Raw genomic sequence first — 288,358 nt, 5'->3', positions numbered from 1 at the left:
ATTATTTCTACTCTGGAGGCCTTTTAGAGAACCGGGATTTAAAAATGAACGTCTAGAAAATTTTACTCTTTAATAATGAAACTAAATTATTAGATTTTTTTTTTTAAGAGCTTAAAATATTTTCAATTTGCTCACCTGTTTCCTTAAATGTAAATGCACTAGTTGCATAATCCCGAACACCTTGCAGATGTACTCATAGCCTTGTATATTTTCACTTCTTCTTCCACATTGCTGATGTTGCTGCACCTGAGTTTCACTATACGGTGAGACAATAAAGGCTATTTCCATTCTATTTTTATTCTATTTATCATGCTGCAACCACAAATGTCAATATTGTGACATGGAAGGAAATTAAGACAGTTCAGTCCTTGAAAGGTACTTTTTCTTCAACTTTCAGTTGTGTCGCTTCTCTTACACACCTGAATCACACGGCTGAATTTCCCAATCAGCAGTCATTCAACTCTGCAGAGGCCTTGTAACGAGCCCTTTGTTTGGTTCAGGTGTGCTGAATAAGGAATGCAATTTAAAGTTGCTGGAAAGTAAGTCTTAAGGACTGCAGAGCACGCTTGGTCTAGAGGTGTGTCACTATCTGCTTTGGAAATATAGAGAGACACTTCTCCCCCCCCATTCTTTCTCAGAGAACAGAACAAGGTTTGTCCAATTAGATAATGAGTGTCTGTAAACATACGTCGGCTGTGGCTCTTCTTCTTTTTTTTTTTTTTTTTGCTTATGGTGTTTCTTGTTTTTCTTGCTCTCAAACAGCGCACAAACGTTGGGAGTAGGAGGAGAGGTGAACAGGACAGGTGGGAGATGTACGAGCGTTATCCTATTGTCTTCTTTTCCACTCACTCTTTGTGCCTTTTTGAGGCCATGTCCCATGCCAAACCTGAAACTGAGGGATTGTCAAGCAGACCACTGGGAAGCATCAAAATGAAGATTTATCTTTTTCTTAAGCAAAATATTGTGTCCAGAATTTTCTTGGACACAATATTTTGCTTAAGAATATTTTGAAATTTCTCCCCCCATTCTCTTCCTGACCCTCGTCAACATTGATGCCGTGCTTCAGTGTACGCTTCTTTCTTTCTTTCGGCTGCTGATACAAAGTGAAAATATTTAAGCACTCATCAAAGCTGCTTCATAATCATCCTTAATGTTAGGTGTAATGAAACGTTTTAGCCGTAGCCTGTACGTAGGGGCTTGGAGACCGGATTGACGATCGTCTGTCTCATCTGGGCCTCCCACAAGCACTGCCACGGAGTAAGGCTGTAATTAAAAGTAAAATGCTATTTTTTTTTTTCTTTTTTCAAAATGAGTTTCTTTTGACGCACGGAAAGGTACAGTAGAAAGGAGCCCACACACACAGAGAGACCCGCACACTGGAAAATGATTACAAGTAAAGCTCAATGAGAACACAGTCTCCCCGTAGGTCTACAACGACAAGACGAGAACATCAAATTCCTCAACCATCCGAGTGAAGATCTGAAGACTGCGCCCACAGCGGACGCTGCTAGTCATTGTTCAACTGGAGCACGTTCACATAGCTTCTCATTCCGTGCGCCTTTTCTATATGCAAATCAAATCCCCCAGAAATAGAAGTTCATAAACTGGCAAAATCCTGTCTTCACAGCTTCTCCACGCTCTGAAACTTTAATTTCTAGCTCACGTAAAGCTCCGAATCTGCAACGACACTCTCCGGCTTTGATCCTTGGCGTCCTCCACAATCCTGCTGAGCCTGCGTGTTCTCGGCCTTCTGACATTAGTAACACTTCTCCAAAGGGGAATTTTAATGCCAGCGAACGCTGAAACGTTTGAGACTTGATGAGGTCACTGGGTCAATGTCAATATTACTCATGTGTAAAAGATGTTTTGATGTCCACAAATTTGTAAAATTCCTCCATGTAAAATATTTTCAAGGATGAAATTTATTGCAAGCATAAGCAGTCATTCACTCACACATTCATGAGCAAACATATTCTAAGCATACCTTTAAGTCATCACATTGTGTATTTTCACTAGCAAACTTCTTGAAATCCTTTCTTTAAGTGATACAAATCCTTTACCACTACTATCCTTTCTCCCTTAATGTGTTTCTCACAAGAGCTGGATGCCTGAAATCGCTTAGAGTGGCTTAATGGGGTGATTAGGTGTACCTTGCTTTATTTTCAAACTGTACATCCATCTTCATCAAAGCGTTGACACTGCAGGAAACCTTTTAGAAGGTTCCTCACAAAGTCTGACTGCAAATCGTTGGAGCTCTCCAGAGGTAAACGGCTCAATATTCTCCAATGCCTTCATTCTGAGGGGCTTACCTGGTGTCCATCAGAGTAAAGCTCAATGTGACATTGTTTGATCTGCTGGTCAAACCATTTACAGACACACTGTGTTCCAGTTTTGGAAGGAGTTATGAGACCTAATGTGGTAAGACGAGAGCAGATCCTTGAAGTTTTTGACATCTTTGTGCTGTTAGAGCTACAGCCTTTTTTTTCTTAATCCTCAAGTTAAAATTGTATCCATTCTTCTTTTGCAAAATTGCTCAAGCTCAACCAGATTGTATGGAGACAGTCTGTGAACATTAGCTTTCATCTCTTGCTACAGATTCTCACTTGGTCCAGGTAAGTTTGTACATTGACTGGACCCAATTGAAGACTTACTTCTGCTTTGATGTAAACCAATCTATTGCAGCAATAACTATGTTTAGGGACATTCGAGTCTTTTGCAGCCCTAACAGGTTTTCTTCCAGTGATGCTCTGTATTCATCTCCACCCATCTTCCACAATGATCCCCCCCATGATTCTGCAAACAGACGCCTCCTTAAAGCCAGATTTGTACAGTGTGTAATTAATCGCTTTCCTGTCAGATTCTCCTGTGTGGGCTGTGGACCTCTGTAGCTCCTTCAGAGTTGCAAAAGATCTCTTGGCTTTACTAATTAAGGAACTTCATCCTCAATTCTGTACAAAACATTGAAGTATAAGGATATGCATATTTAGGAAAAAGCTGTTAAGCAAATCTTTTATTTTGCTTTAGAAATATTTTGAATGAGCCTAACCAGTTCATATACTAGTCATTTATCAATTCTTAAATGATATGATAAATTTGTCATTTCTCTTTAAAGAAAGGTGACAAGAAAAATATGGAAAGTATATTTATAAAAAATAAACCTCCTTTATAAACTGACTAAATAACCAATAGTAAAAACATTTGGTGTGAGTCAAATTCAGAAATTAACCAGAAACTGCAAGGAAGTGCAATCAGAGAAGGAAATTGTCCATGTCAAACTTGATTTGGTTTTCTTTTCTAACTGACCGTTTTGACTGTTATCTGTCTGTTATCTATTTATTGGGGGATTTTGCACTGCGGTGATATAAGCAATTATCTATCAGGCTTTTCCTGAATAGGTTTTGTTTTGCTTATTTGCAAATAGAAGGAACAAAGTCACACATGTTAGCCCAAAAAATCAGAAACTCAACTACATTTTTTTTATTATCATAGTTTTATATTTTTTAATCATACCGTTTTGCATCTGTATACTACATATATGGAGCTTTAAAATTAGAGAAGTATGGAAACTTATGTAAGCCTATGAGCCGACACAATTCACTTTTATTACAGATTTTTAAGTCGTGCAGTACTTTTTCTTTTCTATTTTTGAGCTTTAAAAAGTTGAAACTAGAAGAAAGTCATTGTGACAGGTGTAACGTTTATTTTACCCTCTAAGATCCTTACTCGGTGCAGTGCATCCCACACTTTATCCCCATTAACATGAAGATTATGAAATATGAGACATTCAGAGTGTATAAGATGGCAAAATTTACCGTGTGAGGCATCTGTCCAATTAGTCAGAACAAATAAATGTTGCTTGGTTGTATCTGTTCATTGAAAATAAATTCAAGTAGTCAGCTTCCAATGACGGGCTCTATAAAAATAATTAATAGTTAGTTTTTATATCAGACGGAGCCATCACAAACAATGACGAACCAATACAGGTAGTAGAAACAATAAATTATTGCCTCTAAATAAAATCTAAATTGCCCCCAGTGAAAGATAATCCGACATATAAATTCCTCCAATCAAACGACACACAATTTCCCTTTAAAAGCGCCTCAGGTGCTGTCAAACATCGGTAGAATAATAAGCGTTCAAAAACAATGAAAAAGCTATACTGTTTCAAACTGGCCAGTCGCTTCCCTGGATTGTGACCCATCACTTTTGTGACACAGAGTTCAATGGTTTGTCTGCAGCAATGACGGCTTTTTAATGCTTCTGATTGAAGCAATCCCATCCAACCGTGCAGAGATGCTGGACTAAACTGAGATTAGTATGCCCCCGGTGTGGCTTGGTGACAGAAGTTGGAGCTCAGTCTTCCTCCCTCTCTCTGTCAGTACACCTCGGTGTCAGATGGAGAATTTTATGTGCCAGAGGGTGAAATGAAATATGCTGGCTAACATGCACCGGCTCTTCAGCTTCCACTCTTAGGAGATGAGAGATGGACAAAGCCTAAAGATGCCTGAAGATGCCATTTTAATTTTAGCGATAATTGGACCTCATCCTGTGTGAATATTAAATAAGTTGTATGTTACATATTTTAATTCCCCGAAAGGGATTTTTTTTAAATGGAGGACTAACACAGTGGATTTTGAAAATCTAAAAAAAAAGCTGTATAAAATTCAATTTGTAAAGATATTCACAATATTCCCAAATGTTTTCTTGTCATATGAACTTTATTGACATCCTGATCCTTAGGGTTTAATGATGTGTTACCCCACCGTTTGCAGCTATAAGAAGTTTAATTATTTTGGGAAGGCTTTGTAAAATGTATTAGTGTGCTTATACGAATGTGTGACCATTCTTCCAGAAGCACATTTGTGAGGTCAGACACTAATGCTGGACAACAGGGCCTGGCTTGCCGTCTCCACTTTATTTCAGATTGTTGGGTTTATTTCAAGATTCTGTGCCAGCTAGTCAAGGTCCTTCTCAACAAAATGACACATCTGTGCATTATTTGGAAATCATTTTGAAACAGGAAGGATTTTCTTTAGACAGAAAATTTTAGACATTTAAACTACTTTGGATTTTGACTATAGCAAGGTCAACATTGCAGAAAGTTTTAGCAGGACCTAGAAAATGAGCCTTTTTTTTCTTTCATGAACATTTTAACAATATTTTCAAGGACTTGGGTCAAGTGTAAAAAAAAATTGTTTTACAATAGCTCACTTTTCATTGACATCCCCGCTCCCCCCCCCCAATCTGCTAACAATTCAGTCGGAAAACATAATAGTTAATAGATTTAGGAACAGGCTTACTATTGTGCCTCCAGAGCTGCTCACTTTCATGTTACGCTGAATCAGAACACATTCCAAGAGCGCTGGGGATAACACCAAAGCTCCAAAGTGGTTCTGCACTGGGAAGCCTCCCCCCACCCCCAATCTGACTGTTCTTGTTCAACCACTAAAAGTGAATTCACGGGTTGCCAGGTTTGGTACTGAACCTGTGATAGATAGCAGGTAATATTATCCACCTTGACATTCTCCCAGCATAAGCTAATCATTGTTTTTCTTTTTTCTTTTTTTTTCTTTTTCACCGAATCTAGAAAGGAGCTGTAAATGCCAGGACTGGAAACCGTTTCCTTTTACCTTAAGAAAAGCAACAATTTTAAAACAGTATACAGATGTATGTTTATTGAGTGTTGTCACCTCTCTGCTACACTTTATTGGTGCATTGTTGTTGTTTTGTTGGGTGCATGGGTATCATTTATATTTATCCATTGTAGCAGTCAGATTTTCATGTTTTTTGTGAAAACTATCATTTAGTATTGATACATCACTCTTCTTTTTTCCCCCTTTTTTTTTCTTTAAAATGGCATCAAGAATAAAAGAAATAGCAGCACAAAGACATTCTCAATGTCCTTGGAGGGGAGACAGAAAATTTCCCACTTTGTGCGGGCAGCATTAGTCCAACATCCCCTCCCCGGTGGACAGACAGAGTAGAGGGGGTTTGCAATAAAAGACCCCAGCTTTTTTGTTAGAACGTGAAAGATGGACAATGCTGCTACTGTGCTGACAGCAGGAGCCGTAAGAGTGCCAGATCTTGTCACAATTACGCCATTCTTTTGTTGGGTTTCTTTTTCTGTAAACATGACCTACCTCCTGTTTTTTTCCTCTTTGAACTCTTTGGATTTTCTTCAAGGGATTCCTTTTGACAAAGGTGTTTTCACTCTACTCTTCTATATTGCTGATTTATTCACCTTTAAATCCTAACATAGTGCACACAGAAAGCATTCAAGGTGCTTCATTTTTTCCCCCACTTTCTGTTATGTTACAGCTTCATTCCACATTGCATAAAATTATTCTCTTTCCCTATAATTCTGCACACAAATACCTCATTTTGACAATGTGGAGAACAATAAGTTTTTCAGATATTTGTAAATTTATTAAAATTAGAAAGAAAAAAAAACACATTTACCTAAGTATTCACAGTCTTTGCCATGAAGAGGGACAGATGAATCAAACTCTAACCCTCTCCAGACCACTCTTGATCTCAGACTGGGGTGAAAGTTAATTTTCCTTCAAGACGGTGACCTAAAGAACATGGGCAAGATCTCAAAGGAATGGCTTCAGAAACACTCAGCAAATGTCCTGGAGTGGTCAAGCCAGAGTCCATACTTGAATCCAATTGAACATCTGTGAAAAGATCTAAAACTGTCTATGCGTCTCAGCTTATCATCAAATTCTCAGAGTCCTGACAATGTGTTTGCTATTTATTCCAGGTTTAAGTTGTGACACATCCGTCTGCAGGACCCTTTCGCTCAAGGACTGGGGTTTGGCACGTTTGAATCATATCAAAGCATATTCATATGTATAAATTTGAAGCCCACTTTAATGCATTGACATTTATAATTGTAAAGGGACAATATATATATATATATAAAAACTTCAACAGATCTGCCTGCTTTTTGCAAGGCCATCAATTCATAATTATAGTGATTTGTTCAAGCGGGAGGTCTTTTTCATGAGGTGTCCTTGTGCAAATCAGAATAAAGCGAGTAGTCAGCACAGGGAACCTTGGCTGCTTTTATTATCACAATCCTCAGTGGATAACATGCCTTCTGTGACTAAATACCTTGCATAGAAAACTCCAATTCAAAAGAAACAAGATTCCGTCTTTAGAACACCTCTGGGCCGCAGTGAATTCCAGTTGGATCACAACATCCTATGTGGATGTATTTGCTTCGTATAAAGAGAGGGTTCTCCAAGGAGACCTCAGTCAGTGAAGGACTGAAATAGCTTCTGCATCATACAGATTAGGGCAGTGTTGATTGTGCTGTCAGATGCATTTGAAGTGCTAATGAAAAAGAAAGTATGCATAAAATGCTGCGCATAATTGTAGAAGCAGTCAGCTGTGGAATATGGCAGCCTCTAAAGTGGAGAGGCGATTTTTTATTGAACAAAGTCAGGAGAACAGCAGAGGAGACTGAGGGACGGCCAGGCCTGTTTTACTTGGGGAAGCCTCAGGGAGCAGTCCTTCAGTCTTATGTTCGGCGCTAAAATGTGAGCACCTCCAACTAAAAGAAGGAATGTGGATTTAAGGGAGGTTTATGCATGCATAGTCTGACCCACGCTGAACAATTTAATGTAAATATGAGCACAAGAGTAATTAAGGCACTGAAAGCAGTTACTCACTGTGCCTTGGAAAAATATTCATACCCCTTGAAATTGTACAAGTTTTTGCACAGACACAAACTTAATCTATGATATTAAAATGTTGCGTAATGCGCCAAAGTACTGCTTAAATGTGGAATTAAAGAAAATTAAGTATAGGGGTTTTTTTTCAACTAAGTATAAAAAGTGTAGAGTGCATTTGAGCTGCAGGATATTTTGCAAATATATAGTTATTGTAATATCTTTCTGGGCAATAAAAATATGACAAAGGGTTGCTTGGACTACAATAATAGTTAGCTGTTTAAACCCACACCAGAATCAAGTGATGGTACTCAAGATGCAAAATACTGGAGGGAATTATTTTCAGGGTACTGCACAGCTCTTTGCATGCAGACCAAAGACTTCAACTTTTTGGTCGACGTGGTGCTTACATGGTGCTTTGGGCGGATGTTGAAGCTCAGGGTAATGTTTTGTAGCTAAACCCGGGTTTGAAATATTCAACATCATCCCTGATCCTTCTTCTCTGCTCCCTGGTTTTCATGATGCTGTTTATTTCTTATGTTCTCTACAAAACATCGAAGGCTTTTGTGAAACTGTTGCATTTAAAATGAGAATACATTTCACCCAGACTGACTATTTACAAACTAAGTGGTTGCTAAAGCTAGCTTTAAAACCATGCCATTGTCTTTCTTCCAGTTTGGAGTCTTGCACTAAATTTCATTAGAGCATCACACAGAATCTCGATAGTGAGGCTTGCAATCGCAAAGTGAGAAATGTGGGAAAATTTGACAGGGATTGATTCCTTACAAAAGCTAAGTGGCGTATTTTGCCTTCGCAACTTTATAAAAGTCACTTTTAATTAAGTTAGTTTTAAAAAAAACCCCATTGGTGAATAATTTCATTCTGCTGTGTATACATGTATATACGTATAATAGGCTGTCGTTTAAATTGGAGTAAACAGACAAACCTGCCCTCACAGAAAAAGAAACCTGATCTAAATAAGAAGTGAAGCAGCTGCCTTTGAACATTTACTTCATTGTTACTGAACAAAGCATTAAACGAGCTCAAGGGATGTGAACTGTTTTCATGACAGGATTTGAAAAAAATAAAAAATAAAAAAAATAAAAAGGTTCTGGAGAAATAGAGAATTTTGAGTGAACTATACCGCTAACGTCTTATTTGATTAAAACTTTAAGAGCATCACTGCTTACCTTTGTCATTGGCTGAGGAATTTGTTCAGCTTTGTGTGATAAATACAGAATTCCACTTGACCCCAAACACATTATTTATAAAGACAGTCATCATCATAAATGAAGTGAGCTCTTCCTGTGCTGAGCAACTGGTCTATCATCAAAAATAAATGCCCTTTATGAATAACATCATTTGACCACAAATGAGCATTTTCACTTCGTTTATGTTGCAGATGCAACTCTGACAGACAGACTTTGGGCAAAGAAGACATGCAACCCCCACCTAGAGTCATTGCTTTGGAAACTGTAAACTCTTATTTACCCCGGATGTTCTCCTTGTTTGCTTTGGCTGCTGTTCACGTCCCACCACAAACCTGCGCATCAGAAGCTGATAAACAGCTCGCTGAGCTGACAAGAGACGTGGAGAAGGAGCAGCCACACTCTCTCATTATTTTTCTTGAGAATTTTAACAGCGCAAACCCCCTCAAATGAGCTTCTCTCCATACTGCACCCTTGTTAGACTTAAAAGAAGCGTACCACGTAGTTCCCCTTTCAGCTTTAGGACTCCCTGACCACTCTCTCTATCCAGCTTGCAGACAATAACTGAAAACCTTTAAGCCTATGCTTCGTACTGCTAGGAAGTAAACTAATAAGTCAAGGCAGAAATTACAGCGCAGCTTCGACTGCGCAGATTGGAGTGTTTTTTGGAAACTTCAGCCACTGACCTAAATGAGCTTGTTCAGACTGCGGTACCACACATCAGCTTTTGTGAGGACATCCGTACGTAGGCGAAGACCAAATTTGAATCGTATGAACAATATGAATCCGCTCAAGACTGTTGATGACAGTGGATTTGCAGTAAACGCCCCTCACACTCCTCCTCCTCACCATCCTTAGCAACACTGTGTCTACTGTGGATCACATCTGGTTCCTGGGAGTCTCCCTTTCTCTGGACCTGAGCTGGTCCTCACACGCGGCTACTTTCCGGAAAAAAAAACAAAAAAAAACAGACCCACAAGAGACAGTGCTTCCTATGGCAACTCAAAAAGTAAAATCTTCCACAGAAGCTCCTAGTCATCTTCTTTATGATCATGATTCAGTCTGTCCAGTGAACATCCATCACTGTGAAGTTTGTCTCATGCAAAAACACAGGACAAGACCAAATTGTAATGAAAAATTTGGTCTGCAGAGTGAATTATCATGGCTGACCTTCCCTCCATCCAGGTCTTGTACAGGAAAAGGGCAGCAATCTTTTCTGCAGACCACACACATTCTGGACACAATCTGCTAGGACTTACTTACGGGTTGGTGCTACAGAGCATCATTTTCAAAAACAAGTCGTCACAGCAACAGTCTCTTCCACCTGTACACCACTCTAATGAACACAATAAACACCTTACAGAAGTCAGCTACTCTGCTGTGAAAGAAAATGAGCATATTTGCACGATCACATCCTGCCTATTTTTTTCCCCATTTACTTTCAAATACAGTTGGGTGCAAATGCTGTTCCTTTCATTCCTTTTTTCATTTCCTCTAAAGTTTTATATGTATATTTTGAGGTTGTGTGCATAAAGCAGAGCGCGCTTGGCCAATAAAGCTAATTCTGAAATGATTACCATGTCATATTTTGCTATTACTTCCGTCCTCAGGAGGGTGATATGGATCTAACTTCTTCTTGCGATTCCACAACATGTTTCTGTCTTTATTGTGTGGCGGTCAAAGAGTCAGGCAAGAGATACAAAAAAAAAACCTCTAACCTGGCTGGAGCTGATGGTAAAGTATGTGTGTGTGTGTGTGTGTGTGTGTGTGTGTGTGTGTGTGGGTGTGTGTGTGTGTGTGTGTGGGTGGGTGGGTGTGTGTATGTAATTTCTGAGCATTTCTGTTTTAAAACATCATCAGAGTTCTGAGGAAAACTCCAAAGAACATTTGGCGGGCATCATTCACAGCTAAAATATTTACACTCTCCTTAATTTCCATTTAGTACGAGCTCATGTGTTCACACTTTGATTTTGACATACTAACCAATGAATGTCCTTCAATACTTTGCCACCCTAGATTTTATTTTGTGGGTGTCAGAGCAAAACGGACAAATTACATTTTGAAAAACATGCATGTTTTTCTCTTCCAATTCCCATTGACAAAATGTGAAAAGTTAAAGTATTCTTAGTGGCACTATTATTTTCATAGTGGCTTCATAATAAGGAAACAAATATTAGCTTTAGAGCGAACAGCTCATTAGAGTGGGTCACAAGACGAAGGAAATTTGCCATCATCTTAAAATAACTCCAATCCTTGTTTCATTTGATTAAGATGGTTAATTACATTAACAACTGTGGTTGTCCATAATTTCCAACACTGACTTTTCCCTCTTTATAGGGCATGCTACAAAAACAGGATGTGTTCGGTGGAAAGAGCTTAAGGAACCTCTGCGAATTTACAAACAAACCTGTAGAACCTTTTTAAGCAGAGCCTGACAAATCAGTCAGTGCAGACATGAACAAAATGGCTGCTCTTTCTCCAAGATAGTGAATGTGGAACACAGGACAGGCATTTTTTCTTTCAAACTGAGACTAGAAGAATGAAGAAGGCAAGAAAAACAAAACAAAAGAATTCAGACATACAAACGTCTGCTTTCTTTTTCCAACACACGGCGAAACCTCACTGTCAGAGCCAGGGAAAATCTTCACCAAGTCTTGAGGTTTTTTGTTTTTCACTCACTTTCAGGGACTCTAAATGGCGTTTTGTTGATGATAGGTTTAAACAGAAGGAAAACAATCCGAGGCATCAAAACAATCTTTGACTGCACAAAATACGGAAGCAGACCAAGTCCTAACGAGGTCACACAACCAAAACAGACGTTTAGCTTTTTGCTGAAAAATGCTCCCTTAAAAGAAGATGTGAAAAAGGCTTGATTGCGTATCATGCATTCATAATTTTTTTTCCTATCCGAGATCAAATCACAATGATAAAAGTTTCAGGATGGAAAGTCAAATTTCGATCTTCCCAGCTAATTTTTCGTCTTGTTCTGTGGAATCCCAAGACTTTCTAGGGCTAAAAGGAATGCTAGGTATGTATATATATATATATATATATATATATATATATATATATATATATATATATATATATATATATATATATATGAAATCATTACTGTAGCTTAGGGTTGGACTGGAGAATTACTGGCTTATAAAGAACTTCATTTTTCAGTTCAGAACTTTCTTTGAGGCTGCGCCCGCAAAACATTTGAACTGAGATAGAGACTGACCCCATTATCGAAAGATATTTAAACATTCAAAACCCTCATTTCAGAAATTCAATTTGAACAGTTTTATTGTCAGAAAACAAGGCAAATAAGTTGATTTTCAAACAACTTATTGGTAAGATCACTTTTTTAACGTTCCAGATCAAAGATTATAATTATGTCGCGGTTCCAAAATCTCACAGAGAACCTGGTATGAGTAAAGCAGGTCAGGAGAAATGAAAAGTGGACCCGGCGAGGACGGCTGTGGTGGTGCGAAGTGATGGATAGAGGAGAGCTCAGCTCAGAGTGTCTCGTCATGGGCTGGTGAGCTGCAGGGCAAACAAAACCTCATGTGTCAGTAATGAAGGAAAGACACTTAACCCGACCCAGCAGTTCACTAATCAAGAATAGGAAATGCGTACAGTCTACTCTTTTGAAGGGTCAGAGTTGAAAAGAACAGAATTCAAGAGGAAGCGGTAAACGGGAAAGGCCGATTCTTCACCATTTCCAACCTTAAAACCAACAAGTATTCTTCAAAGAAAAACAGAATCTGGCCTCATCAACAGCTTTACTAACACCGATATCTGGTGAGTTTAAAACAGCTCATTATGGGTTATCTTTTAACTCTCAGGTCAAATAAGGGCAGATTCTGGCCTTAGTCGACCTAGCAGGGTTGGGTTATGAGTTTGACTCATCACATACGTCTAGCTTTATAAACAGAAAAAGTGGCTTAAAGTTGTTTACGTCGAACATTATGACTGGCATTTAGTAGGTTTAAAACAAAATACATGACCAGGATTACTTAACAAGAAACATCTGGATTAGAATTAACTGTGTTTTAAGTTTAATTCTGCATTAAAATGATGATATAAAAAAATAAAGACAAGAAAGTGGTGCAGGGGTAAAACACAGTACCATATACGGAGGCCTTAGTCTTCAATGTGGCCTTCACAGGAGGTTTTGTTTGATTTGAGTCCTCTCCCACTGAGCCTTGTCGCATGTCTTCCCCCTCTCTCACAACCCGCTGTCAAACAAACAGCACTTGAGATGACAGAACAGAAGATAAACTCATAAAGTCCATTTAGCTATTTGTGTTAACCACTTAAACCAGTGTCGCTAATTGGTTGGTGAGTGTATTAGGCATAGGCGACTGTGTCAGAGCATTCACCTTGCAACTTGCAGGACTTAAAGAATTTGCTGCCGTCTTGGAGCCAAAGACCAGAGCGCACCTTCAGATGTACACTTGAATCCACGGTTTGGTGAATCAGTGATGTTTTTGCAACAAAAGAGCCCAAGCACACCGGTTTGCGAGGTGGTCATAATCCTAATGTGTAAATTGGTGAAAACCCAGCATTTGGGTTAGAGAACTGACCTATTGTATGTGGTTTCATTATTTTGCCAGGCTTCCCGTTCGCTGTAAACAGCCCGGCCGGGTTATTTCCTAATGAGCACCTCCACCACTGCTAGAACGGCCGTCCATGTTTGATGGCAAACTCTGTGGGGCATTTTTCTATTGAACTGAGAAACAAACAATTTGCAAAGGGAGGGGGGAAAAAAAAAAAAGACGGAACACAATCAGGCTCGGCTAATACGGAGCATGAATAAAACATCAGCTGAAGGTTTCTCACTGTGCTTCCCCCTGGACTTCGGAAAGGCCGTTTCAGGGAGTATGCAATAATGCAGTGGGAGACTATATGAACAGCTCATTTTGCACTGCTGCATGCCGTCTCTCACAGCTGCTGTTAGGCAGGAGCTCGGAGGCCTGATTCAGGCTACGTAATAATTCAGGATAATTCGCCTGTGCTTTGTGTTATTACATCAGCTTCCATAACAAATGATCATTGCATGAATGACTGACATATTTATGAAAAATATGGATATGATTGTATGAAACAACAAGAAGTGATTTCCATGTTTTTTGTCTTATAATATGTGCTATATTTGTTTTACCTGTCACCTCAAAACCCCCCAGAAAAACTAGTTGTTTTTTTTTTCTAGTTTTCTCTGCTAACAGTGAGGCCAACTGTAGTGGTGTGACTGTAAACATAATGAGCTGGAAGTATAATTACACACCTAAATAGCCTAAGTGCAGTCAGTGATAACCTCACTCTTTTCCTTGATAATGGTGCTATGGTCCAACCCTTCCAGTGACTCGCTCTGGTAAATCTCTGAGAGGTTTGCTGTTCCACTCAGCTCACCCTCACCTTGGTGACAGGCCAAACCAGAGTTTACATCCATGAGAGGCCCCCAGGTTTTCATATGACAGCATCAGACATTCCTGAGGTTTGTTGCACAGTGCTTTGACTGTTCAGAGCTCCTGCCAAGTCCATAGTAACAGACAAGCCTATATTTAGTTGCATTTAGAGACTGTTGGAAAGCGCTTAAAATAGTCTTGGGAGGGGGTGGGGGGGACACTCCTCCTTAGGGGCCATCAGAGTCTTCAATATCAAAACCACACAAGCGCAACCAGTGAAAATATTGACTCTTGATTATTAATGGGACCGTTTCTCCAAGACAACTGGGAGAATATCCAAAAGCTAAACTTAATCCTTATAATCATTACATTTCTAAAATAGTCAAATCCAATCTTCTCCCACTCTTTGGGAGGTTTCTGAAGCTCTTTTAGCCTTTGGCTGTTGGCACAACTCTAGCCAAAAATGCGCAGCTTTTGCCCCCCGCACCTCCCAATCCTCTTATCTAACAAGTTCAGCACTCTAATCTTGTCTAAAGGGAAGCCTGCATCTTTCAAGAAAATCTTTGATAGAGAGGCTACAGAAAACAATGACTGACGGTTTCCTCCCCCATCAAAGGTTAAAGCGCTTGTTGGTCTGATGACAGAGTTTCAGAGGTACGAGGTAAATCTCCAGAGTCTCCGACCTGAACAGCACGCCGAACAGAGACTACTGTGACTGACAGCTTCAATGGATGTCAACCATCTCTGAATCCTCTCATCAAAGGCTCAAAGGGAATTATATTAACATGAAAGAGATGTGGGAACAACCTTTGACTAAGCAAATCAGATCCATTTTACCTCCAAGTCACAGTAAACTTGACAAGTTGTCCTATAGAGCTTCTTTTAAACTCTGACAGAATGAAACACCTTTTACTGAGGCTTAAATCGCCGTCTGTGTTTTCCAGCTGGTGCCACCAAGGATCTGGCAAGACGGGGCATCTTCATTAATTTGCAAGGCAAAAAAAAAAAAAAAAATAATAATAATAATTTTGCTATCTTCTTTACAAAATAGCTCAAGCACAGTCGAACAAAAAGGGTATTAAAACTCTTGGCTTTTTGTTATCTCTCCACCCATCTGAAAACATTCGGGGGGTGACCCTGTGGTGATCACTAAGCTTGGGCATCATGATGCCGCTATCTTTTTAATACAGGAGAACACACACTGTTGTGCAAACAAACCCCCCAGCCCCCATAAGGAGTTGGAACTTACAAGCGTGTGAATGTTAAAACCCAGGATCAGCCTGGAATTGCTGTTTAAACACAGAGGGAAAGAGAGGATTTCTGAAAGCAGGCATAATTATGTGGCATCAGCAGATAAACTACCACTATGAGCCAGTAACCATTCTGGCCCCCACTGTAAACACAAAAGCGTATCAACACTTTGCTAAGGCTGACCTATAAAGGGGCCCTGTTTGGATTATGCAGTTTCTTTTCATGCTTGGCGTATGCTGTATTTCACAACTGGATTTTGTCCACTGATGAAAAACGTAATCAGTCATTCATGTTTGAGCAATCCTTATTAACAAGCCACTAAGGTCCATCAATATGGGCCTAAACAGAGAGAGTTTCAGAGTCTAAACATTGCATTCAGGACATCAGAGGCAAGTGTTTTAAACACTCAATACCCCCCCCACTCGGTGAAGTTCCAAGTAAACATGAAAATTCAGTTGGAATTTGAGTTTCTGCACTAAAGAGGTGGAGATTCATGTATCCAAATGTACCGAGAGCAATAAGCTTTGGGTTTTTAATTGAGAATTACTATAGGCTTAGCGTGACACAGTGGTCCAGACCCATGACCCCTCTGTGTAATGGTGTTAAGAGATGTCTCAAACAGAAACCTAAGATTCAGTGAACTGGAACAAGTTTCCAGAGAGTCCTGAGCTTGTTCAATCTGCTGTTGACAGCAAAGCCATTGCCCTGATTGCCCTCTTTCTCCCTCCTGCTGAATGGCTCCGTCAGTTAGAAAAACCTCAGACAGTTTAAACAAAGTGTTGTGTGTGTGCCCCTCGCGTGCCTTTTTACGTTTGCACTTTGTTCACCGCATTTTTTTTTTTTTTGCATCTCAACAGCTTGTCTACAGAACCTATGCCAGACAGCAGATATGAAGCGGAAAATATCCCAAAAAGATGGAGAGTACATTTGTGACATTAATTTTTTTAAATTTTATTTTAAGGTACCACCTTATTGGGATTTTTAACAGAAGTTGGTAGAGGACTACCTCAAAGACTTACAATTGTAATCACTCTGTCATGATGTGTGGTGGTGGTGAGGTAGATGCGTTTGACCCAGGTTTGAAGAGTAAATGATGATTTTAATGGAGAAATACACTCAATAATCCAGGCAGCACAGGTGAGCAACAGCAAAGAGTCTCCCACTGGTAGCAACTGAACAGGATAACACAACTAACGACAGACCAGACGAGGACCCGACAAGGAACAAGAGAGACAATCGGGGGAAAACAAGGGACAGCTGGAGACAATTTAGGGGTAGAGAGACAACAAGGAGACTGAACTGAACACAAAAACCTAAATTAATACGCAGGAAAAACCAAATCCTCACGCACTCTGAATAAGGATTCTACAAAGTCTTAAGTCACTTCCCAACTAGTTTGAACTACCCTAATACTTAAAGTCCCAATGAAAGGAGTTGAATTTTGAAACTGTAAAAGTAGAAAATGCATACTGTATGAATACTTTGCCATGAATATGAATATGAGTATGAATACTTTGGCAATGTTGTTGCTTTGAAAATAGATTATATTAAGTGTTATAGTTCCTAAGTTGTTTTGGAGAAAAAAAAAACCTGTTACCACTCTCTTTAACTAATGTTTGCTCTGGTAGGAAAGGGATTCTCTAATATTTAAATAAATAAAGTATTACCTACAATTTCAACGTGTAGCTTTGATGTTTGTCATTTATTCTGGTTTAAAATAGGTTACCGTCTGAAAGGCATAGAAAATATTTTTGTTAAGGAACAAAGCAGCTTCGCATTTTAGTCAATTGTTTTGTCTGGACACAGGCAGCCCTACAGTGACTTAACCAGATGTGTTTCCTCAGCTCTGAATAAAGCGGAAAACATTATAGCGCATGTTAATTTGCTTTGATGTCTCTAGGATGTATGGCTGAGCAATCTCACACAGACACAGGTACCTGCAGTTATCAGCGCTACCTCAGCACTTCAGCAGACTTTCCATCGATCCCGCCACACTTCATTGTTTTTCCCATATCTCTCTGTGTCTCGGAAGCAGGTCCTCTTAGTGTCAATATCAAAAGTAAAAACTGAATATTTCTCTTACAAGGCTGGAAAAAAAAAATCAATACACCACATCTATGTTGATTTAGCGAATCTAAAGGGGTCGCTGGAGGGGAAACGGAAGGGTTTTCTCTTTGAAATACACAATTGATTTATAATTGCCTGTTTATTTTCTTTGAACATTTGTTTTTCTTGGGAGAGAGCCAACACAACCATAAGCAGGAACGCCATAAATCATTTTTTTCCCCCTAGGAGGGGTCAACAACAGTTTTCTTTCACAAACATTTTTAGAGCCTATAAAGGCAGAGAAATAAGTTACCGCTTCTGGAAATATTAATATAATCCATGTGTTATGTAGAACTAGTAAGTTAAAGGCACCAAATAATTCCAGAATGATCTCACAAAACTGTAATTGCAGTTGCAGTCAGAAAGTACCATGGAAATTTTCCATGGCAATTTTGGTAATGAATGGGAAGCTTATCTTGAAACCGAGAGGAACTCAAACAACAAACTGTCTCACATCCAAACGTAAATATTTAGTTTTGTCATACGCAGATATCCATGTGATATATGCATCAAAACTCATGTTGCTTTACAGGCTCAAATAAGTCACTCCAGTAGTCCAGGGCTCCAGAAGTCATCTGTGCATTTGATGGAGAAATGCCCAGTTCATCTAGTGCCACATGTGAGTCATTAACAAATTACACCTAACCATAAGAAATAGGTTGTTTTTACACTCTTTTGGTTCTGCTTAAGAAGCTGCGTCAGTTTAAAAGGGCCCTCAAGATTCTGCAGCACCAGTAAAAGGTTTAATGATCTGATGAGTCCAGATTGAAACTCTGAAAGGCACAATCAGGGCAAGACTGGCAGTTTTTGATCTATTCATAATTTCTGGTATCACCTAACATGAGGTGCAGTGTTATGACCTGAGCTGAACTTATTTGGACAGGCTCCCCAAATTTAATTGCCCAAAGAATCTGCTCACCTGACAACCTAGATATGCTGAACAACCAGATTTTATTTCCCTCGAAGGCATGGAAACACTCCAACATAACAATATCAGGGGGATTCGGTGGACTCACATTGTGAAATATCAGCTCAGAGAGACTCGGGTATTATTTTAGCTCTCATGGACTGACCACTACAGAATCCAAATCCTAACCGCATTGAGCATCTTTGGGATGTGCAGAGGAAGATTTCCTGATTTTCTTTCCATCTTAGTGAGCGACATTTGTAACGTCGGATCTAAGTAAATGCAGCGGCATTTCACGAGCCTATTAAAAACAACGAAGACGCCTTTATTACACTAAAACCACATTTGCTTTTAACTGAAATTATGAATTGAGTAATTTGTTTATGAAGACAGATTTCTTTGACCGGCTTTAAGATATTTAGGTAATAGAAGCGAGCCATCTCAGGGTCAATTTTTCTTTCAAGGCTTGAATTATGTGTTTTCTGAAAACATGGAGTGAAAATTATACATCTGAGTTTCACAGGAAGAGACGCTGTAGTTAGTAATCAGTGTGAAAGCCAGAAAAATACAGCAGGCTGGCCAAATGTCACATACTTTAGCTATAATGTTGACGTCTCATTTTCATGAGGTTGTGTGAAAGCTTTTGCACATTTGCAATGCAATTTGTGCATGTATATATATATATATATATATATATATATATATATATATATATATATATATATATATATATATATATATATATATATATATATTAATCACGACTTTACATAAGTGTGTCTTTACCTCCGCGGCAGAGGCTCTGCCGAACCCTGGGGTTCGATTGAACCCAGGTTAAGAACCACTGCTCTAGACCAAGAGTTGGAGCTTCATTTGGCCATTTGAAAGGTTCTGTACCTGTATCTGTTTCCTGTGATGCTTCTGCACAGTTCCTGTAACCTGTTGAGACTGCCGTCACCTTATTAACCCAGGAGGGTGTTGGAAAGCAAGGGGGGAGCATTATTTACCAGATGCGGCATTATTTCACAGATGTAGCATATTTTTTTGCAAGGCAATTACACAAGTTTGGGGGGAAAAAATCTGAGAGGGCATATAAATGTACACAGCAATAGGGACAAAAAACATTTACTAAAAGATATCAATACAAATTCAAACATGTTTTAATAGGATTTTTTGATGCCCTATACTGTATATTTTTAATAAACTCCAGGCTACAAAAGAAGTAATTAGCTCAAAGTAATGAAAACACATCAATCAGGGCCGGTTTATTTTCAGACGTTGGCTTGACAGGTTTCCTTACATATTTGATGGGAAACACATGGCGGTGGTTTACGTTTGTAGCACACATGGAGCGACAGAGCCGCTCAGTATTTCAGGTGAACCACATGGGGGATCGCATTCCCTCTGCTTCCTGCGAAACACATTGATAACATATCCAGCTTTGATGTTCTCTCCCCAGCATGCCGTTTTTTTTTTCTTTTTTTTTCCTCCTACTGGAACCAATACAGATAACTTGGAGCCACAAAGCTTGTTTTTTCGTCTCGTCTATAGTATATCGCATGAGAATCCGGAATTGGGAAGGAAGGAGAAATGTTTTTTTCCTCACGGCTCAGTGCACAGCTGTGTGGCTGATTCTGCCAATCAATATCTATTTCTATGCAAATTAATGTGATTAAAGCTGTTTAGATAGACACCGGGCCTGGTTGATGTTCTGGTCACAGATAAAACAGAAGTAAATGGTTTAATTGAAATGATTCTTGCAGTGCATACACAGCATCAACTGTCTGATAATGTCCTTAACCTCCAGATTTGACTATGAAATCACAAATATGTTTCTCATCAGACAAAAACTCTAATGGATACCTGACTGAATCAAACATAAACTGGATTTTCAAAGAGCTCTAGGTCAAAAAGACATTGGAATAGTGGCCAGAACAATTCTGAATTTATTGGGCTTGAATAAGCTCAGACCTCGACTCTGGCTGAAACTTTGCTTTATGTCACCAGACCCCAATGTTCCCTGATGAGCCCAAAGCTGGTGCCAGCCTTGGCCCTGTAGAACTTTGCCCTAGGCTTCCTATTTTGGGTAAAGTTTGCCTAGACTTGTGGTCTGCTATTTATTAAGATTGTTGAACTGCTTTTTGAGACCGATTTTCCATGGCTGGAGCAAAAGCCCTAGTTAATGTAACACCCATTATTGTGAATCCTCCACCAAGTTAAAAAAATTGGAAAAAGGTGGATCACTCTTCCTGCATTAGCGGATTGTCTAAGTCTCTTGGATGAGGATAGCTGGTGTCTTATTTTGGAATGATGATTGGGTGGAGAGGAAACGGATGAAATGACTGGATCTTGTTGGCATCAAAGTGTGCACTGCTGCGGTCTGTCAGGGTAAAGAAAGAGCTGAGTCAAAAATTAGTAATTTTGCTGTTGGATATCAGCACCAGCAGATTACGACAGCATAGAAAGGAGAGATGGGTGAGCGATTTTGCATGCATGAAAATTTCATTAAAAAAGAAAGTGTGTACTTTCAGGAGGCTGGGCTGCACAATTTTTCATTGACAAGAAAGGTTAGTGCCGGTGCTCAACATTCTGAGCATTAGGTCATTCGTGAAGGGATGCAGGTGTTAATTGCAGAGTTGAAGCAATGTTTTGCTAAATCAGTGCCAATTACTGCTGTAGTTGTTGCAGGTGTGGCTTCAAAGGGCCAGTCTTTTAAAATTTGTTGCAATATCCTTTTTTTATAGGAAACCTTTTTTTTTCTTTTTTTTTTAAGTGTAACAAATCTTTTATAATAAATGTTTTGTCCCCACTTTGACTTAGTAACTTTCAGCGTTTTCTGATGGTCTACGTTAAGGAAAGAAAAGTTACGTGGAACTAATCAATATTGTCCACCATCGTGCAGAAGAACGTTGGTCACATCGGACAAGACACTGACTTCAGATCACTGTTTTACAGAAGCTTACTTAAACAAATCCGCAATGACCCTTTAAGGCTTTTAAAGTATGTATGTGTGTTTAACACATACGGGTTGAAAACAGAGAAATCCTTGATGTTGAAAATAAGTTTTTTTTTTTTTTTCCCCCCCTATGTGCAAGAAATCTTAATTCATTCAAAAGGCTGATGTTACTTCACATCTATTATCCAACCATATGTTTTTTCAAAGTTTGGCTTGTATCCAAGTTTAATTCAACATTAAGTATGGAGTATTTAACTTAAGCCTGTCAAAATAAATGAAATATGGCTTTGTCCATGGATTGACAGGCTATGGAATATCTTTAACATACTTTTAGAGTTATGAGCAGAATGCATTTTTTTTTTAAATACAGCCAAAATCAACTTCTGTGCAAGAGATTATTTGATCACGTTACAGTAGAAAAATACATTGCATTAGATTTACGTTGTGAGATCTGTCAAAAGTTAGAATATTTGAATGTGTGTCTGTGTTTATTTAAAACTTTTTTTTTTCTTTTTTTTTTTCTGTAACAGGGCCTGGAGTGGAAACGCAGGTGGGGAAATCTGCACCACGGAGGTTGAGTCAGAATGGCTGTAAGGCTGATGGTGCTTGAGATTAATTTAATGGCTGGTATCCAGGCCGGTGCTGTCTGCCTGGCAATGCTTCCTACCCGTCCAGGTTCCCAAAGTGCCGTCTGCCAGTCACAGACAGTGAGACAGCTGTCTCGTCCAGGTGCCAACCCGTGTTCCTCTGCCAGCATGGGTGACTTCACATCCTCTATAACCACTGACTTATTTTTACTAGCTGGAGAAACGTTAGAGGTGAGGGGGACAAGCATAGAGCTCAGCATTATTTTTAACTTCAGAAATTAGTTCTTTTAGTTTGCAGTAATAAATCGCAGCACAAACACGGAGACAATAAATTGAAAAGTAAGTACTATAATACACTTTCTACAGGTGAGTCTTTGCCTGTTATATAGTCATTTTATCCATTGAGCACCTGCAGTCTGTCACTCATTGATGGAGAATAAAGTCAACCTGGGCTTCCTGAAAGCCTCAGCAGACCTAAAGGATGGAGGCATCCACGCCATGCTGCATTGATGCAGTACTTCATGCAAAAACAGCCCCAGCCAAGAACTCATCACATATTGCGTGCAGCACAAAGACATATTTTTCAACAAGCTTACATTTCTGCTTTAGACATAATTTTTTTTGTAGGTCTTAGGTAAAACTGAACTTTTCAGGAAAACAGAATTTCTGAAACATTCTTGGCTACCAACCAATTATTAACGCTTGACAAGTCTACATTCACGTAATTAAAGAAATTAAATGACAAAAAAAAAAGAAAGAAAGGGAAATGTTTTTCTCTTTTTCATCCTGCCACAGCTTGAATCCCAGACAATGACCCTTCAGACAGATGTGACTCAGAAGAGGAAGTTAATTAAACCTGTTCCAAATGAAGCGCGGGCAGGGGGGATTCTCATCACCACAAATGGCTTGTCTTGTTTCATTATGTGTTGGCTGACTTCAAGTCAGTGAGTAACGGAGAGCTAGGATGTATGCGTTGTGTGCGCTCGTGAACTTTCAGTGTTTCAACGAGCCACACACACACACGCACGCACGCACACACGCAAGCAGGCATTCAATCACACCTGCTGTCTCCTGAGCATTATCATGATGGCTTGCTGTTTCACATTCACTCAGGTGTTGTAGCAGCAGACCCCACAGCAGCAGCAGCAGCAGCAGAACACGCTTTGCTACTGAAAGAGAAAGGAGCTCATGTCCAAGGTCATCACTCGCCTCCTGTTTCCAAAGCAAAGGTTCCAGAACTCTTCTCAGGTTGCTTTCAACTTATTTACACAGCACTACTGATTAACACTGTAAAAAATATCTAACAGCTTTGGACCATCATATGTTTTTTTTTTTTTTTTTAACAAAGCTGTAATTAGAATGTACAATTTCCAACTATTTTAATGTTGGAAGTCAAACAGCTGTATTTATCGACACCCATGATATGATGCCATTTGATTATTTTTGATAAAATAATCAAAAATCAACCTAACAGGGAGAAATAAAAATCTCTTTCTCTTTCAACATCACATATTTGACAATTACTGGAGCTCTTCATATTATTACCTTTTAAAACCCCCTTTTGCCAGACAGAATTTAAGCTACCACTATTGACACTGCATAATTTTTACACCATGCCAGGGCCCCTCTTTTGCTCTCTTCTTTCCAGGTCACTCACTAAAATTGCTTTAAATGATAAGCTTCTAATAGCATCCAATGAGCCTCTTGCCTAATTCTGGCAGGATATTTGATCGTTTTTTGTGAAAGAATTGGTAGAGTTCATTTAAACCGGTTGGCTTTATGGCACAGATTCCAATTTTAATCACAGTGCACAAATTCTTCACAGGTTAAAGATGGAACTAATCCAGAGGTTAAATATTAAACAATTTCATTCATTCATAGACCGTACTTTGACATCTTGTGGTGTGCTTTGACTCATCCATGCATCTTGTGGCAACCATTCGGGGGTGTTTAAACTCTTACTCGTACAATTCGCTGCCTATTTAACCGAAGCTCCTCCTTGGGTCTTCAGTCCCCAGGCTATCAATCCCCCAGCCAGAGAATGCCCCTCTCTCACACTTTCCCCCTCAAAGCTCCGCAAGACTAGCAGCAGCAGGAATTTAGCATCTGCTGAGTTCATAATATTAAAGGAAGTGAAAATCTACTGATTTTACAGGTTCGGATAAAAGAAAATAAAGAGAAAATTTTCTCTAATGTGTAAGCTCATCTTTGTTCTGCTTGATGTATATTATTACATATACTCTAATTGAAGCAAATCCTAAAATATCACTTTTCTCTCTCAATTTTTTCACTCCTCTGGATTTTCCGTACCACTGTAAAAAAACAAAAACAACAACAAAAAAAAAAAAACACAGCCAGTTGGTTTCTGCCACTCCTTTTCTTCTCATAGCCTCAGGCGGGCAAAGTCCTTACAGCCAATTAGCTCAGACAGCAACAGCCTCCAACACGAGCTGCGAGGAGGGCATGTAAAAAGATTTACAGCTTTAAGAGCCAAATCCACCCTCATGTCTTATCTCTTCCCCCCCAGGGGTTCGGCCACCGTACAGAGGAGGAGAAAAGCTTTGTTGCTGAATAATGGTGGGTCTGGAGGCTCTCACTGGGGGGAAATAGTGGAAAGATGCCTCTGTGTCCAACAGTGGGAAACTGGGCCATGGAGTTAAAAGTGGGTGCTCCTCCTTGTCACTCAACGCAGACTGAATGGACTCAGGCAGCCCACAGTAACCTCACATTTTCCATGCAACTCCCTGTTTACATAGAAATGCATATTAAAGCTTCTTGTCAGCACTTTGGTTCTCCTTCCTACTAACTCCTCTGCAATTCTGTCTGATGAGCTGAGCTCTAAACTGACATCTGGAACTTGTCCCACCTCTGTTCTTTCCCCTTTGTTTTCAGGTACATACTGCCAAGTGTTTGTTTAGATTTCATTTCCGCTCCTTTGCAGCTCGTCTCTCTGAGGCTCTTGTTCTGGCACACGTAATGGCTGGTGGGCAATAATTCATTTTTTGTTTACAAGCAGACTAGAGACACTGCAAATTAACCTTCAGCCACAACTAGAGTCTGAAAAGACAAGCGGAGAGAGTGCTATGTGTTTTTTTTTTTTTTTTTTTAGAAAAAAATTAGCTGAAAAAAAGGGAGCAATTTGCAGGAATTTTAATTATACATATTTCGTTAAACCAACAAGAGGACATTTGATCCCCTTCTTTTCTTCTACTTATCCAAGTAGAAGTTTTAAAAACTTTCATACAAGCTCCAGGAGGAGCAAATTAATTATTATGCAATTCTGCTAGATTCTCAGCTCCCTTCAGTGCTCCAGTCATCCGTTTCCCCCATTGAGATGCACTTCATGCAGGCCAAATTGTTGGTTTTTGAACTGTCATATTTTGCATGGAATCACAGCTTCAAAATATCCATCTCCAGTCACTGAACAGATTGTTCTAAGACAAAAGTTCTTTTGTCCCTCCTCACAACTCCCAGACCTCCGCCGTCGTAAAGGACACGTCTATTGTCAAGAGCAGGGGTAAGTATTGAAACCGCCATTGAAAGCTATGCGTGGCCTCTTCATTTTCCGACAGTTGTTTGGAGAAATAAAGCAAACAATGTATGAACAATCTCAAGCTAAAATGCTTACTTTTGAAGCGCTGAGCTCTTAAACGTAACTTATCCGCGAATTAGCACTGTGAAAGTGGCTATACCTTCCACCAGCAGCTAGCTGTGTTGTAGCGCTCACAACAGCTTAATGTAAACATAAACAGTAACGGTAGATATGGTTTTACCTGTGTTAGTTTTTTTGTTCTTTTTATCTCCATTCTTCCCAGGAACACCACAACAGTTTTTTGCCAAGGTAGCCCGTCATCCTGCGTTCATGGGTTTTGCCGTTCCTTTTCAGCTTCTTATGTATTTTTTTGCAGAAATTCATCAATCTTAGAAAACCCTTGTTTTGGCTTGTGGGTTTTCAATCTACAAATAAAGTAGTAAAAATGTTACAAAACTTGTTGAAGTGCAGATATCATTAAATGCATGTGATATTAACAACCCAAAGCAATAAAAACCATATAAACGAAGGAAATAGTTGAGATGATTTCCGAAAGTTTGATTAAGCTACATTTGGAGGATTTATATATATATTAAAAAAGTAAAAGTCAGGAAATAAATTGACAATTGTAGTTTTAAGCAATATTGAAGGAAGAAACCCCTCTTTAACTTTTATAATTCTGTTTTTTTTGTTGTTGTTTTTTTCAGAAATACTGCAGCATACACTGTTATGATAGTCACATAGCCCTCCTTTTAATACAGGACATCATAGTGTGGGATGACAGAGTTTATTGCTTTGCTGGAGTGGCCAGTCGCGGTGTGTCAGTGGAAATTTGCTTTGACCGCATCGGCCCACATGCAGCCCTGTGAGGGTCTCTTTTTTGCCTGTCATTGCAGTTATAAGGTTAGAGAAAACGTGGTCCCTGCATATTCTCTATGATCATGTTTCTTTAAAGTGGAAAGTATGAATAGCACTGGAAACTGCTTTCTGGTCAGTGCGGATCAAGTGCTGCAGTCGGTACAAAGTGTCTCATAACATCCAGGCAGAGTTTCCTTCTTGTTTATGTGAGAAAAAAGGTCAGTAACTGGCTTGAGCAGCTGGGATGGCAGCTGCACCCTCAGCCACACAGAGAAACAGAAAAGCTCCAGGTTTTCACAAACTGATGTGAGGAGGAAACCAGCAGCAGAATCAATTAACTCCTTTATGAAAAGAGGTCGGTAGTAAGTAGTTACATTTACTTGAGTAACTTTTTTTGGGGGAAAAAAAGGAATAGTACTTTAACTTTATTATTATCCTGAAGTATGACTCCTCTTACTTGAGTAAGACCCATTTACTTACCAGGTATTTGCATACTCCACCCACTGTGAGCAATTTCAGTGAATGAAAAGCAAGTCTATTTTTACCAAAACTGAGCGATATGGGAGAGGCAGCATCGTGCTGCTCTATTCATATGAGGGCAAAGAGAAACTGGTCAGAGGTGACGAGAGGACGGGTGGAGCCGTACGCAGAGCAATCCTGGATGAAAAGCCATTAGAGGCTGCAAGACCTGTAACTGGGGTGGAGGTTCACCTTCCAGCAGAAAAACAGTAACCCTAAATGTACCTAAAGGCAGAATATCAGTGGGATGTTGTGATGAAAACATATTCATCCATTAGAATGTCCAGACCTAAATCCAATTAAGAATGAATTAGGAATCCAATCTGCTTATAAGCTTAAGTGAAAGAACTCAAATACATACCCTTTTCCTTCCACTTTGAAATTCTGCACTCTTTTGTGTTGGTTTACGACATAAAATCCATATAAAATTCATGACTTTGTAGTTGTATCATGGCACTATGTGAAAACGTTCAGGGCGCAAGAACACTTTCGCAAGGCCCTGTAGATTCGCATGGCAGTCTCTGTCTGCTAGGTCTGAGTCATGTCAATGCACATTAATTTTGATTCTGATCTTAAACTTCGAAAAGCGTGACGAAGCTTGTGCGGACGCACGCAGGATGTGGGAGCGAGATTAGGTGGATGCGAGTATTGATCTCTCCGTTTGACGGTACGTGTCGTTTCTCATATGTACAGGCATGAAGAAGAGTCAAGGACAGTTCAAACGATCCCCTAGTTTAGATTTGTCTTCACAGACAGCCTCGTCTTTGATAGAAAAGAATCGGCTCAAATTCAAAAAGAAAACTATAATTAAAAGAAACATATAGTACTGCACTGCAGTGATAAAGTAATACAAAAAAAATGCTCCTAATTCTATTATTAGAACTGGATAAGGGCCAGATACTGTAACACAAACTTCTGCTCATGCATATTCATGATTTACAGTGAATCTCTAATTGTGGATAATTTATGACTAAGTTTCACACATGGGACTGCAGATCTCTGGCCTCTTTAGATATATCATTTATCAGCCACACACTACTGACGACAGTGTTTAATCATACTAACTTCTCTGATTAATTATGCAGTCCAAATTAACTTGTGGGTTTTCATACACCTCTAATTAAAATGTATCGAACCCTTTAAATGAAGCTCTCTAAAAGATTGTGTTGCGTCTGTCTTTGTAATTCATCGTTTCTTATTTGTTGCATCAACTTCATGTCCAAAGCAAAAAAAGAAAAAAAAAGTTTAAAGAAAAACACATATTTATACGTAATTCAAAACCAAACACTTTCTTAATTGTGCCAAATTAGTTGAGAGGAGTGACACGTCTCAACCACGCTCCTGATCATTTGGCGAGCCTTCTCGCTATTTTCAACCACTCTTACCCGCATTTCAGTTTACAACCCCTTCTCATCCCAACCTTCATCCTCATCCAGTTCATGTCTGTCCCACTCTTTTCAATCCTCTCCTCCTCTCAATCCCTCTCTCTGAACACTTTTCAACTTGATTTCCATCCTCATCTCTCTTAATCCATTTTCATCCCACTCATTCTCCCCACTGCTTCTGAGACTCAATTGTTCACTTCTCTTGCCTCATTTATTTATTCAGCTTCACCTTTTCATCCTACTCATCCCTTCCAAAGAGTTTTTTTTTGTCCCACTTATGTCTCTGTCACCCATTTTCCCATGTATTCTTCCTGTCTATTCTTTATTACACTTCTTTTTCCGTCCAGTCATTCTCATCCTTTTCTCCAACTCATTTAATTCACAGTATCCTATTCTTTCCCAAGATACCGTTTTCGTCCCGCTTCATAATTCTCCTCTTTCTACCAATTTTTCATGGTAATTTATATTTAAAAACACTTTAGGAATTTTTTTTTAAACTATAAAACAGGTATTCTAACGAACCACAAAAAATAAAAACAAAAAGTTGTCTGAAGCTGATCTATACGGTCAAACTCTCTTACAATCAAATTTGCTTTAACACTAACAATGCAAATCCGTTTACCTAGGATTTCGATTTTTTTTTTTTTACTGGCCCTAATCCTTTTCTATACTGCTTCAGTAGCATTTTAGTAAAAAAAACAAAACAAAACAAAGAACACACTTTATATCTTATCATGGTTGAGAATCACGAGACTCTCCAGATGAAGCTTAGCCATCATTTTCTTTCCTCTTTGATTATCCTTGTGAATTCCATTTCTATGTAGGGGTCTTTATAATAAAGTTCTTTAATAATAATGCAACAATTTTATGAATCAAAGGATTTTAAAACTTTGAACCAAGCTGCTTTATATCAACCGCTTCCTGGTAGAAAAACTTAAAGACTGATGCTTTAAAAGAAGTTGTAAACATCCACAGCCTGTTGTTTTGTGTTTGGACCTTTTTATTTGTTTTTGCTTTTTCAGGCGTTTGGCGATATGAGACTGTTTTTCATCCTCAGATTTGAGCCTATCAGACTCACTGGGCTGTTTGAGACAAAACAATCTGCTGTAAAGCCTCCCACCCCCCTCCAATATGGCTGCACCTCACACATTTCTGCAGGGCACAGAAACAGGTAGCTATTACAGCTGGAGGCAGATGCTCAGGGGGGCACCGCCAGCACACACATTCTATTTTATTTTATTTTTTTATATATTTTTTTGCAAGCGAGGTCAGACAGAGGCATGAAGGACTGCAATGCTTTACAAAGCACCACAAAGCTTTACAGCGGCTGCCTTCACCATCAACCTTGAAAATAAATTGATATTTTTCAAGCAGCCCCAGAGGCAATCAGTGGCTTTTTAAACTCAAACTTCACCCGGCACAGCTTCATCCAATAAGACCCTTAACTGTTTGACTAAAATTGTGACCAAAGTAGACAACAACCAGTCCCTTTTTTGACATGCTTCACAAACAGCTTGATTGTGAGTGTACTGCTCTGTGGATGTTAAAAAAATAGTGCTAAATTTGTATTCATCCTCGAGTCTCGCTTAGCACAAGCATGGCGTTCATTCACTATAAAACACAGATGCGCTTCAATAATTTAGAATGTCTTCAAAAAGTAATTTTATTTCCATGATTTAGTTCAAAAACTTTTAACTTTGTGTATCAAAATGCATTTAAAGCACAGATAAAATCTGTATTTCTTTCAATTGTGATATCTGTGAGAGGTGGGCGCAATTATGTATCACCGTGCGTTGATCTTTCACAATAACGTCCTAACATCGCCATAATCTCATTTACTGCAGTCCAAGAATTTGAAGTCTTTAAATCGGAACTTTGACAAAACACAAAATATTAATAACAAGTCTGTAAGAAGTGCTCAGACATGCTCATCACAAAACTAAGAAGATGAGTAATATACAAGCTGGAAAGTACCAGATAGTAGCAGCTGCCAGGGTTCCGAGAAGTTAAACCGTGCTTAGCAACAAACACATCAGCTCAAAGTTCAGAAATCCAAACATTTTCACCAAAGGTTCAAGACCAACATACAGGAAAAAGTCTGTATTCAATGGAATGTATGATTCATTCAAGCATGAGGTCAGTACCCACTCTTTCTTAGCAAAACATCTCCATGAGTCTATCAGACATTTTCCCCAACCTTGTTCACCAACACCCACATGCTAAATGTATTTCTTATCTCAGTTGACCATCCTGCTGGATTCTTTGGAACGTTTTAATCTGGCTATTAGGCTAAATAAAATAATAATAATAATAATAATAATAATAATAATAATAATAATAATAATAAAAAGAGAAAGAAAACCAAGAAAATGTATTTCACTCAAGAAAAGAGAAGCGGACATATGAGGGAGGACGACCTGCTGCTTTCTTGTTTTTATTTTTTGTTGTGCAAATGGATAGGGCAGTAAATTTAAATAGAAATCTTTTCGTTTTTGATACTCTTTAATAAACCTTACTGACGTTTAAAATTTTTGTAAGCAAGTGTGGAGGGTTAAAATGTACAGTAGAGTCAAAGAAAAATGGTCTAATAATAAGGACTTTCCCTCTAAATGTACTGTTTCCTTTTAAAGTTATTTGTTTCCAAAAATTAAGCACAATCGCTAATATCATGAAAATGGTTGACTGCTAGAACACAAAGTCTTAGGAGTTGAAACTCATGAAAAGCATGTTAGAAATTTCTACATTAATTTAGCTTTTAGTCCATACTATTTAAAACAACACAAGCACTGTCCTGTATGTTAATGGCTCCGAATAATACAGGAATTACTAGTCATTTATTGTTAATATCAATATTTGGTCAATGCAAGAGGCATTCAGGATCATTAAAATTTACTGAACTAAAGAAACACACAGGAAGATTGCTGGCTGGTTAAATGGACAAAATGATGGATTTGGCAAGGGGCTGTCAAAACTGAAGAGCATTTAAGCTGCGATAGTGATCACTGATTCACACACACATACACACACACACACACACACACACACGCACACACACACACACAAAAAAAAAACAACAAAAAAAAACAATAGTTGCAAAAACAAAAGCAAACATCACTGTTGCTATTGTTTGGAAGACAATTTTAAGAATGAAAAAGCTCGATGGGGGGAAAAAAAAGAAGAAGAAAGCCAGAGACTCATGTGAGCTTCTGGACAAAGATTTTCTAAATTCTTTTCATATCATCTTACTTTTCAAAAACGAGGCTGAGGATGGCTGCGGCTTTGGAGCGTAATTGTCTGCAGATGTGGCAACAAAGTGCAGACAGAGTGATTCAAATATACGCCCTGGATGAGTTGATTAAAGAGATGACCTACAATTACACACTCCCCTCCTGATGAAGCCGTTCTCTTTCGATCTGATTAATTTCACTCCTTTTAGTGCGATCCAGCACACTAAACTTCATATTGCGAGGAGACTAAATTCCTTAAAAATCCATAAAACCGCTTCAGTTTGTTGTTTATTTCAGTAAACATAGGGCTATTGGGCATACTTGAAATGATTGGTTTTGTAGACGTATGAGCTGCCGTGACCACATCAATATCGCGCCGATAAACTTGGTGAGTGCAGACTCGGCAGAAAAAGCTGAGAAGCATATCTGAAACCCGTTGTGAGACCACGTATTTCCTAACCAAAGAGGTCTTTTATTTTTGTGACTCACCTTGATGCTGACCACATGCTGCACAGTCACTGTAGTTAAGCAAATGTTTGTGTACTTCTGATTCGTCCAAGCGCCTCAAAATGAATCACTTCCCTTCCATCTGCTGGACCGAGTTCATGCGCTTGGATCATTTTTTGGCATTTTGTCATGCCTCCTATTTCGTTGAGATTTTCATCAAGTTATCTGCTTTACACAAGTAAGCAGGTGACTGTGCAAGATGACACACATAAACATCATCATCCTCGCCGTGAAACATGCTGGGGTCAGCATCATGCTGTGTGGATGCTTTTCTACAGGAGGCACAGGGAAGCTTGGGAGGGTATGGAAGGATTAATGGAATTTAATAAATAGTAATCCTAGAGGAAACCCAGTTGCAAAGCTTTGAGACTGGGGTGGAGGTTCATTTTCCGTCTGGACAACAACCTTTTAAATATAGCAAGGGGCTTCAACAGAAGGGTACGGATCCAAAGCATGTTGCATTAGAACGGTTCAGTCAGAGTTCGGGTCCAAATTTATCTTTGAATCTGAGGCAAGGCTTGATGACTGGTGCTCTCAGGTGGTATTCAGTCAACCTGACAAACCTTGAGCTGATTTCCAAGGACGAACTGTCATCTGTAGATGTGCAAAACTATTAAAGACATACCGCCAAAAAGACCTGTAGCTGTAATCCCTGCAAAATGTGCTTGAAAATCATTTTTCTTTTTTTATGGACTGTTACATAAAATCGTGTGGGTCATCCACAAACCGAGACAATAACATTTTTTTTCATACTTCATGTGCCATCAAGTTTTTTTTTTGTGTGTGTGTGTGTGCTTAGAGAATGCTTAACAAAGCCAGACTGCTAAAGTAAAACCACTGACAGTAAAAACCATGTATAAAATAACAAAACATGTTAAAACATGTTTTAAAAATTATATATATATATATATATATATACATATATATATATATATATATATATATTTTTTTTTTTTTTTTTTTTTTTTTTTTTTTACCCTAACTTGCTGACAAAACATAATCGGTCGTGGGGAATGTCCTCTCCTGTCTCACCCCTCACCCTCAGCACCAGCAAACAGAAACAGAAAGAGAGAGAAAGGGAGAGAGAGAGAGAGAGAGCTCCTTCCTCCGCTCATACCGAGCGCTCCGGAGACAGAGACAGTCACATATAAGAGTCCACAACTTGTTCTTCTGTGGCAACCATCAGAAGGGAAGGGACATAATAATGAAACGGATTTATAAATGTTATTAAATGCGCGGGCAGCGATCGGCATGGGAATACACGATCAGGCGATGAGAAGTTGTTTCATCCGGCTGATCGTGTGAGCGCTGCTGCCGGCTTCCAGCAAGAAAACTCATGGTAGGCTTAATTCCTCGTATTGTTAATATTGTATCACCGCTGCTTGCCTTTAATTTTCCAAAAGCCAAATCTTTACATTTTGCTCCTCGCCGGATTGCATGCGTCTGTGAAGGGAGCTGGTGCAGAGATGGAAAAGTTTTTTGGGGGAACTGATTTGACTCTCAGTATGTGTCTCTGTTTGTTCCTACAAGCGGAGACATCACCTAATATAACGGAGTCCTTTCAGCGATCAGGCGCCCGCTGCCTGCGCACAGAATGAATGGCTCACTATGTATTCTAATCAAACCTGTCTCGTTTTGCTGCGATTTAAAGTGGAATACTGTTATTGTGTGTTAAAAAGAAAAAAAAAAGGAAAAAAAAGACAATTTAAATCTGATCAATCAGATTTGCTGGAACTGTCCAGAATAAATGATTCAAAGGCGATTTATAACATGAGAGAAACAAAAGGGTTTTCTGTTGACCAATGAGAGCATTGAAAACCTGAAGAAGCACGAAGTGGTCCTCTGTTGGCTTTGTCCGAGCAAAGACTCCCACCAGACCACATACTGTTAGAAACACATGTGAGGATGTCTGGCAGCATTTCCATCAGATTTTAAAGCTACCAACCAGACATCCCTATCAAATAAATCAAACGCACCCTACAGTTTGTCACCTGTAGAACCTCCCATGATCAGTTTTATTTTTATTTATTTTTTGTTACTTCTGCTATTTGTTGTACATTTCATCAAAAATAAAAATCCCCTCTGAAGAAAATAAGCCTTCACAAACAAATGACATAAGGCGAAACTGGATTTACTGGCTAAATTTGTGCTAAAAAAAAAAAAAGGAACTTGACTTTGTTTCCCTCTTTGCTTCCTGTATAAAGACGTTTTAAATAAATTTAGATGGGAAGTAAAATTGATTGTCTTTCAAAGAAATCTGTATATGTCAAAGAACGGACAAGAGAGTTGTGTGGACTTTAGGAAATCCACCACGGAAAAGCTGCTTGTGAGAAGGATCGGAGCAGACTTGAATGAGGACATCTTATCATCAAAGATCTTCAGCAATCATTTTATTTTCAGTTGACTGTCTAAATATTTTGTATGTCCGTCTATCCATTATCCATCACTTAATCCAGAATTGGTTTGTGGGTGGGGGGCAGCCTGAGCACAGAGGTCCATACTTCCATCTCCTCAGTGACTTGGGCCAGCTCCTCAGGGGGAATCCCAAAGAGAAACTCCACAGCCTGTCCACAGTGTCTTTGGTCTCACTTTGGGTCTCGTTCTAGTGGGACACACCCAGCGCACCTCACCTGGAATGTGTCCAGGAAGCATCCGAACCGCATGCCTGACCCAACTTGAGCGGCATTTTTGGAAATATTTCATATATTTCATTCTATCTGTATGAAAACATTAAATTATGGTGAAATACAGTACAAACCACTGTTAAACTTTTTTTCTATGTTTACTGTGACATATTCATGCAATTAAATGAAAACCAAACCTGGCTGGATAAGTGGTACACCTTTAAACTGACACTTTGATTCAGTTTCACCATTCAGTTTTTTTTTGAGTTCACAACTAAAATCAATTAAGGTGAATCTGATTAACCTAAAGGGAAATTCAGCATGATTTTCCTGACATTTTCTCTGCGTCTTATAGCGAAAAGCATAGTTTGCATAGATACTTCAAATGAACAAAAGGATTTCATAACATCATGTTTACACTCCAGACTAACAGGAAATGAAATATAATGAAGTATATATACAAGCAAATTTTTTTTAGCAACTTTGGTTAATAGAGATGAAAAAAATAATCTAAACTGAAATCATTCAAATACATTTATTTTTTCTGGATTTTTTTTTTTTTAGCTATGCCAGTGGTTGCATCATTTTCAAGCTAACATATCTGGCTCCAATCTCAGTGCCTAAAAGATTTTTAATTTGCTGCACTTGAGCTTTCAATTAATCACCCGTCGTGTGTCACCTTTTTTTTTTTTTTGCCGAGTGTGGTTTCAAACATAAAGGTAAACGTGAAACGAGCACAGCAGACTTGGGTGGGAATAACTGGAATGCTGAAGCACATTGTAACTTCTGTGTAAATGTACTGACAGCAGCTTAAACAGCAAGATATTTTTTCATTTTTAGCTTATACTACAGTTGTCACTAATTTGAATACCATACATTACAACATACCAATAGTGACAGTTTGCCTGTGGTCGTTTCAACCTAAGCGCATCCTGTTTTTTTTTTTAATGAGTTCTCAAGAATTTTTAACAGTGACCGGCAATATTAATCATTGTACCCCAGTTTTGTGCGTCTGACAGGAAGTGAAAGACAGGCGCCTATAGGCAATTAAAAAACATGAAGCCCCCATGCAGACAGTAATGTACCTGTGCACCTTACTCAGCATACAGCCAACTCGCCAATAGAAGTTTTATGAAAAATAAAATGCAATGTCACTCCTACAAAGCTTAATATATCTTATTGTGATTTTATTTGATAAAACCAACACACATTAGCACAAAAATATGAAGTGAAAGTAAAATAATTCAGGGGTTTTCATAATTTTTTTAAACAAATAAAATTTAAAAGGGATAAAATTGTGCTTAGCATCCATGAAACAATACCTGGGGGAACAACCATTCACTGCAAGTTACACCTTCCTCCATAAGTTTGCTGCGGCTACAGCTACATGGTTTGTGGCGAATGTCTACACATTTTCACAAAGACCAGATTTGTGGAGTAAGTGACGAGCAGTTGTGTCAACAGATTCTTCCACCTGAGCTACAGCTCTCTGCTTGCTCCCTCAGAGCTTCCGAGAACCTCTTGCATGCTTTTTCTGATTAAATCCTGTACGTACGGGCGGATGGGCATTTCTTGTTAGGTTTCGCAGTTGCGCTTCGTTGTTTTCATTTTCATAAGGTGGACTGAACTGGTCAAACTGTGCAATATCCCTCTGATGAAAATTTGATCCAAATCGAGTCAAGTCAGGCCAGCATTTATAGGCCACATCGGCTGTTGCATAACAACGCTCTTTTACATGATGCAACAAGAGATTTGCCTGCGTGCACGACGTCGTCGGCGCGTGCAACTAACTGCAAGTTGATAAAGACCGTGTGGGGAAGCTGAGACACACAGTTGGCATTCTGAATGTGAAGGGGATTTTCTTCCTCGTTGAAATGTATTATTATACAAAGAGTGGGATGGGTGATTAGGATGATTTAGACTGGGTGTAGAGTGCGTGGTCTCCAGCTGGCACAGCTCGGGTTCTGCTTCCTTTCGTTTCATCTCTCCCACGAGCTGATTTCTGCGGAGCACACGAGTATGTTTGATGAATTTTTCTGCCAATACAAAAGCAGAGCTGCAGAACCCTTTGCCCAGCGTTGATTTAGATGTAGCGTTCTTCATAAGCGGTTGATGAAGCATTCAGTCACAGCAAACATACACATAGCATCAGTTTTGAGTTTTCAGTCACATATAAATCTGATGTTTTTCTTTTTTGTTTTCCCAGACTCGTGAGTTTAGGGGTAAACCTGCTGTATGGGAGGAATTACTGAAACACAGACACAATGAATGTCTTCGTTATTAAAATATTCACAAGAGGAGGTAAAAGCTGTGGGGCCATACAGAGTTCCTGTGGAGTCAGAAAAAATATGGAATTTGATTTACATAACTTCCAGACGTGGGGTGACTGTGGCGACAGTGGTAGCAGATCATCCTGCAACCAGTGGGTTTCCGATTTGTGGCACCAGTGCATTGCAGCTCCCGTCAGACAGCGTAGTAGCTTTCCACCATCAGAGTGTGGGAATGGGTGAATGACTGAATGTAGTGTGAAGCATTTTGGAGTCCTCTGGACTGGATGAGTGCTATAAAAATACAGGCCATTTACCATGTATAGAACCAGGATGTAAAATATGGATGGCAAAGCTTTATTTCTAGTCCCCCCATAAACTATTATGAAAAGTAAGCAATTCATCCATCGTCCATCATGAACTTGTGTAGTTTTACTCTAAAAACTGGTTATAAATAATGGAAACATTCAGGAAAATATGAAAACTGTGTTGCACCTCACAATTTAGGAGAACTTAGTCATATTTTTAAAAAAAAACTTTCTTTGATATTGTTTTATGAAAGCTTAAAATAATATGGTATTAAGCATGTTAAAAGAGCAATACCCTTATCAGGTTGGACCACAGCAGGGATTACATGTTTCTGTGACTTTGAACTAACGTAGAGCTGCAGACTCGATTTGTACAAGTTTAGAGGGAGGACTAAATAGTTTTCTTAGCAAAACATGCTAATTGAACTATAAGCAGCTGCTACGATAATAGACAACTTGCACTTGAATTACAGTGCCATCCTGCATTTAATGTCACATAGATTTAACACACTGCTGTTCTTGTTTACGCCTATGCTTTAATGTGCTTTAATTTTCCTCCAGGAGCACGCCATAAATCTTGAAATAGAAGCCCCGTTGGTGCGCTGATTTATCAAAATCAGCTACAGATTAGAAGCTGTAATAAACACCGCGCTGTGTGACCTCACTGCTGCTGCCAGGCTCCGTTTACCCCACAGTTCTTCGTCTTTTGTGAGATAACAGGCCTGTCTGGGAAAATTTAACATCATTCCAGGCAACCAAGATTCTGCAAGAGACTTCCAGGTTCTAGCCCTGGTTTGATAACTCTGGCACCTCTTTTATTTATTTTCCTTCACCTTATCTTTTTTTCCATCCTGAGACCTTGAAGCGGCACGCTGTGTTTCTTAAATGGAGCATCTGACCTCACCAGCAGGAGTCATTTTATTTCTGTCTCTGCGCCACCATGCCTAGAGTCTGCGGTGCATGTGGGGGTGCTCAACAGGTCGTGCATGACTGCCCTCTCATCTTCAAACCACATGGAGACATTTCCTTAGATTTCTAACATGCTCTGCCTGGTCAAACTGCAGTGATGTGTTTCTGCAATGTTGAGCTGCTCCACTCTGACCAAGTCACAGGTAGAGATTGGAGAAGGATTAGAGGAGTACTGTAGTTTCATATTGTTGTTTTCTTCATACTATCAACAATTGTATATATGGACTAGGCTAGGTAACTGCAGTAGGACTAGTTGTAGCACTCGTCAAAGTTACGCTGGACTGTTAACTTCTCAAGGGAGTTGATTGAGCTGGTTTTAACATCCAATAATTTTCAGTCAGCAACTGCATCAACTGACAGTAATTCTTGAGTTTTTGAGTTTCAATGCAAAAATTGGGATACTCTTGCAAATAAAACCAAAACTTGAAATAGCTCACAGTCGTATGCATTCTTTGTTCAGACGGTCTGTTTGACACATTGCAGGGTGGATGACTGCAAGCACAAGCAGCCACTGAGCGCTGCTAAAAATGCCAGGATGTTACACGGTTTTACTGTGGTTTGCACAGCAAGCTTCTAACTTTAGCTTGCTCTCAGTTACAGTGAAAAAAAAACAACAACTTTTTTTGCTGAACCAGTAGTGCCTTGCTAAGTTTGCCACAACCACAAAGCACAGGAAAACAACAAATTACAAAAAAATCTCTTCCTGCAGTCCAGCATTTACAGTGAGTAAATTCAAGAGAAAGCCACAGAGCAAAAGGTTGCGGTCTGTATTTAGGAAGGCTTTGAAAATCAATGCTGCTATGTCAAACAGCCACTGCTTTATTTGATTGTAAGTGGTTAAAGCTGAGACAGAGGCCATCATTTGTAAATGTCAACCATCTTTATTGCACCTTGCAAAAGTTTTCGTACCAGCTGAACTTACCACATTTTCGTAACGACTGTTATCGTGGCAGACAAACAGAAAGTAGCAGCGCATAATTATGAAGCGGAATAAAATTGTGCAAGGCTGTCAAAGCCTTTGTGAATAAAAATATGCAAAGTACAGCGCGGATTCATATTCCGCAACCTTAAATCGAAAACATTTTTACGCTGCAATTAGAGCTGTAGGTTTTGGGGATTTGTCTTGAAAACATTTGCTCATCCACAGACTGAAAAATTGCGAAAGAGTCAAAGGGGATGAATCCTTTCGTGAGGCATTGTTGGATTTTTTTCATTGACCTGTTTTGCAGTCCAAAATGATGCATGTCAGTGTAATTGGTGATGCTAAATTGACTGCTTGTTTGTCTTGCATGTCCTTGTGATGGATTGGCCATCTGCCCAGGCTCTATCATGCCTTTTGTCCTTTGGCAGCTAGCAGAGGCTCCTGTCCCCTCGCAACCTTGAGGAGGACAAAGTGGGTTTAAATGGATGAATGACAGCCACACTATCAAACAGGAACGTGGGCTTTTTCATTTGTAAAAAGGCATTATTGGATGTTTTGGAAGCATTCTTTATGAAAAGAAGCAGTTTGGAGACATGGCATTAGGCTTCCAAACGTCAGGAAGAAAAGAATTGTAATTATTTTCCAAAACCTTTACAGACTTGATAGTTCAATAAGAGTAAAATCTGGATAAAACAATTAAGAATTTTTTATTTGCGCACGATTCATTGATTTCAATTTAAGTCAGGAGTTTGTGTTCTTAATGCACAACAACAGATTGCATTCCAGCTCTTGGCCATGCTTGCTTCTGTGTCTGTAAGCTCTTAAAGATCTCTTAAAGATGCCATCTACACCTTCACACCTGTCATCAGTCGTCGTTTTACTGCATACATTTTCACTCTTTTTTTTTTTCCGTTTAGCTAAGTGACAGCAGGTTCTGGTTTTAGACTGAATGAAAGCTGGAGACAATATCTGACTGCTCTCGGTTTTCCGGATGACGAGTAGGAGTTGGACTTTGAAGGAAGTGGTGCGTGCCGAGCATCCGGTGATGGATGGATCCTCCAGTGAAGTTAACATTATTTATGTCTGGTGAGAGCGCTGGATCACTGCTCGGGATTTATGTTGCTGTGGATGAGCGACCACTCTAGAACGTGTTGTCTGTACAAAGTAACAGATCGGGCTGTTTGTCACTGAGACTGATGAGCTTCCAGTGATTAAGCTACCGCACTGACAAACATTCGTCAGCTTTATCGGGTGAGTGACTTTCTACCAGTTTTTTTTTATTTAGGTGGCAACTTACATATTTATCTTTTTTTTCCTGTAAAAGCAGTTGAACTGAATTTTCCAACCCAGATTTCTACTGAAGCCTTGGTTTCATGTATTGAAAATGCAAAGCATCCATTATCTATAACCACAGATTGATTCCAGCATGGAGAATAAATTGTGGTGAAAATGAGAGGCGTTTTAAAGCCAAATAAGCACGAATTATATCTTACAACGTAACAACACAACCTGGAACATTTTAGAGGAAACTAGAAAAATCAGTAAAACAATAGTATGGAATTTGCATGCACTGCTCGGCCTTTGAGTTGCTGAGTAAGAGGGGTAAATCTCACACACCGCAGTGCCAAGGTTTGGGGTCATTGCTTATGCTAATGATGCATGCAAAACCAAACTGTTTTTTCTTCCCTTACCATCTGTGCCCAGTTGTGTCTCATGTATGCAACTTGGCATCTTAGCACAGGCCCCGTCTGTTTGTAGTTTGATTTATAGCACTGAACATTTGGATTGGCTGAGATTTTCACAGTAAGGATGTAGCGATATAAAAATCCCGTTTCATGCTAACTGTGTGAAAATTCATCCCAACTATCAAAACTGACACGGTGTTGATAACCCATATGTGTGCGAGGACTTTGGCAAATGATGCACGTTTTACGTGTGTGTGGTCGGTTGGACCCCATTTCTACATACAAGGGTTAAGAAAATAAAAAAAGAAGCCTATTATAAGCTGAAGGTAATTCATTGAGATTTGAGCAAGTTGGAAAAAGTGGATTTACAGTTTTTTGAAGGGAGCTGGTTTTTGGAGAGGTGTTCAAAAGACTGGCTCGTTCTTACATCGCTTTTAAGAAGCCAGTCTGGACTAACTAAGAGAAATTATAGCGCAAGATATTTTCAATTTGAATCATTCAAACGTCATCATTTCACCATTTTCATCTTTTAGTAAGATGTCTTGGTTTGTTCGATCTAAAATATTGATAAGAATTTCATTTTACACATGTGGACTATTTTTCTGGCTAAACATTTACAATTGTGTCTCGATTCTGCCGTGAATTAGGTTTTTTGGTAACCATTAACACGTTACATCACAATGTAGATGATGCTGGGGTTGTCCCTTCAGGCAAAGGACAAATCGAGATATACCCCAATACGGCTGCTCACTAGCCACTCATGTAAAGCTAACATGAACATCTCAGATGCCAGTGGTATTTATGTATCAAATAAATACAACTCAGATGATGGCAATGATATTTACATATCAAATAAGTACTGTGTAGACTGCTGTGCTCCTCCTCTTGTGTTTCAGTCAAATCTGGCCACAGTGTCTCAGCCATATTTAAGTGTAAACATTGACTAGGCCACTTCAAAACCTTCATAAAAGATGTTTGGACTCTGTGTGAATCATTGTGTCCTTGTTTACATTTACCTTTTTTCTTACAATGAGGTCACTTATATATGACTTTTAAATTATTTTTGTCTCAGCGATAAACCAGAACTGACCAATGATTTGAAAAAAGAAAAAAAACAACAACTGTAATGTAAATCAGCACTAAAACTAAATGACAGTTCATGTGTCTGCGTTTAGAAGAATTCAAAAGACGAGAGGTAGCTCACCCACAAATGGCCATGTTTATGTGTGGCTTTTCCTGCATCTCCTTTCCACATGTCACGCTAATGGGCCATAGCACCAATCTGCGGGAGCCAAAACAATCCACAACTCCGCAGAGATTTGTGTTCATATTCCAATTACCTCTAGCTTCTCTTTTTAAATAAGCAATCATTCACTAGCACATTTGTTTATCGCAGCTATATGTGCTTTGTTGCATAACCCACAAACCTCACAGCATGACAGCTAGTTATTCTCCCACCTGACCGGGTCAGCCGTTTTTTTTTTTGTTTTTTTTTATCACCGTACAAGTCGTGCAGCTTAACATGTTTTTGGGAGTATAAGCAGCAGCCAGCCTGAGGCAGCTGTTTACTTGGCTGCAGGAGCGACTAATATCAGAGGTCAGCATTTCCTTCTGTTTCAAGCAAATGTCCAGCTCAGGTGTCACATGCATACTGGAAAGCTGTTTACATTTTTTTTTTACCGGCAGCAAGAAGACCCACTAAAAGGCCTGGCTGGGGTCACGACGAGTTTGTAGGAATGTTATTTCCAATCCCGGGTCTATCATTTTGTGGGATTATCCCTGCCTGGTTAATTTGAAGCCGGAGTTTCATATCTGTTCAGGCAGCTGCTACCAATATGAGCCACTGGCCTAGCAGAGAAATGGTTATGCTTTGTGAGATGGATGTGTTATTGTGGAAAATCTCTCAACCTTCCTCCATTTATCAGGATTTGGCCAAGCAGGTAGTTTTTATGTCCTGTAATCCACTTCCTAGAGGGAACAGAAGAGGACACATTTATTATTTTGATTTACCTGCAACTTAAATTAGAATGTAAGTAATCCACCTGCTAGAGGTGGAACATATTGGCAACCTTGGAAATTAGAAATGTGAGCAAAAAAACAAAAAAAACAACCCAAACATTTTTTGCTCACCTTTAATTTTCAGAATTAACCGATCTGCCTGTCTGTTCAGCCTGGGGAATTTGTCTAAAGCTTCATTATAAGGAAGACTTGTATAATGCACCAGAAGGAAGATAAAGCTCAAAATCCTATGAACTGCGAATCCGAAGGCCAAGTTAATATTATGGATCCGCTGGGAGGCTCTCTGTGTAGCCTTCCCAAAACTGTATTCATCAGACCTGCTCCCGGGTGGAGAAATAGGAAGACAGCTGACACGGTTATGGCCTGCGTTTATCTAATTCACACATTTTCTTGGCAGTCCGGAGCTAATGCTTGGTCTATGCACATTTTCCTATCTGGCAGGAGGCTCAGCCCGGTTGGACAAGAGTGTTGACAAGGTGTGAAAGTCTACTGCATAGGATTTAGACACAGGAGGATTTAGAGATGAAGCAAGAAACAGGTCTGCACATACCACCATCTTCTTTTCATAACCATAAAAAAGGAGAAGTGTAGTTTTAAAAAGCTGGGGGGGTGGGGGGGGTAGACGCTGCATATATTGTTGTGAAAACCTTAATTTGATTAAGAAAAACATTGTTTTCGTGTAATACATCAATTTTCTGTAGAGATGTGGAATCTCCTAAATCGAAAGACGCTACCTCTATCTTCAAACCTGATCTTAATATTTTGGTTTTGTATTGAACTAAACTACAGTACTTCAATACCTGATTCATCCATTATGAAATTAAATATTGTTGTGACTCAGCATCCAAGTATCTTCTAAGAGTTGTTGTATATGGTGATGCCGTCGGCAATAAATATGTCCAGTAGCGGTCAGTATTGCAACAAGTTTGAAAAGGCCTCTACGACTGTCTCATGACTCTCACAACACACTAACACCCCATCTAGAGCAGTCACTGGCCAAAAGTGGGGATGAACCGTGGACAGGCCATCAGTCAATCACAGGACAAAACAGAAACACATAAAACAAACAGTCATGCACGCACACACTCTTAACCTAAGAGCGATTTAGAGAAATCAGTTGACCTAACAGTAATCTTTTCGGACTAGGTGAGAAAGCCAGAGTACCCAGCCAAAACCCAATGGAGGCACAATTAGAACATGCAAAGTCCAAGAAGTAAGACCCGAGTCTGAAATTAAAATCCATGCTCTTCTTGTTGCAGGCGAATAGTGAGCTTCGAGTGAGCTTATTTCACAGCTCCAACAAAAAGTAGTTCTTTGTGCATTCATCATGCTGCTTAAAATACGGTTGAAACAATTGTGTGTAGGCTATGGCCTCAGTCATCATTTAGGCTACGTTTATAACTGTGGCCACCATCAAAGCAGCACAAAAACGCTACAGAACTCTCCTTCTGTTTAAACATGTCCTCTGACAAAATTTTTGACATTCATAAATCAAGGTTAACATCTGTGCTGTTGTTTCAGTTACTGCCTGTATGATGGCGATAAAACTTATATGTGTGACAGACTACATTATGCGACAGCTTCATTCCCCTGACCATCAGTGCTGGAGCTGCAAATTTGCCTGAACATTCCCACTCAGTAATAGTAGCACTGGAGTGGGAAAAAAAAAAAAACATCTTATATTATACATATGTTAGTTTTGAAGGTTCGGCTATGAACCTTTATGATTTAAAACAAGGAGAGAAATATATAGCATACCTACAGAGACTGCCTTCTCCTGTGCCTTCATACACACAGCATTTGTTGAGCTCTCACCTTGAAGTAAACATGTTGTGGCACTTTTCTGGATACAATATAAAAGTTTTGCGACCTGAAAAACCCAGAGTACATCTTTTGGGTGGCGCAATAGTCCTGCCAAAGAAGAATGACAAAACAAGTAAAAGTAAAGTTTGTTGATTTTTGTTTTTCTTCCTCCTCTGCCTCCTCGTCCTGTGCTTTTATTAGGCCAAGTGTGTGCTGGCTGATTTGAGCTGGAAATGGCAATCGCCAGGAAAAAGCAACGCTAGAGAGTTTTAAAATGGCCGATCTGGAATCACTTCTGTTTGCTTTAGGAAATCATTACAACCCCGATTTACAGTGAGGCTTCTATCATGCAACGCAGTATTGTCAACTTTGCTAGTATTATAATTAATGACTGCTCACAGGAACAATGCTGAGGAAAAAAAAAAAGTTTAACAGTTTTAATGTTTTTGTATATTTCGGTTTTTGAAAGCAAATCGGAATTGGTCAACAACAGTTTGGGTCGCTAAAAAATTTGAAACTGGTTATAAAACTCTGATCAGTGCATTTTTATTTTTTTCTGCTTTCCCTATCATTCAGTTTATGCTTATAGAACGCAAACGTCTTCTGTGCTAGGCCTTTCACGCTGTAGCCCATTACCTAAATCAATAATTTAAATGGTGGCCATTGTTTTTCCGCACTTTTTAACGACAGCGTCATAAGCACTTATTGACCTCAGGGGGAGACCGCTGGTGAAATTAAGACGATGAATAAAATATAAGAAGGAGAAAAGTGCTGAACTGGGACGCTGCCTGCGATCTCGGCTAAGCAGCAGTAATGAATTGAGGAGCATACGCCACCTTACCCATCAGCCCTCTGTGTTACAATTTGACCCCTTCTGGTTTTGGTTAAGCCAACGGCAGATCTTCTGGTCTCCACATATATGGGTTTTGCTGGTGTCCTCCTTTGCTTTTTAGGGGTGATAGTCTAATATCGTTTAGCCAATTGCACATGCTATCTGGATAAGAGAGACGGATGACTTTCGCTACGGTAATTTCTAACTCACAATGAAATTTTATCCCCTCCTTTTTTTCCTGTGATTGTGATTTACATGATTGAATTAATGCTGGAGAGCCTGAGGGTCTGCAGAGGGTCTAAGTAGTCCATTTGACAGGTCAGAGCATCTTCTCGCTATAAAACACTGGTTTCTTTGTGGTGTATTGTACATATATAGCCCAGTGCAGCCTCCTTTCCAGATGCTCTCTTTTCTAGTCGAGTTATGCAGGCAATTAATTTCCTCTTTCACTGCCCTATTTCTTCTCGCTTCATTTACGTGCTGCAATGTTGCCTTTTCCAATTGATTTCCCTAATTTAATGAATGCTACTTGGTTAATGGTCATAACCACAGATGCACCAATCAGAGTGTTCCTGATATTTTTGAGGTCTGAACAAATGATATCAATTTTAATTAGTTTTGATTTTGATTCTTTTTCCTTTTTTTTACTTCCATGACCTCTAAATAATAAAGGTGGTAGTTTTGAGTGCAACAGAAACTGAAGAGCATATGTTCGCACGGAACTGTAAAAACTGATCAAGGCTGATCTGATGTTCTGTGCATTCACTTGTGCATCTCCAGTTACAACTCATTGAATTAGTTAAGTCATTGAATTAGTTTCCCTTAAACGAGAAACTGCCGGAAACCTGACACTCTTCATCACCCTGAACATGACATTTCCACAGTGAAGCAGCCGAGGCGGCCTCATGCGGTGGGGAACGTTTTTTTTTTTTTTTTTTTTTCAGCAGAAAATGGGAAGCTGGCCAGACTTGGAAAATACCTGAATAAGACAACAACCCCAAACGTCAAACCATGGTTATTATGAAATGATTTAGATTGTTACTTATTGAATACATGGCAGGTGAAACTCCAGACCTTAATCTTACTCAGCCTTTGTTGCAACACTTAATATTACTTTTTATGGGATGCTCTACTTTTAGTCTGACTGAGCTTCAGGTATTTTACAAAAGTGGATGGAGACAAAATTTTAGTCAGTATATGTGCCTGGGATTGATATACGCCAAAGAACTGCAGCTGAAATTCCAGTAAATGGTGGTTCCACAAAGAATTTATTTAAATAAGCCTAAGCTGAATATTTTTATTTGAATAACTGTTTGAAAGATTGTGTATCCTTTTTCGTCTGCTTCATAATTATGAACTATTATTGTGTCGAGCCATCAAATCGAATCCCAGCAAAAATACTGAAAACAATCTGGTTGTAGTGTGTTTGGAAACGTTTGCAACCCCCTGTATAAAATTTCATGGGAACGTGTGTGAAGTTGCCACTATCTCTTTGTTGGCATTTCTATGTTGGTAATGCTTTTTGTTTTTAGCTGTTTAACTAATCTTATTATGAAGGTAACCAGAAATCCCTTTTGACCTGGTTACAGCTGATCTAATTTATCAAATATAATAAGCCGGAAAAATCCAAACAAATAATTAGACCAACGGGACACATCCATAAGGAGCTGCTCAAGATTTAAACATACAAGTTCTGCTTTGTTTTTGGACACACCTCGCAAAACAAAATTGCCTGCTGTGAAGTGAATGTGGTGTTATTTCTCTTTGCACATGTTTATCTCCAGCTCTGTTTAACCAGTCATGAATATAAACTGTTTCACGGCTGTGCCTTTCTTTGCGCTGGCCTCGTGCTGAACTTTAATTACTGAAAGCAGCCTGGTGGAAAAGCATTTCTTTTCCTGCGGACACACAGTAGCGCCCTCCCTCTTCCCTTCCCCTCCTGCCTTTTTGTTCCTCTTTCTGACCGCTCTCCACCGCATTCTTGCCCTGACAGTATTTTCTGTGTCTTTGGTGGTGGCTGAGAACCAGCACCATGCTTCCCTCGTTGTGAAAATGTTAAAGAGGTCATGGCAGTCCAAAGCGGATGAGCAAAGAGGGAGCTGACACTAAAAGCGCACACTCAATTCACTTGGAAGTTTTTAGTCAGCTATTTTGTTGGAAAAGAAGCCATAACGGGAGCCGAGTACAAATATTCAGCTCCCGAGTCATTCGCTGAAGCTTCTACCCTTCAGGTTTTGCTTGTTTTCTTTGGAGCACCTGTAATTGGTCCCCAGTGGCTTGTTTGGTAGACGAGATAATCCCCTGAATATCAACAGATAGATGAAACGTCTTGGAGAAGTGTTTGACAGTTTTTGCAAGACAGCTATCCCGGGGGACTCCATTGATTGTATGTTTTTCATAAAATCTAAAGTTTTTCCTTCCCCATCCTCCCTCTCAGGCTTTTCTGCCACTTTCGTGTCCATGTAACCTTGGACCTGTTTGTTTTTCTGCTGCCGTCATAGCTCTATCTTCCTTCTTAAGCTTTCACTCGTGTGATATAGCAAAAGACAAGACTAAATTGTCCCGTGATGTTTTAAAGCAGCAACTTTGACTTTCTGTGAAAACAAAGATCAGATTCGCTTTGGCTCTAGTGAATACTCACTCTGTCAGAAAAAAAAAAAAAAAAAAAAAACTCAGCCTCCCAGTACATGACGCAGTTTGTACATCTAAGTGTGGTTTCGATTGCTGCGCAATGTAAACAGCACCGAATTATAAAAGACGGACTGACATTTAAGAAAATCTCCTGCCTTAGGTCCTCATGAGGAAACCCACAAGTACTACCGCAGACTGCAGTAACTTGCAAAAATGCATCAACTTCCAATTTCCTCTGAAAATGGAACAACCACAAAGGGATTTTCCAGTAAAAAAAAAATCATTTTATGTCATATTGCAGTAACCTTGTGTACTCATTGTGTTGTGCTGGTTCAGTGCTTCTGTGATGAATTGTTTCCTCCCTTATCTTTTGCAGATGGTTCGCATTCTTGCTTTTTTTTTTTTTTTTTTGAAAACTTAAAGCTGTGCAGGGTGCCACCGACTTCACTTGTGATTTGTGGACTCACTCAAAGACGAGTGGTTTATGACAAAAAAAATGTTTTTGTCAAAGAGAGATTTCCTCATAAAGCCTGCAAACCTGGTGACGGGACTAACTATGTGCGCTCGCTTTGTTTTCGTTTTCCATGAATTAACTTTGTGAAGTAGAGTTGTGTGTCTTTGTGCTCCTGTCTCGATGCAATTAAGTTGCAAAGCTAATCCAGGACCAGTGCCTTTGTGGTGGGTTTTTTTTCGGTCACTCTCAATCCCCAGTTAGTCAAAGCAGGCGGCTTCTCCTGCTGAACCAGGTAAACGTTTAAAAGGATTAAAAAGGGAGTTTCTGTCCACTATCACCACGTGCTTGATCAGATTGCTGTGGATTGCTGCGAAATCAACGGTTTGATGTAATCTGCTGGGCTTCATTAAGAGCTTTGTTCCAATTAAACTGATTTAATTTGATTCTGACTACATGATCACGGTACGTTGGAATGGATAGTATATATAGCATTGATTTTGGAGCCAGCCGGATCCTGTACACTTGATTTTTAAACTTGACAAATGTCTCTTGTGCCCCACAGACTTTTCAGCAGGTGAAATTATTTCCCTGCTGTGCTTTGAGAAATTAAAGGCTTGCAGAGTACTGCTGTCACTGTCTGGGAACGTTTATGATAGACAGCTCTTGGCAATACCGAGAACTACAGACAAGTATGAATGTATTTCAGTATAAATCTATTTTTATTCCTGTTTCTGTCCACACAATCAACAACATGCCACATTTCATTTTTACGGCTCGACAAAAGCTGTAATAAAGTTGGTCTGAAATTTCATTTGCTTCAGCGGGTGATTTAATGGTTGATAACAATTGACTGGGATTCGTCAGAAGATACATAAAAGATATTTTGTTTGGTCGGCACTGCAGCTCTTCACACAAGCATCGTAAATGGACAACGACACACAAAGAAAATAATTATTGAGCAAAAAAAAAAAAAAAAGAATGGTGCAAAAACAAAGCAATTTGCAGAAATTATGGGTTGAGAAAGTGTTTTTTTTTTTTTTTTCCTTAAATGGGGTTGGGGGTGTTGGAGGAGAGTAGATGACAGATCTAAACAAATATGCCTGGTTGTGTGTTTGATTGTTCTTTTGCTGAATGGCAGGACAGAGACGTCTGTCTCTGATTATTTGTTTAGGCCGGGGCCAGTTCCATTTTCGTACGGAGGAAGCCATCAGCACAGGACACGTCCCATTACCACTGTGTGACGTCTGCGTATTTGAAGTTAATCACACTTATTATCAGTTCAGACTAATTCTTTTCATCTTTCAAGTCAAATTATTCTGGTCTTGACTTACAAACCTCATAAATAGGATTTTTTTTGTCTTCTTAATGATCTCCTTACAAATAAAAAATATATATTCTTGACCATTTATGTCAGTGTCTATTATTACTTGCTATTAAACCCTTTAGTATTTATCTGCAGTCAGTCATTTGAGCTGCAATGTTACCTCATCGTTTTCAAAATGTTATGTTCAATGTTACCTTCAAATCATGACAACTTTTCCTAATTCCAATTTGCATAATGTTAATGACACAGTGGGGCTCATCAAAACATATTTATATATAACTCAATGCACAGCAAGATTTTTTTTGTTTTGTTTTTGGGTGAAAGCACATTGCAATCAACATAATAATTTCATATAACAGTCAACAAACTATATTACAGAAATCCAAATCTGCACTTTTTTTCTGTCCTTTTCGTACATTAAGGACCCGTAAAGAAAATAAAATGATCGACTGATAAGTTTCAGTAACTCACAAATACAGAGATTGTTTAGCAACCATGTTGGCAGTTCTCTGACCAAAAATAAATTAGCTTTCTGCTTATGAAATGCATAATAACTCTACACTAACATTGTTATAGGTCAGAAGATTTGTCAGCTGAAAAGGGCACATATCCAACCTTTTCTTCTCTTTTGTGTTCGCAGGCCCCGGGGCATGTTTATGATTGAGTTAAACCATTTTATCAGGTTTGATAGACAGTTGCGACATATTTGCTGTATGAATATGGCAGATCTGTCAGCCTTCCAGTGGCCTGCTGTTAGAGTTAGCAGACTGATGGATTTAGATGCGTCTTCCCTTGAGAATGACATTCTCTCATCAATGACACGGCTCACCCCTCTTTTTCTCTTCCTGTCTTCCCTCCATCTTTCTGGTATTTTTGACTTTCCATGCTCTCTATCTGCATTTTACCTTCACTTGGCCCTATTACTTCCCTCTTAGAAATTGAAGAGGAAAGGAATCCCACTCACTCCAGCATTTTTAAGTACTAAGAGCTGAAACAATAGCGGCTGTAGGATTCCTAATTTTGGAAAGTTTTGTCATTTCTGAGTAGCTTCTACTCCCCAGTTTTACAGGCTAATAAACCAAGAAGACACAATAAATGCACTGCACTGGTAGACATTACATAATTTATAAAATCATAAAGTCACGACTATTTGAAAACTAGAAATTCAGTCCTTCATTTCCTGCTCATTACATTTTAATGCATGGTCAAGCTTTCAGTGTAATTTACAATCCCTTTTGATGGGAAATGAAATATTTCTACTTATTGAAATTGACAAGTATTCAACGGCGGAGTAAAAGACTTGATGAGAATTTTGTTCTAGAGGAGCTTTTTAAACGTATCTTTAACATCTTTCTTCAGCCAGCAGATTTTAACCACTTCAGACCCTGTGTTGGACATTGCTTTGATGTATAACCTGCATACCCTGGAATGTGATTGGTATGCATGTTTAAACCAGTAGAGATCTTCTTTTCCTGAATTTGCCTATGCCTTATCTGAATTTGCCAATAAAAATATTTGCTCATCTTAAAATTTTTTAGTGTTGCCACTTCAGTAGCTGATATCTCAAATCTGCGGCCGCAGATACGAGATATATATTTGGCAGCAGATATCTGCTGAAGACATCTCTAGAAACGGTTGCTGGTTTCTCGAGAACTCATCTCTATAAACCAGCGACCGTTAGAGCCCCACCACATAAAAACAGGTTTCCTGTAGAAAAGCAAGGAAACAAATTCAATTCAAATGAGCAAACGCACAGAACACCAATACTTGGAACGTACACTACACCCTACGATCATGATGTTTCTGCTGTAGTAGGTGGCTTGCTTGCCCTTATTTTTCTTTTTTATAATCAAATATCATTGCTTCACCCATTTCTACGGTCAGGGCTTGAAATGTACACAAACAGATGTAAAGATTTAAAGTTTTCTAAAAAGTCTCCATATTGTCTGAGTTTAGAAGGTCTTGCAGATCCATAAATCATGATTTGGGAGTCAGTATGCGATGACCCAGGCGTTATGAAACGACAGTGACAGGGGTTCATCCTGTAACCGGTGGGTTGTCGGTTCAAGTCCATGTTTTGTCCTCGTGTCTATAAAGTATCTTACTGTCATCAGCGTGTGAATGACTGAAAGTAGCGTGGAGCGCGTCTGTGTCCTCTAGGTTTGATAAAGCACCATGCAAGTGATACCGTTTGAGCGTGTTGTGGTACCAAAGCATTGCTATTTTTTTTACAGGGCCAAACTCGTGCGTCTACACCTCTCTCCCAGAGGGACTTGTTCTGCAGGGTGGAGCCGATGGCTCGGCTGGGGGTAAATGACACTGCTTGAAGAAAGAGGCTGAAATCTCCAGTTCTGTTCCGTTATCAGCTGTGCCACAAGCGCTACAGATTTGTGCTGAAGGTGTGAGCGCTGGGTGGGTGGTGGGGGATGGGGAGTGCAGCAGACAATATCAGCAGCTGTGAGAAGGATTGATGACTCACTTCCACTCTGCTTGTGTCTGATGATATAAGCGTGCCGGAGTTGGCTGCAGGTGTGTCGTACATCAGCAACATGGAGATACACATGAAGCTGCGAGTGTGAACGCATGAAACATCGCCAGAGGGAAGCAGGGCTGTTCTATCTTTTGAAACATGTGCTAGGCTTTACCTCTGTGGGCTTTTTGTCATCATGCTACATTCTATTTACGCCAAGTCATGTGAACTCAGCTTCAGACACAAATCAAAGGCTCAAGGATAAATGGTGATGTGGTACCGCAAGAACATTATTATCAAAATTCTCAATACTTTTATCCTCTCAACTCTCGCCCTCCTTTTTTTATCAGTGTGTGACTTGTTCTTCTGTGTGAGTTCATAGAGAAGAAACTATTTTCTGATAATATAAATCCCCTCTGCAGGTCAGGCTGCGTATCTGTGATATTTTTGTCCCTCGCTGTGAGAGTCCAACATGCGGCCTTGTAGTTCACAGTCTGAATTTATTCCTAAGAAGTTTGTCCTTATCACTGCCTCCATATTGTGACTTTGATGCACAGAGAGGACGGGTGGGTAGAGCCATGAGGCTGTGCTGTGCAGCACCAAGAGGAAGCTTAAGAGGAAGTCAATTGTTTTCGTTTCAAACTCGCATCTCATGGTTTTTGTACCAAACACTGAGCCTGACACTCAACCATTAGAGTAACTCAATTTCCTTTTTTAAATGGTAATCTTGTAATTCTATTTCTGCACTTAGTGTAATAATTGTTGCTATGGCATTTGGTTTTGTCTCTCAGTTGAACTTCTGCTATTTTTATTTGGCAGGTGTCCGTAGAGGAGGTGGGCGGATCTCCACCAACCATCATGGATATCAGTTTATGGACATTTTCCCATTCCAAACTGTGGCATATGAATGGCTGCTGCTTATGTCGTTGAGCTCTAACACTGGGCATAGTTGCTCTGGACACCATGACACAGATGGACTACAAGTACAGCCTGCTTGGCTCCACTGTGGATGATTACCACAAGAGGCCGCTGCTCCTGCAGGTGGACAACACACCCATGAACTTGTTTGCGGTTCTGGAAGTGAAACGCGACCTAACGAGACGCTCAAGCACTGTCGGATGCAAGATCCGCCTGTACGGCTTCCTGTTCGTCCTAGCCATCATGTTCCTCATAATGGCATCGTACGTTTTGACAGGGGACAAGAAGGGCCTTCTCCTTACGCCGTCCCCTTACCACCTCAACGGCTTGGTCAGTCCCGGACCCTTTGCCTTTAACCTCACGTCAGTGGGGGACTATGCACATATAAAACTGGTGGTGAAATCCATCAAATCCAAGGTGGAGTTTCGGACCCAACGACATTGCCCTGACCGCAAAGCACTGATGAGGAGCGATCCACATGTGAGTAAAGATAAACCATTTGTTGGATACTGTATTTCTGTTCCAAGTATATGTCTCCTTTGATTTCATTGCTTTAATTTGACCAAAAACTCTCCACTGACAGGCATGCTGAAAGGATTATTCCAAAACTTAAATAGTCAGTTATATGAAATTAAGTTTATGTATATTGGATGCCAATAGGTGGAATTTACAATGTGCTGTTGTGTCAAGACTTGGTAGATTGGTTTATTTTGTTTCATACTAAGGATTAACTGATGATTTAGGAATAAAATTTCATTGGTCTATGAATGCCTCCACGTGGAAATATTAACCTTAATTAATCAGACAGCAAGTGAGTTGCTTAGCTTTCGTTTTCAGCTTTAACCAACTCATGGCGAGTGAAAGGGTCTGCAAAGCACAGTGTGAGATTAAGCGATGTAGTTTGCAGTAGTCAAACAGTGAAAAGTGAAAGTTAATGAGTACAAGAAGGTGTCTCTTGACATCTAATCGAGGTTGAAACGTTGTTAATGTTTTTGGTGTAACTTGATCTACATCAAGCCTGAATTTAGGATAAACTTGTAGAAAACGTATGAGCAAAACAAGTTCAACTTTCATGTACGGGAACAGACGGAGGCAGTGACTGATTTATCCTAAACGATCAAAAGTAAGTTATAAAAACATCTGGAGAACAGCTGCACTTCCACAGTATCTACTTCAGTTTATATAAAAGATAAACTTGTTCTGAAAACCCTGATTAACACTTAATGTCTCGCAGGTCTCTAATGATTCTGTTATTCTCTCACATGGGGGATGCAGAAGGTCCCACAGTATTTTAGCATCCTGAATATTCTCATTGTTGTGCGATTCACATCACACCCCGATTCAAGTAATTGTTAGTTTTAATTGTATTGGACTGTGCGGAGACTTTTGTGATGAAGCACTTTTTTTTTAAATTGGAAAGTCTAATGAATAAGAGAGTGTGGTCATCGGATGATCAATAAGCCCATCAGTGGATGGTTTCTGCATTAATTGTCCTGAATGTAGCTGTGTCCCTCAAGCTGCTGAGTAAGTCCTAATAGCATGGTTCATTGATATTTTTTGAGCAACAACAAAAAAGTTGTAGAAATCCCAGTGAAAGGGGTTGTTTCAAATGTGCTGCCTCTCTTTTACTCTCAGTGATGTTTAGCTTTACTCCAAAGTGAAGTGTAGTAGGATAGTAGGATAGTAAAAAAACGAAGATATGTATTTTGGAAAACAACCTATTGCTGCCGTTTTTGCACTTTTAAATAGAAAACATGCTCAAGCTTCCTGTTGTAGCAACCTGAATGAGCAGCTGAACAGACTCAGTAAAAAAATATAGGTTTCTTTATAGGATCGTTTACTTGTTACGTGCTTTCTAATTTGTTCTTAAAACAGCAAACTTTCTGCTGCACTCAGTATCTGCTGCACTTTGTTTGGTTCATGGTTGGTGTAGCCGATTTAATTTGAAATTGATTATGACTTGTTTTGGTTTCAGGTAGCTTTTTACATACAAGTGAATAGAAAAGTTTGAGCACCAAGCATAATCGCCGTAATCCTTAATGCTCTGAGTTAAATAATTTGATAATTATAAAAGTCTTACTCAATAGGTAAGTTCTTCTGACTAAATGTTGCATTTTGCAGGATGATGGAGTTTCAGTGTGGGGGCGAAAAGCATCGAGGAATAGTTAGACAAATAAATCACTCTTAGCCCTGACCAGAAATAACTGTTTCTTTTGAGATTTGTTTTAGTGTACCTTCATTTGCATTAACAGGGCCTCTTCATAAACTCAACTAATGAGTTATATAATTGCCAGCTCTTTGTCTGCTTCTTCACTTTGCCATCAGATAAAACCCATTTTCATCCATGTTTGAATTCAGAGACTGTACGGTGGATGATCGTTTAGCACTAATTTTGCAGAATTGCTTTAAGCAAGAATTTCCTGGATTTGAATCAAAGCCATCGGCCTTCATGTGTTACGTTGTCGAAATGCATGTGCAGATTCTTCCCTGCGTTCTCTAGTTTCCTCCAACTGTTCAAAAACATGCATTCATGGTAATTGGCCACTTTAAAATGACATGGTGGTCCAGGTTGTACCTTGCTTCTCTTTTCTGACTGCCACAGATAGGCACCAGCTGGTTGGGTCCCTGCAAGCATTAGGCGGATATAGAAAAGGGATGGATATGCATCTGAGATTGTGAATACATCTTAAAAGCTGTGCCTCTCTAGTAGCTACAGTATTGGTATTGTGAACTAACTTGTTACGATCGTTCCTTTCTCCAGACGGCATCCAGCATACTAAAAATGTTCAAGAAACCTTTTCCTTCAGAGAGTTAGAATGTGTTGGTCCTCCTCTGTGCAGTGTAACAGAAATCTTGTTTGAGATTGTTTTTTTTAAAAGTAGGATGACTTGACACATATTTTTTTTCCTTTTGCCTTTTCAGATGTTTTCTGTCATCCCACCCAACTTCCTGCCTGGTATCAAGAACCCCTGCTGGTATGAGGAATTCACTGGGAATATTACCACAGATCCGTATAAGACAAATTTGTACGGACGCTATTCCAGGCGCTTCCGGACAGTTTTCCAGCACCTGAGGAGCACTTTCCATCACCATCTGTTGCATCGTAACAGGACACTCTACCGCATGCGGTGCCTCCCCTATTTTTACATTATTGGTCAACCAAAGTGTGGCACAACAGACCTGTACGACAGACTGCGGTTACACCCGGATGTAAAGTTCGCCACTTTCAAAGAGCCACACTGGTGGACCCGGAAGAGGTTTGGTGAGTAAAGCTTCCTGTGCCAACCACCAGAAGCAGTTCTACAGCTGTGATCTGATAAGATCTTTGGAGGTGTGATGTACATATCTATATAGGAAGAGAGATCTCAACACATATATATATATATATATATATATATTTTTTTTTTTTTTTTACATCCAAAAGTTGCATAAAGTAGTACATAGTTGGATAGTTGAAGATGATCATTTGTGAGCTTATACTTTATAGCGTGGCCTTTCACATCTGGATAATTTTTCTCCTTCTTGTTTACATAATAGCTCAAGATCAGTCAGACTGAATGGAGAGGCCCTGTTAATGCAAATTTATTGTCACTTAATCAGAGCACCTTCTGCAACATGCATCCTGTCAGTGTCCTCTAAATGGCTTGTGGCAATCTGCAGCTGGGAATTTTGGCTTTCTTTCAACAGTTCAAAATTCTTGCCTCTCTTTCACAATGGACACATTTGTGTGCCGCACAAGTTATAGTTACTTTTTCCAGTTACCTTTAAAAAGTAACTTGATTTGTGATTACTGATTACTCCTTGAAAACCTAACTGAGTTGCTTTTCCGATTTACTTGATTTAAAGTAACTAAGTTATGTTGCAAGTTTATTAATTGTTTTCAGAAGCTGCCAACAACAGTCGTTGCTGCCTCAAAATAAAAATGACAACCAGGGAGAGTTAACCGTGTTTGTGGGCAGTATTTCTTCCTCTACGTCCGACCAGCTTCTTCAACAATCCCCCGCTTACTGGTTTTGCACAGAAGTCCAGCTTTTGTAGTTTGGGTGGTGGAGCACCTCTGGCATTTTATTTGCAGCTTTCTACTTTTGCAACACCTGGTGGAACTTGCTCTGTCAGTTTTGTACCAGTGCAGTAAAAAAAAAAAAATCTTTCTAAATTGTTTTCATACTAAAAGAATTGACAGTAAAAACAAAAGATTTAAAATTGACAGTAACAATTTTAAATCTTATATCAATATTCATTGACCCTATACATCAATGAATATTGATATTAGTTGAGAAAAGCCTAAAATTAATAGAAATACAGGAAACCAATTGTTGAAAAGTTATTTTTCACGTTGTATTTATGTCTGTGTCAATTTCATTCAAGGAAATTGTGACCTCTACATATGCACTCAGCTAAGTGAGCCTGTTCTGGGATTGACCGGTAGTGGCTTTATCCTCCACCGTGGGACTTTCATGCTCTCTCCTCGTGAGCAAAGGACAGAAAATCACACTGGTTTTTCTGTCTCCCCTATTTTCAAGGGTGTCACAATAGCAGTAATTCACCAGCACGCAGGATACAGCGAACCGAGACATTTTCATCTTTAGCTGACACAAAGTCGTGTGTTTCCAGCTAGAAAACACGCATCTCTCTCCTCCCTACATTATTTACGCCTGCATCACTTTGTGGTATCGCTCACCCTCCATGATGCAACATGATATATATACATATATACTTTAACTTCAGAGTGAAGTTACAGCTTCACCCTGAAGAATTTAGACAAATTCAGATGAATCTAGACTTATGCTGCGTTTCCCTTGAACATCGATGAGTGACTGTCGTTGAAACCGTGACATCTGAATATGTCAGAAACATATTCAGTGTGAAGCCTTGGCAACCAACTGACCCTGCACTTGCACTACTTCAGCGCTCACTGTTGCACTCGTTTCTCACATCCTGCCTCTTCAACACATTTCTTATCTCAGCATTTAGTGGTTGCTTATTTTGCGTCTTTAGTTCATTCTAATTTCCGTCCCCGTGTGTATTTCTCTCTTATTCAAACGGCTAATTGCGCAATGCCGCGTTTTCCAATTAGACAGCGAATTATTTCATAATACCACTGCTGCATAAATATATCTTATGTGCAGCACGTCAGAGTGAGACGTCGTGGAAATATTTGCTCATTTAACTTGTTGAAAGTTAAACATTATGAGTCAATAATTGGTTTGTTTTCGTCAGAATTGTGAAGCATGAGCAACCTGCTGATGCCACCGCTCTGACTTGGCATTCAGCTGAGTTTGAACAGGTGGCAAACAAAGTCATTCACTCTAACAAAGAGACAAACAGAGTGCCGAGGAGTAGGACCTGCCTCACAGCAGACATCTGGTCGCATGTGTCGGTTCTGTTGTCGGAAAGCGTGGCGCCGTCGTGTTCTTTTTTTATTTTGCTGCAAAGGCATCTGCGATGTTAAAAGCAATACTGCGCCATCATAGAAGAGATTTAAAGCAACAGTCGGTAAACTTTATAAAAATATATTTTTTACACATATGCTAAAATTGTCACTATGTCCTGACCATATAAAAGGAGGTAGATAATTTGTGAAAAATTTGGAGAAATACACATAAATCCATCCCGTACCCGCACTAACCTGGCAGCCACAAACGTCAGTGTATGTCATTGAGATTTTTTTTGGGACATGCCTTCAAAAAAGAAGTAGAAGAAAATTCTTAGAGTTTCTCAGGTTCCGTTTTTGTGTTTTTATCTCAGCACAAACTGAACATTGAGGAACTTAGACAAATAATCTACTCCTCACTTTCACTATAACAGCATGTGAATGCATTCTTACATAAGTTCAGTCCTCCATGTATCCATACCAACATGTAGCAGCTTTAAAGAAAAATTATTCATTCACACCGTGGTTGAACCATTACACAGAAAATAGGAAAAAAAAGCATGGAACTACATCTGGGTCTGCAAATCATAGCACAGAGACAATGAAGAAATGCTTGAGAGACAGTCACGTTAAAATTCTGACTCAAATGTGAGGTTTGGATAAAGTGATAAAGCCAAGAGGCCCATGATGGCTCTGAGGGGGACAATCATAGCACAGGTTGAGGAAAATGCTGACCAGACAACTGTCAGGCCTGTGAAGAAGTGAGAGTCTAACTTAGCTCCAGCTAAAGTTTAGTCTTTTGATGTGCAAAGCTGAACTACACACAGGACAAAAGACTTACAGTTTTAGTATCAGCACATAATGGTTCTACACCCTCGCAATCGGACTAATTTGGAGCTGCAAAATGAAGGGTGAGCTAATATTTAAAAAATGTTTCAGCTTTACATCATCTCATAAAGTTGTTGTCTCATCAAAAAACATACCAGGAGTGTCGCTTTGTTTCTTCTTTCGTGCGTGTTTGAGGAATCCTTTAATCTCCCATAGCAGTCATTCAGCTGTGCAAAACTCTTGGACAGCCTGCCTTCAAGGACGCTATGTGACTGGAAAACACACAATGCTGCCCCTTTAAAGTTAAGATGCAGCAAAGTGTTTTTTTTTATTTTTTGCACTTTTTTGCAAAAAAAAGTGCAAAAAACTATTAACTATTAATATTAAAACTATTAAATAGTTTTAATATAGCTCTTTAAACTTATATCCATTTGTTTTACTAAAACAAGTGGTACAATTAAGCAATAATGTTGTAGCAGATTTTAAAATCATGATCTTTTTTTTTAAACCTATGTAGAAATTGAAATCAACAATGGGACACTGCTTAGCAGTGAGACCACGTATTCGTTAGGAGGACATTTTGGGTTATTTTTGAGTTTTGATTGTTTTTAAATTGAGTTCCTTTTCCACACTCATCTAAACATTTTTTTTAGATGTGATTTATGATAAGACCTTGACCTGATTATGTCTAAGGTGGCAAATATTTTTTTCTGTAATAAAAGAGGCAAGACATCATACTACACTTAATGCATGTATTTTTTTTTCATTCCATTCCAACTGAAACACTCAGAGCTTATGAATAATGGAAAGCTTCACGAGCTCCAGAGACAGACTTTAGTGCAGTGAGTCAGTGTGTGTGGGCTAATAATGTTTGCATTTTTAAAGAATGTTTCTTATAGGGAAATGAAAAGAGGGCAGCGAAGCTGAAGGGCACTGATCTCCCTCTCGGTTAAGTGCTCTTTTATAGTCACCCCTGATTGCAAAATCAAACAAAGATTAGATAATGGCTTAAGATTAAGTTGGTTATACAAAAACATGCAGTCAATTTTCACTGATGATCAGCAGCTATTCTTTCACAGTGTGATTGTGAGTACTACGCTGCCAAGATCGCTCCTTACACTGAACCTGGGTCATTTTTTTTTCTTCTTCCAGCCATAACTAACACGCACCATTTCTTTTCTCTGCATACGAATCGTCGCTCTGTTATTCTTATTAGCATATTACCAGCAGTGCTGGTTGTTTCTTTAAAGAACATTCCCCCAAATTGTAATCACAAATATCAAAAGATGGCTGCCTGTTACAGCCAAAGCAGTTCCTTTGAAGTCGATCCAGATTCTGAGCTTAATCCCTCTGACATTCCAAGAACCTAATTGCCAGATTGTTTATTCTGCAAGCAGTGCTTACTTTAATATGATGTGTTTAGTTTGGAGTTGATGATTATCTCCAGATTAGTTATTTGCCTCATGGTTGTTTTTCTGGAGCTCGCAGTGGTGCGGCTGCATTTCTGCGATAGGTTAATGTCCCACTTCGTTCCCTTTTGGCGTTCATGCTTTCTGTCACCCACTCTTTATCCCTTCCAGACATGTACTCCAGGGCAGGTGGTGGTAATCAGCACTTTTCTCCTTAGGCACCCTCTGAGGACACTCTGAATTCAAATAGCCTTGTTTTGTATTTATTTATTTCGTTCCCCTTTGGGGCGCTACGAGCCTGATACATAGAAATGGTGAACTGATGTGATATGTGCCACATAGCTTTCTTGGACGAGAAGCCTGAATCTTAAGGAAATGTGTCTGCCTTATGCGGCAGAAGTCATGAAATACAACGCAAGTGCTTGACATTTAATTTAAATTCTAAAAAAAAAACGGATGGCAGATCCATACCAGAGCTGTTGCACCTGATTTAAATGCGAATTTTCTAAATGAATATTGATACTGACTTGCTGTTGGAGCCTTTTGCACTAAAGCGTCATTAAAAGAAACATCTGTTTGACTTACCTCATTTTTCTAATCCTGCATACATGCTGCAAAGACATTTACCAAGCAACTACAATAGCATAGTGAATTTTAATCACTGTAATTATTCCGTGCCCAGCCACAACTCAGATGGAAAACACATTTTGCTTTAAAAGCATTAATTGGACACTGGGCTTTAACTGGAAACATTAACCAATGGAGAAGAAAAAAATCTCCCACTTCTAAACTGAGGTCAGATTTGAGAATGCTCAGAGTTGATTGCGAATATGAGATAAGAATAAATTTCACATTTTGTGTTGCAAACAAGCACTGGTCCTCACAGCAGGAATTAATACCAACTAGAATGGCAAGAACTAATAAAAGGGGTTCAGCACCTTCTTGGCGAGTCCAGAGCTGTCGAGGCCCCTGCTGATGTAGTTCACTTCCCATTACCAGCAATGAGCAAACACGCCTTAATATAACAATGCACCTCCTATTTACCCAAAGCTCCGCCTTGGCGCTTCAGCACTGGTACCAGGTAGTCTTGGATGTTTGTCTTACTAGGTCCACTGTCTGATATATGACCATCCTGCTAGGTACTATATTACGGTAACCTATTTTTGATGAGTAGTAATGAATTTTTGTGAAAGGGTAGTAGTGGCACACTACTTTGGGAAACATAGCAAAAACATAGCAAGTAAAGCTAAATACTCAGCTTTTTGTCTGCGTTCCTGTGACTCCGCAAGTTTGAACCCTGAATAAAATGGTAAACAAACTTGCATCTGCTAAGAAAAACTGTGAGATGAATCCTTCTTGATATTTTTTTTTCAGGTATCATTCGTCTCAGTGAGGGTTTGCATGATCGGTACCCGGTGGAGGACTATCTTGACCTGTTTGATCAGGCTGCTTACCAAATCCAGGGCGAGCTAAATGCAAACACCAGCGGATCACCCAGCCACCCGAACGTCATCATAGGTAAGTCACATCATCTGTTCACTTTAGAAGCCAATACCTACATCATAATTTAGAAGCCAACACCAACCCTAATCAGAACTGTGACTATAATAATAATAACAATAATAATAATGGAGGAAGTTGGGTTGTGGTCTGAGAGAGGAATTCAAATTATTTTTGTCATTTGAATTCAACTGTGTTTATTTAACTGTGTTTTAAGGACACAGTTCAATAAATAAATTTAACTATGTCCTTAAATTTCACAGTTTAAGTAGAAATCCTTAAACTGTGAAATTTATTGAAAATAGTTTGTCAGTGTTGTTGCTTGCAAAACTTGAAAATAATGGAACAGAACAAGGGACAGAAAAAAAACTGGTGCTTTTAGAGTTATTTCACCATAAAGTAAGGTTGAGTAGAAAAACATAAACTGGTCATTGACATAAAAGTAATAGTGAGGGTACATTGAAAAAAGAAGGTCATGTTGTCACTGCATTCAGGGCAAAAACAAACATGAAATGGATGAATGGACATTCAACAATGTGAAGCACAATTCTCATCAGGATAGACAAAAGATTTGAATGTAAAGTCTTCAATCCTGTGAAAACAAATCCACTGGGTTGCTAAAAAGTATTTTTTTTGTTCTGATCACTAATAATATGTTTGATAAGGTTTAATTCAAACAAGTTTTTTTTTTTTAATCTATTTATTTGTCAGGTTGACTAACACTAGAAATGTCAGATGCTACTGCAATAAAAAGGGGTTTTTCCACATCTTCTTACCAAGGTTGATGCTGCATGTGACAACTTAACTCCAAAATGTTGCTTTTATCTAGGTTTACTCCAATCAAATTCCACGTTCCATTGTCTGTAAAGCTATGAGCTGTTTCTGATTTCTCTTTCAGAACTGTGGTACAGAAATGATGAAGGAACTCAAAAGAGGGGTTTTACTATTTTCAAAACAAAAATCACTTGATAACATTTTAAACTGTCTATTTATCATCATATACATTTAAAACTGCAGATCCTTACTTTGACTGAGCTTCCTAAACAGCTGCCAACATTTCTAAATCAAGTCTTTTCTATGACAGATAGAAGTCAAAAGGATGAAAAGGAACAAGTTTGCTGTACTGCATGTAACCTTCCTGTTATCTTCAGAAAAAGTCTTGCTCTTTCACTCTCTTGTAGCACAAGAATCAGCTCTCTTTTAAATAACTTATTTTCTGTGCTTCTTCTGATTGAGTTGTAAACACCTCACTGAATTTATAACAGACAACTTTGATTCATCTACCCTCAGAACCGTGGTTGCTATACGGGAACATTTTTTGATGTTCAACGCGCCGGTTCGCGGCAGATCGAGCTGAAAGCCCAGTGATTCCAGTCATCAGTTAGTTTCTAGCTGCATCTTTACAGTTTCGGATCTTGCAACGTATGAAAGCTTGTCAAAACCTGCCGACTTGCTTTTGTTTCCACTCTCGACCTCGACACAAAGAGATTTTCATACAAAAGGACAATGAGAAAAGAAAGACACGTCTTAAATAACAAAATGTTTTGTTATTTTATTAATTTGCATACACAAATGCAATCAAGAGTCAGTGTGCAGGGAGTATAATTAAAGAATGTTGGATGCTGAGCATCAAAACACATTTATTCAGGTTTTGAAGAGGTTCGTTAATAGTTGACCTTTATAAGCCCTTTGTTGTCTACAGCAAGCAGATTGCTGTGTGCTCTTTGTGTGACACAAAAAGCCAACAGTTTGCATAAACTTCATATCTTGATCTCTGATGAAGCGTACACCAGATACAAACATCCTGCTTCTCACTTTGTTTAGGCAAACCAAACATGCGCTTTAAACTCCGCGAATCCAGTGCCAGGAAGCTGCTTATCACTTTCGGTCTACTCATCGGTCTGTTGTGCAACGAGCATCTTAAGAATGATTCGCCAGCAGAGATCTGAGAGCACAAGATACAAATGATAGCGCGCCACACGACGCCTGAGACACCGCTAATCAGATCTGAAGGAAGTTTTAGTACCACAAACATTTCCTGCTAAGCTTAATCTTCTGCCTTCCTGTTTTTTTTTTTTCCTTGTCAGAACATCGCTCTGTGTCGCCGCCAGCTCCCCTCCCTGGCTTACTTCATATTGGTTACCCAGGTCATGTAGCAGCGCTCTGATATGTGTGTGAAAGTGCCCCAGCAGTATCCTCCACCGCCAGTCAAGCTGCACCCAGGAGCGTTTTTGGCATTTGTCAGCGTCCTGCAACTTCACTTGTAATCTTATATTTCAGAGGCTGCAGGTAGTGAGGCTGCTCTGCGGGAGCCACTTCAGCAAAGGAGTGTAATTTTTTTTTTTTCTTGTTAAAAGAGAGCCGGTGACTCAGCTCTAAAGAGACCCTCTAACATCTTTCTAATGCTAGATGTCCTTCTGCCTCAGTTAGCCTCTTCACTGGAGTGCTTTATAAAGAAATCATTGTTTTTTTTGTGTGTGTTAATACCCACAGCAGGGTGGAGAAGCCTACAAACCTCCTTCCTCTATCAACATATCCTGTTTCCAGCTTCACTGCTCCTATCTGTTCCTGCCTTTTCCCATCGTCCAAACACTGTGTCAAAGAAACGACTCAGCTGGGAAGGAAAACTGATTTAACGTTTCGACAATAGCCTTTTCACACTGCACTGAGTTGAGCTCAGCGTGGCGTGCTGCTTTGTTTCCCTCTTTAAATAAGTAATCCTTGTAACGTGGTGGGGGAGCGTGCCAAAAGCCCACTCGGTATTCACTCAGTGCTCCGGGAGAGCCCAGCAAGGTGCAGGCCTGCGGCCAGGATCTTTGCTCTTCGATTCTCCTCCGCCGACAGTCAGGCTGAGGAACCACAGGAACGACGGTCTGGGTCCTTCACTTGTTTACCCGGAGCAAAATAAACCCTCTTTAGCTGACACGGGGTCCTTAAAATAGACAAGATCACAGTCTGTATCATTTCAGACATAACGGCATTAAGTACCGATCCAGTTTCACATTCACCGTTGTCAGCACAGAAAATAAGTCTCTTTCTCTGAGGGAGAAAGAGAGAGAGAGAGAGAGAGATAAGGCTTCACTTAGCAGATAACAGCAGAATGAAGGCACAGACAGCCTAATGAATCCTGAATATGTTTCTCAGTGCAGCCTAATAAAAGTTGCTAGGCTCAAATTGTTTGAGAGAGGACGTCGTTTGACTTGATATGAGTACCACGAGTGTCATTGTGTTGACAGCAGTCACGCTGCAGTTTCTCTTTACCACCAAAGATGCAATTATGACGCCTACAATTATGATGCCTACTTGTTTGCTTGTGTGCCTTTACAAACATGATACTAGAGCAAAGAGAATTTTTAGTGCTTGCTATTTGCAGGTTTAGTTTAAAGGACTACAGTGAGGAAAAACAAGTATTGGAACACCCTGCGACTTTGCAAGTTAGAAGTCTTGGAGGGGTCTGAAATTTCCGTCTTAGGTCCATGTCCACTGTGAGAGACATATTCTTAAAAAAAAAAAAGAGAGAAAATTTTGGAAATCACAATGTATGATTTTTTTAAAATAGCTTATTTGTGTGTTACTGCTGAAAATACGTATTTGAATACTTGTGAAAATAAATGTCAATATTTGGTACAGTAGCCTTTGTTTGCAATTACACATACTTATTTTCCTCACTGTATATGGAACTTGATCAAACTTTGTGTTTTATATACGGTCTTTGATTTGTGAGGGGACATGCCTTGAACTATGTTTTGTCACATGACCACAAAGTTCAATGTATTTAATTTGGATTTTTTGTTGCAAAGTAGTGTGAACTGTAAGGGCAAGAATTCATTGTTTTGACTTTTTTTTTTTTTTTTTTTTTTTTACAGTAAAAATCTGAAAAGTACACACTCACACACACCCACATTCACAACAGATACATACTGCTTGCTATGGTCCTTTCACTGATTGGAAACGTTTGATTTTCTTAGTTTCTGATCACCAAACAGGTCTGATTATGTTGAAAACGGTCCAGTTTCTGCTCCCAATTCAAATTCTCAGCACATCTCTGGTTGTAAATTAGAGTACCTGTCACACTGCCTTCAGTTGGCTTTGAAATGCAAGGCTTGTTCTGAATGTCTCTTAATTTACATGAATTATAACTCCTCAACCATCAAAACAATAAAGAAAAGAAAACTCCCATCAGTCATTAGCATAGTCATCTGAAAGCATCCATGCACAAGACTCTGAAAATATGGACACGTAGTACGTAACAGTTGCATATTTTCTGCTGAGGCTGAGCTCTGACCTAAACAGATATGTTCAAAATATTTTTCTCCTCTTCCAATTTAAAATTGTGAAGTAGAGAGACATAATTAGTGACATTTACGTTTCACGTACCCTCAGCTTTACGTCCAAATAACCTTTGAAGCAGAAATGAAGGCACATGAAGGCTATATCCACCGTAACCTAACTGACATCTGCATTTAATACGGTCTGCTCGAAACCCTTTAAAACACGCGGTTGGTTTAATTTCACGACAAGAACAACCATATGGAGCGCAGAGACCTAAAGGGTGGAGCAAGCCACAGCAAGTTTGGAATGATTTCTTAAAAGAAAATCCCCAAAAACGTAAACATGAGCTGTGAGTCTCTGAAACTATAATAAAAGCAGCAGCAACGTGTTTCCGTATGTGTTTTGCTTTAAGACTCTGATTGCGCTCGTCCTTCATTTCGACCACTTTTGGTGTTTTCTCGCAGGAGAAGCGAGCGCCTCCACCATGTGGGATAACAACGCCTGGGTGTATTTCTATGACAACACCACAGAGGGAGAGCCGCCGTTTCTCATCCAGGACTTCATCCATGCCCTACAGCCGGAGGCCCGCTTCATCGTTATGCTCAGGGATCCAGTGGAAAGGTTGGGAGAATTTCTATCACGCTGCCCTCGATTGGCTCGGAGATGCCTGTAATGATGCAGCTCTAAAACATGTCCCTATCACAGCTGTTTGTCCTGCTGACACAGAGACGCTTCGCCACTTTATGGGAAACAAGAGCTCTGGCTGTTAAGAAGGATGTGTTGGGCTTTTACTGGGGCTGCCTGTCATATAAGTTGCTTTGCTTATTAAAACCTGTGCAGAGCTTCCTCCTGAGTGCCTGACACTCATTTTAAACTTGATTTTTTTCACTTATTTGCTTATTTCTTCACACTACAGAACAACACACTTGTTGTCTACACTTGTGTTAAAGAATTGCATATAGTTCATACTGTTTGTGTTTATTATGAAGTAAAGAAGACAAACAAGATTACTATTACTACTAAAAACAATATGACCTGTCCTGGATGTGCCTCGCCTCTCGCCTAATGGCCGCTCCATATAGGCACTATTCCCTGTGACCCCGCAAAAAAAAGAAAAAAAAAAAAAAAGGATTCACTATGGATGTATTTCTGACTTTTTAACATTTTTGTAGTAGCGTTACAATATGTAGATAATAAAATAAAAGAAAAAGTAAATCAATGAACAAGTGACATTAAATTAGGATTTCTGTTGCTACATAAAATGATCCGTTTCAAGCAGGGGGTCTTATCGAGGTCATGAATGTCCTCAAAGGGCCAGTTGTGTCAGAATATACTGATAAAACCTGTTAAGTTTTTTTATTTTTTTATTTTATTTAAACATCCATCAACAACAGGTTGTTGACCACAGGGACAAAGCAAACATGGCATGTTTTTTTTTTTTCTTGTTCCCCCTACTCCTCTCCATCTATCCCCATCCTGCTGCTGCAAACAATAATAATAATAATAATAATAAAAAAAAAAAAAAAAATAATAATAATAATAATAATAATAAAATAAGAAAAATACAACCTGTTAAGTTTTAATGAGTGAATGATTTTTGAATTTTTGAAAAAAAATGTTGATTCTGGTCACCAGTTCAGTTTTTAACAAAGTAGCTTTTTTTTTTATTACGGAAAAATACTCTGGAGGCATTTCTTGCTAGGATTCTCACACTCTTGCATTGCTTGCAGCCTTCTAAGAATGTGGAGCAAAAAGAAAGATTACTCCTTAATGCCTATAAATAAAATACATTCAATCGAAATCCATTTGCCTTTAGCTGGGAATTTCACAAACCTGAAAAGGAAATGTTAACAGTGCCTCTCTGTTTTCTTCTAGGCTTTACTCTGACTACCTTTACTTTGGGATTGCCAATAAGTCTGCGGAGGATTTCCATGAGAAGGTGTCAGAGTCCCTGCAGCTATTCGAGGGGTGCCTTATGGAATACACAATGCGCTCCTGTGTGTACAACACCACTGTCAACAACGCAATGCCAGTGAGTGGACCCTCCTTCCTCCTTTTGTCTGGCAGGCCTCCTTTAAAGTGAAATTTAGCCACCAGTTTATAAGATGGTGGGAAAAGACAAGTAGCAAAGGCTCGAAGAAGGAAAGAAGGAGGGCAATTCGCACTTCATTAGCACATGTTAAAGGACCTTCATAAAAGAAAGTGTAGCCTCTCTAGCTGTAACAAAACTTAGTTCGGCAAAGCTATGAACTTCCTTGAGACCATCAGACTAAATCTTTAGAGTCAGCCAGTTCGGAGCCCTCGTATTAGGATCCTGGCCAGCTTTTCCCACAGTACTCTCTGGAGCTGACTGGGTTGGAGGAGGAGGAGGAGGAGGAGGAGGAGGAGGAGGAGAAGGAGTCTCGTCTGTCCTTTTTTGGCTCCACGCAGAAACTGTCTGGTATTTAGAGGTCCTGCTCTCCAGCTGCCTCCAACAAGCTTGGTGACCCCGTGAGGGCAGTGGCTGCTCTCTGCAGCTGTTCTCAAAGTCTGTCCATTGATATCAGAGTTATTAATGCATGTTGAAAAGAACTCCCAGCTGTTTGCGCCGTAGTGTCAGATTAATAAAAAAGACAAATGTCAGCAAGAGACCTAAAGTAGCCTAAAACTAAAGTGAGAAGGACGTTTTGGGAAGTCACATTACTGGTTTCAGATGTAATCAGTGACCTGGTCGTGCTAATCTAAAACGGGGTTCATACATCAAACATTCTCGCAGACTATAAGAAAAAGTAAGTTGGTCTTCTCAAAATCAATCTGAAGGAAAAACTCTTTTGCACAAAACATTACTCTTTTGTGCAAAAGAGTAATGTTATTGAATTGTTGACATGTTTCAGTAAGGAATAGGCTTGAATCAATGGTAAAAAGTATTCAACACTTTACCCAAAAGCTGTGAATAAAATTATTAGGAGTTGTAGATATGTTCCATAAGAAATTAGGCTATTTATGGAATCACTAGGATCTACTTTAAATTGCTTAGTAAGTTAAAGAAACACACAGACAAAAATACCCTAAAATAATTTTTAAAGGTCTATTTCATTATGTGAGAGCAAACATTCAAAAATATCATTATTTCTTAAAATATTCTAACATTTATTAGTTACTACTAATCACACAATAATAATAACAGGCAACCTGCGGGAGTGGATTTTTGAGTGTCTTGCCAATGTTTTGTTTGTGTTTGTAAAATTACAACCCATCCACAACATTATCTCTCACATCTCCCCAAAATAAACATGTGCACTTACTCCCATGACCATACACTGGATTCACATGGAGGAGCGAAGAAAGCTTCAAAAAATATTTTCCTTCTTCTCTTAAAGAAGAGGTTACATGCACCACCATGATCCCCTACAGAGAAAGCAATATCCCAAACAGAACCGGATGATCTAAGGTTGCTTCTCCTGTTTTGTTCCCAACAGGTGAGACTGCAAGTTGGCCTTTACGTTGTGTACCTAATTGACTGGCTGGCTGTCTTCAGCAGAGAACAGATTCTGGTCCTGAGACTGGAAGACCATGCCTTCGACATGAAAGACACATTGCATAAAGTCTTTGATTTTCTTAATCTTGGTAAGTAGGGCTTAAGGATTTTGGACAGTGCTCTTAAAATTCACGTTCACAGGCACTCTCTGTCTGAGCTTTAGCATTTGCAAAAAAAAAAAAAAAAAAAAAAGAAAAAAGAAGGGGGTAAAACTATCATAGGAGAGACATACCCTCAAAAACTTGTAGTTGTGGGGAAAGATGGTATTGACTTATTTGGTTAATTTAAAACAATGTTTCCTTTTCCGCCTTAAATGATTTTTTTATGAGTTATTCTGTGTTTGTCTATTATATTAAATCCAAATGAAACCTTACAAAATGGGAACAACCTTAAATGGTATTAATACTTTTGCAAGGAGCTTTGCGTGTTCAATACGTTTTTTTTTTCTCTCTGAGTGGTCATTTCTTACTGTCAAGTGGCAGTCCTTTATTACTGCTTGCAGGAAGAAGTGAAGTGACAGAGTTATTTGTGTGTTTTACAGGGCCATTGTCAAAAGAAATAGAGTCACAAATCACAAGAAGCCCAGCATCAAACACCAGGAGACCAGCTGACAAGAACCTGGGACCCATGCTGCCTATAACTAAGGAAATCCTGCAGGACTTCTACAAACCATTTAATGAGAAACTGGCAAAAGTGCTGCAAAAAGAGTCCTTCCGTTGGGAAAGCAATTCCGAACTCTGAACGAACTTCTTTCAACAAGAAGAAGGAAGAATGCAGAGCCCCATTTCTGGGTTTATCTCTTTTAAGTGCCCATGAAAAGAACATCAAAGTATTTTAATGTAAATTATTTTAAGTTATAAGAGCAGAGATGAATCAAAGATAGAAAATAACAGCACAAGCAAGTGTGGCATTTTTGTGTGATTGCGTGCGAGAGAGGAAGAATGATAGACTGTAAGTGATGCTGGGAGATCTTCACTTCTCCGTTTTGTGTCCAGACATATAAAATTAAATTGTGAATTTCAAATACGGAACATAAGGTCTCATCTCTTCTGTCTTTATTGGTTTGATCAATACAAACAACATTAAGAAAGAAGTAAAAATCTATGTAAGTCTCAGTTTGGTATTCCAGTCAGAAATTTGTGTGAACGCTGATGAAAGCAGCCAAACACAGCCGATTACTAAGACAACAGCGCCCTCTTCTGTAACCTACATGCCACTACAATAGAAGAACATCTGAGAGTGTGAGACGTCTAATAAATACTTATATTCACTGTCTATTTTGAGTCATCTAAGCCAGAGTGCATCCTGGAGAGGTTGCTAGCCCTTGACATACCTACGGGCAATTTAAACAAAATAAAACATATATTCAGCATTTTTCAGTTTAAGTTCACTAGCTACCACAGCAAACCTGTTGAATCAGGTTTGCTTCTTTTCTCAAACAGAAGCTGAAAATTAAGAAAGTGCAACATCCTGCTGTGCTTTGGCTATATACGCTATAAACTTGGCCAGTTGATGGTTTAAGTTATTTCAGAAAACTGGTTGACCATTGGTTGATTTAATGCTTCAGACATCTACCTACGTTGGATTCACCTGGGAGCGATGAACCAAATCAGGACAGATTTAGAAAAAAAGTCCAATGGAAATGTTTAGAAACACATTTTGACAACTTGTTCAACCATTTTTTACATAAAGACTTATGAGGCAAACTTGTGCTTAAATGTTGTGGAGGTTCAGACTATTCAAGAGACCCATGTAATACATTTTGATCAACATGAAAAAAGCAAATGAAAATGTAGAAAACAGCGCTTTAATGCACATAAGCATCTGGAACTTGTTTTGTCAGGTCAGCTGTCCGCCATAAAAACTGTAATTGGTGCAGGCCTAGATTCAAATTTTGAATTAAATTCCAGTTTTTAAAACTCAAAGTTGTTGTTAGTTCAAATAATCATAAAAGAACAAAAAAAACAAATTACATAAAACTCCTCTATATCATCTTTATCATTTGTGTCCTGCTGGTGGTGGTCAGAATCTCAATTTGATATAAAAGGCCATTATAAATAAAATTTATTATTATTGTGATTACATATAAATATTTAGCATGACTTTAACTTGAATATGGTATCATACTCCAAATTCAAAAAACATTAAACAGTACTGGAAGTATGACTATATCCACCAGAGGGCAGACCATTCCTTTCAGAAACTAAAAAAGAATATCCTGTTTCATTTTCAATCCTTTGAAAGAAAGTCAGATGTCAGTAAGCTGCTCTGTTCGTTTGGCACTTTTCAGATTCTCCCAGGTTCAACTGGGAAAAGTTAACTTGAAGCTTTTGAACTTCACAAGATCAGTTTAATGTCCATGCTGCAATAAAACAGGAAATGCAGTTCTCCTGTCTAATAGTTACACATCCTCAGGGCGATATTCTCTCTCACTTAAATCAATGCCATCTGAAGAGAAACGAACTGACTGAATGACATTTGAATACTTTACTTTTCGAAGGTCTGGTTTATAGGTTCAGTGCCAATGAACGCCTCCGACCAACTTTAATTTCCTTGGAATTTACCATCATTAGTCAAACTTTCTGCAGCTTGGTCTGTGCTGTATCAGTCTAAAGTGACTGACGGGGACCTGGAAGATTACGGCCCAAAGAAAACGTTGTGGAGAGCTTCTTTCAAATGCACATTTAGTTTTACATCTGGCTTTTCCAATGCTTTTTATTGCTTCTGTGCTGAATTTTGGACACAGTACAATAAAAATATAACATGTCGCCATGGAAAATTATTGTCTTTTCAGATGCTGAACGCTCTCTCAATCAACCGTCTCATGTGGAATTAATTTATTATGGTAACAAAGTCTTACTATTTGGCCTCACCTCCACAAAAGGATAAACTAAAATTCAGTCCAACACAGGCCAAAGGGAGTATGAAAAATAAACCTCAGCTGATAGCTATTAGCACAACTAGCTAAGGCAAACACTGGGAATCATTTAAATGGAGCAGCAATAGTGTTTTATAGCTAAGAAAAGCTCAGCAAAAAATATACAATGAATATCATCTTAAGCTAATCCTTTCTGGGGGCAAGTTTAATTTTATCTCTGCCCCACTGCACAAGCAATAGGGCATCTGATAACGTATGAATACCAAAAGACAATTATATATTATGGGTTCAATGCATTTTTAAATTCTTTCAAAAGTTGCCCTATTTGTACCACTCGTCCACAAAATCCAGATTTGTGAGTGCATGACTGCGTGGTGTTAAAAAGACATAAAGACTTTTAGCTAAAAATATAACATTGCTTATAGTGCACCAAAGCACCTTCTGCCATGTGTTCTCAGGGTTCACTACACAGCTTATGGAAAGATTATGGCAAACATATTCCCACTCCACAAAGACCAGATTTCTTCAGAATGTGGCTAATAGTTGTCTGTAACTCATGGGCCTCTTGACTGCTTGATCAATTAGGCCATATTACATATGTTATTTGTTCATTTGTAAGGCACAGTTACAACACGAGTTAAAAGTTAAAATATTATCAGAATAAATTTGTGCAACAATGAAATCATAATATTACAAGAACAGTCACAGTATTATGAGAATAAAAATACTTTATTCTCATAATTTCATTTTTTATTTTTCTTAGCAGGGCTCTAATACCCTGCCGTACATAGTAAATACTGTTCATTCAGTTAATCCACACACAAAGTCAAAACTTCCAGGTGGAGAGTCTTGGTGCTACTGGCAGCATGGAATGGGATTTAGGCTTCGCCTTTAAACTGGATTTACTGACAAAATGGAAAAAGAAGCCTTTACTGTACGCTTCCAGTTCCATTATCCTTCAGGTTCTACTGACTTGAAAACGAAGTAATCTCGATGCCAAAGGCATGGCGATGGATCCCCTGACCCTGCGACACGGAGGCAGGCCATTTCAGGTCATATTTGTGGGATTTACAACAGGATGTTGGATATTACTGGAGGAAAAAAAAAATGTTTCAAGGACCATTTCATATCAGCTTGGATAAACTTCCAAACAAGACTTTAATTTAAGCTGAGGTGGCTCCATAATCCTCCCCCCACCCCTCCTGTACTAACAGTTTTTTTAGTACTTAAAAAAAAAAAAAACTGTTACGATCACATTAAAGTGAAAAAGGAAAAACAAAAAACAAAAACACTTTTACCAACATATCGTTAAACAAGCAAAAAGGAGAACGTCCTGATTTGACTCCTATCTTTACCCAGTTACGTTTATGGAGTTTATGGAGAGTGTCTTGCAGTAAAAAGAAACGTTCTGAGCAAACAAGGTCATGCATCCATCATGCCCATTGCATGCTCTGATGGTCTGCCAGCCGTATTTAAAAAGGCTCAGTGACGCCCAGTAATGATGGAGACGACGAGGAATCCAAGAACGAAAAAGACAATAAAAAAATAAATAAATCTGTCTCTGCTTGCATGACTTTGCAGTAATAATAATAATAATAATAATAGTAATAAAAACATCATGTACGTAATTGCATTATATTATTTTCTTGAATGGCAGAATAAGCTGCAGAAGTAAAGCAGAAGAGCCAGGCATGTCCTTTTCTGTTCTTTCCCCAAATATTTGTAGGAGAGGCTGGGCCCTAAACATCTGTTTGTGATATACAGTGTTATGCTGTTTTTATCTGTTTTGGACACGTGCAGCAGGAGCAGAAATGGTCTCTGGCAGAGGATAAGCCTTCTTGTGTGTTTCTCTAAATGGCTTACAAAAAGCTTTAGTTTACAAAGTTTTATCCTCGTTCAGATGTTTGTTTACTTGTCCTTTTGGGTAATTTAGCCATGTTTTAGGTGTCTGGAGGTTTCTGAAAATGATTAGTGATTAAACCAGATGTCGTCTTTTTTTTTTTCTTCCTTTATTTTCTTCTCAATAGTCTCTTTTGAGTGCTGCTGTGTCTCTGTCTGAGCTGAGTTGAATGCACCCAGGGTCATTGCTCCCCCATCAGAGTTGGACCAAGAGTTCCAGAACAAGAACAGAATTCTAATGTGGTTACAACTGCGTCTAGGCGGAGCTTCTCCTCGAAGCACTTAAATTGACAGATGTCCTTTCAGGAACAAAAAGTATGTTGTTTTCCTTTCTAATTTAATAAGGTCCTACATCTACAACGGCATTCCTTGAGACAAGAGAAAGGTTTGATTTTTTTTTTTCTTACTTTGCCTAACGTTTTGACACTGTGTTCACTGTCGTCTTCGATCAGAATCATGCTCTCTTTCACTTTTGAATATTGCTCTGCTTTGGTGCTTGCAGCTGGAGCTCCCTCCCACCATAATGGTTTCACAATTTCTACAATTTGTGTTCAGTCCAAGACCTCGTGAGTGATCTTGAAGGACATGTTCGGCAGCACTCACTGGCCACTTTGTTGGGTACACCTTGCCAGCGAATCCCCTTTTGTTTGATTCCTTGTTGTTTAGATTTATCAAGGTGTCTCAGACATTTTTCAGAGATATTGGTCATTATTCATAGCATCCCATAGATTCGTCAGCTCCAAATCCATGATGCGTACCCTACATCCATGATTGTACAACTATTACAACTGGTTGCACTTTAGCTGCTGTTACTGAGAAATAACCCCATATTTTTTAATTCATATGAAAAATGAATTAAGTAGCACTAATAAGCACAAACAAATGAGCTGTTCCATCAGTTTTTACTTTTGATTCAAACAGAAACTACTCAAAAGAGAACAGTGGGGAAAAAAAAAATTAGAGCTCCCACTACCAGTAAAATTATTTTGAAGTTAGGAATAACAAATGTTTTAATAGTTTTCCAAATCATACTTTGAAATGAGTCCAAATAAATAAAATACATTTCTTTTGAAATGTTATTTGCTATTTTTGATTCAAAATGCAAAATAAAGAGTGCATTTTGTTAAACAGATTTTTTTTTGTTCTTATATCTTATTGTAGATTTCAAAAATACCATGCATTCACAGAAAATCAACTGAGCTTTTTCAAATCAAGAAAAAAAAACAATCATGAAAATTACCTGTCTTCTAATGCCTTAGACAAATGTCCGATCTAGCTCTTCTATTATAAAAACATAAAGTGAATATTGATTCATATCTCAAAGCTTTCCGTGTGTCATGTGTGGTGGTGTTTTAAATTGACCACTATCATCTTTCACACAGTTTCCATGGACACGAGAAGTCCACCGCTAGTTATAATCTTCTGTGATCATACAGCAGTCAAACATGCTCACAGCTCAATTCAGTCAATTTTTCAAAGTCCAAACAGCTGTTTGTTTGCTTTTTTTTGTTTGTTTGTTTTAAGAAAATATCCCTGCCCGCAAATTAGATTCAAGAGATTAAACCTGCAAATACAGATTGTTATATTCTTCCTGGTGTCAGTAGCATGAGAAACAGATATTTTTAAAGAGACAGACTTCAGAGTCCTACTATCATTATGGTGTGCTTAGTTTTGGATCACAGAGAAGTGAAGTATGCAATTTGCCTGATTAAGAGGACACAGCATGAAGTTTTAGTTATATACTTAATATTTCTATATGACGTGAAATATTGCCTTGCAAAACGTTATGCATCTGGCTGTAATACGAGAATATCCAAAGTTTGCTGCAAGAAAACCTTTGCAAAGCACAGTCACTTACTTTTGCTTACTTTCCGAGGGGATAAGTAATACAGTGTTGTTAAAAAAAAACAAACCTGTCTTTTTAAAGTATCCAGTATGATCCTTACCAGCAACGTATTACTGTACATTAATCTTTTCCCTTCTCAGATTCTTTTAGTCACCCTTGCCTTTTCATCAATTACAAGGTGACAAAGTAGCAGCAGGGAGGTATTTGCAGCTTGCCACAACACTGTCATTGTAAGCACCGGCACCCAATTAATGGGAATACAGCCAGGGATTTCTTCCTAGGAGAGATTATGCGTGGAGGCAGGAGCCGTCACTCTCCTACCTTCGGCGTTCTCTGCTTAGAGAGACGGGTATTGTCAAAACAGCCATGCCTTGAGCTGCTCTGCTTCGCAGCCTGATAAGGAGCTGGTTGGTCTGACTCTCTGAGACTAGACAAGGTATTTTAATGCTGACATTCTGCCTGGTTCAAAGAATATGTTTGTGAAATCCTGCAATGCTTTTAAAGATGTTGGTCATGTCTTGGGTTCCTTTAATACATTCTGTGAAAGCCATATTTCCAGTAATACTGACGCGAAAGAAAAGCAATGTTAATGGAAGCATCCACAATTTAAAAAAATATATTTTGTTAGCAGTTTTTCCACCTGAGTTGATGTATTGCATCTACGTCAAAAACTTTAACTCTCTAGGTCAGGGGTGTCAAACTCAATTTCACCGAGGGCCACTTCAGCATATTGGCCACCCTCAATGGGGCATGTTGATGGTACAAATCAGGAGAGCATCCCTGCTAAAACACACCCCAGACAAAAGGTTGACTTCCCTCATTCAGTTCTGTAGAAGCTCATAATGACTCAATGGTCCAGGTGTGTTAGAGAAGGAATGCATCTAAAGTTGCAGATGGTAGCTCTGGAAAACTAGACTTGGGCACCTCTAGCATAAATGTATGAAAATACAATGTTAAAATAAATTAAACAACACCTCATATTGTTAAATAACTGATTTTTTATATTGAAGTTTTAAATAGTACATTTGAGTTTGCATGGATATAAAATTACTGCTCAGTTTAAAAATTACAATATTTAAATTAAAGGTAAGCAAACAAATAATAAAAACAAGTTTGCTCAACTTCATTCACAAAACTTTTTTTTGTTATTACACAACCAACATGTAGGCTATTTTACATAACAATAAAACAATTAGGTGATGTTTGCCTGTCTTTGAACGCAAAGCTGATCCCTCTTCACCCTGACACAGAGGTCGTGTTAACCGAATATTTTCCGTATTTGACCGGTTATTTTTTTAAACATGCGCAGAGAATTAAAAACCGCTGGGAGTAACTCATCCAGCGGTTTTAACAAATGGAGCCTTCTGGGTTCACGTTACCCAGGAGAGCGGCGGTCTGGAGGAGCTGCAGACGTAACATCTGTCCGTTTCGGAGAAGCGAAACCACGCAAAACAAAATAAATAAATAAAAAACAAAATCCTGGTAAAAGCGCACACCGGACCGCGCAGGCTAAAACACTCAGAGTTTAGTTGATCTGTTTGGATCAGACAGATCCAACTGACTGATGAATTAGAGCAGATTTTTCTGCAGATGGGGACCAGGAGGAATTTGTGAAGCATAAAATGGGGCTAAATAGCCGATGTTAATATGATTGTAATTTCACGGACATGACCGATTTTTTTTTTTTTTATGTTGTCGGTCAAGATAACGGATAACTAAAAAAGTCTAGCACGACCTGCCGCCCTGACACCAACTCACACACATCTTCATTCACAGTCTTACTTGTAAATCGATTTTTCTTTTCTTGGACGTTTTGATGTTAGCTTGTCGATGTCTCAGTTTTATTCGCTGGGAAAATCAATAAGCAGCTTGAGGTGACTCTGCTGCTCTCTAGTGGCGAGAAGCCGCAATGTTGGCTGGTAACAATCGGAATGCATTATGGGAGATGTAGTTTGTAGTCAATTCGTGCTCAAAAACAATTTTAAGTCAATCATGGGGCCATAAAATGCTGGGGGGGGGGCACATAAAATGACATGGCGGGCCACATGTGGCCCGTGGGCCTTGAGTTTGACACATGTGCTCTAGGATCTCTCATGGCTGCTTCTCTGAGTAAAACTGTCTCTGGCCAGCCTCTCAGTTTAAGTTGACTACAATGTTTTGATAGTTTTGTAGTTGTTACGTTATTTTAATAATTGAATGATGAACTGAACAGTGCCTGGAGTAGTATTTTATAACCTAACAAACCACACGGGATCGTTAGAGAACAGTGAGGGAATTTATGGATATAATTTAGGAGCTAATGATTTCCTGTTAATGTGCAGCACGAATTCTAGCTTACAACAAGTAAAGCTGAACCATGACATAATCCATATCACTTGGTTGAATGTCTGGGAACATTCTGTCCTCTAACCTTTGCAGAAAAACCTGCTTTTGAAGCTTGGAAAAATGTAAACTCGTCCAAAACTGAGCTACTCTAATTTCAAGAATGATACATAACTCAATCTTATTTTATAGTCCCAAAAGAACATTGTTTCCGAGTTAACTTGTGGTTCCTTAGGATTCCAAGAGGGGGCATAGTATGTAGTTGTCAGGCTTACCAGCATATCTATGGTACCAGTTCCGAGTTTGGCTTAAAAAGCAGCACCCTCTCAAGTTTTGGATGCAGTTTAAAATTATTGTTGGCTTGGGGGACTGTGACCTGTTGCGTTAGTTATGCTCCATTGGTCCTACACTGAAATATTATGTCCTATGATGGACTTCCAAGTAGAAATAAAAATAAGTGAAAAGGCATGCAAAGTCCACATAAAAATAAAACTTTACTACTCCGTCAGAAACCTTTGAGAAATATTCGTCAAGTTCACTTTACAAACCTGAAAGAAAGCCTGGATCCTTGCAAAAGTTGTGGGTTAATATTTGTAGGTTCCTTCTGCCACATGTGCCTTTGGGGAAGGACCCAAGTTTCCTATTGATCAGTGTCATTAAAGTGTAAAGAGCTATTAGTTTGTCTACAAAAGTGCTGCAAAATGTCATCTATTTTACCAACAACCCTCTGTTACATGAGAACACCTTAAACTAATGACTAATTAATTTGATGGCATATTATTATTTATGCACATGCAAAAAAAAATAAAATAAAAATAAAAAACATTTTTGCATGCGTCACCTGATTCAGATGTTGCAGTAAATGCCATCCCAGCAGAGAATGGTATAAAATTGCTATGCTATGGCATGAGTAAAATTATTCACAGTGTTAGAGCGATAACATATTTTAAGCCAAAATGACATAATCAAATTACTTTGATTTAAAAAAGCAACATGGGTCACATTATGTATAGCTCAAAATTAACTTGCAGGGAGCAAAGCAGTATGAACACAGCAGAGAACAGGAAGTAGAAAGAAAAGAGAGGAATATAGATTACATAGGGATGGTGTTCACTGAATAGGTAAGGTTGATTACCTGAACAGCTGTGGAAGAGCACGGACTGCGCTGGGAAATGACAGAACACCTGTGAACAAAAGAAGAAGGTAAAAAACATGTAAACCAAACATGACTAAACTGATGAGACATATAAAAACAGAAAAAAGTGTTACAGGTAAAACAGCAAGTAAGTAGAGAATAGTAAACAAAATAAAACAGATGACCAAATTAAAATAGGAACAGGATGAGTTACAAAATTAACAGAAATATCTGCTAAACTTAACAGTAGTTTTTGAGCGCTCAATGAACAGAATATTTAGCGTTTTTGAAGTTCATGCTTTTTATCAAGTGACCCAAATTTAACAAATTATTGTTAGCTCTGTTAGTAGTGAGGCTATCTGGTTTGCTAGCCTGCACCTAGCTAAAATTGCATGCCACGTGTAGCTTGCTAACTGACGTTTTAAAGCAATGTCACCTAAATACACTGCTCAAAAAAATAAAGGGAACACTCAAATAACACATCCTAGATCTGACTGAATGAAATATTCTCATTGAATACTTTGTTCTGTACAAAGTTGAATGTGCTGACAACAAAATCACACAAAAATCATCAATGGAAATCAAATTTACTAACCAATGGAGGCCTGGATTTGGAGCCACACACAAAATTAAAGTGAAATGTTCCCTTTATTTTTTTTTAGCAGTATAGAAGTGATGAGTGGTGCTCTGTCAGTTGTCACATCATATCTTTTTGGTTACTTGAAAAGCACAGACATTTATAAACAGCGAAATTTGCCCCTGTAAGCAAAGTTTAGCCTTCTGTTAGTTAGCATACAGGCTAACAGAAGCCACAGCATTAAAAACAATGCTGTGTTTGACACAGAATTGAAAGGGAGCAATGCAGTGTTAAACTGAGCTCCAGAGAAAACTTTGGTAACTGACATTTTCTGTGGCATCTTAAAAATGATTTTAATCTGTGTATAATCAATCTGATGAACAATTTCTAAATCCAGATCTTTTCGAAATCTTTTTTGTGTCTTGATACCAAATAGTTGATGCATAATGAGAACAGCAAGAAAATACTTTCAAGATGTGTTGCTTAATTAAATGTATCACACACAAATTCAAAGTTTAAATACTTTTAAGAAGTAAAAGAGATAAAAAAAATAATAATCAGCAGACTTCATGGAGAAGACAGACTCAAGATAATAGCTGCCAGGAAAACATGGACAGAAAATGGAAATCCAAGAGGCTTTGCAAAAGAAAAAACAAAAAACAACTGAGGAGGCTTTTATTCACTGAGGCTCAGAGACAAAACATAAATCAAGATTGATGGTAACTTTCAGACCAGAACGTACTAAGCAGACAGCTTTCAACTTCTCTAATAACTTTCAGTGGCTCTGTTTGTAAAAGTTGTTGACTTGGTTCATAATCATGGAAAGGTGGTTTACTTAACTTTAATAAAACCACAGAGACAAAGTCAAACAATCATGCACATCTTCTGCCCTACATTTCCACAGCTATCCATCAATGTCTTGTGGATTTCTCTGCAAACCTGTCTTTGCTGCCATGTGCCACAACATTTAGCATGTCAAATGGCTGAGTTGAAGCTGTTTTGAAGCTGTGCAGAGAAGAAGGATTTTGTATGTCTCCCAGGCCTCTTCATGCTGTAAAGTCTTATAGTCCTCCTGGCAGCCTTTTTCCTCATCCCTCCTTCCGTTCCCTCCCCACGTCAGACAGCTGAGGATGGGTGTAGCCTCAATGTGAAGTGGGCGAATGCTGAGCGCCTGCGTGGCTGGCAAAGCATTGTGCCAGCAGTACACAGAGGCTGGCAGCCTTGAGCTGTCCACCCACTCCTGATCCTGTTCTTCTGTGACTCGACTGCCGACTAAGCTCCCCTTTTTGCTTCTGTTCAGACGCTCTCTCAGTTTCAGGTATAAGTTGGGTTTCCATGCATCTTTCCAGGCCTTTCTGAGCATCTTTTTTTTTTTTTTTTTCAGTTATCATCTAAACTGGTACTCATGCAACCAGGCTGGTTAAGGGATTTTCATCTTTGCCTGGCAATATTTCAAAAGCTTTAAATTAAGATCCAATATGCTTTTGCACAGTATTGTCAAGAAGCACACTAAAATAAGATGCATAGAAAACATTGAGTTTAGCTTTAACTTTATAATGTTACTAAATAAATAAAAGTCAAAGAAATCTTGCTTTGGTCATGCGACAGCTTAAGGTTTGCTTTACGTGTTTTATTCCAATGAAAGCAAAACTCCACCACCAGCTGCTCTATTTGAGTCAGACTGAGGAAGGGAATAATTAATTAGGAGGTAAAAGCTTCCTGAGCAGTACACGATGCTGATGTAATGATCAGTGACACACGAGGCAGCGCGCCATCCCTGTGTAGAAACATGTCTGGCTCCGCAGGCAGTTTGTTTGGGAAAATTTCAAGTGCTTGTTAATGTGCAAAGTGTTGCTCAGCCCTCAGATGTGTTGACTGAAACAGGCAAAGCACTGCAAAAAGCAGAGCGGCGTGCTCGAAAGCAACAAGTTCTTCATTAGTGTTTCTCAGAAGCTTAGTTCATGTAAGGCAACGGATACCAATCCTGCTTTCTTTTTTTTTAATTTTTATTATTTTATTTTTTTACCATGGCAGATACTCGTAGCTCAGTGATTTTTGTGTCCAGCTGTGTCTCTTTCCTGGACAGTCATTGATGTAGCTCTTGTTGCCATTAACTTTCTGTAATTCCTGATCTTCTTTCCTATAAAATGTGCTGAGTGTTCATTGCTTCTATAATAGTGTTTTTATATGGTGTGTGTGCATGTGTGTGTTTGCGGGGGGAAGGGCTGAGAGGGAGGGCTGTGTGATGAACTACTATTGTCAACAACTGTGTGTACTCTATATTTATTCTTCTGCAAAGTATCCTTGGCTTAGTGCTTCTTAGTTTAACTGTGTCTCTTTCACCGACAGTCATTCATAAACGTATTGCTGGCTTTACTTTGTTTTTCTTCAGAGGGCAAAGCTGTCTCAGTGCTTAAGTTGTTTTTCTCCTCACTGGAGTCCTTGATAGCAATATTTCTGTTGTTTTTTTGTTTTTGTTTTTTTTCCATTGTCATGACTCTTTCAAATATAGTAACTTAATTTGCAAAAATAATAAAACTTCAGACTTAACTTAGATTTGTCCTCCAAACAGTTGAGACTTTACTTGAACTCTTTGTGTTTCCATGTTAATTTCATTAACGAGTGAAGATTAAAAGGAAGCCATGTGAATGTGTTTGATTATTTGCCAACAGAATTGGTGGATTGTACCAACGATTCACAATGAATCTACAGCTTTGTGATAATGACCAAATGAATCTTTTTTCCAAAGAAATGCTGTATTAAATCACATATATAATTTCAGGTCAAAATAAATGTAACTTATTTATGACCTCTTCTGAAAATTAAACTAACTGTAACTTCACAGCAACACTTCTGACTGCAAAATAAAAGCTGTGGTTGTGTTTTTCTCCTGGATGGAGCCGATGCTGCCAGTAAGATTCTATATTCTCCTCGAGTTTCTTTCTCACAGAAAGTCACCCTGCCTCAGTGTTTGGATGTTTAGCTGTGTCTCTTTTGTTGACTGTGCTTTTTGGTCTCATTCACATTGTGAGCTCTCCGTTTTTCATTTCTATATAAATCACTCCTGGCTTAGTGGTTCTGTGAGGACCTGTCTCCTTCCTGTTCTCTCCTCTCCAGCGGGTCATGGCAGGTTGCCACTAATATTGAATATGGTTCAGTCATAAGGTTCATCCGATGAAAAGGGAGCGGTTCCTTTCTGTAGTTGCTACTTGCTTGATCATGCTCAGGGATTCTTGCAAAGTGATGAAGCCGGATGGGCTTCTGTAAATAAATACACTTTTACATTGTGGCGTTAAAATATCCACTGAGACTGCATCTTAATTTGGAGTGAATTGGATCTGAATAGAACCGTATGTGTGGAATATATCGGACTGAATGGAATTCAGTATATTTTGATATCAATTTGATCTGTTTGTCTTATAAAATGCTTTGTGGTGAATAGAAGCTTTTGAATTGACACTTAACTTAAGGCATGACTTTTGACCGCTACTGTTTGTTAGAATAAAAACAAAGTGATGTATTCAAAAGACTGAATTATTTCTCTTGTTGTAAAAAATAAACTTTTCTTTGGGTTAAAGCAGCTCATGTGCAAAACAAACTGGGAGGAGAAGAAAATAGTGTCATGTTTCTGTCCCCATTTCACCTTTACCCAGACTAATAAAATCGCATTACTAATGTAATGTGTCTGCAAGCTGGGTGGGTTTGAAATGGAGGGGAAAAAAAGTTTCTGTGTGAATCACCTGTCTCACTGCCTCCTTCCTGCCTGCTCCCTCATCAGCTGCTGTCTTTGTCTCTCCCTCCCTCACTGTATTTTTCCCAGACTGAGGCGTCCATGGACCCTCTGGCTCCGCTGCCTTCATTACAGACTTGGAGCGCTCTGACAACTTTCTGAACTCTTTGCTTTGGAGGGGAGGGGAAGCGAAAGACGAGCACTTGATGGGACGCAGCACCGGCAGCACCAGGAGGCTCATCTGGAGACTAGATCTTGACTTTCAAACGGAGATAATCCCCCTCCTCGGGCCATGACAGGGCAACTCCTCAGCCTTCTGACCCCTCTGGCTCTGCTGCTCTTCGTAGGGTTTGCAGACCTCAGCCTTGCCTCTGTTGAAGAGGATGAGGATAACTACATGCAGGAGATGCTCACAAGGGAACGGTACAATCAGGTTAGAATGCCGGAGAAGTCCATTTCCTCGACAGCCAACGCACAAGGAGAGGCGAAACAGAAGCCAGCACGGAAAATGCCTAAGGGAGAGATGGGAAATGTCAAGAAGACAGATAAAATCACTGATCCCACAAAACCAGGTAAAAACAGACAGCTTCAAATAGTGCTGCATGGAAAACTTAGGTTCTGGTAAAACTTTCTCAGCAAACTTCTATGAGACAGTGTTGCCACTAGATGACAGTGGATTACCATTTCATATTGTCAATGGCCAGTGTTAAAGGCACTAGGCATACTAGTGTAACTATGTTGCATAAGTTACTTATGCTTCCAACCAAACTTTGGTAAGAAAATATTAATGCAATGTTTTCTATTGGTAGTTTAAAAGCAAAAATAACAAAATAAACAAATGAGTACTTCGATATATTTATGTGAAATTAACTACAGGTGATAAAGTCAGAGTGACATGTGAATTTACATTATCTTAAGAAATCAATAACCTCCTTTATAATCCCCTCAATGTGTTAGGAGGATGTGTTATAATGCTGCTCAGATGTGTGTAGGTTAGAGTAACGTTTCTGTTTCCAGCAGGGTCATAAATCCTATGCTAGACAGAAGGTGCTGAAGCAGAAGTAATATTCAGTAGAAATGTGCACCACAAATGTTAGCATATGAAAAAAACAAAACAAAAAAAACTGCAAGGTGATTGGAGGACAGTGAGGGGTGTGATGGTATCTGGTGTTTGCGAGCATATAGTGCTTGAATGAAGTCATGCTGACCTCATGTAGCAGGCATGTGACTTTACATGTTTCAGCAGGGAAACTGTCTGCAGGTGGGACTGTGGGTGGAGGATGAAAGCAAAACTTGCTGCTCCCCTCCTTTTTGATAAAAACAATATTTCCTTTGGTGTTATTACAACAAATAACTATAGTGTTGATAGGCTCCCATAATAACTGTCAGCAACATAAAATAACTTCTATACGTGTAACCCAGAGCTTGTCAATAGTCCACGTGTTGGATTTCTTAGTGACTCGTCACTTTAGATTCATAACCAAGTTGGACAGGGAAAAAAAAAATCTTAAAAAAGCCTGAGAACATATGGTGCTTGAAAGAAGTTGAAGGACATGTGACGACACTGTGCACATGCCAGAAGTGAAAAAAGTAGGTGCATATAATAAAAACAAAAACAACAATCTAAAGGCACTCTGTAGGAAAAAAATAGTACAACTTCATGTAGGTACAATAAATTATAAAATTGTAGTTAAACATAATTTTAGCTTCTAATGTCTAGCTAAAGCTAAAAAACATCTAAATGGCAGGAAATAACCAATATTGTATGTCAAATGTAATAAAGCTATCACTTTTCTATAATGTGAAGGTAATTGTATCTGCAGTCTTTTAATGAAGCTTTGCTTTAGGGTGTTTAAAAACCACAAGCATAGGTTATCAAGTTCAGTTTTGTTACTTGAGCACAGACAGCATTCTTTTCAAAATTCTTTTTTGACCCAAAATGGCATCGATCCATATCGCTCTACTCAAATGTAAGATAAACTGCCTGATGTACCTTTCATCAATTAAAGATGAAGTGTTTTCATTACCTCTAAATTAAAAACTCGGGATCAGATTAGATTAATATATTTTTAATGTTCAAACTGTTTTGTAAATATATTTTCTCACATGCTGTTTTTATTTTAATTATGTAAAGCACTTTGAAATGCCTTGCTGCTGAAATGTGCTATACAAATAAAATTTGATTTGATTTGATAATTCTGGTCTTAACTACTAGATCCACTTGAACAATGCAATGTCTACTATCTCAAACTGGTGAATGTTTATTTAATCAGAAAATGAGCTCGTAAATTGACTGTAATCTAGGACTCAATTTACTACTCCTGTGTCATTGCTAGGAACTGAAGTGCTTAAAGTAATGGCAGAACTTAGAAAGTAACTTTGTAAATTATGTCATTAGTTTCTGACGATTTTGGTTCAACTAGAACATTTTCTGAGTTTAAAAATGTGAGTATATAAGCTACAGTCACTCAGTCCTGCAGTGCTGTGTCATTGTTTTTGTTTATGGTTCCAACTGAGGAACACAATACAAAGGCTTTCCATATCCAGATTTTTATGGGTACAACATTTTAAAAAATCATGCATAGTTGTATTTTTACACTAAAGTTATGCTTAATTTTATTTTTGGACCATCACACAAAATTTTGATCAAGTGGAATGCAGTTAGTGGTTTTAATGTGGCAAAATCTATAAAAAGTGCAACCATGTTGGCATACGTTATGGATATTTCTGTGGACAAACGTAAATTTTCTGTTAATCTAAATGCATAAGGTTTATATTGATGTACCCATGACATTTTGCATTCTTTTATCACAAAGGGCTCTGGCGGCGCTGACGTCACATCCACAAGAAAAGACAAAGTCATATTTCAGACGCAAAATAAAGCAATACTATGAACACTGTTATCTTCCAAATATAATGGGCTTTTGAGTTTTCATGGATTTTCAAGCGATCCTGAATTAAGAAGACGGTGGCTTGTAAATATTTGTCACTACCAGTACCAGTTATACACCGCACAGCAAAGTTTGCAGCCTTCACTTGACTCCGGATCAGCTTCTTCAGCCTAAAACTACCGGGGGGAGACAGATGGTCAATAAAGGAGTCGTCCCTGTGTTATTTCCATGGAATCACTTCTGTATTCAGCCTGAAAGAGCCAGTGTATGGGAACGAGTGAGCAGACCAGAGCCAGACAGCCGAGCAACTGATCCCCATGTACACACTACTACTGTAAACACCATCCAATTTGAGTTCTTAACAAGAAGGATGCAAAAGTAATAAAACGAAATAACAGACCTTAAGAAACACGGCCACATTTTTCTAAAAGCAACAACTTTGAAGCTGAACAGTCAGCTGAACTAGAACTCTGACACCAGTGCTGCCCTACTTTTGAGCTATGGGGCTTGTTGTGCTTCCTCATGCTTCGGAAGCAAAAAGCCCGAACCATAATCTCCCCCGTTACTTGGTCTCTGTTTGGCATTAACGACAATAAACACACAGAATATACTTGAAAATAAATTGGAAATAAGGTAAAGACATTGTCCATCGGAATTAATTAAAATGTTTAGATACTTAAGTGGCACATTTTTAAAAGAAAAATGTCCGAGAATATTGGCTACTAGCATAAGCTAAAGTTAATGTTAGCCACAAAGTTAAAAGAAAGTAAAACTCACCTTCGTATCTGTGAATGTATAATGAGGCGTACATCTTAAAACCTTTCTCCAGCTTTCTTGTTGGGGCTTCGGATCGATCATTAATTGTTACCTTGGGCAAGCCCTGCAAGCACCTAGTGTAAAATGCCATTTTCAATAGACCGGAAGCGACCGAGCCGCTTATCCCCGAACACGGAAGCTGACATGTAAAGAGCCCATATGCTTCCATGACTTGTTCATCACATGTCACATGCAACCACTTTTTAAATGCTACAGTACATTTAAAGGTAGAAATGGTTACTTGTTCATTTCTGCAAAATAGTTGAAGTTCAGTCATATTGGATGGAGAATGTCTTTGACCATGACACATGCATATACTTTGATTTGAACTATTGCGATGTAGCTCTTGTTGCAGGTTTAGGATAATTGTCCTGCTTAAAAACACATTTTCCTACAGGATTTCCGTGTTATTTGACTTGTGAAGGTTGTTGGTTTTAGATTTTAATAGAAGATTCATACAAGTTTCGATATATAATAAAAGATGGAAAGAGTTAGTAAGTTGACTATTTTCCATTTTTTTGTCATTTTCTCAGTGAAAACGCCCAACAGAAAGACAGTGAAGAACAAGAAGAGCACCCTGAAAGAATCAAACATCATCTCAGAAGGAGACGCAGAGTTCAACTCGATGACAGAGGGTGAGTGAAAAACCAGAGCTACTTGCTTGTTGAGGGAATTTATTGAGCTCATAAAATCTATCTTTCCCCCAAAGAGTCAGAGACCTATTTCCATCTCCACAGGATCTGTTAGGATGGGATAGCAGGACTTCTCTCAGAGATTACAAATATTTTGGAAAGGTGTAATGTTCTGGGAATAACTATTTTTACTTTGAGGAAGGGTCTGGTTATATAAATGATGCTCTACAGCATGGATTTCAACCACAGAGGCACTAATGTCCTCTTTGGCTGGAAGGTGTTGTGTTTGGTTGCAATAAATTTACAATAAATGGGTTGCAATAAATTTGCTATACTGAGACCAGATATCTCAGTAGCTTTTCTTGAATGCTAATTGAACTCTCTTTACTAAAAGTGCAAAGGTGCTCTGAAAAATACTTATAGCTTCCCTAGTGTGAGGATTAATAGGATTAAGGACTATGTAATGGGATTAATTCGTATCCTTTTATGAGGTTAATCTTAAGTTATAAATGCACCTTCCACTTTGTAACTACATTGAATATAGTTATAAAGTGACTATATTAAATATCATTTTGCAAGTTAGATCTAATTACATTTAACTAGTTATAGTTGAATGTAATATGCAACTACATTTAATAGTTAATTAACTATTAACAATTTATACTTAATTGTAACTATTAAAAGTTAATTGTAACATTTAATAGTTACAAATTGTAGTTAATATGTAGTAAATATGAGGCAATTCTTTAAAATAATGTTCACAGATAATATTCTTATAGTCTGAATTAGATCTGTGTTGCAAAGAATTATCAGAAATGACACACCGCACTTTTCAGATTTTTATTTGTATAACATTTCAAAACTGTGGATATGTTTTCCTCCATTTGAGTTGTGGCAGAATAAAATGTGAAAACGTTTAAGGGGTGTGAATAGTCTTGCTTTCAGGAGAGGAACATTGGTTCTATGACTAGCTTTCCAATTAGTTTCATAAAATACATTTTGTGTATATGAAACTATATGAAAATATAGCACATTTTGTATGTAAGGCTTTTTTGTTCGTGTCTTCTACTGTTCTCAGAAATCCACAACATTCAAATCTGTCAAGAACTCTGTTTAGAAGTAGCTTAAAGCTTCCACTTGATAAACAACATACAATACATAATCAATACATGCAAAGCATAAAAAAGCCTCCAAATGTTAAGAAAATGACTAGATGTCAATGCCCTGCATAACCTCTGAGTGGACTGACATCCCAAGAGCGTCATAGGAAGAAATAAATGTCAGTTTTTCTAAAATATGATTCATATTACACGTTATTGTTGAAGCCAGATGCTTTATTCCTGTGTGGGTCTCCGTGAATTGTGCACAGATGTTGATAATGATTTGCGGCTTTGCAGCATGGCAGAAACACATCTGCTTTGTGTGAGTGTGTCTGTGGAGCTAGCCTTGTTGCTTTGGCCTTCTTTCAGGGACGAGGGTTTGTCAAACACGTTGATTGATTGGTAACTCTAGTGTTCGGCCAAACATTCAAAAATTAAGTTGTATGAGCTTCCCTGCTTATTCTTTTGGTTTATTAGTTACACTTTAAACTCCAGTTTTAAATGAGGAACTAACCTTTCCCTAAATAATTGTTTGTTTGTTTTTACATTACATGCTGTCTCTTGCCCATACAAATTTCCATTGCTTGTCCTTGCACAGCTGTTTCCTTTTTATAATCTACATCATTCCAGTAGTTTATTCCAAACTTCCATGAATAAAATCTGTAAAAAAGCAAGTCCAAATCCTCCTCATGTTTTACCACAGGGAGTTCATTTGTGAAGGGAGTCCTGGCCGTGTGACAGCGACATGTGCGGCATGTGCTGCATGTACAAACAGACCAGCGTTGAATCGGAAATTCTTCCTCTGATGTTCCATTTCTGTGCTCTGGCTTGATCCAACCCAAAAGAGCTGCCGACCCGCAGAGATTTCACACGTCAGCTTTGATTTGCCCATTTGGCCCTATTGGTTAACATCCACTGTAGTGTAAAAAGATGAGAGATTCCTACACAAAGAGCTGAATTTAGTCAGCACCATCTCAGTTTCTGCAGTCACTTAAATGCTGGAGTTTGCTCAAACAAACTGCAACTCCCTCCGGCATGAAAGGAAAACCTTCTCAGGCATGTGCAATTTTAATTTCTTCAGAAGAGATGTTTTGCAGAAGTTTTTCCATAATAAAGACTTGCCAGACAAATTTTTGGAAACAAACTATATCGGTGTCTGCTACTCATTCATGTTGAGCTTAGCTGGGATATCTTTAAAGATGACTGCATGACGAAGTGTGATTGCATAGAGTTTTATTGCATTGTTGTAATGCAGCAGAGTTACATTACAACAATGCCCATCCTCTGATGATATCTGGGCATGGCTTGTCTACTTCTTTTCTGAGGTCCAGATATCTCTCTCCTTGGCGGCACTATGCAATTTTGGTGGAGGTTACCCCATGGCTGAGGGAAGTTATAGAGCCTTGCAAAAGTATTCATACTCCATGGATTTATTTTAAGCATTGTTTAAGTGACAGACATAAAGGATTTTTGGTAGATATGTGATAAACCAACACAAAGTAAAGCAAAATTGTGAAGTGTGAGGATAATGATGCACAATTTCCAAACTTTTTAGAAATAAAAATCTGAGAAGTGTGGCTTGAATTTGTATTCAGCCCACCTTTAATTGCAGAAGTAATTGCAGTTTTTGGGAGCACGTCTCTACCAGTTTCGCACATCTGCACACCAAATGTTTTGCTCTTGCTTTCATGCATGGTAGATAAAACACAGACTAGATAAAGAGCAATTGTAAACAGCAGTTTTTCCCAGTGTTTGAAAGTCTTGGACCTTTACTGAGCTATTTTAACAAGAATATATTTTGATCTAAACCACTGTTTCTCAGTTTGAGTCCCCAGATACCACTTCCCTGCATGTTTTAGACATTTCCCTCCTGCCACACGCCTGACTTGAATAAGTGTTCTGCAGTTTTTGATAGCATGCGACCATTTGAATCTGGTGTTCTGGAATAGAGACACATGTACAATATACAGTGGTCTCTGAGGACTCTGATTACCAATTAGCTTCATTGTCAATTGATTACACTGCACTTTATGGTTCACAGAGTCACGGGGACTAATCATGTGCTTGACACACTTTTCATATTTTCTTTTGGAGAAACATTTGTCATTGTGTATCATGTTTCTTTCACTTTGTAATTACGCACAACTTTGTGTTGGTCTGTCTCAAAATAGTTTTAAAATGTATCAAAGTTTTTTGCTTTGCATGTTTTGACTCAACTCTGTTTTTCTTCTATGAGTGTTGCCTACATTATTGATTCTGTTTCAGCACAAAGGAAAGCTTCAAAAGTAAGTTACACTAACTTGCTTTTGGCATAAAATGCTCATTTAGTCAGCTCAATAATTTAATTCAGGTTGTGGCTTGATGAACTTTAATAAATGTGCATTCCAAAATTATTAGGTTCCCAAATATTCATAGTGTAAAATTGATAATCATCATGAATAGTTGATATGTTTTGGAGTATGCAAGAGTTTAATCATCAAATTACCACCACAAGCTTCACTTTTCTTTCTGCAGACCCCCTTTTGTTGTGGTATAAGGTTGGATATTTTTGGCATCCAAAAAAGCGCTGCAATGAGTGAATAATACTCTTCTATTGGCCTGAAACCTTCACTAAATTAGCATTAGAGGGAAGCTGCCTGATGACAGAGTGCTGAGTGCAGCTGCTTGCTGCTCCCCCCCCCCCTCATCTCCAGCTCACAGTGCAAAAGTGTAAAATAGTCATTACTGCTGAAATAAGCTTTCATGGTTCCTGGTGACAGGGGCTGTCATACACTCTATATGCAGATATGAAGTGTATAGAGTAATACATATTATTACACGTAGCATTAACATCACAGGCCAATTTGTCTTTTCTCTTTGCCTAGAATGCCCTCCCATGGGACTGGAGACTCTAAAGATTGATGACTTCCAGCTTCACGCTTCGTCCACGAAACGCTACGGTCTTGGTGCACACAGAGGTCGTCTTAACATTCAGGTAAAATGGGAATGTAAAGTGCTGCTATGTCTTGGCCAAGCTTAATGGATATGTTGGGGCTTGCATGACAACCTAGGATGTCTCGCGTTTCCTTGATGTTTTTAACTTTCAGTGAACATGGCTGAGGAAAGGCAACGTCATGTTTAATCATCCCGGAAAGACATATCTCATAAATGCCATCTCATTTCAGTTAAAAAAAAAAAAAAAAAACTCTTAAAGGGGATAAATCATCACATTGCAACTGTTGAACTGTGTGAAGGCTTGTAGCTCACATTTGGTTTAGTAAGTTACCTGCCCAAAATTGAGAAACAACTTGCAGGAACAACTTGTGAACACAAGGCATTGGAGAAGGCAGTCAAATGTTGCTTGAGTTACGACCCTCAAATCTGAGACGTCAAAATCAGACTTCAGTAAATGAAGTCTTTCGTTATTGGTCATATTCCAGCTCTGAACAGTAAAGTTCACAAAGACTCATCAGGGGTTTATCCAATCAGTAACGTGTAGTCAGGAGAACTGTTGTCCGTGCAGAAATACTGTCAAACTGGGACGTGGCAGAGAGATTTTAAAGGATTCTGTGATGATTCTAGTCTGTATGTAGATTTGCTTGATGAAGGTGCATGTGTGGCCTATTTTGTGGTCTGAATGGAAAGTACGACTTGGGGGCGGGGGGAAGGAATCTATTGAAATAAAAAAAATCTTGTTTTTTTATGGGAGCGAATCTTTGAGCATGAAGTTTATAAAGCCCTGCGATAAAAGCTAACAATAAATTATACTATTGCCCTTAAAATCATTTCCCAAGACCTACCAAGGAGATGCTCTTTAAATGGAGTCTTCTTGGTTCCCAAGTTGAACTGCTCCAAATCCAGCTCCACAAGTGATGAAATGCACAAACACATGGTCTTAATTCAGAAAAACAATGGGCTTGTTGTCTGTTGGATGTGAACACTTGTGTGCTAAAGTGAACAGTTCAAAGGAGGACAGAGATTGTGCCAGAAGAAACACATATTGAGCAGATGCTGAAAGGATTAGTTTGGGTTTGGCGAGTTTCCAGTCTGTTTGGTTTATTTTCACTTATGTAGCTACAACAGTTTGTTTGGATTCCAGACACCAACAGGGCGGTAGTAAATATTTTCATATCAAGATATGACTAAGAAACACAAAGTCTGGAAACTGTTAAAAGGCCTCAACAGAATGGATGTATCCATCTTGATGTTGTGGTAATCCCAGCATTCAGACTCTACGGCCAGAATATAAGAATGAAAACAAAACCAGAAAAACCCCAGGCTTTCATCCACCGTGCCAAGTGCTGCGTCCAAGTTTAATCTGTGCTTTGTATTTCTTTATCGTCGCATCTAAAGATGGATCTTTATGTGTTACATAATAGCACATAGTGTAATATTTCTGGTAATTGTAATGACGAAAAATTGAGTTTCTCAGAAAAATTATTACATGATACCACAAAAGAAAAAGAGTCCCTCAGTTACTTCCATCAATTTGGGCATTAATAGTGGTGATAGAGTCAAAAGTAACAGGAATTTACAATGAATGACACAGAAATGGCTTTAGAAAGTAAAAAGGAGCACCTGGTAGTTTCTAAACATGAACCCAGATAGTCTCTGTTGTGTCCTGAAGACGGTTGTCTACTGACTAGAGTTGAAGAGTTTTCATCCAGAAAAATGGGAAAAACTTCCAAAGTATAGAGTTTCATGTCACTTGGAACTATGACCCACTGTTTTGAAGGCTGCTATCATTGCCAAATGAGCATTAGTCCTAAATGAAAGCGTTGACTGTCGTGAAATAAGAGATTTGATTTTACATTCAGAAAGCCTGGTTTTGCTTTGCAAGTATTTGGAATTGATTTCAGATACGTGAGGAAAAAGTTGAATCCACTTAGAAATAAGTAGGAACCAGAGACGTTGCAGACATTCTGTTCTGCCTCTGAACACTGAGTTCCTTTATATCAATACTAAAAACCAACATATTTGCTTTTGAGCCATAATAAATGGAACCCTGACCAACATATTTGATGTGTATTGAGGATTTTGACGATGGCTCTTGACAACATGTAATGTGGAAAACTGGATAAGACTGAATATTTTTTATGCGCCACTCAATTTTTTTCATTATTATTCATAATCAAAATTTGTGCTCCTGTGAAGGAAGAGAATGTACATAAAATTAAACAATCATGGGCTGGAGAGGCTTGGAGTTTTGTACATATCGTAACTTCAGGTTGCACCACAGCTAAATGGTATATTTGATTTAACAGTGACGTGTTGGTTGTTTATGGCTTTTGTATGAACTGTATGATCTGCAGGCTGGCCTTTATGAAGATGACCTGTATGATGGGGCCTGGTGTGCAGGGAGAGACGACCCACTTCAGTGGTTGGAAGTGGATGCAAGGAGACTGACAAAGTTCACGGGGGTTGTCACCCAGGGCAGGAGCTCCCTCTGGTCGTGAGTAGGGATGCAAAACGATTAGCAAATTGTTGCACAGTCAGAATATGAACTTTGTTGTCACTGTTAGTGGTTAGCTCATGATAGAAGCTTATTAATTATGAGCAATGTTAGGTTTATTTTAATAATCAGCCTATGTAATGCAATGGATTTTAATACGACTGTTTTTTTTATACACAACGAAAAACAGTAAGACGCAAACAGGCTAGAAAAATGCAATATAAATAGGATTCATGCTTATTGTCACAAAATTAGAGACAGTGCCTTTCAAAAGTGTTCAAACCCCTTTAACATTTTCACATTTCGTCGTACAATCTTAAATTCAACGATTGTATGATTCTGATTGTGTCTGATAGGCCACCACAGCGTGATACATATTTGTTAAGCAGACGTAAACTAATACGTGGTTTCCAACATTATTACAGATCAAGTGATTACTCACTTGTTTATTCACCCCTCTAAGGCAAATCAAGCAACTGTCATCGCAATTACTGCTTGCCAATAACAAGTCTAACACAAACCCAAACACAGTAAGCTGCCAAATATCTAATTGCATAGCATAATTTCCCAGTGACTGAGGCATGAACACCAGTGGTGGAGACAATTGGCAATTATTGCTGCAGAACTCTACATGACTGCGATTCCTTTTGAACCTAGTGGAAAAATTGACAGCGCAAATAAATAAGGCAAAGGGTTTCCATCCTGCCCACATGGGGCGGAACCTTCGCTTTGTGTGTCTGCCCTTTTCACAAGCCACTTCAGATCTTCCCTAAGCAGGATTAAGGAGTTACGGATTTGATTGATTTGGCTGCAGACTCGCTCTTTCATAAATCTCAAAAGGTCATTACATTATTAAAATAGTGCTGGAAGAAAGCGGTTCTGAAGCATTCGGAGTTTCATGAGGGCATAGAGGGACAATAGAAGTTTTTTTGTTCTGTAAATATTTTAAAAATGTTTTGGCTATATTTACAAGTTGTGGATATGTTGCTAACTATTTCTGTATTGCTTTGTACCGTGCCTGTAAGTATTCCCATTTGGATGTCATATCCTTTTTTATTGCTTTTGCAAAACTTTCTTGCCAAAAGAAAAACAGATTTCCACCAATAATAATTAAATTAAAATATCTAACATACAATGGGTGATTGAATAAATATTTAACCCATTCAAATCAATATTTAGTAGATGCACCTTTGACAGCAATCATAACACAGAGTCTGTGTGGACAGGCCTCAATCATACTTACACATCTGGACACTGCAGTTTTACTCCATTCCTCCTCGCAAAACTGTTTTCATTTCTGTCAGATTGCATGGGGATTGGCTGTGAAAGTCTCTCTTCACTCCAAAACATCCACCTTGTTGCCTTCACACTATTTCTGAGTAGTTTTAACTGGATGCTTTGTGTTTTTTGTTTTTTTTTGTCTTGCTGGAAATGAAGCTGTAATTCTCTTGCAGATGCAAATTGCTCTCCAGGATTTCCTTACTTTTGTTGCATTCATTTGGTGGACAGGTCGCTAGGATGCACTCATTTTATGTTTAATGTTTTATTCAATTGTCATTATTTTTGTGGGAGTCAGTTTGCACCTTGACAGTAACATTTTTTGCGGTAATTTTTTGTTTGAAAAGCCAAATTTTGTTGACCGTGACTTGCAAAGGCAGTAAAAAGGCTAAAGAAATCCAAGAGGATGAATTATTTTTATAGGCACTGTGAAGGTTTATAGATCATAAACCTATTGATTTATAAAAACCCAAATACGGGCAGTTTTCCCTTCCTCTTCTTACAATAATACATCCGTATAAAAAATCTTTTACTAATAAAAATGCCTGTGTTAAATGCTGTCTAATACTGCAGGAAATTCATTAAAGTCACTGAGGCTGCAGTCCAAGACTTCCTTCTGGTGCCAGAGACGGCACCTGGTGCACATCACACACACTGTGAAGGGCTCTCTTCTAGAGTGACACCTGCTGGTTTTTTAAAGTTTCACACAGCAACTTTAATATTAAAAAAATACTTAATAATAACTTTTAATTTGCTTTAAAAGTCAGATATTCTTGTAAACTTCTAAAGTAGTCCAGATGAGGTTTTTTTTTTCTTTCAGATTTTATGATGTTTTTTTTTTCTTTTTTCTTCTTTGAACTTAAGCTGTTTTTCTCTCAGCATGTTGTGCATTACACGCTTTTACAGATAGCAGGGCTCCTTTTCCGTCTGGAAAAGTGTGGAATTTCAATAACTCTCAATCCATACACATACAGATGTCCTCAATGAAAAAGAATAGTTAATCATATGTAAATATTGATTTCACTCAATCTACGTAAAAGTTATAAATTATCAATAACAGGCAGCGGGACATATTTTAAGATTTTATATATGACTTAGTAAACCAGTTTTTTTTCAGACATGAAATCTCACAGACCAGTTTACTGGCCAATCAAGCTCCGTAAAACCACTGTGGTTAAAGCAGGCAGTGGTGAAGGCAGTGGCAGCCTTCACCAAGTTCTGCAGTAAAATCAACATTTTCAGAAAAGCTATAAACAGAGGGTCACATTAAGATCTCGAGAATTCCTTGTTAAATGACTTTATTGTGACTGTGGACTTCAGAAAACACAGTGGACCAACACCAGCAGACGGCATGGCACCCCAAATCAACACTGACTTTGGAAACTTCACACTGGACCTTATGCAGTGTGTCTTCTGTGTCTCTTCCCTTCCCCTCCAGACTATTACTCCTTGCTTTCCTAATGAAAAGGATAATTTACATTTATCTGAAAACATGTATTAGAGCTAAAGAAAATTACTTACAATTTTATCCTTAGCTCTGGTAAGATATCTCTATAGGGTCAAATTTACCCCACCATACTTTTATTCTCTTCCACTCAAGTTTCAGTTATTATGGTTTACCATGGGAACAGCAAGCACTGACCTTTTGTGGCATACACTCCTTCTGGAAGATGTCAGTCACCGTCTACTGGACATCATGATTGTGTCGGACACCATATAACATTTCTGTATTTTTTTTTTTGTTTTGTTTTGTTTTATTAGTTTTGTGTAAAATCCTAATTTGAGTCATAATCCTCAATGAGCACAAATAAATATTTGAGGTACATCACTTTGTGTAATGAATTTATATAAGTCTCAGCTTCATGAAATAAAAATAAAATTGTGAATATAGTGATTTACTGAGGTGCTCCTGTACATGACCTTTAAAGCTCTCCAAACCAGAAAAGTAATATACTGTAATTTGTTCACTTCAGTAATAAACAACATGGACTGTTCTTGGATCAGACTGAAAGACTTTCTTGTTAAAAGAAACAGGGTTGGGAAAACTCCTGGTTGCCTTAGCAGTGTCTCTCACAAAAAGTAATGGTTTTGGGATATAATTTTAAAGTAGGATTACTTACTAAATGATTCATGAGTTTCAAGATTTGATTAATCTATCCTTTCTATGTTTGTAACACTATTAGGTTTTGCTTCACAAATCACTGATTATCTAGGCCTGTCACGATAACAAATTTTGCTGCGCGATTTATTGTCTCAAAATTGATTGCGATAAACGATAATATTGTTTAAAATGTCGCTCTGTCAGGGCGACCAGATCCAGTTTACTGATGCCAATGCTGTCTCTTTCCTCCCTGTCTCTTTGACCAAATGTTTTAATTTTCCAGTTGTGACAGATGTCCTGATTATTGTTTTTGCTTTTGGTTTTAGCAACAAATCAGAGTCCTCTGATTTGTTGAAATCAATACGATGCTTTTTCATTCAATTCAACATTTAATTAAACGTTTAATAGATTTTTAACTCATTTGTAGAATTAGAGATTTTTTTACTTGTATCATCGGAAGTATCACTTTTTAGACACTTTTTCCACGCGAGCCATCATTTGATCTGGACGTGGTGACACAAGGAGAGAACTAAAAAATGCAGGATACCGCATTTTGAGGACTGACTGTGGACACCCCTGATTTCAAGCTCGGTAATTGCGAGGGAGCCTGAAACTCTGGCGAAGTTTGAGACGAAAGGAGTATTGTTTAATAAGCTATATTTGGGATTTCCCTTGAAGGGGAAGAGTTTTCTTAAGGTGCACAAAACAGCAAAGCCTTGGACTGAATTTTTCTGCAATTAGCTCTGTAGGGCATGTAGCTGTCTGTGGTGACAGCTAAGGGGCTTTCTGTCTGTGCAAACGCTTTAATTAACAGAAAAGGGAATTCCTACTGGACGAGCTCGGTGAGGATGTGCTCACCCAGAAGCATGGGAATAGCTGTCAACCTACATAATGTACACTCTGGAAAGAGCACTGTCTTGCATGAGATGATTCATATGGGCGTACTTATGGTGTTTGTCTGATTTATGCTTTCGTTTATTTTCCTTAACAGTAGTTATCTATTTTCTCCTCTGTCATTTATTAAGTAAAAAATCTCAGCACAGACCAGAATAATTACAATACCATGGTCTATTTTTACTAATAAGAGATTTGTAGTGAATTGAAGTCACTGAGTAAAGAGAATCCACCTGATTGTAGTCTAACCACTGCATAAACACGACTGTCCTGTAAAGGCCTCAGAGGCTTATCGTATAACATTAGGAGCAAATGGCATCATTAAGACCAAGAAACTCAGCAGACAGAACAGGGATAACTATGTGGACAGGTAATAAAGCTTTGTATTTTGAGATAATCCAACAGGGAAATCTTTACGTCAAACTAATCAATTCAAAATTAAAAACAGCAGGTGGGATTGTCTTCATAATAAATCAGACTGCAGAATTAAACATCTGCACAACTGAAGAGCAGGACTTTGCTCTGAGTATTATATTTTAGTCGTTTTCAATCCATCCATATCCAAACCATGTGCTTAGAATCAGAAGGAAAATGATCAATTCTTTATTTTCTGTTGAATTCAAAACTATAGACTTGATAAGAGAGTTCAGCTTATATTTTTTTTCTTTAAGATCTCAAAAGAAAACTGATTTTCACTGCATAATTCATACGCATGATTGTGAGCTTTCATTGTGAGTGACATCTTTCCAGTTATCTCCACTTTCTGAATGCATTAAATTCAACCTGGAAACATTTTTTTTTAATCTAATCCTCTCATTTTCCTACAATATTAACAGAAGCGATTGGGTGACTTCCTACAAGGTCATGGTTAGCAATGACAGTCACACCTGGACAACCCTTAAGAACGACTCAGCAGACTTGGTGAGTAATAATAAAAGCATAAAAGATTGATTCCTCTGCATGTCCACAAACTGAAGGACACTGCAAACCTTTGCATTAATGCTGTTGTTTTCACCTGTTAACCAGCTAAATATTGAGTCTTGCCTTGTATGTCTCTGGGTGATTGGACCCAAATAGAAAAATGAATTCTTGCTGGGAAGTAATTACAGGGGAAGATGTAAGTGCCTGCTTATTTCCAAGCTTAATGAGCTGCGAGGTGATAGTAAATAGTAATGTTTCTCCAGCAGATGGGAACTCATCCTTCTTTATTTTCACTCTGTAATGAGAGACTTGATATAATTGAATGAACTGTAATGTCACCTTGCCTGTAGAGATTCACTTAGACCTTTTCTTTCAGTTCTGTTGCTGATTAACCAAATCAGGCCTTTTTGAATATAATCAGAGATCTTAGTCGCTAGATTCTTTTTGTGCACTCCTGTGGTGTGTGATTTAATCAGTGTTAGTGATTTCTTCTCTGCTACAAGCATTGCCCATCCACATTTCCTTTATGCCAAATGCCAGTCTGCTATATTGGCCTTTCAAAATAGGTACCAAGAAAAGCTCCATCTGTAGGTGTTCTCAATAATTTTGTGCTCAAGAATTCAACCCAAAACTTGGGAGGGAATCTTTTGTAAGTTTCATTCTTTATCCAAAACTGTTGTAATTGGTTAACAAGATTCTGAGGAAAACAAATAGCCCTGACCCATGTTGAGCTAAGTTTGCTCATTTAAAGTTGTTGAACGAAGAGCATTATCCCGTGTCCTTCACGGCTTGACTGTTTATTCACCCTGTGTTTGCCTTAGTAGATATTCAGCGCCAACAGAGAAAAAGAAATCCCCGTCCGGAACATCTTTCCATTACCTGTGGTCGCCCGGTACATTCGAGTCAACCCCCGCTCGTGGTTTTACGGTGGCAGCGTCTGTATGAGAGCGGAGATCCTTGGCTGTCCTTTGCCAGGTGACGGGTTTGTATGAAGGAGACGCACAAATCAAACAGTCGGCCTCCATCAATGAATGATTAAGTGTTGTTATTCAGGGTTTGGCCCGGATGAAGGTTCAGTGCTGTCTATAAGCTGAAGTAATTAATTATTCATATATAACTCTTGAACGACGGGAGAGAATTTTACTGGTTAATTTTGGCCTTTCAGAGTCAGGACTGTTGTGGAAATGTAGAATTATTTAATTTGTTGGTCGTTCAGTTTGAAAAATCAAAATGGACTGTATCTGTCTTTTTACTGGCACCAGTAATAACACAGAGGTGACACGTTGTCTTTTATAAAGGTTAATTCTGCTGAGTATATGACTAGATGCTGGGTGGAGATTTATCTTGAATCCTAACATTATTGAGGGAGTGGCGTGAGTTAAACTGATATTAACAGCTGCTCAAATGATCCATCCATAGAAAAATATAGTTCCTCCATGATTCTCTGGGGCTACAGTGGGTTCTCCTCCCAGTGGCCAGGAAATCTACAAAGAAAGAGATCCAAGAGGTATCCTGATCAAATGCTAGCTGACGTCTTTCATTGCAGAGGAAGAAGCTGCTTCAAGCTGGCCCCAGATGATGAAATTCCTCAACTTATTTCCAAGTCTGAGTCCAGTCTTCCTAAGGAAGAACTTATTATTATTTGTTTATAGGATCTTGTACTTATTGTGGTCTCATACTGGAGGGGCAAAATAAATTGTGTTTTGGCTTTTTACGCCGACTAGGGCAAAGCCACCATGAGAGATCAGACCTCAGTTCATCTAATCCATACCCGCCTCCGTCATACCAACAGTCAGAAAAAAAACGGCAACGACGCACAAATCTTTTACTGCAGCCTAACATTTCTCCACCTCCTGTGCTGATGTAGCTTCCCTAATAAGAAGAATGAGTCTACTTCTTTCTCTGAATGCCTTTAACTTTTTTCTTTTTTAATCTTGTTCCAGATCCTAACAATTACTATCATAGACGCAACGAAGTCATAACGACTGACGATTTGGACTTCAGGCACCACAGCTACAAAGAGATGAGGCAGGTAAGCCATGTAAACAGACATTACCTTGTTAAAAGAACCAAGACCTTATTTCAAATTCAGAACAGAGATCAAGAGCACGGAGCAATAAAACACCGCATGGAAACTGTGAGTCGCAGCGAGCCCAAGCTGTGTCCTTCACAAGAGCAAAGAATGCAGCAGAACAAATGAACTAAGCGCTTGGAGCTGCATAAAAATGCATAAAGCATCTTCAGGGTTGTATCATTACTTATTCATATAGTTGTCACAAGCAGACGCCTGTTTGTACCAAGAAGGAGGACAGCTGTATTTGTCAGTGTGCACGGTGCGCCTGAGTGGCTGTGATGGTACAAACACTGTGAATGATAATCTCCTGTAATGCAGTTGAGAGAAGAAACATCCTGGGCTGCTGTTTTTCTTTCTAATAGGAAATATTTGTTAGATATTAGGTGTCCTTCTATGCTTTGTTGGTTTTTATCCTTTACGGCTAATGTGTTCCACTCTGTGTCCAGGCTAAGCTGGGCTTTAAAAAGAAAAGAAAGGACTATTTTTGAAAGTCCTTTTCATAAGCATTTTTACCCTTGACATTTTCTTTCTTTGCCCAGGAGCCAGGTAGCATGACTCTCCCCACTATAGTACACAGCAGTCTTAATAGTTTTGTAACAGAAATGTAGAAGTCTCACGTAATGTACAAACCCCATGAGAGTAGCAGAGTCTAAAATCTATTTCTTATACTGCTTAATGGTTGTCCTTTTTCTTAAACCACAACCACAGTAACAGTGGGATGAAAAATAAATTCCTTAATATTCTTCAAAGTGGAAGATATTGTATCAATTCATATTATCCACACAGTGCAAAAAAGAAGCTTGGTTTTCTATTGGGATCCGTGGCATCTACAAGCAGAGTTAAAAAAAATAAAAAATTAAAAAATTCTTACGCTCAGTTTTTATACGTCTGTATGAGGTGGGGGGGGGGAGGAAACACAAACATTCCTGTTTAATAAAGCAAGAATCCTTTGTATTGATTCTGGTAAATAATACTGTCCAGTTTTATTTATCCAGGGAATTCTCTGCTTTATTAGAATGAGGGCAGGACTTTCACCCTCGTCTTGTAATCGTTCATCCCACTGAAAAACCTGACATTTGTTTAGCGATTTACTTGCTCGGTGAAGTCGAGATTTAACCTGCACTTAATTAAAACCCAGTCACACCTGACTGGCTAACCACTTCAGCAGCAGCTGAGCCCACGGATGCAGCAGCTCCATCTAACAACTGGTTGGTCTTTTTTACTGCAGCGGTACTTTGTGACCACTGACATCCATGTGGGTAAATGATAATTGTTGCTATTTTAATCTGTTCCTGTATGAGCCTGTCTTTATAATTGCTTTGGCTGCCTCTTCAGAGCTGGCTGCAAGGAAACCAAATAAGCTCTGTGACACAGCTTTGGCAATATTGTCTTTGAAGATTTCAATAATGGGGTGCTTGTCTTGCTTAAGTACAACTATTTAAGCCAGTAGTAAAAAAAAAAATAAAAATGGAAAGACCAAAACGCATAAGCATTTTTAAAGCATTAGATAAGATTTAACAGTGTTTTTTTCTATAATTTTACCATCCACAGCACAGTGAACATTGTATTTGTTATGATGGAATTTCCTTACAGACTCAAAAATTATAGGTTTAGAGGAACTACTTTTCTGAAAACTAAAGGCAGTCTCTGTATAAATGATATGCCTTCAAACATCACAATAGGTTTTTTGGATAATAGTAGTTATAAACTGATACTTTTCCAACTTCCTGCAGCAGGTGGCTGAGCTGCACTGCTAACTCTAGCTTGTATTTAAACAAAAATAGGTGTATGTCTGATTCCTGCCAGGTTGTTACTGTTGCACCCTATTTCTACACTATTCCCATGCAAAATCTTAGAGTTGGAAAAAGTCTTTTTGATGGAGGTGGTGGTCTCCGATGTGTGTCAGAGTCTACCTTTGTCAGTTCGAGTTGCTCAGGATCGATTTATTTTCAAATTCATTTCAAAAATACTTTATCCCAAGGTGAAATGAAATGTTTTTCATACAAGTATTTTTTATAAAGTTCTTGTGAATGCTGATGCTGTGGGCAGTAGCAGTCAGTGTTGCAACAAATCAGAAGAGGCCTCAGACTGTAGGACAGTCTTGTGACTGTCATAAAACGACAACTGCTCAATATCCAGACCACAGTAATGATATTCCACAGCAAAATATCTTGGATGATCCCATCAGTTGCTGGCAAGCGATGCTAACCCAACACATCTGCTTTTTTTCTTATACTTTTTTTTAAAATTTCTGCAGGACATTGGGACTTTTATTCAATTTATTTAGTCATTTCTGTAATAACGTATTGTATTTTTATTACCTTGACATTAATGTTCTATTTTTAGTCTTTGTAAAGCACTGTTATTACGTTATGTTTTTTTTGTAATTTCCAATAAAAATAAATAAATAACTTGGATTTATTAACTGTTATTTGCCAGTGCACTGTCTAAGTTCAAGCAGGATGGTTTTTCTCATTAGTGTCAGTTACTTGGATAGATTTATTTAATATTTTGTCAGGGTCTAATGCTTTATGATTTACCCTCCACAGCTAATGAAGGTGGTTAATGAAATGTGCCCCAACATCACACGGATCTATAACATAGGAAAGTCTCAAAACGGCCTCAAACTGTATGCCATAGAGATCTCCGACAACCCTGGTGAACATGAAGTTGGTGAGTGCTTTTAATGCTAAAACATGATTGAACTGAATAATGTGTTTGTTAGAGAAAACTAGAAAAAGATGATAGCCATCACAAATCATTTTGCGTATGCTTGTTATGCGTCGTGGGCAACGTCCAACTACTTTTTTCTCTCTCTTTTTCTTTTTTTTTCTCTCCTTTCCACCTGATGAACAGGTGAACCGGAGTTTCGCTACACAGCAGGTGCACACGGAAATGAGGTGCTTGGACGAGAGCTCCTCCTCCTGCTCATGCAGTTCATGTGTCTGGAGTATCTATCAGGCAACCAGCGGATACGTCACCTGGTGGAGGAGACCAGAATCCACCTACTGCCATCCGTCAACCCTGATGGGTACGAGAAAGCCTTTGAAGCGGTACGTCTGCAAAACACAAATTAGTGACCTCATTTCGTTAAATGGTCTGTAGTGAGAACATGTTTGGTACATGAGAACAAGTTTAAATGATGCAATGGAATATGTGAAGTGAACCAGAACTACATCAGGCCCTGTGTTTTGTTTTTTTTTTTGCTTTAATTTAAAACTGAAACATGTTTTAGTAATATTAGTGAAAGGGCAAGGTTAAAGACCATAACAACAAATTAGGACAAGTCAAAGCTGCAGAGAGATTGTTTTTTGTTGATTTGGTCATGTGGATTTCATTCAGTGAAGTATGAGAGGAAACAGATGCATCTTAAAAACGAGTACGCTAGCAGCATGTACTAAACCAATTTGAACTCAAGTTTATTTTGTGTCTTTGGTGCTTTCTCTTGTGTATGTCAGTTTCATCCGGAGCAGTTTCTATATAGCACATAATAGTATATTTGGAAATCACATAGTACAATTTTCTGGTCAGATTGTAATGTATTTATTTAAAGCATAAAACAGTACCTTGCAAAGAACGAAGCATATTATTTTAGATGCTTGTCACTTCTTAGCGTTTCTCGTCAAAGGAATTTAATGCTGTTTTAAATTAGGAAGTGTGACTTTTTTTTTAAAAATGTTTTCCAGTTCAATGCACTTTAAAAAAAATTGTTAAAGATGCTGTTCTGTTGCTCTATGTGGGGAAAAAAGCTGTGAAACTGGTTGTGACTTTTCATTGTTTCATTGCCAAAACAGGGGATGTGGCCCTGACAACACCTTTTTATGTAAAAACCTATTGAGATAATCACAGCACCCCCTGCAGAGCTAAAATGTACCCTTCCCCACTGTGATCTGTACAGTTCTTGTATTTTTCGCTAATACTCCTGCTTCACCTGTTTTGCATGACCCTTATGCCGCACATTTCAGTCACCATCTTCTTCATGTTTACTCTTTGACTCAGGGTTCAGAGCTCAGTGGCTGGTCTCTTGGTCGATGGACCAATGATGGCATAGATATCCACCACAATTTTCCTGATCTCAACTCAATTCTCTGGGAGGCTGAGGCAAAGAAGTGGATTCCTCGCAAAATGTTCAACCACCACATCCCCACACCAGAGTGGTACTTGTCTAACAATGCCTCGGTAAGTCGTACTGATCATCCGTTGTGCTGCATTGTATATTCAGTTAAAAATTTAAGCAAACCTAATGATCCAATTGCTTTCATCTAAACGTACTTGGCATACAACTTGTAGCTTATCAACGGCTTGTTTAAAATTACCTTAATAAGAGTAACAAGTGATGTTTCTTTGGTTTCCACGTGATTTTTGAAACAAGACATATTTCCAAACAGTCAAATTCGTCTTTCAGTACAAGAGGAGAAGGGGTAAGAGTTTTATTTAATAATTTGGTGTTCAGGAGATGTACGGTGGTGAAGTTAGTTGCCATACAGCAAGAATGTCCCGAGTTTGAATCCTTGCATGGTCTCTGGAGTTTGCATCTCCTCCCTGGGCATGCGTGGGTTCTCTCCGGTTACTTCAGCTTCCTCCAACTGTCCAGAGAGGCTAACTGGTCCCTCTGAACTGCTCCCAGGCATAAGTGTGAGTGTGTGCACGGTCATCAGGTGTATCTCTGTGTTGCACTGATGACCTCTCTGTATCTACCCTGCTTCTCGGCCAGTGACCCCTGGAGCTAGGCAACACAATGCCCCCCTGCATAGACAAGTATGCAAGGACAAAGAATGAATGAATGTTTGGTGTTGAGTGGCACAGCAACAGGTGGGGGATGAGCAATTCACTCTGGTACTTCCTCTGCCATTCTTACGACTAGCAATTTAGCCATAGGAACCTGCTCTCCAACCCACATAATCTCAAACTATACATGTATGTAACACACATACGTATATATATGGGTGGCAAAAGGGTGGGCTCACCCTAGGGTGCTGTCGTGTTCTTTTCCTGCTTCTTTTTTTTCCTCCAGAAAAACAAACACATCTCACAGTGGAGATCATCAGCCGTTTGAAAAGGGTAAAGCAGTCACGAGGGCCCATCAGCACTTGTCTATTTCGGGAGAAGCGGATGATGAGTTTGCTCCGTATGACGAAGAGGCCGTGAGCTGAAATACACCGAGCGGGCTATTAAAAGCTCAGCCTCACGAGTGTTTTGACGTTAGCGGGAGCCATGGATGAGTCACACTGAGCCTCCAGAATAGCTGCTGCAGCTGCAGAGCTGGGATTCCCATCTGTGCACACAGAGCTGTGAATCCTATCCTTGTTTGCCCCGCTGACTGGCAGCACTCGCAGATAGGAATGCCGGTTTCATTACTTGAGCCCCAACAACATGGGGAAATTCCTCCCAGTTGAATGCAAACGCTTGTTCGGTGTAAACATTTACCTATTAGAATGATTACTCTTGACATGCTTATGCAGCGCGAATTGTGTAAACAGCCTTTCTGATGGCTTTATCACTCCCCATTGAGAGCACAGATTATTTTAGCATGAGGGAGTTAAATTAGCACTCACACTGCTTCGATGATTGTGCTAATTACGTTATCCATGCCTCTTGTGTGCCCCCGTTGTAGGTTGCCTTGGAGACACGAGCGCTGATAGCGTGGATGGAGAAAATGCCCTTTGTGCTGGGTGGGAATCTCCAGGGAGGCGAGCTGGTGGTGACCTTCCCATATGACAGAACTCGCTCCCAGGGGGTGACGAGGGAGCAGACCCCCACCCCCGATGACCACGTTTTCCGCTGGTTGGCCTTCTCTTACGCCTCCACCCACCGCCTTATGACTGATGCCAGCCGACGGGTCTGTCACACAGAAGACTTCGCCAAGGAGGATGGAACCATCAACGGGGCATCCTGGCACACTGCGGCCGGCAGTTAGTGTCCATATCCGGCGGCGGGTTTTGTCACTAATCCTAACAGTGCTGTGAAGGGTTTTTTTTTTTTTTTTTTTTTTTTTTTTTGCTCCAGCTCCACGTGCAGCCTCTGAGCCGTTTCTTGTGGAGCACACATGAGAGCATCTGCAGTACTGTAACCCTATTTTTAGATTTTAGCCTCAAGTGTCATCGAGCAGCTCAGAAAAGCATCTCAAATTATTTTTTTCTTGCTTAATTATCCTCACAGTTTCGCCCTGTATGTGAGCATTCGGATATGTGTTTGTCTTTGCTGGCAGGTATGGATGATTTCAGCTACCTGCACACCAACTGCTTTGAGCTGTCGATGTATGTGGGTTGTGACAAATTCCCCCATGAAAGCGAGCTGCCTGAAGAGTGGGAGAACAATCGGGAATCTCTTCTTGTGTTCATGGAGCAGGTACAGAGTCAGTTCAGACTCTCTGACGTTCAGTTTACTCCTCCCATTCCTCTTATTGAACCACTTAATTACAGTGCCTTGCTAATGTGTTCATGCAATTTGAAAAAAGATTTTATTCTTTTATTCAGCCTTCCGTGGCAATACTTTGTCATTTGTGTTCACTGCACCTCCTTTCTTCACTGCACAAAACTGAAAAGCTTGCTTCTTCCTCTTTGTAAAATATCTCAGGCTCAGACAAATTGGTTGGAGAGCATCTGTCAACAGCTTTGTTAAGTCTTGCCACGTTTCTCAATTAGATTTAGGTTTGGACTTTGACTGGGCCATTCAAAAGCATGACTTGCTGTGATGGTAAACCATTCCATTCAGTGGTTTAGGATAATTTTCCAGCTGGAAGTTGAATAACTGCCCCAGTCTTTGCAGCCTATAACAGCCTATACTCTTCCAGTATTGTCCTACATAAAGATGTATTCATTCTCCTATCAGCTCTGCTAAAGAAAAGCATCCCTACAGCATGATGCTGCCACCACCATCCTCACAACTAATGCTCGTCTTGTTGACAGATTGCAGCACTTCCAGAGATACCATGGGACTTTTGGCTACTTCTCAATGAAGGGCTCATTGGCCATACTGTCAGTTAATGTGGACAGCCACATTCACTTCTCCTCACAGTGACGCCACACTCTTCTTACTCTTTTCAGATGATGAACTGAACAGTGCTTTGTTGGATTTTAAAAGCTTGAGATTTCCTTTTAACGACAACAAGAAAAATGCACAAAATCAAATAAAGGTTTAAGTGGAAAAGTACTTTTGTAAAGGAGCTCTAAAAGTTCTTGTTGTCAAACACTTGAATCCTTAACCTATTGCCTTCTGAAATTTTTACTAAACTTACTTACTGTGCCTTGAAAGTTCCTTACTCTCCAAAAAGCATAGACGCATGAGGTTGTTTCTCTTTCAAGGATTTCTATATATCAAATAGAAGTTTTAAAGATGTGAGTTAGGCATAAAGGGATTGCATTTCCATTAGAAGCCAAAGAAACCCCCAAAGGAACTTTGCAAAGAAACTTACTCATTATGTCTTATTCTCTCTGGAAACACAATCTTCAGAGGATCTGCAATCCTGCCATGACACAGTTTGTATTTAAATATTGATGCTGCGAGCAGAGGAAGTGCATTTTGAGCCCTGCACAGGGCTGTGTTCTTCCTTTGCTAAAGATCACAGAATCATAAAATATAAAGAATATAATAAGGATGCCTTCCATACACAGGTGCATCGTGGGATCAAAGGTGTAGTCAGGGACCTACAAGGACGAGGAATAGCCAATGCCACCATCTCTGTAGAAGGCATTGGTCACGATGTTCGCACAGGTTTGTTCTTTTGGGATGTTTTTGAAAAAACAAAAAAGAAAACTATGTTCTCTGTTGCTTGACATCAACATAAGAAAAAATCCTCAGAAAGGGGTTACTCCTGCTTGATGATATTTTATTGTGCAGAGGAATAAAATACCATAAATGAAAGAAGATGATGTTCTTAATCAAAACTGTGGGTTGGAGTCTGACTCAACTTCTGGTCTTAGCCAAGGCTGTGAAGGCCTCCAACTCTCAGTTTAACTATTGATTAGGCGTCCTCATAGTGATTTCTTCTGATGCCTGGAAAAATTCCCCCCTTTAAAGCTAAAGTGGTTTCGTACTTCGAGCGTGAAATCAAATTTTCAAAAGGACATTAAGCATCATTATTCCAGCAAATCAGAGCAGGTCACAGCTTCCTGTAGGAAAACTTTACTGTCCTCTAACAAAATGCACAAGGATTTTAAGAGTTTATATTGTGAAGCCTCTGCTTTTTTCATCTGCATTGTTTTTTTTTGTTTTTTTTTAACAATCAGATTAAAATCCATTTTTGTAACGGGGGGAATCTTTCCTGTCGACTTTTTTTCTTCATTAAATCATAATCAATCATTTTTACAAATTCCACATTTAATTTATGAAACTGTTTAGTGCCTGTATATTCAATGTTGAATGTTTATTCAAGTGTAACACCAGCTGTTTACAGTAGTATGTAAGGACGGGTAGCATCATATTATTCTATGGTCATATATAGCCTTCTCTCTCTGAGAAGGCTTTAAACTCAAGAAGGATGTAAATTTAAATCTGCAAACCGACTTCTTAAACCTAAAATGCAAAAGTACAAAAGTTGAATCTACTTTTTTGTTTGGGTTTCTTCACAGCTGCTGATGGTGATTACTGGCGCCTATTGAACCCTGGAGAGTACAGAGTAACAGCCAGAGCTGAGGGCTACAGCCTCACCACTAAAAAGTGTGAGGTTGGCTACGCGATAGGGGCCACCAGGTGCGACTTCACCATTGGCCGGAGTAACTTGTTCCGAATCAGAGAAATAATGGAAAAATACAACAAGCAGCCAATCAAGTTGCCCGCCAGGCAGCTTCAGGCCCAAAGACCCAGAGAGAGACGCGTGGGAACATAATGACAACATGAGGAAGCCTGGGGGGGATTTAAAGAAAACATCTGCTCCAATGAGATCGGATTGGAGTCCAGGCCCCAATTTTGGACATTTGATAGGTTCCTTCAGAGTGTTGTCAGAATAATTTGTATTTGGTCGCTCAGATTATGAATGAATCTAATTGTGTGCAGAATTTGATCCGTGTGTTCTTAATAGACAAATCATTTTTAATAGTTAAGGTTAACATCCACACTGTACTGTCATGTTTTTTTGTGTTTCGAAGCAGTATAAAAAATGTTATTCTCTTTATTACGACAAGCACTAAAAAGTTAAGCTAAAGTCGCGTCAGATCTTATTTTTTTAAGCGAAAGTGAAATATGAATGATCAATGCAAAGCCTGTTTGAAATTGCCATTGTGTACATGCAGGTGCTGTGTAATAAATTAGAATATCATCAGAAAGTTTGTTCTAGTAATTCAGTTTCAAATTGAAACCTGGATTGTATAGATCCAATACACGCAGCTATATTTCCAGCTTTTGATAATGATTTTGATAATTATTGCCTGCCGCTAACTACAAAAACAGTTATGCCAGCTGCTTGTGCATGTCTTCTTTACCACATCTTTTCCTTCTATAATACAAAAAATTATATTTTTGTGTAATGTGAAAGTATTGTTGGCTGTACGCCACAACAGTCAACAATAACAAAAATAAACATTTAGAATATACCGATTTGTGTGAGTTTAATATGAGCGAAATATTTTTAATTAAATTACTTAAACTTTTTGTTCATATCGGTAAAATTCTAATTTATTGTGATGCACTACTACTTATGTGACACCGTAGTAAGTCATCATAAAAGCTTTATCAACTGCACTTTGGTATTTTTCTAAAATACTTTTTGCTTTTTAGTTGTTTTTTTTGTTTGTTTTTTAATAAACCTTTGCTCAACTGAAAATAGCTGGTCTTTTGTGTGGATTTTAGTAGTAAAAATTACTCTAGAAACCATTTATTTTATGCATAATTGTATCACATTTTATTTTTAGGTCCATGTTTTTTGGTAGACTTGCAATTTATTAAATGAAATGGAAATAAAAATAAATAAAGAAAATATTTTGATCCCTAATATAGCTTGCCAAGTGACAATGTTAAGATATTCAATGCATACATATTCCAAAGCCTTGGATCCTTTAATACGTGACTAATTTTCAGTTTTTTTTAATTGCGTTAAAATCACACAAAAAGAGTGATAATACAAGAAGCTCTAGTTAATGACTCATCGTTCTTTATGCCTTGTACATTTCTTCATTTGTACGTAAAGAGGTGTTGGTATTCTCATTACAGCTTTTTTTATTTTTTTTTTTCCAAAATGCATTTCTTAAAAATGTATCTAATAGTTGTACTGAAGAAGAATTGGGACAATGAATTTTCTGCATTTTCTGTTAAAATATCCAGCTCAAGGGAGCTTTAATTAAAAAAATAGAACATATTTGCAAATAATCATTGTGGCAGACATCTTCATCCATGTTGACAACCCCCAAGAAAGAGGAGAAAAAGAACTATGTGATACACTTAAAATGTTGTTCTGACTCAACATGTTGTTAAATGGTGAAACACTCTGGACTTATCAGTAAGTTGCTTTCTAAATGTATTTTAGTTTGACTACTGAGCCTCGTCAAAACACAAAGTCTAACTTATTGAATATGTCAATATTCTATTGTTTGTTTCAAAATACCTAAAGTTTTTGTCCACTTAAGTGTAAGATATAAAAATGTAATTTTTAGAATAATTTTTTTTTTTAGACACCTATTGAATGAGAAAGAAACTAAGATTGGTAGATTATGTATGAAAACATTAAGTTCCTTGGTGTCAACACTGTAAGTTGAATTGAGAATTGAAAAAGGTTGGTGAATTAAACTAACAACCAATTGCTTAAAGGAGACATTCATGAACTAAAATGCTCAAATCATTGGGTACGATTTGAGCAGCCCTCATTACAAAGAAGGTCCACCAACTGAATTAAGGTAAATACATTTGCCCTAAAAGATATTATCACACCTCTGATGTGAAAGGATCTCAGCTACATGTCCATAGCTTGGCTATAATGACTGTGGGTCATTTTAAAGATCATTTATGATTTCTGCAGAAGTGAGATTGCATCTTGGGAGTGTCAGGATGGAAGGACTCTAATTATCAGAGCTCTGCCGGGGCTTTTACGGATCACTGGCTTATTCTGACAACTCTGGCTTCCTTCTCTTTGGCCACCATGTAATTAGACGAAGACTCCAGCCTCCCTTATCTCCTCCAAAGTTATTGAACGAAGTCTCACACACCTGTCATCATCTCAAAGCACTGGACTGTGCGAGACTTGTCAGAAAGTGTTAATATTACAATGCTCTCTGCAGCTCAACATCAAAGACTGGGTGTGAAACAGGAGAAATACATTTGTAAGTCAGCGAGACAGAGCAGCCCTTGCTACTTTAAGCCATTAAACATTCATTTGGTAGTGGAACATCCTTAGAACATCCAAGGTTTTGTTGTTATTCATTAAAAACAAAACAAAAAAAATTAATCTTAGGTTTAACTAACATCTATCTCAATGAAGCAGCTATAATATGTGTTCTAAATGGGCAAAGCAGATGTGTTTAATATGTATATTTTTTGACCTGGAGCGTTTTACTGCGTTTGTTGATTTTCAGTGACGGAAAGAAACAGTTGCCCAACTTTAGGCTGTTTTCAGAAAATCCTTTCTTCATAAATATTACATTAGTACAGTAGAATTTAAACATTGTTCTTTTTAGTTCTTGCTTCTGGTTGTAAAATCTAGTGGTTCTACATCCACAACTAATAGAACTGAACACAATTGTTGATGGAAAATAGCCACATAATCTGTGACAGGTCCCATCCCAACTTTACACAATATCGTGACGCTGGAGCCGTTATGCTTTTCATTGTTGACCAGAATGAAATTCATGTTTGAATGTTGTCTAACAAACTATGTTGCACCATTTGCCTACAAGCTGGTTAATGTGTTCGTAACTTCTTCAGGACATTGTTTTATATAACAGTGGGACTTGGTGGGGGTCTCAGGTCTATATGTTATATTGCTCAAAAGTAACTGAGCTTCTCTGATCACTCGTGACCTTAAGATTACCTGTGTATTTGCCTTTTTATTTTCATTTCAGCTGAACCAACTACTATTTTTCCACTTCTTTATTTTTCTTGTAAATTTTTAATCCAGGTATCCTGTTCTTCTGAAGGAAGCCTAGATTAACAACCTTATTCAGAAAGGAATGCTCAGTTTTCCAGTATGCACAACATCTGCTAACTTCATCCTTGAACAAGCACCACTTGTCTGACAGAATGACTGGTGGAACTATTCACTGGTGTTATTGTGAACTTCCTCCTTTCAATAATGATTCAGTTACACAACATCAGCAGTATGCATACGGTTGCATATTAGTTTTCTAATACTCTCCTAAACCTGCAACTTAATTATTTGCCTTGTAAATATGTGATTCCTCTCAAAAACACTGAATGTTCTGTATAGTCAAATTTGGACTGCTTTTATTTTGGAAAACTCGAACACCTTAGATTTCACAGCAACCTGCTGTGATAAGAGATACACCAAAAAAGCAAGCTGCAGTGCTGAATGTGTGTAAAACAAGACATATGCTGAAACAGTAGCTATTCTCATCTGTAATAAGAGCTTGTTGGACAAATTGCTGTCCAGACTTTTTCCATATGGGCTGCAGACACAATTGCTGCAAGTAAAGGGACGGGGGAGTTGTAGAGTTTGCACAATGTGCGGTGTAGCTAAAGTGGTCTGCAGCTCTGATATTAGGCAGATGTGCAGAGAGATAAGGGCTTTGTTAGATGTTGGTCAAGTCTTTGATATTTTCCAGCTCTGACCTGGATGTCAGGAAGGTGGGTCGCCATGGAGAGCTGCTGAGAAACATCTCGACCTTCCTCTTTTTAAACGTCAGGGTCAGAGTGGACAGCCGCTGTAGCAAAGATTGAGATAATTTGTTTTGTTTTGTTTTTGTTTTTTTTCTTTAAAAAAAATGATCAGATCAGGTTTCAGATTTTCTAAAGTCCAGCACTTGTTATATGGTTTGGAATGGTAACATTTTCAGACATAATTTTGCACAATGATTAATTAATACCTAAGAAGAAATATTCATTTCTAAAAGTGACACATCAATGAAATCCCATCCACGTTCACGTTAAATATAAAATGGTAGAAAGGACGTTTGACATTCTAATATATTTTTATTGGTTCAGTTAATTAGCATTCAATAAATACCTCATGACACAACAATAAAGGAAAAAAAAAGACTACAAAAAATAGTGCCTGGATCATAGCGGTAAATTATTTTAGACTGTTGATGGAGCTCGTGGGGACTGTTTCAATGCATTAAGTGCTTCTGTGAATCTGTTGCTTTCTTTTACAGTAAGAGGTGTCCACTTTTCAATTCGCATTGTAGTTTATTTGACTCCCAGGGGGGTCAGTCGTCCAAGGGTGTTGAAGCCAACCATGATTAAGCCGTATGTCAGGGTCAGCGCCATCCATCTGAGGATAATCATTGATACCTGGGGAGGTAATCAGTGTACAGAACCTCAGCCATTTCAAGCCGGGGCTTTCTCAGCGAGCTGCTGATGTTGTTTCATTACTACCTAGGCTGCGGTGTGAAGAGAAAAGTGGCCTCCCTGCGACTGGGACTGATTGCAGCTGGAATCTCTGCAGGTGTATAAAAGTTACATAAGTCTTATCGAATCTTTCAATTTGTGCTCTTCTGACCTGACTCTGGTGTATTTCGAAAGACATCAGAATCAGAGAGATTTTATTTCTTATGTTTCTGTGTTATAACCTCAATTTTAAGATTAAGACAAACCAATTCTACATACACAAACACTTTGCTAAAAGCTGCTTTTACGAAACAACACAATGTATTAGGCGTGTCCCTTCAACTGATCTGACTAAAAGCACCAAACTATCTCCTGATTACTAATTGATTTATAAGGATGTTTGGAAGGTGTTGCGAGTCAGTAATCATGTAAAGAGAAAGCATCAATTTTTCAAAAGTTTTGGCGTAGTCAGAGAAAGCCCGATCTCCTCTGTTTCACGAAAAGCATCTGCTCACCCGACCTCAGTGACCCTTCCAGAAGTGCATAAAGTGAAAAGGTCAGAAAAAGAAAGACGCCAAGCCTGATTTACAACGGTTGCAGATATATTTGGAAGTGCTGATTCTAACGCTTTCCAGAAAGTTAGATAGACAGAGAAATGTATGCCACATGTGCTAAAGAGTCCTTCACTGTTGCCCTTTGTGAAAGAGTCTGAAATGCGTCTTCCTGCAGCAGAACAAAGTTACATGTATGATCTAAGTTCAGCCTTTACAAGGGAGAACAGCAACTACATCAAACTTTATTTTATTTTGATAAAAACACTTCTGTCTGTTAGTCGTCTCAACAGCTCCCTTTTGCCAACATGACAGCGCTTAGCATTCTGGTACAACTTTTCACAAACTTGAAGCTTTGCTTGCTCAAACTCTGGGGATTCTTTATGCTCTCCCCATCTTCATACGCTGCCCTTCCACGTGATTTGGACGGAAGGTTGATTTTGTGTCTGGTGAATTAGTTCTGTTTTGATTTTGCCATATGGGAATAAGGAATCTTTGCTCTTTTGATGCTTTAGGCAGCTTCTCCTGGTCATGCATGAGTCTTTCTGGTTTCACTAAAAAAAAAAAGGTCATAAAAATGATCAAAGACAGCCTACAGAGAAGGTGAAAGGATTCAAAATGCCTTTACTTCAAATGGCAAATTGAGTGAAACAGTAAGGCATGCTCTTAGCAAGATGTTTAAACAAACCACACTCTCATCGACAAACGCAGAAGCCATAAATGAAAGTAATAATAATAAAAAGATAAAACCATGGCTCACCAACCAGGATAGAACTTTTTTCACTTTTTCGGACATACAGTAGTGTATTTTCAGAGTCAACAAGTGGGTCAGCAAAGCTTTTCTGATCTCACACATTATTTTCTGGTCATGTAGCACTTTAGAAATGCTGTAAGGCAATTATAGGGGTTGAGTTACTTCTCTGAATGACTGTTTTACCTTCACATCCTCCATATTGAGTTTTAATCCAGACTTTGTAAAAAATAAGGCAGGATGGAGAAAGTTTAATTAGTTAAGTTTACGAGCACACAAAGATTAATTCCCAATTACAAAGTATTAAAAATATAATTTGGTTACAGTGGTAACCAGTAGAATGGTCAAACTATAGCAGTACCATTAAATTAGGTTAATCAAATTGTGAAAATGTTTCGTTTTATTTAATATTTCAATGAAGTACATTTGTCAAATAATTTCACTGAATCAAAATTGTGTCACTTAATTTAAAATCATTTCACAATTTCTTATGTTTTATCTGCTGTTGGGAAAACAATTAAATAAATTTAAACAGTTTCCTTGTTTTGGTTAAACTTGACCACAGCAAAGCAAATTCTGAGATAAGCTCTGTGTGAGAATTCAAGGTTTGGGATTATTTAAGAAAAAATCTTTAAAAATTCAAATTCTTAAGCAAACAGACTCAGATTTCAAGATTTTATGGGCTGATTTTACAGTAGTCTGGATAAGTGAATGGAAAACGTGAAGAAACGTGATGCTGGGTTTGGCTTTCATTTCTGTTGTGTGGCAAAGGACCATTTCACTTTCGATGCACTATTTTAATGTCTATAATTATTTTAAAAAATTGGGAATGATTATGCCCTACTAAAAACAGACTCTTTACATCATAGTTTCTCATGTTTTATTACTTCGTTTTGTTTGCAAAAAAGAAAGTGTTACTGTCATTATATGTTGTGTATCTAAACCACACCCTGTTTAAAAACACTGGTCAGGTATTAAACCCTGATCTAAGAAAATCTAAATGCAGAAAAAACTGAAATCATTTTTGTTGTTTTTCTGGTTATTTTTTAAATAAACTTATATTTAAAGAAAACACACAAAACACTGTTTTATTTGATGTGCTTCATAAATTATCTTCCAATTTTTATTGTTTCTCATCAAGATCAATAAAAAGCATATACTCTGAGCAGCATAATAAAAAAAAATATCTACTACAATTTGGACAAAATCTAGAGGTCAGTGTTCTCATTTTTATCAGAATAACAAACACAATATCAAAATCCCTTATCTCCAAATAAAATCACATTGCTTTCCATTTGTCCTATTTAACAGCGTCCAACTGATGTTTAATAAATAAATGAAACACTCAAAGTAGTCAAGTCAGTCACCAACAAACAAAACGAGGTATGTTACACCAATATGCAAGAACTTAACTCTCATTTACATTTGAAGCAGCACATTCTGTAAAACGCCAACATAAATTACAAGTACAGATATCAAAAGAGCCAAAAAATACTGTTCTAAATTCCAGTCTGTCCACATTTTTTATATATATATTTATCTCCTGTACAATAAAGATAGTAGTAATGCATGTTTGTACAGAGAAATATAGACGCAGAAGTAACAAAATAGACTGAAATAAATAAGGCAGTTATTCAATCTCTATGTATAGTACAAGAAAAATACACATATTCTAACGTAAATGGAAAAATCACCACATTACCGAAGTTAAGGCATCACCTGTCTTGCAAAGTAATGAAGAGCGTCAGAGATAAATTACAATATTCGCCTTAAAACAATTTCTGCATTTAGAAGCTTAAATGCATGTGTGGTACTTAAATCACTGGTTTGCAGCAGTCACTTTGGCACTGGTTCATCATTATTTTACCAATGTTGTATTTTTAAAATGTAGCCAAAATACAAGAGTGGTCTAAAAGCAATGTTACTTAATAATTACATGTCCTGAAAAACCATTGATGTCCCTTAAGCTTTTCCACATTTTCCCATATTACAACCACAAACTTAAATTTAATTCAATGAGGATTTACGTGGCGGACCAACACAAAGTAGCGCATAATTGTGAAGTGGAAGAATGTAGAAAATGTATTCATGTTCAGCTCCTCTGAATTAAAACTTTGGCAAGCAACCATTAGCTGCAGTTATCTCTGCAGCTAAGATTTACTTAATTCATTTAAGTTAATTCACCCTTTTACCTCCAACTCACATGTACACACACACACACATCTTCACATCAATTCAGAACATCTTTCTGTATGACCACAGCATGATGCTGCAACTACCATGTACGGCCAGGGTTATGAATACTGTCACTTTCCCTCCACACATGAAAAGTTTTTTTTTTTTCTAAAATGTCTTCCATTCACTTCACAAGTATGCTCTAATTTTTGTTGAAATTCCATTAAAATATGTTGAGGTTGTTTTTAAAAATTTTAGAAAATGTGAGCAAGTTTAAATGGTAGGAATCTTTTTGTTAAGTACTGTACATGTATTATTCTGTTTCCTTTGGTGATTTAAACAAAATATCATGCCAGCTCTATAATAAGCTGTTTATTTTCTGATACAGAAAGAAAAATAATTTACATTAAGAGGGAACAAATAAGTCAAGAGGACTCACAAGCTTATGTAGGACTCCATAACTTACCCACGAAGCAGAAAAAAGAGGACTTAATAATCACAAAATAGAATCTCTTCGTGGAGATTAAAAAGCTTGTACTGTCATCTTTTATAGCTACACAATATACTGAAGACACCCTTGGTTACCTGGAATCGTTCATTAAATGTCATTTGGTAGGAGAAAATATATAAACTACCAAGAGGAATATTCAGGTACAAAAAAAAATTGCTTCTCTGAAAAATATTGTAGGGAAAAACAGAGATCAAATCTCACCTCTGAACACTGGGTCACTCAAAACCAGACTCCAGGATCCTATATTTGCTCAATCAAGTACTGCGTTACCTTTAGGGGATTTATATAGTAACACATGGGGGATTAAACTAATTAACATGTGTACAGAATTACACCAATTAAAAATAATATTTGAGAAACATGTTTATTATTATTTTTCTCATGGCTCAATCTCCCAGTTAAGTTGTACAAGAGAAGCAGAAACGACTAGCCAACTCCAGAATGAATTAACTCAGTATAAACTGTCAACTCCTGCCTCTGAAATATTTCTGCAGAGTCGATAACATGACGCAACCAGCTAGGCTCCCTCGAATAGGTGTTTGTTTTTACCATCTTTTGCTATAAATGGATTTTGAGGGCGTCATTTTATAAATAGGATCAAACTGAGGTGAATGCAACTGAATTTATTTGTATCGGAGAGATAGACAAATTTGATTGAATGTTCTGTATGAAAATTAGATTTTTTTTCTTTAAAGTTACTTGAGGTTACGTCTTTGCTGAATTGATGCAATGTACATTAAGTGAACTAAATGGATGGAAGCATGAATATTTTTCTCTTAGTAAAATATTTTATTGTTCCTTCATAATTAATCTAATATTGTAAAACCTAACGCATTTTGCATAAACGCCTGTTTTAAAACTACATACGAGAACACCAGTGGAACACCAGTAAGTGGAAATGTACAAATTATGTGTTGAGGTTTCACTCATTGAGCTGTCTGGGTTTGAGGAAAATGTAATCTTATAGTAAACTTACAAAAGTAATCAAAGCCATGTCGAGCTTATTTATGAAGCTCTTCCACAGCAGGCACTGACCAAATGAACAAAAGCCATGATTAAAACAAATAAATTCATACTCAAGCCAGTGGGGAAGGAAGGAAACTGAAGGAGCTGGAGAGAGCCGCTGCAGCTAAAGCAGGAAAAAATGTCAACAGTACAGCTATCAGATGTTCACTGCAGACATCTGGCATTTATGAAAGAGTAGCAAAAAGAAACCCATTGTTTCAAGACAGCTACAAAAAGTCCAGTTTGCCATGAGGCATGTGGGAACAAAACAAACATGTAGAAGATGACGCTCTACTTAGAAACAAAAATGGACCTTTCTGGTCACCGGATGAGATGCGGCAGAAACATAATTCTTCACATCATCTTGAAAATGTCATTAAATCTCACAGTAAAACATGGTGGTGGCAGCATCATGATGTGGTGTAGGTTTTAGTTTTCTAAAGCAAAGACAGGGGAAGCTGGTCAGAGTTGAAGGGAACCTGGACTAATCTAAAAACAGGGCAATCCTGGGAGAAGGAAAAACCTCTACATTGTGTTGTGTTGGCTGAGATCAGCCCAAAAAATGGGCAAACATTTCACCATCTAGATGCGCAAAGCTGGTGGACCGATGCCCAATTCAATGATGTAACAAAATTTGCAAAACTCCAAAACATTTGCATCGCTTCCGGTATTACTCTAAAATGTCCTATAAAATCCCCATCAAACAATTTAAATCTTAAAATGTTTTTAGTCCCTTTCAGTAAAAAAATAGTCTTTCAGGCTGACTTTATTTTATGTTATTAATTTAAGACAAAGCAGACTAGGATATTTCTCAAACACTACTTCAGTCTACATTTTCACACTGACTCACAAGCAAAACTGAGGTCACCCAATTTACAAAAATATATTTTAGAGAAAGAAACTGTAAACAACTCTAAAGCACAAACAGAAAAAAAGAACAAACAACATCAGCAGCTGAAGCTGAAGCCAGTTAAAACACCGTCGTTAAGTCATCCTTTGTGGTGGTTATCACACTTACACAACCTCTGCTCAAAAAACCTGAACACACAGCAAAATAAGCAGATAGAGGCAAAATGCAGAGAGATTGGGTGACTGTGCAGATAAAGACACCACAGTGCATTTCTTGGGGGTCAAAAGTTGTGCATGAGATGGATTACTTTGTGCAAACATTTCTGAAATATGTAGCTTTTTTGGAAGTATTCTGTCCCACGTGCCTTTAATGAAACAGTTGACTTGGACAGATGGAAACTCTTTTATTTACATTAACATCATGTAATTCTGAACCTGTAAAAGCTGCTCAGATTTGACTATTCTGCTAAATCTTTTGTCAGTTTGACAGTATTCATGGCATCCTTTATATGATGATGAGCCTGAAAGAATTAATGTCTAAAAAAACAAACAAACAACAAAAAAAAAAAAACGGCACAACGTTTTTGTTTCTGTTCAAAACTTCAAATTTAGTCAGGTCACTAAAAGCTTCACAGTAGGTGCTTACAAATAAAAAAACAAAACAAAAAAGCATAACCACAAGTTTTGTATTAAGGGTTGATGGTGTCCAGTTTCAGCTTAGTAAAAAAAGAAAAAAGTGCAACTTGCTAACTCTTCTTCTGTGACCCAGCTAACAACTATTAACAATAAATAGTTGTTGGTACCTTGTTCTGTGATGACAGATGTGTACTATGTGTGTGACTAATCCACATAAATATAAATCAACGTTAATGCAAATGAAGAGATTAGCATTAGCTGGTTTTCATACGTGAGGCGTCCATTAGGGATTTTTGCTGTCAAGGTTGATGTGAGATCTCTGAAATTGGAATTCAGGTTATGCTCAAGCAGATTTGGGTCTCAGACTCACTTATAGGACCTATTTTCTACTTTTGAGCCCCAAAACAAAAACATGCTACTACCATGTCAATTTTAATCCAATGTGACCATAATGTAGTATGTGGACAAAATATCTCAGTGTGTCTAAAACCTAAACAGGCAATGATAGCTTTAATAAGTTTTGGCTCAATCATTCCTCCTAAAACTCAGAGCTTCACCAGAGGTGTTTAAAGATATAAAAACAAGAGGAAAAATGTAATCCGTAGGTGATGGGCAATGTATTTTGTGATGTTTAAGACTGGAAGCTTTCTGGTCTTCCATTTATTTCTGGTTTTTGGTTAAAGTACTTCTGTTTGGTGTTTCAAAAACAATTAACTGTAGCCTAGAAGTTTTTTGTTTGTTTTTTCCAGGTTTTCAATTAGTACTCAGAAAGTGCGAATACTAATGCATGCATACCAACTTGGCTAAACAACGACAACTACAGTTAACGGCAACTGGTTTAGTGTTTCCTTCAAAACTTCAGTTTGTCCACGTCACTGAGAGCTTTACAAGATGTGTTTAAGAAACAAAGAAGAGAAAATTCGGAAACAACAAAATAAACGAGTGTCCGGATTATCTGCTTAATTTGGAGTCTGATTTAGTTAAGCCCGAATTCCTGAGTCAGATTGCACTGCAGCAGCGTTTGCTGTGATGTATGCTTTCGACAGGAATAAATTTGAGAAACTTTGTGATTTATTACGGAAAATGTTATCTTCAGTGCTACATAATTCAACAGTGCATAAACTAGTCACTGCAGCACCGTACACAAGATATATTTTAAAACAAATATGCGACAAAGTAAATATGTAGCTAAATGTCATATCCTACCCTAGCTGTCACGGCCGGTGCTAATAGTTGACCATATTTCCTGCTTGACCAACATCCGTCACCCCAGGTAGATGGTTAATCTGCAGTTTATTGTCCTCACAGCGAGTTCACTGCACTGATCTGCAGCTCTGGGCAGTCTGTTGGTACTCCTGTGCAGAGGTTTGCCCTTGTCAGTAGTGATTTCTTTTTTTTTTCTTTTACCTTAGTGTTGTTTTTTTTTGTAATGTCAGAGCTGATCTAAGCAGACGCGGACAAGAAACAGCAATATTTATCCTCGTCCTCATCAACAATGAATAAGGTTCGTGTTTCCGTCTGTGCTACCAAGTAACCTCCATCACTCAGCTGTGGGTATGCTGCTCCCCTGCTGCTCCGGCCGCCGCCCGGACGCGTTTAGGGAGCTCCGTTTCAGCAGCCTGTTGAGGATGTCCGTGCACGTCTTCTTGTACTGGTGCCTCAGCAGGGAGTACACGAAGGGGTCGCACGCTGCCTTGCTGTAAGCCAAGCACTTGGAGACGATTCCCCAGTGAGGGTCGATCGGCACTGCTGGAAATAACTCCACGATCCTGAGGGTAGACAGACGGAGAGGGTGGTGAGAGCAAGAGGTGGGAAAGGCAATTCGACATACTGGAAAAGAAATGCATGCCTGGAGCTTACGATGCAGAGACATGTAGGCAAAACACTGCTGGAAACTGAGAAGGTTTTTTTTTTCTAGTGCAGCTCTACTAATTTAAGTGTTTACTTGTGTTTTTTTTATTTATTTCTCCAACTTAATTTTTCCTCTTTATGTGCAACCTACAGAGATTATTGTACTTATTTTATTTCTGTTTTTATTTGAATAATAATCTATAAATGCTCTGTAATGGACTGGCGATGTGTCCAGGATGTACCCCAACTCTCGCCGAATGACCATTGGAGATAGACACCAGCCTCCCGCAATCCTGCAAGCATAATGGACGATGGCTGGATGGATAATAATTTATATGGCATATCTTTATAGTGCCATCCATTTTCTTCGACTTGTCTGAGATATATCTCCCCAGTGAAACTCTCTAGCTCGTTCTGGAGGATCCCGAGGAGTAAAAGAGATCCAAACATCGTCCCTCAGCACTTTCTATCTCCTCTAAATGGGATGTGCACAAAAAAACTCCAATAGGAGGCATCCAAGAGGAACACTAATCAGATTCCAAATGACCTCAACTGACTGTGTGGAGGGGTAGTACATATATAGATTGCTAAATCAAGGGCTTTCCCCTTGGCTTAGCAAAGGCTATAACAAAAGACAAAGCAGTACCTGCATTATGAAATAGAAATATGCAAACTTTATCAACATGTAGGCGGTTTTTTAAATAGATATCATTTAAGTCATCTTTGTCAAGCTTTACATTTAAAGGATTTTTCAGTGTATGGTCAATTTTATTTTATCAACATGCATGTTTCCCCTCACATATAGCCTGTGGCATGCAGGTCAAAAAGTTTAGTCTCAGTTGGTTGTGGCAAAATGGAAAGATGATTTTATAGGATTTTTTTTCAACAATAGTATCCTTATTTCCACTCTTTCACAAAGGCAGAATTATAGAGTACATAACTAAAAGTTGTCTTTGAGCTCTTACCCACACCGTCAGTTTAGGTGGACGTCTGTGTCTTGGCAGGTTGGCAGCTGAGTCATAATTTATCTATTTTTAGATTATGAAATCGATTGAACAGTGATCTGGGATTTTCCAAGCTGGGCTGTTGTTACATGGCCTAACCCTGCTTTAAACTTCAACCAACTTCATCCGTGACTTATGCGCTGTGGTCCTTGGTCTTCATGATGCTGTTTGCTCCACGATGTTCTTCAACAAATCTCTGAGGCCTTCACAGAACAGCTATATTCATCATGAAATTTAAATAGAAACTGATTCAATGTGCTAAGCGGATGACCTACATAGATATTTCATCCTAAATGGATTTTATTCAGGGGTATCGAAACCAACAATTTTCAGATTTTTATCCGTAAAAGTTGCCCAAAGCCATGCATCATTTCCTTCCACTTGATAGTTATGTGCTATTCAGTGTTGGTCTATGTCAGAAAATCCAAACTGAATTTTGTGATTGAAATTAGATACAATGTGAAACTCCTCAGGGGGTGTGAATACTTTTACAAGAAGCTGCGTTGGTATTGTAAGACAGATCTACATAGTTTCATTTTAAGGAAAATTACTATTTGGATCAATTTGAGGTTTCTTATGCACTGGGCTTGTTTGTCAAATTGAAAGTACAATTTGGAAATTACAGCCTTTTAGCAGGTATTGAACATAGTTTTCATTAACATTTTTGTATTAACATTTATTTTTATTGGTCTGATGTAATATTATAATCTCAAATGCTTTCATTTGCTGTATGTAGGAAATCATAATTACAAATAAAAACTAAAGCTTGAAAACAACAGTCTGTGTGTAATTGATATGTTCATCATTGGAGCTGGCTGTAAATACAAACTCAAAGCTGTCTGGATATAATAAAATGACTATGAAGTATTAATGGTTTATTATACAAGCAGTCCTTTAATTTGTAAGCATTAACCAAGCTATTATAATATTAGGGATTTTTCCATGTCATTACCTCAAATCAGCTATTAGCAAAAAAATCAAAAACAAAACAAAGGACAGAAAGTTGTTCAACTCACCAATTAATGGGGCAACTAATGATTCTCCAGGAAGCAAGCATGAAAATTTGCTTCAACTTTACCGACTTTCACATTTGCTCAGTCTTATAAAACTTTTTATTTTTTTAAATGACAGATTCTAAGTGACTGCACTCTGGATGATTACTGTGTTTAAAGTAGAGCTGTGTCAGCACATTAATGCTAGCCTTATAGGTAGATTTGACAGATGTTTGCTTCACTGGGATGAATTTTCATCATATCAAATTTATATTGAAATACTAATCTGCCATTTTCAGAGGGAAAACATGTGACGCCTTGCTGTGCTTTTTTTTTATTATTGGCAGAGTATCGATAACACAACAAATTGTCTCGTTGTTTGAGCAGATGGAAAGCTTGTTGAATAGCCTGGAATAGTTTAATAACAAAGCCAAAGCTAATTTAATTTCAAAGAGCTTGTATTCCTTCCTCCATCACCAAAATGCTTTGGAGTATGTTTTAAAACAGTATTAAAGATCTAGAGAATTGTAAAATCAATGCAACTGATGGTCAAACACTGTATGAAGACAGCTGATACCAGGTTATTTTTCAGTCTGTGAGCCAGTTGCATCTTACCACATCTTACTGACATGTGAACTGTGATAAAGCAAGAATTCTGGCTTCTTGCTTTTAATGCCCTGACACACAAAGCTGTTCTTAGTTGAGTCTGGATTTAGATAAGTATAGATGTGAATTGTCTAGTTTTCTGTTTCTCTGGTCTGGGACAACTGGGCAAATATCCACAGACCTCCAGGGAAGAGGGACCTTTGACCAAAAAAGTGACACTCTGATTTATTTCTACAACATCTCAAGCTGGGAACATCTGACATAACATCCGACATAACACTGCTCGATGTCTTCTGGAGATGGAAAGGCAAATCTGCTTATGGTAAAAAAAAAACAAAAAAACATCTGGGGAAGGAAAGCTTCGATCAGGAAAGCCGGCAGCATCGTGAAAACTTATAGATACTCTTAGTTTGTTAATAGAAAACGTTAAATAGACAAACTTACAGATTACAAATTGTAAACATCACAAAACAATATGATATTAAATTTAAACTATAATTCCTTTTTTTATGCAATTCTTCAGATTATTTGCATGGATGTATAGGCATAATATATTTGTCAGTGAACATTCGGGGCCAAGGTGTCGCTTATTTGTTTGGTTCAGTTTCAATCAAAAATAAGAGAGAGAAACAATCGCATCTAACAAAAGTTGTCTGGAACAAACTCTATTCTGATTCTGTTGTAGCTAAAATCAAAAATTAAAAACCCTTTTGAAGCCATAAAGACAAGGAAGAACATCTACTCCCTTGAGAGAAAAAACTTTCATTCAGTTTTCTTTTTTTTTTTTTTTTACTTGCTTCAAGGAAGACATGCAACAGACTTTATGATGGTGAGTTCTATTTGAACTCCGTAGATGGAGTTTCGAGGTTCTAAGATATAAAAGTAATCTAACGCCCCCACTCCCCGAAGTCAAAACTCCAACTGAAAAAAGTTTGACGTTTCTCCTTGACCTTCAAATCCAACATGGATGCCTCATGCATATGGACACAGCCATAATGTTTTTTATTTTAGCTTTTCTCAGTCAAACCATCAGCTTCCATGTTACCTGGTCACTGAGTTCAAAACCCATAAAATTCAGCCCTTTCGCTTTCAAATGGATCACAAATGCAGTGCAGCAGTAGTCTTCAACACTGGTTCTTAAGGTTTGGTGTCCTGAAATATATTTTTTTTAAGAAACTTTCCTGCTTCAGCACATTCAAGTGAAATCACTAGGGTTATTGACGGGCTGCCGTACTTGAACGCATGCCAAAGAGGTTTGACCTAGCTGCTCCTGGAACAGGAAAACATTTTCAATTTGCAGGACACTTGCTTCCAAAGTTGGGGACCACACCTCTACCATTACATTCCTATTAAATTATAGCTGATAGCAGGAGACACTGTGGTGCTAAATTCATTTGGACTGTCAACGCCCTAGGCATGGGCAGAGATACGATTACAGCCGTATGAAACAGAGAGTAAAAATACCATAGGATGGTGTAGAAAAAACACATCAAAGTTGACCTTTAAGACATAACAATGTCTTCCCGATCACTCCCTTCGACGTGTCCTTGTTAAACTTTTAGGTTTAGCGACAACAACCTCATCCTGAAAAAAAACAGTCTTCAAAATAAAGATGTGTTTTCTAAAACGTTTGACAGTAAGTTCAATTTTAAGCTCCAGAAAGCTTCAGAATAGACCAATATTTACCATAATTTAAAATATTACTGTGTGTGATTACCTCTGAATGTCTGTGTAGTCAATAAAGTTATCACAGTGTGGAAAAATTGAATGTGCAAAAAGAGGTTTTATCTTCAGTGATAGATTGTTTTCATGTTTGGTCGTTTTCTTGTGTAAAGACTGCGCCAAATAATGTCACAGACTGTGGTTTCCCAAAGTCCACCTTCCTGTTTACATGCATTGGTACTTAACAATATTGATACACACTTGTCACTTCAGGCTAGGAACACCCAAGAAGAGCTGTAGCTTTGCAAATGCTCTGATTCGGTTTATCACGATTTATCAATTTGGCTCTGTCAAATTGATAAAATGTTCACTTGCTACCAAATATTTGCCACTTATTGACAGGTTCGTTTCGTCTGATTCTACAGGTCTGTTTTGGTAACATATTACCAAACAAAACTATCAGACATCTTAGCAAGAGAAAAGTGCAGTTGCCTTCTTTCAGCTAGCTGCCCAGCAGTGCACAGCAATAGAGAGGCAGAGCCATTATACTTCCGACTCCTGCAAGAGAAAACTCCAGTCACTGTGGCACTCTCCGTGACCTCTCTGTAAACAGATTTTCCATAAAACCAATATGAAGGAAAATATTAGCAGCTCTGCAACAGTAACTATTTAAAACCTTGGTATATATACCATGTTGCTGATAACCGCTACATGCTTAAAGGCATACACATGGATGGGCAAGAGCTTGGAATCTTGCAGGAATCCAAATATCCCAATAGGTGATTTGCAAAACAGGCTCCATGACTCATGTTTGCCCTCCAGAAAATTACAGTCAACCTTTGGAGTCAAATCAAATTTATTTTCAGACGCAAAACCGCAGATAGAATTTATCTGGTTATGTTCCAAACAAGAAATAATGCCAGGAAATATTTCTTTCCTTGACACAGAGACATGAGCCTCATTTAAAAGAAGACTTTGATAGATTAGAAATATTATTTGGTCGCAATCTTGATTTTTTTTTTTTTTTTTTGTATTCATTTTATTATTCAAAGTAGTAAACTAAATAATGATTTATTTCCCATTACACAGATTTTGTTTTCCACATTCTCATCCTTTCACCTTGCATCACTTAAGTCCTCTTTCTCTCTCCCGTGGCCTTCTTTGGCATCCCTTCTTCAAGCAGTGATTGATGCCAGCGAATTCAACAAAGTGGGGATGCACCAGACGAACTTGAGGAGAACAAAGTGCCAATGCAGCAGCAACAACAGCCGGACAGAGGCGTATTACTTATCACAAGGTCAGCCACTCTCATCTTCCGAACTCAGCCCGCATGGAGAGGAAGCAGGCAGGAAGTGTGAGTGGGAGGGCTGGCGTGTTGGAGGAAGGTAACCAAAAGGCTCTGCAGCGTTTTGTGCGTGCTACAGCACCGTTTCTCCCACCTGCAAACACTCACCTCGTGATCACATAGGGAGCAAAGCAGAGCATGAAGGTGCCGATGAAGGTGCTGATCTTCCTCGTTGCTCTCTGCCGCCGCCTCTTCTGCTCCTCCAGGCACCGCTGGCGGACGCTGGAAGGGAAAGACAGCCAGTTTATTCCCAGTGGGGCAAAATCTGAGGTTTACTGGGATTACTTCTGGATTTCTGTATATTGAGGATATTAAATCTAAGAAGTCGAAAGCAGTTAAGCCGCCTTATTAAAACGAACTCACATTCTTAGGAGCTGCGTTGGAATCCTTTGTGGAAATGTGAGGCTGTGTTTGAATTTGTTGCCAAATTGCTTTAAGCAGACCTAAACGAAACAAGAGGCCACAAATGGTGGAAACGCTACACATTTTTGTCCAATCTCGTTCCTAAAAAGATCTGAAAAGTGTGGCCTGCGTTTGTTTTCAGTTTCCCCGAGTCAGCACACTGGTCAACAACCTTCCGCTGCAGCCAGAGCAGCGAGTCTCTTGGCAGCTTCTCTCATCCATAGACTGACAATATTTTCCATTCTTCTCTGCAAAATCTCTGCAAAAACTGGAAGGAGAAGCTTTGAAAATTTGCAACACATTCACACGCCATTAAACGTACATCTAAACTTTGCCACCATCATGTTTCCCAGTAAGCATGGTAATTTTGTGGCGATATGCAATGTTCTACTGTGTCCTGCAAATATTGTCTTTGCACATTGATCAAATAGTTATTGCTTCTCTGGACTCATCTGAGCACAGCATGTTCTTCATTATGTTTTCTGCCACCATACACGCCTTGCAGCAAACTGCCATGTGTATATCTTGACATAATACAGAAATTACTAATATTTGCCATATTATAGTAACCCATATGAGCTATGATTCTCTGCAACACCTCTCAAGTTACCACGGACTGCATTGCTTAGTCTTTAAGATGTTCTCCAACAATCTTCTTCTTCACAAAACATTTATTATTATATTTATACCATTAAGCTGCACATAAAAGGATTTTATTACTAATTAGGTAAGTTCTGAAGGCAACTGGTTGCTAAGGATTTTTATTTAGGGGTATCAAATACCCCTAAATGTGCACCACACTGTTAAGATCTTTATTTGTGATATAAATTTGGAAAACCTTGTATAATTTTTTTGTACCACCTCACAAATAAATTTGTTACGTCAATCTATCACATATTAGAACATCTAAATCAAACACACTGAAGAGTGTTGTGGTCAGTTCCTTACATTGTGGAAAATTGCAATCCGTTTGCATTTTGTGACATTCAGTGTAAATTCAGAACTGCGGGTAAATGAAATATATATTATTATATTGTTCTTAGAAATCAGGGGGTTGGTCAAGAGTGATTGAGAGACATTAAAAACTGGTGCATAAAGGACAAAATCTGATGTAGGCATAAATAAATAATTCAACTCATTAAATTTATGTGTGTGTGTGTGCGTGTGTGTGTGTGTGTGGGGGGGGGTGGGTGTGTGCGCGGTGTGTGCGTGTGTGCGCGTGTGTCTCGTCCTGCTTGAGCAGACACTATGATGACTGGCTGCCTTACAGTGTCATTAACAGATTCCCTGTACAAAAAGGAAAAGTCAAATATTCTGCCTGTCACACAACTGGCTTTAGTTTGAAGTGAAGTTGTAAGCAAAAAAAAAAAAAAAATCAGTAATTGAAAATAAGGCTTGAAAACACACATTTGTGTGTAATTCATATTTATATTGTGTTTTATTTAGCTACTGAAATTAATTTATATTTCAGTAAAATTACAATTTATTGCACGTCACTGTCTTTTTCCCCAAGATCTGTTGCTTGTGAACACAACATAGAATATGGAAAAAATGTAGAATCCAAAGGAAAACAAAAAAAAAGATTAAACTCAGATGTGGGTTTGGCTGGAGGTGGTTGTCAAATCAAACTCTGCTTAGAGCCTCATAACCTTGGGGCAGCTCTAGGGCCAGCAACTTTACGATGGGAAATGCCCCTGCATCTTTGGTACAAACACTATTGAGAATTTGAAAAAAAAAAAAAAAAAAGCAGATGGAACATTTTGTACATTTACCTTGATATCTATAAAATAAAACTCAATTCATAAATTCACACAAAACCAAAAGGGGGCGGGAGGGGGAACAAAAAGTATTACGTGTATCCTATAGGAGCTCACCTGGGGTGTATGTCCACAAGCAGCACCAAAGTTTGCATCGTTATAACATCGATCCTCTTGCAGTGAAACCGGGCCACTTTAAGAACTTTGAGGTATGTGAAACATAACACTATAAAAGACAGGAGGAAGGTGAAGGAGTGGAAAAACACGGTGAAGACAACAAACTGGGTCCTGCTGCTTGCCCTGGCGTTGGACAGGGTGCAGGACGCGTACAGCCGGTGATAGCCCACCCACGAGAGACAGGCGGCCACGGTGGAGAAGGACATGGAGTGCGCCCACGTGTAGCCGAGCACTAGCGCTGCGTCCTTGTGGCGCATCTTGGAGTGGTACCTCAGGGGGAACACCACCGCGATCCACCTGTCGATGCTCAGGGCGGCCATGCTCAGCATGGAGTTGGTGGACAGGAAGGTCTCCAGGAACCCGGCGATCTGGCAGAAGCCGTCTCCCCCCGGCTGAGCCCTGCTGACGAGTCCCACCAGAGTGAGCGGCATGTTGGCCACAGTCAGCAACAAGTTGCAGAAGGTGAGGTTGAGGTTGAACAGACCGGGCACCTGCCTACGGATCTCCGGGTTGTAGAGGAAGCAGATCAGCACCAGGACGTTGGACAGCAGCGACACTATGATGATCACAACTACCAGCACGGAGAGAATTACCTCCGCAGTGTCCATCCTGCGCGCCCCACCAAAAAAAACAAAAAACAAAAAAAACTCACTTCTCCACACTTTTAGCGCGCATATCCAAATCCTGTTTGCCCCTCAAGAACTGTATTAATAAATAAATGAAGAAAAAAAAAGAAAAAAAAAAATACATCCTCACATTTGTCCAGATGCCTCCCTTTCCCCCCCACCACCACCTCTCCACTCGTCTACATTGCATTGGAGTCGAAGATTGTTAGAAGGTTTCCAGCATGTTTAAAGTAAATCTCAGGATTAGAAAGTGCAGGTCCCCCTTTATGCCTCTGAGCTGCAGGAAGCCTCTCACGCCACAGCTGCTCTGTTCTAGTAGCTGCTGCGCCCTGCAGTGGGGAGTTTGTCATCCTGTGATGCCTCGCTCTCCAGGCATCACCCCTCCGTGCACACAGCACAACTCCCTGCGTGGACCGCTCTGTTTCTCCCCGATCTTTTCTGAATACCAGAACAGCTGCACAGCCACCTTGAATGGCGGTTAAAGTTATTTTTGTAAGAAGGAAAAAAGGGAAGGGGAAATAAATACATTGTCATTTATATTTCTATGTAAATGACAATTTAAATAAAAGTAGAGATGAATAGATGTGCAATGACTTAAATGTTCTGTTTACAAATAAAACACTGGATTTTTTTTAAAGCAAAACTGTTCAAACTGTTTGTCTTTCTCACTCTCTGACTTTAAATTGGGTTAAACCTTTTTTTGTTTTAAGTCAGAAACATAATTTCAATCTCAAATTCCACAGTAACAAAAGATTCAAACTGAACTATTTGGACACGATGACCATACACCCCTACTACTTCAAAATCCAAATGTGAACAAGGGGTGTTGACGCGTCATGTTTGGAAGTCTGGTTGGTCTGCAGGAGGAAGTGGTGCATTTCACAAAACAGACGACATCACGGTGGGGGGGAAGAAAGTTTTTGTGGAAAAGTTAAATCAAGATATCAACGTTAGCCTACATCAACCAGTTTGTATTTATGCAAGAATAAAATAGCAGAGCGAGTTATGCTACAGAATCTCGTAAAGATATCCACGAACGTGTCCGTCTTATGTCACGTCACAGCCTCAAATTTCTGTTTTCAATTAATTTTGTGTGACCAACTCAAAGTTGTATTTTATTTTGTAGTGGGAAAGAAATCCATCCAAGGATTTAAAAAATAATAATAATACAAATGAAAACTTGAACATTGTCCAATGCATTTGATTCAGCCCCACTGAACCAAGCATTTTTTCTGCAGCTTTCGAGGAATATCTGTACCAGGTACATTTTAAAATAGAATAAAACGTCTTGACAGGTTTGAAGTTTACCAAACTCCCCCAATTTGCCAATGATGGACTGAACAAAATTCACTAAAATATTCTAGGATTAGGAATTTGTTTCATAACTCAGTCCTGCTATAAACTTCTCCACAACTTCTTCCCCGTTCTGTCTGTGTGTTTTAAGATCTTCACAATGTTGTATGTTCACTTAATTGTCTTTTATCTAATTTATTGTATATGGTTTGTAAAACCATACATCCCTTTCATCCGATTTCACAATCATGTGCTACTCTGTATCGGTCAGTCACATAACACGTGAAAAGGTTCAGGAGGTGTTAAAATAATACATTTGCTCATAACAGTGTAACAGATTCTCAGAAATTCCAAACTGTGCTTTTGACAGTCACAAAGTCTGTGCACATTAACCTTTTGATCATATTATAATAAATATAAAAAATATCAGTAAGCGCAAACACCTCACATAAACTGTACAGCAGCAGTTTACAGTTTACAAAGAAATATGTCTGATTTGTCTGTATTTATGTCTGTCTATCTATTAAAAGAAAACAGCATCATTTAATCAGAACTCATATTGAATCAAACTGACTGCTGTAACACTTGTGTTCGTATCCAAGTTATGCTGGTCTATTTCCTTCCCTCTTGCACATCCTCGTCATCATCGCTTCTTCTTTTCTTGTTAAATCTGCCCCATCAGACTGATAAGGAGCAGCATCTTCCTTTTTTCTTTTTTTTTTTTTCCTCAGAAGCTGGATGACGCCCCCACACTCTGCTGCCGCTCTGGACCAGAAGCGTGGAGAATTGGACCTCTGAAACATGGGACTCGTCAGAGTGTGACGCTGCTGCTGAGGCACGTGAGCGACAAGCCGGATGAGACGCTGTGGCGAGAGGGGCAGAGATGTGGGTGACGGAGAGTTGCTGCTATTGCGATCCGCACAAACACACGTGGCATTTCATTGGTAAGGATGTGACACCACGTAGTCCACCGTGTCAAAGCAGCAAGCTGCAAGCTGCAAGCTGAACACCTACAAAGCTGGCTGCTTGGTTTGGAAACTGCTGTGCAGTGATTCCAAGGTGTACCGAGGCCTCCAACAGTGAAAGTACATAACTTCTTTCTTAGATGTTAGCATTACCTTTTAGACATGATGCTAACCTGGCATTACTTTAAAATAGGCAGTTTTAAACATTTTTTAGAAAGATTCTCGAGTATTTGCAGAATTTATCTGTTAGATTATGTTTGTGGTCTCTAAGCTCTGTGAATACTGGGGAAACGCTGTTCTATTTTTTATTTTTAATTGGCATTGTGGCGTGACAGTGTTTGTGAAAATAATAATAATAATAATAATAATAAAACCACTGGCAGATTCTTGATTTATTTTGTTATGTATATTTGGGCAGAAAGTACTTCTAAACCTCCTCAGGGTTTAACAGACAGCCCGTCTTGTTTCCGCTTTTGCGATGTGTGCGTTTAAAATGAAAGCCAATAGTATCATGTAGCATTGTGGCTGGGCACTTAAGCGTCCCAAGCTGCATTTTCTTTCAAATATATGCTGGATAAAAACAAAAACAAAAAAAAATAAATGAGTGAATAGCAGGATTTTCCAGTATGTTATTAAATATGTCCCTAAGTGAGGGAAATTCACTGATCAGAGTCAAATAACTGTGCAGTAGTTGTCAATACTGCTGTGGTAAGTAGCATAAATAACTTATCTTTGTGTTTTAAATAAGAACATTAAGACCATAGCATGTGTAAAAACCACGAACTATGGTGTTTTCACTCAAAGTTATCACTGCGTGAGAATCTCCCAGCAGTCAAATCCTTGTTTAAACTGAATTTGCAGAATAATTTGCTATTTAAATACATTAAACCTGCTATGGGTAAATCAGTCTCTGAAGGAAGACACAGTCAGGCACTGCCATGCTCGTCAGGCCTTATCAACGCAGTGCCACCAGTTGATCTCAGGCACAGGTGCACCTATTTGTAGGCGTTTTGTTAATTATTCTTTTCATGATTAAATGTCAGCTCCACAGACACTAGCACCAGCGATCAGTCTCTATAGCTTGAAGGATAATGAGTGATGGATTATGTAACGTGCATAGGTGAGAAAACACAGCTTTGATTGATTGATTTAGGGTTGTTGTTTTTTTTTTTTCTTTTTCCTTTCTAAGATTTTTGCAAAACACACAATCACTCATATCCGGCCTGTTACCGTATTAAATAGAAGTGCATGCAAATGGAATGTATTGGTAATTGAGAACAAGTAGCAAATGCATTTTATGAAATCTGGAACAAAGACTGAGTAAATTGTAACATTTTATTTTATTTTTTTATTTTTATTTTTTGCAAAGACCACAAACATGAAGCGTTTTGGTGGATTTTGCATATGGATAGTTATTACTTATCTTTAACCAATGTTATAAGGGTATTTAGCAAGACACATAAATATTCATTCCAAATCAAAAGGCGGGTAAGAGATGATCTGTAGTCTCTCAGAGTATTCAGTTTCTGTTATAAAGATTATAACTCTGCTGAGGGGTGCAAACACCGGAAAGCGTTGTATGTCTAAGTGTGAGTCACCCACTTGACAAACATAGACAAATATTAGTAAAACAACACTTGAGCAAAAATTATATAACAATGCAGTATTTCCCATGATGTGCACTTCTGTTTAAGACTTTACATGCGTGGATATATTTTGAGTAATGGACACTGCTTTGATAATCTATTTTTATTTCTATTTTACTTCTTTTTCTTTTACTCATATAAACTATTATGTAGCTTTGACTTGACTGGATTTCAGTTGCATTGTGTTACAGAGTATTTTATATCTCTAGTTATTTTGTGATGAATCCAGTTCTGTTACATTATTGTGTCTCAGATTACCTTCTTACCCTGTTTTTTTGGGGGGTTTTTTACCTGTTTTGCTTGTAAAGTCTATCTTCTTGTGCTGCATGTTTTCACCATGTGTTTTCGGTTTCGATTCCCATTTGTTCCTTCTGTATGTTTTGAACTTTTTTTTTTTATATGAAACCATTGCTTTCCATGCATACATTTGAGTCCGCCTCCAAATCGACACGTAGTTTGTACCTTTGGGTATGGCCCCTGGCAACCATTCCACGCTTTCTCGCTTGAGCTTAACGTCTCCTGTCAGCCAGCACCGCATGTCCGACACTCCTAGATGCAGCCCAGGCAGCTTCCAGGGTCACAGTAGCCACATTCCCCTCCGTGCTGCGACCCCCAATATGGCGCACTAGACACCGCCATCACACCTCTCTGCCAGCCTTGGGTCAACATGTCTCACTCACTTTACAGTGGGTCTGGACGGTGCCTTGTTTCCTCTCAGCTTGAGTCACACTGAAGCCATCCTGTCACATCCACAGGCTAAGCCGTGACTCCAGCCACCCTCTCCAAACAGTTAGCAGTCGCCGTCTTTCCCAGGGCATTCATCAACTCAGAAGCTGAAGAGTTACAATCGCATTAGTCTCCAGAGCTTCTGTCTTCATCCCCATTCACCACAGCGCTAGCCTGTTCAGACCATCCTTCTCACACTCACTGCTGCTCCCACCTGTGCATTCCTCAGCATCGTCCTCGTGGACTCCCGGTCCCATCACCACTCTCATGGCTTTCAGTTCTGTCACTGTGCTCAGCAAACTGATGGTTCTGGCTATCTGATCACTTTCCAGGTCTCACTCACTGAACTGTGCACCCACCAGGTTTTAAGTGGGCGCACTCTCAACACACAAAGTCTTTATGAAAGCTATAAACAATGTGTTTTTTTTTAATTACATAGTTGTTGAAACTATCACTATGTTGTGACAGTATAGTATGAGGCCATGGGGGAAAAGATCCAGGTCCTTCACCTTCTACCAGTGCTACTACTGCTGTCTGAAGAAACACACCACTCCAAGTCATAAACAATCAATAGGAGCCAGGAGGAGCGTCTTAGCGCTGTCAATTACAGAGCTTTGTATTGTGGCTAAGCACTACAATACACTCAAAAGATGCTGTTGTATAAACCTGCCAGACCATTTAGGTTTTCTGGTTCTGATCTGATCTGCTCTGCGTCCCCACAACCAGAACCAAGCATTCAGTTTCTATATGCAACACCAATCTGGAATTAAACATCCGGAAAATTGCAAAACAGCCGAAACACTGAGTTAATTTAAATCTGGACTGAAACCCATCTGCTTAGCGTTGCTTTTGAACCACAATAAACGAAACACTGACCAACATTTTGATGCGTAATGACTGCACTTGGCAAAGTGCAATGTTTTAATTGTTTAAATCTATGTAGATGATAAAAACATTGTTTTTAAAATTCTCACTTGTAGAGATGTTTGTGGAAATCGTTGTTTTTTTTTTCCAACTTAAAATTATGTTTGAAGATAGAGACAAGCACAGCAGGCAAACACACAACCCCTCCAGTGTGTATTAGTTTTTATCACTTTTTTTCCTAAGTGAACAGAATTAAATGCGTTCTCTTTTGTGTGGTTTCAACAGGGAATCGTTCATGTTTTGTACGATCAGGAGAAGGCGCAACATCCGTCGCTCTTTGAGGATAATGTCTCCTGTCAGAAAAACTACTGACGGACTTGACTGTGAGAGACTGTAGAATGACAGAGAGCCTGCAGCGCTCCTCCTTTATGCTGCAACAGAGTGGATTTGAATTCGCTGCCAGTTTTGATTCCACACTCCACTTCCCTTCGATGGGCAAACTTTCCTAAAATCTCAATTCTGCCTTTGTGTCCTCCTGGCTGTTTAATATACCTACTTGTATTTGAAAATTACGGAGAATTTTAACGCACTTCTCCACTTTGCAAAAGTATTCACACCCCTTGAACTTCTTCGCACTTTACTGCATGACCGCAGCAGGTCAACGAAGTGCAAAAGCGACGACGAGAAAGCAAAATGCTGCTCACAGACAGTCTTGTGTGTTGAAGTAAGATACCGACAAGAATGATCAAAAATGTCAGGCGCCAACGGAAGCACAATCTGCTACTTAGTTTAGAAAACACGTATTCTAAACCATATGCACTGTTAGCACAGCAGTCATGCAGCCTGTAAAGGTCTCAGTGGTGAAGACAGGAGGGACACTCGCTCAGACAAGAAGCTTTATATAAAACGAGTGAAATGTCAGCCTGTAAGTAAGGAAAAGTGAAGGTGTTGACACTGCTAACAATAATGCTGAGAGGCCAGCTTCCTGCTCCTCCTGGCTTAGTCATCATAACTGCAACCGCGCTGAGCTTCTATAGCTTGCGTGTACCCAATCCTCAATATGTTGTAGCACTTAGAAACAGCACAGCAGCGTTCCAAAGCATGCGCAACATCGTTGTGTTAGGCCGTTATTATAATCACACTTAACTAATTGGCAATTAAATGGCTTAATTTTCCGACATCTAAACAAGCAGTAGAGTTTTGAAGGACTCATGATGGACTTTATTTTATTTTATTTTTTATTTTTTGTTGTTGGATCTCCCACTATATACCTGCTCTCATCAGACAGGCCTCAATTAGTGTACGGCTGAGTCAATGAAAGATGAGGACAGCTTCTGGCTTGATGAGACTGTTAGAATCCATTTGAAGATGAAAGGCTCTAAACACCACCTTCAGATGTGTCTTTGTGTGTGATTACATCCTGTGATCGACCCTGTCTGCTTGTTTGAACAAAACACGGTTGCTTTTCCACAACAGCGTTATGCTTTGAAGATCAACCCTATTATCACTGGTATAATGTGGCTTTCTTCCTGCTGATAAATATGTTATCTCAGACACACAGAGCGGTGTTTCCTGTGATTAAATGTCCGCACATGATTGTGCCTTCTGTGGTTGTTTTCCCTTTTACTCTTCTTATTACTGCCACTCCACAAAATATCAGCTTGCTTCCAGCATGCAGCCCATTTAAGATCCTTTGCAGATAGTTTTGCATAATAAATCACAAAGAAATGTAATCATGGAGCAAGAAAATAAACAATTGGGAGATTTGTATTGAGATCATAATGTTTTACGGTGCCCACCACATTTAGTCACATGCCTTATTAAGCTGTAAAGAAAACACAGTCATAATAATAAGTGAATTTTGATATGCAGAATGGTATTTAAGTACAATGTGCCATATTACATTAGCTACTTAAAAGTAACATCAATTGATAAACACAAAATTTACAGAAAACAAATGAACAAATTTGACATCTTATTACTTCCCCAACAGTGACAGCAACCAAGAGTAGAAAAAGAAACATGTTTGTGCACCAACTGTAAAAATAGTGTAGAAATTGTTTTTCCCAAAACCAGCTGCTTTGGTGCCCTAAACAACCACTTAGCTGGCAACGTGCCTTGGGCAGGCTCTGCATGGGGCGTTGTTATTTTACGCTCATCGAAGTGTTGAGGAGCTTTTAGTTAGCACGCAATGATTTCGTGTCCCTCTGGGGCACAAAGATTTGAGTCACAGGCTCTTTTCTCTTGGTCCCTGTTCAAAATGGGACGGTGATGAAGGACGTGGCAACAAATCTTTACAGAGTAATACAGTGTGACTCAGAACCGTTTCACATTGGAGGAGAACTGTGGCAAAGAGTAGCATCTTCTGTTCCCAAAGTTTCCATGACGACTTTTTCCGTCCCCACATCGTACACATAAACCCGAGGAGTCTGCGAAACACTAATTTGTCTTTAACTGGAACCACGTGCTTTGTTCAAATAAAAGAAAATTTGAGCTGCGTGGCAACCAAATAAGTGCCTGAAAATCCACCTCATGCCCATAAAAGTATGGCAAAGGACGTGTGTTGCTTTTGGTCCCCTTTTTATTGTGATTTCCACAAATAATAATAATAATAATAATAATAATAATAATAATAATAATAATAATAATAATAATAATAATAATAATAATAATAATAATAATAAAAACATATTTAACTTCTTTTGTTTTTTTGTGCATACTATTAAAAATAATAGACTCATACTAGAGATTTTGAAACACTGGATAGCAAAGAACTGCTTGGAATAAATATAACAACAACAATGTATTTTTTAAAGCTGTAGGTATAATCTTATAGCATTATAAATCCATCCATTTTCTTTACACTCTTGTTCATTGGTGGGGTTGCTGGTGCCTATCTCCAGCTATCGTTCCAGGCAAGAGGCAGGGTGCACCCTGGACGGGTTGCCAGTCTGTCACAGGGCAACACAGAGACAAACAACCATGCATACACACACACACACTCACACCTAGGGGCAATTTGGAGAGGCCAATTAACCTGAGATGTTTTTGGACTGTGGGAGGAAACCAGGGTACCTGGAGAAAACCCACACATGCACAGGGAGAACATGCAAACTCCATGCAGAAAGACCAGGAATTGAACCCAGAACCTTCTTGCTGCAAGGCAACAGCTCTACCAACTGCGCCACTGTACAGCCCGCATTATAAATCATTTCAGGAAAAAAAATAAAAATAAAAAAACATATTTTGGTACTTTTAAAATTAGCTCCTATTCAATAAGGTCTTCGCTTCTACTCATGTTTCATTTGCAATATTACCATTTGACCATCACATAAAACTCAAAAGAATCGCATGAAAAAAAAAAAACAGCCTCTCTGATAAGAGGCTTTACCCTCGTTCTCCAGCTGTATGTGCTGAGGCTCAGCAGTGCACCGTCCAAACACAATCTAAGGCTCGTCTGGTTGCATTAGCCGGGCCAGTGTTGAGGAAACCCAGCACCAAATCTGAGCTCGCCATCAGCAGTTCACAATCAGCGCTGAACAGACTACACGCTTTTTAATTTCAGCTGCAGAGTGCTGGCGGCGTGTGCTGAAGGCTACAAATGGGCGATTCTTACAAGAACTTTGCTTTTGCAGGAGATTTTATTGTGAGTGCTGACATATCACTTCAAGCTGCTTTGTTTGTGCATGGAAAACGTCTTATTGAGCCGTTACCACGGCGCTTAGATTAAAAAAAAAAGTTTTCCACGACATTTGCTGCGCAGATTGTGGAGCATTTTGTCAGATTTATAGCCAGATGTCTTACTGTTGGATCAAACAAAAGAGAGGTGGAATGAGTTGAAGCTTGGCTAACACTAACAAAGGAAAGCGCGTCGTTTTTATTTCGGAGGCAGTTTTGCCCAAATTCAACACACAAGACATGTTAAACTCTTTTAGTGAAATCAGTGAATTTTAGTCAAATATGAGACTCTGTCACAGCTTTATTTCACAGATTAAGTCACTGTGACACGCTTAATTGCTCTGTAAAGCCTGTGTTTCACTGAATTTCAGAAACAATCATCACTTGAAATGTAATGATTGGCATCCTGCAGTAAGCTTCCTCTGTATAATGGCCGGATTCACCCTTAAACATGAGGAGGACCTCGGTGAAGCTGCTCTTCCGGTTCGGGCATTTTATCAGGATTCTTCCTAGATGCCTTCCCTCTTTGAGGATTTCCAGCACATCCTACTCGGAGGATGTATCTGGGGAAACCCAAAACAGGAAAATATTATTGGGTCTGGAGTATATTGTCTTTGCAACCTACAATCATCTTTCTTATTATTTTTATTTACCTAAAAATGAAGGTAATATTCCACCTGGCCAGAAAAAGGAAAAGGCTAGTTTATTGTGAAGCCTTTAGGAAAAGGAGTGAGTGTCTTTTGAAATAGGATATGCAAATATATACTTCCGATTGTATAAAAGACATTTTATCAATGTTTATTGGGCATGATGTGTTGTGTGTGCCTTTCCATTTTTAAAAAAAATATCTTCTCTGTGGTGGAGGAGTGGATGTTGTTTTGTAACAAAAAAAATTATTTGGAGTAAGAAAAGAAAAAAAAGCTTTGCAGTAAAAATGGACCACAAAATGCCCAGATATAATTTTGCCAAAAGTTATGTCGAAAAAGCAGAAAACATGTGGGCAGTGTACTGGTCAGGTGATTGAAAGCTGAACTTTTTGGCCAACATGCACAAAAATAACAGCGCACACACACCACTCTGCACATCATAAACAAGAGATGAAGAGCTGATGATTTGAAGTTACGAGCCTTGAATTGTGTCTAAGTTTTTTTCTGTGATTCGCTCCTCCTTAAAGCAGCTTTTTCGGTTAAAGAAAAGTCCGTTTTCTCATTCTCTGTTCTAACATACACTGACGGGATCAATCCACCAACTTCACTTGATTTCACGGTAATTTGATGAATCTTCGCAAATTTTAACCACCGCTTCAGTCACCTCTGAGAGAGAAATCTCTAATTAAAAATGCTGAAGCTTAATTATTCCTTTATTGACAGCTTGAGTCAGCCAGCACAGACGGATTCCCACCGAAGATGAGAGCACAATTTACTGTCAGGAGATGAATTTATTAGAACAGTGATTACATGTAAAAGAGAGAGGGTAATTAGGGTTTGTGCCCCTTGAACCGTGGAAGGCCTCTCTTCTGGTTTTGTGTGTCTCCTCTGAAGCTGCAGCTCTGTGATTGTGATGTGATGGTTTGTGACACATGTGACGGCTTACAGATGGAAACCTGATCTGTTCCCTGAAGGATAAGATCATCTGAAGGAATGTGAAGGAAGCAGGTCATAATTACTCAGATACATGATGAAGCTAAATTATGCATAGTAACCTCATTTGAATCTTTGTGAGACTTTTGTGCAAGTCCAAAAAACAAAAGATGGGATATAAAAGACGTTCTTTTTATATATAAAAGAACGTCTTTTGAGGTTCATGAGTTCAGTCTTTAAGCCATGCACTCCTGCCTCCTAGTGGAATACTGCAGTATTACATATAAACGCAAACCGACTTTAAACAATAAGTGAATCCAATTTAAACTGCGGCGCCTCCTTGTGGCAAAGACAAATCAGTGCTGGGTTTTTGTCAGGTCATTTTCGTTTTCTGCTGTTTTGACGGATGGGTTTGCAAATTGCATGTCCAGCTGGTTATGAATATCTGACATATTTGACACCTTTAAAAATAAGCAAAAGGTGAATGCCAAGAAGCTCTTTGATGAGCTGAAATACTGCATTATGGACAATGGCCAACATGCACAAAAATGTGATTACCATCAGAGAAGGTAATCGGAACAAGTAGCTAATTCTATAGTTTGTGTAAGGCTGCTGTCAAATAAATTTGAATGAGCAACTGGAAGCTGATTTAATATCAGAGGTCACAGGACTAAATATTTGACTTTTCCTGTGCTTTGGGAACGTTGCGCCGCCGCTGCAGCTGTGATGAAGCCCCTTCACCGCTTGTTGAGATTAATAGCCGACACACATGGGTAGGGGGGGCATTAATGTTGAAAAGCCACCGCCCCACCTCTTCCTCAGTGCTACCCTGGGAGCTGCAACCTCCATAATGGGTCCATTCCCTGAATTAATGATGCTCATGGGCCGCATAGAAAAAGAACTGAGTTTAATTATAAGGAACGAGCCGAGAAAGAGAGAAGCAGGGAAATATTGAGTGTCATCGCAGGGCAGCTCTTCAGAGCTAATCCCTGCTTCTGCTCCAGGGACTCAGTTGTTTAAAAAGCAAGAAGACACAGGTGCGTCTCGATGTGTTAGAATATCATTGAAGTCATGTACAATTGTATTGCACACAGAGTGATGTACAAGCATTTCAAGTGTTTATGTCTGTTAGTTTTGATGATTTAGGCTCGCACCTGATGAAAACCCAAAATTCAGCAGACAGTTATTGATGCCATCTAAAAGCAGAGTAAGTTGAAAAACTTTCAACTTACTTGAGTGTAAAAGCATAATGGAAAGCTCAGTTGGAGGAAAAGCTGTAACTCACTTAGCAGCTGGTTTGTTTAGTATTTACCTTTAATCGGGCTCACCTGTCTTGTGGAGGCTGTCAATGAGCGTCTGCTACAAAACTGTCAAGTCAGCAGTTTTCCCCTGACTGATTAGACTTTAACATAGCATCTATCCTTACATTGTCTCCACCCATTAGGAGGGAGCGCAAGCGGCTGGTACATTTCTACTTCAATTAGTGGGCAAGAGTTGTGATAAAACATTTCTTTTGTAATGTTAACTTTGTTTTTTTTTTGTTTTTTTTTTCCCCAGAAACCAACTTTAAATGTTTTATACTGTAAGTTGTCACCATCAAACTCAACCGATATATCCGGAGTGTGTAAAATGAAATCTATGGCACACATGAATTACACTTACAACTGTTAGTACTGAACTACCAATGGGACATTGGGGAGGAGAGAGCTGTTGTTTTTCAGAGACCCAAATGGAGTTCAGTGAAACGTCTGCGTTCGCATCTGGTCTCCATCTTGTCTGACTAATCTTGAACTAAGCTTGAAAAGAGGAATGCCGTACAATTGCTGTACAAACCACCTTATTTTCATTGATAGTGATGTGATATTCTGTAACATAAAATTTCTGTGAAATTCAAGGAATTTTTTTTTTTTTCTCCTTAACTTTGAGCCCAACAGAGGGCGGGTGGAGACAACCAAACCACTGACCGTCCTCTTTGCCTGAAACCGGAGAAGTGCCTCTTAAAGGGAGTCACTTGCAATCAGAAAGCCTCCATTTAATTACAACACACAGGAAATTACCAAATGAATGGGTCAGGTGCTGATAAGAGGCTGAGTCTCGGCAATGATAGCTCCTGAAACCCGAGGAGACCCCGATCTCAAAGCTGAATTATCACAAAAGGCCACGTCTGGAAGCCTGACAATCTGATTGTACTGTCATCCAGATTCATAATTAATATATTTATCGAATTAATCGCTGAAAAGAGCCCCGGCCTTCTGAACAGAAGGCAGATTCATTCACGGCTGGCTCGACTTACCTCTAATAACAGTGTTGTCAGTGCAATAGGCCCCAGAGTCGAACGATCCTCCAAGACGTCATGACAGACAAATTGCTCATCTGTGTGGAGATGATATGAGGAATTTTCGGAGTAAAAGAAAGAAGAAACTGTCCTTGTTTTGGTGACATTCACTGCTGTAGTTTTGTTTCAGATTGTGAGACCAGGTTGGAAGAACATGAAAGAGACATTTGCTGTGTAAAGAAATGAAAGTAGATGTTGTTATTGCTCTGATTTAACAAATCACTCAGCACAGAGGTGCTTTGTTTCTGCTATATGTTGCCTAGAAGAAGATTCATCACAGCATTTGAAATATTATAAAATGTAATACTTGGATCCAATAATATGCTAATTGTAAAAATTATTTAATCCCTTTAAGGCTTTTTCCCGGCCTTTTTATTTTTGTAAGCAGTCATGTTTCTCATGGTTTTATTTCAGTTGTAGTTTTCCTCTTGCCACTCTTCCATAAAAGCCAGATTTGCAGAATGTACAACTACTAGCCGTTGTTTCAACAAATTCTCCCACCTCAGGTGTGGATCTCTGGATTTTTGGCTGATTCTCTGACTAAATGTTTTTGTCCTATTGTGTTATTATTATCCTTGCTCCTGAGAATAAGTTTTTTTTTTTGTTTTTGTTTGTTTTTATATGGTAGACATTCCCTCTTTCGAGCTCAGAGTTTAGACCTTTGTTCTCTTGAAACCAATCACAAATTGGACACATATGGTATTGCGGACACCCATCATATGGCTAAAAAGGAACTGGTTGAGAGTAAAGAGGTCCCTGGTTTCCCATCTGGGACCCTGAAAAGGTCATAATGGACTTTAATCACTGATAAACTGCACAATCATTTAAAATGACTATAGATCTATCATTGGATAATAGATTACATCACACTTAGTAGCACATTGTGATTTTAGGCAACCAAACCCAGGCGGTTGATCAACAACCTAGCTTTAAACGACATTAGAAAAAAATATAAAAAAGTAAATCATTTGTGCAGACCCTGCACATTCCCTTACATTTAAAGTGCAAATAGTTTCCCTTCACTGCTTTCTTGTTTACTCTGCGATAACATTTTTTTAACACGTTGTACTCTGCAGTACTTGTGCTGCTTGTTTTCACGCAGTCGATCCTCGGCTAGTTGTGCTCCTTATGCCACACTGAGAGCCCGGCCGCTGTTTCAGACTGATTGGAGCCTCTCCTTGGCGGCACGCAGCTGCACAAAGCAGGTGGGAAAGGTTTTTTTCAGTGGGGCCTTGCTCACTTCGAGGGCTCTCTTTGTAATTGCCGGCAATTATAATATGTGGCACGTGACGCTCCGCGCTGTTTTCAAACACGATGAAAGGGCAACGAGGTCCCCCCTCATATCCAGCCATAATTGAACAATTAAACTTTAGCATACTAACTACCTCTTCATTTGGCAGAACTCATTATGGAGGCAAGCTACACACAAAAAAAATGGCTCTCTGGGGTCAAACTCATAATAGTTTCTCTGGACCTAATACTACCTCAGACTTATTGAATGACAGGAAATACTGCTTATCTGTTTTGTAGTTCTGCTTGGGCATCACATTTTACAGGATGCCTACCTTTTAAGCTACATCATAAAAAAAACTGTTGAATATGGGTATAATATTTGCATGAGCTAATCCTGGTGCATACCAGTTTATACATTTGATCAGGTTTGAAATCACGCTGTTTGGTCGAGGCAGTCAGTCTCTGAAAAATGTCCTAATTTGCTTGGAAAATAAAACGTCTTTTGAGGGAGCATATGGAGAATCTCTCATATTAATAATGCAGTGGGAATGATTAGAAATAAGTGAGGCAAGCATTAATGATGTCATGCAGACATCACTTCTGCAAATGAGATGTGGCGATTTGAAAAATCATCTCTGGTGGAGAAAAAAGAAAAAAAGATCTTCCTTTTCTTCTTTACTGATATCATGAATTCATATCATCCCCCAGAATCGATGTTACTCCTGATAAAAGTCAGGTTTGAATTGGTCAGAATTTTTAAACATTATAAGTCATTTGTGTCAGTTTAAAATATTCCTACTCCGCAGATGAATTCTTCTCTTAACTAAATATATTTAACCGTGACAGATTTTAAATCTGACATCCTTTATGCCCTGAACTGCATATTAAATGTTTCTCTGAATTCTGATCAAGTTAAAACAATCAAAAATATATTTTTTAAAATGCTTTAGTTACATTTATGCCATAGAAATTTTTGGAGATACAATTAATTGTGCCACTGATTATTTTGTGGATGGTTTTGCTATTATTCCCAAATGAATGCCAGTACTTGTGGAAAGATTTGTAGCTAAGAAAGTAATGTGTATTATTGTCAGTCTCCAAATTATTCCGCTTTGGCTGTAAATCGCCCATATAATACTCCCGTAAGTTCAAATGCTGTGTAATTACACCTGATAATGTCCCTCAGGCACTCTATGAGCTCTCTAGGTGCATTAGGTGAAAATTGGATTAACTCAGGCAATGGACAAAGTGCTTCAGGGGCCACTTGGAGAAGGCAGTGGACATTAAAAGAACCTGCTATTTAATCAGTTTAAAGGTCTGCATAAGAAATTTACATTTCTCCGAACATAAAAACATTAAAGAAAGTTTATGCAAGACAGAAAATAACATCACAAATTCATCCTGCAGGCAGTCAGTGATAAGAAATATGATGAATTTGATATCAATGCCAACAGAAAAGCCAAACCATTGGAGCATGGCCCGCAACTCATATATGTATCATTTGCGAGTTCAAACACAAGATGATTATACATGTTGATATATCAAGGCAAGAGATGAAAATGATTGGAGCTATATCATGAGGTGGTGATTCTACACTGTATTAAACAGCACAAAGGGGCTTTTGTCATTGAATTCCCACAGCAGTTCAGCCACTATCGCCTCTGCTTTAATTTAATATCTATTTATTTCACTCCATTGTATGGGTTTTATTGAGGTTGTGCCTGTTTTATCGGCTCAATCTAAACCAGAAGTGAAGGTCAGGAGAGGCAGAGTGCCTCTATTTATTGGCTTCCATTGAGCCCATATGAGCTGATTTGGCTATCTGGTTTTGATATTAAGCTCTTTCACAGCATTTTCTGCTCTCCGGATATTGTTTATCACCACACTGAGATTTTTTGCAGTGCATTTACTACTGAATTAAATATTCTTCATCATTTTTGCAATATCCTCTTTGCAGGCTCGCGCGGGATGTGCCAGCATGTGTTCTTACCGACTATCTATGAGAATGAGATTAAAAAAACAAGCCAAAGATTCATTTCTTCCCTGTCCTCAAACAAGTTAGAACAAGTCAAATATTTGGATTTGTGGAAAACTTCTTCATATTACCCAACTCTTATGTTTTATATTTATCAAATACGCTGCTCACCTTTATGTTAATTTGAAATATATATCTATCATATGTAATATCTCCTCTTGCTTTACATTTCTTTTGCCTGTTCATTCTCGCCAATTATTAGATAATTCTTTTGACAGAAAAAGGTTTTTCTTTCAGTGTATTTAAAGACAAACCAGTTACTTTTAGGTCAAGAGTTTTTTTTCTTTTTCTTTTAATCATAATTTTGCAAAGACTAAAGAATTTGTTTTGCACATTCTCAATTGGATTTGTGTCTGAACCTTGACTTGGCTGCATGTTTAGAATCATGAATACTTAAGTCATTTTGAAACATTTTGCAGGTTTCCTTCCAGGACTGCCTGGAATGAGCTTGATCCATTTTCTTATCAACACCAAACAAAACCAAAAGCATCCCGCCGCATGATGTCACTACTATTAGGCCTCAATATGTTGTGTTTGGGATAATGTTATTTACAGAACTCACCATTTTGAATATTTTCCATATTTCTGATTTCAGTTCTTTAAAAGCACAGAGCCATTTTGATAAGAACGATAACTTTTCTTTGTTTCTGGAAAAGAAATTACAAACGGAACTGTGTTTTGATTATATGCTACAATGACCTGCCATACTTTCATAAGCCCATTAGTTAGCTCCTTGAGTTACTGCTACTGACTGACGTCCTCTCTGACGTCACGCCGTGGCAGAAATATGACTCTGCAGGTGGCGCACGTGGTCTGTTGTTTACTTCTTCCAGGAACGTTTTGGTTGGCCCAGCTGGAAGGGAGCAGGGGACGCTGGAATTGTGAAACAGTTTTCCTGGATAGAGTTACTCAGCATTTAGGAGAAAATAGATTGAGTATAGAGGCCGGAAAGATGTCAGACTGAAAGCTTTCCCTCTTCCGAAGCAGTTTAATCCTTAAAAAGAGAAGAAAAAGTAAGTATAGCTTGTTTCCTGGAGAGCTTGTGTGTGTCACGCATGGGTTCTTTGTTCTAATCTTCTCTGTTTTGCCCAAGTTCAAACAACCAAGTGCCCGCAACAAAACTGAGAAAGTTATATATTAGGACATCACTTTTCCACTGAGCGTTTTCTTTAGCTCTAAACGTTACTTACCTACTCCATTAGCATAGATATGATATAGAAAGGCAGGATTAGGCAAAAATAAGTGTCTTACGAAGCTTAAAAGTGGTAAATAATGTTATTGTAAGTGGTAAGTAAAGTTATTGACCTTTTTTTGAAACACTTAAAAAAATAAAAAAATAAAAAACTCGGCTTGATATCGTCCTCCCTACTCCAATACCCCCCAAATATAGTTCAGTGGAAATAATTGTCTTCAGAATTCACCCTGATGTAAAATCTATATGACTCCAGCTACTCTGTAAAAACCTCAGAAGTTTGTTAGAAAACATCTTGCAACAAAAATGACTATGAAGACAGAGGAACACAGCAGACAGGTCAGAGATAAAGTTGTCGGGAAGTTTGAAACAGGGTTATGTTATAAAATAATGTCCATAACATCTCACATCTAACAGAACAGTATTCAAATATTGATGTTTGTGAGTGCAGTATGAACAATTTTTGCAGGGCAATTTAAATGCAACATACTGTAATGATGTAAAAATGTGTTCTAACTTCATATCTTTTGTCCAGATATCATCTAGAATGCTTCAGTTTGGAAATCTCTTTGCCCATTTTCACCTTCCTGAGAAAGCTTCAGAAAGTGCTCAAAAACGAAGCTTAAAGCAGCTTCCAAGCCTTCCAGACTTTTTACAACATGTGATGTAAGCACGATGTCACACTATGTATTGATTTTACAAAATAGGATAAATGTATCGCTAAGTTATGTTGTAAAGTTATAGTTCTCATTTTTTTAAATGTGTCTTGAATAAATATAGTGAATTTAACTAACTCTCCTCTAATCAGATATCTTACCAACCACAAAGTGACAAGACTCTCGTCAAAAATAACATAACTCTTTCATACCGATCCTTTTCTAGAAATAGAAAAGGATCTCAAGTTAAAGTCTGTGATTATGTCTCTCATCAACCAGCTGATACTCAGTCCTTATAGCTAATTAAGCCAATGACAGCTTTCATCTTCTTCAAGGATTCCCAGTGAACATGCTTTATATTAGATTTTAACTGTCTAAATCAATTGTGTCATGTATATTATTAAAGCCTTAATTGCAGCAAAAGTTCTGTCATCACAGCGGTACACCCTTATGTGTATCAAAGTCCAAAAACCTCAGTCATGTCAACAAACCCATAATATATTAGCACAGGGTGTTTTTAGCTTAATGAGTCCCAGGACTTAACATATTTAATGGGTAACTTGTATATTTACTAATGCAGAGTAGATCCTATTAAGATCTTTTGGTTTCGTCTTCTGCAGAAAACTCACCGGGCTGAGGAAGGAAGATGTACACTGCGATCTTCGTGTCCCTGACCAGAATCAAGCCGCCAAAGACGACATCAACATGGTCATCCTGACAGGTTTGAAAGCGTAACCTTTCATGGTGGTCATTAATTATTTGTACAGGGATGTGAAAAAGTGTCGTCCCATTACAGATTGCCCGTAGAATTTTGAGGAAAGAGATCAGTTTAATCCAATTTGGAAGAAGGATGTCGCATAACAAAATGTGGAAAAATTTGAGCATTGGGAAGACTTTTCAGAAGGACTGTAAATGTTTTGGATCATTAGACAAATGTTAAGCCTGGCTAAAGATCAATTTGAGTAAATACAAATTACCTTGTTTTGTCCTGTAAGTGACATTTTCTTTTACAAACCAGTAATGTTGCATGGCATAGAGGCGCCCCATGAACAGAGAATGATGGCCTTTGACGTAGCTGTTGTGTCGGACCTTTGCTACATGCTTTCCCCCATTCTTTCTCTGTCCATTTCCTGTCTGATTAGTTTGAATAAAGTTCCACTAGTGCCATACTTTCTTTAAAAAAAAAAAACCCAACAAACAGAAGAAAAATACCGATAGACAAAAGCATGATTTTGGAGAATCGATAGACATTCACCTTTGTTTAACTTCTTTTTGTTTTTTTTCAGGTCGTGGGATCTTCTGCATGGATGTTAAGCCTTGGAGTGGGACAGTGTGTGCTCACAACCAAAACTGGCATGTGCAAGTTAAAGACAAAGACGAGAATTTTTCCAATACTCACATTGAACAGGTTGAAGATCCCCTCAAAGCTGTCACGGTAAACAGACTCTATTAATAGAAGATTGCTTCAAAAAAAAAAAAAAGGAGCTTGTCTAGCATACTTAAGCTCAAGGTCCAATTAATTATCTAAATCACTGAATTCATACAAACTGCTACAGGGTTAAGAGACTCTGTGTCGCTGTAACAATTTATATGGAAATTTCAAACACTGCAGCAGGGCTACCTAAACTTCACAAGTGGGCACTCTTATAATTGCGTTCACAGACAGAGGGGGCGGTACGGGGGGTGGAGGGGAGTTTGAAAGCAGGCAGGTGCCTAAACACAGCTGTGACCTGACGTTGCTGTGTCTGTTAGGAGTCACTCATTTCCATTTCTATAGATACTTCAGTATGACAGGAAGCTTGATTAGAAGACCGTTCTGGCAAACACAAGCTGCACTGGTAAAATTGTTCAGTCTGCAGATTCACTCGAGGGTTACATCACTTCCCTTGCCTTTAGGGTGACTGGTTACCAGCCTTTCTTCTTCTTTGAAAGCCTCCAATTGTAATTATAACCGAGGTCATGTATACATGACCAAAACAGTTGGTCCCTAAAATGGATTTTATATCCTTTTTTTAGTTATCTTTATTTTATTTTTTGTCCAATGCTGCGACGGATTGGACAAGTTTGTAGAATGGTAGAAAAGCACACAACAAAAAACAACTATGTATATCAGGGTGTTCTATGATAAACCGCTTTATTTACAGTGTCATGTCGTCATATGAAAGTCACTTATGATAAAAGTGCATGCCAAATACATAAACTTAAGCAAGACAGCAAGACATCTAGGATCCATACTGAACCCACCTTTTACGCAGATCTTCATGTATCAAACCTACAGTATTTAAGTATTTATAGAATGTGGCCCTTTGTTATCCCGTGGAAAAGCCCATCTGAGGCCATTTTTTATCTAGTTTCTTAACCATATGTTTTGCACACATCGGAGTACCACAAGCATCAGTTTATCTGTGTCAATAACTTGTTTGGCCAGAGATTACTTACTAGTAATTGAATGACAAAATGAAGTACTATTAGTTTTATTCAGAGACACGGTATAAGATATGCCAGTATGACGCATTTTTTAAACCTGACGAAGAAGTTGAATCCTTCCAGATGTTTAGCTACAAAAAGTTACTTTAGTAGGACGATAAAAAAAAAAAGAAAACGTATCATCCATATCATTAGGGTGATATTTAAAAATGAACAGCCAAAAAAGAAAAGTAGACATTACTTTTTTTTTTCTCCATTATGTTTAACTGTCTCTTCTTCTAGCGCAAAACGGTTCAATTATGCAGTCATTTGAAGAGGAGCGGAGTGCCTGTACGCAACAGTCTCTTCTTCTCCAGAGTCATCTTTCTCTCCCCCGACCTCAAGCTGGATGAGGAGCTGACGAAGAGAAGGGAGCTGGTACCCTACAGCCAGATACATGAGTTCCTCAAATCTTTCAAAGAGGGCTATATGGGCTGGATATCTGATGCTGTGACTCCCTCCTGGATCTCAGGTGAATGGATCAACAGGCTTCAAAAATGTGCATAATGGCTCAAACCCTCATGGTCTTCACAAAGCTTGTAGAACCACATTTTTAGTGTTGAGCTTAAGTTATTAAATTAAATTGACCAAAATCAAACAATTCAGTTGTATTTTTTATTTATTTTTTCTTATTGCTCTGCAGGTCATCTGTCGTACAGGCAGATGGAGTCGGTGCGAGGCGTCCTCAGGAAGATGGGAACGTGGGACCTGGTGCTTCTGCATGGTGGTGAGCAACTGAAAGGAGACTACCAGGGCTGCCAGTACATCGCGCTGGACCGCCAGGACACTGAAACGTTGGAGTTTTCCAGAGTCAAGACCCTCGCTGCTGAGTCATTGTGGGCTTTGTTAGGCCACGTTCCTCAGGTGAGTTCACAAACCTGACTGGTGACTTTACATGCTATGTAGTGATGTAAAATGTAATGGCGGACATGATCCAGCAGGGGGCAGTAGTACTTTATGGCTGCCTAACTGAACTCTTTGTTGTTTATATCTACATGTTGTGGTGTGAACACAGTGCCTGGGAGTGCACTCGTAGCGTAATATAACACAAGTTTAAAATGTTACTTGAACCCTTTTTTAAGGTAAATCTTTATTTCAAAATGTAAAATTTAAAAAAAAAAATGAAGCAATACATTTTTATGAGACATTTAAATGAAAAGCTCTTTGTATTTTTTTGCAATGAGGAAAGCATTGGTCATTTTCAATCTCTTTTAAATAAAATAATAACCATTAAAAAATCTAATTGCTTGAGAAAGAACATGTAATTTCTTACACCAGAAACGGCGACATCTAGAACAGCATAGTTTTCATCAGTGATTGAAGACTGCAATAATGATTCTTGGTTTCTTTTTAGTGCAGCCAGACTAAAGCAGAGTCACAGCTTTGTGAGGCATGCATTCCTTTATCTGTCAGTAGGGATGACTTCATAAGGTTCTTTGTAAATAAAATCAATTCTAATTTAAACAAAAAGGATTAGCATCCTTCCCAAAATTGCAACTTGCTCATTTCTAGACAAAGTTCCCTTAGTAATAACTCTATAACCTGATTTGTGTGTATTTTTTTTAACTGATTTTAAATGATCTTAGCTTCTTCTACAACTTTGACATTGATCTTAACCGTCATTCCCAGTAGATATATATGTAGATATTTTGTCAGTGTTTGCAGCAATATACCAATTGGCATTATATGATTAACTGAATTCCAATGTATTTTATCATAACAAGATTTCTCATGGATTTATGAACTGAATTTGAATTGGACTCCATGAGTGGATTGTTTTGGATAAATCTGGGTTGAATTGAATAGGGCCTGCATTTAAATAATTGGTTATTTGAGGATTCATTGAGGTTACATTCATTGTAAATTGACACCCTACAATCTAGATTAATTGAATTAAATTTATGTTTTGAAAAACCACTTAAACTGATGTGATTACCTCTACAAATGTCAATTACTGCCACAACCTCCCTAGTTTTTCAGGATGGTAAGGTAAATAATTTTGTTTACCTGCCAGTTGTTCACTTGGAAATGAGAGATTTTTCAATTACCTTGTTTTTCATAATTTTATTTAAATTAAAAATAAAAAATAAAAACAGTAATCTGGAAACAAAGAACTAATTGAAGAGATTGTAACTACAATAGTAAATAGTAAAGCAAGGTTTTGCTTTCATATCCCAGACTAGAAAAAATAATGAGACTAAAAATGTCCAACATCGATGCCACAACTCTTATAAAAGGCCATTGCCAAACCAAAAGATCACAAAATGGATGTACATCAGACAAAAGTTGAGATTTTTTTTCTTTTTATCTTTCAAGCATTTGCTTCATCACACTCACATTATCACTTTATCAGTTATAAGAATACATTTAAATCTGTTTAACATTTTACATCATTTAAGTTCATTGTATGCTTTATATGTTTATCCAGTTGTGCAAGTTTAATGTAGTCTGTTTATTTCTTCAAAAATGTCACTTGTTGGCTAAATTAACAAATCTTGCAACTTAAAAAAAAAAAATCATTGGTATTAGGTAATGTAATCAAAAACACAGCAGCATATATAATGAATTCTGAAGTGATAAATGTTTAATGCACTTGACTTTAACATTTTTGATTTAGTATAATTTATGTGACTCCCAGCACTGCCTATTGCAGATAATGTCTCCAGAAAAATTATTTCAGATACTTTATTTTTGCTAGTCACAGACCTGGTTAAAAATATGGAAAAAAAAAAACAAAAAAACAATCTTTTACTTGTATTAAAATTAATTAGCGTCAAACCAACTTTTTAAGTCGTCTCCTATTGTTTCCACGCAATCCTTCCCATAAGAATACAGATGTGGGTTTTCTGCTACCAGTAAAGATGGAAGCCATTTAGAAACTGTATGGATATTATTAATTAGAAGAAAAACATTGTGTCTTAGCACTGATACTTGAGGAACACCACATGCAATCCGTAGCAATTGTTAATCTGTATGTAGGAATGCAGCTAAATTTTATTCATGTTCTTATTTACACATTGAAAAAATATATTCTTGGACATTTTTATTCAGGACTTCTCACAAAAAAAAATGTATTTGCTGCTCATAGATCACTTTCAATTGTCAGTTAATTTGCTTTGAAGGCTGACATTACTTCTTCAACACCAAGGAGCGTGACCTGTGGTCCGCATCCATTACTGATTCGCAACCCTCTGCACCCAAACGCCGAGCCTCGGCCTCCCATGCAAGTCCTGGCTTCAGTTTGCACCCAGCCCCCACCCTCAAAAACCCAAACCCAGAGTATGCACTCTCACTACTCGCCTCCAGCTGCTGTGTATTTGATACACGACCCGGCAGTCATTAGAAGGTCTCCAGCAGACTCCTTTCTAGCCTATGGGGACACACGCAGCGAAAGAAAAATATATTCTTTTCAAAGACATATTTTTAACTGCAAATGTGTCACAAAGCCTAACATACCCTTCAAAATGTTTTTTTTTTTTTTTTTTTTTTTGCTGTACTAAGCCACATTTGTTTTAATATATATTTCAACAAACTTAAATACGTGAACGGATTTATGCATGGAACACGTTCAGCTTGAAGCCTGTGCCATCCACTGTATGCAGGATTACATCCACTTTACTCGTGTGCAGCTGCTGCAAAGGGGAAGCTTAAGGGGATGCAGGGAAACCTAATATCTCCCCTGGGCATATTTTCAGGGCTCAGAAATAATGCATGCTTTTGATTTGTTACTTGTAAACACACAGGCTGAAAAACCTGTGGTATGACCTTACAGTTTCACTCGGGCATCTGTTTGCTCTGTTAAAAGGGGCGTCAGATCGCGTGTGTTTTACCCGTGAGCTCGGGTAATTGCTCCGCAGTGAATGGGAGGTCTACATGCTCCAAAGTGGAGAATGATAGAGTAGAGTGGCTGTAATTTATTAATTACGGTCTATATTCTTAGACCACGGTCCTGGCTTCATTCAATTTGTATGGATTGAGGAGTAATTACTGTGTGTGTGTGTGTGTGTGTGTGTGTGTGTGTGTGTGTGTGGGGGTGTGTGTGTGTGTGTGTGTGTTAAGAAGGCAGAGTAAGAGGTGAAAGTCTGTTCACATCAGGATCCAAAGTGCAGGTTTATTTTTGTATTCATCTCTGCGTTACATCCTGTTTGGTTAGGTTGGTTTTTTTTTTGTTTGTTTTTTGTTTTTTTCAATGAAACATGACATTATTTGTCAGTTTCTTCAAAAAGCACTCCTTAAAGTTTCCAATTCCATGCGGCCATTTAACATCTCGACTAATATAGAGACTGTACAAATACGGGTGTCTCGGTTGCTGGAGCTACATCTTGTCTCCCCGACGGGCCACAGGTTTCACACAATTGCAGCTTGTTAATTCAACTCCACCCTGACATTCCTCTCCGTTTGGCTGTCTCGTGGGCTGCACGTGTCGCAGGCTTGTAATGGACAGCCTGGTGCATGTCGAGCTCGGCGCAAATGAAAAGGTTGAGAGGAGGGGGACATCAACTGCTTTGTGGTGGTAATGAACGATGGCAAACGGTAAAAAGGGCCCGGAGCAGGTCATTTACAAAGCCTGACAATTCTGCTGCCCAAATAGATCTTATCGGGATCGACTGTCGCCATTCGCTCTCTCTTTATGATCAGTTCAAATTATTTATAGAGACGTCACAAAATACTTACAATGTTGATTTTAAATGTATTGTTAGGCTCACAAAAACAAAAAAAAATTGATTTTCGCAAGGTGTGCTTTTTTTTGAAAAACAAAAATGAAGGTTTCACACATAATAGTAACAATTTAATATTCCAGTCCAACTTTGACTAATCTGTATCGTATCTAGACAGAAGCAATGATGTTTTTATGTTTTTACAAGTAGAATAAAGCCCTGGTTTTGAAACACTGATGGTTTCTGGACTGGTTTAGGTGGTACTAAGAGGTCATTTTTACAAGTACAAATATGATGCAGATTAGATGTAATTTAGATTTAAAAACCAAACAACTAAAAATTATTTCTCACGCAAATCTTTGCTGCAGACAGTATACCTTCCACTGACCTCGGAAGTTGAAACCCTTGAAATGATATTAATCAAGCACGACGGTGTTCTTGGTACAAGCCAGATCAGTAGGATTTACCAGTTATTAGAGTGTTAATCTATTCTGCTATAGTGAGTTCATCTATTCTAAGTTATTCACTAAAGTTCCCCTTACAAGTTTTGTGATAGTCTCCCATGAATCTGTCATGCACTTTTCTCAGCAGCTTTTACAACTTAAATGAAAATTGTTTCCAAAATAAAGCACCAGGATATTCAAATTTCTGTAATTTCAGGATCACTCTTGAAAGAAAATTAGAATTGGAAATAATTTGCTCTGCAGTGTGCGTGTGCGTGTGTGTGCGTGTGTGTGTGTCTGTGTGTGTGCGTGTAGGAAGCCGCTGAGGAAAACGTAATTACACAAGAGAAGTGTGCTGCAGTGTCACAAGTGTCTGTGATTAGCTAGTAAAGACATGGTCCACTTACATAGTCGAAGGCAATGATAAAAGCTGCGACGTGTATAAACTTGGTAAATATTCTTTTTTTTTTTTTTTTTTTCACTCAAGTACTGAGAAGTAGTGAAAAGTCCCACAGAGAGAATCTGCTTATGTCCATTTGAAGATGACTCTCTGCCTTTTCTCTAAATTTATCCCCCGGTGTGATATAGCAGTCATGTTGGAGAGCTCTTCAACCACTCTTTTGTTAATTTAAACATCTGCTGTCAAGGTTCATGTTTTACACATCCTACTTAACACATGCAGTTCCAGTTAATTTGAATATATGTTTTAAAAAAAAGCTTGAAGGCATCAATATTCATTCAAAAGTTGGTCTGTAGCAAGAAATAGACATTTGAATTGTATTACAGAACAAATGGGAATACTTACCAAAGGTAGGTGACATACAATTATTTAAAGAAAGTCACTCAGGAAAGTAAGATCATATCAGCTTAATCAAGTTTGAAATAAAAACTGATAAAAACTGGCTTTAAAAACTGTATACTGTATAAATATTTCCCTGAAAGGGAAATGGAGAGAACCCCCCCCCCAAAAAAAAATAATAGATATGTTCAGCTCATTGTTTATCAGGCAGTCAACTGAACCAGATGGAAGGACAGTTTTCCTAATGATTCCCTCTAAAAATGATGTTCACATTCTTTCTTACAACATAAGTTAAAATTATGTGGAGAAAAGCCGTAGCCGAAATCCTTCCAAGAAGGAGTGCATGGATAAAAATTTGTTTGCTGTTTATGTAAAGCGAGCAGCACAGATATCTGCTGCAGGAAACTAGAAAAGCATCAGTTTTGAAACTCGGTTAAGTCATTCTTCAAGTGTTGTGGGATTGTTTGTGATTATTACAATAACTAGCATATATAAAGTTTGATCACAAACAAACAATTCCCCCCAAAATCTAGTTAATTAACAAATTTAAACTTCACAGTGGTGGGAAAAATGTTTGTCTCTTACTGGCTGCTGCTTCTTTTTTTTTTTTTTTTTTTTTTTTTTTTTTTTTTGCATGTTTGTCACATTTTTTTTCAATCAATTTTTCACAACTATGAATATTTTAAATTCACTAAATATACATCCATACTGTGATATGAATTCATACTGAGTTCAGTTTATTTATCAAGTACCCAGCAAGATCTTATGGAGGCACAATTTCTATATTAAGGTTTCTATGATCGATTTCAAAAACGATCAAATTAATTAAAGTAATGAAAATGTAGTGGAGGAGAAATATGAAAACTGCAATTGAAAATCAAATCTAACCTTTCCAGTCAGTCCTGGTCCCCTGCATGACCCCTCTTTCATGCATTTTTAATTACCAAATTATCCAGAAACCCATGTGGTGGTCACAACAAATGGTTCTGGGGGCTTTCCTGCAGCTGTACAGAATACAAGCAAAACCCACTTAAGAACAAATATGAAAGAAAAACCCAGATTAAAAAACAACAGTCACAGCTGGAGTCTGCTAGCCATACTTGGAACAGAATTTGGCAGTGGATGTTTTTGAAAAACTGACTATTTCTTAAAGGGAAAACTATGTGTTGCATTACTTGGACTGATTTTCGATCTTTATGTGGCCAGCTTCTTTAAGGAACTTTAACTGCATTCCTCAGCAGCAACAAAATCCCATCCAACTCTCCAGAGACCTTCCTCTACTTCTGCACTCAGACTCAACTTTGTACAATTTTAGCTACTCTAACATTGGTTACAATTTTTCCAATTAAACAATATGAGCTATACATTCGATATTTTAGCTGATTTGAGCTCAGAAATTGAGCATATTGCATCTATTCTGCATTTTCCCATGAACTGCCTTTTTTCCTACTCTGTGTTTGTAAAGCCAGAGATGTTGGCTTCATATTTGCTGTCGTCTTAAAAGTATTAATTGCTTAAGATGACTGCTAAATGCTGAAACAATATTATTAAAAAGCAAGCATTAGCACTTGCTTTTGCACTTGAATTATAAATAATTAAATGCTAATATAATCCCCAGAACTGTTGACTTTCCATTCATCTGAGGAAAAATAAAATCAAAATATTTTGAAATAGTTGGACGGTCCTAAACTATTTTTTTTTTATCCCAATTCTCTTCTGTTCTTCCAGTCAGGAAATTTCACAACTAAATATTTTTCTCCATATTCATATTTGGTACTAAATGCGTGGGCTCTCTCGCTGTCGCTTTTTCCTTGCTTGTCATTGAAGATCTTAATTTTATCTCCCAGACCTCAGTTATTTGTTTTGTGGATTCCGGATATTACAGAGATCTCCCACAGAACAAGGCTCTTAGATATGATCAATAGAGATTCATGAATAATGAAGGGGACTGAGTGGAGCAGAGGCACTTAATTACAGCTTCAAAAGCCATTCTCGTTAATTGAGGTGAATAAAGGTGGTGAAGTGGACTGCGTAGAGCCATTAGTTTTCTTTTTTATTATTATTATTCTTTCTTTTCGTAATTACAGCAAAAAGAAAAACCTTACTAACATCAAGAAAAGACCAGCTGAAGTCATGGTTTTCTCAGAATGATGCATTTTTTGCGATTGTGATTAAATGAAAAAAAAAGTTTAATTTGGGTGCCAATTCATTTCTCCTGGCCACCTGTGAGCAGTCTGTTTAAGTTTTAGTGTAAATGACAGTACACTGCATGTTCAGACAACCTCTGTGGGCTGTAGATGCAATACTTAATTGACAGCCCTGCCATCTGTTACGGTTATGTGAAATTATGGATAAACTAGTTAACAGACACTTTGGCCCATTGTCTGTTGTTTTGATAATCACCCTTAATAACAGTCGGCATCAATATGGTCTTTAAACCCGATTTGAGAGTTAATGGAGTCAGATGGGGACAGTCGGTGTGTGCTCTGGGGCTAATTTTGTTAGAGATGTTCGTAAAGACCAAATTAAATCAGTCGTAGATTGGACCCTCTCAAGTCGGCCAGACAACCAGACCCATTGAGGAGAAAAGGAGGGGATTCATATTTTAACCTCTCAGAAAATGCACTTATGTGGATGGAAATAAAGTCATAGCAGGGTGACTGGATGCAAATGGTTATTGGAGAGAGTCTAATGGCTTCCTGTTAGCCGAGGCAGTCTGTTAGGAAACAGCCATTCAGAATTTAACATGCAATTTTTTCCCCCCCTTTTGTTTTCACATTTATGGCTTTGGATAAACGTTGTTATCGACGTAAATGGTCATGTCGCCAAATCAAAGTTTAATAATTTTAACGGATGAGCTACATCTGGACCATGCAGAAGCTTCGTTAGCATGTATTAATATTTTATGGAGGAAGTAGTGCAGAAACACTGCAGAAGTAGTTGATGAATTGGCCAGCAGCTTTTTTCAGCGAAAAAAAAAATATTCTCGTACCTATAGCAAATTTTTAAATGATTTGAGTTGAAGTTATATTATATCCACTTTTTAATTTGTTTAAATTGGGGCATAATTTGGGACTTTTACAATCCTTTGGCATACTATCTATTTAGGTGAGTTGAAATTGAATTCAGTTTTACAAAAACAAAAAAAAAAAAAAAAATTGGTTAATCTATGATTTAACAAGATGGCAAATGCATTTGTGCATAGGTTGAGGTTTGTTTGGATAGATTATTTTTGTCCGATTTTAAAAAAAAATTCAGTCTCATGAATATTTTAGAACTTAAATTCTGAAACAGAAAATTAAAACAGAATAAATGCTCAAGGTTGGAACACTTTGTCTCAGAATAACATCTACCTACAAACCAGTTTTGCTCCTCTTACGTGATATTTTGGACTGTCAACAAAGACGGTTGGCTTGTCAGAGGTGTGTCACTTTGTGTTACCTCTCCGTTTGCGTCTGGGGAGACACGGCGCGGAACAAAGAGCCCGTCGTCTGAAGCCGGTGTGCCGTTACGCTCACTGAGAGTTCACCTGAAACACTGCACCCATGGCTCCAGGTAACGGGCCCTTCTGACTGATGCCCCGCTGGAATTCTTTGACTTTATCAGAGGAAGAATCTGAACTTTGTGAATGGCAATACACACAGGCGGTGACACATCCTTACCCAGTTACAAGGCTCCTCTCATAAATCACATTAATCAAACTTGTCAGACCCCAATATTTAAACGCAAGCAAGTTTTGCAACGTGTAGTCGCAAAGAAAAATCAGTTTTGTGTGCTTGTTTTATCATCCGAACACATTTACCCCAAACATGCTTTGAATATGTGCAGTGCACCTGCTGGCCTGAAAGGGTAAAGGATAAAGAGACCAGTGGAGATCAGTATCAGCAGAGTGAACCTTCTTCTTGCTTTGTGGAGACTTTTGGCAGATGGTAAATAAGAAGGAGTTTGTCTGAAACACGAGGAGTGATGTCATTCAAATAACTCCCAACATCTCTGAAAAAGAGAGCGGCCGCCCAGGGTAGACACTGATAGGTGAGCTCTCGGCCCCTTCTGTTCCACCCAGCCTTCGCCCCGAGGGCGCTGTCCTCAACATAAAGTGCTGCAGACGCCCACAGTCATACAAACACTCAGGCCTGTTAGTGCTTGAAATGGTAGTTATTACGGTGTACTTGTGAACAGTTTACAAGGAAAGGTGAGATATAATTTTATTAGCTATTGATCTGCTCATGCTGGCTTGTTAGAGATTGCAAAGCTGTGACAAACTGTAATTCCATCGACGCACTAAAGGAAATGCATAGATTACTTAGTGATGCTGTAAAGTCTTTATTTCTTTAATTTGTGATTGTGGGTTGTTTTTTTTTTGCCTACAGCCAATGAAAACACAAAAAAATTTATTACTGAAATATGAACTTAATAAAAAAACTCTGCTGCATCCTTAAAATATGTTTTATTCAAATACTATTATGTTGTGACAAATGTGTGTCATCAAATCATATTCTGATTTATTGAAAATGACTGTCGAAAAAAAATCATGTATAGTTTTCTTCAACTTTATTATTGTATGCATTTTTATGATGGTCTATTATAAAAAGTGATGCTCAATTTTTATTGTAATACAAAAGATGTAAGAGGTCTCACAGCTGTGAAAATATCCGCAAAACACTGTTGCTCTTCCTTCATGACTCGTTTGTTGTAAACTTGGCGTCGTCTTTTGCTTCAGGCTGTCGCGTTACATGACTTTAAGAGCATCATGCCGTACCAGTTCCTGAATCTGTTAAACTATTTGGATTAGAAAAAACATCTGCCACACAGGAACACTACCTGTGATTTTCAGCCTAAGGTGGTAGGAATCTTCCCTCTTGTTTTAGCGACTTATAACTTCATTCATATTGCTTTTTTGTTTTTTTTTCATAACATCATTAACTGATGCAGTAATTAAACATAAACTTTGCCAGAATGCTTCCAGGCGATTGTGATCTTCTGCAGTCTGCGGTAAAATCTCCAAAATGCGTCTCCCGTCTCGTCATCCGTTCTGTTTGAAAGATGCAGGAGCTGCATTGTCTGACCCACAGAGGATAGAAGCGCCTAGCTTTCTGAGCCTAAAATTAGTTAATTGCTGATTAGCGATCATTACACTTGGCTGTAATTTGTTAGAATAATTCCACTCTGACAGTCTTGCCTTGGTTTGTAAACGTCTGAGCCACCAGCTGTCACAAAGCTACTTTTTCATGCATCCCAAATTAATAGACACTTGCTGACTCTGAAGTGGCCTGATGCTATTGTAACACAAGCCATGTGGCATCCGGCCAAGGCTGCAATATAAGACACAATTGTTTTGTCTTTTTGTCCTTTTTTTTTTTTTCTTCTCCCCTCTATCTTCCTACCCCCCTTTTTAATGCACACTAATAAGCAAGTAAATGGCAGAAAGATGTGTGTGTGAAATCATGGCAGCCTTTGTTGCAGATAATTAGGTTAGCAGCGAGAGCGTGCAGGTGCTGAGGGTGTGCTGTGTGCTTGTGGTGTGTTATCGACTTGCTCATAGGCTGTCAGGGGTGTCGCACTTCCCATCAGCCCCGAAGCTCAGCAACCTCTTCACTATTAAAATGATCACTTTCAATAGCAGACAAAAGAAAGAGGGAACATATCTAGTGCAGGGTATTTTCCCCACCTCTAATGCTTATCTGCCTTTTGATGTCGCCGTAATAAAAGGCCCATTGGGCTTCCACAATGACCTGCAAAATGGACAAGGGGCCGATATACTAGGCTCTGACTGTCGCCAGCATTAACTAAAAGGCCCAGACATTATGGAGAGCCGGGGATGAAAGTACATGGAGGAAAAAAAAAAAAATAATTGAAAAATTGCCTAATGCTAAAGTGAAAGAAAATGGAACTGTGAAAAGGCACTGTAATATTCTGTTATCCCCAGTAAATGCAGCCAAACAAGAGATGCGGCGTGGCATTCTTTTTGAAATGGATGTGGTTCAATTACCTGCATGTCTAAATCTAGTTAAGGCCGCCATTGTCAGGCTTGAAACATAACAGGCAGTTTTGATGTAGTGTTAAAGCGTATTATGCCCTACAACCTACAGAAAATCATGGGAGGGATGACTCCATTCAAGATGTGGAGGGAAATTAAAGCTCATACCGAGAAGAGGGTTAATTTAATATTTATTCAGTTCCAGACTTCTGTTTGGATCTCAAATCTGACTGAGGGGCTCAGTGTTTAAAACAGCTGATTGGAAAGGTTACAGTTTAATAGTTAATTTGATTTTAAATAGAGGCATGATTCTTTCCACATGTAACATGCTAGCATTACAAATTGACAAATGCATTGCCACTTCTACTAAAAACAGGACTTAAAATGCATTACTCTTTTAGTCCAGCACCATAATCTAACTCTAATTTGAGCGCAATTATTTATCTCGAGAAATAATTGTTGTTAACACAATCATCATTGGCACAATTGTTGCCACTCCTGCTGTTACTGCTTTGTACAAACCTCCTTTTGTCAGTCTCTGTCTGTTCCTCTGTCTTTTGAGAAGACCGGTGCACACAGAGAGAGGAATCTTTGGCCGGTCACCATTGTACAATCTCCCAAGGTACTCCAGAATCCTAGGTCCTCCACTATACTCTCTTTTGTTTAGCTCACTTCAGAGGGATCCTGTGTGATTTAGGCTGGGAAGGCTCTGCAAGAAGGTCATATGCATTTGGCCAGTGTCCTGTTACGAATCGGTGATGACCAATTTCCTTGTTGCTGGCAAGAGTCTGTGATAATTTTAACCAGAATCCCAAGATTTAATAATACTACACACACTAAGAAGCTCTGAGGGCCTTTGGGAGAGAAAAGAGCCCACAGCACCACACAGCCACCTCTATTTAAGTAAGTTTGGGGTGCTTTGGCACCCTAACCCTTTTACACTAGACTTACTTGAAGTAAGTCTAGCAAGAAGCTCTAAATTCGCCTCTTGACGACTTTAGCCATTTATAGTGTGGCTAAATTCGTCAACAGGCTAATTTCCCGTAGCTATTTCATAGCTTACAAAAACACATCTACCTTACTTAAATGTTGTTCTGTTTCTGTTTTGAAGAGTTGATAAAGGAAGGAAAATGTTTAAGTCACAGAAAAATATTTTTTAGATCCTCTAATCGACCTGAAACGGTGAATATTGCCAGTAGGATCACAATGTTTATTCTACAGGCCAGCTGCTAAGCGTCATTTTAGTTCAAGGTGTTACAGACATGGTCATAGCAGTAAAAAAAAATAACAATTCCCATAATAATTTCTTTAGGATCATGCACATCATTGGTCTTTGTTTAAAATTCTTGCATCCTGACCGTTGTTTTCTGAATTAAAGGTGTGTTTTTTCCGCTTTCTACTCCTCAGGTAACTGTTAAAATGTACAAACGAGGCCCTCACGGCTGGCTGGGTAAATCCCTGAATGCCACCGCCATCATCCCTTCCAACACCTTTGTGATCTTCAGAGTTAGTGGCGAGGAATCTGATGCCAAAATCCCAGCGAACACTATTCACAGCATCACACTCAGCATATGACACGGTGGAGACGATCAAAGGATTAATGGAAGCTTTCTGAATGAATAACATGCGTATGCAAAAAAAGAAAACATGTTTTTTTATGAATGAATGTTTCTCTATGCAGATATGGCACTTTGTTGTGTGTTGCTAACATATTCCACACGTCTTTGTGTGAGCGCACTTTGAAAAAGATCCCATTTGCAATTTTTTCTGCTTAATTCTGAGAGTGAACATGACGTTAATGAGATTTTTTGACAATTAGCCTGATTAACTTTGTCGTGTTTTAAATTTCCAGGGCCGACCCCCCCACTTTGCGCGACCTGTTAATTAACCATTATTCCTGCCGACTGGGTCACATCAGTTTGAGCAGTGAGTGTTTAATGTGCTAATCGTGGCTGTTAAAACAGGCGGCCTCTGGCTCGATGAGGATCCGGGATGTCAGTGTTTCGGTGGGTTTTTATAGGAAGTTATTTACAGACTGTTTAGATAAAGTAAATGTTTTTGATATCTTAATGTGCTCCACTGCTCAGAGGAGATTATACAGGTCCATGGTTTTATTTTGTAGGCATGGGAGTGGGGGTGGGGGGAAATGTGATGGGGTGGCCTTAAGATAATACAGTAAAATGAACTTCCTGTGGTGATGGGATCCCCCTTCAGCTAAAGCCTATCTACTGTATACTTGTGCAGATTTTTTAATGTGTTATCTGACAGAGAGTTTAAAAAGCAAAACCACTTATTTGCATGGATTTAGTTTTGGCATTGGGCAATTGAAAGCATTAAGGTAGACCAAAGCTTTTATTAGTTACTGTATAAAAATGCTAAAATGTTCCTTTGTTTTTATCAGATGCCAGTGATGGAAACATAGAATAATGCTATTCTGGACTTTTCCATGGTTGTTGCATGCTGCCAGTCAGCAGCATGCAACAACCACCACAGCTGTTGCTTTAGAGAAAGACATTTTAGCTATATTTCTAAACAAGTGCCTATTACAGACATTATTATATTTATACAGTTCAGTTCAAAGTATTCAGATTTTAGCACATGGCAGATTTTAGTTTAATCTTTACATTTTCCTAACGTATCATTCGATTGGAAGTGGCTAATGCTAAAGATTAGGGTGATTACAGGGAAGCCTCCGAATCTCCTGGCATGAGGTAACTGGGCAGACATCTTAGTAAAAACATGCAAAATCTTGTTACCAATGACTACATTATTAACATGGTCAAGCTGTGACAAAATGTCTTGTGCAAAAGCGTATTATGCCCTAACCAAAACACAACAGCAATTACAACGGTTTTATTTATTTTATTTTTTCACAGTTTTCTGTCAATACCATACCTAACTCACATCGTTAAGTGATATCAAGGCAACTTGATGAATTGATTTGTATCCCTTAAATTAAAGCCAAATAGGATCCAAGAGTTATTTTATGCACGGCATTAGCTAAAAGGTATTTAGAGAAATGGGTAACATAATGGCAAATAAAAAAAGCAGTGATTTTCATTTCATATCTTCATTTATTTGTGCTCTCTATTTGAATGCCTTTCAGTCTTCTTGAAACTTCAAGCACTTCATGGAAATGGATTGTCATTACTTTCTTTAGCTGATTTGTTTAAGCAGTATTAGGTGGGTTTTTAAGTCATTGTTTTAAATTTTGTGGTATAATAAAGGTCTTTCATTGTTTAGCAATAACGTTTTACTCTCTTTTTTTGGGTCCATGTGACTGCCACCTAGCTTCATTCTGGTGTTCTGAAGTTTTTTGCTTTTTTTTTAGTTTGGCCTCTATATGTCGACAAAACAGTTTACATTAATTTGCTTTGTATTTCAGGGAAATTAATAGATGATTTTCAGGACGGTATTTATTTGTCATCATTCCTTCATAAATAGCAATAAAGGGTAAATCTCAATGTATTTTCTTGGGATTTTTTGTTACAAACAGAGAAGGTTTGTAACATGTTATGTATATTAACTTTACATACTGTAACACATATGTAAAGTTAAAGGAAATTGTGACATGGTTTTTACATGACAAAACTGATCTGAAACATGGGGTGTGCATTCATATTGAGCTCTTTTTAATCTATCTGTAAAAAAAAAAAAAAAAGAAAACTAGCACAGCACCCAGAAGTGAATTAATTGCTAAACAGTCGAGCTAAAAGTGATTTGAATATCTTAGCATCAAGTTTAGTGGAAGACAAAAGGACCTAAATACAGGATAAACCTAGAATAAATCCTGCTGAATGAAGACATAAGACAGGAATCTACACATATAGCCAGAGACCCAATGAAATGGTTTAGATCCAGGTCGGTTGGGTCGAGTTTTTTTGTGATGATTAATTACCAAAAATATTGTCAGTAAAGCTGGGGGAGAGGGACCCAAAAGTCTTTCAGCTGTACGTCCAGCAAAAGGTTGTTTTACAAAGTATGGACTCAGGAGGGCTGAATATAAAATAACTATGGAGAACATTTTTTCTTTTTTATTTGTAAAACAAAAGGATGTAATTCTATTCCATAGTTAAAACCCTATCGTATTTATTCTATAAAAAAAACCTCCCAATAAAATACATTGGAGTTTGTGGATGTAACATGACACATGTACTTTTGTCCTGTCAGAAATATTCAGTAGGACCTACGGCAGATATGTATTAGTGAAACTACCTGTGTATACAATCATTTGTCACAACTGGGCCATAATGCTTCTTCAAAACATTATTAGGGAGACTGAGGATATCAATCAACAGCTTACTCTTTGAAAGCATGCAGCATGTCTCCAGTGTGGTTAAAAAACTGGGGATTAAGGATGGATGACTGGCCATGGGGGACAAAGAAAACCCTGTTGGGCTCTGTGGCCGTGACTGGGAGGGGAAGCTGAGCGGAAATGGACATGGGGATCAGACTAGAACAGAGTGTGACAAGGTAACAAGGTAAACTGATCCAGCCTGCACTCCCTGCAGAAGCCATCAATGAGGGTCTCTATTAAAACAGAAACCCTCTTTGGATATCAGGTTGGAGTGAAAATTCTAGTTGAATAAAATGAACTGCAACCACGCTGCAGTTTTTGTTTTACCACTAAACCAGAAGTACATTGCAAGAGAGCCAGCTGATCACCTCTAACGTGAGCGATGCGTTATCAAACAAAAAAAAGCGGAACTCTGGCTTTTCAGCGTGAACCTGGTGGTTTTCCAGGTCGGGTGACCCATTTGACCCCCTGCTGGACAGAAAGGGAAAATCACTCCCAAATGACACTTGTTACTAAACACCTGAATGAGTTCATTTAACATATAATATAGCACTCCAAAATATTTGCTTGGTCAGTACCAAGAAGAAAGTAGGCAAGCTCTAGAACATCATATCCAATTTCATTTCATTTGGTTGAGTTTGATGGTGTAGGCTGTTCCAACAGGAGAACGATCACAAACACACATCAAAAAAAAAATCAAGATTCTGAAATGGCCTTTCCTGATCTCAACCCATTTGTAAAAATATGGGCTGTGCCTAGAAGACAGATTTTTCACAGGAAACCAACCGATTTGTATGAAATCGACCAATTCTGCCAAATACTACGTCAAACCCGCCAAGGGTGGTTTGTCTAAACCATTGCGGAGTCGTACATTAGAGCATGTATGCATATTTTGGCCCATTTTGGATAAAATCCATGATAAATTCAATCCTATCCACAAAATGATTGTTCAATGTTGCATAAAACATAAATGTCTGAATGGATGATATGAAGGGGTTATTAGTTGAACTTTCAAGATGGGTGAAATTAATGACTGCCACAAATGAAATTCTGTTCAGGGCTCCATACAGCCCTGGACCAGCTCTAGAAGTAATGCAGCATATACAGCAGCTGAAGCGTAAAATAAAATAGCTGTTAAGCAGCTGTATTTAACCCATTAGCACCCGATGATGCATATGGCTATAGTGGTTCCCATTTCCAGAGGATGCCTCAACTCTTAATGGGTTAATACAAAACTCATGTGTGAGGGGGGTTAAGAGAGCCTGTAAGAATAATGGACCAATGAAACCCAGTCAAAAACCTCTGAATGCATTTTACAACAGGATAAAAGTGTAATTGTGGCAAAAATACAACTGCAAGCTACATTTTGCAGGCTTTTATACAGCCACTCGAGTGTGATGATGAAAGGAAGGACAAGCCATCTCTTTTCATCCACCGACCTCTGTTCTGTCTCTGCAAAGCTCCCACAACTGTGAAAAGCAGAATTCGTCAGAGATTAAATGTTTGTTTTTTTGTTAATTTATTTTACTTCTTACAGATGCTTGAGAATAAAAAAAAATCATTGAAATTCTGTAAAATCTTAGTTTTTACACACGAAGACATAAAAAAAACAAAAGGTATTTCGTCATTGTGTTTTTACAAAAATAAACAAATAATGGCATGGGCACATAAGGCAGCTTCAGGTAAGAGGTCTGCAGAAATTAGCCAGGTTTTGAAACAACCCCTCAAAAGGCACTGCACTTTACAGGACAACAAAGGACACGCAGCAGTGAATGAAGTGAAGCTTTCTTGCCAATTAGTGCTGCGAACGATGGGGCTTTCTGTGCTTCACACAAACCAATGTCTTTTCTCCTCTGTCCCCGGTGCTATTGAGAGGGGATACATTAGCCAGGAGGGATGGATGTATGGTGGAGAGGGAGTGGAGCACAGAGTTCGCAGTCATACAGCTCACTTCACGCCTGGTGTTTTAGCCCTCTCTTATGATTTCACTCCCAGTGCTCTCACGCAGCCTGATTTTTACCATGTTGCTTGCTGTTACCCTTTTGAACAGAAAAAAAAATAAAAAAATAAAAATACACAAGAAAAACACCTATTCAGTTTTATCTCGCCTTTGTCTCGTTGGTAATTTCTCATTGAGCAGATTCGAATCTACTTTGGCGTGCGAAAGTATTCATAACTGTTGAACTTTTCCACATTGTTGTCATGTTACATCAAACCTTAAACCCACCATCAAACCTGCACTGGGATTTGCTCTGAGCAGCTAACGCAAAGTTCAGAGTGTAATTCTGAATTCAAGGAAAATGTGTTTTAGAATAATCAAAAATCTGCTAAATGTGGTGTGATTTAATCTCAGAATCTGTGAAGGCCTCAGATGAACATTAGACAGAAAATTGACAGAACAAGTCAGAGATAAAGCTTTGGAGAACATTAAAGCAAGGTTGTGTTCAATAACAATACCCGAAATTAATATGGTCTTATCTCCGCAAGATAATATGAACATCTCATGGAGAAATGTTGAGTCTAACGTCGGAATATTTAAAGAGTTTGATACAACCACAAACCTTGGACATAGCCACGCGCTGAAACCAGGAAGTAAGAATGTGGAGGTTCAACAAAGCCGAGCTACAATACACTGGTTTTCAAAATAAATGCATGGAAATATAGTAAAAATTTAAAGAAAATCCACAGAAAATTAAATATGGATAAATTAAATGAAAGATTTTGGCATTTTTCATGACTACATCCAAAAGATTATTGCCTATGTTTTATTTGGGGGTATCAAATAAAAGGGACTCAATTCAAAAGAAGACCACAATTTGATTTGTGCAAAATTTGAAAACTATAATTTTCATTCCAAGTGACAATTCTGAACCACTTTGTGTTTGTGATTTTGGACCACCTCGCTGCTTAAGTCTTCACAAGCTCTGCAGAGTTGCAGCCGTGCGCTTATAAATCCCGTTCTTGATGCTGTGGATAACAACATCCATCATCGTGCTGTTTCATTAACGCTGTCCCCTGACCTGTTCCACATAATGTTGTAAAAATGTGTCAGGTGCCGGATTATCGGGAGAAATGATGATCAATATCTGAATAGGAGAGTGCTGCGTGCGACACTGCTGGCAGGGGGCTGCCCGAATAACCCTCCGTCCAGCGTTCTGCCGCCTGGCACAAAACTGGAAAAGAAAAAAAAAAACAAATGGACCTGCCCGAGGCAACAGCCATCAATAATAAAATAATGTGTGTGTACGATGATGAATTAGGACCAGACTCCTCAATGCCCCGCTGCAGCACACATACAAGCATTATTAGATGAGTGGATTGATCTCCTGCATTCACATTACTTTGCCTAATCTGCGATTGAGCCGACGGGGGCAGAGCACTGTTTCACTTTAACCGAATTCAGAAACGTTAATAACGTCCAATAATCAAAAGCTATTTATGAAAATACTTACTTTTTTGCGGCATTGATTTGCCTCCATAATGCAGGACAAACACTGATCACTCAGACAGAATGCACTTAGAAAGTGACAAATGTACTTTATACTCAATATCATAGATTTTAGAAGGAGTAAACACATTGTGGAGCAAAACGAAAAAAACATTTTTCCACTTCTACTATAAAGGACATTGAATCGGTGAAAGGGGAAGTCAAAACATGTTGTTGGACTGCAAAAAAAATATTGTAACACTTAAGATCAATTTCAATTCTGACTTAAATGCTTTAACAATGTTGCTAATTTGTCAATCTCTCAGCTTTTGTTGTATTTAACACGGGATATAATTTAAACAATTCAGGGAATTTGAGTTAGTCAAAATGTCTCTAAAGGGATTTAAAAGACGCCCAGTAAACACTTAATCCCTTTTTGAGATCCTTAGCCCACTTTATGTTGTCAGACAGGTTCTAATTATGCGATTTCTTGACTCAGCAGCAATACCACTTAAGGTGGCACCGACGGTTATCAAGTTCAGGGTTTCGGTTATCAGGTTTGTCTCAGAGAGCCAGGTTTGCTTGGATAGCTTTTTCATTTTTTGAATGAAATCCTGATACAAATTCAACTTTACCTATTTACTCAGGTTATCTTTAACTGATGCAAAAAAAAATGTTTAATGATCTAAAATATTTAAGTGTGATAGAAATGGCAAAAAGATGTATATTTATGTTATATTAGACTAATATGTTAATGATTTAGGCTCAAAATTGCAGTTTGTGATATACATGCATATCTACGCATAGATCAATATATGTGTATATATATTTGTATTTATGTATAACCTGAATTACCATTTTTGATTAAGAATTTGTATGTAAACCCCACAAAAATGACATGAATAGCTTTGGTGTAAATGTTCCTGTCTGCCAAATATATCCATAATATCACTTGGTTTTGACCTAATTGCTTAAATGTCGGTGGACGAAGCAAAAAACTAATCAATTAATGATGTTATGAGACATGCTTGAGAGATAAATGCAGACATAATTGCGCCATATTGATCTGGATACGCGGCTCTGTCAGACATCCTTTGAGACACTTGTGTCAACAGCTATGTAACTAAATAACCATAAAGCATTACCGACAAATAAAATTCATAATCTCTATTTTTTATTTTTTTTTCCCCAAAAGAGCAAAACTGCGACACCTACGCTGATAATAGCCAACTTGATGTTGTATTCTTTTGGGGATTTTGCAAGTAAGATCTATTAAAGCAGCTTGAAATGGATACAAGCAGTCAGTTAAATCTTGCCCGCAGTCACTCAGGGGCGCAAGGGAAACCTGAGCCTCAAAGACTGCGGTGCATTAGTTCTGCTAAGCTAACCGTGAATGCTAATTGCAGGAAAGGACAAACTGTAACCCTTGCCCTGTGGCCATGAAGTCATTAAATAACCCAGGGAGCTTCGTTGAAACAGACAGCCTACAAAAGAAAAGTGCAATCTGATTTCTGTCTGAATGGAGAGAACAACCGCTTTTCCAGTCGTCTCTCTTGGGACGTGCCGAATCTACCTGTCGTTAATGGTCAGTGGTTTAAGTTGGAATTTGTTGTGAAATGTGCTGAACTTTTTATTGGACACGTGTTTATGGTTCCATCCCTTGGGGAAGTTCACAACCACACCGGGTAGAATTTGACAGGGAATACCTGGGAATCTTATCAACAATTTGTGGTATAAACTTTGTTTTGCAACACCCTAAACTAAACCAAAGTGTTTCAATAAATGTGTGAAATGGAGCTGGAATGCATATTTTGTGTGCAATTTCATCTTCTGTCTCAATTATTCTAGAAGTTATTAAACAAAACATTTCCAAACATGACCTGATTGACCCATTTCTCATCTTCTTTATACATACATTTATCATTTTGACAGATGACATGTGAGCTCATTTAAGACTTACATCATTGTTTAAAAAAAGTTCATAAGCTATAAAAGTAATTCAAATAAAAAGAAAGAAATAAACTTGTCTGTTGTAGAGATTTCAAAATATAGATATAAGGTTGAGTGGAAGAAAAAAGTTTGGACAAGAAAGGGGGTTAAGCAGCAAAGGTATCTGGGATCACAAGAGTTTTGATGAGTCGTTTTATTGGAAATCAGGGTCACAAACTGAGGATTCACTGACAAAATACAAATAAAAATTCAAATTTATGCTTACCTGATAACTGGGTCTAGATTAACACAAGCAATGCCACAGTTGTAGTTAATGTCCTGGATATTCTTGGTGCATCTTATGAAACGCCCCCAAACTTGACTTTTTCCTTCCACTCAACCATTTAAAATGTACTTGGATGCATCATTTAACACAACCTGTTTTGTTTTTGTTTTTTTAAACACAGAGCTAAGTAGTTTAAGTAGTTACTTGTTGTCACTCTTTGAACTGAATTACTGAAATAAACTTTTCAATGATATAATTTATTAATATCTTTCTCCTTTGTGTTGCTTTTAACAGAGCAGATGGGACAATTCGTCTACGCCATTAACTCCTGCAGTGTTGTTTCAGCATAACGCACATTTCCTGTTCAGAATAAATGACAGAATGCTGCTTATAAAGAACCAAATCTGGGCTTCATAATTCTGGGAAGGTTTGCAGAAACACCCATTCCATACATCCCATTTATCAGTTGATTCATTTCCTTCACAACACCTCAGAGCAAAAAAAAAAAAAATGAAAGCTCGAATCCCAAATACATTTCCCAGCTTCTTGCCACGCTGAGAGATTTGTGATTTACTGCAGTCCAGCTGCCGGGTGAGCGCACCCTTCACTAGTCAACCCGCACTGGCTGCCTGTCGGGGCCCGGACAGAGATGGATGGCTGTTAGTGTGACACCTAGCAGTGGGTTACATGGCCTTGAGCTTTATCGTCTAATTAGGCTCTAATGTAACTACAATGCTCTCGAGAAGATGTTGTCTTGCCCGCCAAGGCTCTTTAAAAGCCTCCCTGGGGCAGCAGGGGACAGCTTGGAGTGAGGTCCTGTGGCAGACCACAGCCATGTCCAAGAGAAAGGGTCAGGTTTCCTGATCTTCTGCTTCGATGTGCTGGAAACAGTATGTCGCTGGTTAAAAAGGGGGTGAGGGGAGGAACAACAGAATTTCCAATTTGGGAATACACAATAGTTTATCATGATTAGATTATATTGATCTTTGTTCTGATCAAAATGAATTTAACATAAATTAAAAAAAAAATGTATCCAGAACTGTAAAAAACTAATCACGTCCGTTGTTAAATCATAAAATACATTTTTGTTCAATTTTACAAGCAAAACCAAAGTTTGGAAGACATATCAAAAATTCATCTAGGAAAGGTTTTTGCTCCCAAAATGAGCATGGCTAATATAAAATATGCTGAAGCCAAATCTGGATCCAATCTTCACAAACTTCTAAAATCTAGTCAAAAATCTATTTATAAAATTACATCCAAGTCCCTTACAAATGGAAAAGTTTGTTTAGGAAAAAAAAAAAATGAAACAAAAGCATTCATTTATAAGGTGAAATCCTATATCACACCTCTCCCTCTAATTATAAATAAATGAATTGTTAGCATTCTGACAAACTGTCTGGAGTAATGAAATTAAAGACAAAATGTTGTCAATAGTTTCCTGACGCGTCACGTGACTTCCCATAACTTACAGCAGCTCATGAAGGATGGTATCATCGCCTTTGTATTAGAAGCCGGTCTTGAGGGATAAGGTGTCTGACTGAAGGTCATCAGTGCCCTCTTGAGTGAACATAAGAGCCCTTTGTGGTCAGGTTAAATGCACCTGACAAGCCACTGCAGCGGAGTCACCCTTTTTAATTGTCATGTAACGGTTTCATGTAGAGCCAAACTGTCTGCAACACTTCAGCTGCTGGAAACCAGAGCTCAGCCACACACTGGTGTGGTTATCTGGACGCCTGCCACATGAGCATGGGAAAAAAAAAGAAAAGAAAATTGGAGGGCTTTTGTAGTAGAATACTGACAATTAATAAAGCAAAATTAAATACCTTGATTGAATTGACAGCACATTGCAAATGTGTTAATACGCCTTAAATTTAATATTGTCAATTTAGGCTTTATACATTCTGCTGGGAATGGAAAACAAACAATGGATTTCGAAATATGTTTATGTGTGGCATGCTTATATATTACATCAGTGTTGCATATCTGGAGGTTTTTGGGGACAACGTTCCTTATAAAATAACTCAAGCTCTGTCAGACAGAACAGAAAGCATCTTTGAACATCAGTTCTGCAGTTTAGCCACAAATTCTTAAATCAATGCAGGTCTGGACTTTGTCTAGGCCACTTCAATACATAAAAAAAAGATTCCAGATTCTCCATCCCAGGTGAAGTAAAACTTCTCTACGTCATGATGCTGCTACCTCCATGCCACGCACAAGGTGACAGACATTATATAAAGGAGATACAGCGAAGGGGCTGAACACGTCTGAATGCACAACACGTTTCAGACAAATCATGAAAACCATGTGTAACCTTAACTCCTCATCAGAATACAAATTTCATGCTGGTCTATCACAAAACTCCAGCAAAAAAAATTATGATTTGTGATTGTAAGACATGAAAGAGCTGCATTAAACCTTAGAAGGTCGCAAATATCCTAAATGCAATCGAAGGCATTTCAAATTGAAGACATGCGCCTTTTAAAATAAAATCTAAATTGCCTTTATTTCCAAAAGCAGGCACAAAATGGACAAACTCCAACAGGTTTGATATGTTCTCCCAAAACGCAACTTCACAATTCAGCAGCAGCCAGAGATGACAGGAAAATAAATAATTCACTTTAACCCCAATAATAAACTCCCCGCCATCCTGCATCTGCCTCAGTGGCTGTAATTACAGTCTAAAATGAAAGCCATTTCATATCAAGCTATAGTCAGATGTCAAAGGCTGGCCTGTTTCAGTCAGAAATGTGCTCAACAATTTTACCACACCAATAATTTCCAGAAAGCAGAAGCAGAAAAAAGCATTTCCATTTCAATGAACCTGTCAAATCTATACAAAAATATATGGACAAATTCATATACGATGCATTAGTTCATTGAAACTTTTAAGTGGATTTAGAAATCTGAACACCATCATTGAGGTCATAAAGATGTTAGAATAATCTCAAGATGCTTCCTTGTTGGCAGATTGTCACCATGTCATGGGAGTCAGTTTAGTGGTTCTCTACCAGTTTGCCAAGTAACAAACAAGAATTTACCTTGGATTACAAAACTGTGATGCTTATCAGCACAGGTCACTGTCTTGGGCAAGTGTAGCCCCCAGCATAACCAGAGAATCCCCACTTTGTCTCGACACATCATCACAAGTAAAACTACTGCTCAGACATTCCTAGCACGTCTCATGTTCTCTCCTGGGATGCGACAAGCGGTGGGGAAAGGATTGAGTTCATACTCAAAGTTTATGAAAAGGTTTTATTTTCATTCATATATCAACTTTACCCATCAATCAGTAATAAAACAAGGAGTAAAGGACAGTAACAACTTTAAACATAGGGAAATAAGCTCAAGAGTTTAAATCAGCTTCGATGAAGAAAATACAAGACGACACAAGAAACAAAGAAATATTTACCATGTAGGTTATAGCAAACATACATCAGAAGTAAAGAGTGATGCAGATAAAGCACAGGAGGCCAACAGAAACCCAGGATGGTGGAGGAGTCCAGTACACTTCAGTTTTAGGTTGACCTGTAAAGAAGAAGAAAAAAAATAGCATTAGAGATCAGAACAGAACACAATTTAGTATCTTTCAAAGAATTTCCAGGCATTCTTGGACTTTAATGTTATGCATTTAGGCATTTATTGTATCATTTATCATTATCATGACTAATTTCTTACAATAAATTAAAATTAATGATTGCAAACTCCAAAAACTGGTTGTATTGATAGAATTGTCATTTTTTTCTGTTTAACCAATTTGTTCCATGAGAGCATCCACAAACATCAATAAATTCAAAAATTGTTATAGGTGATGAAATTGTCGTTTTGAGACCACCATTTACTAATAGCATAAAGTTAACGTCTACTTTATCGTGAAGATGTCAAATGTACTAAACATTCAAGGAATCAAGATTACATTTCACTCAGGGGGGGGGAAATGCAATTATTAGGACATTTGTAGGAAAAATGTATAAACTTACTGGTTCTAGGTGTCAAATATTTCAAAGTCTACTAAGACTTTTTAAGGATCCACATGAACCTCACAACAAGGTCTGATGTTTGTATATGATTGGAAACCCAAATTCAAATAAATTTGCTCATAAATTTAAGTTATGCATCTAAAAAACATGTCACCTATTATAATGATTGCAGATCCCTGGGTTGGATGGTCTCCTATCCTAATGAGTGAATGATCTACTCATGTAGTTCAAAGGGAAAAACATGAGCAATATTATTGCGCACACCAAGTAAGCCATAAAATGACCACAAACACTAAAGATTTTTACTTGTAGAAAATTATACTAAAGGCAGAAACTTTACGATGTGCAAGATGTCAGAAGGACCCACACTGAATGCATAGTTCACACTTCTGAGTGGGACAGTCGTCCAAATGCAACTGGAAGCTTTTAAATATGTAATAATGAATTTGGTTGCATTTTAATCAGGTTTTAACTCATATGATCCTACTGTATATTTACAAGAGTCACAGGTATTCCAAATTGGAAAGCTGAAACTCTCTTCTGTGTCTTTCAGCTGTCGGATATTGAAAAGTGGACAAAGAGATACAGATCGGTGTGTCTGCAGCTGGACATGCTCTCTGCAACCGTAAAGGGTGGGATGGGAGTGGTGTAAATTGCTGCAGTGTGCCTCAATGTGGTAAAAAAAAAAAAAAAAGAAATTTTTAGAAAACTCACTTGGGCTTTGTCTCAGCATCTGTGACCTGACGGATAAAGATGGCGTCCTCTGGGTGGCTGATGTCTCCTTTCTCGTGCATGTAGGACGAGGCAATGGCGAGCATGGTGCCGTCATTGCTGAAAGCCAGGGAAGCAATGCTAGTTGGGTAGCGGTGGAACTGACACAGGCGCTTTTTGTTGAATGGATCCCAGATATTCACAAAGCCGTCTGAGCCACCTGGAGAGAGGAGAGGCTCAAGGTCAACTTCAGAAGTTTTAAACAGTTAGAATAGAGATTAGGTCTTTATTAGCAGATTGTGACAGGTCAGTTACAAAAGGTCAAAAGAAGCTTTTCAAAACAGAATCAGGTAAAAAAAAAAAAATCAATGTAAGGGTTTTTGAGACCATTTTGCTTTAGATATCAGACCTTCATAAAATCTGAAAAAATAAAAGTTTATTTGGTAATTTTGGAGTTTTAGGAATCCATATTGTAATTCCAATGCTTTTACAATTACAGCATACCTAATTAGTGCCACATACCTCAATGCGGTTTGCTTAAACTCTATGTACCTGTAGCAAAGGTGTTGTGAACACTGTGAAAAGAAATGGCATTGACAGGGTAGACGTGTTCAATTCCTTCCTCCTTTAGCCGGTGGCACTTAAAGGCATATTTCTTCTTCTGAACCTCCTGGCTCGGATCCAGGTACTCCACAGCTACTCGGCCTTCGATTGAACTCAACACATAACCCTGAAGCCAAGACGAAAAACAGAACTGAAACTACAATCCAGCTTCATCTCAATAAGAAATATGTATTCATAACATTAGCTTCAGTTGAGAGTAAATGCTTGAAGAAATTTGATACAGACTGGAGCCTTTATTTGTCTTGCACAAAGTGTACCTGTTTGTTGGGGAAGGCTCTGATGCAACGCGTCTGATACTTGAGACTGGATTCTCTTCTCTGCTGTACATAACCCATATTCCGCAAATCCCACACCAACACCCGTCTTCCTGCTGTGCCAACGATCAGCCTGTCTCCGGCCACAGAGAGGGTGTAAACCTTCACAAATGACAGCGGGTTTAAAACCAGAGAAATGTTAAAGGGAATAAATCTAAACAGTCCCCTTTAATGTGCTTTGCTACCTTGTCAGGCTGAGTGAAGGTGCCAGCGTTGCAGGGCGTCCGCGGGTCCCACAGTCGTACTGATCTATCCCAGCTACCCGTTACCATGACGTTAACCTCTGGGCAATACTCCACACAACGAATGGGGGCATCATGTGTTCCAACTATTGTATCTGTTCAAAGAATAAAAGCAAACAAATTTAATACTTGGTAATGAAAAAGACACGAAGAAACCATCAGGTGAATAAATTCAACCAAATTTACAATTGTCCAATTTGTAATCAGAGGCTCAATTGTCTGAAATCAGTATCAGCAGGTCAGAGCTTTACAACATGCATCAAAGCAGTACAGATTTTATGCTTATAAGGTTTAACTTAAAGGATGAAAAAGGCACACCTTGGTCTGTGTTCAAATCATGAGTCTTTAACTGGGAATCTAAACCTCCACTCCAAGAATGCGTTGGGTCCTGCAAGCAAAACCTGACATTATCCTCTTGCATCACACTCAGTAAATAAGGCCACAGCGTTAAGTCAAAGGCAAATCAACGTACATAAAAAGCACAATCAAGAACAGGAGCTGTGTGTTGGTACTTCATCCTCATTGTGTTTCCTCCCACATCGTAGAGGCGGACTGTGCAGTCCCATGAGGAAACCAAGAGGAACTGAGCAGTGCTGGGGCTGAACTTCACAGCAGAGATGCTGTCTTCTGGACCTTGGTTTAGCTTGTATTCGTTACAGCCCGTCATCTGTGGAAGAGGAGGATAAGGCATAAATATCAGAAAGTCAACAGCTGATTAGAATAATTTGGGATGTTGATTAAAACAGTTTATAATAATCAGATCAATGTAACTAACAGAAATATTAAAAATCACAATCTCTTCCAAAGCTTTCTTTAGCAAAGTCTTGATATTAACCCCTTTAGCAATCTTATGCATTATTACAGCCAGATGGAGTATGGAGCAAGATTTAAATCAAAACAACAGAGCAAAAAGCTTTGCAAGGTAGAAGAAGGTAAAAATATTAGACTTACATATTTTGTACAGCTTACTATGAATCTGGGGCAGATATTTTTACACTTAAGCAAGTCGGAAAAACAAAGCCAGGGGAGGTAATAAACATGGATGGACTGATAAACAGATGAACTGATGAAGGACGATTAGATGGATGGATAAACATACTAACAAAACCTTTAGGTTATGACATAGGCAGTAAATGAAGTATGTAAGCGTTGAAACCCTGTGTTCCACTCAGGGACATTAAAAGAGTTTCACGAATAGATTTACATAATGCTGACTTAATGACAACAATAATTTCTAGAACGTCTAAATTGCGTTCTAGAAAATTAAACTCAAAGTGTAAAGTTCAGAAAATGGACAAGAAAGTCTGGTCAAAATCAACAACAAGCTGCAGTTTATTCGTGGAATCAATGGTAAAAGCCAATGACTTTCCAAATCTCTAAAGAACTAATATTTACGGCATAAATATGACATAGACACAAGCTTTAACATACGTCAAACTTTTGGACACGTTTCTGGGCCATTTGTTTTTCACTTAGCTGGAGTTAAAGTCATAACTGTTCTTATACAGCTAGCTCCAGTAATTACACCGAGCCCAGTTCAGCTAGCGCTAGCAAGTGGCTACAAACATTCGTGTTAGCTTTTTCACTTTACTTACCGCTTCAGTTTCGTGTTGCACAAGCGCGACTGGGTAATATGTCTTGCAGGACTAAGTATTACTACTTAGAACGAAATAAAATTTGAAATATACTCGTAGAAAGTGCTAGAAAGCGAGGCGGACGCGTGTAGCTAGTTCGCTTGCTAGCACAAGGAACAATATCAACACACTGATTGGTTGACTTTAGGGTTCAAATTGGCGCCTGCAACATTATTGGTTGGCTTTAAAACTACGTCTATTTCCGTAGAAGCCACACAAATCACGTGACATGGGTCTCCAATTTTTTTTTTTTCTTACTAATCTGCTTTGCGATTATTGTAAAATTAAAAGCAGTTATTGATTATAAAACAAAACCAAGATGGATATCGGTATCTAGGTACCAAAACTCTGGTGAGTAGTGAATATTAGGTTAGGCACTATATCTTTACCCATAAAAAGTATTCACATTTTTCATGAAGCCTGCATTTTGTCAATGCAATATTCATTCTATTAACTGGTATGCTTTGGTAGCAGATCTTGCATAGATTAGAATGTATCCTGGTTTAGTCAAGCATCGCTCTCATTCATGAGGAAAATTATAAGCAGGAGTGCAGTCTCTCATAATAATGTGCTTATAAATGTTATGAATGTCGTTAAAAAACTGTCATACTATCCCATTTGGGTTTTTTGTTTAGAAGACAGAACTCTAAAAGTCGAAAAGTCAGTGGGATTTACCATTTGCTGTAGAGCTACAGTTAATGCAGGCAATGATCAGTATATTCCTCTCTGTGCTTTAAAACAGCAAAGGAGCATGTTCACAAGCAGAAGTGTCACTGCTTCAGTGAGATTCAAATCGACAGCTCAACTGGCTTCCTTTTGCCACTTGCATTGAATGCGAGATGAAACAACTCATGAACTTGAATGGTCTTGTAAAGACCTAACTGTCATGACTTTGTCACTTTGGTCATCAAAGTATTGTAGTCTAGCAGTCCCTACACAAAGCAGGACTGGTGGTTGTTCCATGATGGTAGAATAACTAGAACACGGACGTTCCTGTCTGCCTTCAAGAAACTCTTGATGGCCCAGTTCTTCAAGGCCTACCACTTACCCTGTTCTCTGGCCCTTTTATCTTTTATTCTGCACCAGATTTATACACTGTCATCTCTGACATACCCAGAAGTGGTTTATTGTTGAATTCAACCAAATTATGTCTGCAACGTTATTTTAAATTCTACAGCATGTTTTCAATGCCATACCAGAACCTGCACAAGACATAGGTGAACTGAGCAACTGCTTAGGACCCCCACACTTCCAGAGCCTCCAATGAATGCTTAAATCTGAACACAGTCCATAGATCCAGAATTTTGACATTTGTTGATAAAACAAAATGAAATTGAAAGACAAAAAAGTTTAAGTTCAACCCAATTTTTGAATTATACTTACTCAACTGGATTCTAGGTTTTTTTTTCTTTCTTTTTTTTCATAATTTTGCTTCTCTAACGGTAAAAAAAAAAGAAGAATTGGTTTGTAACTGGTGCTTGGAATGTTATAAAAATAGTTTTAAACTTTTTTTTTAAATCTAACCTGACAAAGTATCATGTAATAATTTTCCCTATAACAACCTTATAGGTACGAGAACAATTTCTCTGGTATCAAATTTGACCTCAACATCAGTGGTATTTCTAAACAAGGTAAAGCTAAATGTAATCTTACATTCCCGGAACATCCTCAGCAAGTCTACCGGCATTTCTGAACCTTTACAACCTTTCTGACATCGATATATTCATTTAAAAATAAATAAAAACACTGTCAAAATATTCTGTTGGACAGCACACACAACACATGTAAATTTGATTTGAATGAACAAACATCTTCAGCTAAACTCAAATCAAAATCTTGTTACTAAAAGTACATAGATATTTTTTATTAGAATGTAACCATTTAAATTTTCAGTTGGAACCTATAATACTTAACATTTCATGAATTTTAAGAGCTATCATTTAATACCCCCTCAAGATTCATTTTTACAGTGACATGACAGATTTGGCCATGGTTTTAAATGAATGATCCTTGCTTTTTGGTCTTTTTTGTTGCTGTTCAGGAAGGTATACATATAGCTTCGTCTGTATAGCTTACAAAAGAAATATATTAATAAAAACAAACAAACAAAACAAGACTAAGAGGCCTCTAACATAAAAAATATCTAATCATAATGCATCATTATCTGCATAAAGACTAATTAAGACAGACTATTGTACCCAATTGATAGGCTCAAATATTTAACTTGGGACAATGCGCTTTAAATAAGACATGATGGCATAAAAGGCTTCAGTTTTGATCCCGCTGCATATACTTTGGTAAAACTAAAAATTATTAAATTATTTATTACTTCACAATAATAACAGATGAGCAAACTTCTTTTGAATGAACTTTACTGAGCTTCGGACTATACAGAATTTTAATATCAGGAGAGAAAAAAGCATAGAGGCAGAAATCGAGGCTATTTTTGGCTCTTTCGTAGCTTTTAAACTATACAGCCGTTATAAAAACTAAACAACAACAAAAAAAAACAACAACAAACAAACAAAAAAGAAAGCAAATGAATGTTTTGTACAGCGTTCAGGTTAAGAATCACATGATTGTCCTCACTATAACGAAACAAAACAAAACAAAAACAATGTTTCGCGTTTTTGAAACTGTGACGAAAATAAAAGGCTGACAAACCAACAGTATTGCACGGTTTAAAGATACTAAAATATTAATTCCCACATTTTTTTTACAAACACTGACGCAAATTTCTGAAATACAGACAAACGATCCCCTTTTATTAAAACAAGTTTATGTTTTCCCCCAAAATTTAATACATTAAAATATATGCACCGTTTTTTGGGAATCAACAGCAAGATTTTATTTACAATGTTTTTGGTCTAATAATAATAATAATAATAATAATAATAATAATAATAATAATATACAAAATATACAAAATGTAAGTGTTTTTTTTTTTTTTTTAACTGCTCCCGTTTAAAAACACAAGTATTGTTAAACCGGCCTCAGCAGCGGCGTCGGATGGGAATAGTACATGTGATGGGGGAAAGCCAGCAGTGACTGGCTGCCCGGTGAGTTCGTACCGGGGCTGCCGCTCGCGTCCGAGGCCCCGCTCTCGTGGTAAAGTATCGGCACCCGCACGATCCTCTGAGCCGCTGCATGGCTCATGTTGGCCGCTTCTAGCTCGGCGGCCAGCTGCCTCTTCCACTTGTTCCTCCGGTTCTGGAACCAGATCTTCACCTGCGTCTCGGTGAGGTGCAGCGACGCGGCCAAGCCGGCCCGCTCCGAGCTGCTCAGGTAGCGCTTGATGTCGAAAGTGGACTCCAGCTGGAACACCTGGCTCCTGGAGAACACCGTGCGCGTCTTCTTCTTACGACAGGGCTTCTTGTCGGGGTCCAGCTCGTCTGGTTTTCTCCTCCAGTCCTCCTCCTGGTCGGTTTCCTTCTTGGACTCGTCTGCGTCGCTCTCGTCCAGCGTCAGGTCGTCGTCGGCGCTCTCCTCTTTGGCATCTTGGTCGCTTTTTTGGAGGTCCGGCGAGCGCCTGTCTTCTTCCCTCTGGCTGATTTTCTCCGAACCTGCTGAAGGAAAAAAAAAATTATTATTCAATACACTTTAACATGTGAGTATGTTTTTACTTACTGCAGCCAAATAAATTGAATAAACAGCGAGCTATTTCTTTATGAATTAATATATTATCAGTTAGGCCCTTTTACGGAAATTTAGAAAATTAAACTTTATCTTTTTTATTTTATTTTTTTAATTTTTTTTTTAGAGAAAATTATTTACCCGACGCAGTCCTAAAATGCGCTCCCAACGTGTACGGATACCACCAGGCAGACGCTCTCTCCAAATACTGCGCTGACAGTCCGATCCTCTGCCCTGGCAGCTCAAATCTAGGCAGAGACAGATCGCTGAGCCTGGAGAAAAATGTGCCTTCAAACACTCCTTTGGAAGACCCGAGGGTGGGTGCTGGCTTCGAGGGTTTGTCTTCGATGTTGAGCAGGTTCTTTATGGAAAACGGTGAATCCTTTGCGGCTTGGCGAGTCTCCTGCGTGTCAGATTCTGCCATTACCGCTTATTGTCCGATATGGATGACCATCAACAAAGTTCTGGAGGTAAAAACAGTCAAAACATTTACTTCCAACTTGTTGTTGCTTTTAAGAAAATCTACCACTGAGAAGGATGTAAAAGAAAGGAAAAGAAAAAAATAGAAGAAGAAGAAGTAGTTGCGTCCCGGCCTCTTCAGAGAATGATTTGGAGTGGAAAAAGCGCTGGGATCACTGCGTCAAACTCGCGCTGTATTGTAATGACGGAGAATGGAAATACCACCTGACTTAAAGCGCGCTCGGTCTCTGCTATTGGGTAGGTACAATAGCAAATGGGAAACGCGATGGGGGCTGTGACGGGAACAGGATCCAAACAGAAGAAGAAGGCCGCGCAAGCGTTTTGGCTCCGGGCTCAATAGTAACGCACCCACTTATCATCCAATTAGATTAAAGAGGGAAATCTCTCTGGGTTTTGGTGCGCGGGCTCGGGAGGCCGTGCTCAAACCACAATCACCTGGCAGTAAATTGAATAAACGTGCCACAGAGAAGGTTTGGTTCGTTTCACACGTTTTACGCACAGCGTTACCACCGGATTTTTAGGAGAACTTCACCAAACAACACATCAAACTTTATGTAGGTGCAGTTGAAACCTTTTAGCCTTTTCCAGACTCCTAGTTCTCAAATGTTTTTGTTCCATTATGCTGGTTTTTGAGATTGTTGTCATGTCGACAGACAGATACTGAAAGTGTTTTCTTGATTCTACAGGTCAGCCAGCAATTGGGCATGGTGTCACTCCTGAAATTGAACCAAAAATGTGTTTAATCATATATTTTGTGATTTAATAAGGGGGGTAATTGCTTTTTTTTTTTAATGTAGGGACAGGTTGGTTTGAATACAATTTTTAATAAATCTAATCATTGTTTGAAAACTGTCTTTTATAAAATTTATTTTTAAAGCCTTTACCTGTTGTGAAATCTTGCTGTGTAATATGGAACATTTAATTACCCAGCTATGTTTTTACTGTCAGTGTGTGTTTTTACTGAAAAACAAGACCTCTGGGTAGTGTCTTTAAAAGCACAAAAAAAACAAAAAAGCCATTAAATAATTACTGATTTCATTTGTTTAAGTGGTATCTGTTCTGATGCAGGCCGTGGTTCATCTGTTCCACCTTCAGCAGAGAAATATGTGCAGTTTACCTGGACCAGAGCTTATTGACTTCAGTGTAATTTTATTAGACAGGAAACGCTGCAGGCGAGTTACAAACTGGATGTCTTCCATCCTGATAAAGCCCTTTCAGATTAGCTTTGTACTAAAATCCCCAACAGGTGACCTAATGCGAATGACAACAGTAATGTTCCTGTGAAATATAAAAGCACATGAATGAAGCAGATGACATTTGTGGAATGAAACATGTGGGGCTAAATCCCATTTTGTAGGGTTATCCCCCCCCCACTATAACAATTTCACACTGATTTTGACTCAATAGGTCACATAACCTAGAAGCTATTGAAGAGAAATACTAAATTTAAACAAAACAAAAAAAGGTAGCAAAATAAAAATTTAGTTAAAATGGAATAAAAATGCATGTGCCTCATATATAGAGTTTTGTACAACAATTACACACTGATTTCTAGTCAATGTGGCACACAATATGGAAGCTATTGAAAAAAACATTATATTATTTAACATTAAAATATTGAATATGACTTGACATTTTAATAGAGGGTAGTGTGTCTCATGTAAAAAGCATGAATTATCACCTTTTTGTATCAGTTGGTCACAAGGCAAGGTATTTATTAACATTTGTTTGACAGGAGCGTTTGGTTTGGAAATTTGTTGACAGTCCCTAAGTAAAGTGACCCTCTGAGCGCTTGAGGAGGGAGCTAGAGAAAGGCTGGCCGAAATTAGCATAAATCGGATCAACCTTGAGCTAAACGCGGATATTGTAATATCCTATATCCAACTCAAAACTAACTTCACTGCAGTCGGTAACACAATAAAACCACCGGGATAAAGTTTGTTTTGGTCTGTGGCCTGTAAAGATGGTGCCGAGCGCATCTTTACAGGCCACGCCCCACTAAACGCCCCACTAACTTTCTGCAGCTAAACAGAAACCAAACTGAAGTTATTATCTTTGGACCTAAAGAGGAACAGTCTAGAGTTATAGATTTAGAATTGTAGAGCACACCTCTGGTCCCTCTGTGCTGAACTAAGAGGTTGAAAGTTTCCATAGTAAAACGGGACACTCCTTTAAGAAACTGAGCAAGAAACCGATTTCTTGGATATGCGACTAATGATGCACAGAGTGTTATAAAATTCCTGCGGCATGCATTACAAACAAAAGTATGGGTCCAAAATTAACTCTTTGAAAAAAAATCAATCTTATCTTATTAATTTAAACACAATCTAGTTAATTTCAAAACTCCTGTAGCAAATAGATAAAAAAAACACACACACACAGAACTATATATTTCAAACATTTATTTATTTTTAATTTTCACAATTATGACCTACAGCTAAAGAAAAGCCACAGAAAATTTGAATATTATAAGAATTTTTATTACAGAAAAGCCTGTCCTCTGAAAAGTATGTACAGGCAAAGCAGAGCATAAATGCACTCAGTACTTGGTTGGGGATCCTTTTGTATGAAACACTGCATCAGTGCGGCATGGGAGCTATCAACCTATGTGACCTTGATTCTGATTCTGTGCCCCTTCATTCTTTCAACTCTCTTAGATCTTGATTTGTAAATTAAAGGCATAATTTACTTTCATCTGAATAGAGAATTTGAAATCAAAGAGTTCAATGTTTTTTTTATGCTTACTGTAGGTAAAAGACATTTGTCCAGACATATAAAAGTATGTGGTGCATCTTGATTTGTAAATCTCCCCAAGAACTCTTAAATTGGCTTTGCCTCACAGTTTTTTCATGGGTGCAGTTAATTATGTATTTTTTTCCTTCCACTCAACTTTCCATAATAACATTATTATTGGAAAGAGTTCTTTGTGCAAAGCCAGTGTAAGCAGTGACTTAAATTTAGAAATAAGAACAGCTTTTTAGCCATTCGTTTTGGTTTGATTAGAAAGAAAACACATTTCTATATGATAATCTACACAATTAAATAGTTGATATTGTAAAGAGATATTATACTGAGAAATGTTTCAGACTTGGTATTTTCCATGAATAAATCCACCGATACTTGGAACTCCTCCAACTGGACATTTGAGTGGGTAATGGGGCCAATTAAAATATATTAGCTGGGAAAATGTTTATTTTTGTGAGTGTATTTGCAAACATGTCTCAGTTTTTAAGGGTTTTTAAAACCATTTCTATGTACCTTCCCCCTACATTAATGCTTGGGATGGCCTAAAAATGTAAGAAATGAAGAGCTTAGGGCTCACAATGAGGGGAAAGAGGTGAAATGCGATTTTTGGTGGTGAGATTAGTGTAGATGATTTCTGTTTTAATTCATGTCACTGTGCAGGAAGAGGATATTTGTACTTATTTACATTATCTGGACTTAATTATTACTTCAGAAAAAGTGGTAAAAAAAAAAATCTATAAAATACCGCATTTGTCGTTTAAACCAAACCAGCAGCAGACGAAGAGAATTAATCAGCCAAATTGAATTTGCTCAACCTGCATGCACACAGCCTGTCCTTTTAACTCGTCGAGCGCTCTCCAACGCAAAAGGACAACACAGTGTTTTGTGAAAAGCTACTTGAATCCTTGCATAATTAGAGGTCTCATAGCTGTGTTGAAGATGGGGGTGGAGAAAAGAGGCTAGCTGAGCTGCGTTTAGGGAGGCAAAGTGAAAAGCAGTTGTGTGTTTTCAGGAGATTGTGCTCATTAAACAGACAGCTGAGGATGGTTCAGAGGAGGGAAGCGAGTTATCGGTGAAGCAAAATAGAGGCCAAATTTGATATGAGAATTTTGAAAACAACTCGGAGTTCTGGAGTTTGTCTGTTCCACATACTGTATGAACATGCTTTGATCTAAACCATTCCAATATGCACATATATGTTTGTTTGTATATACAGGCCTGATCTTCTGCGTGAAGCGCAACCACCTCAAGTCTTTTACAGCCTCTACAGCAGGTTTTCTTCCTGGATTACACTTTAATTAACTCCATCAATCTTCCCATGAACTCTGACCAGAGCACCTTCTTAAACATATTGGCCATGTCCCTAATAAAGCTTGTAACAAACTGCCAAAGGGGATTTCTTGTGCCTGCCTTTAGCCTTTACACTCAGGTTTGTAGAGTACACAAATAATAGTCATCCTCCCAACTGAGCAGTGGACTTCTGCAGCTCCTCTCGAGTGACCACGGACCTATTGGCTGCTACTCTCATTAAAGTTCTCCTGGCCTGTCAGTTTAGGTGATTTAACAGTGGTTTGTGACATCTTCAAAGCTTGGGATATTATTGTTAAAACCTAACCCTGCTTTAATCCTCCCCACAAATTTATTTCTGATCCGTCTGCTGTGTTTTCTGGTCTTCATGATGCTGTTTATCTACTTATGTTCTCTAACAAAGCTCCTAGGCTTTAAGAGCTGCTTTTAAGTTGAGATTAAATTGCACAGATATACTCTATTTCATAATTAGATGATGAATATAATTGTTTGCATTTGAATTTCTTTAGGGGTGTTGGGGGCAAAAATTGGAAAAAGTTTAAGTGACATGCTACTGTATTAATATAAACCCTGGAAGAGGTCAGAGAGTGACATGGCTGCAGACGTTTTCTTACTGAGCTCATCATATTTGACACTAGCATTGCAAACCTTAAGCATTTTTTTATTAGTTTTTATGTTCGCCTTTTGTCATACAGGACATTCTTGCAAGAAGCATTATAATTCCTCCTAAGTGTTTGCGTGTACTAACTGGGTCTGTGCTCTTCGGGAATACCCCGCGGCTTAAACAATGGAGCATTTTCTGAACAGCTGGACGCAGGCTGCGGAGATTTAATTAGCCTTAGCTACAAAATGATCAGTGAGTGAATTATGCAATGCAGGCTCTTTTCATCTGAAGCACCAGCATAATTAAGCTGATATAAAATATCATTAGAGGTGACAGGCTGTTAAAAGACACAATAATTGACTGAACTCTCATTGAGGAGCTGCCTCCGCAGACAGAGTACGGAACTTGTTTGGGGAAGTGCTGCCATCTAGCGTAAAGGGTTGGCATTACCTTTCAACCGCGGTTTCAAATTCCAGACTTTTCCCATTACTCAAATTAAGTGTTCCCGGTCCATAATGCAAAGTTTGCTTCACTGGAAATATTTTAGGTTGGTATATTGTAATTAAAGTGCAATTAATTAATTAATTAATTACAAAACCTGCAAAAACACGCTGAAGAAAAGACGGATGAAATGGTAGATGGGTGTATGGGAAGGTGGTGGACAGACAATTGAAAATATCAAATTGGTAAAGGAGGAGATGTTTCAATTATCATAGATAATTGAGAAACAGATGAATGAAAGATAAAATGTTGGGCAAATGATTAGAAAGAGGAACACATGGATAATGAAAAACATGAGAATGTTATAACACGGACAAACTGATGGGCAATATAAAGCTAGACGGAAGGAAAGCAGGTTTTCTACTTTGAACCGAGTTATTCGAATAAATTGATTTTTGGACTCTTAGATACATGGATATGGACAAGACTCCGGTGACTACGATGGGACAAATGAGTACAGGCTACAGATTGATGCACGTACATTTTTTTTCCCCCCCTCTCCATGTTGAACTCAACCACAGTAAAGATGAAACAGAGACAGATCATATATTTAGCATGTTATGGACGTTTTTATTACGATGTAAAATCACCCAGCTTACAGTATGTAAGGAAACAAACAGCTGAGCTGCCGCCACAGTCCAACCGTTGAAGACAAAATTCTCTGAAGGCACTGAATCATCTGAAGAATAACTAGATCAAACTCAAACATTCAAACCCATTTTCTAACCCTTGGCGATCTTATGCTTGCAAAACTGATCAATAGACATCAAGAGATGCAAAAAATGTGGGAGAGACATGATACTGTGAAGGCTCCTTTCTGCGCCGATTTGGGAAAATACCATGGAGAAAATACAAAAACAACCACTCAACTTTAAACCTTAAAGAATCCGTGACATCAGTTATAGGAACTACTCTGTGAGACCCAACGTTACGACAAAACCCTATTAGAATGGTTCTACAACAACATAATTCTGCAGGGTTGAATCTAATGAAGTCATCGCAAAAATGACGAGAGCACGGAGTGTAACAGCAAAACGGGATCAATCACTTTGTGGCTTCAGTGGTCATATTCTTTATCAATGAACTTGGCCATAGTAGAGAGCTGGACATTTGTTGTGCCCTCATAAATGGTTCCTACGGGAGGAGAAAAACAGAAAAAATTAGATTTTATTCCTGGATTGCACAAAAAAAAAGTCCACGTACCATCAGCCCTCTGCCTGTTAAATCTGAAAGTGAAACTTTGTTAAGCAAGTGATTATACAGTAGATAATGTGCAAAGTATGTGTTTAATATCCCTTTTCTCCATCTCCATGTAGATTTCTCATCAAGGTAAGATCTTGTAGGGATTTATCACGATCACGAACCCATCTCCACAACATGATTGTGCTATCATCATGTAACATTATAGTATTAATGGAGATTTTTTCTTTTGAAAACTAAAATTATGCACCATTTCACCAGACAATTTCAATTATGTGCCACTTTGGTTTGATCTATCCATCACATGAAATTAAGCCAACTTTAGTGAAGCGGTGCAACGTCTCGTTGAGGCTCACCGATTTTACAGTCTCTGTAGTATTTCTCTATGGGGTAGTCCTTGGTGAAGCCGACTCCTCCCATCCACTCGATGCATTTTGACGTGGTCAGAGTTGCAACCTGGATAAAATCAAACAGAACACAAACACTTCACGAGGCTTGATGTCGTCAAGTTCCCACTAGACAAACACAGAGGCATGCGGTCAGAGACGGGAAAACGCACGCGGCTTCCTATTTTCAAAAAGCACACCTCGGAGGAGAAGTATTTGGCCATGCAGGCCTCCTTGATGAAAGGTCTGCCGGCTTCTTTCAGACGGGCGGCGTTGTACGTCAGCAGACGCGCCGCTTCGATCTGGGTCGCTACATGAGCTATTTGATGCTGCATGCCCTGGGACACAAAGCAGTGCGTTGTTGTTAATAAACTTTAACACTGCCCTCAAAAGTGAACGTGCATTTACAGAAGAGGGGAGTTGCCTTTAAGATCCCCACACACCTGAAAGTCAAAGATGCGCTTTCCGAACTGCACCCGCTGTCTGGTGTAAGGAACAGTATGGTCAAAGCAGCCCTGAGCCAGGCCAACCATCTGCAATCCAAGGTGGGGGGGGAAAGTAAACACATCACCAAGTTGCACCGACTTGAAAACCATTAACGCCCCAAAACTTTTTGCTGCACACCTGTGCGGCAATTCCGATCCTGCCTTCGTTCAGCATTCCAATAGCATATTTGTATCCGTGACCGACCTCTCCTAAAATATTCGCCTCTGGTACCTACAACAGACAGCGGAAGGTCTGTAGAGAGAAACAGAAAACCTGGCCTACGTCAGTCCAGTTCAGCTCAAGAGTGTTTTGGCTTCACCTTGACGTTGTCAAAGTTAAGAGGGCAGGTGGAGGACGCGCGCAGGCCAAGCTTGTTCTCCTTCTTGCAAATCTCGAGCCCCGGCGTGTCCCGGTCCACGATAAAGCAGGTAATCCCTCTGTATCCCTGTAAAAAAACCCAAAAAAAAAACAAGAAGTGTTATACTGATGCTTACCACAAGACACAGGAACCCATCTGGTGCATTCTGGTATGTTACTAGCTTTTAGTAAATCTCCAAACCCAACATTGGGGAATGCTGTCGTTAAAAATGCTCATTTAGAAGCTTTATAGCATCTTACAGCAGAGGGATCTACGTTGGCCATCACTAGGAAAACCCCTGCGTGCTCTGCGTTGCTGATCCACATCTTGGATCCGTTGATTACGAAATAGTCCTTGTGTTTTTCCGCTCGCGTCTTCAGAGCGAAAGCATCGCTCCCGGATTCGGCTTCAGAGAGGCAGAAGCTTCCAATCTGTCAGAAGTCACAAGATGCAAAGCGTTACAGCAACCGTACTGCAATATGGTAGACATACCAGTGCGATCTTGTAATATGCGTTTAAGAAACAGGGTTCTCTTCTGGCCAGATGTACCAGATTACTGAGATGGACTACTGCCAAACCCACAGACATTCAGTAGATTTCAGACATCATGAAAATATACACTGTTCCATTCAGAATGAAATGAAAATTCTGTCGACCAAGTGGTTTCAGTAAACTTTGAGCCTCTGCTGTTAGAAATTTGAGATCCTATGGCAGTGAAAGACAAACAATGGCCGAAGAGACTTTTTAAAAAAAAAACTTTAATCCATCACCTACCACTCTATTTTAACCCTCCGTCTCTTGAACTGAAGTTAACTATAATGATTTCACTTCTGACTTCCCTTCTTTAGATTGTTTATTATTGTTTGTTCAGAGTTGGGATGCGGTAACAACTGCCTCACCATATCAGTGGACAGTCGGCTGAGGTACTTCTCTTTCTGAGCCGGCGTGCCAAGTTTCACAAACAGCGTGTTGATGAGTGTGTTCTGGATGTCGCAGAGCACAGCCACGGAGGGATCCACCTTCGCCAGCTCTTCAATCACCAGGATGGAGGAGAAGAACGAGGAGCCAGTGCCGCCATATTCTGGGTCAATTTCCACCCCCATGAGCTGGGTGGAAAAAGGAATAAAAACAAACAAAAAAAGATGCTCAATAACTTTAAACGTCAAAATATTTAAGATAATTAATTATTTATTTATTTATTTAGATATATTATTTATATAATTGCTTATTACTAAAAAAAAAAAAAAAAAAAAAGAAAAAAACACTGAGAAGTTTATTTTAGTAAATTGGTTAAAACATGGAACCCAAATATATTATTTTACTACTATATGTGGAATTACACATGTTAGACGTTTAATTCAATTAATTTTAAACATTGGGGGTTAGAGCTAACACAACCCATAACATTCAGTTCCTCAGACCGTATATTACATGAAAATCAATAAAAAATTATCTTCGACACACACATTATGTTATGGTTATGGATTACACAATCACAGGATGTGAATTAATGTATCCAAGCATAACAACGGAATGATAGAGAAAAGAGCATAAACAACAATGCATAAAACAGTCAGTGCCACTATAAAAAACATAAAAACATTTTTTTGTTTTTTTGAAAAACACGTTTTAAGTCTATAAGAAGCAGGTGGGAAAATGTCTTCTGGTATAATAAAACTAAGGTGTAATTTTGTTTATCATAATTCAAAAAAGGAGTTTGACACAAATTTTACACTGTAGATCACCAGGAGATCCATACTACCCACAGTGAAGTATGGCAGTAGAAGCATTATGCTGTGGGCATGTTTTTCCTTAACTGGAAGTCATTGTGTAGGCGATTAACATAGGCTATTTAATATCCACTGTACTTTTCAGGAGTCTGGCATTACTGTGTTAAAAAAAATGATGCTCTTTTGGAATATATTAAGATGTACATACCCCCTGCTCAAACAGGGATCTGATGACTTCTTCATCCATGGCAGAATTTTCATCCATCATTGGCACAAACGGGGCGATGCGCTCTTGTGCATATTTCCTGACTATTAACCAGTAACAGAGATTAGAAGGTTTTGTCTCCAGCTCTCTGCAGCAGCAGTAAGACAGCTTTGTTGCTCACCTGCGTCCCTCATCATGCTCTCCTCCTCTGAATATGTCTGTAGGGGAGGGAAGGCCACCGCTCCACCTGCCTGGTTTGGAGCCACGGCTGGGGCAGAAGTAGTCCTGCTCCTCAGTCCAGACTGACATGCCCCCCATGGTGGACGAGAGATCTGTCTGACGGACTGACAGTCAACAGGAGAGGAAACACTGTTTTCACATCGAGTGTCCATCGTAATTTCCATTACTTATCAATAAATTTGCAACCAGTCAGTTATGTTATCAAACAAGTTGGCTGATGCTTTAGCAAACGTTAGCATCTTACTGAGTGATTATCTAGCTAGGTAAAATAAATATAAAACCAATGACAAAATAAGTGAAAAATACTGATTTTCCGTTCTCTGGCGCAGTAGCATAGTATGAAAGAAACACAGAGCACAGTCTCACCTTTGACAAAAATCTGACCAACGGGGCAGCCATGGTTTGTTATGAAACTGCGAGTACAGATAGGCTGATGGTGCCTTCATGGAGGTATGGAATCTCCCCTTTTCCCACACAGAAATCATGTCTTCTTTTTTAAGCTATGTATTTTTTAGACTTCCTATCAATAAAGCGGTATAATATATTAATGTAACACATACTGGAAATTTACTCTAATATAAATGTCCTACATATTTTTGAAAACTTGTGCCTGAATCAAACTGATTGACTTTATCTGATGTTACACGAAGGCAACATGTCGAACGCATAGATGTAAAAAGGTAGATGCCGCATTTATTGCCTCCATATAAGCCATACGTCAGCGTCAACCATATTGTGAGTGGCATCTTCTCGCTAAAACTAACACTATCATACGTGAAAGCAAGATTCTCCTAATACAAGTTTAGTAATAAGCTGTAATAATAATAATAATAATAATAATAATAATAATGGTGCCCTGCGATGGACTGGCGACCTGTCCAGGGTGTAAGAAAATGGATGGATGAATAAAAATTATATATATATATATATATATGTGTGTGTGTGTGTGTGTGTGTGTGTGTGTGTAATTGCTATTATTATCAAAACACAATAGTAAATAATTAATCATAATTTTATTATAGAAAAATTGTCATTATCAATATTTATACTGCTTATTTAGAAGTCAGCTGCTTGTTTTGAACTAAAGACACACGTATTTAATTACTGAGTATTTAAATTAATTAATTTTGAAAAGTAGTTTGTTTTAAAATAATATATTTAAATGTTTTTACATTTAAATGCCACTCACAATATGGTGACCATGTTGACGTTACCATATGTCTATGGTAACGGTTATCTAGCAATAAAACATGAGTGTTCCTGTGGGTAACATTAGAATCCGAAACGTCAAATAGGAACTCGGGTGAAGATGGTTTCAAACTTGAATTTTACAGAACTTCAGAGAGATTAAGAAAGAACAAGGACGTGTGCTACTAATGCTACTAATAGATACCTACTGAAGATAGTAAGAGCAGCTACGACACTCTTTCTAGGCATCTTTGGATGTTCTTTCAGGTTCAACGGAGAAAGCAAAAAAATGGAGGAGATAAAGACTGAGCCTGTGGATTTCGTGAAAGAGTTTCAGGAATACCTAACCCAGCAAACTCAGCATGTCAACATGATTTCGGGCTCTGTTTGTGGAGAAAAAGAGACAATGGAGCCGTTTCATGCCGGTGGGAAGGAGTACAAAACAAAAGAGAAATATGTGTCGGATAAATATCTATTCTAAAGCCATGGTCATATATCTATTTGTGTGTGTGTTTGTAGTTGCCCCGAGATGTGAGCAGAATGTCCTGGACCCTCCTTCTGTGGAGGTGAGCCTGCCGATGGAGGACGGATCAGACATACAAGTGGAGAGTCTGGAGAGAACTTGCGATGGGAAATACAAGTGCAGCTACTGCAGCTATGCTAACAAGGGCATGGCTCGTTTAATAGAGCACATACGCATCCACACAGGTCAGAGCTTCCATTACATTTTAGCACTCTAGGGCATTATAACAAGCTGCAGACTTCAACTCTAATCTGTTGGCATTCCTGATTGAAATGTGTAAAATAAAATGTTTTTTGTGAGGAAAAAGCGTCCTTCTATTCAAATTTACATCATATTAGGGGGAGGAGGGCAAACAGATGTTTTTAATATACCACTTCTTTGTTGATTTGGCCAAATGTTACATGCATTATCCTATAGATTGACCGATTTTTGTCCAAGTGAAATTGTCCTATACTTTTGTATCTTAAAATCGCTCACCTTACGTTAGCAAGACCCTTGTAATACAAATAGGTCCACAGCATCACAGATCCTCTACCATGCTAAGCATGAGGTGCATTTACCATCTTCTCGCCCAGTATGTGACATTTTATTTGGTGTGTGCAAACATCTGGTTTTCGACTGTACTTATCAGTACACTACATGTAATGCAATGTTATTACCTCTGTTTTTTGCAGTATGTTGGGTAATAAGACTGGAAATATTTCTTCATGTAGGTGAAAAGCCTCACCGCTGCCAGCTGTGCCCGTTTGCTTCAGCATACGAGCGCCACCTGGAAGCGCACATGCGCTCCCACACGGGAGAGAAGCCCTACAAGTGTGACCTCTGCGCCTTCCGATGCAGCGACCGCAGCAACCTGTCACACCACCGCCGCCGCCGCCACAAGCTCCTGCCCACCAGAGTGGCCCGTTCCCCTTTCTCCAACAAGAGGACGCTGAGCTCTTTGCAGAAGAGGACGGGCTCTCTGGGATTCGGCCGGCGGCTCCTGATCAACCTCAGCCCTCCCTCAGTCGTCGTGCCCAGGTCCGACTATTTTAGCGAGTTTTCACACAAAATCCACGGCAGTGAATACAAAACGCCCCCTAAGATGGATGAGAACGAGAGCCGGGGCCGGGGTGAAAACGGCTTTAGGACCTCGCTGGATCAGCTTTCCGCTCTTGCAGGTCAGCTGGCCAGCCCTCTCCCCGAGCCTCAAAGTCCCGCGTCCTCCGACAGGCAGTCCTTAACGGACGAAAAACCGATCCTGGTGGAGCAGGTGGCAGTCTGCTCCAACGGCGTGCAGACCTCTCCGCCTAAAGAAGAATCTCCCACCTCGGGTCACAAAAGCTACAGTCCTGAGTCTGGCTGTGGCATGGAGACTAACATCAACACTTTGAGTGGCAGTGTTAGCAACAGCCAGGCGAGCACACCGGCGCCTGCTGCAAATGCTCCAAGCGAAGACGAGCAAAACCTTTTGCACAGATGCCAGCATTGTGATATCCGCTTTTCTGATAACGTGATCTATACCATTCACATGGGCTGCCACGGTTACGAACATCCATTCCAGTGCAACATCTGTGGTCATATGTGCATTGACAAATACAATTTTGCGTGCCATTTTGCCCGTGGACAACACAAGAAGTGAAATAAGCACACAGAAATCTAATGAAATTGAATTTACGGATTTCCTGCGCTCTTATTCTGATTTGTCACGTCAAGACGATGAACCTCAATGTATTGCATATGGGTTTTTTTTATAGACTAACACAATGTGGTGCCTCAATTTGAAGTTAAATGAAGACGATATGTGGTTTTATTGCATACAACACAGAAACTTCACCTCGACCCATTACCTTTCGTGGAAACAGAGCACTGTTCATTGCGTTACCTGGCAATGAAAAGAATACGACACAACTGGAACCCAGATATGGCTTTCCCCCTTAACTGACAAGCCAAGTTACTCTGGAGCAGCTGCAGACACCCAGAGCTCAGGTTTAAAGGACTATTATAATGTAAGACACGCCTATTCCATGGTATAACATTGTGGAGGGAGCATTATGGCGAGGGCATGCTTTTCTTCAGCAGGGACAGAGAAAACCGCTCAGTTAATGTGAAGATGGACGGAACTAAGTCCTAGAAGAAAACTTAACGACTTGAGACTAAGTGGATGTTCACCTTCCTGCAGAAGATGCAGCCAGATCTATAATGGAATGGTTTATATCAAAGCATATTTATGTATTAGATAACGTAACTCCAACTGAAAATCTGTGAATAGACTTAAAAAGATGATCTTCAGATGTTTCTAACCATTCTGATTGAGGCTGAGCTGTTTTGGAATAAATAATTTAAAAAAACCAAAAAAAACCTGCCGGTCTCTTGATGTGCAAAGCTGCTAGAGACGTACCGCAAATGTAAATAACTTGCAGCTGTAAGTGCAGCAACGGGTGATTCTCAACGACCCAGAGGGGTGAATAAAAACGAATACCACACTTTTCAGCTTTTCATTTATTTAAAAGAGTTGGAAAAACCTGGGTCTGTGTTTTTTTGTTGTTTTTTTACATCAGCAGTAAGCATATGTAGGTTGTTAGGGAAGTGGTAAATTTGTCGACATTTTGGCATTTATGACACAATTTACAGAGGACTATCAGAATTTTACCTGTAACAGCTTAGTAAGCTGCTGTACATATGAATCCAAAACAGTTTTTCTTGAACCAGCTTTAAATATACACTGCCACCTTATGTTATATATACAGCTCTGAAGTGTATAAAGCCTATAACTGAGTTAATCTTTTACTGATGTTTAATATTCTCACAAAAAAGTTGGAAAATATATGTTTTGTATCTTTGGTTAAGGTAAAAAAAATAAATAAAATTTAATAACGCCACATATAGGACACTAACAATCTAATAAATCCAACCAAAGTATTTAGTGTCAGTGCATGACTTTTTGTTTCCTTGGGGTATAAATATGATGTGACACAGAGGCTACAAGGCCAGAAAAATGTATTTAGAAGAGATTATCAATAGAATGTGTATTTCCAAAGTAAGAAATTACTTCAACATGATTAACTTAAGGGCAAATAGTCAGCAAAAATACATTTTATTTGAATTTAAATACATACAGACATCAACCATTCATTCTAATAATTTCTTTGACATTATCTTGAAAAAGAAAAATCACACTGTTTTGTGGTTGCCTATAAACTGTGACAGGATTTCGTTCTTTTTGTCATCAAAGACATTCTTCACCACCTGCTCCACACTGATGTCCTCCTCTTGAAGGAAACGCACCTCCTGCAGGAACCGTTTCCGCAGGTCGTGAAGGAAAGTCGCTTTGCATTCGTTCAGCCGAGCAGCCAGAACCCGCATGTGTTCAGAAGGGACTTGATTTTCTACAAATTAAGCCAGCAGAGGTCGTTGTTATGAAACATGCAGATCGCATATCATATATGTCAACTGGTAAAAGTTCCCAGCTGACCTCTGGCAGCCTTCATAGCCTCCGATATCAGACGGCGACAGGCCTGATCAGCCTGGTGGACCGCGCTGGTGGCACACTTGAGACGATCGGCTTCCTGCAACATCGATACAATGCATTTCTGAGAAATTGTTCACATCCCAACTTTTCGGCTTTGGCTTCCGTTTTGCTGTGTTTCACAGATGTGAGAAACCGCAACACACCTTTTGTTCGCTGTTGTCCTCAGCTGGGCTCAGTGGATTGTTTAATGCCCCAGAGAGCAACTCCATTACTCTCTGGCTGATAAAAAGTCACACAGGAAGATAAACCCAGAAAAAACAAAAAAGCTTTGCAAATCACTTCATATTTAACAAACAAGAGCCAAAAGCTGTTAATTCTGCTCTCTTACATGTCGGAGTTGGACACGTCGTTTGTTGAGTTGAGCGAGATGCTTTGGGATTCCCATGGGTTCTTTTGTGGATTTGGAAATTCCAAACGCTTCTCCATCTCCATGATCACTTTGACGGGAATGGGCTTGGGTCTGCTTTGGTTCCTCCTGATGCAGGTCTCTAAATCACACTGCAGATACACCTGGCAGAAACCCAGCGACACTGCAACCACAATTGACATGTTTGGGAAAAAAAAACAAAAAAACACTGCAGGGTGCTGAGGAGCATATTCTTTTGACAAAGAGTCCTTACGCTTTCTTGCAAGTTGGTACACTTCGTATCTCATGCTTGGGTAGTAGAAGTTGTCATCTAAAAGAAAGAGCAGTGGCATCCCATCAGTGTGGAACTCTTTAGGCTGCAGTAGAGCTTGAACACACGGTTGCCATGCAGCTCCATTGATGAGAGGGTTGCTTGGCAACTCTACCACCACTTCAGGCTGCTCCAGGACCTGCTCTATGCACTGCAACACGGCTTGTCTGTAGGACTTCCAATTAGTGTGCTAAAAGAGAATAAAAAAAATACACAATCACTGATACAAATCTGAATATTTAGAGAAATTTAAGTCAAAGGGCACTTTTGATTTTTGCCAGATCAAAAATGCCTTTTGAAAATAAGAGCCTTCAAGCAGGTAATATTAAACACACTCATGCTCATTTAGCCCACGTTTCATTTCATTTAACTTAGCCCACCGATTCATATCGGTCTGTTTTAATATTTAAATCATAGCTGTCAAATTTTCACTAGTTTTCAGTGAAAACCCATAATCATTGGAAATAAAGACTTGAAAATATCAGTCTTTGTAGAAGTAGATGTATGGAGTTTCAGGGTTTTTTTTTTTAATTACATTTTCAACGATAGCATAATTTGTTCAAATGCAACTGTATAGTGAGAACTAATTTACACTTTCAGCTATCCAAGCCACTACCATGTCTGTCAGATTGAGACCATCCTCCTCCACTTCGGTGTAATAAGCCTTCTCTGGGATCAGCTCGTCGTAGGACACCACTGCTGCTCTCCAGCCGCGCTCCGGCGCGGTGCCCACAATCCTGCGAGTCAGCGTTGACTTCCCGGCGGCAGGCAGCCCACAGAGGACGCACAGACAGGCCGGAGACCCGCGGACCCTACGGGGCGCAGCTTCGTCCATAAGGTCCAAGAACAGACACCGTACGTCAACACCGGCATCCAGCTGCAAGCGTCGCTCTCAAGCATCACCTCGCTCAGTCCTCTTCCGGTTTGCAAATATTTACCCTCGTCCACTAAAGTTTAAACGTAAAGCTAAAAATGTGCCGCTCGAACCCGGGCTTAACAACAAACATCATTTATAAGTCGTTAAGGAAATCATATTTTGCTTGTTGCTCTAACACCGGAAGAAAACCTAGAGATGTTCCTCTTTGCGCATGCGCCCACCGGAAGGAACGTCATGCACGAACCGGCAGGGGTTTTGAACAGGGAGGCAGGGGGAGAGGGGCTTCAAAAAATAAAATGCAACGCTTTCGAAATTTAGATTTCGTTTAATCTTTACCTATACTTTGTTTTGTCGTAAATGTGTGAAAAGATAAGTAAGATATATATATATATTTTTGCCCATGTTTATTTTGTTGAGGTTTCTTGGGGATATCGAAACAAAAAGTGTGAAGTAGAAAAAAAAGATGCAGTTTTTGAAAAAAAAAAAATCTGCACACAAAAATCTTGTTTAACATTCAGGGCCTTGATTTAACACTTTGTAGCACCACTTTTCACTAAAATTACAGCTGCAAATCATGTTGTCCTGTCGGAAGATAACCCTTCACCTTGATCTCAAGTCTTTTGTGGCCTCATTCAGGTTTTCTTCCATTACCACCTGAGGCAATAACTCTGACCAGCTTTCATTTTGAAGAAAAGTATCCCCACAGCATGATACTGCCACAACCATGTTACATGACATTTAATGGCTCTTAATAGTGGCTGGTTTCCTCTACACAAAGCACTTTAAATGATAGCCAAACAATTTATTTGAGTAAAATTAAGATTCGACACACCTTGCAGCGAAGAAATCTAACTTGCAAATGCAAAAATGAGATGGAGCTCACAGATTTTTTCTTCTCATCTGACCAGAGCCCCTTCTCTCATGTGTCTGCTGTATTATTTATTTGTTCTATGGCAAGCTGAAATTGATTTATCTTCCGTGCAACAGTCTGGCCACTCTTTATTTCACACATTGAAAAATCAAGCGCCCATTTTTTCATTTTGCTTTATTTTCTAGTCTGTATGTTCTCTACAGAATTGTATTTCTCAAAACAACAGCTGATGAGATCAAATATACAACACAGCTGAGCTTATATGCAAAAACGAGGCATCTACCTCAACATTATGTTGCATTATGGCTTGCATATTTTAATCTGAAAAACAAATTACACGAGCTGTTTGGAGTAAAGACAAATACTTGTCTCAGAAGATTTGGATGGAAAACCCACTTCAGATGAAAGAAAATTATTCTTGGCACCCAGTTATGTCCACCCATTGTCCAAAGCTTTTGGAAAACCTCACCTTAGCACCGACAGAAAGGGTGCGCGGTGGTGATGTAACAGAACTTCCTGACAGAAAACAATACCCAGACTCCGTGTCTGAACATTTCAACTCTGAGAGACATCTGAGGCACTTTTTGAAGATATTTGTTCAGATGAAAGGCAGCTCCAGCTGAGGATTCAGAGGGTGATCATTACATAAGGGACAAAATAAAACAAACAGCGAGAACTGTGTCCACATGTATAGATCGTAACTGGCCTCTTGTCTTCAGGAGGGCACTTGTGATATTGTGCAATGTTACGCAGCGTAGCAGACTACAAGTCTACGAGTGTCTTCGGTGCAGAGGCTACTGAATGTGCAACAGGAGCGTAGCAAAAAGGGTCTCCCTCCATGTTTTACACAGTGACCCCCAATGCTGTTCCGTTAAAGGATCGATAGGTTCTCTGCCTGGTGGTGGCTGGGCCTGCCGCTAATCTCCGGCTTGTGCCCAGTGAGGGAGAAGCTGGGAAGTCCCCCTCCTTTGGAGAGAACGATCAGGGTGTCGGCTGACACCCCTCCAAATTCAAAGGCAAACGTCCCGTAGAAGAACATGATGACCATGCAGTAGATCCACTCAAATATGGCGGAGGTGTGCTGCAGGGAGAAGCTCTCCTGGCAGAAAAAAACTCCACCTGGTGATGGAAGGTTAAGGAGAAACGGCACTCTACCCCTGGTCTGATGGGCAGGACAAAGCTAATACAAAGAGTCTTGTTGATTGGTTGAACCAGTTATCAGTCTTAAAATGTCATGTTAATTGCTATCTGAGCCTGTGGTGAGCTTATTTCAGATCTTTTTTTGCGATCCGAGTGAAAACTGGCACCGTTGCAGTCTGTTGATTAGCAGGTAATGTAATTTCATATTTAATTTTACCAGCAATTTTTGAAGTTATAGACTGTAAAAACCCAACAGACTTAAGACAGGTTAGTAGGGCATTAAAAAATTCATGAAGCAAACAAATCTAGAGCATGTGGTCTAAGGGGGGTTAGGGTTCATCCATCCATTTTCTGTACACCCTTGTCCCTTCGTGGGGTCGGGAGCGTTGCTGGTGCCTATCTCCTTCTAATGTTCCAGGCGAGAGGTGGGGTACACCCTGGACAGGTCGTCAGTCTGTCACAAGGCAACATAGAGACAAACAACCATGCACACACACTCACACACCTAGGGACAATTTAGAGAAACCAATTAACCTGAGTCATGTTTTTGGATTGTGGGAGGAAGCCAGAGAACCCGGAGAGAACCCTCACATGCACAGGGAGAACATGCAAACTCCATGCAGAAAGACCCCAGGCCAGGAATCAAACAGCTCTACACTGTGCAGCCCAAGAATGAAACCTTCCCTTCCAAATATAAGCATTTTAGTGTCGAGGAGTTTCCAGCTGACAGACTTTGGAGATTTTTTAAGTGCAATCAATTTAAGATCCTGTGTCACTGCCATGTGAAGCAGTCTGTTCTCCAGCAGAGGGTGATGTTAAATAACCTCAGAAGTTAAGATTTTGCAAATAAACAAAACCCTAAAGGCCTTCAGCGAACTGGTCAAGAAAAATCTAAACTTTAGAGAAAAATAACATTTCACACAAAGGATACTGAGCACCAGGGCGATCAGTGCAAGCAGAGCCATCCCCGCTCGTATGTGACCCATCCAATACTCCTCCTGGGTTTTGGCCAATCTGTAGGTTAGAGCCGTTTGGAAGCTCACAAACAGCATGCTGGATGGGAACGCCACTCCAGCGCCTACATAATGAAGGACTTTGGCAAAATCCACCTGAAATAAACACACAAATAATTAGCAATCTGAACAGAGACAAATGATAGACTTTATTTTCTACAAACCTTTGCTTTTCCTGAACCTTAGCCTTTCAATCACTGACGTACCATCTTCACTCGATAAACTATTTGATCATATGATGACCTAACAGCTAAGACAACAGTAGCGACAAAGACGCAAATCTTGCTTTTGACTTCTAAGAAATCTAAATGTTTCCTGCTAACATGCCAACTGAATGTATTGTTTTAGAAAATGTTCCCAACATGTTTAGAAAAAAAAAAACTGGCTGTTTCATGTTACACACCAACCCTCTTCTGTTTTCACCTCTGACCCACAAATATGGATCAGCGTTGTTTTCTTGTCCAATCAAGATAGCCGTCTCACATGTCCTAAGGTCCATATTGAATGATTACTGAGTGCTTTTCTGAAGACGCTGAACAGAACCTCATTACAAATATTCAAACAACAAATGTGAGACTCTAACTTTGCTGTCAATTGAAAGTGCAAACATTTAATTAATTTATACTGCTCAAAAAATAAAGGGAACATTTCACTTTAATTTTGTATGTGGCTCCAAATCCAGGCCTCCATTGGTTAATAAATTTGATTTCCATTGATGATTTTTGTGTGATTTTGTTGTCAGCACATTCAACTTTATACAGAACAAAGTATTCAATGGGAATATTTCATTCATTCAGATCTAGGATGTGTTATTTGAGAGTTCCCTTTATTTTTTTGAGCAGTGTATATGAGATCAGGGGAATGTATTTGGATTTACATCATACATTTATGTGGGTAGATTAGTATTGAATAAAGCTGATATCCATCTACAGGTTATTCTGACTCCTCTATGAAGTAGCGCTTCAATCATCAATCCTACAGGACAAAAAGCAAAATCAAATCTGCACCAGAAAGCTCTCAGTAGCATCCTAAGATTTTGTTTGGGCCAAAATCAAGTCAAAACTGCTTTCTGGACACAGAATATATATATATATATATATATATATATATATATATATATATATATATATATATATATATATATATATATATATATATATATATATATATATATAATTGCTTAAAACTATTGTGCATACAATTTTGACAACAATAAACAAAATTAAAATGAGCCTACTTTATTTTTTCTCACAAGAACAGCACATCTATTTTAGCTATAAATGTTAACTAAAATTCATTTTGAAGGAGCCATCATATTAAAAGAGTAGGAATACTCTGAAGCAGAAGCTCAAGTTTGGTGCCCATGTTTAAACATTCTGTCACTTCTATATCAAAACAGTGGTAGTAATTGAAACGAGGTTTATGTAGTGAATAAAAATAAAACAGATGCAAGTATGGATGGATGAATGACTAACTGATGAACACATTTTTTGACCCACTGATGAAAAGATCTAAATCAGTACTGTCCTAAGTTTTCATCCAAACTTGACAAATAAAAAGTATTCAAATATAGATTTTTTTTACTACAACAAAACCTATTAATTAATCATATGATAATTGATAATTAAAATAAAGGAGTCAGTGTTTTACAGTTGGATGGGTAGATGACTGCAGATAAAAATAAAACACTCAGGATTTTATATGGTTGCCTTGTAAAATGAAAAGTCTCCAATAAGCTAATACATTGTGGGTTGTTCTCTATACTTTCTTGGCATAGGAATTTTTTCTTCTTTGTAATTTGACTCATTGTCATTGGGAATGTTTGCATTAGCAAAGCTTAAGTTTATAAAGAAAAAAAAAGAGTTTTCGTTTGAGTAAAAGTCATTCAATAAAAGTGGCCAAAATTACTATCAAATATATGTACAAAAAGAAAAAAAGAGTGACTATTACTAATACAGTTTTGTCCTTACTAAATGTTACTATTGAAACAAGATTTTAATTGGTCAGTAAACAAAATATCCTACCTTACCAACCACCTGTGCTGGTCAGCGAGATATGCAACACCCTCACATTGTGGTTGGGAGCCAGGAGCTACAAATGACCCCCCAGAGCTCCACTTCTTCACACTTTCTTTGATCAGAAAAACCAACACTGCAACATCTGAGTCAAGAGAATCATGTATGACTCCTCAATAAATCTACCAGCTGTCCTTGCACTCCTTACAGAAACGACGCTTCTTAGATCCCACCACAGCAAGGGTGTTTTCAGACTGAACAAACAGAACATCAAAGAGCATTTATTTTGGAGGGTCTACAGAGAATGGACAATAGAAGAACGCTAGATGGGCCCAGCAGTCAGCACACAGCAGAGTCTTCATGGGAACATGATAGGAGAGCGTTATCAATCCCAGCGGGATTTAATAACAGCTTTTGAGACGTTCAGTGTTTTGCTGTGAAACTTCCTGCCAACATAGCCACCCCTATCTTCTGGACACGTGAGCAAGAGTTCTTATTATTCTTTCATTTGAGTGTCAAAAACTGATCACCAGAATCCAAAGTAAATCATAAATCATGTTTTACTTCGTCATCAACATGTGCGTGGAATGGTCGATTCCATTTCTTAATCAACGAGGCGTGAAATTACACATCATATTGGTATGAATGTAAATTCTAATTAGAGATCAAAGAGCATATTGCTATGTACAACTTGAAATTCTTGCCAAGATCAAACGTAAATATCAAACAAACCAACGGCACAAAAGCTGGAAGTGGTGTGAATAACTCACAATGCGATTACTGTCTGACTGGAAATTATGTAACTCTGTAGATGTTTTAAAAAGTCTTAAAATAAATGAAACTTTTATAAGAGTTGCATTTGTTTTCCTCACACCACTTACAGTAAGTGTAAGTGGTGTTGCTACTGTATCTTTTTACTTTCCATGCATGGGTTCTGGCGATCTCATCTCTCATCTTCAGACATAAAGTGGTGTATTTAATGTTTTCAACAGTCTTTGTTGCTTACAACATAGACTTTCATTTGTGTATATGAAAAGTCTACACACGCCTGGTAAAATAGCAAGTTAATTAAGGTAAATAAATGAGTGTTATGAATCCTTTCGAAACCTTTTCCACATCTGTCGTCTATGCACTCCCTTAAAGTAGAACATTTTTTGATTCAGTTTCAGTATTCGTGATGTTTGATGTTGCTGAAAAATAAAATGCATCTTAAGCTTTCCAACAGAAACCTAATGGTTTTCGGTAAAAAACTGACCAGTTTTTGTTCACACATTTTTCTACCTTGGCAAAAGTTTAGCTTTAATAACCCCAGATCATAATACCACCATCACCATGTTTCAGTTTGGGTATGGTGCTCTTTTGGTGAGGTGCTGTGTTGTGTTGTTTGTTCAAAACATACATTTTTGGAATTGTTGAGAAAAAACAAAACAAAAAAAAACAAAAAAAAAAACTCATGTTTGGTTTCATCAGAACACAAGAAGTTTTCTTACACAAGGTTTTGGGTGATTGTAGCCAGATCTTGGATGGTCTCTTTGGAAGAAAAAGCTTCATTCAACCTTTTCTTGTTTGTCCAAATATATGGAGAATATTTAGTTGTAACGAGTACTACCCAGGAAACCCTGCAGCACATTGGCAGTTCTTGTTTGAATGACACTGAGTTAGCCTTGTCTTCTGTCAACCTGGTCTCCCTTCTCTTAACATCTGGCTTTTGACTCTCCATCATCTGCACACGCATAAAAAAGTGCATCAACAATTAGTTTGCAGATGTGCACAGTTTTGCAACCGGATTATTGCAGCTTTTTAAAAATGTATTTCCTTTATGAATTTAAAAATGTTATCATAGCTTCATTTTTGTCTCACGCTGCCCTTTGATTTGAAGATACCTTAATGTTTAACTGGTGTTTGATTAAAACGTCAGACCTCAAAACTATACTAACATTCCCGGCTAAGGATCCAGAGATGAACCTGAACTCATAGGTGTTTGATTACCTGGAAGTTTCCCACCATGGTGAGACCAGCAGCACACATCCACCCGGTGGAAAGGCTGGCCATGTTCAGAACACAGTTCTGGTGCTTCTCAATCACATGAGCGTAACGCAGCAGAGTGACGAGCATCACTGAAAAGAAAGAGAGGAAATTACACATCATTATATGATCACACCTTCTTTTTAAATATTGTGGAGAAATTCAGCCTCTGTTAAATCCAGTACACTGTTGTCAGCTCCAGCCTTGTTCCTGTTTTTGTTCCTCCCCTCCTCCCCAACACGTTTTTATCTAACCTGCCTCTGTCAGCGTTTTCTTGTTGGCTTTAAAAAAAAAAAAAAAAAAAAAAAAGAAGTTTTGCTCAAAGCAACTCCAGCTTGCTCAGCCTGCATGATATGAGCTGCGACAGAATTAGCAGCAAGCTCGCAGTTTCCTCCTGCGGTGTGATGCTGCAGATTCCTGCCGTTTGTTTATCAAACAGTTCCATCAAAGCCTCGTAGCAGCGTCGTCGTTCACATCTGGCGCTCATCATGCTACAAATTGCTCAGAGAGCCTGTTTGGACGTTCCTGTTGGCAGTCCGACAGTGAATGCAGCGGTTAGCTTTTGATGATCAAGGGAACACTGTGTATGGAATCCATGTTCAAAGTTGTGGATATTCTGAGCATTTTGAAGGGAAGTTGGACAGTAAGGCGCATACTTTCTGATTTTTAGGGCATTGACAATTGCCATTCTTCAAATTTGTACAAATATTTTTGAGCAAAAAAGAAAAAAAAAACAAACAAAAACCCCCCCCTCACAAACACAAATTTCCAGAAGCAACACAAGAAAGCACGTAATTAACAACTGGTAGGTAAATTATAAGAGTTGATCAAAAGTCTAAGAAAAAAATTGCTGGCAATACTTTTCAAATATTACTTTTTTAGAGAAAAAAAGACTAAAAAAAATGAAAATGATGCATCGCTTTCCTTCCACATTGCAGTCATATTGTACATTGTGTCATTCTATCACATCAAACTTTCTTCAAAGTCCAAAGAACGTAACTAAAATTATGCTTTGTACCAGTTTGAAAAAAACAAAAACAAAAAACAAATTATACCATTATTGGCTTTGTTGGCTTGCAACACCTTAAACCTGCTATTTCCAGGTGTGAGAAAGTGGCCAACTTATCTCAAACAATTAACTCTGAGCACAACCACCATCGGAAAGACGAGCCATAATTATATTCAAAAAGGAGATTTTTCTTGTATTTTGGTAATAAATGTACGAATCAACATCAGAACAAAAAACACAAGACCTTATGAAGACACCGGCTGACACTGACAAGAAAGTATCAACACCAATAAAAAAAAAAATATATATATATATATATTTTTTTTCATATATATATATATATATATATATATACACGGCCACTTTGGCCGTGTGACTAAAAGTCACTTTATGTGATCAGATGAGAAAAACATGAAATCCTAATGTGTTGATTTCAGTAAAAGCTGCTAGGAAAACCCCTGTCACACGCTTCTGCCTCGTTGATGTCAGAACCCCACTAAGTGTGCTCCGTAAGGCCCAGGAACAAACATCAGTTCCTCCAAAACTCGTACAACAAGACATCAACATGTGTGGAGCATTTCCCAAACGCTCCTGTACCCTCTCAGCCAACTCTTCCTCTTCCCTGTAGGCCTCCCTTAAAAATTCCATAAAACCAACATACACAGAGCACAATGGGTCCTGAACTCAGAGAGGACCACCCAAAATAGATGGTTTAAAGAAGTTTTGGCACACAGTGGAACGGAAAAGCTGCCCCTTTTGTCCAGAGGGGGAATGTTTGTGGTTCATGTGGGGCATAAAAAAAAAAGCGCCTTTCAAGGAACTGAGTAAATCCCCCCCCCCTTCAGATTATGGACTGAGATTTGGATCAAGCTTTGGATTCTGGGGGGAGAGAGAGGAGCAGACTGGAGTTGCTGCAGCTGGGAAAACAAGCTTGAACTTTTTTTGATCTGTATGATCACTGTGCACACATGTAAAAGTGGGTGTCTCTCTAACATTAATTGTTAAGACACTTACCCATGAAGGCTCCTGTGCTGCATATGAGGCTGAAGAAACAGCTTTCAGGTGGCAGAGTTCCACATTTACTGCAGCAGAAAAAGGCAGAAGCATGAGACGACAGCCAACGCTCTAGGTTAATGTCCTAGATCAGATGGACTCAAATTCAATCATAACAAGCAGCATTCATGTATAGTCATGAATTGAATCCCTTAGCTGCGCTATAATACAACTTTGTACATTTGCTCTTAAATGGTAACTTAGCTGCACTTCAATAACATCGTGAGATCTTTATCGGCAGTAATATGTGAACTTTGAACAAACCACATCGTTACTTTTGGAGGAAAAAAAAAAAGCTGGAAACGTGTCCAACCTAAACTCCTTGTTCATTCCTCTGCAGGGGGTGGGGGTGGGGAATCGTTGTTTGCATTCTGCGGTGGCAAATTCAAAGAGTGGTGAAGGATCTACTATTGGCAACATGAGCGCCATATATTGTGGAGGTGAAAAGGTCCCTCTCATCTCAGTCGAGATCGTGATCGACACTTAGGCAGAATTTACCCTCATTAGTGAAATTTCTTCATTTGAAATGTAGGAACTCTAAATGATGAAAGGTCAGGAAATGAGGGGGGGACTTTGAAAATTGCTGTCCTAAATGACCAGGCTGGTTATGTTTAACACAAGGTCAAGAAAACAAACGTATCATTTTTTAAATCCTGTACGTCAAGGCTAACATGACGAGGCAACATAATTATTTTAATTTTTTTAGTATGATACAACATCAACATTTATTTGTTGAAACATAATTTTTGCTGGGGAAGCTGCACACTGGCATGTCTGCATGTTCTCCATGTGCATGTGTGACTCTCCTGGTACTCTTTGAAACTTGTCACCAAGCACTTTTTTTTTCTCTTTTCAGTATTTTTCCCCAAACAAAAATAATACAATCTGACTGCCAAATAAACTTCTAACTCCAATTTAATACTGTTTTAATCTCCAGTCCTGCATGAAAAAACAAACAAACAAACAAACAAACAAAGCAAGCGGAGGACATTTTCACAAAGGAAGAAGAAAGTTCCCATTTATTTTCATTTTTGGGGAATTAAAAGCAGATTTAAAATGACGCCGCAGAAAAACCAACAGCCATGTCAGATGATATGTACGATTATTCACAACGAATGCTTTCTTTTGTTTGAAAGACGCTGACGGAACTTTAGAGGGCTTTCTCAGTTTGTGTCCCTACGGTGCTCCCCTTGTGCATACTCAAAATGCATATGCCAGAACAGGGATTAGAAAAACCATGACATCTGCATGTGAATACACATCGAAAGGAGCTGAACTCTTTTACGCAAGAAGCCTGACACCGCTGACCTGATGAGTGGTATGTTGTCCAGGGTGCAGCACAGTTCGGGTCCTCTCTGCGATGGGAGCTGCTCCTCGCAGGACTCGTTATACAACCTGCAAAGACACACGTCCATGTAGTCAGTTTGCAGATACGATTCCCTGAAAAAAAGTAGCATATACCGGAAACTTTAAAAGGAAATCATTTGTTGTTGCGGTAGTCCAATTTCAACCTGAAGACTCACCTGGTGTTAGGGATAAATCCCACTAACACACCAGTTGAGTTACTGAAGCGCCGCACAGATGGGCGCTCGGGGCAATTCCTTTTTATGTCCCACTTGGTGAGCAACATGAGACAAATGTTAAAACGCACTTGCTGCTGCCTCAGCTACTCAGTTCAATGAGCTGGGCTTCTGTAGGTGGACAACTTTATCAAGATTCAGATTAGCATGATGGAAACCCATCACGCTAATCTGATACGATCAAAGGTAATGCAACCTTTGATTACATTACAGTTAGAATTGTATTTTAATGGGATCTCAACGAGAGTGACTGTGGTAAATGTAACAATAAGAAGAATCTTTAAGCTGAGAACATTTAATCAATGTGGATAAACTACCTTGTCAACAAATAAGTTGTTTTGATTTGTTTTTTCAAGAAAATCACTGGCGACACATCTGCCGCCATCATGGTATCGCGACAATCATTACTTTGTACAGCGCAGGGTAATAATCAGAGTGTTGGTTTTGAAGATAAAAAAAAAACAACGTTCATGAAAAATAATATGTTGAAAGATGAAACTATTCTTTACGATCAATGTAAACATCTTCATTGGAATTGCATAAATAGAACTACTGTAAAATTTGCCGGCTAGCTTTTTGCACGTTTCCAGAGGTGTTTCTTTTTTTCTTTTTTTTCAATGTTTTCCTTTGTTTTTACTGGTACTTTGATGATTTGTCTTTGGAAATGAGCTCCAAGTTTTTGGGGTTTCCATCACACTAATCTTTAACTCCCTCCACAAATTCTCTATCAGATTCAAGCCAGTCACTCCAAAACCAAAATAAAAATTACTTGCTAAGTTAAAACCAAATGTTACTTCCAGTCAGAAGTCACATGTTGATCACATTAAGTTAAAGTTAACTTAACTTTAACTGCAAAGTTAAATCATTTTGGGTTTAACTCCAGATAATATGGAAAACCGGGTCATATTTAAAAGTAAAGTCTACGTTGAAAATGTGTGTGTTTTTTTTATGTATTTGTGTGACTAATTGTTGGGTGTACCAATAGTTGTGCCACTGGCGATTTTGTTAAAAACATTTTTAGGCTTTTTACATATACTAGAGGTGCCAACAAGTGTTTGCATAAGAGATCTCTCCTAAGATGAAACACATCGAAAATGTATTTTAAAACAGTTCCAAGTTGAAGAAAACTATTCCAATCTCCAGTTATATTTTCACCTTAATGGTTCATTATACAACATTTTCTGATGCCAAATAAGTGAACGAAAGAAATGTTTGAACACACTGTTAATGGTTCAAAGACGGGCTTGAACACTTGTCGCGTCACAGCTCTCATTTTGCTCAAATGACAGTAGAAAATTAACCAAACATATATAATTTGCCTTAATCTGAAAAACCTCTATCTCTCCCATCATTTGACTTTCAAAAGCAATTTTTTCTTGATTTCTTCTTCCTTCCAATTACATCTAACCCTGGAGAGAGGAACGCGCTGGTGTGTATCGAGTAGAGACTGCTCAGGAAATAAACATGTCTTGGGTGAAATGTCTAGATTTCACAACTCATTTTCTGTGTTTTGAAAGCTTAGAGCCAGACTGCATGCCATCCTACATGCGTTTCTTTTTACATGAACAGATGAGGCTTTAAAGCAAAGCAGCTTCACCGTAGCATTTGAAACATGGTCATTTAAAAGGGGTTTGCTTATCCGTCTGCAGATAAAATGAGAGCAATTTTAAATAAAGTCTGAGTAGAACCAAACCAAAGAGAAATAACAGTTATTATCATTATTATTATTGGTGTACATGTTTATGTCTTTTACCAGTTGTGCACAGGGCAGACATGCTGGTTGTAGAGGGCCATTGCATATCTGTAAAAGAACAAAGACGATAATATTAATTAAAAAAAAAAGTGAAACAGGAGAACAAAAAGATTGATCTTTTCATTTCTTTGTTGTGTGTGCAATTCTGCTTAATTCTCTGTCTTTGCATAAAATGTGACTAGTGGCAGATTCAGGTCTACAAACTTTAAGTAAGACAAAACACCCCGAGGCGCCTTCTCTCATTGGCTTTAGTCAAACATTGGTGGCTATCTTTTACCCAGCTCTGTGACAGGAGAGAAGAAAGTAGTTCTGGTAACAGTTTTTTAAAACTGCACAATCAAAAAACCCTAAATACTAACAAAACTATCCTGTGACAAAATTCTGTTTCCCCACTTTTGCTTTGCTGCCAGAGTATTGTCTTTGCAATATGTCATTATTTAGCAACATTACTTTTATTTTGTCCCAGCCTTGCTTTGCTACAAACTTAGCTAAAGTACTAATGAGAAATTTAGATTGTGACAAATTTGCTGCAGTTTTTATTTTTTATTTTTTTACTTTTCTCACAAAAAGAAACATGCCTCTAAATAAGTCTGAATATACTCACACGACCCATATTCCTGTAATGGTGAAAACTGGTAGGCTGACAGGAAGGATCATCCACACAGACATGTCGACCGCCGGCAGGTACTCACTCCTGCAGGACCAATCAGGGCCCACCGCCGTGACTTTCAGGAGAAAAACATTTCATTCCAATTTTCATCTTTCTTAATCACACAACCAGAATGCACTAATGACACTAAAGTGCTAAGATCTGCTTGTAGTATGACCTCAGATCATAAAATCATCTTAAATCATATTAAAAACCAAAGAAAATCCAGTGTCAAATCCTAATATGACTATCAAAGATATTATTCCTGTCTTGATTCCTTTAATATTGAAATATTTAATGGAAATGATTCAAATAGATGACAAATATTGACTCTGCTGTACTTAAGATTAGCAGTGGGGTACCACAAGGTGCTGTGCTGGGTCCTTTACATTTATAAAATACATAAATGATATATGATCATACATTTACACACAAACCAGATTTATATGGTACAGCTGCAACCATGATAAACCTTATATTTATGTACCTTTTTAATATTTTGTTTACTCAAAATGTAAATTCTGACATTTGCAATAAAAAGATTGGTCTTTTTAAAAAGATGTCGGCATAATAAACACATCTTTGCCTGCACGACCGAACATTATTTCAGCTTACACACCTTTGTTCTTCAAATTTTTATAAGAACTGAATAAATATTTTATCATATCGTAAAACTTTCTATACTTTAAATATACTGAAAATGTTCAGCATTTTTTCCCTCTACTTACTGTGTAAACTCTTGGGAGTTTTTCTCAGTCAAACAAACAGAGACATTTGGGAATTTTTAAACTGTTTATGCTACTTTACAGATTAAATGGATGAGGGATTAATCATTTAGGAATGCTGAAGAATGCAACTATCAAGCAAGAGAAGATAAGACAGAAAAAGATCAGTGCAGCATGCCAGCAGTGAGCTGCAACACTCCTCACTGACCGATCATGAGATTTTGAATACAATGTGATAGTTACCAGTCGTTAGTGGTGATAATGATGTTTAATGACTCTTAGCTCTGATGAAGTTGCATATCTTTGCACAAAAACAAGGCATATCACATGTAAGCTCATTTGCATGATGAACAGTAGACTGAAAACCTCTCACCGTTTTCAACTGAAACCGTCACCACCAGAAATAAGTTCAAAAGTAACTTTAGTTTACTGCAACAGGTTGTCATAATGTAATAATTGGAATTTCCTGGAATATTTTAAGGACTCACTGCAAGCTAAGGGAAGGAATGGGACGTTTTCAGTAAACTGCAGTGAAAAAGCGGTCAAGAATAATGAGAAACATTATGAGAATTATTGATTGAGATTACAGGAAAGTCTGACTCATTCATATCCAAATATATTGGGACTTGCACCATTCTCTCCCCACCCCCAAGTAACCCAAAATGTATAATCTAACCAGTCCAATCTGAATACATTGATGTCTTTCATTAGCAAAGCTCAGAGTTATGCTTTCCAGGTTTCCCTACACACACAGCTTCAGTACACAACTCTTACCTTGTTTTCTTTATTCAAGGGTTCAGTCTCTGTGTCTCATTTCAGTTCTTCCTCACTGCCAGAAAACCTTGGTCCTGCCGGTTTCATTGTCCAGAAGCAAAACTGCCGGAGGTTTGATGCCTTATCGAGATCGGGAGGGAGGCAGCTGCTGGTCTCTCTCGTCTTCTTTCATCACTTCTTTCTGACTCTCTCCCCGATGTGTTGTGATCCGAGGAGGAGAGCAGCAGAGCCGTGGTACCTTCTAACTCCTCCCAACTCCGCTCTCTCCCCAGAGTAAATGGAATGTTATCGCTGGACATATTGACTCTCATTTTCATTTTATTTGTGTAAGGAAAGTGGTCGATTTTAACCTCTTTTTCACTTTGAAGTGGAGCAAATAGACTCCAGGATCCAGTAGCTCTAAAGGTTCAGCACACTTTGTCCTCGTTGTAATACCTGGACATAGATTTCACAATGGGAATCTGAATCGTGTGTATTTTTGTTTTTGTTCTCATTAAGCCAGGTTAAAATGGTCCTCATTAGACCAAAATGCTTTCTAGAGAAGCACAAATGCAGGTTTCTTGGCCTTTTCTCACTTTTAGACTTTGTTTTTGGCCTAACAGTGCATTTAAACTGACTGTGGGCTCTCTAACTGAGCTTTAACCCAGTTTCAGGGTAAAAAGGTAAAAGTTAAAATGGAACACAACCAGGCAAATACTAGATACAATGTCTCTCTGACAGTTCAATGTTCTGAAGCAATAATGAATCTGTTTGGCAGTTGAAATTACAAAGCAGTTTCGCATAGATCCTTGAGTATCTGGGTGAGTTGCCGCTGCTTTTCCTCAACGTGCTGAAATGTAAATACTCAAGACAGCCACACAAGAAACACTGCAACGGAGTGCGGATCAAAAAGAAAAGAAGGCGGAAAAATCTCTGCAAAGCCACAAGAGGGCGCTACGTCCCTAATATGCCGTCAAATTGTTTAGTTGTGGAAACAAAATAAAAATGTTTAATGACTGAACAAAATGTGTGCAAGAAATAACTTGCATAGGAAAAGTTCACATTACATGTGCTTTCTTTTTTTTTTGCAATATATAATTCAATCCATATCTTCCCAGATTTTACAGATTATTTTCCCAGGATTTAAAGGTTAGTTGTTTTTTTTCTTTGAACTTACTAGAAACTTTAAAAACGTCACTATCTCTAAGCATATTGGCTAGTTCTCTTACAATTTTCATATAGTTTTTTTTTAATTTACAGATTAATGGGGTGGAATTTAACCCCCCCACACCCTCCATAAATATAAATAACATTTCTGGGTACACTATCAGAATTTAACATTTACTTCACCCGAACATTTTAACTTTTCCTAAAACGCATAGTATACATTACATGAAATTTAAGGTTACCATTCCAGGATTTACACATTCTTTTTTTTAATCTGTAGGTTGCTTTCCCATAACTTACAGAGTGTAGTCTTTGAATTTATTGGTAACAGTCCAGTAACTTCCCATTTACCTCCTCAGAACTCATATCATTTTTTCCTAAATCAAACCAGTTACATATCTTTAGTGTTCAAATTATTTTTTTCAGGACTTACACATTATTTACTTAATTTCCTGAAATGTATATCACTTTTCCATAACTTACAGATTGGTTTCATAGAACCTGAAACTGGCATGTTACTTTACTGCAACCTGTAAACTCATTTTAAATATATTTTTCAATATTTATTTTTTCATGGCTGACAGTCAAAGTGAATTCGTTTTTATTTTAATGTCAAGGTTCAAGTTTACTCTTTCACAGTTAGTATTGCAGCTTGTATAAATATTGAGTAATAATGCAATTCAATTGAGAGCTCTGTTGTCTTATGCTCTAACGTTTAGAACAAACACTTAAAAATAAAATGTGCTAGATGAATACAAGCCATTTTGGGGGAATGAAATCTGTGAGAAAATATTACCTTGAGGGGGACGAAAGAGAAACGAAAAGCAAAAATCAACTGGAGAGATTCAAAAACAATCTTAAACTGAATAAAGTTATCAAGCAAACTTTAGTGCAGGGAGTATTTGAGGGTGGAAAAACAAATCCACATCTTTGCCTCATCTTTAGTTGTGATCTTCAACCTGAGTGACAAACAATACAAATAAGAACATAACTGCTCCATGAGAAATGCTGCAGGCATGGATTTGAAAAACCAGCTGTGATGCAGAATATGGTGGGTTACGATCTGCTGCGTCTCTCACCACAGCTGAGTCAGAGTTTTGTCCTCCATCAACCCGTGGCCTCCCAGCTGGCCGTCTCTCGGTCAGGAAGCTTCGCTCTCTGCTTGGGGGCATCTGATGGGACTTCACAGAATACTGTGCTTCTATGAGTCAGAAACTCAACTGGATATTAATTTACTGTACAATGATGTTATCATTACTATATTACGGGGAATCTTAAATGTGTACAGATTATGGAAATTTAATTTAAAAAATTACTTAATTACAAAGTCTTTTTTTCCATATTTAATATGCAATAAGCAGGTTCCAAAGGTGAATAGACCCTTTCAATGATACTTACCTATGCATGTTTTGATTAATTTCAGTTATTATATTATTAGATTAATAATTTACAAGATGACCTTAAAGATAAAAAAACAACAAAAAAACTGGGTCTGCTAAAACAAAGATGGGTTTATTGCAACCAGAAGCCCTTTAAACTTTATTTTTTCTTTAAATTACAATTCAGATATTTCACAGAGATGCTTATATATATATATATATATATATATATATATATATATATATATATATATATATATATATATATATATATATATATATATATATATATATATATATATATGTAAAGAGGGGAAATAATTCAATGCAAAACCAAAAAACATTCTCAAAGTACAAGTAAGTACAACAATATTTTTTTTTTTATAAAATGGAACGAGAACTTGCAAAACCTGCAAAACCTGCAAAACTGAACCTTTGATTTTTGGAGTTTACACCAGGGACAACAAGGCAGCAAAATTTACTGTGAACAAGACTCACATTCAAGTTTGTTTTACTTTTTCTTAAAAATGTGCTTAATGGTAAAAAATAATCCTTGTTTTCCTCACAGACTAAACTTAAGAAATCCCTTGGTGCTGAATTTTCAAGGCAAAACGTGAAATACCGGTTAAGGTTTTGGTTTTACAGACAAAGCATAAAAGGCCGTTCAGTGCCAGCCGTAGAGAAACGTGATCGCCCTACTACAGCCTGTCAGTGCTTTTGAGATGCGTATGTTTTTATTATGACTGCTTACTGTTATCCAGTCATTCTCTTTTAGTGCCCATCACGCAGAAATTAAAGAGTTTGAAAGGAAGAGTGCAATGGTCTTACTAGCATTTGTGATCTCATTTCTTCATGTTAATGTTATGCTAAATTCACAGTTCTCACTCAAAGCTTCGTCTAACAACACATTTCCAGAAATTCCTAAACTCAACTTTTAACACGCCTCATTCCTTTGCAACCATGTTAAGGCAAGAAGACAAATGTAAAATGTATAAACTATTAACTATCAACATTCAACACTAAATAATAATAATAATAATAAAAATATTTGCACCTGTCATCCATATGAAAACATTTTTGCTTAGGAACACTTTCCAATGTGAAGGTATGAAAGGATGCACTTCCTGTAATGTATCATAGCTGTACTTGACAAAAAAAACATGAAAATGTCTTCACTTCATCATACAAGCTCACACCGTACTTGCGCTATGGGCGTGTTCTAAAATCAAAAGCATCGGCACGGTTTCTATTCGTTCGCCAGACATTCCTCCTGAATTGTCAAAGTGAAAACTCAACTGCCAAAACGATTTGTGGGAGGAAACACTCTAAGGAGAGTGCTGAAAGAAGTGTCGACAATGCTAAAATCACTGAGCCCTTTGAATTTGACCAGGCGTTGCACCATATTTTAGAATCTAAGCACTTATTTTATGTTCAACTGAAGTTCATTTGCTAAAATGTTCCTAATGTCTCAAAATATTTCTAGGGTTTATTTTTTTAACCGGCTATGTTCTCTAACCAGAGAAGAGAGGTTGCATTCCAACACTTTTTGAAGAAAGTATGGGCTTTCAGTAAATAGGAAAAACATTTGGACAATCTTTACACAGAAGTGTGTTTCAGTTCCAATTTTGTCTGTAAATTATCACAATAAAATCAGAAACAAGCAAAAAAAAATTTTTTTTACTTAAATTATGTTGATACATTTAAATTTGCAAGTATGAACTTGTTTTCTTCTTTAAATGGAAAAAAAAATGATGCATGCATTTAATGTGGATAAGCAGCAGTTTTGCATAAGCAGGATTTCCTTCCTGACAAAAATAATTCTGATATTTTTTGCTACGAGTGAGAAACTCTGGCTGCGGATGTGTTAGAAGATCAACACGCTGCTGTTTTTATTAAACACAATTTCCTGTCAATCAATAAGTCTGCATCCTTTTAAAACTAATTTTCTGCTTTATCCGTTACGTGTCAGATATCAGTTTAGACGGTTCCTAAAATCTTACCAGCGATACCAGTCATATTGATAACAGGTGCAGCAGAAGGAAAATATTGTGAAAAATATCGATGCTGGTGTAAATATTTTACTTCACTAACGTGGGAAACCATTAATTCTTTGGGTCATGAATACAGAAATGTAAACAAGAAACACTCATAACTTGTGTTTATCAGAATCTTCTTATTAAAACATATCCGAGGAACTGTGCTTCAAACATAAACAAGCAGAAATTTGGACGGTGGCGAAATAGTTGGAACTGGATGGAATGGATAAAGTATCTCTTATCATTCATGGATTAAACTAATTAGAAACAATAATAAATAAATTTGTACTAAAGTTGCAGATCCAAGCCTTTTCAATCACAGGCTACACTACGGCTCTCAACTAACAAGCTTGAATAAATAAAAAAAAAAAGTTAGAACATTTCCTTAAAGAACATAAAATTTGTAAGTGCGTTTGCTCCCTATCTCACAGTTTTTCTTTTTTTTTTTTTTTTAGTTACATTAAGGCCATTTTTATTACAGTATATGACCACAAACATTTGCTGAACACATTTCACAAATATTTGGCCATTACATGTTCACAGCAGATGTTGGTGGAGAGTCACCAAGGCAAAGTTTTGAATTGAGCCCTAACACAATGCTTGTTTATCGTCTTCCTTAATCATTCCTCATACTTTACTTCCAAACACTTGTGAGTTTATATCAGAATGACCTGTGCGTTTCTCCTGCTCCTAACTGTGTACTGTCACTGATGTATCGCTACTTTAAGAGGCAGAGGCTGATGAAAGTGAGAAAAACAGTAAACAGTCAGTAAACTAACTTCTAAGACGTTACTCTGCCTTGGATCCTTTGTCTCTGGATGGATCCTTAAGGTAGGTGTTGTAAAAGAAGGAAGCAAACAGCACCAGATAGCTGAGATATATGACTGTGCCCCACATGATGTTCTCCATGTTGGAGGGACAGTGGACTTCATGCATCCACATGTACACTAAGCCTAGCACAGCCAGGCCCATTACCATCTGCAGGATCTGGGCCGTAGTGATGATCATGGCGAGTGGCCGGGGCACCCGCAGTCCAGCTGCCCGGGCCGCATAGTACGTGTACATGATGGAGTGAACCATGTAGTTCATGGTCATGAACCACCCGCCGCCCGCCACCAGGTCCTTGTAGGAGAACCAGGAGTAAACCAGCACGGTGATGTGGTGGTACCAGTGCAGGAAGATGAGGCGCTGCTTTCGCAGGATGATGAACGCCGTGTCTCCTGGGTGAGTCGAGAAAGAGAATTTAATCTGTATTTTAAAAGTTATTAAGATATTATTTAACATTTCTTTCACAATTTAGATCTTTTTTCTATTTATGAAAGCCTAATGGACACATTTATATATTTAATTCTATAAAAATGGCAATTTTATTATAGTGTCTCAAAGGATTTACTGTTATGTCTTCTTTGCAAAGTGCTTTTCTCTTTTTTTAAAAAAAAAATGTTTTTACTGTATATTTTACTCTTTATTTATATGCTTTATAAAATCAAAATGTAAACATAATTTGATGCATTTCCATTTTATATGTTTCCTTACAAGATTATTTCCATAGCTGCACAATGGAAAGTGAAATTTGTCCACCCTGTGCTAGTTTTAAGAGCTATTAGCGCTGTTAGCAAGCAAAGTGAGCATCAGCATATGCAAAGACATCGAAAAGCAAAAATTACTTTTTAAATATCCTTGTCAGTTCAGTGAAATTACTGTTTTCACTTGGTCATTAAACAGGTAATTTAATGGGTGCTCACACCTTCTCATCAGAGTCTACAACTATATGGTAGCCATTTAGCACCACTACTATTCTTGTTCCTACTGACTAGCTTAATTTACAGAACAAAATAGGTCTTAGTTCACCGACTCTCTGAATTTAAAAAAACATATTTGCTGCAAAAAGAACCATGTACTCCATTAGCTAGTCGTTAGCAACTTCTGAAAATAAGTCTAGAATAATTGTCACTGTATAAAAGTCATATTCCAGAGATTACCTGTGTCATTAGCTGTGCAACTGGACTGGATGTTAGCATCAATAGTACTGCTGATGCTAATGGCTAGCTGAATTTACAGAAGGAACTATGGCTTTCACGTAGTAAACTGTGGAGAATTTAATGCATATAACTGTGCTTTGTGCAGATCAGTTTCAGGATGACAAGCTAATTCATTCACAAAAAGGTCCTTTTTAACTCTACCCTAATGTTAGATCACATAGAAGTATTAGCACTCAGAGCTGTCTTAACATTTGCAAAGAATTGTTGAATGGCAGTTGACAGATGTAGTGCTCTTACTGTAACACTTATAAAACATATATTATTTTGGGCTTATTTAGCTTACTAAGTGAAAAAATATGCTAACTGCTGTTAGATGGTGCTAACAGCTTACAAGAAGCAAGAAGAAGCTACTTCTAGCTTCTTGTAAGCTAGAAGTAGCTAGCTTACAAAGGGAGCGAGAGTTAATGACAAAAAAACTATACAACAAAATTAATGGATTTTTATCACATCATGTGCATTTTTTACTGTAAATGCACATGATGTGTTAACAGTAGGTACAGTGCACGGTTAGTACAAATGGAGACATTTTTATCTGGTCTGTACATAAAAAAAATGTTTCAAGCCAATCATTTTCTGACCAAAAAAAAACTTGTCAGATTCAAAATAAATCTATTACTGCAACACGATGGTAAGGGACATATTTCAAAATTAGTTCTAAGTGACTAGTTTGCGAAAAGGAAATTGGGTTAAGTCACCTCTAAAACTGAAGTATTTCAAGTAATTCCTCTGTAATGTATTGTTTATTTTTCATAATCTATTCATGTAACTCTATTTTAAAACTGATAAAATGTAAAAAATAAAAAAAATAAAATATACATAAATCAGACTTTCATAATTTAAACTGAACATCTCAGCCATGGCTTTCCAATCCCATTCCCTTTAAAAAAGAAACATTCTCCAGTTCCAAGCAGTGGGAAAGCGACTACGTCCTTCCTGCTTGCAGCTGAGGAAACATTCTTCATTTCACTCCTGCACTAAAACAACTTTCTCACTGCCAGAGCATCTAGCTCTTTTTCTGTAGATCAATCGGCACCATCTGACCCACAGATTCTCTTTGGAGATGTCCTGAGCCAGGCCATTACGAGCATTATGAATTTCTCAATTTGAGGACAGCAAAGGTTTATTCTACTGTGTTGTAATATGCGCTACTCTACTGCCCTCTGAACTCCTGAATAAATGTTGATATTTTCATTTTGGAACTGGTTCATACCATTATGTTGCACAACCTCAAATTGACTGACTGGTACAATGCAGGGCATTAAAAATATAAAAACAAGAATATAATCCAGCTTCAAACAAAACATTTGAAAATAAACAGAGGGAATCTTACCGAGCTCAGGGGCCTTGCTAATAGCAAAGGCGTAGGACCAGAACTTGGTGATTGGTGCGTTGTAGAAACTATTGTCACACACGGACTGTTTGAAGCCGCTCTTCGTGATAATGTGCAGCATGTATATTCCAGTCCTGACCGCTCCGATAATACTGAATTGTGAAGAAAGAATTTGAAAAAGAAAGGACATTTTAATATTTTAATGAATACATAAACTCTGATAAACCATAAAACTTAAAATTACTGTGAAGAAAACCGCACCACTCTGCAGTTTTCTTCACAGGCATAAGAAACAATCAACCTACGCATCGTAAATGTTTTGTTTGATGAAAATGCTTCGTAAAGAAACAATCAGTTATCTCAGAGTTGCAGGAAAATAGACAGAGAGGCTTGGTTGTTTAACTGTTTTATGGCAGCAAATGTGTTGATGTGTAAAAGCTTTTAGCTCACCGCAGAGCAAGTTGGACTCACCTGAAAATGGCGAGGCTCAGCGACCACAAAGCCAAAGGTCGGCGCAGGTTGAGCTTCGGCCTTTCCCTCATGAAGTGTCGGCCGCCGAACACGAGCGCAGCGTACAGGCCACAAAATATGAATGACTTCCTCCTGCAGAGAGGGAACAGGCGGTAAGCTCCCAAAGCCTCCGCAAAACTCCAAACAACGTAACACACTCAACACACTAAAACACACAGGGATGCTACGATTGTTTAGAATGTGAGTGAAATGATTTTAGTTTTTTTTTTTTTTTATTGGCTGCTACCAACCAGATAAATCACTTAAAAGTCTGATATTTTTCACTTCGTTGAGTAAATGGGCCTCAGCAAAAGAGCTAAACTGTCCTAGTTTTATCCATTCAGCCACTGTAGGGGAAAAATTATGTTTTTTTTTATTTACAAATAAAAATCTGAAAAAATGGTGGCTTTTCACAATTTTATGCATTTAGACCCTTAATTTAAAACACCTAAATACGAACTGGTGCACCTATTTGCCTTAAGAATATACCAATTAATTAGAGTTAACTGGTGCAATTAACTCTAATTTATTTTTTTGCAGTACATAAAGACTGCAAATTATTTTCAGTCTTTATTTACTTTCAGTGAAGACCTCAGAGGTTTGTTAGAGAACGCAGTGAACAAACGGCCTCAGGAAGAACAAGGTGCTCAGCAGACAAGGCAGAGATAAAGTTGCGGAGAAAATTAAAGCAGAGTTAGGTGAAAGTGATTTCATCCTAAACTAACAAGCCGGTCAAGGAGAGCCTTTAAGAAGTAGTCAAGAAGCCTGACTCTGAAGGAGCTGCAGAGATTTACAGCACTGGTGGAAAATCTGCCCATTACACAACTAGTACACCCCCCACATTACAAATTTAATCTTAAAATCTCTGAATATATTGGAACTGAATGTACAAAGTTGGTAAAAATAGATCTGCTAGATCACGTTCCAGTAGGACAATGACCTTAAGCAAACAGCCAGAGCAATGGCGTAGCCACGTGTTACACTGGCCTAGCCAAAGTCCAGACATAAAACCAATGTACAATGCTTTGAATTACTTCAAATTAATCAATGTCCACAGACTCTCTTCAACAGTCTGACTAAATTTGAGGTATTTTGCAAGGGAAAATTGGAAAGATAAGATATACCCCAAAAGACTTTCAGTATGTATTGTGTTGGTCTATCACATACGATCTCCATAAAATACATTTACATTTGTTCAGAATGTGGCCATAGGGGTAGCAGTGTGCCTTGAAGAGGGTTAACAAGAACAATGAATCCAGGAAATCAAACATTTACCTCACCCACGGTTCAATAGTCACATGTATGAAGTAAGTTTTAACGATCAGTGTATTTTTAACCTGGACCGAGATCCAAAGGGCCTCAGAAAAGCGAGAGTCAGATGAAGTCATATTTGCTTTGTAGTTCTGCTTTTTTGGTTTACACCCACCAACTGTTATGCAAGAGGAGTTTGACACATTTACTGTCAAGTGATACCAAATAATCAGAAAGTGATTGATTAATGTAGGTTTTTTTAGCACTCTAAATGATTTTTCCATTTTTTGTAACAACATATAGATTTTATTATCTACCAGGTGGCCCAACAAAAATCATTAGAAAATTGAAGGAAAATTCACTTATTCTAATCTCATGTTGTTGATCACATACATCCATAACATGGTATGTTTCCAGTTGGGCCATACTCTTTCCATTTTCTGCAACTTTCAGAGGCAGTTGGGTTTCACAGGACTGTTCGCAGACTAAAAACAGGTGTGAATACAGAAGTATGTCACTTTTCAGATTTGCATTTGTAAAAAGCTTTGGAAACCACGCATCATTCTCTTCCTACTTCACAATTATATATATAAATATATATTTATATATATAAAAAAATAGTTTGCCTCGGTCTGCCACTTTAAATCCCAATGAGATACGTTGACGTTTGTGGTTTTAATCTACCATCTTCTGGATTATTATCTACCTCAAAAATGTGGCCAAACCTGTGAGACTGACAGGCTCCTCTGTGGGTTCACCCCCACTTCTCAAATCACTTTTGCAAGGAATGCTCCTCATTCCTCTGGGGAGTGACGAGCAGGGTTGTCACAATCATTTAGAGCTAGAAAAATGAATTAATCACAGATATTCATTTGCGTCAAAATCCGTAAACTGACCCAATCTCGTTTTCCCAAATAGACTTAGCAGCAGAGCTCCAACAACAGATACTCTTAACCCATACCCTCCTTGCAGTCACTCACCTGATTACAAACATGAGCTCTACGTGGAGGATACATTCCAGAAAAAAAAAACACATACGTGACTCTCTTTTGCTGACGAGGTAAAAGCATTGTTTGGAGGTAGTTTCCCAATGAGGCACACGGACGAAAGAAAAAACTAAACGTCCCTCAACAGTAGACAAATTTACTTTTTAACCACAAATATATTTGAATTGAAAGAAAAATGGAAGGATACATCTTATTAATCAGAGGTACATGTTTCCGCAGAAGGACATTAACACTTGGTCTGCTGGTTTAGTAAACAGGAAAGTGGCACTTTTAAATTATTGATTTCTAAATTAAGGGTAGACTACTTCAGCTCTTCCTCTATCCCTAATTAAAGAAGCAATAAAATAATGTTGTCTCATTGTAATTAACCATACTTATTTTTGCTCCTAGCTGGAAAGAACCCCGTGCCTTAAAAAAAATGTTGCTTAGTATTGAAAATGGTGAGTATTTTTTGGACTACTGTTATCGAGTTTCTTCAGAAATATAGTTGCAGCTGCATCAGATCTGAAGACAAGGAAACAACTGATAAAAGGAGACAGCCTTTGTGTTGTTCAGCTGATACGCAGATGCTGAGGGTGAGGAATGCTGCACAACCAAATAATTCAAAAGATGTTGTCGTTGCACCCAGACAAGGTAACAAGGAAGAACACTAGCTGTGCTCTTTGAAAGTATTCACACTGTTGTTTTTCTTTCTGTCACATTAAAGTCACAAACTACTTTGGATTTTTTTTTCCGGAAAACTGCAAAATGCAAAGATAATGAGATATGGTTTTAACACTTTTTTTAATAAACAAAGCGTGCCCCTGCTTTTGTAATCCTGCCACCTGAGAGAGTACGGTTAGATGCAACTACAGCTGCAAATTGGGTGTATGTTTAGGGCTGGTGACAAGGAAGGTGAACCGTCGCCTCAGTCTCAGGTTATATGCAGGCTCCAATAGCTTGTCTTCCTGAATTACCCTTTATCTAACTCCATCAATCTTTCCATCAATTCTGGGTAGATGCCCAGTTTTTCCTAAAGATGCATGATGCTGCCACCCCCATGTTTTGCAGTGATAATGGTATGTTAAATGTAATTTGCAGTTTTAATTGTTTGCCACTTTTTATGCAGGTCAAAAATTAACATTGTGGTCTCCCCTGATTGTGGCATGTCTGTCCATTTGTTTGCACATGGCTTGTAGTGGACTGCAGTCTTGTGGATTTTTCTCAACAGCCTTTCTTCTTGGCTGTAGTGTCTACCATAGAGTCCTGATTTGTGGAGAAATCCAGTCAACAAACCCCCCTCCCCATCTGATCTGAGGATTTCTGTTCTGCTTTTGGTGATGGCAGCACCTCCCTGTGATGCTTTTCTGATCAGAGTTCTCCATCCAACTTGACCGAGTCTCTTGATGTGCAAACTCAACAGATTCATACCACAATGAAAGCATGGTTTAGGTTTGTGTTTGTAAAATTACAAAAAAAAAAAAAAAATACATTTATCTTTGTCTTCCCTATTAGATAAATAAAAGTTTAGATTTTGGCTACAGCATAATAAAATGTTAAAAGGTTCAAGGTGTACTAAGTAATACTTTCCATCCTTGAAACCCTTTTGAAAAGGAAGTGCCTAAAATTAAAATGCCCCGCCTTTATAACGAATCTGTAATTGCAAAGTACGACATGTTACCGTTTAAAAAAAAAGTCACAGCAGCCAAGTCTTGTTTCATCTTATTTACGATAGTTTTAAATCCACTCACCAGTTTTCTTGCATCCATTCCAGAGCTCGAGTTTCATCGAAACGTCGCTCAAAATCAAAAAGGTTCAGTTCGCTCTCGTTCATTTTCTTCCGCAGTTGAGTTGAAGTTTCCGGATTATTTAATCGACGGGAGAGGGAATTAATATATTCACCAGAAATATAGTGGCTACTCAAAGCTACAATGTGATCGCTCCAGCTTTGTCCAGCTTCCAGGTAAGTCCTGAATAGGAGGAACAGATGAGGTGTGCTCGGATGTTAAGTCCCGCTGTCACTTTTCTTGACGCGGATAAAGCTAGCTTTAGGATGGCTAGCCGTTTCCGGCTCAGACTTTCACAATAAAACACCACGGAGGCGTCACAGATCTGTTTAAAAAAAATCAAAAAGGGACAAGAGACAAAGGAAAATAATTGATATATATATATATATATATATATATATATATACAAATATATATAATTTTTTTTTTTTTTTTACATAGTTACACCCATACGGGGAAATTATACATGATTTTATAACACACGAATATACAACAGTGCCATACACTTCACTCTGATGATCACAAAAATAATTCTCTCCATATATAGCATATAAATATATGTGTGTGTGTGTGTGTGTGTGAATTTCTCATCTTTTCGTTTATTAGCCATCTTTCATAGTATGTGGTGTTGGCTTTAATCTTCATTCTTTCAATCTACAAAAGGCAATTCCTTCCTGTACACACCTGCTTATCTTATCTTTATTGTCTTTTTTATAGTGCAGTCATATTATCTGTCCTTACACTGAACTCACTCACTGGTATGCTCTTTATTCCAAGCACATTTATAAGAAAAGGTTCAGCAGCTCTCAAGTTTCTTAACATCTGTCACATCTGGGCATCTTAACCGTTCTAATAAGGCATGGTATGCAAAAGTCAGGTGGTTAGACCAGTTTATAGAGGTTTGTAAAATTACTTTGTTGTACTAAGTTTTGCATGGCTAAAATGAAAGGTTCCTCATTTGCCAATTTGAACTATTAGAACTGTCAATAGTTCAAATAAATAAAGTCAAATAATTAAAAAACATTTTCATTTTCATACTTAACATAGATACATGTGCATAATTTTGGTCATTCATCCGAGGAATTCCTAAAAAATGAAACAGACAAGAAACAAAACCTTAAAGAGGTTCAGGAAGTAACTTCAAAAGGTTTGGTGATTGTGTTGTTAACCCCGTAACTGGTGGGACCAAAATCACCAAACACGGCTGAAAAGGCATACCCAAATTAAATCAGCTGCTGTTCTTGAACAATTTGGAGTACATGTAAAAGCTTGGTCTCTTTATGAAGAAGACAAGCTAAATTTTCAATTTTGCAGTCAAAAATACTCTAACTGTAAGTGGTTCATAGCTATTGAAACACAAAAAATATTGAAGAATTTTGCTTCAAAAAAAATTTTTTTTTTCATTTTTATTTCTTGTAAATACACATTGAGTGTTAAATGTATGAACTGGAAAATACAATAAATCTGTTGAATAAAGTATTCTGCTCATGGATTTATATCACAAAAATAAATGTCATTTTGGACATTTATTTATGAGGATGTAAAGGTGTTGTCCAAGTGTGCCATCCGGAGTCTCCATTCAGCATCTCCAAATGGCACACTTGGACAATCACTCACTCCTCAGTGTTTCAAGACTGGGGAGTCACAGTCCTCAGTGTGGACTGAGTACTCATTGATGAGCCCCTCCACTCCCCTCCCCTCACCCCGCACTCAAGCGGTACGGTGACCCTCCCTTCGCCCCCCTCCCCCGCAGTACCTGACCGTGACAGTGATGAGTCACAGTACTCAGCATAGACGTAGACGCCTCATGGAGCGGGTCGGCCTGTTGCTGCCATATGTCACAGCGTCCGCCATATTGAATGTGGACTACGTGCCAGTAAGCTAATACAGGTAAATGGACCGAACTTCTCCTCTAACAGCGGTTGTTCATCAGCTCTCTCTCATTAGAAAACAGTGTGAAAACGTTAGCTGCTACGCTAACAATCAGCGTTACTGCGGGCCAATTAAGCTACATGGGAAGTATTTTTCGGTTGTTTAGAAGCGAATTTCTGGCTGCAAAGTCAAGTAATTCTGATCTTTTATCCTTACCTGTGAAAGGTAATGCCAGTGAATCCAGTTTGTTTCGTAAAACGGTTGAAACAAGTCCACACAGCACAGGACTTAAGGAGCTCCGATCGCTCTGCTGCCACATAGAAGATGGCGGACGCTGTTACGTACGACTCAGCGCTGAGGGATCTAGTATTGATGTCTATGGTCGTCAGTGCGGACTGAGTGCTCATTGATGGGCCATTAGCGCCACGGAGAGATTTTTTCTGTCCTGTAAACACAGTTACGCATAAAAAACAGGATGGAAAAGACAAGTTCTGTCTGTTCACATAAGTCAGATTCTTTGGTGATTTTCTAGGGGTAAGGAAGACACTTAAAACCTGGAGAAAAACAAAACAAGGTCTAGGTGAAAAATAAATCTCTTTCTGACAACTAGAGTCTAAGTTCAAATGTTTAGAAAGGGAGGAACAGGAGAGATTCCAGATGTAACCGACATGAGAAAATCCTGTTTGAGAATGACCTTTGCTCTCTCTGACTTTTACTCATTCTCTCTCTTCATCTTTGGTTTTGAATAGGTCTCAAAGAAGGTGACAAAATCATTTAGACCATCCCATTTAGGTAATTTGAAACTGCTTAGAGGTTTAGAAGGAGAGGACACACCTTCAATGCATATATTAAAATGAGGACACACATCTCAAATAAAAGTCCCCATTTTATAGCAGCAAGCTAAATTGCTTTGTTTGCAGCCGCACGAGCAATTCCCAAAGGCGTATTTGCTTTTTCTCTTATTTTTGTATTTTCTTGATGGTTTGGGCGTGATTCTGATCTGCTTTTCTATGCGTTTCATTGTCTGAATAAAACCCTAGATATGTCTGAAGTTGAATGGTGACGGATTGTTCTCTGTGTGGTTTCCACTGTGTACATGCAGAACCCTGAATTCGGGACACCAGAGGAAAACAACAAGCAAAGAAGTTTAACATTTTATTCCTCTAATTCAACATTACGCATGCAGCTGGTGGATTCATGTCAAAACAAACCCCAAAATGCCTTATATCCTTATGACAGGACAGGTGTTGGCTACACATCGGTGGCTTTAGATTTAGTTTCCGAGTTGACCAGTCAGAAATATTACAGGCATGTCAAAATGAGCTTCCGTCGCTCTCTGGATATTATCGGCTCGGAAAAAGCCATTTCAAAACATTATTGGCCCCCCCTCATGTCAGTCACTAGGGGGTTTCTAGGCTAACATATCTAGGCAGAGTTTAAAGAGGAGAAAAAAGGCAGAGAATTCAGACACACTAGATTTGTTCCACTGGTGGAACACCATCAGTTAAGGGGTTAATTTAGTGTAACCAGACACTAAAAAAAAAACTGTTCAGAAGCAGGATCCATTTTACGTTTGTTTTCTTGAACACTTTCTTTTTAACTTCCGTGTATGACCGACTTTCCCTCAAGTTAGTTTTTCCTATGAGCAGATTGAACAATTTTGTTTTAGAGCCCCTGTCCAATTAAGCAACAGAGTACCCCTTTCTTTTTTATGTTTGTTTAACATTTGTTGTCTATATCAGTTTACAAATCGGTTTACATTCTTGTATAAAATACAAATTTACAGCAATCCTCACTGCACATTTGTTTTATTTGCATTTACAAGGCCTTTGACTCTTTTCTTTCCACATGCAACATCCTCTCAGTATCTCTTGTCACTTTTGCTCAAATTATATTTTAAGGCTTTATAAAATGTTACATTTTCCTGTTTTTCCTATTAATCTAAGAGCTTTATTTGAAGAAACAGATTCAGTTTTATTTTACTCTTTTTTTCTTTATTTTTTTGTTCCATCGTCCTGTAGAGAGAACAAAGCTCCATTACACATCTCATTAGACTTTTGTTGTTAGTATTTATTCCACTGATCCCTCTGCCTTCTTTCACTCTTTCGTTTATAATCATCTTCTCCTCTGCAGTGAAATAATAACCGCACGTGTCAGTGGTGTGCGGACGACAAAGAGGATTTGAAGATGAATCACAGGCAGAGTGATGGACGGCAGATGAAGGACACAGTTTACAAATGAAAAATGTGCTACTCTAGGTAAGAAAAACAAACGAGAGCTACAGTGATGAGCTTCAAAACACCAAATACAAACTCACAGGACACTACAGTGTCATGTGGAAGAAGGAGAAATACACATGCAATGACATAGATCAACATTATACAAGGGAGATTTACAAGGTAGAAGGGTGATACTGGCCTCATTAGAAAACACGAGGGTAGAGGTACAGTGATAAGTTGCAATAACACGGCAACCTTTGAGCTGATTTCAAAGTCTTGATTTGTGCAGTAAAAAGGGGCAGTTTTATTTTGCATCGTGGCGCTCTGATTATTGTTTTTACGCTTAGCAATGGCGAGCTGGTGTCTGCTCTCTACAGAATTCAGGTTCAGGATTTTATGTGTTCGGCATCGATGGAAGAACCCTCTTAAGATGGAGAACGAGGCACCGAGGCACGTGAAACGGGAGCCCACCTGTTTCACGGGTCTGTCACTTAAACTCACTGTGAGGCTGCCTTGCTTGCGTAGGTTTCTTGTTTGTATCCGTGTTCAGGACAGAAGAGAAGAGAGAGAGAAGAGAAAGCAAAAGAACAGAGAGCAGGCGTAGATGTTCCTTTTTTGTTGTTGGTGGGGGAGTAACGGCGCAGAGCTACTGAGTGAAGTTGTAAAAAAAAAAAAAATCAAACAGATCCTAAACAAGCAGATGTTGTGTAAGAGTCGGAGAGTCCAGAGTCAGAGAACATACTTTTTTTTTTGTCACTTTTTTCTCTTTTTCCGATTTTTATGTTTGTTACAGTTCGTTATTTTGTTTTTTTGTTTAGAACAGTTCCGTTTAGAGGTTTGGGATGGAGCCTGAGGCAGGTGGTCGGAAACACTCAGCCCATAACGGGAAGGCTCAGATGATGCCGTACTGGGCCAGCTCGTGCAGCTCCAGGTGGTTGAAGGCCTCCCAGGGGCAGATGACGGTGATATCTGGGGATAGAGGTGGAAATGAGAAGTTGCTTAGGCGCCTTCTCAATCGCTGAAATGTTCTGCAGTTTAAGTCTTACTGTAAACTCACCTGTGCCCAAGCCTTCCATGCCAGGAATGTCATCTCCAAAGCTGAAAGAACACCATAGATTACACATTAAAACATGCATTCATTCTTTTTTTTTTGTAAGACCTGAAGGAGAAAAAGCTTTAGTCGAGACGTACCCTTGAATTCCTTTCTTTGGAGGCTTACTCTTGAACTGTCGGGTCTGCCGCTGCTTGAACTTGGGCGGGCCCTTGCGAGGAGTGGCAGGGCCTCCTGTTACACGGGTAGCTGATTTGATTTCAGCTTTGGGTGGCTCTAGATTCATTTTGAGCACTCCGAAAAGACGTGCGCAGGTAAGTCGTTGGGTATCTCAGAGGTGAAGCTGTCGTGATGAAATCTGTGGAAGTAAAACTCATGTTACGATCTGACGAACAGTGTCACCTCAGTCTTCTTTCCTGCCTGCACGTCCAGTTTGATTTGATGCAAGATTTACCGTCACCTCTGTCTGACATTATCAGCTCTGATCCTCTTATGGATCTGACGCTTTCCTGTAACCGAAAGTCCTTGGGGGTCCACGGCCTGTCCACCAAAGACGACCCAATTTCCTCTAATCCCTGGCTCAAGATAAGATGTCCTAACCCTCTTCATTTCAAGCTGGTTGCACTCATGTAATCCTGTTAAAACGAGGACGACTGGGAAGAGTTGCTGAGCTGTGCACTGAGGGTCTAATCGAACAATCTGTCTCTGTTACAATGCCTGACAAATGTGGATCTTTACTCTTAATGTTGCGGATTTCAATAAAAAGGTGCGGAATTTGAATGTCAGTCCACAATAGTAAAGTTTATATTCTAAAAGAGAAACCTTTTCATGATTTTACAAATGTGTTTTTGGACAATTGCAAGGTGTTGCACAAAGCAAACTAGGTGTTGCATATTGTTTTTGTTAAAAAAAAAAAAAAAAACCCGAATAAATGAATACATTTTGAAAATGAAGCATATTATGTTATTACATTTTTGTAGCACCAGTTCAGAAGAAAGGACAACCCAAGACACTTTACAATAAAAACAAGTTCAATTTATATCAAACCGAAGATAATTCAATCCAATGAAATTCAAAGACTAAGGCGGTTTAAAATTAAATGAGCTACATTCCAATTCAAACCTAATTATGACACAGAAGAAAAAAATACAATTAAATTGATTATATCAGCTGGTAAAATCAGATTGTGTTTTCTTAAAGTCTGATAATTTCATAAATTATCTGCAAATAAGGGATAAATGTGATTTCCTTTCATCCGCAGATCATCCCCAGGTACCTATGCATAATAAATCCACCTGACTTCCAATGTACTCACCACCTGATTGATTGAAGCACAGCCAAAACGAGTGGATGTGGGTGCAGCACTGCTCAGTCTAGCAGATGAGTGGACTTCTATGCTAGGCTCGCTGTGAGGGCTGATTTGGACCTCAGGGCCTCTTATAACCCAACTCCAGCAGGCGATTATGAAGGCACCGCCTCCAAACTCTTATGACAACATATCAATTGTTTGGGCTTGAGGCAAACTGAATTTTTCAGGGTTCGAATACATTTTCATCTTAGTGCAGTTTTGGTTGCTTTTTGTGAGTTTTCATGTTACTTTGTACATTAAATCTGTAATGACTTTAACCGAACATTTCTACCTCTTGTTACTTAAGAGGTCTGTTGTGCCTATTTTTAATGTAAAAGGGGCTCATCTACACTCAAGAAATCTGTTGAAACCTTGTTTAAATTACCATTTCTATCACATAATTTGTCAATTTTAAGCCTTCAAATGCTTTTTTTATGGCTTTCTCCCATTTTCAGATTCTGTTATATTTTGTAGGAAATTTTATAAGGTTATAAGGTTTCCAGAAATTTCACGTCAGCACTAGGAAGGTAATTAAACTACTGACTGAAGACAATGAGGATGCAGGACAAGATAACTCAGACCAGATTATGTTGATGCAGATTATCAATGTCACAGGAAGATTCCTAGAGCCGCCAGAATCTTCCCCGGCTGTTTGCAACGCAATTCTCCAACATCTGCTGTGTTCATATAGAAAGTTTTCCCAACCAAGCTGGTTTTATTGCGACTTTAAAATCCCCTACCCTAAGAAATACTCTACAATTTAAACAGACAGAAAGGTCGCAAATTGGAGACAGATAATACTTTATTATCCATTATTAAAAGAAAAAAAAAATGCTGTAGCTTTCACATCTTATATATGAGTTGGCTTTTTTGGTCAGTATACATTGCAAACGTAACATGCTATTCATGCAACAGAAGTTTGACTACAGCAACAGAAAATAAATAAATTAAAAGATATTTTTTCAAGTTCATAATGTTTTCAACTGCACCAGTCATCGGAGTCGACAAAACTGAAAACACAAAAATAGCTGAATCTGTACTTGTCATTCATGTGCAAGCTAACTTTAGCAGTGCAGCTAAGCTAGCAGTTAGAAGACGTTATATTGTGCTGGATTTGTGTTCAGGTGTGAAAGAATTTCCAAATTTGTTATGCAAATATCTAACAGGGAAGCTTCCTAAAGTTGGAGTTTCCTCAAATCCTCACCCAGAAATTGGCTACCACTCATATAAGTGAAAATGACAATAATAAACAGTTTACTTCTGACACCGTGTCTCCTAGTGTAGCAAACGGCAGACATTAACTTTGCTGAATGTTTGTGGACATGATCTTTTAGTGATTGAATTCCTCAAAAGCTGAAGCATATATTGTCTTCTTGCACTGTTAATAGTAGTTAGATTACTCACTGAAGACAACACGTCAATGAAACATGGAATAGACGATTGTGAGGTCTTTACCAAATCTGATTTCTGACTTTCAGTAAAATACAAATGTTAGAAAAGTAGCTTTAAAAACACCCATGATCTATTTTAGTTTTGCAGTATTGTTACTGTTACATTGTTACTCTGGATTTCTCCCACAGTCCAAAAACATGACAGTCAGGTTATTGGTGTCTCCAAACTGTTCTTAGATGTGTGTGTCTGTGGTGTTCTGCAATGAACTGGTGATCTGTCCAGGGTGTTCCGCCTCTCACCCAATAACTGCTGGGGATAGGCACCAACCCCTTTGTAACCCTGCAGGCAAGGACAAGCAAGTAGACAATGGATGGATGAATGAATGTTTCTTTTGTTTTGCCGTGAATTTTTTTCCTTGACTCCAGGCTGTCTGTGCAGCTGACTTGAGGCCTGCGCTATTCCCTTAGCAGGATGGTCAGAAGGGAAAATATGTTTGACTCTTGTTGTTTTACAGAGGTGAATGAACTGTGTTAACAGAACAGTTATATTAAATATGAAAAGGTACAGCATTCTGATAAATAGTTTATTTTTTTACACTGCCATAATGTGTGAAACCCTTTAATCCACCAGGACAGTAACAAAATATTCTCATATGTAAAATTTCTAACAAAATCAAAAGACTATATCACACTTTGGAGAGAAGGTCGTAGTTTTATGGTATCAATACAACCAAATCATCTGCATAAAGCAAAGAATGTACCAGTAAGTACCCATATAAGGGTTATATAAGGTACCCTTATAAGCTATAGCTTTAAAAGTTACGGTCATACCAGCAGGGCCCTGATCTTGGCTTGTTATGTCTCATTTAACAAATACTTTCTGCATTTGAACGTCTTGAACTCTTCCCACATCTGTTGTTGAATTTCTGGATGACCAAAATTATAGAACACAACTCCAGATATATTTGTTTTTACCTGCTAAGCGTTCAGTTATTTTGTTGCCATCGTTGAAGTTGACAACAACCAAACGAATGAAGATTTTAATTATTCGAAAGCACATCTACGTAGATTTATGCCACCTAATTAACACACACTGCCATGACGCAAAGTGAAACTGGAGCCTTGGCATCAGCGATAATCTGTCTCCACTTTATCCGACACTCTCAGAGTCATCGAGTTCAGACTGCTGTGTATGATCAGTAAAATCCGATGCATAACCCAGATCAGGGCATCACTGTGCAAGGCAGGAGCTGCGGCACTGATCACTGTATTATTAACACCGTACAAGTGTATTGTATTACTACGTTAGTGCTGACTCAGAGCATGAGAACAGGGTCACCGTTACCCTGGTGATCTGGACGTGAGGGACGGCAGCCCGGTTGCAGCGCTCACCAGCCAAGTGACTGACAGACGTCAATAATGGCACGTGCCTCCATCAATCCTCTAAATCCTATTAACATCAGGACAACATCAATACTTGGAAGATAAATATTTGAAGTGCAAGTCAGTGACACAGAAAGGGTTTTTTGATTTTATTAGTTAAATGTGTTAGAAGCTGTATTTTATGACAACCAGCAGGGAAACTGATTTTATGGGGGCCGGTGGCATTAGTATAATGAAATTATTGACAAAAATCCAGAAAATATTTCAGTAGTCAGGAAAACTTTCACACTGGGTTTAGGACTCCCTCTAGCGGTCACTGATATGTTTGAATGTTTCGTGACCTATCAGAAGAGCTGTATAGATGCACTACTGAAATTGTAAAGCAGGACATCACTTTTTAATTAATTTGTATGTTTTATGAAGGATGATATAGTTTTAAAATTTGGGGGTTCTCTTATTTGCTCATATTTAAAAAAAAAAAAAAAAAAAAAAACTGAACCAAGTTTTGCTGGCCATAAAACTTTCTTAGCCTTTGTTTTTGAGTTATCCCATAAATATGAGACACACACTGCTTTAACATCCTTCAGGTTTTGGCTCCTTGAAGACAAAGTTCCGATTTCCAAGCAGGCTTATCATAAGCTATGACCAATCGATATCTTGCTGTAAATTATTTTTTTAATTTAGCTTTTTTTTTGGGTAAACAGGTTAGTTTCAAAGATATTTGTGGGTCAAATATCTTTTGAGACAAAAGAGCTGAGACAAAAATTGATGAAAATCTGCCCTGATAAAGTAACATTACTCAATAGTCATAAGCTTCCCACAAAACGCTACTTTCAAAACTCTAACTTAATCCCTTAAATAAAGCTTATTGAGAATAAGAATGACTATAGATGAAACTTGAAATATGAGATGACCAACTAAATGTTAATAAACGTCAAGTCTTGTGGCACATTTTCAAACTTATGAAAATACCACAGAAATACAATCACAAAATTACTCCGTCATTCCCATTGTCATGAAAAGATTTTACTAATCTTAGCTAATAATTCGGTGACCACTTAGGGACTCAATACATTGATATATAGTTTCTAGATAGTCATGAAAAAAATGTAAACAAGACAGTGGCTTCTGTTGAGTCAAGACGTTACAGAAGACGGCGAATTCCACACCACTGATCCCAATTTACACATTATTCCTGTGCATCAAAAGTAACACATGTACTTCAAAGAGAAGACTTCCACAATATCTAAGTGGAACTCATGTTTAAACTTATTTAATAAATTTTTTATGTGTTAAATCAGCATACATAGCAAGATAGGAAATAGTGGGGAAGCAGCTTTGAGATGAAAACTCAAAGCTGTAGAAGTGCGTTTCGCAACCACTTCTACCAAGTGAAGCTATGACTGACCATGAACATGCAGTGCAATTTCCTGTTTTGAGGTTAGAAAGTGTGCCATTTCCTCAGCCATTATCTCAAACATCATCACGACATATTTCTTGACACACACAGCTCACGCGAAAAAACCCTACCTGTTCACTTGCGCAACTTATTTTTGGAGGAAGATTTGTGGTTTAAGTCGCAAAATTTAAAACTGATTTTGAATCGACACTTCGAGACAACAGCAGCTCATTCCTACAGCCTTTTTACTGTTTGAACAATGCAGATAGTTACTCCTTTTTTTTTAGTTATAACTGATAGGTTTGTTTGGCTATTTGGACTATTTCTCTGTGCCCAGAAGGGAGAAACAAGTAGGAACCTTTAAGTTAAAATAAATAAATAGAACAGACTTTATTTAAAACAAAAATCTCTGAGAAACTTACTATAATAGAATATAATTAAATTACAACAAAATTACACACAGATAATTTTCAAAAAACAAGGTGCATTTGTGAATTAAAGCTACAGGAGACTAAAAGAGACAATGCGATTTCATCTATCAATAAAATGCCAAAGGACGCTTCAACATTTTCTTGTCAAAACTCTCTGGCTGCTTGCAGGGAAAAAAAAACAGAACACAAGTCACTTAGTGAGCTTACATAAAGCCCATAAACTGAATGAAATTCTGACCACATGAGGTAGGTGGGAGTCCATGGAAAGCATCACGTCTTTTTCAGCAGTTTGATCTCCATCTTAAGATATGCCTTGAGATTCTCGTCAAGAACATTTTCCTCTATGGCAGCGAGCGCTCTGTCTCCTCCATCGTGATAATACGCCAGGAGCTGCTCCGCATGTTCAATCCAAACGCAGTTATGGCAACCACTCATGCAGCAGTGGGTGGGAGCAGGTGGGGGTCCTTGCTCAGGGGACCAAGTAGAAGAGGAGTCCTGGCTCTGATCTAAGGAGGCGCTGTCAGCCAGGTCTGTCACTGCAGTAGGAGGAGAGGATTCTGGTCCGGCTGGCAAAGCACGAATGATCCCACTATGGAGACAACGTCTCCATAAATGTAGAGGACAGAGACTGATGCGATGAGCTTTCATGTGTAACAAGGAAACAAAGAAGATCTGGAAAACACAAGATTGCTTTCATTATTTATCAGGTTTTCCATTTCAAAGGCGAGGAACAGTAAGAGATTTCCAAAAACAGCAGCAGTTTATTAGCTGATTACTGATAAAATGAACCAAGTTTGACTTTTCAGAGATTAAAACACTGTAAAATGTCTCTATAAAAATATGCTCTGCCTAAATTTAAAGGCAAGATAGACAACTGTGATTTTCAAAAAAAAAAAAAAAGATTTTTAATCTTAATGAGATATATCTGGTTAAATTAATGTTATTGCAGGATGGAGTTTGAAGCTCCACTCAGTTGAAAAGAAGATGTTTCCATCCTTCATTACATAATAATCAAGAGATTGTGTTAGGTTAGCAACAACCTGTCAGCACATTTAAACTTAACTGAAATACCCATTTTAATGAGTACATTTAGTGTTAAACATAAATATCTGCTCTCTCAACATGAAGTGCAAGAATCCACTATTATTTTTACTGGCTGCATACAACTTTAAAATTTTCTGAGAAACTGAATTTTGGGCTTTATCAGATGTAAGTCAGCCTTAATTCATCAAGTATAAGTAGGATATACGTTGATTTTATGTAATTACATTTTAATCTCTATATGTTTATGCTGATCTTACTTTATATTTAGGTGTATAAACTGCTAATGTTAGTCTAGTAAGAAGAAGTAAACGGCATGGAAATGGAAGATTATACATAGAGACGTTTCAGGCGCAATCTTTTTCGGGTAATAAGATTAGCAATACATATATTTGAGTTATTTACAAAGTATGGCTTCCTTTTATGGCATAATTTATTAACAATAATGCACGGCGGCCTAGAAAACAAACCCTTCCTTGTTAATAACTGTCAAAAGTTAAAATAATTATGTGAAAATACAGTTACTATTGATACATTATTATTAATTATTATTCACAAATGTATGAATAATTTGTCTGTTAATTAGGAACATTCTGGTAGAAAAAACCTAAAGGACACTTCTTGTCTTATACACGTATGAAAAACATAACTAAAATTGATTCTAGTGTAATAAAGCAGGTGTTAGCTTAGCATCCAACCTTGTGTAAAAACACCGACGACCTCCCGGATTTAACACCGAAACAGAACATCTTCCCGGTCTGCGGGTCTCCCGGTTACATGTCTTGTTTCATTTCCTTTTATCCACCGTTTTTATCAGTCTTCTCGCTTCTCTTATTAAATAAATTCACAATTTGGAACCTTAAAAAAAAAACTGTGTCGTCACTTCTATTTTCAACTTTAACCTTTCATAAACGCTTGTAAACACAAGATTTGATTGGTCGACAGAAAATTATATAACCAATCAATTTCTACTCTTTCATTCTTTTTAACCAATGGGGAACTTGACATAGTCGATAGGCGGGCTGAACGCCACTTCTCTTGTGTGGCCGCCAGATGGCATCATCTCTACATCTCAGTTTCTGCTCACTTAAAGATCAAATAGTAACACGAAAATATCCAAATCAGCTACTTAAATTTCTGTGACTAAGAGTATTATGTAAATCATATATAAATAAGATTTATATATAAACAGATCTTTATCAATCCTATTAATAAATAAGAATAAGTGGTCAGTCTTTTGTCAGGAATTATAATAAACTTAAGCTTCATATTCTCTCATTGCCATGAAGTATGTAACAGGTGGCTCTAATTGCAGGGAGGTGAATATGTCTAATCAGAACAGCATCATCTAGGTCGAGACAAACAAATTTATGACTCGCTGTCCCATGTATGCAGTGCTCTTTAGAATGCATTGTACATTTTATTCTTGTAATTATTGTCTCTGGTTCTACTTAAACAAACACAACATGAAAGAGAATTTCCATTTAGGTTGGTCATCATTCATCCTCTGCTGTTTTTTTTTTTTTTTGTCTTGTTTGAACACAACACGCAGCTTTATAAAGACAGAGGTTCCATTCAAGACTGCTTTTATCAATGAGACTTTCAAAATGTATGGAAAAAATATTAATTAAAACATTCAGTATGTGCCTAATAAAAAACTGGATTCTGTTGTGGTAACTTTTTGTGGCTACTGCACAGAAAGACATAGAAAATGGGCTGAAATTAGCAGCAGTTTTGCCCAAATGTTCTGTGTCATATTGATGTGAGTTTGAGATATGTGTGTCCCAGAACAAAACCAAAAGTTTGAGCTTAAATGGGTCTTATAAGACCATAGGCTGCCACCAAATTATTTAAAAAGTAGCTTTGGGAGAAGAAAGTCAATATTTTGGGTGTGACCATCAAAAAAGCCAAATGAAATGGTGTGTACAACCAAAACTCCCTAGAAAACTGGCTCAGTCTAACCAGTTCTGCCTGGAGAAATGGGCTAAAATTCCAGGAAGCTGTTGTGGGAAGCATGCTCCAAACATTTGACCAAAGTCATACAGTTTAATATCCAATTCTCCCAAATACTAAGAAAATGTTAACTATTGAAGATTGTTTAAAAAAAATACTTAAACATTCCTGTGGACAAAGAAAAAAAAGCTAATCCCAATGATTGGAAAAGGAAAAAAAAAAAGCTTCAATCCTAAGCAAAGTCAGACAGGGATGGACAAGTGGTTATGTGTCTTTTTACACAGTGTATGTAAATGTCTGCTTTGTTGCGATTAAAAAAAAATTAGTTGAGGAAGCTGACGACCACATGATCGTTCCAGTTCTGATACAGGAAAGTGAAGGTCTTTAAAGGTTATGTAAAGAAAGCAGAAACCTCTAAAAAATTAGAGACTGACTGAAGTTAAAACAAACTTAGTCTGAAAGAGTCTCTATTGAACTGGTTTTGGTCAGTAAAGAACCTGGAAGCAAACCCTCCTCTGATGTGGTATTTCTCTGCTAATGACGGCAGCCCCATCAACTGTTTGAGTCAGTCAGCGAAACGTGTAGAGGTGAATGTGTGTTTGTGCTGCGAGCCAACTTCCCCACAGACCTCAGTGTTTGTGTCCATGGTGACAAGCTGCGTTATCTCCCCTGTGATTTCATCCAGAGGACAGGCAGACAGGAGCTCACACAAAGCTTCATACCTCAGAGCCGCCAACCGACACAGTGGAGAAACAATCAGACATCAGAGGGTATCTGTGCAAACAGAGGAGTGTTCTAGGAAAGTCAAACAAATCTCACACAGCATACACACACACACACAAAAGAAAAATGCGATTTGCACAACAGAAACATTTTTCATGTAACTGAAAATGTATTTTGCTTAGCTTTGCGAAACAACTTCTCGTGTATGCCTAAGGAGATTGTACAGAAATATACAGAAAAACTGCATTCAAGAAAGAAAGCTAATCAGTTTTCAAATACACTACTCAGGCACATTCATTTAGTATTTTCAGTGATTTATTCAAATTGTTATTTTACTGAAATGGGATGATTGTAAAACTTGAGATCAGAACCCTTAATTTATTGTAGATGTTCTTGAATTCCCACAAGTAAAATGTCCTTATTGATTTGGTCAAAAACTGTCCAAAGCAGCTGTTGATATTGGCGATATGGAAGTTCCCCAGGGCGACACTAGAAGAGGGGAGAATGAACATCATGTTTTTTTTTAAAAAATAACACATTTACATATCAGTTGAATTCTGCCTGCGACAGACTGGCGACCTGTCCAGGGTGTACCCCGCCTCTCGCCCGGAACGTTAGCTGGAGATAGGCACCAGCAACCCCTCCCGACCCCACTAAGGGACAAGGGTGTAAAGAAAATGGATGGATGGATGGAGTTGCATTCTGCACATTTAACATTTTTAATCAGTCATTGTACAGTCACATGTAAGTGTAAAAAAAAAATCTGGTTGCTATTCTTCCTGTAGGTGTTTAAAGCAAAAAAAAAAAAAAAAAAAAAAAAGTCTTGCATCTCAAATGCAACACTGAAATGAAGCAAAAGCATAATCTGCAGCCAGTTTGTGTAGCTCAGGCTGCAATTAAAAACTTTCAGACATGTTTTAGTCCTCAGGTATCCTTCAAAGTTTTCCTGACAGAATAACAGCACCAGCTTTGTCCAGAGCGCACAAAGACTGCACTGTATGCAGCCAGAGAGCTTTTATTAATGGGAGAAACAGGTTGGATGGCGACTTATAACAATCAGGAGAAAATGTGTTTGTGAGAAACTGCAGAAAATTCAGTGTATGGCGAGCTGTTTTAAAGTGTGGAAATTTTAAATATGAGAATAATATTGAGAAAATGCAACAACACATCTCAGAAATCATTGTAGTTTGAGAAACTTTTATGGAAGTCTACAATCTTCTTCCCTATCGGCTGATTTTCTTTGGATTTTTGCATAATGTCTCAGAAGAAAGCAGCATGTTTGATGCATTCATTGCCAAACGGTTGTGGGTCCTGAACTGGAACTAAGACACCAATGAAGGTATTCCACCGAAACCCAAAACATCCCATCATTTTGTAAAACCTCACACCCAACTGTTTGAACCGACTCATCAAATTCTGTAATGACTCTCACGGTACAACTAAAGCTTTCCCCCCAAAGGACGCGTTGACAACAAACAAAGCAGAGTCACATAGGAAACATCCAATTAAAAGTGAGCAATGAAGAGATGTTTTGCAGGGAACAACAGGAGCTTCCAGGAAGTGCAACAGGAACGTTTATCTGGACTCTCATGAAAGAGCACATTCAACAGTAGAGTCCAGAGAGCGTGAGGATCTGCTTCCTGGTGACTTTCCTCTTCTCTTCTGGTTTGGAATCTCTTTGGTTAATCAGGCAAACATCACAGCTGGTACTGATAGGGTTAGGGTTACCCAGTTCTACGAGGTAGAACTAATAACTTTCATAGCTAAACAAATCCACCAATGACTAGAGGGAAGCATTTGCATTTCATCCTGCTGGATAAATACCAGGCTTTTATGCATAAAGAAGAAACAGGAAATAGGTGTTTGTTTCTGCGACGGGCCAATTCACTTGTGTTTGGAAGGTGCATCATGATGCTCAAGTTTTTCCTTTGTTATGTTTCAGTGACCAAATGTACTTTAATTCATGTGCCACATTTTGCATCAATGTGGCCATTCAAAATGACCCCGCAACCACAGTGTTAGTGACTTCACCGTATGTTTACCCTGCTGGTAAATCATTCTCCAGTTTGCTCATGAGGTCAAGTGAAGGTCTGTGGCAGCGGAGAAACAGCAGCTAGCAGAATGCGTCGTGTGTTTTTGCTCTGAGAGGCTTCAGGCGGGGTGACCAATCAGAGGCCTTCAGGTATTGACCAGAGACACTTTTATGTGTTTTTTTTTTTTTTTTTTTAGTAGAAGCACCGGCATGTAACAGCTTTGACTTAAGCATTCATGCAACTGAGCGTTGTAAAATTGTTTGTCTGGAGAAAAGCCTGCGGTGTTGGATGCTGTGGCGGTTTTTTGGGGGCTCCTCTTTGGGAGGATGGTGGCTGTTATTTTGACTTCTGCGCCACATAAGTGCTGCCAACTTTACTGGGCTGAGTTCATCAGTCGGATAAATAAAAAAAGAAAAAAAAAAAAAAAACACGGACGAAAGGAACGCAGTGGAAACAAACATTTACCCAACTATTAAAACTCGTACTTACATTCAACAGTCACATTACTATGCAGCACCACAAAAATGACTGGAATACCGAAACTTGTGGAGAGAGTTAGATAACCTTTAGAAATATGTACTACACCTTGAAAAAAAATATTTGTAGTTTATTGAACCTTTTCACATTTTGTAGCATTACAAACCCAAAGTTTAACTTATTTTAATTGACATTTTTTGCTGTGTTCTTTGGTCTTATGGTGTTTGTTCTCAAAATACCTTCAAAGAACAGCTGCACTCATCCAGAGGTTAAACTACAAATAGATTTTGTACGCTCAATAAAGTCAAGGCACTTTGTTGCACTTGATTTTGTTTACGAGTAAATGAGTAAGAAATCTTGAATACATCTGTGACAAAACGAAAACTTGAGTTAGTTTTCCTTCAACTTCACAATTACACAGTACATTGTTACTATTCACTCAAATCATCGAGGCTTGTTTATGTAATGTGACAGTATGCCACATATGTCAATCTACATGTCTTACTTTGCTCATGCTGTAAAAACCAAATTTGGGCCTGTTGTTGGCAATGCAGCATTACAACAAACTAAACAAAGGACTTGAATTCTCCCTGGAGCTCTGGTAAAATGTGGACACACTGAAACACTCACTGGGCTTGGTGTTTGAATTGGTTATCTAACTAATTGTTGTTTCTGGAAATTTAGCCTCACCTATTATGGAAACAACTAGTCATTGTACACCTTGCGGCTAAGCAAGCACACTGTGCAAGGATATTAAAGTAGATGCAGCTTTTTGTCTCATATTTCACCGGTTTATTTCCAGGTCTCAATCACAAACTGTGTTTGTGTTGCTCTAAGTGATTGCACAAGCTGCTCTGCATGATATCAGCAGGATGCAGACTTCAGCTCCAAGCATCAATTAGCTCACAGTGAGACATCCCTCACACTACCAGGCACGGCTGTTCTGGGAACCATGTATTCCCTTCATCCTCCCGCAGCAGCAAACTGCTGTTAAGTTCAGGTTATTATGGTTTGGGTTTCTAACATCACATTTGACTATCCTCCAACTAATATTCCTCCTTACTTTTACACAAAATATTACAACCAAAAATTACATTTTGATTGCAAATACATAAAAAAAATATAACTGTGCAACTCAAACCTTAACAGCACTGTAAATACCTATCATCTGTCTTCTCATAATTAACTTCACTTCAGTCTCAATGTAGCTTATTTATGCAAAATCAGCCAAATGTATTCGCTTCCAGAAATTGCTTCGTTTTAACTTTCTTACAGAGATTTCAGAAAGATAACTTGTACCTATCAGTTTATTTATTTATATTAATAACATTTTTAAGTTAAACTGTATTCTTAGAGTGAATCTTTTCATACCAGCAATTTAACATAGTCTTACTAACCACTTTCCAATGTGGTAATTCTCACAAATATCAATATTGATGTATCTGTATATGCAGCAACACGTGGCAGGAAAAAGCTAGCCTCACACACACACAACTTCTGGTCTACAAGAGAACTACTCTTCCAACTGAGCCATCCTTCACAACTGTAAGAAGACACATAAGCAAGTTCCCAAATGAAAATCTTGTCCAAAGCTTTTGGGGGAGGGGATTAAAAATAGAGAAACGTGTTCCCTATACACCTGCAAACTGCAAGATAGTTCAGCTGTTTATTTACAACAACAGAAAGATCTGACTGGACATAAAGGCAAATTTCAAAGAAAATTATATATATATATATATATATTTATTTTTTATATCATTGAAGTTTTCACTTATTTTGGCCCCAGCAGGAACTTTCTTTGCATAACTTGTACCTCCTGATGAAAACACGTTACAGAGGCTAAAAACAGAAGCAGATTGTTGTCCCCTCATCTCCTAGAGACACCTGAAGGTTATCAGGCCACAGCAGGTGGCTCCAGCACAAATCTCTGCCCACAACAGGGCGTTACGTCAGGAGCAAGCAGCCTGAGCTGCTTTATTGAAGACAATGAGAAATGAGCCTGAAGGAGAGGCTCTCGATCTGTTGGAAAACATGGAAACCCAAGCATGATTACGTAACCAGGCGACACTTCGTAACTGTTGGCGGATAATAATGTGTTAAATATTTTAAAAAGCTAGAAGCTGGCTGTCCCAACAGCTCATTGCTGCATCCAGCTTTGACTCACTGTCTTTCCCACTTATCTTAAATAACCTTTTTACTCCACAGTTGAAGCTCTTATGATGGTCAGTGTGAAGTAATTGAAGCATTTACAGCTGTTTAGTTAGAAATCAAGTTAAACACACTAAGCTTTTGAATGTGATTGATTTATTGTGTCTCCTTTTCAGAAAGCATGCATGTCTAAGAGGTGTGAGCGAAAGGAACCAAAATTGCAAATCTATTTTTCCTAGTATCTGAGAGGTGGCAAATCCACTCTGTAGCCATGATGATGTATGCGAGTGCTAGTGCTGAGCCAGGATGAAGGGAGAAGATGGAAGTGAAGTCGATTAAATAGATTAAATCTCACCATCAGTGGTGAGATTTAATCTATTTAACAAGCCTGATCATGAGACCACAATCTAATTTTTTGTGTGATTTGGGCCTGATTTCCAGCAAAAGAAACCCTCAGACTGAACCACGGAACTAACAGCATCCCAGCCTCAGAGGAGCATCCTTACTGTGAGGATGAGGACGACAGTCCCTCAAGATTAGAGAGAGAGAGGAAAATATTTTATTAATGAGACTGATAAGATTTTGAAACGTAAATACAATGAAGTAGCATATCAATCACTACAGATAATGATCCCCCATCCTGACGTGTTTTACAACAACCATAAAAGCAGAAGCTTTATCTATGCTGAGGAAGCTCTAACTGAATCAACAGTGGTGCAGTTTTTCTTTTTGCCTTTTACAAAAATCCATACATGACGTTCAACTCGAGCCAACAATTGGTCTATAAAGGTAGGTATCGTTGTGAGTGAAGATTTTAGATGAGTACATTTATATTTAGCTTGTTTATCTGGGGTTTTTTTTAATAGTAAATGATCAACAGGAATTGAGTTTACTGACTTGATTTGCTCCCTTGAAACTATTCAATATTTACTCTCGGGGTAAATGTCTGATGGGTGAAACTGGTTTTCTGCCTGCCTGTCGGTCACGGTAGTAATTCCCTCAATAACAACGCACTAGTGTCTGCGGTAGAGATCACTGAAAACCCTGATGCATCACTCACATGGCAATTTGCTTAACTATTTTTGTCTGTGCTTGTGTATCTTATCTTCATGGTTATGTTGTAAAACACTTTTGGATTTTTTATTTTTTTTTCCATATATATTCATTTACATATGACGTTGGAGTCGAAAGTGTCATGATGGGGATACTTTGCTGAAGGAGAAACTGGGCCAGTTCACCAGCACAGAGACCAGGAATTGTGAATTCTACCATGAATAAGACTGTTAAAGGAAATTCTGAGACCTGTAAAAAAAAACAAAAAAAAAAACTTGAAGCTGAAGCATAACAGGACCCTTCAATAAGACAATGATCCAAAACCTACCGAAAAAAAAAAATCCAAAAATAATTGTGTAAGAATAGAGAAATGGAACGTCCTGGGACGAGTCGAGACCTAGGCGAGACTCAGACATAATAAATGTGACGTGAGAGAAAGTTGGTGACTTAATGACCGAAGAAAGAGGCAAATTAACAAGACAGCCATTCAGTTCTGAAATCTCATGATTGCTTGATTGGTAGAAATCATTTAAAACAATTAAACAACACACAGCAGCACTTTAAATAGAATTACAATACACACCCTTACAATACTTCCATGCAGTGCATAAGTAATGATACCGACACAAACATACTGTATTTACATTAATTCAATTTTGTGAAGACAAAACTAGTGGCATTTACTCCTACAATCGAACCTACATTTCTGCAGCCATTAATCATAAGCACTTGCAACTGGTTTCTTTTATTTTGGCGGGTGGAAAACGATTAAACGATTAAGTGAAGTGTGAATATAGAGTACGTTGTGTCCCAAAAATTCTTGCACTGTCAGCACGATCCTTGTGCATCTGTGTGTTTGCAGCTGAGAGCTGAAAGTTCCTTGTCAGCAAATGGTGTCAGTTGCAGAAAGTCTTTGTTCTTTCTGCAACAAAGACTTTGTTGCAGAAAGCACAGCTTCATCCCTGGGATTTCTCCTCTGAATTAAGCCCTCTACTGTCCGACACCCAGTGGTCCGCACGATGAGTCAATAGAGGGTTTATCTGACTGCCATCACCCGGGTGATCTAACATTCACCTCCATGTGTCGGGGCCCATAGGGTTCCTCTTAGAGCCAGCTTAGGGAACCGTGAAAAACAGCAAACATACAGTCAGCCAGTGCAAATGAGAAGGAATGAGACAAAGTTATAGCAGGTGTCGAGTCGAGCCGCAAGTGTAGAGTAGTGATCACCACTGGGCCGTCCTATTCGAATTTTGACCCTGTAGAGAAAGACAGAAATGTTAGAATTTCTGTATAACAAACGATACAATATTACTGTCCTAACACAAATGTGTGGTTATTTATTTAAGTCAAACACAACTCTGAAACTGCAGCATTCTCTGTGGTCTCAGATTGTTAATGGTAATATCAAGACACTTTTTATTCAAACTTCAAGTTTGAATAAAAAGTGTCTTGATATTACCATTAATGATCTGAGACCACAGTGATCACTGATGACATATCAATTATTAGTAAACAGCATCATTATCCTCAGAGCTAACACTTTTTATAAATATATATTTAGACAGTTTTTTATTATGACCTGTTTTAATGTTGACAGCAAATTATGTCACACCTGGTTTGACTTTGGTTGCTAACTGATGGCTAATGATTACAACTGTCCTTAATAGACAGTCATTTCACACCTTAAGTTGTCACAAGAATAGAATAGATATCTTGTAACAACACTGAGTCTTAATAACAGATTCAAAGTATATTTAATAATGTCCTCGTAAGCTGTTGTATTTAAATTTGATTAATTGATTCTAGTCAATACTGTCTAACAACAAGTAATCTGATTAATAGTCAGATCTAGTCGAAGTCAACTAGGGTCTGTTAGTGGAAATAAGTTTGTAAATAAAGTTTGCACAAAATAATCCAAAGAAAAGGAACTTTATAGTATGTCACATTGTTACACATAATTTCATTTCGAAACTTATTGGTTTTGGTTACTTGGATTGTTACCAACATCTAGTGAGAATTTCTTGTCAATAGGACTATTAGAAACATTTTACTATTAAAAATTGTTATATGTTCAATATTTATTTTACCCTCTGCATAGTACACAATGTTAGACTTTGAACATGTGAGTTCTAACAAAATATTATGCAATAAGACCATGAATTTCAATTATTTAACAGTTAACCCTTTTAATCAATAGAAATGTATGGATTGTGGATTTCAACAGATTTATACCAGCACTGGGTTTTGTTAAACAAATGGGAAAACTGCAAATTTCTCAGAGCCTCTTAAATAAACTTGAAGACATAGAGACTTAGTTTTTCAATCAGCCCCATAAAAGACAGATAATGAGCAACCAATGTCCCTTTTTTTTACTGGAATTATTTCTTCTATTTGATCAAGAAAAGAAAATATGTGTTGAGCACTGCTCAGAGCAGGTATGAGACACGAGGCCATGAAAGAAGAGACAGCTCAAGGTAAGAAAAAAAAATCCAGACAAAGAAGTGATTCATGGTCAAACTGCAGAAGAAGTTGCCATGGACACAGCAGGAGCTGAGAGAGCGACATGCTCAGAAACGTAGAATAGGAAGGCATCTGGAGGGCAGCAAGAGATAATGAGGACTGCGAAAAAAAGGGGAAGTGTCGGAGGAGGAGCGGAGGGTTGACCTACGCTTGTCTGTGAGCGTGAAGTGTTCCCAGGCTCGGTGTGTGTTGAGGGGGTACTGCTCCCGCTGTTGGCCGCAGAGGCCATGGAAGCTCTGGGAATGATCATGTCAAAGGACTGCTCGCGTTGTTGCTGTGTGAAGTAAAAACAAGAGGCACAAGAAAAATAAAAAAGAAGAAGAAAACAAAACACACACACACACACACACACACACACACACACACACACACACACACACACACACACACACACACACACACACACACACAAAAATAAGCTGTTAAGATGCTTTCTCTACAATCCCACGTCATAATTCAAGCTATCTTTTCCAGCTCAATGACATAGTACTCCTCTTTGGCGTCATTTTAACACATCAAAATTTTAGATATTTAAATATCTAAAACAATGCCTCCATTTTTCACAGCGTATCAATTCATGTATATTGGTAAACAAAACAGGACGGTTTTCCAAATAATTCTGTGTCTCTGTGGTCGCTCGTGTAAGTTACCGTTTCTCTGTTTTTGCATTTTTTACTTCCTGTAATAAATGCGTTGAAGACATGGATGCAGCAGCAGTCTCGAATCATGTCGTAAATGATTGCAGCTTTTTCCCAACGTGACATTTGACGTTTCAAATCTATGAAGTCGTTTCTGTTCATCTAATTGTGTGTATATGTATTTATAACATGCACAATGTCATTTGAAATATTATTTTATCATATTCAACCAATGTTCTTTCCGCCAATTACTGACTTATTGTTGTGTCTGGGTTTGCTTTGTTCTAATTAGTAGGAGAAGAGTTACAGGGTAACAATTTTTCATCCCTTTCCATGTACAGACATGTGTCTTCCACTATACCCTGAATATTGTCCATCTCATTTGTTTTTTTCTGTCACTTTCCAACTAAAGAATGCCTTAATGATCAAAGGTTACCGATTTCCATATTTATTTGCCTACAGCCTGAAAAGACTGGGTGCTGGTGTGTGTGTGTGTTAAAGTGTGCTTTGCAGCCGCAACTCAGATGGCACATTCAAATGTGGCTTTGGAACATTTAATACTCACATTTCCAACTGTTTTGGTAATGAGAGCCAGCTCAGTTGGTTGGTAGACCGAAGCACGCATCTGACCAGTGTAATTACTGTACGGAGACACAGGCTTGTTTCCTGCAAAGAAGGCAGAAAGACATTAATTGTACATTTGCTTTTGGCGGTCTTCCTAACAATTGCTACTTTTTCACACCTTATCGCGTCAAACAACTCTGCCTCTGACAAAATCGTTGCCACGCCCTATTCTCTGCGGAAATAGTGCAAACACAGGATGCGATGTGTCTAGTGGGAACTGGATGCAGAGAGCGGGGCGACGGGTACTCATTAAGAGGAGGGTGTCGACATCTGAGGCGAACAAAAACACTGCTAAAACCTTCAGTAATCAGGTCAAATTTTTCAGGCAGGGTAACAGGTGTTACTGATGTTTCCTGATGGCTCAGAGAGAAACAGAATGTGTGAGGAGTTAATCATTAAGGACGCCGCTCTGTGCATCTTTAATAGTTAGTCAAATTAAAGATGACGACATCAGCATTTTAGAGAAAAATGTATTGTCAAGCTTTTGTTCCAGTTTGACCTGCTCTTGTTTTTGTGTGCGGAAGTAGGTCAAGTTAGATATCCTCATTCCATCTCTTTCAAACAGCTTCACGGGCTGACAACAGTAGCCGTCGGAAGCAAATTGGTCAACAAGCTAGACATTTGCAGAAAGTACTCCCAGGAGGTACCGGTCAGTTACATTCTAAATGTTTACACATAAAAACCAAAAATCATCAAATTATATTGTAGAGGACTGGTGATAATCAGTATTTCATGTTATACATTTTGCTTTCTTTTTAGTGCAAATACCATAAAACTGTGAAACTGTGTTGCTCGTTATTATCCTACTTTTTTAAGAAAATATATTGACATTGATTCTAACATTCTTTGACGTTTGTTACTTCAGGCAGCTGGAATCAATGTTTGACCAAGTCAGAAAACAGAAGCTGTCACTGAATTTTATAACTATATAGATGCAATATATCCTAGATAGCCAACAGTATATTTATTTTAATAGAATTTGAAACTTTGAAAGTTTCAGATCATATTCACTGACATTTGATAAAGTTCAAGTTGTGTTAAGATAAAAAAAAAAACCTCAAATCTAAATGATAAATTCAGTAGGAATAAAGTTATGAGCCTCATTGTATAAACCAAGAATATTCTCCACATATAAAATATGTAAAGCAAATCATCAAACCTTGGCACCGCTGGTGAATTTGCAGTACATTTCTCAGAATTAGATATTTGCGCAGATATTTCTGCAATGCAATGCATTCTGTGTGCAGACAGGAAACAACCTTCTCAGAATATTTTCTGTTTGCTTTGGTGTTCTTCCAACAGTCGCATAACGCACACGTCATTAAATGAAATCTGATAAGGATGTGGACATAAAGCTTTGATGGCAAGATTTGATGACATACTTAAAAGGAGGAGACGGTGGGTGTGAATGATTCATCATGTTTTAGTCTTTACCTCCCTTCACTTATCAGGGTGTTTAAGAATAGAAAATTGTCCAGTCTGTTGACAGGGCCAGTATTTGCTCTGTGGAAACCATAAACGCCCCTCATACAGATGAACATGAGGTCATCTAAAATGCTTAGTAATATTTACTGGTTAGGTAATATCATCAATCACTCAAGAAAAGCACATAATATGGTCGTGACTCATTATTTAAATAATGTTAGGCGTTTCTTGAATTATTGTGTTGTTCTTGGACTGACAGAAATAAGTTTTTAGAGGAATTCACTGATGCTTTTTATAATGAAAACAAGCAACAGCTCACTTCAGTACTTGAGTAAAAGCAGTAAAAGCAAAAAAAAAAAGCGTCATTCAAAATAGTTAATTAAACTTTTTTTTCTTGTTTGGTCTTTGTATGTATGTACAATTTGTACATTTTGTCTTATATTTCTATTTAGTTTGCTTTAATATCATCTGGACCTCACCTTTAACCAGACTGAACAGAAACTTTAATTGTATTCTATGGGCATTTCATGTGATAACCCAACACAAAGTACAAGTATTCCGTAATCACTGCTACGGAAGGCTTCTACGAATTTGTGAAAAGCATAAAGCTACCCAACACTGATTATCCACTGTACCGTGCCATCAGCACAGTGGAATATGGTGGTGGTGCCCTGCTGTGGGCATGCTTTTATTAATGGAGACAGAGAAGGTCATTTAAAAACAACAATAGAGATGGACGGAGCCATTTGCAGGCAAATCGAGAAAGAAATTATATAACAGGATGTAAAAAGTTCCCAACAGGACAATGATACTAAACATACAGCCAGAGCTACAATAATGGATCAGCATATTCATGACATATAATGACTTGGTCAAAGTTTTTACCTAAATCAAATTTAGAACTTTCTTCTAGCAAAACTTACAAAAAAAAATCTTTACATATCTTCCTTGGGTTATACCTGAAGTTAACTGCAGCAACAGGTAGTTTTAGGTCAAGGGAGTGAATACAAATACCACCACATTTTTTAGGTTAATAGGTAGGATTGTATATTAAATAGAAAATATTTACAAATTGTATAGAAACTGAAAACCATCCTCACCTCCTTTATTGTCCACTTTTAATGGGATATAATATATTTTTTGTAATTTATGTTTCAGTAAAAAAAAAAAAAAAATAAAGCTCTGCTTAGCTCTGTGGTTTCGATTTGCTAATTCTTGAGATTCTTGGGATCCTGAATTCAAGAGTGCCTGCTATAAAAAGCCTTTGAGCAAAAGCTTTGAATAGATATAAGGACCACTTACCTTGGCTTGGCTCATCCATGGAGAAAGCCTTATTTTCCATGAACATTTTCTGAGAGGTGTGCTCCTTCAGGATCGTCTCATATCCGACTCCCCGGTTCGTGTACGCGTTCTCCCCGTAGTCTTCTTCGATCTCGTCGTCGCTATTAAAACAGCAAATCTGAGGAATGGTGTAGATGATGAGGAACGCCCAAGCATTTGCCACCAAGGCGATGGCCAGCGTCGGGTCGTCCCACGTCGGGCCTCCAGTTCGTTCATTCCCATACACGTACATGACAATCCAGGCCACCCAGATGCCCACAGAGATCAGGCTTGTCACCAGAACGAGACCACCTTCCTTTTTCCACTCTGCATATTTGCCCGCCATGATGGGCAGACCTGCCATGACCGTAGCCAGGATGAGAACCATTACGTAGATCAGCGCCATGACAAAGTCCTGGTTGGCAATGTTGCAAGGTGTTGCCGTGGCTCTGATGGGTTCAGTGGTGGCATTGACAGGAAGCAGCGGGTGGCGAACGACTGTGATGATGAGCCACTCGGTGTTGATGATGACCTCCACCAGCCACAACCCCAGCGCTCCCAGCCAGAGCACCCAGCCCCGGGGCCCGGCATTCCTCCTGGCCAAGATGTTCAGCCTGATGCACTGCATCAGGAGGCAGGCGAAGCACCCGCCAAACAGCACCCCAAAGAGAAATCTTCTCGAGGCACAGGTGGAGAAGTCCTTCCCCACAATGAAGGCGAATGTCAGGCAAAAGAGTCCAGCAGTGCAGAACAGGAAGCTGGCCTGAAGAGCCATGGAGTTTTTATGGTTGGGGTTTTTGATGAAGGGCAGACTGGCCAGAAGCGAAACGAAGAGCACGAAGGAGAAGATGACGCCAGCTGCTGCTACGGCCTCTACCACGATGCCCCAGACAGCACTGAGGCTGCACAGGTTGTAATAGAGGGAGTCCAGGTCAGGGCCGCAGCCCTGAGGGGTCATATTAGCAGCCATGGAGCCAAAAGCAAGTTGTGGATGGAACTGTACCTGTTCACAGAGAAAGACAGGGAGTGACTGAGAAGGATCTGATCTGGGATGGTTTTAACTCAAGACTCACAATACGTCATCAGAGGTAACTCTTGTGAAACACTGTGGTCTCCACCCAATCAGTCAAATATTCCACCTATATGAGTCAAAACACACTTTTAGACACACAATCCTGGAGTGTTTTTCTGATTACATATTTTTGATTTGAAAATATTTAATCAGAAAGAAATGTCACTGATATGGTTTGTAGCACCTACAAACCATAGAAACCAGACAACAAGTGGAGTTTCTCCCAACCCTGAGGTTAATCAGTAACAGGCTGTACTGATACGAACTGTAGGCTACATAAAAAAACGGAGTTTTCCGATTAAATCAAAAAGCAATACTGTTTAAAAATCACTTCGATGAGCCACACAAAGATGAATATTTGCTTTGTGAAGGAACAGTCGAGCTTTTTGTTCGTCTGCTGCTTGCTCCCGTTTGTCGTCGTCAGATCCAATTACACTGAACTCAGACCAGTCTCGGAGCTGGATCGATGCAAGTGTGGTGGCGGATGTCCCATCATTCAATCACACCAAGGATGTTTCTAGAACAAAGATATTTTCTGTTCTTCCTGTGTCTGCTGACGTTAGTACTGAGTGCACAGATGATCAAATGAAAAAATAAATTCAGGAGGTAACGAGGTAGGTAAAAGCAGTTAACTTGATGTAGTTTGTGGCATTTATTATTATAACATTTAAACCAAGAGTATACTTTTGTGGGAATACACATGTCGATGCATATTGACATGTGTCCATATTACTCTAAAATGAGACTTAAATTTTAGACTTTCTTCAATACAGCGGGTTTATTAAATGCAACTGTGGTCACCAAATGGCAAAAAAAAACAAACATTGCTTTTGATTATATTTTTAATCATATTGATATTGATTGATGCTGCCATGGAACCAGAATCCATAAATCATTTTGAAAGAAGCAAAAGTACAATCCCAGTCATATTGCCAGGTTGTTAATGACATAAGTCATATCATTTTAATTAATGACCAAGGTTTTAGGGTCATTAACTAGAGCTCATATTTATTATGATTTCCTACGCCCGGTTCCACAGTGTCTCTGCTGTTAGAGAGTTAAAGCAACAAATGTTTTATAGCATTTCTGAACATGCAAGGTGGAAAACCTAAGGTTTAGTTCCATGACTTTGCAAGGTTTTTAAATGTCTAACATGCCACTGCATCCATCAGTACAATGATATTCAGAAATGATATTCTCCATCCACTGAGATAAAGTAACTCAGACGAGGGGAAGCTCTGTGAAAACTCAAACTGGATTAAAGAGCAAAAAACTGTACTGAGAAAACTGTACAAAAAATTATCAGATAAAATAGAATGACAAAATCTAATCACAAGTTTACAAAAAACATTACTCACTAAATGGAAAGATTAAACCAAAAATAGACAGAGTGTAGAAATAAATACTCCTCTGAAAACAAATATATTCTATATTCAAATGTGACATCATCTGTTTGACAGTTTGGTCCCAATTGGATCAACACCATGACAATGATCCAAACCACAGAAGCAAATCTACAGCATATTGGCAGAACATGCAAACAAACAAGATCCTGGAATGGCTTAGTCAAAGTCTGGATCTCAGCTTGATTAAGAGTAATGAAACTTCCTCTACAAGGTTGATGGAGACGGATCAAGTCAGACTGTTGCTTCATGTGGTTGTCATGGGGTGTACTTACTTAGCTCTAAGCATCTCTTTTTCAGATGAGGAGAAGGAGATGTTTTTCTCAGTTTAGATTGATCTTTTTCTAATAAATAATGACAGTGTTAATTAAACAACCCTGCTTAATTTGTAAAGATCATAAGGGAAAAAATTTGAACGAATTTAAGCAAAACAACTCATTTATAATAAAAGACAAGAAGAAAGTTGGTTGGTTTCCATGCGATTAAGCTTGTAGTCGTATCAAATCATGTTCTGCTTAAACATAAACGAAAGACAGACATAAAAGCTGTAAAGTTAGACCTATATGAAAAAGTTAATGGAAAGGATAACCTGTTTTTTATTCTGTGTTCATTACTTGCTTTCCTTAAAGTCAACCAGCATTTCGAGAACATAGCTTAAAATAAAACAGACAACAGAAAGTGTCTCACCAAGGATAAGAAGTGAACAAAATCACTTTTGTTCAAAATTTAAAAGTGAACAAAATCACTTTTAAATTTAAATAATAAGCTAATTAACTTTAAATGTATTCCATCCACAAAAATGTACATACATGTCTTTTATAAAACAAATACAGCTCTGGAAAAAAAAAAAAAAAAAAAAAAAAACTTAACATAAGCCAAAAGCTTGAAATAGGTCAGAAATAATTAATGAACTGAAATTGTAATAACATGAATTAAAACTTGAAGAAAACATAAAAATATGACATTAAACGTACCACTCAATGTAGTGTTGATTCAAAGTAAATACTTTGACTTGATAGCGTGACCCCTTGTACAGACACAGCTGGTAGAGCCCGTCAAACACAATAAAAATAAAAAAATAAAAACACGCAAACCTAAACGCACACTCCAACTAAAAACTAATATTTCTTTAGAAAGCCTTCGTGGATTTATCATGAAATAAACCTGAAGCGTACTACGAGGTGAAGCTTACCTGGATGTTGTCAGTAGTTTTTACCTCTGAGTGAACCGCTCAGCTCCACCTGAAACAAACGCGCCGCGCGGTTGGACAAAAAAAAAATCTTCCGCTGGAAAAAGAAGTCCAACAGGGAGCTGTGGCGGACTGATACAACATGCCACTACTTTTCTACGGAGAATCCAAGGGATAAAAGCTGGAATCTGCCCCTTCCCGTGTGAAACACAAACGGTCACGTTTCTTTATGCCGAAATATCCAAACTTCAGTAGGAATGCATCTTTTGGTTACGCAATAATTCAACCATTTAAAATATGTAAGCAAAATTAAAGCGGCTTGTGCAGAAGGAAAGCAGATAAACCGCATTGTTTTAAGTAGTTGAAATATCCCAACAACAAAAATATGTTAATGGAATCTGAAAAAAAGATTGAATTACAGAACAACGGGAATATTTCCAAATGAAAGATGTGATATGTAACGTTTTCTGAACAACTTCATAATGTTGACTTACTTACAACTGATACTGTCGTCAACAAATTCTATTCTTGCTGTTTTCAACCCATTGTAAGTTAATTAGTTTAATTTACAAAGGGGTTAAAATTATACCTGCCAGGAATAGATATGGCTTTTATACCTGCTCCTGGATTTTCTTTGCTTGTCCATTTTCATATTAATCATTACTTGGATACACACAAAAATAATAAATTCAGTTTATTTATGCTACCAATTCACAACAATGTACTCTGAGAGCTTATTACAAGTCAAACAGACCCAATCCATATCCAGCGGAAACAGTCAAATTAATTCAACAAAATGGAATCATAAAGACAGATTCAGATCAAATTCAGCTGATAAGGCTAATTGATGAAAAGTTATCTAAAAAGTTATCTAAAAGTTATTTTGTTAAAAGTAAAAACTAAAAGTGCTTTTTTTATTTAAAGAGTTAAGTCTCAGTCATCCCTGAGGGTGTATTTTGCTCATGTTTATGTTCCACAGGGCTGATATTCCTTTCTACACCAGATGTTTAATGTTCATTAAATACAATTAAATACATTCATTTTGAAAAGGACACAAAGAAGTGAGAACATCCAGTCCTGATGGAAACTGAGTCCATGCACTGGCTTTATTTGCTGACATAAATCCGGACATGTAAGCGACCTCACTGCAAACACAGATGAGAGGCTCCATCTGGCCTCAAAAGAAAAGGGCAGTTTTAAAGGTTGATTTATTCAATCAACAGTCCCCATGAACAATACATTAATCTTTATGCTTTTATAAAGGAATAAAGCTTCACAAAAAGCCTCCTAATCATCCTTTCAGTATGTTTTTCTCATTATGTTTTTCCTCATTTCAGGACTATCATTTTACTCTTTCAGCTCCCTAGATGCAAACTAACATATTTAACATATAGATTTAATATATATATATTTTTTTATTTCTTTATTTCTAATGCATTCATGATTTTCTTTTTTACCTTTTACCACGACATGGTGTATTTTACCCTGATTTAACCACAAACAAATATATAAAACTTTAAATGTCCAGCTCACTGAAAACTTCTGCATGAGTCAGTTTATCTATTCTTTGATTTATATACTGATTTATGTGTCATCAAAATAGGATATCGAGTGGTTGGATGATATTATTGTGTCATACAGAGACACCTAGAGGTGGAAAATAGATAAGAAAATGCCCAATTGCTTTATGAAAACAATGTTTTCTGTTAGTTTCAAAACAATTGATTATCGGTTTAGACAGCGCATGAGATTTAAAGATCACACTGGTCAGCAGAATAGTCATAATAGAGTGTATTTTGTGCAAAAACGATCTGAACCTCTCATTATTGCTTAGTAAAATTGATGGAATTACTCTTTAAGCACAAAAAGAACATGACAACAACAGAATAAGAAAAAGACAAAGACTCCTCAAGCATTTTTTTTATGAACACAGACAAGACAATTTTACTTACACACTCAGAAATATGTTTTATTTATTTTGACATGCTGTTTTAGTAAAGCAAAAATTGCCTAATAGTTTTTCAAAAGTTGTGAAATTTCTGACATTCAGTCTGACGGAATAAAGTTATTCAGAAGGTATGATCTTATTTGTAAATGAATTGTTTAACTTTTAAGTTAAATGAATTGTTTAACTTTTACACAAGCAAAACACTTTGCAGCAAACTGACGTGTCGAACAGGCAGAGGAAGGAAGTGGAGGTAATGTAAGTCAAGGTTTTTGGTAACAAAAAAAAGAAAAAAAAGAACTGTAAAACTAATAAAAAAGAACTGTCAAACTAACAAAAAGTTAACAAAATCTCAGTTGCAGGCCAAGAGATTATATCACATAAGTTCTTTTGACTTTAGCCACCAGGGGGCAGAAAATAACTGAACCAGGTTCAATTTGAGATTCACTCTAAACCGAATACCGCAGGAAGTTTTGACATTTATAAAAAGTGTTATTGAATTCTTTGTATACTCTGGTTTTGCCTTTTTTTCTTACAGTTTTTATACTTCATTTTGCTTCTGTGGCTGGTTGAATTATTTTTGCTCAACTCTTGGTATTCCCTGAAGAAACGACTCTTACATATGCCTCTGTTTCCATTTTCTATTTGTGTTTTGGTTGTAGTGTTCTCCCCACTTATTGACACCCAGGTTAGAGATGTGTTAAACCACCTTGAATATATTCCCCCTTCTTGTGCACCAGTGCTCTGAAAATTTCAGAAAAAAAAATCCTTCATTATGAAAACAAGTTTTTTAAACATTGTAACATGCACAACATTTATTGTGCAGCCAAGCTGGTGACCAGCATAAAAAAAGAAATGCCAGGCTGTTGTGGATGTGTGTGGTGCTCCAGTGCATTTCCTCTCCAAATATTTAACAGTTTAAAGGCAGAATAACATGTTTTTCAGCAGCATTAGACACATTTCTGAATAGCACTGTTACATTGTTATAGTCAACCAACCACAAATTTCTTTCATTCGGGAGCCAACATTTCATGTCTTGCTTCTATGTCAATTTTTTGGGCATGAATCTTAGGAATAAACCTGCCTAGAGTAGACTTTAAAACAAAGTCAAAAGTTTTTTTTACAATTATCAGTAAAATACAAAAAATGTCACCATTAATAAAGGAAATGATTGAAAATATTCTATTATAGTGTTCATGTTATAGAGTTTAATATTCTAACTGCATGAAAAATTAAAGCTGTTGCACAATATTTTCTTTAAGTAAACAATTAAATTTGCTAATGACAGGAAAACATGTAATTTTTGATGCTGAGTGAAGAGTGCTTGGTTGTATTCCTTCAAAAAGCACTAATCTGATGTAGTAAGCTGGTTTCCTGAGGACAGCTTGTACATGCTCTTAGCACAAGCTGGCGTGTTACGTTTTAGTCCATAACAGTCTGTGCAGAAACCTACACTTGTTACTCAAGAGCTGATTTTTGCAGCTTCATTTGTCCCATGCAGGGAGGCCGATCTTTGCGCAGTGTGAACCAGCCCCTCCATTTGGCCCTCACCGATAGGAAGTCATGCTTTTAGCTTTCCATTCCCCATAATTAAACCCTCCACCTGGCCTTAGAACTGGGCCTGACTTTCTCTCACTGGGTCGCTCGATTGACTTTTTCCACATATACATCATGACACATCCGAGCTCAGCTGTATCTCATTCTTGACTTCATCCTATATTACATCATCTGTGCAGGTCTTTTAGACTGTTTTCATATTGATCACTTCAGTCTGCTCAATTCAAATCCCCAGAGAGGCATTAAAGGTGAGCAATTGTTCTTGTTGGAGCTCCTTATTGAGCAGCTGTATTTTAAATGGAACGTTACCCAGCGTAAACAGTGTAAAGTGTTTTAAGACACCCACACTATAACCGCAAGCGGGATGCTTCCGTGTCTGAAACGTTTTCTTAATCACATAATAAACTACTTTGATAAATCTATCAAGCCTGCCCAAAGTGTTCCAAAAGTCAGTTCAAAGAAGCTTTTCTTCATATAATACAAATGTTAAACAATAAAATGAATATTATGTGCATGAAAAATATTTAAATAGAGGGCTGCACAGTGGCACAGATGACAGTATTGTTGCCTTGCAGCAAGAAGGTCTGGCTTTGAATCCCAGAACATGCATGGAGTTTGCATGTTGTCCTTGTGCATGAGGTTCCTTTTCACAAATTTAGCTTCCTTTGTTTCAAGCTCAAACCATGTGGAGTGTTTGCGGTTGCAAAGCTTAATCTTCGTCTCATCTGACAAAACATAAAAATAAAATAAAATGGCACATCTTTATGTTGGCGATGGAAGTACAGAAAATGACTTTCATTCTGACTTGCCTCCTAAATAACAGTTAGCATGAAGATCATCTCTAATGGTTGTTATAGATATTTGGTGACCCCTAAAATGCAATTTCTCTATTAGTGAGCTTTAGAGGTTCTTGCCACCTCCCCTAACATCGTCCTCTTTGATTCACTTGTGAATATTCTCCAGGGTGCAACGTGTTTCAAGCACACTGGGTGAACTTCCCTTGAGTGCCCATTAGCCTGAGCTTCCTGTTTCTCTTGTGTGAGTGAGTCTGTCACCCTCTGAAGTGTTTCATTTGACGCTTTGTGACAGGAAGAGGGGCTGAATGGGAGCTGAGTCAGGGGATATCAGCGGGTGTTTGAACAAGCACAAAGAACAGGTGGCAGACAGGCACCCGGACGTGTGGCTGCAGGGGTTTATATGCCGCATGAAGTCCTCTCCTTCCACCTGAACTCTCTGCAGCCTGACGCCATCAGCAGCAGCTCTGATTTAACAAATTCAAAGCCTGTTTAGACACCTCATTCTTTGTTCCCCGCAGTCCCCATAAGCATCGACTCGCTGCCATTACATGCCCTCTTCCTTCCCTTCCTCTGTCGTCACCGGACAAGCAGGAGGTGACTTCTAAGAAAAGGTTCACGTCATCGTCTGTGCACAAAGTCTAAGCGTAGGCCACATGAGCCTGACATCAGGAATGAGCGCTACGTCTTTTACCGCTACTGTAAACACAATGATGGAGCAGACAGTTTATACTGGGAGCTTCAGATATGAGTGTGCGGGAGGAGGAAATTTAAAGTGTATATAACTTGTCAAAAAAGATACACGCTTAATATTTACACCAACAGTTTTGATTATCACAATTCATTGTAGAAAATTTAAGTAATGTCACAACATTTGTACCCATTCAGAGCTGAAGGTTGTTGAAAATACACAAGTTAAACAGCTGTGTGAAGTCTTCTCCAGCAAGGCCTAGAAGATTCATCAGGAACCCCAAAACAATGTCTCATTCTTATCGAATCGCTCATTTTAACAGTTTTAGTCTGAATCCTGAAATTGGCAACTAGTACAAGTTCAAACACCACCCAGGAAACGAAAAATATTTTAAAAAAAACCTACGTAAGTATATTCCATGTAGTCAGCTGACAAAATCGTCTGGTCACATGATGTTACTATTAACTATTACTTGCTGGAAATTTCCTAAACCTGGAGTAGCTTGGCAGCAGATGCGGTAGCTAATCTGTGTTGTGTTTACCACTGTGGACTGGTGTTCAGGGAATTTGAACTTGGACCAGCCATGCGGGGATTTTGCCAGAGCTAAACCTAATTATCTGGCACAGGGCTGGCAGCACTCCTGCCAGCTTGCCTGCTATGCTCAGCTTGATCTGCCATTGCTTTAGCTGCAACAAAAACAATCTAACCAAACACACCAAACAAATCACAATCTTTTCGGTATTGAAGAAATGGAATTATGTATTTTCTAGCACATAGTGCCATTTGATAGCACAGCCAGAAAATTATGTTACAATCCACTGTTATAAAAATGAATGTATCAACCAATTTGATTTTGTAAATCGATGCCTTGAAATTGGACCTCTGTCTTTTTAAGAAGCTCCTACTCTTTCTGAAACTCTGCCTTCAGCACTTCATCATAACAATTCTTCCCATAATAATTTTAACAATCATTTTTAGGAGTGTTGGACTGAGAAGTACTTTGAATGATAATCTCAGCAGATGAGCCGTTCCACCAGGTGTTTGCTATTTACTGCTGCCTCTAGTAGCAGTAAATATCAAATACCTGTGGAGTGGAGAAGGGCAAATAATTGGACATGGAGGTGAAGGCACTTGCTCGTCAAAAGCAGGACAGAAGCCACTTTTGTCGAAGAAAAATATCAAGGATATACTGAATTTCTATAGTAAATACAAGGACTTGTGCAAAGCTGTTTCCTTTGAAGAATCTCTGATTGGTAGACATGGATTGTGGACTATTCCATGTCAATGAAACAAGTAAAGACAATATAAAAACCTCAAAAATGTCTAATTGGGGGGCATCGAGTGGTGCAGTGCTACAGTCCTCAAAGTGGTCATCTTGGTTTCAATTGTTGACCTCGAGACATTTGATGCAGGTCTTCCTCTCTCCTCCATCTTTGTACATTTCTGTCTGGAATCTGTCAATAAAGGACTCTAGAATGATTACAATCTTTAAAGAAAAATAAAGTCTGCTTGGGTACTGGCTTTATTTGTGTGGTAAGGAAATGTATAATGTTACAAACTGCAACATTATCATTCAAAAAGGAGATAAAAAATGTTTTCAGTTCATTTAAAAATAAAAATTTAATGTAAAATGACTTGCAGAAAAAAAAAATCCAACATTTACTTCTGTAATGCATGAATAATAATAATAATAAAAAAACATATTATATACAATAATAAGACACTTGAAAAATCAGGTGCGGCATTAAACCATAACAGTTTCAGGTAGTACGTTTAAATACAGTTATAACTGATGCAGCTTTCATGAGGCTTCACTGATCCAGTGCTCTTTGGTGAAAGTGGAAATGTACTAGCTGGCTATGCATGCACACGATCATGCATGCATGAAAAGCTGTACCGTGTTCTCCGTGTGTGCTTGTGCACACGTCTACGGCCGACCTGCACTTTGCTCGTGTTGGTTGGTGTCTCCACGGATTGAGGACTTGTTTACAGAGCAGGTCTTCACCCCTGCCTCGTGTGCAGCTTTTTCATTTCGTTTCACAGAAAATCTGCTCGTAATTCAAACAAGCAGATTTTGTTCCTGAGAGAGTGCTGTGGGGTACAATTTCTTTGCTCGATTGGCTTAATATCTGTGGTTCATAACAAACTGCTTACAAATGAACCGGTCACATTTCAGACCACCCTTTTTCATTTTCTAGACTTGCGTAACAACTGTAGCGACACAGCAGACTCATTTTTTACATTTAGCGGCAAGCGTGTGATTTATTCTATTATTTTCCTACCCTTGATGGCTAGCAGAATGAAAAACGTGAAATTTCTACCAAATATGGAAAAGAAAAAAAAACAAAACCACTTTAATTTTGTCAAATTCCTTGTTGCAAAGATAAATAAACAGCCGTTTTGCTTGATTTAGTAAAACAAACAACTCCAGGTCAGAGAAGACAAAAAACCCATGAAAGATCAGATCGTTTGGAGCCCTGTGAGAGAGCTCCAGGGCTGACTGGCAACTGTCCACGGCCGTGGCTGGAACGCAGTGTTGGCCCCTGGGGTTTGATGTGCACCGAGACCGTGGGACGACGGGTGTTTTGGATTAATGGGGGGGAAACACCAGGTCACGAGGGCTTTCTGTTTCTGCGAGGTGACAAGGGGGTGGAGTCTCGCTGCGAGCGTTTGTTGTTCCCACTGTAGAGAGACGAGTTGGAGGCGTTGGTGGGGGCCTGCTGCTGGGGCAGAGGCCGGCGAGGGTGCAGCGGCCCCCCTCTGAGCAGCATGATGTCCCGCACGACGCTGCGGAAAGGCCTGCTGACGAAGCAGTAAAGGAAAAAGTTGACAGCCGTGTTGAGCATGGCCAGCATGTTGGACAGGTCGTAGGCCAAGTGGACACGCCAATCCTGGTGAACCGAGGAAACATACAGGTGGTAGATGACCACAACAGTCCGAGGAGCCCACAGAACTGAGAACACAGAGGTGAGCGCCAGCAGCATGGCCGTGGTTTTTCCTAGACGGCGCGGAGGCCCACGCTCCTCTTGGCAGGGCTGCTGCCTCTGCCTTATCTTCAGCTTGCGGATTATCAAAGAATTCAGCACCAAGAAGATGCTGCATGGCAGGAAGTAGATGATGGTAACATGTGTCCATATGAGCACTGCGTCCAGCGCTGAGGGAGGGTGGCTGTCCCTCCACACGTCTGACCACCAGAAGAAAGGTACGCCCGACGTAAGCGACAACACCAGCACCGCTGCAATGATCTTCCTGGCCCGTGCCGGGTAGCTGATCTGTCGGTGGAGCAAGGGGTGGCACAGCGCCACGTACCGGTCCACAGTAAGGGGTACGGTGGACCAGATGGAGGCGTGGTTGGCAGCAAACTCTGCAGCACTGACCACGTGCAGCAGGACGGTAGGGACGTCGCGGTGAAAAACAGCCGTCTCTAGCAGGAACCCAACAAAGATGATGAAGAGCTGGGAAAGAATATCTGAGCCTGTCACTGCTAAGAGGTAGTAGTACAGAGGTTTCTTGGTGCGGCATGCCAGTCTGCACAGGGCCACTGCTGTGAGGATGTTTACTGAAACATCAAACAAAGACAGAAGCAGGAATGTCATTATTTCAGCCACAGAGCAACAGTGTCCATCTACGGCCCTGTTGGCCTGGTGTCTCACATGTTTTAGTCAAGTTTCTTTTCAAAAGAAATACTCCTTTTGCATCGTTTCAGTTCATAGTAAAAAATATTACTGGCATGTTAATGGGTATATCACGTATTCATAGATTTCTTAGTGGAACGAAACTCCATATTATTCTCTGTAGATTTGCTTGTTTGTGGATTTCTTGTAGAGCGTATCTAAAGCATTCAATAGAAAATGCAGCATGGTGAAATACCTTAGTGCAACTACTTGACACAAAGCTGGTGATAACAAGTCTGTGGAAGTTAGCCTCTGTGGCAGATGGGTTCCACTAAGCATATAAATGCATACTAAGGTATTTTTGGTGTTTTACCGAATTGTTTTTAGGGAAGCTTGAAGTATTTGTGGATTTCAGCTTTATTTCTCATTTTCAAAAAAAGGGACTTTCCCTCTCGTTGGCTAAAAGTCAAATCCGTTCCTTGACTGTAGATTTACTTACCTTTAAGAACAATTAGTAAAGTGAACTCAGTGGTCACTGATACCTCTGCCTGTAAATCTCTTTCAGATTGGTACCAAAAAATATGTTTTACATAGGAGGAAGCAATGACTAAAGCACATCTGTCATATGCTTTTACCACATACCATGGGGCTGGTATAAGCGATGCAGAAAAAAAAAAATCTAACAGTTATTGGCTTTATTAATTAATTAATATATTTGGCTAAGATCACAAATATGCTGTTGGTTCTTATGTTGGAAGAACCAACAGCACACATCATATGACCACCAGTATATCATCTAATTGACCCATTAGCACCAGTAATATGCCACTAATTCACTTTTCTATTGATTCTATAGTTATGCCTTTAATTTACATACGAACTATGAATTAGACGAACAGTATACCTGGTACTCCCACACAAAGCAGAACACTGTAGTAAATGACTGGAATGAAGCCAAGGACACATTTGGATCTCTGCAGCTCCTCTGGTTTTAGGTCCAGCTCCTCGGAGCTGGACGCTGTCACATTAGGCCAGTCGATCATGGCCTTTGTGCTTCTTCTGAAGAGTAACACACACACAAAAAATACAAGTCAAAGAAAAATGAGTCTAAGTGTTTAAAAAAAAAAACAGCATAAAATAGAAGTATAGATTATAGATTCTCTTAGAAGTCCTTGTAACAGGATCTGTTGGAAAATCATTTTTGAAGGCTTACTTTTAATATTTATTGTTTATAATTAACGTTGTATAAAAACAAAAACAAAAACAAAAAAACATCTGCTGTCATCATTTTTGAGCTGGTAAAATGTAAAAGTGTGACCGACTCATTAGCTCATATAACAAGGCACTCTAAAACTGTCCTGCTGTCTCTACCTGACTTCTTCTGTTGCTGTTCTGAGCCACAAAGGGGAGCCTTTAGAAAATACGTAACAACCAGGCACATGCACACATACACATATGCAACATGAAACATTTAACAAAAATGTTAAATGTTTCATGTTAACTAAATTAATCATTTTGGTCTTAGCTGTAAAAAGTGCAAAGAAGTGGAAGTCTTCTCTCGTGTCCCTGTCATGTCTTTCACTTAGAAAATTACAAAAAAAAATTTTGCATAAAATGCTGGTTTGTGCTGATGAGATTTCTGAAAGATCTCAGAGAAACATTGTTTGCACAGCCAAACAGCCTCACATATGAACAGTGTCAGTCAATGCACTCATTCAATTAAACTGCAGGTCCACAACAACAGATGGGGCTGACTCATTGACCCTATTAACCTCCTGTTTCTCAATATATACTGCTTTTTTCTTTCCCAGTTTGACCTTTTCACCTGAGTGTTGTTCACCCTGTCTTCATCAGCCAATCCAGGACCTGCTCTCCTAATTTTCTTCACTCATCCATGTCAACCAAATTTGGACTGTATTATCTCTCAGCCATGTGTGGATGCACAGCAAGTATAAACAGCACTTTCAAGTCAACACATTCATAAAAGCTTCCCCCTCTGATACGATCAGGGCAATCACCACTACAAGCAGTTTGTCATATTTAATTAATGCCATCATAGAGGTTGTTTATGTGCCAAAACCCCTGAACAAGCACCGGAGGACTGGCACGTTTGGTGCCTGTAGAGGTAATTTGATAACAACACCGAGGGGCATCAAATTGCTTTGTGGATGGCTGCTTTATTTCATCTTGGCACCAGCAGAAAGGCCTGAACCAAACTGCAGTTATGAACATTAATGATATTCATGGCATATAAAAAGAACAGGTCAGCAGGAGTAGGGTAGCTTCATGTCTGCCTGAAATTAGTTTCTCATGATGTGCAGGCATCCTGCAGTAGAGCCACTGGTCCTTAACTCTGAATCGATCCGACTTTTCAGCTCCAAAAAGCTCCAATTCACAGGCACCGATGCTCAATATTTCCTCAAGACCTAAGGTTTCTTAACTGTTTCATTGCAAAGACCTTTAATGATTTCCCAAACTTGTTATGAGACATTTTAAAACTAAAATAATTTTTGCTAAGTCTTGATAGAGTTCGAGTTAGCTTTAAGATTTCACATGAAGCAGGAATAATTTTGTTAGTTTTCTGCATCTAACTCCTCATTTTTCTGACTGCATCATCCCAAAGCTTCAAATATGTGCAGAGAGACTTACTAACTGAAATATGCTTATTCTTTGCATCTAATTTTATTGTCAGTGTGAAAGGTTTTGCCATCTGCCAGGTCAGAGGGGGGATTTCAATGTTTTATTAAATTCTGTTAAGTGAGCAGAATATAAAAGGGTGATTAAAAAAGGATCAAATAAGTTAAAACTCAGCGTTCAATGTTCACTTTGTCCACTTAGATCTACTCATCATCTGTGTGACACTGAATGCCCATAGATCATTGTTATATTAGTAATTTGATAAAGCTTTGGTAATTACATTTGACTTTGAGTTTTTGTGAAATTTGTTTCTTTTTTTTGTTGCGATATGTATGCAGTTTGATGGAGAAGAGGTTTTTTTTTTGTGTGGTGGAATCTTTCAGCACCAACCAACCTTACCCTTTGAGGGAAAGGTCGCAGGGTTACCCATTTCCTGTTTCAATACCACTGTGTAAGTGATATTGAAACACACATATAAACAGTGTCAGTCAATGCACTCATTCACCAGTACACAAAGTAACAGCCATAAAGACACCGATAAGCAAGCATGGTGTGGAAGAACTTGACTTAAATGTACACAGTTGGACATACACAACATGAAGCTCTTCAGTTGCACTGATTCGCTTTATAAAATAAAATCATTATGATACTGTGATCTTGCTATGTTATTTAAAGCAGAAAAAAAGTAAAACAAGAATTGGTTTCTTTGAAGCTTTTTTTTCCACGCAGAAATAATGTCTATACAGCTTTAAGAGACTGAACAGAGGAACATCTGCAAGGTCAGGAGGAAGGGACGAAAACACACTGAGACATTTACGTAACGTTCATCTGACCAAAGCTCCAGAACATGACTTTTGGTTACTGTTTTGTCAAGACTGAACTCTCACAGAGACTTCAATCCGGGACCATAAATAGCTGCCATATCCCTGAACTTTTGGAGGAAACGAGAGCTTAGACTCATTCCAGTTTCTTGCTTTTTAGGCAGTTTGTGTATCGATAAAAGCCTTCTCTTATTTCACTTTTCTTTATCTAATAGCAAGAGATAAGATGTCCTGTTCAGTATTAATAGGCACACACGGCTCCCGCAGGAGGTGGAGTGTGTGTTTGCAGGGATACATCATCCCTGCATTGTGTGACACAAGGTGCCATAGTCTTACAAACAGCATGTGACATCTGCAGTCCTGCATGACATCCAGGATTTTTTTTACTCACATTTAAAATAGTAATCTTTCTGCCTGCTATCTCAACAGTAAAAACAAGGTCATTTAAGGTTTTGGTTTTGAAAATAATCAAAACGGATCAAATTATTTTACATGGTATGTCTGCAGCAGAAGTTGACTAAATTTCTGTTGTATTTTTTTCTTAATTATTATTATTTTATACACTGCTTTGCAAAACAAATTTATGCTCTTTACATTTCTTCACATTAAAACCCCAGACTACTAATCGCAATTGGGAAGTGGAAGGAAAATGACACAGGACCCTCGAAATGTCTCCTGCAGTTCCTGTTTCAGGTAATATAGACAGAGTCAAGACAAATTATATAAATTCCAGTTTGATTTTAGATATAAAGTGCAGTGAGGCTCAGTTTTACTCTGACAGTTGTTACATTTTTTTTTTAAAGAATCCAAGTTGATTGCATCTAGCCACTGACTCTACAGCTATCCCTCCTCCTTAACGAGCATCAACAGTGGACAGTTGATTGCATGGCGTCATCAGCTTACAGCAATTCTCCAGTAGTACCAGACTCTGTGCGAGAAGCCATCTGCAGTAACCAAATGGAGGTTTGAGTGGACAAAGTACGCACAATAAAAACTGTGACAAACTGGTCTAGGAATATTTTCTATAAGAAAACTTCAAGTGTTCATGGCAGCAGAAGCTCCTGTAGTTGCTTCGTTTAGGAGATAACTACAGTTAAGAATACAGGGTTGAGTCAATAGTAAAATCTATTGCATGAAGAGCAAAACACAGATAGTTAGAGGCAGGAATAGCCCCATCAGGTGTTTTATACTGGAGTGAGACAGGGTGAAAGTGAGAAAGACGGAGCTAAGTGGATAATCTGTAGAGAGGGAATAAGGTAATAATTGCTCAGCTAACTCCAGGAAGGTAAGACAGCTAAGTAGAAACAACGAATGACATGTAAAGTCTATGACGTGAACAAAATAGAGACAAAAAAATGAAGTCAGTGACAGCGATGACCACAGAATACACATTTAGAGGGACTAAATGTGGTGAGTCTATGTTGACTGCACAATATTTCATTTATGTAAAAATGTTTTTAAAATTAGTAGCTATAACATACAAAATATGACAAGCTGGAATCCTTAAAGATTTGTCTAAAATATTACCTTTCTTTTTATCCGTTTATCCAAGAGTCCTGCCGCTCATCAGAAAAATACATTTTGGAATATTTGCATCTCATTATGAGCAAGTGTCCCAGCAGAGTTTATGAATAAAAGACTCTCTCTACATTTGGAGCTTAATTTGAAGACTTTTACTAACTCTCAGCCTGTGAAGACACCTGATCTGTTTCCTCACATGCCTCGGCTCAGGACCAGAAATGAGAAACATGATCGCCATGAACGAGAAGGTCGTGAGGCTGCTGGCTAAACGTGAGGCAAAAGACCTGCAAACTCTCGTGGTGATCAATAATCCTGCAGACCAGCCAAAATCTCCTTTATCTCAGACGTTTCCCTGGCACCTACATTCCCGAGAGTGCTGCGGATTCTGGAAGGAGAGATCGACCGTTCTCACTCCAGGTGTGTTTTACTATGTCATCCTTCAGGTGGCTAGATGTGTTGCACAGGCAATCAAACGACTCAAAGTCTCAACAGAATCATCTCCACCTCTCAGCAGATGAGTGTTTGAACAGATGAGCTCCATCAGATCAGTGGGATGGTCCTTACTGACAGAAAAGTTTTTCTAGAGATGCAGCTGGAGGCTGCAGGACGCGGCTCTGCAGGGGGGCTTCGGAGCCCAGGATGACGAACCAAACTCTGCCTGCACGCCTCTCAATTATTCATCACCTGAAACAACAGTGCTTTAAGACATTGTGTGCTCCGAGCCTAACTGCACAGCAGCTGGTGTTTTACATGACAACAGGACTCATGTCTGTAAGTGTTTTGGAGGAAAGTAAAATATTTATTTATGTATTATGGAGAGAAGAAGAAGAAGAAGATGAAGTCCTGAGAAAATTAGCTGCCAACAGATGACAGTGGGAAAAAAAAAAACGTCTGTGCAGATTGGTTACTGAGTTGGATGCCAAAATTCTGACCTGCGGTTGGAGCGCAGAAGATGAGTGAATCCAGAAGTACTTCCTGACACCAGATATGATGATGAATGGGTTTCAGGAAAAAAAAATGTGGGGGTAAAATAACAAGAAACTAGTTCAAGCCAACTTTTAAAACTGAGATAATGCAGACCTGCTTTCTTGAGAAACTTATGATTTGAAAATTTCTCCCAATCCAGAAAATCATTTAAGTGTAAAAGCCCGGATTGAGCTTAAAAATGAATATTTTAAACATTTATTAGGATGAGTTTCCGATCTGCTGTCTTACCTTCAAATCCAGTTTTCAGGGTGTTTCTCTCCTCCTGGATCACAGCAGGTCCACTTTAGCGTCGCTCCCCCCCAAATGCTCCTTCAGAGTCTCTGCTGGATGACCAGTAAGGAGACAAGGAGGAAGCTGAGGAGGAGGAGGAGCAGAGGAGTCCAGGCAGCTGGTACATCGCTGCAACAACTAAAACTGAGGGAGAGGAGAGAAATGAGGCAAAAGAGGAGCGAGGGAGGGAGGAGGAGACTGATGTGTGAAGAAGGAGGGAACGGATCTGATGAAGTGGAGAAAATGAAGGGAAACCACACGGAGCCTGACAGGGGATATAAAATGGTCATTTTTCATGCTCATGGATCTAATGGGGATTTAGTCTGAAGTGTTTTCATGCTGGAAAAGTGACAAAATAAATAAAGTCAGAGCTTTCAGACCAACTCTGCAGCCAAATTCTAAATTATATACCAACCTCATTCAGCTGAATTATACAGCACTGCTGAGAAAATATGGAGGTCTGACCAGCAGTAATTTGAGATGGTATTCATTCCATTTCTTTTTTTTTTTTTCTTATTTGAATTCTGATTAATCATGATTCTTAAGAAAAAAATGAAAGAAGAAGCAATACAAATGAGCCATTTTCCCACTTGTACTTTTCTTATATCTATCCTCCAATATAACTTTTTAGGATTTATGGAGACTTTTTTTTGGATCCTGTGGTCTGTGGGTGAACTTGCTTGGACAGTTTGACCTGAGCAGGTTGGCTGTTTTGAATCAATATCTTCCGTGTACTGAAATTACAAATTTCTAATTGTTTTTTTAAAAACCTTTATAAACTTCTAATCTGCTGCAAAATTCTTTCTCAGGGCCTCAAAGAACTTTGTCAATCTTACCACAGTGTTCATTCACCACATCAACAGTCAGGAGCAGACTAAGTTAAATGTCTGAGGTATAAACAAGGCAAACCTCCTTCAAAATGATGTATATGTGTAATGCTAGGGGTTTTAAAGGGAGAATACATATGGGAGTGTCCATATTTGTTCCTCACGTAAACCTTCTAATTACATTTTACAGAAAAAATATGGACTTTTTTTATTTTCAGCATTGTTAAAGCTGACATTAAATATCCAGATATCTTTTCTCTCTAATTTCAAAACGCTTTCCCTGCTCTTACTCATTTATCCTAACATGAGATTATTTTAAGCTATTCTGACTCATGCCTGTATGTAACAGCAGAATTGTAAGGCAACTCCATCTCAGAGTCAGGTTAAGTTGAACAATTGCATCATTGATGTCAGAGGGAGAAAGAAAATCTCAGTTCAGTCTTACTTGTTTACTTGTTACTTGTTTTTTTTTTTTTTTTTTTTATCTTTACATTTCGCTCTATCTGAACTGATATTTTCAAGAGCATGCCATTTTACACAGCTTTTAATATTACCATATATTTCTCAAGGTCAGTTCCTCTCCACCTCCACACATTTTCCTCCCTGCAGTCAGGTGTGTAGGAGGCTAGAAGATTACTTCAGTGTCTTCATTTCCACTTGCACCAGCTGTGTATCACCGATCCGACCGAGTCATCAGTGTCCTTCTCCATATTTATTTATTTGCTCACTTATTTAATCAGTCAGTAAATCTGTTTTGTTTCTAAGGCAGAAGTGATTAGTTACGGGAGCCACACAAATTCAAAACTTCAAAATGAAATGGTGACCTTTAGAAAACTTCATTTCGTGACAGAAAAAAAAAAACCCAGCAGCTTAGTATACAAACACAGAAAGGTCTGTTTGCTAAAATAAATGTTAAATGCACAATAAAGTAATTAAATTCATTTGGCAGCATTAAAATCATCTGGGTGTATCAGGATGACGAGCAGAGATGGGGGCTCATCTTTTACTCTGAGCAGAGCAACAAGATGTTTATTATGTTGTCTCTTTTTTCCGATGTTTGCAGTCAGTGTTGCTGTTTTATTTAGGATTTTTGTCACCTTTTTTATAAGCTTTTGTTTATTTCTTCCTCTGTCCTCCTCATCCTGCTTTAAATCGATATCATTATCACAAGCACAAAAAGTTTTATTTTGGGCAAAATAATAGAAAGGATTCTGTTACATTTGCTGCAAAAAAATATCAGAGAAATCTTTAAATCTGAAAAAATTCTATGAACTAAAAGTTACGCTAAAAGAAAGAAAAAAAAGAAAGAAAAAATAAGGTAAACTGTCCGATACCTCAAAATAAATTTATCATAAACTGGAGAGGCTATTCCATCATTATAGGAAAATATTATCCAGTAAATAAATAAGTAACTTGATATTTTTGGTACATTTTAGTTTATTGCATGTTGAACCTCACCGTAGTTTCATCCAATCTATGCAATTTACATACAATCATTTAGAACTATATGACTTAGAAGCCTTACAATCAGAAAAAAAATGATGTAAAATTTTGATATCTATGTTTCTGACAGTACATGATTCAGTTGTACTTCATAATTGAAATGTACACAATCTTTAGAAAATCTCATTTTAGTTTTCCAATGAAATCACCTGTGGGCACATTTCGGTGGCTTTTCACCACCGAAATGTGGTGGTTCTTTCTTTCTTTGAAAGGCAGAATCAAAGATGTCAGAGGAAAAAGATATTTTGAACTTTTCAGAGAAAAGAATTAGAATGTCTACAGTAAAAGATCCAGACAGCTCTCCTAACTGTCCGAAGTGATGGGGACATGGTTTCCTGTCTTGTGTCAGGAGACAGGAACCAAGCAGGAGACGGCTCCTTCAGCTCAGGTTTATATTTCATCAAAACCTGGAACACATTAAATTAAATACATCACGTTACGTCGCTAACGTTGACTGTCAATGGAAAGCTGAGATTTTAGAAATATTTCAGCTGAAGAGATAAACATGGAACTATAGAGGCTTTTAATGATGTGATAATACATAAAACATACACAATGTGCATATTAAAGAAATAAAATGAGTCTTTGGTGGTGTTTTTTGCTGTCTTATAACATGAATGGGAGGACGATAACAGAAAAGTGAAAGTGATCTAAAATAATGCTATTTTGCCAAGAAGATGCAATGAGACTTTCTGTTATTTTAGTGTGAGAATAATGTCATGTTGTATGTTTTTAAAGTGGGCCCAAAAGCAGAGTGGAAGGAAGGCAGCAGGTGATTTTGAGATATTTAATTAAAAAATACTGAAAAGGAAAAAATACGGAAATCCAAAGCCAAACAAAAATAAATCATAACAAAAGTCAGCTAGGAGACACAATGAGAATGGGGGGAAGTCATGAAAACTACAAATTAACTGTGGAGAATAAACAGAGAAAAGATGGGAGTAGTCGGGAGGATCTGGCAGGGAGTGCGTGAGAATGAGAGGCTTAGATACTGGAAAGGTTGAATGCTGAACAAGAGTGGAGGGGGCAGGAGGCAGAAGGAGGAGAGGGAGAGAGAAAGTGGCACAGGAAGAGTACAAAGAGGAACATTAAATAACACCAAAGAATAACTGAACTAAAAAAAACTAGAGTAACAAAGAATAGCTATAAGAAATCAACATAACTAGAAATACTAAGAAGAACTGAAATAAAGCAGAACAGGAACAAGACGGATTTCACCATCATGAGAAAGCAGCACAAAATAATAACAAAACTAGAATCAAATCAAACAACAAAACCATCTAACAACCCAGGGATCCTAACACTTAAAGCTCCTGGGGCATTCAAGCTTGACGCTCAGTGAGGATCTGCATTAAATCAGAGGAAGTCTGAGCTTGGAGTTGTTCTTTTCTGGCTTTGATGCATTTATTAAATGAAATAAAAATAAGTAAAAGAAGGAGATAAAAGTCAATAACAATGTTACAGATGCAGCACAAATGATTTCAGTAAATCAGATAGGAGTGTAATAAAAGTAATAAGACATCAAAACTGTAAAACCCTGAAACAGAATGATGAATACCTGCAAATCGGATACATTTGGATTTAAGCTACGTCATATTAATGTGTGTATATAAATGAGGTAAATGAATTCATATTTAAAATGCAACGTGGACAAACATAAAAACGTGTTATTTACCCAGAAATTGGGACACAATGTCCTCTGGGAGCGACAGCCTGCAGCAGCTTTCTAATTTCTCTCACGTATTCTTTGCAGCATTTGAAGCTAACACAATTACATGGAAGGAAATCGGCACCATCAGTAGATCTGGGAGCTGACTTGTTGTTCTGAGCAAGACAAATGTCTCCTTAATTTAACTAAACCCTTTAAGGAAGCACGTCTCAGGGCTGCAAATTGTTGACGATAGCAGAGCTCCAAAGCAAACAGAGCGTCAAACAAGCAGATCTGACCGCCTAATTCATCCAAAGTGTGCTGAGAAACCATTTGAAAACCCGATCTCTACGTGAGCTCGCTTTGAGCCAACATGGCTGACCCTCACCCTGCAGTCGCATATCAATGGGTGTTTATCTGACATACAGTATTATAGCCCTGATCTTGCCCTGCAGCAGGGGTCGATCAGCTGACGACAATGCACAGACAAATCTTCTGCCAATCAGAAGAAAGAAGATTCCTCTCCTTTTATAAGTAGGAATAACAACAACAACAAATGCAACATCTTACTGCTGATCCTAGACTAAGTTTTCCTCTGTATAATGCATTTGTAAAGTTTGACTAATGGTGGTTCATTTTCTGTCAGAGTTGAAAATGATCTTACTTTTGAACACTTCACTCATGCAGACCACTGTCTTTAGATAAAAGCAGAGTAGAAGTGTCAGAGCAGTAGTTTTTGCCAGAGACAAAGGTATAAACTAATCTCCAGCCAACAGCTGCACAGCATAACGCTGCTACCACCAAGATTCACTATAGGGCAAGTGCTTTAAGGATGATGGGAGATATTGTTTTTATTCTGTAAAAAAATGCATTGACAACATACCCCTTCTCAGATAATCAACGAAAAAAAAGGGGGATATATCTATAAATCCTATTATGAAATAAAATTAATTGAAAAATAATTTTAAATCTGAATAATTTGGGCTGTTTTTGTATATGTATACAAAAGAAGAAAAAAAAAAAAGCTCATAATTATACATTCTCACTTTGTGCCATAAACCTTTCTGGTTGTTGCGCAGTTAGAATGACCAAAATTATTCATATCTTCTAGATGCCAGAAAACTAAGTGTCAAGTAGCATTTAGTTGCTGCAAATCAAACTGCATTTGAAAGTTTGTCAGACGTTAGCAGACAAGTTCAGTGAAAATCTGTTTCAGTTAAAGCTAAGTGTTAGATTACTCAAAGAGGAGAGAGGCTCCCTCTAACCTCGCAGCAACAGCTTCTTATTCATTTGTGACCAAATGAATACATTTGGGTTGAGAATGTCTTGCAAACACTGCTGTGTAGGTTCTGTTTCTAGACCAACAAAAACATTTTCTATATTGTTTTGTGTATAACTTAGGCTTCAGAGTGTATGTCCTAATTAAAGTAGCAGAATCTGATATTTTACACTTGGCCTAGAGACAGATGAGCTGGACTCAGTCAAATTCTCGCTTCTGCTTCAGTCATTATTCTCACTAGTGCTTCTTTGCTTTTCACCATTTTCTGTCCTTGAGTCTTATTTTTCCCCAACGTTAATCCTAAGCTCTATTTTTCCTCCAAGTGCAGTCCCAGATCTCTGCTTCTATGCTTCGTTTCACTGCTGCGTCTAAACCGCTGAGGTGCAAACACAGCTCTCAGTTGCTCTGTCTGCTTTAAACACATGTAAAAATTAATCTCTACAAATAACTCAGAAAAGCGTAAAAGACAACAAAACCCATTGGATCTATATCTGATTTCATTTAGATGAAAAAAGAAACCAAAGTTTGAAGACAAAAAAAAAAAAAAACTTGAGTGAAAGCTAGCAGAGACATTAAAAAATATACTTTAAAGGATCAGAAAGTCTGGATCTTTAGAAGCAAAACAAAAGAAAATTATGGAGCTTTAAATGTAGCTTTTTCATATAGTGCTTCTGTAATTAAATTTTTTAAATTTGTCTGATTGATGGCTTCTTATTTAACCATGATCCACGGTACACAAACGCTTTGATTAATCCTTAAATACCAAACCATTTTCAGGAGAAGATCAGAGTCTAATTTCTTTTAGATATTTAATCATCAGGAGGCTGTGTTCAAGGGTGTAAGATGCGTAACGTCAGAATTACCTCCCTTTGTCTGTCTGCAGCTAATTTTATATCAAGCCTGTTAGAGGACTGAAACTCCCCCCCCCCCCCAGAAAGCAGAGCTTAAAGAAGCGACTGAGTGAGATGAAGCGATGCTGTAGCCGAGCTCGTCTCACAGGTCACCCTGAGTCTGGACGTCTGCCACAGCCTCATCTCTAAACTGTCCCTGTGTGCAGCTATCCTGCAACGAGACACTTGGTCTGTAACCTGAACAGCATTACAGACAAACAAATTATCTCCAATCAGACACTCACTTTGACTGCCTGCTCTGCGTTTGGCAAACCAATTGCAGTGAAAATGTCTTGCGTATATTTATGTTTTACTCCTGGTTTTGATTTATCTTCACAGTCCTGTAGAAAAACTGTGTGCAGCCTTAGGGGTTTCTTTTCTTTTTGCTTCTCTGTTGACTTGTGTATACAATGAGAATAGTTTGAGTTATGACGTTAAAACATTTGATTAATGAGAAAATGAATATTTCTTTTTGTTGTAGAATTTTAGCGTCTGATCGTCTGTCAGAACCACTTGATTGGTGCAGCTATAATCTTATGCAATGCTGTAAAACCTTTTAGATTTTAACATTTTAGCTTATCAAACAACTTACGGCATCAAACAAAGACAACATGGTCTGTGTTTGATGACCACAAGAGAAAACAAAAGGAAAGTAATTTTTCTCTAAAAATATTCACCCCAAAGAATTTTGGCCCATTCCTCTTCCTCCCTTTTAATTCTGGACTTTGACTAGGCCACTTCGAAATCTTGACTAGTTTTCTTTTAGACTTTCCAAATTCTCTAGTTTATCAGAGTTAATGATTGATTATGGGGAAAATACTTTGTCATTGGATCTGGTTTTCATCAGTTGTTTCTCCTAATTTAGAAACTCAGATGCTTTTTGATGCAAAAACAGAAGAAACCTGTAAGTACTGGAAAACTATCTGCCGATAGTTTTTACACTATATGTGATTTTCCAAAGAATATATGAATGTAGTTTTATAATTTCAACTTGTCAGATTTTTTTTTTGAAAGAGAGGCACATTTCTGCATTTTTTTAGGAATCATACCAGAGCAGTGACTCCATCAGACTTTCACATTATTTCTTTAATTTAAATATGCAGTTAACTTTTTGCTTTAAAGCAAACAAGACCTCACTGTTGACACTGTGACTGCAGTCCATGTAATTACAGATTTAAACAATGTGGATAAAACAATTAAGCTCAGGAACTCCATTAATAATGGCACATGACTGCAGAGTAATAGCAGACAGATTAATATGTATGTGGTAACAAATAGCTTCTTTGTTTACAATTTCTTACATTTGTATAGTGTGTCTAGGATTACCGCTAGATGATATCTCAAATGTAATGAATTTTCTATATTTTGAATCCAAAATGTTTGCCACAGTTAATCCAAAAAAGGTTAAACAGACTTTAACGAGATAATTACGATAGTGTAAGCAGGTCTGCAACAGCTGCAGGAGCGGTTTTCAGGTCAGTCTGTGATGTGGTTTCTCTGGACATCATCCATGTGACTAGGATCTTGAATCCATGGTCCTTATGTGGCAGTCTCCTGCAACTTTTAGATAAGTTTCTGTATCAACACAGCTGAGTTAAATAATGGTGTCATGAGCCCATGATTTGAGGAGTAAAAGGTGCAGAACAAATCCAAAACCTGTGCACCAATAACAGTTCAGAGCCAAAATCAGAGTGACTCAGTTTGTGGACAAGGAACAGGCAATGATCAGGAGTCAGAAAATAACAAGTCAGATAAGAACCTTGCTCATTTGACAACAAGATAACAACAGCCAAACTCACAGTGAGAGTTTATATAGACAGCAGGACAGGTGAGAACAATCAGCACCCAGCAGGGGCAGAGCCACAGGTGAGAGTAATGAGTTAATCAGCACGTAAGAACGGGGTAGAGGAGCATCATAAATCATGGCAGGAAATTGTGACAATCACTCACTTTAATCAGATACAGCTTTTTAAAGCATAAAATGCATAAAAAGAAGAGCTGCAACTTTATTTTAAAGATCTACAAAACTTTTCACATAGCTTGTAAAGTTTATATGTTTTGGAATCTACAAACTTCCATGTGCATATCCAGCTTGGATTTCCTGTTTATTTCATTAACCTGTTCATAAAACTTGTAGGTGATCTTGCACTTAGTGCTTTACAGCGGAAACTCAAAGTCTACACACTTTTGAAAATGTGTGTGTAGGGAGGACCTTGATAGTAATTTTAAAACTTTTTTCTGCATTCATATTGAAATGTATCTTTTGAAATTCAACAAAAAAAAATCTAATTTGTTCTTCACATTCTTTATACAGTGTCTATCTCTATTTTGTATATATCATTTTCCTGTTTTCTTCTTGAGAAAATTGATAATTTAGAAAGAACAACAACAAAAAATACTTCATAAACGTTCTAAGAAGTTGCTAAGACTGGCTGACTAAATCAATGGGGAACTGACTAAACCATGTGCACTGATAGAGGAACGTACTTCAAAACAGGAACTTCTGAAAGAGGAGAAAGAGTGCTGAGAGTAAAAAAATATCAGAAAGCAGAAGCTGTTATGGAAACAATCATGACACAAACAGCCATTCTGTAAACTTTTATAATTTTGTGGTGATCTCATAATTTTTCCTGCATTTTTACATGCCACCAAAAGAGTGCATTCTGATTATCAGCTGACTTTTAAATGTAGCCTAATTGCCTATTAATAAGAATAAGACACTAAGCAATCATTTGCTTTGTTGTCCTTGTCCAGTCACAATCAGACTGCCCTCTACTGGAAGAAACATGTAAATGCAATTTGCAGAATTTCAGAAGGGGGATTGTTGGTGCACGATGACTGTGACTGTTCTCTAGTTAAATAATCAGACAACTTTAAAGAGATTTAAAAAAAAAAAAAAAGATTAAACTTATTATGAATTCACCACCTGAGGACCCCAGAACCGAAATGGGTCCTCATGGCAACTTCTGAGGCAAGAGCTTTGCCTGTGTTAATGACAATGGCATGAGTTTACCTGAGGATGAATGGTTTGGATCAGTGTTAAGATCTTCTCCTATACCTTACATTTCATCACAGTTTAAATGTAGCACATGAACTGCATGCATTGGGCACTGATATCAAATGTGTCTATTTAGCTGCTCACTGATTTAAGCGATCGGTGAACAGCTGTACGAACTCAGACATTTACATCAAAGTTAAGGGTTCAACACTGACAAACATCAACAAAAATGAGTCAGAGACTGTGTTTGTGGGCATAAACATCCTGTTGAAAAGGGTCGAGTTGAATGAAAATGACATTGAGACAATATTGATCGTATATCTCACTGCCCTTTCTAATGAAGCATTTTGTAGCCTGAAGCTGGGAATAAATTGCATTTGACAGAAGTGTCACGCTCATCGGTGGAACTGGGTGAACACACTGACACAAATAACTGCATAAAGCGCACGCATTCAGCTGGGTGCTCTGTCCAGCCTCTGTTACAGTTTATTGTCAAAATCAGGATATGGATAAGAGTGATTTTTTTTCTTGACTTTAATGAGAACAAGACATAAATGTTGTTCATATTTAAAGGCACCAGCAGTAACTGCTGTGTGCACAGTTAGTCCCCTGCATTAAGGTGAGAAAGTACGGATCACAAACTTGGGAAATTAGAGGAATCCTACAATAAAACCTGACAGTAAAGAATTAATCTCAGTGGTAAACCTCTATTTTTTCCAGTTGCTTTGTCAAAAAATGAGACTATTCTGCTCAAAAACTGCCTGCAGGCTGTCATAGTTTCTTTTATGGCCTTATTCCTCAATTTATGTCATGCACTTTATTTATTTATTTATTTATTTATTTATTTTTTAAGAATCAGGCTTCAGAAGCTCAAAGTCAAGTAGTGGAAAACACCTCTTGATGTTTAAACTCAAGTAAACTTGAGCACATTTCTCCAATTTTGAGTTTCCCCCACTGGCTTCCAGTATGTGAGCAAATTCTTTTATTTGTTTTTTTTTATGTCTCTTAATAATGTTGCTTCTGTTAATCGGTCTATACTGCAGCACCCATATGTTGTGTCTGGATGACTCAGACCAGTAGACCGGCTGCTTGTTGTGGTTTCAAAGACATGATGAAAACTGAATGAAGAAAGGGCTTTTTCTTTTGCAACACCTAAACAATGGAAAACTTTTATTGTCTTTTTAATATCATTTTAAGACACACTTGTGCTCCATGGCCTTGAACCAAATTTGATTTTTTTTTTTTTTGTCTTCTGACTTGTGTTTGCCTTTTATTTTGGGTTTCATTGTACAGTACATTGGTAAGCCTTGCTATTGTTTATAAAGCTCGTGTTATGTTCGTTTGTGATGTACAGCTATAATGTTCCCGGGTCAATTTGACCCGGGAACATCTATCGTGTCAGAAAAAAAAAAAAATTATCCAAATCTTTTTTGTGTCTGATTATTAACTCCTATACTAACCATTTCAATCAATATTTGTGCAATTATGTTTTTTATTCCTCACAAATAAAGGATCAATGACAACAATTTACTCATTCGGACATAAAAAAATGTGATTTACATATTTTTTATGGCCACTGAAAAACCTAAACACAAAATAACACTAAGTATCTTTGAAAGTGACTTTTTGTAAATTTTTTTATATTACATTTAGATTTTTTTTTTGAAGGGGTCATCTTTATAATTGAACTTGAGACACTATTCTGCCCTGGGTCAAATTGACCTGCTGACTAAAATCAAGACAAATGAGTCCTGAAGATGATCCTCCAGGTGGATTTCCAGTTTAAACCTGCATGTCCAAAATATAACTGGGTTTTTCATCACATGCTGCCCAGATTTTTATGTCATATTTAGCTGGTGTGGAAGGCATATATTGCGTAAATGAGCAGCGACCTCTGAATGCCAGCGGTGATCTTTATGAATGCCACAAATCTTCCATCTACTGTGACATTGGGGCCTGTTTTATAGGACAGGAGAAGTTACAACCCACATGTTCCACACTGTTCTATTAGCTGCTAGTTTGTCTTGTCCATTGATTGTCAAATCAGATTACTCTGGAGAAAAGTCTCCAGAAACATTATGGCCCAAAATATTACCCTGCCTGTCTCTGCATCCCTTAGACTGGCTGTTGATTCATCCTTTGACTTGAAAACTCTGGTCAGAATGAAGACCCCCCTCAAATATGCATCTAAATGCATCTGGTCCAGCTCCTTCCAGTTCTCTCCAAAAACTCGCCTTCCTTTTAGATTTGTCATTTCAACAATGATTTTCTGTATTGCACTAGACACGAGTAGCTCAGACTGACTTGATGTCTGTGATGCGAGTTACTGCCATCCTGGCATGATCAACAAGAAATTCCAGAGCTTCTATGGTTGTCATCTTTTTATTTCCCTGCTGCTCATTTCCTGATCTCCAACAGTGACAATATTACATGTACCTTCAGTGTGTAATGCGTTTAGGACTCCCTTGCAGAGAGTATTTATGTCCCCCCACCCCCCACTTCTGCTGGGTGTCCACTCAGTGTGGGTGGAGTTTGTCCACAGGAACAGAAAAGGTTCCTGTCAAAAGTTGCATGAACACCTGCTTTCTGGCAGCTTCCTAGTGAAGTAAAGAGAATAGTGAAAGAGTGGGTTTGTGTGCGTGTTTGTGTGCGTGTTTAGGTGTGTGTGTGGTGTGTGTGCGTGTATGTGTGTGTGTGCATGCATGTGTGGTGTGGTGTTTGTGTGTGTGGTGAAATATGTCTCATGGGTGCAAGGAAACAAATAGAATTGGACATTGTTTTAACCTTTTTACCCTTCAACTTGTATGGCGGGTCAAATTGACCCATAACAGTACGTCTGTAACAAAT

The 288,358-nt window shown here is 38.4% G+C and overlaps 15 protein-coding genes across 21 annotated transcripts; 4 read left to right on the top strand and 11 right to left on the bottom strand.

Annotated features, from left to right (window-relative positions):
* Positions 1 to 33,070: 33,070 nt before the first annotated feature.
* chst15b (carbohydrate (N-acetylgalactosamine 4-sulfate 6-O) sulfotransferase 15b) lies at positions 33,071 to 71,280 on the top strand. Its single transcript, XM_088016393.1, has 8 exons — positions 33,071 to 33,457; positions 53,246 to 53,824; positions 56,267 to 56,606; positions 62,330 to 62,473; positions 67,192 to 67,348; positions 68,603 to 68,759; positions 70,186 to 70,333; positions 70,786 to 71,280. Exons 2-8 carry the CDS (start codon positions 53,390 to 53,392, stop codon positions 70,983 to 70,985), a joined length of 1,581 nt encoding a protein of 526 aa, XP_087872519.1. The 5' UTR covers positions 33,071 to 33,457; positions 53,246 to 53,389; the 3' UTR covers positions 70,986 to 71,280.
* An 8,071-nt stretch (positions 71,281 to 79,351) lies between these two features.
* cpxm2 (carboxypeptidase X (M14 family), member 2) lies at positions 79,352 to 112,529 on the top strand. 2 transcript variants are annotated; one of them, XM_014994794.2, is made up of 15 exons: positions 79,352 to 80,392; positions 84,722 to 85,203; positions 88,872 to 88,973; positions 92,935 to 93,044; positions 95,362 to 95,501; positions 100,611 to 100,695; positions 101,520 to 101,670; positions 102,639 to 102,727; positions 105,319 to 105,442; positions 105,626 to 105,822; positions 106,769 to 106,948; positions 108,384 to 108,681; positions 108,978 to 109,117; positions 110,383 to 110,482; positions 111,340 to 112,529. In XM_014994794.2, the coding sequence occupies exons 2-15, from the start codon at positions 84,924 to 84,926 to the stop codon at positions 111,594 to 111,596; spliced, it is 2,253 nt and encodes a 750-aa protein (XP_014850280.2). In that variant the 5' UTR covers positions 79,352 to 80,392; positions 84,722 to 84,923; the 3' UTR covers positions 111,597 to 112,529. The 2 variants fall into 2 exon arrangements, with proteins under 2 accessions (XP_014850280.2, XP_087872563.1); XM_088016437.1 differs by lacking the exon at positions 84,722 to 85,203 and having other exon boundaries at positions 79,354 to 80,392.
* Positions 112,530 to 124,092: 11,563 nt separating this feature from the next.
* LOC106922406 (G protein-coupled receptor 26) lies at positions 124,093 to 133,543 on the bottom strand. Its single transcript, XM_014994796.2, has 3 exons — positions 132,415 to 133,543; positions 130,247 to 130,360; positions 124,093 to 124,447 (listed from the first exon to the last, which is right to left on the bottom strand). Exons 1-3 carry the CDS (start codon positions 133,080 to 133,082, stop codon positions 124,219 to 124,221), a joined length of 1,011 nt encoding a protein of 336 aa, XP_014850282.1. The 5' UTR covers positions 133,083 to 133,543; the 3' UTR covers positions 124,093 to 124,218.
* Positions 133,544 to 150,237: 16,694 nt separating this feature from the next.
* On the top strand, positions 150,238 to 168,895 carry LOC106922407 (uncharacterized). Its single transcript, XM_014994797.2, has 7 exons — positions 150,238 to 150,468; positions 151,183 to 151,313; positions 151,924 to 152,024; positions 152,590 to 152,738; positions 154,013 to 154,241; positions 154,413 to 154,633; positions 167,054 to 168,895. The coding sequence occupies exons 2-7, from the start codon at positions 151,195 to 151,197 to the stop codon at positions 167,219 to 167,221; spliced, it is 987 nt and encodes a 328-aa protein (XP_014850283.2). The 5' UTR covers positions 150,238 to 150,468; positions 151,183 to 151,194; the 3' UTR covers positions 167,222 to 168,895.
* A 9,931-nt stretch (positions 168,896 to 178,826) lies between these two features.
* Positions 178,827 to 183,247, bottom strand: bub3 (BUB3 mitotic checkpoint protein). Of its 2 annotated transcripts, XM_014994798.2 has the most exons (8): positions 183,052 to 183,245; positions 181,929 to 182,123; positions 181,775 to 181,844; positions 181,400 to 181,551; positions 181,158 to 181,316; positions 180,829 to 181,006; positions 180,280 to 180,496; positions 178,827 to 179,113 (listed from the first exon to the last, which is right to left on the bottom strand). In XM_014994798.2, exons 2-8 carry the CDS (start codon positions 182,121 to 182,123, stop codon positions 179,104 to 179,106), a joined length of 981 nt encoding a protein of 326 aa, XP_014850284.1. In that variant the 5' UTR covers positions 183,052 to 183,245; the 3' UTR covers positions 178,827 to 179,103. The 2 variants fall into 2 exon arrangements, with proteins under 2 accessions (XP_014850284.1, XP_014850285.1); XM_014994799.2 differs by lacking the exon at positions 178,827 to 179,113 and having other exon boundaries at positions 180,276 to 180,496; positions 183,052 to 183,247.
* Positions 183,248 to 185,212: 1,965 nt separating this feature from the next.
* Positions 185,213 to 187,632, bottom strand: hmx3b (H6 family homeobox 3b). 2 transcript variants are annotated; one of them, XM_014994790.2, is made up of 2 exons: positions 186,865 to 187,632; positions 185,213 to 186,656 (listed from the first exon to the last, which is right to left on the bottom strand). In XM_014994790.2, the coding sequence occupies exons 1-2, from the start codon at positions 187,145 to 187,147 to the stop codon at positions 186,073 to 186,075; spliced, it is 867 nt and encodes a 288-aa protein (XP_014850276.1). In that variant the 5' UTR covers positions 187,148 to 187,632; the 3' UTR covers positions 185,213 to 186,072. The 2 variants fall into 2 exon arrangements, with proteins under 2 accessions (XP_014850276.1, XP_014850277.1); XM_014994791.2 differs by having other exon boundaries at positions 185,213 to 186,653.
* Positions 187,633 to 192,906: 5,274 nt separating this feature from the next.
* Positions 192,907 to 197,416, bottom strand: acadsb (acyl-CoA dehydrogenase short/branched chain). Of its 2 annotated transcripts, none has more exons than XM_014994800.2 (11): positions 197,333 to 197,416; positions 196,908 to 197,070; positions 196,730 to 196,830; positions 195,691 to 195,897; positions 195,052 to 195,222; positions 194,753 to 194,878; positions 194,572 to 194,664; positions 194,391 to 194,480; positions 194,148 to 194,285; positions 193,918 to 194,017; positions 192,907 to 193,495 (listed from the first exon to the last, which is right to left on the bottom strand). In XM_014994800.2, exons 1-11 carry the CDS (start codon positions 197,363 to 197,365, stop codon positions 193,419 to 193,421), a joined length of 1,299 nt encoding a protein of 432 aa, XP_014850286.2. In that variant the 5' UTR covers positions 197,366 to 197,416; the 3' UTR covers positions 192,907 to 193,418. The 2 variants fall into 2 exon arrangements, with proteins under 2 accessions (XP_014850286.2, XP_087856991.1); XM_088000865.1 differs by having other exon boundaries at positions 196,908 to 197,058; positions 197,333 to 197,398.
* A 795-nt stretch (positions 197,417 to 198,211) lies between these two features.
* LOC106922410 (zinc finger protein Pegasus) lies at positions 198,212 to 201,578 on the top strand. The gene is made up of 3 exons (XM_014994801.2): positions 198,212 to 198,579; positions 198,674 to 198,862; positions 199,391 to 201,578. Exons 1-3 carry the CDS (start codon positions 198,444 to 198,446, stop codon positions 200,296 to 200,298), a joined length of 1,233 nt encoding a protein of 410 aa, XP_014850287.2. The 5' UTR covers positions 198,212 to 198,443; the 3' UTR covers positions 200,299 to 201,578.
* Positions 201,579 to 201,732: 154 nt separating this feature from the next.
* Positions 201,733 to 203,962, bottom strand: pstk (phosphoseryl-tRNA kinase). The gene is made up of 6 exons (XM_014994802.2): positions 203,482 to 203,962; positions 202,809 to 203,055; positions 202,517 to 202,718; positions 202,332 to 202,407; positions 202,132 to 202,225; positions 201,733 to 202,045 (listed from the first exon to the last, which is right to left on the bottom strand). Exons 1-6 carry the CDS (start codon positions 203,698 to 203,700, stop codon positions 201,831 to 201,833), a joined length of 1,053 nt encoding a protein of 350 aa, XP_014850288.2. The 5' UTR covers positions 203,701 to 203,962; the 3' UTR covers positions 201,733 to 201,830.
* Positions 203,963 to 204,724: 762 nt separating this feature from the next.
* On the bottom strand, positions 204,725 to 220,849 carry LOC106922412 (transmembrane protein 150A-like). 2 transcript variants are annotated; one of them, XM_014994804.2, is made up of 8 exons: positions 218,350 to 220,849; positions 216,806 to 216,926; positions 216,202 to 216,249; positions 214,177 to 214,263; positions 212,830 to 212,897; positions 210,771 to 210,898; positions 206,685 to 206,862; positions 204,725 to 205,732 (listed from the first exon to the last, which is right to left on the bottom strand). In XM_014994804.2, exons 2-8 carry the CDS (start codon positions 216,868 to 216,870, stop codon positions 205,485 to 205,487), a joined length of 822 nt encoding a protein of 273 aa, XP_014850290.1. In that variant the 5' UTR covers positions 216,871 to 216,926; positions 218,350 to 220,849; the 3' UTR covers positions 204,725 to 205,484. The 2 variants fall into 2 exon arrangements, with proteins under 2 accessions (XP_014850290.1, XP_087872477.1); XM_088016351.1 differs by lacking the exon at positions 218,350 to 220,849 and having other exon boundaries at positions 216,806 to 218,335.
* A 137-nt stretch (positions 220,850 to 220,986) lies between these two features.
* On the bottom strand, positions 220,987 to 231,077 carry LOC106922413 (very long chain fatty acid elongase 6-like). The gene is made up of 4 exons (XM_014994806.2): positions 230,781 to 231,077; positions 226,754 to 226,885; positions 226,283 to 226,434; positions 220,987 to 224,130 (listed from the first exon to the last, which is right to left on the bottom strand). Exons 1-4 carry the CDS (start codon positions 230,861 to 230,863, stop codon positions 223,700 to 223,702), a joined length of 798 nt encoding a protein of 265 aa, XP_014850292.2. The 5' UTR covers positions 230,864 to 231,077; the 3' UTR covers positions 220,987 to 223,699.
* Positions 231,078 to 234,479: 3,402 nt separating this feature from the next.
* On the bottom strand, positions 234,480 to 237,550 carry pde6gb (phosphodiesterase 6G, cGMP-specific, rod, gamma, paralog b). The gene is made up of 4 exons (XM_014994807.2): positions 237,274 to 237,550; positions 236,099 to 236,316; positions 235,965 to 236,005; positions 234,480 to 235,876 (listed from the first exon to the last, which is right to left on the bottom strand). Exons 2-4 carry the CDS (start codon positions 236,242 to 236,244, stop codon positions 235,800 to 235,802), a joined length of 264 nt encoding a protein of 87 aa, XP_014850293.1. The 5' UTR covers positions 236,245 to 236,316; positions 237,274 to 237,550; the 3' UTR covers positions 234,480 to 235,799.
* Positions 237,551 to 241,844: 4,294 nt separating this feature from the next.
* On the bottom strand, positions 241,845 to 243,873 carry oxld1 (oxidoreductase-like domain containing 1). Its single transcript, XM_014994808.2, has 2 exons — positions 243,650 to 243,873; positions 241,845 to 242,582 (listed from the first exon to the last, which is right to left on the bottom strand). The coding sequence occupies exons 1-2, from the start codon at positions 243,698 to 243,700 to the stop codon at positions 242,181 to 242,183; spliced, it is 453 nt and encodes a 150-aa protein (XP_014850294.1). The 5' UTR covers positions 243,701 to 243,873; the 3' UTR covers positions 241,845 to 242,180.
* A 6,948-nt stretch (positions 243,874 to 250,821) lies between these two features.
* gprc5c (G protein-coupled receptor, class C, group 5, member C) lies at positions 250,822 to 261,709 on the bottom strand. 2 transcript variants are annotated; one of them, XM_014994809.2, is made up of 5 exons: positions 261,533 to 261,709; positions 257,848 to 258,868; positions 255,062 to 255,162; positions 254,007 to 254,132; positions 250,822 to 252,594 (listed from the first exon to the last, which is right to left on the bottom strand). In XM_014994809.2, exons 2-5 carry the CDS (start codon positions 258,833 to 258,835, stop codon positions 252,562 to 252,564), a joined length of 1,248 nt encoding a protein of 415 aa, XP_014850295.2. In that variant the 5' UTR covers positions 258,836 to 258,868; positions 261,533 to 261,709; the 3' UTR covers positions 250,822 to 252,561. The 2 variants fall into 2 exon arrangements, with proteins under 2 accessions (XP_014850295.2, XP_014850296.2); XM_014994810.2 differs by lacking the exon at positions 261,533 to 261,709 and adding an exon at positions 261,315 to 261,526.
* Positions 261,710 to 268,830: 7,121 nt separating this feature from the next.
* Positions 268,831 to 271,195, bottom strand: gpr142 (G protein-coupled receptor 142). Its single transcript, XM_014994815.2, has 2 exons — positions 271,035 to 271,195; positions 268,831 to 270,075 (listed from the first exon to the last, which is right to left on the bottom strand). Exons 1-2 carry the CDS (start codon positions 271,171 to 271,173, stop codon positions 269,129 to 269,131), a joined length of 1,086 nt encoding a protein of 361 aa, XP_014850301.2. The 5' UTR covers positions 271,174 to 271,195; the 3' UTR covers positions 268,831 to 269,128.
* Between the last annotated feature and the right edge of the window lie 17,163 nt (positions 271,196 to 288,358).

This window comes from Poecilia mexicana, unplaced genomic scaffold, assembly GCF_051168715.1.
Source record: "Poecilia mexicana isolate PSO_F unplaced genomic scaffold, ASM5116871v1 scaffold_19, whole genome shotgun sequence".
NCBI classification, from domain to species: domain Eukaryota; kingdom Metazoa; phylum Chordata; class Actinopteri; order Cyprinodontiformes; family Poeciliidae; genus Poecilia; species Poecilia mexicana.
This window is presented reverse-complemented; position numbering and strand designations above follow the sequence as displayed.

Bases quoted from the DNA above. Each gene is read 5' to 3' on its own strand.
- LOC106922412 (XM_014994804.2), bottom strand. From the start codon at position 216,870: ATGTCTGTGTGGATGATCCTTCCTGTCAGCCTACCAGTTTTCACCATT. The intron at 212,898-214,176 runs GTCAGCGGTGTC...TTTCTGCTGCAG, and splicing joins GACAACATACCACTCATCAG to TAAATGTGGAACTCTGCCAC. The intron at 206,863-210,770 runs GTAATCAAACAC...TGTTTATTTCAG, and splicing joins CCATGGTGGGAAACTTCCAG to GTGGATTTTGCCAAAGTCCT.
- chst15b (XM_088016393.1), top strand. From the start codon at position 53,390: ATGACACAGATGGACTACAAGTACAGCCTGCTTGGCTCCACTGTGGAT. The intron at 56,607-62,329 runs GTGAGTAAAGCT...TTTTTTTTTCAG, and splicing joins GTGGACCCGGAAGAGGTTTG to GTATCATTCGTCTCAGTGAG. The intron at 67,349-68,602 runs GTTGGGAGAATT...GTTTTCTTCTAG, and splicing joins CTCAGGGATCCAGTGGAAAG to GCTTTACTCTGACTACCTTT.
- bub3 (XM_014994798.2), bottom strand. From the start codon at position 182,123: ATGACGGGCTGTAACGAATACAAGCTAAACCAAGGTCCAGAAGACAGC. The intron at 181,552-181,774 runs GTGTGCCTTTTT...TTCTTTGAACAG, and splicing joins TGATTTGAACACAGACCAAG to ATACAATAGTTGGAACACAT. The intron at 181,007-181,157 runs GTACACTTTGTG...TCTTGGCTTCAG, and splicing joins GAGCCTTCCCCAACAAACAG to GGTTATGTGTTGAGTTCAAT.
- acadsb (XM_014994800.2), bottom strand. From the start codon at position 197,365: ATGGCTGCCCCGTTGGTCAGATTTTTGTCAAAG. The intron at 194,879-195,051 runs GTAAGATGCTAT...GTTTTTTTACAG, and splicing joins CCAACGTAGATCCCTCTGCT to GGATACAGAGGGATTACCTG. The intron at 194,286-194,390 runs GTGTGTGGGGAT...TTTGTGTCCCAG, and splicing joins AGCGCATCTTTGACTTTCAG to GGCATGCAGCATCAAATAGC.
- LOC106922413 (XM_014994806.2), bottom strand. From the start codon at position 230,863: ATGAACGAGAGCGAACTGAACCTTTTTGATTTTGAGCGACGTTTCGAT. The intron at 226,886-230,780 runs GTGAGTGGATTT...CCCTCTCTGCAG, and splicing joins GAATGGATGCAAGAAAACTG to GAGGAAGTCATTCATATTTT. The intron at 226,435-226,753 runs GTGAGTCCAACT...TTCACAATTCAG, and splicing joins CTGAGCCTCGCCATTTTCAG to TATTATCGGAGCGGTCAGGA.
- pstk (XM_014994802.2), bottom strand. From the start codon at position 203,700: ATGGACGAAGCTGCGCCCCGTAGGGTCCGCGGGTCTCCGGCCTGTCTG. The intron at 202,719-202,808 runs GTAAGGACTCTT...TTGTGGTTGCAG, and splicing joins GTACCAACTTGCAAGAAAGC to TGTCGCTGGGTTTCTGCCAG. The intron at 202,046-202,131 runs GTCAGCTGGGAA...CTTAATTTGTAG, and splicing joins GGCTATGAAGGCTGCCAGAG to AAAATCAAGTCCCTTCTGAA.
- cpxm2 (XM_014994794.2), top strand. From the start codon at position 84,924: ATGACAGGGCAACTCCTCAGCCTTCTGACCCCTCTGGCTCTGCTGCTC. The intron at 88,974-92,934 runs GTGAGTGAAAAA...CTCTTTGCCTAG, and splicing joins GTTCAACTCGATGACAGAGG to AATGCCCTCCCATGGGACTG. The intron at 93,045-95,361 runs GTAAAATGGGAA...TATGATCTGCAG, and splicing joins GAGGTCGTCTTAACATTCAG to GCTGGCCTTTATGAAGATGA.
- oxld1 (XM_014994808.2), bottom strand. From the start codon at position 243,700: ATGTTCTGTTTCGGTGTTAAATCCGGGAGGTCGTCGGTGTTTTTACAC. The intron at 242,583-243,649 runs GTTGGATGCTAA...TGTGTTTTCCAG, and splicing joins CGTCGGTGTTTTTACACAAG to ATCTTCTTTGTTTCCTTGTT.
- LOC106922406 (XM_014994796.2), bottom strand. From the start codon at position 133,082: ATGGACACTGCGGAGGTAATTCTCTCCGTGCTGGTAGTTGTGATCATC. The intron at 130,361-132,414 runs GTGAGCTCCTAT...TTTCCCTTCCAG, and splicing joins CTTGTGGACATACACCCCAG to CGTCCGCCAGCGGTGCCTGG. The intron at 124,448-130,246 runs GTGAGTGTTTGC...GTCTACCCTCAG, and splicing joins GCTCCCTATGTGATCACGAG to GATCGTGGAGTTATTTCCAG.
- gprc5c (XM_014994809.2), bottom strand. From the start codon at position 258,835: ATGGCTGCTAATATGACCCCTCAGGGCTGCGGCCCTGACCTGGACTCC. The intron at 255,163-257,847 runs GTAAGTGGTCCT...CCTTCTTTGCAG, and splicing joins CATGGATGAGCCAAGCCAAG to GAAACAAGCCTGTGTCTCCG. The intron at 252,595-254,006 runs GTAGGTCAACCC...CTTTCTCTACAG, and splicing joins CTTCACGCTCACAGACAAGC to GGTCAAAATTCGAATAGGAC.
- LOC106922410 (XM_014994801.2), top strand. From the start codon at position 198,444: ATGGAGGAGATAAAGACTGAGCCTGTGGATTTCGTGAAAGAGTTTCAG. The intron at 198,580-198,673 runs GTGGGAAGGAGT...GTGTGTTTGTAG, and splicing joins AATGGAGCCGTTTCATGCCG to TTGCCCCGAGATGTGAGCAG. The intron at 198,863-199,390 runs GTCAGAGCTTCC...TTCTTCATGTAG, and splicing joins GCACATACGCATCCACACAG to GTGAAAAGCCTCACCGCTGC.
- gpr142 (XM_014994815.2), bottom strand. From the start codon at position 271,173: ATGATCGACTGGCCTAATGTGACAGCGTCCAGCTCCGAGGAGCTGGAC. The intron at 270,076-271,034 runs GTATACTGTTCG...TTGATGTTTCAG, and splicing joins GCTTTGTGTGGGAGTACCAG to TAAACATCCTCACAGCAGTG.
- hmx3b (XM_014994790.2), bottom strand. From the start codon at position 187,147: ATGGCAGAATCTGACACGCAGGAGACTCGCCAAGCCGCAAAGGATTCA. The intron at 186,657-186,864 runs GTAAATAATTTT...TTTTTCCTTCAG, and splicing joins GCATTTTAGGACTGCGTCGG to CAGGTTCGGAGAAAATCAGC.
- pde6gb (XM_014994807.2), bottom strand. From the start codon at position 236,244: ATGAATCTAGAGCCACCCAAAGCTGAAATCAAATCAGCTACCCGTGTA. The intron at 236,006-236,098 runs GTACGTCTCGAC...GTGTTCTTTCAG, and splicing joins CCAAAGAAAGGAATTCAAGG to CTTTGGAGATGACATTCCTG. The intron at 235,877-235,964 runs GTGAGTTTACAG...CTCTATCCCCAG, and splicing joins CATGGAAGGCTTGGGCACAG to ATATCACCGTCATCTGCCCC.
- LOC106922407 (XM_014994797.2), top strand. From the start codon at position 151,195: ATGCTTCAGTTTGGAAATCTCTTTGCCCATTTTCACCTTCCTGAGAAA. The intron at 151,314-151,923 runs GTAAGCACGATG...CGTCTTCTGCAG, and splicing joins GACTTTTTACAACATGTGAT to AAAACTCACCGGGCTGAGGA. The intron at 152,025-152,589 runs GTTTGAAAGCGT...GTTTTTTTTCAG, and splicing joins CAACATGGTCATCCTGACAG to GTCGTGGGATCTTCTGCATG.